Genomic DNA, 216,829 nt, shown 5'->3' on the forward strand with positions numbered 1-216,829 from the left:
CCAGTCGGATAATCCCCCTTCTTTTTTTAGGGAGTGGAAAAAAAGAAGGGGAAAAGAGGCCACGACTGGGTTAAGCCTATCTCTATCTTTTGGGTAGTCGACTTGTCCCCAAAAAGGGCCGTTCGACACTCATAAATATGTTGGGGGAGGTTACGTGTTGACCTGGTGTGCTGGCTATGAGGCACACATTAGTCTGCCCACCACACACCGCCAGTTCACGTAACACAGTTCAGCCATTGTGGCGTTTCGTATAGGGATCCCTAGTGTCACTACATCGACACAAGTTCGAGTGAGTGACAGATAGGGAATGTCATGGTTACTTGTGTAATCTCCGTTCCCTGATGGAGGGAACGAGACGTTGTGTCCCTCCTGCCACAACGCTGAACTACCCGCTGAAATGGCCGGACCTTATATCGGCTCCTCAGCATAAAACCTGAATGAGTTGTTGCATACCAGCTCCTTTTATACCTGTATGTCCGGGGGAGTGGCGTGCAAATACCACTCGCCAATTTTCATTGGCCTTTTATCAAAGACCAGAGGTGTCTCAGGCTCCCAAAAGTGACACCTAGTGTCACTACATCGACACAACGTCTCGTTCCCTCCATCAGGGAATGGAGGTTACACAAGTAACCATGACGTTTTGATGGGTTTAATATTATTCTAACATGTGGAAAACATATCTTCTCATGAAAAATGAGTAGATGTGTCCAAACTTTTGACTTGTAGTGTATTTATTATATAGGACCAAGGCTAGAACTCTGGCCTATAAATATAATAATCTACAGGTTTCAATTAATTGCATCATTATTTTGTGCTTCCTGAAAGAGTGTATTAATTTCAACAGTCATTATTGCCATTACAGTAATAAAAAAGTTAAATGCAACGAATTGTTTTTCAAATTTTTCAGCCAAATATTAGAGTTGAAATTTAGTTGCTGAATAGAACTCAACATAAAGAACATAAATTGGCACGACTTGAGAAGATTTTTTTTTTTTGTTTGTTTTTTTTTGCTGCAAACATTTTGACAGCATAATTATTGCCTGCACATAAAACAACACCTTGAAACATAAATATGACTTACCTGAGAAAAACAACCTAAAAAAATTTTGAAACTCCATTCACAGTATGAAGTAATTAAGACATCTGCTTTAAGAAAGACACATTAGATAGTAAAGATAGTTATAAATTAAAGATGAAATGCCTCTCAAATGCAAACAGGATCTCATTGCAGGTACTCACAGGTCTGTTCAGCATCCTTCGGAGCTTCAGTTTGTGTTCAAAGTTAACAGAAATATAAGTTATACAAAAATATAAAGTCAAAAATTCATATGATAGTTTTGTGTGGGTAACAGAACTACAGACCAAAATTGCACATGTTGTCAGCCACTGACTGACACATGAGACACAAATATGTATTCCTGCAGGGGGCGCTTGACACTCTGAAAACGTCTCAGTTATGGATGTAACCTTTGTAACGTCTGTGTAAGATCAGTGATGGTTAATTACACTTTGTTTAAAAAAAAACCTTTTAGCCTTTTGACATTTGCTTATAAATTACTGACCTGGCCTCCGCGTTTACATTTATATGGGTGCTAAATTGCAGATGGTCTTTATCACTATCAAAAGGATGCTAAAACAGGTCTCCTCTGAAGTGTCTCCATCAAGCTTCAAACACATTACACAGAAAGGGGGGTGAGCCCCCGTGCCAGGCACCAGAGCAGTTGTCTGTCTCCAGTAATTCCAATACACATCACACACACACCTAAAGACATTTTCTCTATTTTAGGCCATAGTAAGCAGTTATAAATGTATCTGCTATATGCATGTGTTGTATGTATATTCCCCTATTATATTAACTTAGTTAAAACCCTTTACTTGTATTAGTTAGACATTAAATGCCTATATTCAAGTGTATGAGTGTATCTCTGCTTTAATATCGTCTGGAGGTTACCTTCTTGGTATCAAAATGATCTTCCCTTTATTTCTCACACAATAATGTACACCATGTGATCGTGAAATGCATCGAACAATTCTTACTATGTTTTGAATTAAAAGCTGCACTAGCGGTCCAGATCAGCAATAAAATGCGAATGGGCCATAAACGGAGACAAAGGATGTTTCTCCCGCTCAAAATGCATGCCTCTGATTGGCCACTCCACCCACAAAATGGGTGCGGCAATGAACTATCAAAACTCCAGAACGCAGACTAATCATCGCTCAAAACTCTTCTTCTTGAGACCAACCCACTCAAAAACTCTTCTCTTGAGTTTAACCTTCTGGCAGTGTTTACCTTCAAGTAACTTTGTGGATTTCCTGTGGACTTCTTCAACTCACTCCTAAAGAAATCGTCGAGAACCTCGTCTACCGCATCAAGACTCTTATTCAGCAACAAACCAATGCAAGTAACCATTTACAACTGATTAGATGCGCGTTTAAGTTTGAACCCCTTTTAAGGTGAATTGTGCCTCTGATGATTCTCATTTAGGTTGTGGTTAACTGACGTGAAATATTGCCATTCTCTGCTCTCTGTCTCTCCTTTTCTTACTATTCCTTCATTCTATATATGTATGTTTTGCTTAGTTTGTTTGTATGTTAGTTATAGTTTCATTTATTAAATCCCTTATATTCACAATTGATTGCCTCTGTGTTCCGCTCACAATTCAAAGTCACTGAATGTTGCTCCTTGCTACATGCTAAACTACTGCTAGCACTGTACAAGTAGGAAGGCTATCGTTCCTTGGCCAGGAAAGTAATCTTCCTAGAATTGATAAATAATTATATTGTCTGCTCGGTGGACGGACAGATCAAGTAATTGTAATGTCGATTCTGCTACAGTTAATTCTAAGATCTAATCTAAATATTTATTATTAATTATGACCAGTTATAATTGATTATAAATAATTCCCTTTTTAAGCTAATTTGCTACATATTTATATTGGACGGACAGATCAAATAATTGTAATATCGATTCTGCTACAGTTAATTCTAAGATCCAATCTAAATATTTATTGTTAATTATAACCAGTTATAATTAATTATAAATAATTCCCTTTTTAAGCTAATTTGCTACATATTCATATTGGACGGACAGATCAAATAATTGTAATATCGATTCTGCTACAGTTAATTCTAAGATCTAATCTAAATATTTATTATTAATTATAACCAGTTATAATTGATTATAAATAATTCCCTTTTTGAGCTAATTTGCTACATATTTATATTGGACGGACAGATCAAGTAATTGTAATATCGATTCTGCTACAGTTAATTCTAAGATCTAATCTAAATATTTATTATTAATTATAACCAGTTATAATTGATTATAAATAATTCCCTTTTTAAGCTAATTTGCTACATATTTATATCGGACGGACAGATCAAATAATTGTAATATCGATTCTGCTACAGTTGATTCTAAGATCCAATCTAAATATTTATTGTTAATTATAACCGGTTATAATTAGTTATAAATAATTCCCTTTTTAAGCTAATTTGCTACACCTTGGTTCCCTGAGATGAAGGGAAAGAGACCTAGCGTCACTAAGCTGACATTATGGGGAGTGTCCTTCTACATGACCTAGTTGAAACCTTTCTACAATAGTGCCAGTATTGGCTATGGTGTTTAAGCCCTGCCCTTTTAGGCACGAAGCTGTCCAGATTAAAAGCGGGCACGCAAACACCATTCCTCAGAATTGTCTGACTCAGGAACAAAGTGCACATCACTTGCACCTCAAAAAACCCTGAGTCTGACATAACTACATGACATAACCTTCCCAGAGAGGAAACGTGATGCCGCAGTCCCGCGGGACGGCCACCAACATGAGTATGCCACAAGTGAATGTACCTCATGGTGAGCCAGGAGGGGAACACTCAGAATATATATACAGTTGTGCTCAAAAGTTTGCATACCCTGGCAGAAATTGTGAAATTTTGGCATTGATTTTGAAAATATGACTGATCATGCAAAAAAAACTGTCTTTTATTTAAGGATAGTGATTATATGAAGCCATTTATTATCACATAATTGTTTGGCTCCTTTTTAAATCATAATGATAACAGAAATCACCCAAATGGCCCTGATCAAAAGTTTACATACCCTTGAATGTTTGGCCTTGTTACAGACACACAAGGTGACACACACAGGTTTAAATGGCAATTAAAGGTTAATTTCCCACACCTGTGGCTTTTAAAATTGCAATTAGTGTCTGTGTATAAATAGTCAATGAGTTTGTTAGCTCTCACATGGATGCACTGAGCAGGCTAGAGGCTGAGCCATGGGGAGCAGAAAAGAACTGTCAAAAGACCTGTGTAACAAGGTAATGGAACTTTATAAAGATGGAAAAGGATATAAAAAGTTATCCAAAGCCTTGAAAATGCCAGTCAGTACTGTTCAATCACTTATTAAGAAGTGGAAAATTCAGGGATCTCTTGATATCAAGCCAAGGTCAGGTAGACCAAGAAAGATTGCCAGAAGAATTGTTCGGGATACAAAGAAAAACCCACAGGTAACCTCAGGAGAAATACAGGCTTCTCTGGAAAAAGACGGTGTGGTTGTTTCAAGGAGCACAATATGACGATACTTGAACAAAAATGAGCTGCATGGTTGAGTTGCCAGAAAGAAGCCAATGCCACAAAAAAGCTCGGTTACAATATGCCCGACAACACCTTGACATGCCTCACAGCTTCTGGCACACTGTAATTTGGAGCGACGAGACCAAAATAGAGCTTTATGGTCACAACCAGAAGCGCTATGTTTGGAGAGGGGTCAACAAGTATTGTGCTCCTTGAAACAACCACACCGTCTTTTTCCAGAGCAGCATGTATTTCTCCTGAGGTTACCTGTGGGTTTTTCTTTGCATCCCGAACAATTCTTCTGGCAGTTGTGGCTGAAATCTTTCTTGGTCTACCTGAACTTGGCTTGGTATCAAGAGATCCCTGAATTTTCCACTTCTTAATAAGTGATTGAACAGTACTGACTGGCATTTTCAAGGCTTTGGATATCTTTTTATATCCTTTTCCATCATTATAAAGTTCCATTACCTTGTTACGCAGGTCTTTTGACAATACTTTTCTGCTCCCCATGGCTCAGTATCTAGCCTGCTCAATGCATCCACGTGAGAGCTAACAAACTCATTGACTATTTATACACAGACACTAGCTGCAATTTAAAAAGCCATTTTACTGCCTTTTAAACCTGTATGTGTCACCTTGTGTGTCTGTAACAAGGCCAAACATTCAAGGGTATGTAAACTTTTGATCAGGGCTATTTGGGTGATTTCTGTTACCATTATGATTTAAAAGGGAGCCAAACAACTATGTGATAATAAATGGTTTCATATGATCACTATCCTTAAATAAAAGACATCAGTCATATTTTTAAAATCAATGCCAAAATTTCACAATTTCTGCCAGGGTATGCTAATTTGTGAGCACAACTGTATATAAATTATTGTCATATAGTATGAATTAACCCCTTTACGAACCCAGTTGGGAAGGAAGTTTATTTGTAATGAAAGTGCTGTGACTTTTGGGAAATACAACGGTCTGAATGCAGGCGGTTGTGTTAAAAGACAGGGAGCCTGTACTTCAAAAGAGGGGCATAAGTATATGTTTGGCCAATGAAATAGCAAGTGCTCTAGACAGAGATGACTTGCTATGAGAGAGACGTTACATCTAGGTTGTAAAACCTTGCGAATGTGTTTTGAGAAGAACATCCTGCTGCAAAACATATGTCTTGTAAGGACACACCGTTCTTTCATGCCCACGAAGAGGCCATGCCTCTAGTTGAGTGTACTTTAACACCAATTGGGCAATTCGCACCCTGCGACTCGTAAGCCAGTAAAAGACGCTGACTAACACCCCTGGAGTCGTGAGTTCGTCTCCTAAACAACCAAATTGGCCCATTTGCTAGGAAGGGTAGAGTCACATGGGGTAACATCCTCATGGTCACTATAATGTGGTTCGCTCTCGGTGGGGCACGTGGTGAGTTGTGCATGGATGCCGCAGAGAATAGCGGTATGTCTCCGTGGTAACGCGCTCAACAAGCCACGTGATAAGATGCGCGGGTTGACGGTCTCAGACACGGAGGCAACTGAGATTCGTCCTCTACCACCCGGATTGAGGTGAGTCACTACGCCACCACAAGGACAATTCCCAATGAGGCGCATTGGGAATTGGGCATTCCGAACTGGGGATGAAAAGGGGAGAGAAAAAAAAAACAATCCAATGAGAAAGTCTTTGCTTGGAGACAGACATTCCTTTCGTGCATCCTCCATAGCACACAAAGGGCTGGTCAGACAGTCTGAATTGGTGGGTGTGCTTAACGTATGTGTGTAGCACTCGCAAAGGGCATAACAAATGCAAGGACTGTTCCTCATCCGAATTAAATGGAGGAGGGAAAAAGGCTTGAAGGTGAACCACCTGCACTCTGAAGGGTGTGGTTAGAACCTTAGGCACATAGCCTTTCCTGGGTTTGACAGTGGTTTTTGAAAGACCCGGACCAAACTCCAGACATGAATTGTCAACTGACAGTGCTTGCAAATCACTGACTTGTTTTCCTGAGGCCAAAGCCAGCAGTAATGCGGTCTTAAGAGAAAGCACACGCAATTCAACATAGTCCAGAGGCTCAAAGGGAGGCCCCGTGAGCACTTTTTTGGACCAAAGTTAGGTCCCAAGTCGGGACTGTAGCTGGGTGAGGGGGGTTTTGAATTAGCCACCCCACCCCCTTAAGGAATTTTAAGATAAAATCATGTTTGCCTATAGAGGTGCCAGCTTCAGGTGCGTGATACACAGATATAGTCACCACATAAACTTTGAGCATTGATGGAGTGAGCCCTGCATCCAATTGCTCTTAAAAAAATGTACAAATTTCAGGTATGGGGCAGTTCACTGGGTCTTTGCCATGTGAAAAGCACCAATTAGTGAACACATTCCATTTCAGTGTGTAAAGGCGTCTCGTGGACGGTGCTGTAGCCTGTAAAATGGTGTTCATAACCGACTGTGCACCGTTCAAAGGCCACACGTGTAGGCTTCACAGCTCTGGCTTGGGATGCCAAATCATGCCTTGTGTTTGAGAGAGAAGGTCTCTCCTCTGCGGGATTTCCCATGGAGGCCTGTCCAGTATTTCTACCATCTCCAGAAACCAGGACTGATTGGGCCATTTCGGCACAATTAACAGAACTGTTTCCATGTCGGACTTTGCTGATGACAGAATGAAGGAGGAGCACCAGGGGAAACACATCCTTGCGTTTTGCTGGCCATACAAGGCGACTTATATAAGCCACTACTGTTGTGTTGTCCGAACGAATCGGAATGTGGTGATTCACGATATTGGAATGAAAAGCTCTCAAAACTGGAAAGACAGCCAGTAGCTCTAGGCGGTTGACATGCCACACCCGTTTCGCACCTGTCAGGTTGTCGAAAGTCGGGCGTCCATCACACACCGCGTCTCAACCTGTGTTGGATGCATCTGTAGTCAGCACTTTCCTTCTGAAAATTTGACCCAGCATCACACCCTGTTGGTAGAAGGCCAGCGCTGTCCATGGTACTAGAGCAGCCAGACAGTGGCGAGTCACTGCAATGCGCATGTGCCTGAGGCTGCAGGCACAATGTGGAACATCGCTTGAGCCAGTACTGGAGAGGTCTCAAGTGTAACAGACCTAACAGTATGACGGCGGATGCTGTCACCATAAAACCCAGCATTCTCTGAAATGACTTCAGTGTTTTTCCAGTTGAACTGAGACAGACACCGAAGAATAGTTGGTAAGTGCTCATTCATGAGGTGGGCACACATGCTCATGGAGTCAAGATCAACTCCTAAAAAGGAGATTTACTGGCTGGAGAAAAGTGTGCTTTTCACCCAGTGGACATTAGACCAGATTTTCCACATGGCAAAGCAGCAAGTCTTAGCTCAGTAGTGCCTCTGATTGGCTAGTAATAACCAATCGCCGATGTAATTCAAAAGATGCACACCGTTCATTTTTAACGCGAGCACCGCATCAATACATTTCGTGAATGTGAGGGAAGCCAGAGACAGTGATGTTTTATGATTGAATGTGAGATACAGAAACAACATATTGAACAACATTTTGAACAACAATATTCCTTTCCCGACAAACAGTAGTGGGGAAGAGGGGAACAGCATTTTCCACATCACATATTTCCGTGAGGGTCAGCCAGATGTAACGATCCAAAACCACCAAGTTGCTCATTGATTTGCCAATTGCCTGTGCAGTGACTTTCGTGGCTCGCAGCGTTAAGTCCATAGTGGTGCGGTGCTCTTTGAACATTTCTGGACCGTAGTGGTGCGGTGCTCTTTGAACATTTCTGGATCATAGCCTTGCTCGTCCATTTGCTTGAGGAGCTTAGCTTGGAAAACTTGGAGCACCGCCATCGCGTGGAGTGCTTACCCAGCTTGGCCAGCCACTGAGTATGCTTTTCCAGCCAGTGGAGACATCAGTCGACATGGCTTGGAAGGATGAGTGGGGCGTGAAGCGGCAGTAACATCCTCCATTGACCACTCGCCAGATGCAGCGAGAGACATAACATCATCCCCAGTGTCAGAACTGCCGAATGTGACGAGCAACTTGGTATATATATATATATATATATATATATATATATATATATATATATATATATATATATACAGTATATATATATATATATATATATATATATATATATATATATATATATATATATATATATATATGGAGCATTATACAGTATATATATATATATATATAAAACGCTCTAAAACGCTTGAGACGGGCAATTTAAGACTAATAACAATTTGATGAGTTAAAATAACAAGGCAATGTGAAACAGGAGATGTTAAACAGGTGAGGCAATCATGTCATAGTATATAAGGAGCCTCCAAAAACAGCCTAGTTCTTCAAGAGCAAGGATAATTCGAGACTTGTCAATTTGCCAACAGATGCTTCAGCAAATAATACAGCACTTTGAGAACAATGATCCCCAAATACAAATTGGAAGGATTTGTGGCATTTCACCCTCTACAGTGCACAATATAGTTAAAAGATTCAAGGAATATGGTAAAATGTCTGTGCATAAAGGGCAAGACGAAAACCACTTCAGAAAGAGCGTGATCGCTGATCCCCCAGACATCACTGTCTTAAAAAACATCATTCATCTGTAATGGATATCATGAACATGTGCTTGGGATTACTTTAGTAAATCTTTGTTAGTCAACACCAGTCAATTCAAATTTTGGAGCAGCATATACTGCCATCCAGCACTGTCTTTTCCAGGGATGTCCTGGAATTTTCAGCAGGACAACTTCAAACCACACAATGGCCGAATAAGCAGAGTGTGCAGTTGCTAGATTGGCCTGCCTGCAGTCCTGACCATCTCCAATTGAGAATGTGTGGTGCATTATGAAGCACACAATACGGCAACAAAGACCCCGTACAATTGTGCAGCTGAAGACCTGCATAATGGATGAATGGGAGAAAAAACAATCTTTTGTCTTCAGTGCCTAAATACAGAATAAGTGTAGAAGAAATGGTGATGTTACACAGTGGTAAACACTCGACTGTCCAACTTTTTGGAGTGTGTTACAATCATCTGATTTGAAATGATTGTACATTTTCATAAAAAACAATGAAATTCACAAGGTAAAACATAATGTTTAGTTGTAGTACTTTCAATTTATCAAAGGGTGAATATAATTTACAAATCACTCCTTTTTGTTTTTATTAGCATTTTTCATACTGTCCCAAGTTTTTGGTAATTGGGGTTGTATAAACTGTATATATACACAATATCAACAATAGCTTATAAGGATACAAGACTCTTGCCAAAGCGCTGTGAATGTAAATCCGCCTCAGCATTATCTTTAACCTCCTGAGACCTGAGCGTGACTGCTGTGTGCATTTTCCATTTCACATTTTGATTTGTAAATAGTAGCCCCTAATAAACATGTAAAAAAATTTTTTTTTAGAGCAAATAGTTTTCTGTATTTTCTGTGATATTCTGTAAAGCTGCTTTGGAACAATGTGTATTTGTGAAAGTACAAATAAAAAACTATATAAATAACAATTATTTGACTTGATTTGTCTTTTATGTTACAGTTTGTTACAGTTTTTTTTACACTGTTCTCTCTTTGCACTGTCAAACAAACAAGTTATAGCCAGAGCTGAAGAATTTTACCCATCAGAAATGTTAGCATAACTAATTCTGATACAAGTAATGGCCAGCATCGTCCAATCACTGCCAACCATGTTAAAATAAAATCATACATTTTAAAATGACAGGTTTTCAGAACACTGCCTGTCTTCCATTAGTCAAACACAAGTGGCCCCTCTCCAAACCCATTCTACTGGTTGGGCCAAAAGACTGCTCACACTGCAAATTAAATTTTTAAAATTTTATTAATTACATTTTATAAAAATGTTTGATTGTATGGGCGCTTGTGTGCTCCAGTTTCCAGGTGAAATGTCCACAGAGTGGCAACAAAAGCAAGTTGTTTTTTTAGTTGAAAATGATGTACTGTAGTACAGTCAACAGGAATGCATATTTTATTAACCATACACCTTAACCCAAACCCCAACCCTAAACCTAACTGTGAGTGGAGTAAAACATGTAATTTTAGAGCAGAAATGCAATCTCGGAATCACGCTTTCTATTTTTCATATGAACATGAATAATTCCTAGTTCCAATGGGACCAGAATCCATGTCTCGAAGATTGCTCATGCAACACGCTATCAGTAGCACTAGAGGGAAATGTGATTACGGTAGAAATTATAGAAAAATGTCTGATGACGGATGGCACTTGTCAGTAATTTGGCTGAAAAATAAAAGTTTACAATCCTATACTGGAAATTTTGCACAAAAGAGATATGAAATACTAAAAATCTATTGACAATACATACAGTAAGCAATTTTTCACATCCATACAGCTGAGCCTTACAAAACGTCTTATCTGAATCAAGACCTGCCATGACTCTTGTCGTGTTGTTATCATTTTGGGCCATCATAGGGTTTACGGTGGAAACACGTGTGACAGCCAACCTGTGAGTGTGTGTTAAATGTGTATGGACAGATACAGTACACGACTCAGGGTGCTGCGACTAGGTTACAGAAGTTTACAGAATCTGTAACGGATGAATGTTGTTCTAATGTTGTGCTACACAATGCTGAACATTAATCATTGCTCATGTTTTTCACTTAGTGTCACACAATGACAGACGAGATGAGCCATGAACTAACCATGCTAGAGTTCATGGAAAATAATTGTTTAAATTTTTATTGTTAATATTTCAAAAAAGCTAATAAATAAAATAAATAAATAATGGGATTTTTTTTTTTTTTTTTTTTTTTTTTTTTGAGTTACAGTTATGAGTCAGGAGGAGAAGAGGTAATAAAATAAAATTTTAAAGAGCCTCAGTAGTTTGCCAAATCACTCAAGCTCACATTGAAAGCTTTTATTGAATATCATTGCTTCACATTAACAAAGTTTTATGGCAAAGACAGATACAAATATATTCAAACAACACTGTAAAAAGTCAAACTGTATAATCTCAAGGTCCCACAATGAAACCTGAATGAGCTATTTTAACCTGATCTAATCCAAAAAAAAAAAAAAAAAATGCCTTTCGTTCAATGATGTTAAGTTAATGATGTTAAATAGAAATTTGTTTTTATTTTTTTTTTACTACAATAAAACCACCTAATTTTGATATTAGGGTACAATGGGGCTAAAGGCTCCGTGGGGTGAAAGGCTCCTATGATCACTAAATAGCAACAAAAACTACGATAGCACTTTCCTAAACACCTGTTTGTCACTATACACTGGAAAGTGTTCCTATTCCATGAGATCTTTGCGTGTAATGTCTAAAGGTTGATTTTGAGGCAATTTGATCTATTTTTTTTTTTTTTTTTTTTTACGTTGCAAATTTATACAGCTAATGAAAAAGGATGAAATTAACACATTTCTTTTGAGACAAAATACATATTTATCATTTTCAGTTTTGTTTAAGGTCATTAAATCAAAACATTTTCAATAACTGTCCAATAAGTGTAAGAATAGTATGTGGGGTAAAAAGACCCCCTGTTGCATGGGCTAAAGGCCCCAATTAAACACATTGTTTTTCTTAAATGGGGGGAATAGATTTGTTATGAAAAATGTTCAAAGTGGGCTCACATTGACTGATCCAATCACAATAGAGATTAGTTTGTTTACAGAATACTTGAGATGTAATAAAATGCCAAATGTGTTTAAAATTAACAGGAAATGGTTGACTTTTTCTGAAGTAGTTATTGTGAGTAAGCATCATGTTAATTTGATACTCAAAAAAGCATCTTGCTGTCTCAAAATTATTTGCATTTGTTGACAAATTGTGCCCTGTAACTATTGCTCCTATATCTACACAATATCACTTTAAATCCCCTAGGGGCCTTTCACCCCAAGTATGAGGAAGAGTTCCTTAAGTGGTGCCTTTAGCCCCATTGTACCCTAATGCATGAAGCACATTTTCATAGTGATTCTTTAGGGTATAACATTTTTAGATGATAAACCTTTGTTCCCTTTCACTAATTAATTGCACCTCAGGTTATGGTCAACCAAAATAACTGTAATGAATAACCGTTACTGCTGTACATTACTGCTTGTTCAACGTTTTTACAGTACAACATGGTACAGTTGTTCATTTGTAAAACAGATTAAATGGACACGAAATTGAACTTAAAATACTGTATATCAGTTGGTAAATCAAGAACGAGGTGCAATACACATTGAAAATAGGAATTCCAAACTGGCAATCAATTGTAGTCTGAGAGAACGGAACAAGACAGATTTAGAGAAAACCAAAAGCAAAGCTGTAATACGAGAGGTGGTGCTGGGGATGTTAAGTGCAGCTTTCATCCATGCAATGAAAAGGCAGCTGAGAGAATGAATGAAGGGAGGACTTATAAAGGACTGCTTTGATTGGAGTCTGAATTGTATTGGTAGATGTCATGAAGTGACAGCCAAACATCCACCAACCAACAGATGATGCTGTTGCTGGTTTAACTGAATCCAAAGTGATGTCATGCCAAATACATAACTACAAAAGCTGACTGCTAAAGTGTTGAGATTTCAAGTAATGCAATTTGAATTAGTACTACTATGCTGAAGATAACCAACTGGGGGAAGCATACACCCCATGCTGCCATAAGCAGAAGTATAAACTAGCTTAAGGCAATGAACATGTTGCCATGCCCGGATATGAATGAAAGACGGGCAGCATGTTCCTTTTAAAACACTGGAGAACCTACTGGGGGAAGCACACACCCCATGCGATGGCAACCAGAGCTTAAAGCAGCACGTGTGTTGCCATTACCTGGAAAGGAATCAAAATGGGTGGCATGTTCCTGTTATGAATGTTGAGGAATCTACACGGGGAAGCACACACCCCATGCTGCAGTAGAGACATACACTAGCTTTAAGCAACAGCATGTTTCCATTACCTGGAGGTTAATAAAAATAAACAGCATATTCCTATTACAACTTTTAATTAATTGATGTTAATTTAAACAAGCAGCATATGCTTATAACAAATGCTGAGGATCTACTAGGGGAAGAATACACCCCATGCAGCAGCAACAGAGACATTAGCTAGCTTAAGCAAGGAGCACATTCCCAGAACCTGGATGTTAATTAAAAATGAGCAGCATATTCCTATAAAGATGCTGATGAATTTACTGGGGGAAGCATACACCCCATGCAGCAGCAGAGACATACACTAGCTTAGCAATGGCAAGTTGCTGTTACCTGATAAATAAAAGCAAGAATAATGTCTAATTCCCCAGTACGGCTCCACTATTAAGACCAATGATAAATCTGATTATTCACTTGTTATGTAATGGCAGCTGATTCTGATTTCTGATGAATGAAAATACATAGAAATACTTATTATGTGGGCCTAAGCATGTCTTCAATAGCTATTCATCCAAATGCTGGCCCTTTAGCAGCATGAGCAATACTTACAGTATATTCATTATATGCAGAAGCAAGCAACAGACATCTGTTATTGCAACTGCTAAGCATGTAACCAAAATTGTGACATAACGAGAGTAGACTGACTGAATCGGAATACTGTACTGATGCTTAAGAAAGTCAAACCGTGGCAGCTGTAACTCGATTGATTAGTGGTGCAGCCCTAGATGAGTAGCAATTAGCATGTTGCTATTAAACCAAATGATTAAATTCCAATTTGTATAATGCTCAATGCATGTAGTCTAAGGTTGCATAACAAGACTATTGACCAACAAACTCCTCTTGAGCAAGCAGAGTGACCTTGAATATATGAGGAACTAGAGTGACCCTTGAGTAATTTGAGGCCTACTTGGGAAATTACAACCCAGACAATAATAAGTAACGGCAGCTGTGTTGTAGGCAACAGCATGTTACTAAAGAGCACTGATAATATGAATTTGATCAGGAAGCACACATCCTTGTATCAAGGAGCCAGTAGCTAAATTGAGTTGAATATGAGCAATATCCACATGTAGAGCACATAGAACAGAGCTATCCGATCTTCTCCTGGGGGGCCACCACTCTGCATAGTCCAGAAATTTTTAAGTTTAGAGTTCAGTTTCTCAGATTCCAGTTAAAGTCATCCTGAAGAACTTGATTAGCTTATTTAGATGTTGATAGAGCCAAAGTCAGTGTACACAGAGTTCCAGACAGAATTGAAACAGAGCCATTAAATCATACCCTGTGGGAGGATAGCCAAGCCTCAGCCAGATCCCTCTGCATGAGTGACTACATATCCTTAATTCTATCAGGAAGACTTAAGTAAACAGACTTATGTAAAACTGAAATGACATTTATTTGATGAAATAATAGTGAACACAGAATTGTAATGTCTCTTTTGGCGCAAGCCCCATCTGGCAGTCTGATGAGATTGCTACTCAAACTGTCAGATCCTGTTGGAGACCAGAGGCAGGGGACGAGGAGTCTACCCCCGTGCAGGACGGGACTCAACTGATGGTGGTGGGGAGGAGGAGGTTGCTGTGTTGGCACACTGAAACAGCAAAGAGGTAGATTGAAAGAGGGCTTTTAAAGCAATGGCTGATGTATAATTGGCTAGGAGATAGCTAGATAATGGCATGACGATGTACAGCTGTGAGTCTCCTGCTAGAACTATGCTTACATTTCCAGGATGAACATAACTTGTAAGTCCTCAGATATGCAACAGAAGTCTATTGACTGAGAGCTTGAAGGCATTAAAATAGCATTTGCTGCTGTTGCATATGACAATGAGGATCTAAAGACTGAGGGGCAGATTCACTAAACAGTTGCGCAACTTTGCACATTATCAGTGCAAATACCTGCGTTTTTTTCACTAACAACCCTCTATCACATTTAGGTGGAGCAATCAGTGCTGAAATTGCGCTGTGTCTTTTTTAAATAGTCTACATAAATTAAGTCATTGTCATTCCTTTCCATGCAAACACACCTCTTTTCTAAGTAAATTAGGGTCATCAAAATTAATGAATTTAATCCATATATTTTAGCTTTAAGGCCATCTATAGGCTAGTGTACTTCTAAACGTTGATACAATCCGTTTTCAGAAGATATAAGCATTTGAAATCTGCAGTCTCTCTCTTCCAGCAAGAAAGACCCAGAAAAATTATGACACAATGTACTGCATTAATTTTGACCAATCAAATGCTTTATAGAACGAGAACATCCCCACCCCCTCATTTTGATCATCGTGTCTGGCTGTGTTCTAACTTGTGCTGATCATGACTGTGCAGGGCACTTCGAGGGTGCACAATCCATTCTGTAGTGTCGTTCCAAACAGATTTTCCAATAAGAATCGCGTAAACAATTTTGTTTTAAATGACTGTTATCAAGTCGGTGGAGAAGTGGTCAGACTACGGCAGATCGCTTACCGGACTGAACACCAGCTCTGGCATGAGAAGCAGCAGGTGTGTGTGTGTGTTGCTTTGCCAGGGGCAGTGATGTAAACTAAAGCTTATTGGCTGTTTTTCAAAAAGGCAGGGGCTGTTCGTCAAGTCCCGCCCCAACTTCATGTTTCAGTAGAAAATACGTTAACAGGCTAAAGAAAACTGCGTTTTTCAAGGCGGGACGATTACGCTTTATTCACAATACTCCGTGCAATTTGCCCTGCACAATTTATATCACGATATTACCGCCTAATAAAAGCAGGCGGTAAATGAATGTCTATATAAAAGAGACTTTCTAGTGATCATGGCAGCAGTAATTGCAGCCAGGCGAAGACATCGGGAACACCCGCGTTTGAGAGAAAGGATATTTAGAACAAGAAATATTATTGTTTCAGTTAAACGAGACCAAAATTATTCACCGTTAAAGGCGGCGAATTCAAACTATTGTTGACATACCTGAAGATATAAAGGAAGAGATTGGGCCGTGCACAGGAAGATCACATGCAGTACCTCCATTGGTAAAACTGTTAGCAACACTCCAGGTACTCGCTTCTGGTTATTTCCAGGTAATGGTTGCCTGTGCCTCTGGAATTTCACAGCCATTTCTCAGCATGGCCATGTCTGATGTTTTGCAAGCCATTGTTCGCCAAGTTGGGGTGCACATCAAATTCCCCAAAAGCAGACAGGACATTCAAACAACAAAGACTAACTTTTTTAATATTGCCACCTTCCCGAATGTTCTGGGTGCTATTGATTGTACCCATGTCGCATTAGTACCATCAGTACACAATGAAAACTTTTCAGGAATTGTAAACACCCTTACTACGGAGTCGTTTGCAATGCTAGGAACATAATTACTAATGTGTTTGCCAAGTTCCCTGGATCAGTACACAACAGTTACATTTTCAGGAACAGCAGTGTGTACAGGATGATGAGAGACATGGAGACTGGTTGTTGGGTATGCATCTAAGTTAGTGAGAACTCTTTAGAACTGTACAACCATGTTGTATACATATGAACACAACTCATTTGTATATGTCAGGTGATGGTGGTTTCTCCCTTCAACCATGGATAATGACTCCAGTGCGCAATCTATCAAATTATGGGGAAGAGCGTTATAACCGGGCACATACCCAGACACGCGGTGTAGTAGAGAGCACTTTCAGAATTTTAAAGGGCCGGTTCAGGTGTCTGGATCGCAGTGGCGAAGCGATGCTGTACAGTTTTGTTTTGTTTTTTTGCATACAAAAATTAAACAGAAGCAGATTTAAAGAAAATATAAAACTAAAACAATATTAGTGCTGGGAAAGTGAAAAAAGCCCAAAAGGGCTTATACAAAGTACACTGGCGGCTAAAAGTTTGGAATAATGTACAGATTTTGCTCTTGTGGAAAGAAATTGGTACTTTTATTCACCAAAGTGGCATTCAGCTGATCACAATGTATAGTCAGGACATTAATAATGTGAAAAATTAATATTACAATTTGAAAAAATTTGAATTCTAGCTGTCAGTTTGTCCAGATACTCAGGGGAAATTTCACCCCACGCTTCCTGTAGCACTTGCCATAGATGTGGCTGTCTTGTCGGGCATTTCTCATGCACCTTACAGTCTAGCTGATCCCACAAAAGCTTTTACTGTTGTAAATGAAACTGGTGTTGAGCAGGTAGAATTCAATGAAGCTGTCAGCTGAGGACATGTGGGGCATCTATTTCTCAAACTAGTGACTCTGATGTACTTAACCTCTTGTTTAGTTGTACATCTGGCCTTCCACATCTCTTTATGTCCTTGTTACAGCCAGTTGTCCTTTGTCTTTGAAGACTCTAGTGTACACCTTTGTATGAAATCTACGTTTTTTGGCAATTTCAAGCATTGTATAGCCTTCATTCCTCAAAACAATGATTGACTGATGAGTTTCTAGAGAAAGTTTATTTTTTGCCATTTTTGACCTAATATTGACCTTAAGACATGCCAGTCTATTGCATACTGTGGCAACTCCAAAACAAACACAAAGACAATGTTAAGCTTCGTTTAATGAACCAAATAGCTTTTTTGTGTTTCATATAATGGCAAGTGATTTTCTAGTACCAAATTATCAATTTAGCATGATTACTCAAGCATAAGGTGTTGGAGTGATGGCTGCTGGAAATGGGACCTGTCTAGATTTGATCAAAAATGACTTTTTTCAAATAGTGATGGTGCTGTTTTTTACATCAGTAATGTCCTGACTATACTTTGTGATCAGCTGAATGACACTTTGGTGAATTAAAGTACCAATTTCCTTCCGAAACAGAAAAATCTGTACATTATTCCAAACTTTTGGCCGCCAATGTACTTTCCCACATATCAAAGTTTGAATGAAATCAGTTAAGTTCTTATTTTATAAAGAAATTAAGGAACAATAAAAGACAAAAATATAAAAGAAAAGAAAAAAGATAATGGGAATAAGGAAAGAAATCAAAATTAATCATACCAATCAAACTAAGAAATTAGCTTTGATATTGATGAAGAGATATTGTGAAACAAGAAACATTTTGAGCATTTTTTTAAAACAAATTGTGAATTGCAATTCTTTAAGTACAGAGGCAAAGAGACTGCCATCTATATAAAATTGCAAACTGACCAAGAGATGTCCTGAAAAAAAAACAGAATGAAGGTTTTCAGAAGATAGTCCCACTAAAGCATGCCAGATCATGACAGTCTGCTGCATCCTCCACAATCTTGCACTCAGAACCAGCCTGCATGCTGAGGACCTTGTTGACCTTGAGGACTGCGAGGCAGACCAGGAAGACCACCAGAACCCCATCTGAATAATTTGCAAGCAGAAGAGGGAAGAGACATTCAAGACACAATTGTTTAGTGTTATATTAGTTAAATTGTGACAGAAAATGTCATTCATGTTGCTGTAAAATGTTGTAAAATAAATTATACTACATTGTAGCCATCATTTAAAAAAATTAATTATTTTTTATTTATCAGAATATACAGCCTTATACACCTTTCCCTGACCGGCAAGTGCTCTAGCCTACATGAAGCTGTCCATGATGCTGAATCAGGAAAAATGTATACAATTATTTCAGAAAAAGGAATTGAATGTTTGAATGTTATTCTGATCTTTGTAATTATATATATATATATTTTACTTTTTAATTATATATTGTAGACTAATAGAAATATTGCAAAAACACCTTGCTAGTTTTAGTCAAACATCACATCAAAAACGGAGCAAGAAGTGATGACAAAGATGAAGTTGTTGTTCCTTTGGACCTTTCAGGTCCTGCTGCACTTCTCAAGTTTGCCTCCAATGCAATAGCTATTCTAGCCATCACTGCAAGTTGAGATCTTAAAGCTGCTGTGGTGCGCCTCGCAACACCCACAGCGTTTACACAATCCGCAATTAGGGTCCAAATCTGATTTTTGTTATTGCTATAGTGAGGACCTCCAGTTCCCTTTCCAAAAACTTCACTGCTTGCTATCTTTCAGCCATTCTCCAGGGACATTTCTATGTTTTGCATCCATTTATATGTGCGTTCACGATGATGCAATTTGCCCGGTGCAAATTGGCATCAGTGCTAATTTTCTGAGTGTGTTTATGCCATTGCCTGATTTTCTTAATTCCTTTAGTGAATTGGCCATTAAACCAGTGAAGAGAGCACTTATAAAACAATGACGCTTTTAGCAAGTGCAATTAATTCTTAGTGAACCAGCCCCTGAATGCCTGAACTTAACTTATAAAGGAAGCTGCATTAAACGAGATGGTTGATGAGGCCTAATACATGCACAAAAGACCTACTTTAGCAATTGCAAATACAAGCAAAACAGCAAAGAGTGTAGCCAAGTAAATCAAAGCACTTAATACTAATTAGCTAGGGATCCTGAATTTGATAGAGACAAGCAGAGCAAAAGGTAAATTTCCCTAATGATGCTTCACGCTGACTGTTAATGAAGATACTATATAATATACAGTATTTTATATAAAACTATATATAAAACAAAATATATATTACCTTAGACTTCTCGGCAGAAGCACTGAAGGATGGATAGAATATGATAAAACTTATAATGTGATTATGATATGTTTAAAATTATTGATTTGATATACTGTATAATGCGATAGCCTTTGCCAGTATGGGCACCACCATTTTGTTTACATGCAATGCAGCATGGGATTTGGAGTTCATCAAGAATTGATGGAAAACCTAGCACTTCATTCTTGCTTGAGGTCAAAAACATAACCGCATCACTACATCAAATCAGACAGCTTGGAGAGTAATGGCTTTATAGAGCGGTATAGAGCACACCGGAATTCTTGACAAAACTGACATTACCTTTGAGGCTCTAAGGAGAAAGGCAGCTGAGAGAGTGGCTATCAATTCCAACTGAGAATGTTGCTTGAGGCCTGAAGCAGCAGAGGCCGTGGAAGGACCGTGGGTCTTGGCAAAGTGAAGTTCGGGCAACGTTGGTGGGTCTTTCAGTGATTCGCGCCTTTAGATTTGGAGCGAAGGTGGAACTGCAATCTGAAATTGTGGCCTTTTAATCTGCGTGATGGAGGAGTCAGTGTATACGGAGGAAGTTCTGGATGCTGGACGAGCAAGTTAACAAGTCCAAAAAGTTGCAAAACCTGGATGTTAAGGCTATAATCTCAAGTCTTTGCAGCCAGTATATGCACAGAGAGTTTTTTAAATTATTATTTAGATGCAAACTTCCTCCGGAGGTGGCTGATAAAGTCGGCATTACCTGGGAGTAAATGTTCTTCTCCAGCATATCCATGGTGAGTGACGAAAGGATACAGTTTTGCAAAAGCAGTATTCTTATGTCAATTAACATAAACATTGTGTCAGGATTGCGTATGATGAGTAGGATTCAAATGCAGAGGGGTAAGTGAACAGTCTTTTATTGCTGACAAACATATAATAAACAGATGAGAGAGTCAATGATGGAATGTAACCGGAATGTCAGAGGGAAGGCTGATGATGACTGATGGACACCCGGGCGGAGGAGAGGATGAGATTGGCAGATGGTGAGAGAAAATTAGTAATCCATGTGGAGGAATGAATCAAACAACAGATAAGGTGATAATCCAAACGACAGGTAAATCCAACAGGTAAATGTCTACACTAAAGGTAAATCCAACTGGTAATAACCCACATGACACCAATCTGGGAGGCTGAGGGACAGAGGTGTCAGGATGAAGGGGGAACGAAGAATGGGTTCGATCTTGGAAACGTGAAACACCGGATTAATCCTTTTAAACTGGGGGGGGGATTTGAGTTGAACCACCACCGGACTAAGCACCTTGGAGATGATAAACGGTCCAATGAATTTGGGTCCCAGTTTATGTGAGGGAAGTCTAAGTGGAACATCCCGAGAGGATAACCAGACTTTCTGGCACACATGTAAACTGGGGGTTTAGAGTGGTGATGGTCCGCCAACGCTTTGTTACGATCGCCAGTCTGGAGCAGGGTTTCCCTGGCGACCCTCCAGGTGAGACAGCATCTCTGGAGAAAAGCGTGCACGGACGGAACAACAGCGTTGGGTTCTTGGGAGGGGAAAAGTTGGGGCAGGTAGCCTAAACAGCACTTGAAGGGCAACAGACCCGTAGATGAGATAGGAAGGGAATTATGCGCATACTCGACCCAGATTAATTTGGAAATCCATGTCGACAGCTCCCTTGACACCACGTCTTGGTTAGCCCTTTCAGCCTGCCCATTTGTCTGGGGATGAAACCCAGACGATAAGCTCACAGTAGCCCCCAGCTGTTGACAGAATTCTGTCCAAAACCTTGACACAAATTGGGGACCCCTTTCGGAGACCAGGTCTTCCCATCAATGCGGAAGACGTGATCTACGACAACTGCCGCTGTCTCCCTCGCTGAAGGTAATTTGGGGAGAGGATCCTATTTGATGGATGACGGTATCTGGAGAGGTCGTGTTGCTCTCGGTTTCAAAGGAGCAAGATAAGGCATCGGGCTTAAGGTTCTTAGATCTGGGGCGATACAAGATGGTAAAATTAAATTGTGAAAAGTGCCTGTCTGGAATTTAGACGTTTAGCAGTGTGGATGTACTCAAGGTCCTTGTGGTCAGTCCAAACAACAAAATGTATCCCCGACCTCTCCAACCAGTGGCGCCTCTCCCCCAGTGCCTGCCTGACAGCCAGTAATTCCCTGTTTCCAATGTCGTAGTTACCCGTTATACCCGTTCAGGGGATAAACGATCAGAAAAATGAGCAGGGGTGCATTCTCTCGTCTGATGGAGATCTCTGGGAAAAAATTGCCCCTACCCCTACCTCTGATGCATCAACCTCCACCATGAACTGGCGAGACGGGTAAGAATTAATGAGGATAGGAGTTGAGACAAAGCAGCTCTTCAGTTTTTGAAATGCAGACTGAGCCTGTGGAGACCAACTCAAACGAGTCTTGGTGAAGGTTAGATCCGTTAAAGGAGTGGCGATCTGATTAAAATTCTGGATGAACCTTCTGTAAAAATTGGAAAACCCCAGAAACCATTGGACTGCTTTATGAAAATCTGGGGTTGGCCAATCAGCCACTGCTTTTACCTTGGTGGGATCCATCTGGATGCTGTCAGACGAAAGAATGAACCCCAGGAACAGAACCAACCGTGCGTGAAACTCACACCTTGATGAACAGGTGATTCTCTAGCAGTCGCTGAAGCATTCTCCTGACATGCTGGACAAAGTCCTGTCTATTCTGGGAGGATATCAGAATGTCATCAAGATGTTAACCATTTCTCTGATTACATCATTAACGAGTGCCTGGAAGACCACCGGGGCATTGGAAAGGCCGAAGGGCATGACCAAGTATTCAAAGTTCCCAGTAGCCATGTTAAAGTCGGTCTTCCACTCATCCCCCTCCCTGAACTGGACAAGGTGGTTAGCATTGCGGAGGTCCAACTTCGTAAAGACAGTTGCTCCCTGCAAGAGTTCGAAGGCCGAAGTCATCAATGGCAAGGGATAACGATTCTTGACCGTGATGTCATTCAGACCTTGATAGTCTATGCAGGGATGCAAAGAACCATCTTTCTTCCCCACGAAAAAGAACCCCGCCCCAGCTGGAGAGGAAGAGTGATGAATTAAACCAGCTGCCAAAGAATCACCGATATACTTCTCTATGGCCTCCCTCTCAAGTGCAGAGAGCAAATACAGGGAGACCCTGAGGTTGAGAAGTGCAGGGAAGCAGATCAATCACACAGTCTACGGTCACCCGCAGTAGAGACAGAGACCATTGACCGAACGATGATGTCGCTCCTCTGGCGATAGCTGAGCTCTCCCAATCTGCATGGGCTCCTCCCCCAATGTGGGTTCCGGTGATACAGTTGGAGTGGAAGTTAGCACAATTGCAGGAGATCGCTTGTGAAGAGGGACAAATCTAAGGCAACATCGTCGCATAGTAAGACAATTGTCCACTCGAATAGCTAGATCAACCAGAGCATCAAAACTGGTGGGAAGGTCGAGGGCGTAGATCTCATCTTGAACCCGGTCAGAGAGCCCATGTAGAAACCGGTCCCACTGAGCTTTCTCGTTCCAACCACAGGAGGCAGTGAGAGTAATCAAAGAGGGATCTCTCACCTGTGCAAAGATCGGAGAAAATTCTCACCGCCTCAGTCCCGGAAGTAGAGCGGTCGAAGACCTTACAGAGTTCAGTGGAGAATGATTGGAACGAGGCACAGCAGCGATGTTTGTTGTCCCACACAGCGGTTCCCCACTCATGAGCTCTACCGGCGAGGAGGGTACTGACGTAGGCAAACTTAGACTCATCAGATGGGAATGATAATGGCTAAAGAGCAAAAACCAAGGAGCATTGAGACAGGAACAATTGACACATATCAGGCTTACCACCGTAAGGTGCAGGTGGATTTAACCAGCGCTAGGAGCATCTGGATATAGTTGATTCCACTGAGGGTGGAGCTACTGTGACTTTGGCAGTGGCGGGATCGGTGTTGGGAGAGAGCGGAGTTGTTGCACTATCATGGTTAATTCGCTATCTGCCCAGTCATGTCTCTGATAGCTCAGTTCGAGGCAGCTAGCTCTTCCTGCTGGCGACCGAGGAGGGCACCTTGTTGGATGATGGCTAACTGGCCCCCTCCGCTGAGTCCATGTTTGGCCAGATTGTTCTGTCAGGATTGCGTATGAAGAGTAGGACTAGGGGTAATGAGTGAGGTAATGAGCGAGCGCTCCCATGAGAACACCAATCACGCCGGCCACGAGGCAGAGGAAAACACAGGTGGGAAACAAAAACACACAAACAGGAAAAAGCCAGACGGACTCACCGAGACAGTGACAGTCATGTAATTGGCAGCTTATGTTACCAGCTTAAGTTGACAGCTTCAGTGTAGCTGTTAAGTGCTGCTTGCATCCATGCAATGAAAAGGCATCTGAGAGAATTAATGAAAGGAGGACTTTTTAAAGGCTTTGTTTGGAGTCTGAATTGTATTGGTAGACATCATTATCAGCTGAGTGTCAGCTGATTGCAAGCCAAATAACATGACCTGCCTGAACTGATGCTACACTTGATTTTACCAAACAGAATTTATCATAATTAATTCTGATTCAAAGTAATGATCAGCATTGTCCAATCACTGCCAACCATGTTAAAATAAAATGTATCTTCATAAATTCTGCAAGTACTGTGTATGCAAGTACTACTGTTTACCATTTTCCCATGACTGCCAACCATGTTTATTGGTACAAATATCATCTGCAGCCTGGAACTGAACTTTTGACCATAAGTCAGGAGTGAATGCAGTTAGCTGCATAGGAAAATTATTGGATGCTCCCTTGCACCCTAACTAGTGAGTAACTTAACCTCCAGTGTGTTGTCTGACTGCACTGGACTCAGAACAGTTTGAAAGGCACCTTATTTTCATCCTAATTCCGTATACAGCCTCTGAAAGCAACATTTCCCAGCTTTTGGAGGCACCCATTGATTCTCAATGGACATGGAGTATGTCACACTGGACATAGAATTTCTATGGTTAATCTGACTAAATGTCCTTGTACGAGGTCATTGTGTTTAACAGTGTACTTGTTCATGATAAATCACTGAAATCTTCAAAATGGCATATCAGATGAAATTAGAGATGTTACTTGTTTGACACAAATAGGTTTTAATGTAAAAATGTAATGAGGTTTCTTACCAGATGTAGTTTTGTTGTCATTTCTCCCGAAGACAAACTTTACTGAAATCGGAGCCATGTTGTTTTGTCACATGACTCAGTGCATCAACAGTTTAACCCTTTAATGACAGCCTTGAGGGTCCTGAACTGAGATGAGTCAGTTTAAATGAATTTAAATTATGCGTAGCATATAGAAAAGCCAAAATGTACTTGCATGAGGATGCAGGGTTGCACAAGGTTAAAGTGAGACACTTTGTACTGCCATTTTATAGAAAATACAGCCCACAATATTCATTAAAAATTTTTATTTTGTGTTCAGCATAAGAAAAAAAGTAATTTGGGTTTGGAATGACATTAGTGTGAGTAAATTATAACAGAATTTACTTTTTTGGAGTGAACAATCCCTTAAATCCAGTCACCTACTGAATGATCCTCAGTGTATTATGTAGCCCCAGTAACAACTGCCAAAAAAGTGTCTGACCCTTCTGCAACCCTGATTGCAACCTACACCATGCCGTTGGGTTGGGAACTCTTGATGAACTTATAAAACAAATTCAGGATGGATGCAAAAGTGTAGAAAAGTCACACATGCTGTATTTTTCACATATCTCTTCTCACATAATCTTAATCAGCCAGTGTACTGTCAGAGCACTCAGGGATTTTGACACAATTGTGTCAAACACAGGACAAAACTGTGAGATCATCCAGCCACATTCTCCTATATCACCTTCACTTTATAACTGTTTATAACTCCTACAACTTTACTGGGTTACTAGGGAATTTGAGCAACTAGATTCAGATTGGAATCAAAGTGTCTAATAAATAAATACAATCTGTAAAGATCTTTCATATGTGAAGACCAAACCGTCATTTTATCTATTTTTTTTCTCTCTAAGTCTAATTTCATCAATGCTTTAGAATTTTAAAGGAATGGTTCACCCAAAGATGGCTGTTTTTCTTCTGTGGAACACAAAAGATGTTGGCAGAATGTAAGGAACTGCCAGCCCATGTTTTTTTTGGGGGGGGGGGGGGGGGTTTGGGTTTTTTTTGTATATGGGCCAGCAGTATGTTAGTGGCCCGTATTTGTTGAGCCCTGTTTCCATCACAAAAATAATGATTTATAAGTCAGTAATCCTTTATTTAAAAAGTCAAATATTGAGTAAAACTACACATTTACCTCATATGACCTCACTTTTTCCTCTCTAGGGGCACGTGAGCTTGGATAAACCAAGTGATTGATCCTTTTACATAAGTGTGTGTAAGTTCACACTAGCGCAAGCAATGAGAGGCTTAGTCATCTTTAAAGAGCTCAGGACCATTGACAACTGAAAGCCCATGTTCTACAGAGCAAGGTAACCATGGTCTAATGATGCCTCTGGGGAAAACCTCACAGGTCTGTCTTTTTGTCAGCATCCATGGAGCTGAGATGTGATCCAACATTCATGATCATAAGTTAATGTGAACACAATAGGCTTGATATGACAGTGGATGTGAAATAGGGGAAGCAGGAGAGACAAAAAATAGAGTTACTGTGTGAGAAAACTGCTTAGATCTCATCTGCACAACAGGCGTCCATTAGTGGTGTTCAACAAATATGGCTATTGCATATATTGATAGAGCCAATACAATACGGTACAACAATATTTACTGACAGCCAACGAGATATATTGAAATTATATTACACAATATGTACTCAAATTTCATCAATAAAATTTTTTTTTAATCCATCAACAAGGGTGTATTTATTTTTTTATTTTTTTTACAACTGACAAGGAATTAACTCTTCTGTTCTGTGAAAAAGTAAACAAGGTTATCGACCGATGCCAATAATTTCAAAATGGCAAAATAGAAACTGGTAAGTAATCAGCCTGGCCAACATATTGGTCTATCCATGGTTAAGGTTTATCTGGTTAGCTTTGGCAGTGAGCCTCTGCTGGTAGATGCTGTATCTATACCATTCTGCAGACAAAAAGCATCTTTCTCCAAATGTATTAAATAAAACATTTGCAAAAAAAAATGTATTATATTATTTTAGATTTAAGAGTTATCAGTCACATGACATTTACAGCTCAGGTAATTGGCTCCAAAAAAATAAATAAATGCAAATGAAGCAATGAAGGCAGCATCCAGATTGCATACTTCCAAGACTGCATGTGTCAGCCTTACTGTCATTTAGATGAAAAGGCATGCTAGCGGATGGTTTTCACCAGGTATATTAGAACACCTTTGCTCTATCACTGTAATGATAATGAGCAGGCAGGACAGGCTGAAGACAGGAACGGACGAGGACAATGATGAAGTGAGAACCCAAGTGCAGTTTATTTACAAAAACGTGAATCCAAAACGAACATAAATGACTTGACTACATTATACCAACACAATACTTGACAAAAGACAATGGCATACATGAGGGCTTAAATACATGGACAAGGATAACATGACAACCAATGGAAAAACTGAACTAATAACAAGATAACTAGATTACTAAAACATGAACCAATGACATGACAAGACTGATAACAAGTTAACAAGACAATAAACTACTGAAAACAAGACACATGAACATGACATGAAACAGGAACTAAACTTTCAAATAAAAGACATAAACACAAAACATGAACAAAAACACATTTAAACGTGACATATCACCCCCCCCCCACACACACACACAAGGGGTGGCTGACACCCAAACATAAACAAAACTACCTACAGTATAGAGTTCAACAGGGAGCTGAGGGGGTGGGGTCCTTGAGGCATGGCCTGGCGAGACAGGGCATGGAGCATGGCCTTGCGAGAACTCAAGAACTGGCTCTGGGATGGACGAGGCTTCAAGAACTGGTTTGTTGACCGTGGCAGGCATGGGCGTTGGCTCATGGACTGTGGCAGGTGTGGACGCTGGCTCGTGGACCGTGGCAGGCGTGGACGCTGGCTCGTGGACCGTGGCAGGCGTGGACACTGGCTCGTTGACCGTGGCAGGCGTGGACGCTGGCTCGTGGAACGTGGCCGGCGTGGATGCTGACTCGTTGACTGTGACCGGCGTGGACACTGGCTCATGGACTGTGGTAGGCATCTCAGATGTGGCAGCCTTTGTGTGAGTGCTGAGTCCCTCATCAGCCTCTCCCACAGTGAAAGATGAACTGCTCAGCACCAGGGCATAGTCCAAGGACTGAGCCAGAGTCCATTGAATTTTGCCTCCAGGCATCATGGAGCATAGATGCTCATTTAAGCCAACATGAATACAGTCTTTGAGTGAAATATCATTAAATGCACCACATGACACAGTCCACAAAACTCAGCCACGTAATCCTCGAGGGGACGATTCCCCTGGCGTAAACACAGTAGCTAAACTGCTGGGTTTATTGTAGGTCAAGTATTCTGTAACGATAATGAGCAGGCAGGACAGGCTGAAGACAGGAACGGATGAGGACACAGTGCATGCACAGTACTGTCTTCAAATCAGGTAGGTATGATTGTTTTAACAAGATGAACACACATGAAAAGCACCACAATATCGTAATTATCCAGACCATTTTCACAGTGAATTTGGTAACAGTCGAATAACTTTTCTTGAGCTAAACTCGCTCTGTGTTTTCGAAAATCAAAGCACTGCCCCCAATGGATGGAGCTGGAAGTGTTGTTTAACATATGGGCATGTGACAGCTCCAGTTTCCAGGTGAAATGCCCACATGGGGGTGCCAAAAGCATGCTGTAAAATGTGGGACAAGAACCCAGTTCTCCCACATCACTGACAAATGTGCTATCAGTCACACCAAAGGAAAGGGTAAACATGCTTCAACCAATGCAAAAATGTTTGATGGGAGATGGTCTCTAACTTGACTTAATGGGGCTGATGTCAGGGTACTGGAGGATTTGGAAGCAACATGCCGACTTTGGAAACTCTGAGTTGGGGATGTCAATTAAATAATTTTTGTGGAAGCAAATTGGTAATGGTCATAATTACGTTTTTTATTGTGAATGTTGACTTGTCAGTTTGGCTGCTTAGCATGGTCCAGTTAGCCCCTTAGCCATGTATAGTGACGAAATATGTTTTTTTGAAAGCAACGTATAAATCGCAAATATTTCATTGGGGAATGCTGCTGGATATCCTTGGTAATTTTCCAGAAAAACTTGCAGCATTAGTTGCAATTCTTTTACAGATGGAACCACAGCTACTGTATGTGCTGGACCCACCAGTGTCTAGTGCACAGATTGTACTGTAAATGGAGAAAGTAAGAAACAAAAAAAAACAAAAAAGTTTTTGGGATCATGCCCCAAATACTAATTCAGATACACAGAATGTATTCAATCAATTCAACAAATTGAATCAATGGACAGTTACACAGAATTTACAAGTAAAGATATGCAGGACTAAGTAATATGTGTATGAGAGGTTGAAGCATTAAATATTGAAGTCTTTAGAAATAGATCACTAGCTTCTTTTTTGATGCTCAGCACCCACTGGAACACAAGAAAAAGGTCATCAGAACACAGTGTCACTGGATTGAGCATCTGCTGACCAGCATCCAGAATCCAGACAGCAGGAAGGCAAACACCTTTGAACAGCATCAAATGCCTGTGGCTACCCAGACTGAGCCTTTGTCAATCGACAAATAAGGCTCCAGCATGAACACTAGTCTGACAGATGAAGCAACATTGTCATCCCATTTGTGGCTTGTGTCAAAAACTCTTAACTTCTATTGAATTTTTCTATAAAAAAAAAAAAAATGAATTCAGTTTGCACACAGCAATACAGGCTAAAATTCACACACCTGACAAATCACTCTCCAAAACATAAGAAAAACAGTAAAATATTTTCAGTTCAATATATTAAAGAATGCCCAGACATATATACAGTACTAATGAGACACAACAACCACTTACTAAACTGCATATTCATTACGGTATATTGTATATTAACTTGTATAATATTACTTACAATACTCATATTTTACAGTATGTCCCAACATAGGAGGGATAACTATACTCTGTGATACTCTATAAAAGTAGAAAAACACAGGCATCAGACCACTGATGAGACCACTCAGATGATATAAAACTTTAAGTTATTTTACTGTAAGATCTGCTAAACAAGCACTGTTGAATGGAGGGATCATTTACTGAAAAGACAGGCTAAGTCAGACCTATAAATTAAAAAATAAAATTAAAAAAAACTTCAAAACCAAAACGAAAACCTATAATGTATTTTAAATTCAAAAGCAATGTGTGATGACAGTTTCAGGACATTTAAGACTACAACCCCTCGAAAGCCACTTTTTCAAAACTTTTTCAAAGCAGACAGATTTGAACAGTGCTATGACAAAAGATAAGGGGCCCTATTTTAAAAGCGCTAGCACTAAGCTCAGCGCTATGCCATAAGTCATAAGAGGTCAATGGGCATGACCATGAAGTTTTGTTTTTTCGTGCATGTGTGCGCTAAGTCTAGGTTCAAGTGTGTTTGGCAAAATTGAGTGTGCAACTTGCTAATGGACTGGGTCAAGTGCAATTTAATTTGGAGGTTCTTCCCTGGTTATTGCAGTGTCTGCGTCCTATTACATAGTCCAATCCCTCAAGCACCAGCGGTATGAACAAAAACAGCACTTTTATAAGAAGTTGGTAGTGTAAATCTACTGTATGCAAAGAATTAGAATAATAGAAATATTGGACACGCTCCTTTTATATGCTTAGAAAATATTATTCTCTTCAGGATTTGGATGTAAGCTCCGTTAAATTATAAGGAATGCAAGTATTTTTAATAATTTTCATCTTCTGACACACAAATCATGGCTAGTATTAATAGTGATTGTATCAGCATGCACTTCACTTCTACTGGTCAATTTTGATTTTGAACAATGAAATTCATTTACTGAAACACGAAAAAATTTAACCAAAAATATTTCTAAATAAAATTACAAGTTAAAAAAACAAAACTACTGTATAATCAAAATAACGAAAATATACCACGAAAATATATCAAATCCAAACACTGGCACCTTTTGCAATGACTTATTCAGATATACACAGGTAGATGTCTAACCCTGCTAGGCATTACTGCCTGCCTCACCTCCGCCAGTGCCTTCCATCATCAAGCTAAGGGGTCATCAGCCGGGAGCCACCTATCACGGATGTTTCGCCCCATTAATCCCGGAACATCTCCTGGTGCTGGGGCAGTGGTGGGGGACGTCTGCCCACCCCTTTTCCTCTTTCACATACTACCTCACCACATATCACAATTGTTCCCTATTCCTAATATCTCACTTAAGCACACCCCACTTTTCATCTTTCCTTCTTAACCAAAGATGATAATTTGCGCCTTTTGTCCACAACAGTTCCCCCGTATCCGGTGAAACCCAGACGCCTCTTTAATTCTTAAGCACTGTTCGGTGACGAACTCGGCAGAGGAGTTACGGCACCAGGCCCAGTACTCGTGGTATGCCCCTTTTCAGGTGAGCCCGTGTGCTCAGGCTTAGTGCTCCATACGTGGTGATTCCCCTTGGTAATCACATATATGAGTTTCCACTGTTCGGTTTCCCCGTAGGTGAACCCTGTGTTTCCCCTCGCCAGAGCTTTCTCTGCCTCGGCCACTGTTGCTGCGTACCCTCTCTGTAGATAGGGTCCTCCGGTGGCATCATTCCATATGTGAACTTCCCTGTTGGTACGTCCATGTGAGGTATGTTAACCTCCCTCTGGTAGGATGTGGTCTCCGTAGTGCCCTCCCTCCTGGAGAGGGAAGAGCACTTCCCAGCACTATTCTAGAAAGTGCTCGGCGGAAAATTGCTTAACAGCAAATCAGAAAAGGCCCCACCGGTAGCATCCTTGGATAAGTGCCTCCTCCCCCCTTAACAGGACTAGGGAGACGCCTTACCTAACTCGCTGGAAGGTCACGACGTGGTTGAGTGCTTGCTGCGAGACACGCAGCAACTTGCCCATGTCCACTCTTCCGTACCTCGTTACACGGTGCGGCATTTCCTATAGGAACCCCTAGTGTTACTACATTGACACAATGTCGAGTGAGTGACAGACAGGGAACGTCTTGGTTACTGATGTAACTTCTGTTCCCTGATAGAGGGAACAAGACCTTGTGTCCCTCCTGCTGCCCCGCTGAACCGGCCGCTGACATGGCTGGGACTCTCTATCGGCTCCTGAGCATAAATCTGAATGAGAGGTGCATGTCATCTCCTTTTATACCTGTATGTCCGGGGCAGAGAGTGACATGCAAATTCCACTCACCAGTTCTCATTGGCCTTTTCTATTTTAAGCAAAGGTGATTGAGGCTCTCAAGATCAAACCCCTAGTGTCACTACATTGACACAACGCCTTGTTCCCTCCATCAGGGAACAGAGGTTACATCAGTAACCGAGACGTTATTTGGATGTGCTGTTTCACGACTTAATAATGCGTATTTCCACCTATTTTTCACACAGGATTTCACTCAAAGCTTCAGCTCCATACTGGAAAAAATGAATATTCACAAGGACTCCAGTTAAAGCACTGAGAATGCATTTAGACACTTCCTGTTTCCCATTTTTCGCCATTAATTGAATGCCTCGCCATGGCAACACCATTTGATATACCAAAAATCTGTTCACAATTTAGCATCTTCAATGTCTTGGCATAATGTTATCTAAATGTGGTCACGGTCTCATGAATCCCATGGGAGTATTTAAAAGTTCAGTGACTGTAATATTAAAAAAAATCAAAAATGGCTGACATCCTGTTGGGCAAAGCTAATAACTATAATTATGAATGTTGTCTGGCTTGAAGAAAACTATATATGTACCAATTTTTGTGACTCTAGGTTAAAAAATGGGGGGTGTTACAGAGACCCGTTACAGGCTTATTTTAAAGGGGGTGCTACAGAGACCCCCCCCCCCACCAACACGCCCATGTGTGAACTTTTGCCCAGCCCTAATGGCCGACGACTCTGATGTATGTGCAAAATTTCATGAAATTTTAAGCATGACAAGTGCCTCAAAAACATCCAAATATAGGACGAAAGGAATAATAACAATTAATGTGTTGCCATGGCAACAGAATTTAAGATATCAAATATTCCTTTACAATTTTACATCAGGAGTGTCTTGACATTATTCTAAAGAATTTTGAAGCAATTCATGTAAAAACAAGAGGGCTATTTCAAAGTCTGTTAAAAATGGCATACTTCCTGCTGCCAGTTGGTGGCGCTATGACCGTGACCCATAATAGCCGCATCCATGTGATCAGCTCCCATTACCAAACAAACAGTTGAATTTTCATCAAAATCACACAATGCACACAGAAGATATAAGGCACTTCCTGTTTCCCATTTTTTGCCATAAATTAATTGCTTCGACATGGCGATATCGTTCAAAATATCAAAAATCTGTTCACAATTTAGCATCTACAATGTCTTGGCATGATGTTGCACAAATTTGGTGCCAGTCACATGAATCCCATAGGAGGAGTATTTAGAAGTTCAGAGCCTGCGATTTCAGAAAATCCAATATGGCAGACTTCCTGTGGGGCGGAGCTAATGACTGTGAGTATGAAAGTTGTTCGGCTTAATGAAAACTATATACAGTATGTACCAATTTTGGTGGCTGTAGGTGAAAATGGGGGTGCTACAGAGCCCCCCCCCCCACATGCTCATTTTCAAGGGGGCGCTATAGAGCTCCCCTGCGCTCATTTGTTTTGTAGTATGATTACCAACTGAGAGGTTTTGTATATGCAAATACTTGCTAAATAGGTTTTATTTTAATATTCTGTCAGGTCTTTGATTCGTGTATGCATTTTATTGGCTTAAAAGTAAATATCATTATATTTATCATAATGGGTGGCACTGTGTCCATGTGACATCATACACTGCATCTCAGCTAAAGTCACATTTCAAAGATGAGTTTTATTGCACAATTGTGTGAATGGAACACAGCATGAATGTTGCAAACTGTTGCACGTTTGTCCCATTTCAACCCCTTACCAGCAAACAATAGTAAAAAATCACAGTTAGGCTTGCTGTATTCTGAGGAGAATTATTATTTAATTCCTTCTTAATAGAATCACACAATAGCTTGCATCACAACAGTTAAGGCATTTTTGGAAGGAAATATAGTTCACCTGGTTATCTTTAATGTCTGTATTATACCATCTCCAGTGTTTATAAAAGTAAAGATACTTCATGGAAATTGACTCAAGTAAAATATAAAATAGCTCATGAGAAAATGACTTAAGTAAAAGTATTAAAGTAACTGATATTATCCCTTTTATCAAAAGTACAAATAAACTGCATAAATTAAGGAACAGTTCATTAAACCCATGGCAACTTATTTGATTGGAGGTGCTCATCATTTACACACCCTCATTCCATCCCAGATGTGAATGACTTTCTTTCATCTGCAGAACACATACAAAGATTTTTAGAAGAATATTTCAGCTCTATAGGTCAATTCAATGCAAGTGAATGGTGGCTAGACATTTCAAGCTACAAAAAGCACATTAAGGGAGCATAAAGTATCCATACTACTACAGTGGTTAAATCCATGTCCTCTGATGCGATTCAGTTGGTTTTGGGTGAGAACAAACCAAATTGTAACTCATTTTCACTGTATATCTTGCCATTGCAATCTCTAGGCACGATCATGATTCTAGTGCTTGACGCATGCGTAGAGCCCTAGATGGCGCTATAGGAAGTGTAATCAAGCTTGAAATCCTGATCGCCAAGGAGACTGCTAATGTCAAGATTTATAGTCAAAAAATTAGTTATATTTTGGTCTATTCTCACCCAAAACTAATTGGATCCATTCAGAAGACATTGGTGAAACCACTGGAGTCTTATGGATTACTCTTATGCTGCATTTATGTGCTTTTTGGAGCTTCAAAGTTCTACGCATCATTCACTTACATTGAATTGACCTACATAACAGCAATATTCTTCTGAAAATATGATTTTTTTGTTTTTGTTCTGCAGGAAAAAAATGAAAGTCATACACATCTTGGATCGAATGAGGGTGAGAAAATTATGAATTTTAATTTTTAAATGAACTATCCCTTTAATGGGACATTCAAGTCACATCAGAATTATTATATTTATGGGATGTTCCATAAAAATTGGAACACTGAAGGAGGGAGTTGAGTCATATTAGTGACCAGAACAGAGACTTGTGCGGGTGGGCTCTTTTCATTTGGGCCAATAAGCAACCACCCAGCAACCACCCAGAACACCCTGGCAACTGCATAGCAATGTGCTAAAAACACAGAAAACAACTTAGCAACAGCATAGCAACAACCTGACAACAGGGGCAGACTGGGAAGAAAATTTGGCCAGGATTTTACATAGAAACTGGCTTAAAAGTTGTTGAACGGGGTGGGGGGGGGCTGTCCTTAAGTTGTTGGGGGAGAGGGGGTGGTTGCTGTCCTTTTCTGCATATCACTGGTCCTTCTGCAAATCGCACCGCTGTTTTGTGGCGTGTTCTGCATAACGCGGCGGCCCATTCGGCCCCATTTCGAGGCCGGCCCACCGGGAAAAGTCCCGGTTCTCCCAATTGCCAGTCCATGCCTGCCTGACAACCACCTAGAACACGCTGTCAACTGCAGAGCAATGTGCAAAAAAACACAGAAAACAACTTAGCAACAGCATAGCAACAACCTGACAACCACCCAAAACACCCTGTCAACTGCAGAGCAGTGTGCAAAAAACACAGAATACAACTTAGCAACAGCATAGCAACAACCTGGCAACCACCCAGAACACCCTGGCAACTGCATAGCAATGTGCTGAAACACAGTTAAAACAACTTAACAACAGCATAGCAACAATCTGGCAACCACATTCTATGGGATCAAAATCCCGTCAAAAGTATTGCGGTCACGGATCCAAAAATACGTTGCATTGGAGTGACATCACCTTCCCCCTTCGAATGATTGGCTAGAGGAAGAGCTGTCAATCAAGAACTAGTGGACCAATAGGGACGCAAAACAGCCCCTGATTTACATTAAACTCTACTCACAAGTTTTGGAAAACCAAGATCAGAACATGGAAACAAAAGCAAAGAAAAATACAGTGTAAGCGTACAAATTTGTTAAATATGAGCAAAATTATCAGAGACCACAAAAAACAGTGATATAACCAAGGAAAACATGATTTTGTTTGCAATTCTGATGACTTTGCTTTAATTTTTCTGTTGTTGTTGTTTTTTGCAGCATATTTTAAATGTGTTTATATATTTTTGATTCATGCTTGTTATTTTTTGATCTGCGCTAATTATTTTGATCTGCGCTTTTTATTTATTTTTGTGATTATTATTTTTTATCTGCATTTATTATTTTTGGATTCACGCTTATTATTTTGATTCATGTTTATTATTTTTGGATCCGTGACTGCAATACTTTTGACGGGATTTTGATCCCATAACATACCATAGCACTGCACCAAAACACACAGCAGAGATCACCTTGACAACTGCATAGCATGTCCTAGCAACCATCCAGAAAACCCTAGTTACCACATACTGTAGCATAAATGTGCTACAAAGCAAATATAACACTTTAGTAACCACCAGAAAACTAGTTTTGCTTAGGCAAAGACCATTAACATCTTCATAAAATATAAAAATAAATACTGGTTGACATTTTCATGAGCGCTGGTAATTATTCATACACATCATACCTTGTTTAAATGTAAAATGTGAACGCATGTGATTGACTTTTATAGGGAGAGGCGGGAGACTGATCGCACAAAACCTTATTATTTAAAAGCTTTCAGAATGTTTAAGCCTAAACTTATCAATTTAATTAGTCAATATGTAATCGGGCACGCACTTCACTTGTGATTTTGATTCAGATTCGTGATTCGCAAAAAGAATAATTCATACTGCTTTTTGGAACTTTTTGTTCAGTTCAAAGAAATCAAATTTAAAAGATTATTCTCAACTGATTCTTCCAATGAATCACACATCACTATCGCTGATCTGCGTGCATTTTTGCGTATACAGCTGTTATTTTTTGCGGTGTTCAGTCGCAAATGTAATGAAAGGGTCTGGAGAAATTTATCGGAGTAAAAGTATACATTTTCTTTAAAATGTAGTGAAGTGAAAGCAAAAGTCCAAAGAAATATTTATACTCAAGTAAAGTAGGCTACAAATTAAAAAAAAGAAAAACTGTACTTAAGTACAGTAACAAAGTATCTGTACTTCGTTACTGTACACCTCTGACCATTACACATTATTAATACATGAAAAGCAATCTCTAACAGGCAAGACATAATCAGCTTGCATCTCCTTGAGGCTTTACAAGATATTTGCATTCAAGATATTATAGTCAAAATAAAGGCATCATTATTACTCTCATTAGTTTGTTGTACATTTGACAGTTTGCTGATATCGAGAAAAAAAAAAAAAAAAAGACAATGTAAGTCATTATGGGATTTTAATCAATTCTGGTGCAGTAATAATCTCTAAATGAGGACAGTCCAACTGGGGAAACAACCTGAGGTTAGTGAGATTGGAAGGAGGGGGAGAACACCATATATTCAAGTTTATGTTTTTACGGCTCACAGCACAGAGGCACAGATTTAAGATCTGAAAACATGGTTCACATATGGTTGTGCTTTCTGTGTTTATAAGAAGCCTACTTTACAAGTTACTATGCAGCACAACAGCACAAGAACACCACCAAATGCTCAAGGCAGGGCTCCAGACTAAAAAAAATTACTTAGGAGCCATTGGCTCCTAAACTGAAATATTAAGGAGCCAAATAGCTGTTTTTAGTCGCCAGATTACAGAATTGCTCGAAATAAAAAAGGAAGACAGCTGATAACCCATTAATTGAAGGATTAATAAACAGTATATAGTGTTGAGAAGATAAGTTTGCATTCCCTTTTGTCTCATAAATCTTCACACACTTTTCACAATTTATACAAATATAAAAGAGATTAAAAAAAATAAATAATAATTAGTACTGCTCTTCAGAATCTACATTACAGATATTTACATAAAGTATAGTATGCATATTGTAGTGTGTTGTCTTCTTGAGCATCAATGAATGTTTGCACCTTGTGTAATAGTTGTGTGCAAGTCCCTCAATTGTCCTATGTGTCAAAAGCTTGATTTTATATATAGGAGAACAGGAGATCAGCAAATACTCAAAACCAGCCCGTATGGCACCAACAATCATGCCACGGTCCAAATCACTGAGATCACATTTTTTCCCCATTCTGATGGTTGATGTGAACATTAACTGAAGCTCCTGACCCATATCTGCATGTTTTTATGCACTGCACTGCTGCCACACGATTGGCTGATTAGATAATCACATGGATGATTGTTGGTGCTAGATGGGCTGGTATTGAGTATTTCTGTAACTGCTGATCTCCTGGGATTTTCACACACAACAGTCTCTAGAATTTAGTCCAAATGGTGCCAAAAACAGAAAACATCCAGTGAGGGCCAGTTCTGTGGACGGAAATGCCTTGTTGATGAGAGAGGTCAACAGAGAATGACCAGAATGGTTTGAACTGACAAAGTCTATGGTAGCTCAGATAACCGCCCTGTACAATTGCGGTGAGAAGAATATCATCTCTGAATGCTATTCTGAGATGCGGGTTGGCGCTATTTTGGCAGCACGAGGGGGACCTGCACAATATTAGGCAGGTGGTTTTAATGTTGTGGCTGATCAGTGTGTGAGTGTATGTGTATTTATATTTATAAATTGTTTTAAAATGTTGCCTTAGTCTTTCTTTACTGTTACCGGATGGTCACAACAAGAGTGAATTGCTGTTGTGTTTTCTGTGTTGCCGTTGTTTTTTCTGAATTGCTGTTGTGTTTTCTGATTTGCTGTTCTGTTTTTTAACTTGTTGTTTTGTTTCTGGATTCGTTGTTGTGTTTTCCGATTTGCTATTTTGTTATCGGATTTGCCATTGTGTTTTATTATTTGTTGTTGTGTTTCTGAATTGTTATTTTGTCTTTGGGTTTGCCGTTGTGTTTTTAGATTTGTTGTTTTGCTTTGCACGTCATGGTCACCCTACAAAACAGCTGGCTAAGTCTTATTCGCAGCTTTTAGTATATTTAAAACTAAATTTAAAAATAATAATTAAAAAATTATCTTGCTTTGCAGGGCCCCCTGTTGGCTCTGGGGCCCTAAGCAGCCACTTACTGTATACCGCTTATCAGTGGCGGGCCATGCATTTTAAGTCTAGGCCTTCAGTGTGATTCATGCCATTAAGAAAACACAGTTTCACAATGAATAAGACACCCTATGCCTTTGGGCATCATACATTATTTCGCAGCTAACTAGTAATAGCAATTGACATTTTAAAAACACGTCCACGCACGAAAGCCAGAACTTGAAACGACACTTAATGCTCAAGCAAGCCTAATTTTAACTGCACCATGACTATTTTGTGAAATGAACGTCTCCCAAACATACATTCAAAATTCAGTATTTCATATGAATCTGCCAAGGAGGTCTATAATACCTGGAAAATCTATCTAATAATATTTGCGATTTAAATGTTGCTTGCAATAAATTTCGTTTCATCAGTGTACACGGTTATGCTGCATTCCATTCAAGTTGGATGTGGGATATTCCTACTTGTGTCATGTGTATTTTGTTGGTTCATGTTTTTCATGTCTTTTATTTTGAAATTTCTAGTACCTGTTTCATGTCATGTGGTTCCCTTGTCATGAGATTTCATGTTTCCCTCCATGTTCATGTGTCTTGTTTTCATTGGTTGATTGTCTTGTTATCTTGTTTAGAGTTCTTTGTGGTCATTGGTTATCTTTGTCATGTGTTCTCCCATGTCATGTATTTAATCATCATGTTTTCCATGGTCCATTGTCAGGTATTGTTTGTGTGTTGTAACATTGTTTGCAAGTCAAGTCAAGTCAAGTCAAGTCAAGTCAAGTCAAGTCAAGTCAAGTCAAGTCAAGTCAAGTCAAGTCCATGTTTTCTTCACCTTTGGATTTACTGTTTTTGGATTTCACATTTGTATTAAACTGCACTTGGGTTTTACACATCATCATCATTGTCTGCCTGTCATTGCCAGCATCGTTACAACTTGATATCTCTGACCATATATGCATTCCATTCCCTGATATTCGGAACTGCAACGCTCCCGTTTAATTTAGCAGGGGTTTTACTCTCATTACAGATGTCTCCTAGCAACCCAGCTGATAAACAATGCTGCAGCACTAGCATTTGTGCTTCAGGTGTACGATTATCAAAAGACATTATAATGTTTTAAACACCTGTTTCTGCAGGTGTTTGTTAAATAAGCTTTAATACCATGTAATGTGGAAACAAACTCATTTATTGATATTACTTAATAAAGTGAATGTTTATCACTTACTTTGTAAATCTCCCTGAGTGTCGACATGTTTGTGTGACATCATGCACCTGCATCTCGGCGAAATCGGAGTTGAGAATTTCTGCTGAGCCTACAAGTTGTAATTCTGACTTCAAGATGCATTCCATTGCACTTTTACTAGTAGGAAGTAGGAAAATCCGACTTTCCAAGTTGAATGGAACACAGCACTACTCAAAACTTGATCCAACACTGAATGCTCAAGCAGCCTAATTTACACTTAGAAAACTCCTGATGTTGCTATAACAATGCAAAAAGCACTTACCAATTTGCCTCAAGTGAAAATCAGTCCTCCTTTCCTGTTTAATAAAGAAATCACATGGTCATACAGAACATCTTAGGTTTATAAATCCATAAAGATCTCTTTCTCAATGGCGATAGCGGCAGTGATGACAGCCAACTCGTCAGCAAGATCTCATGCTCTTCGCTTTCAAATTACGTACATCACTTAAAGTATGATTGCGTCACTCAAGGCCAGCTAGAAGGCCTCGACTGGGACATATCCTAAAGATCACACCCACCAAGAACAGATAAATCAATCTGATTGGCTGATGAATTGGACAATCTGACTTTAGTTGCCCATTCATTTGCACTGTTGGGGGATTCTGAAGAAATTCTGAAGGCCTGAGGGGGTGGAGCTCAGACTCATGCGCTGCTTCGGCTTCGGGCATGCGATTTGTGAAACAGATGTCACACTTTGCTTGTAAGCATTAAGGAATAAATTCTGACTGGATGAACTTTTCATTTTTCTCTATTTGTTTGTAGATTAATTAAGAGTGGAAAGCGATTAAAAATACATAGGTAAAAAGGTGATTGAGAATCAAAGGTTGAAAAATATTTATTTATTTGGCATGCTAGGCCAGCAGAGAAGGCTTTGCTGGCCCTGAGAATTCGCCACTGCTGCTTATAGCTAGAAACTGCCCTGCTTTAAGGCTTCGTTTTAGGCGAATGGCTGCACTTTTTCCCTTGCCCTACAATTAAGCAAAATAAACCTATTAAAATGTAATCATTATTTCTCAAAATGTGTTTGAATTTGGCTATTTCTAAAAGTTAGGGGGGCATGTATCCCTCAGTTATAATGGTTCCTAAGCCCCATGATGGAAAGCACATTGGAGCAAATGTGTTTTTGTTAAAGAGACCATGTGATCAAAATTTTGTGGCTTTCAGTCCATGCCTTGTACCTTTCAGGCCATTTATAGTGTACTCATTTATTAGCTTAACTTTCAGCAGATATATGCTTTCAAAAGTCTCTCTTTTCAGGGAAAAAAGACCAAAAATTAATAACTCATCTTGCATGCAGAAGCATATACACATTTTATGCAATTTTTATTTTGTAATTAGCATATTAGCAAATTCCCTCAAACACAAATATATATATATATATATATTAGAAGTAGTTCAACAAAAGCTGTAAAATTAAAATGGTTTTGCTACACAAAAAGGAGTTTGTTTATTAATGATGAAGAGCTCGCTAGATATAAATATCATGTTATTTGCACTGTTGATCAAAAGTTTTTTTTTTCCTCTTTTGATCTCGGCAAGGTTGATTAAAATCACAGAGACACATTGCTTTGAAACTGACAGAACTTAGATGGTTAGGAGCCCTCTGACTGTGTAGCATGTACATATATTGCCACATTTGTTTTGTTTGAGTGGTGTGTGGTTGTAAGGCATGCCATTTTGATCTACAGCCACTGTCTTTGCTCAAATACTGTAACCCAAAATACTTTTTTAATCACTGAATAGAGACATGTTGTCGTAAATAGAGGGGTCAAATAAAAGGGGAAAAGACTTGTACAGCCACCGTAATCAACATTCGAAATATCATTGTGATTTATGGTGAAAGACTGAGGACTTACACTAAGAATGCCACGTGCATTATAGCCTAATGCTTAATCACATAGTGTCGAAGATGAGTCATCTACAGTCATCAGACAAAATGTATAATGGTGGGAAAAATGTCAGTTTCCCATGAAATGCATCAGACTGTCTAAAGAAATAAGTACATTGTTGGCAAATACTAATTAAAAACATACATTTTTCAATTTTTATAAAGTTTTTCATACAACTACCTTAAACAGATGAAGAGATCAGGCACTGTGCATTTGTATGTGTAAGTACTGTAGGTTAATTTGTAGCAATATTTTATACTGGTTTGTGGACAAATTTGTTGATGTTAGCTAAATATGACAAACTGATTTTTTTCCCCATTAAAATGTGATTTTATTTTTTATTTTTTTATTGGGTTTGGGTTAGTCTGGAATACATAGATTTATATAAAACTTTATTTAAGGACTTAACAGTGTCCTTATTCAGCTATGCAAATGTATGTGTGCTGTGTATCTGTCTTATCATGCACAAGGAAAAAAAAAGAAGAGCATCTGTCACACTCAGTAGAATCAGTATACAGTGTCACACTGCCCCCTGGCCAAGTAAATTAGAAACAACTTTGTAAAAAGCCTCTTATCATCAAATGTAACATTATTTAGATTTCTTTGTTCTGGAAACATTGTTCCTAATGTAATGAAATGTGTTTATGAGTGCCTCTTTTTGTTTCATTTGACACCTTAACCTTATATGCATTTTTGTTAATTCGCCTCCAAAAGAAATACTGTATAAGGTCAAAAGTACATACTGTTTATACATTATACTGTACAACTTAAAATAAAGATAAAAATGTGTGTGTGTGTGTGTGTATATATATATATATATATATATATATATATATATATATATATATATATATATCTCTACTATTCAAGTATGCAAATTCAGGGCGCAGTACTCAGGGGGGGCCAATAGAGTTACCTTGAGATATCTGTGCCATTAAACTAGATGTGTTATTATTCTGGTAGCTAGCTATAAACATGTCAACAGTTAAACTAACTACCTTGCTCAGCATGATTCTCTTCAAACTGTTGTTGCTCCATGACATTAGTTAGTTGAAGCCGGCAGTTTACTCTAATGCCCACTATAGTGGCCCTTCTGTTCTGACACACTTCACTTCACAATGTGAAATCAAGCTTGCAGTTTAATCGTTTTGATAATAAATTGCAAACGTATTTTTGATATATCGAATGGTGTTGCCATGGCAACGCAATAAAGTAACGTCAAAAAATGGGAAAAAGGAAGTGTCTCATATCTTCTGCATGCATCGTGTGATTTACATCAAAATTGAGCCAAATGTTTGGCCTTACAGGCTGATCACATTGATGTGGCTATTGTGGGTCACGGTCGTAAAGCCACTAGATGGCGGAAGGAAGTGTGGCATGTTTAACAGACTTTGAAATATCCCTCATATTTTTACCTGAATTGCTTCAAAATATTTTAGAATAATGTCAAGACAGTGCAGATTTAAAATTCCGAAGGGATTCTTGATATCTTACACAGTGTTGCCATGGCAACACATTAAATGTCATTATTCCTTTTTATGTATATTCACAAGTTTTTGAGGTACTTGGCATGCTTGAATTTTCATGATAATTTGCACACACATCAGAGTTGTCGGCCATTAGGCCTAGGCACCATATTTGTGCAACATTATGCCAAGACATTGTAGATGCTAAATTGCAAGTGATTTTTGATATTTTTAATGGTGTTGCCATGGCGAAACAATAAATTTATAGCAAAAAACGGGAAACAGGAAGTGCCTTATATCTTCTGGGTGCATTGTGTGATTTTTATGAAAATGCAGCTGTATGTTTGGTAATGGGGGCTGATCACATGGATGCAGCTATTATGGATCATGGTCATAGTGCCACCAACTGGCAGCAGGAAGTATGGCACATTTAACAGACTTTGAAATAGCCCTCTTATGTTTACATTAATTGCTTCAAATGTTTTTCGAATAACATCAAGAAGAAAAATTCTGAAGGGATTCTAAATATCTTACAAAGTGTTGCCATGGCAATGCACTAAATGCCGTTATTCCTTTTTATGTATATTCACATGTTTTTGAGGTACTTTGCATGCTTGAATTTTCATGATATTTTGCACACATCAGCGTTGTCGGCCATTAGGCCTGGGCAAAAGTTAACACATGGGTGTAGCTGGGGAGCTCTGTAGCGCCACCTTTTGACAAAAGTGGTGGGGTCAGTTTCGTCTATGGTCACCAAACCTGCTACATATGTTGTTCTCATCAAGCCGGACAACTTTCAAAATTATAGTCATTAGCCCTGGTGGCTATTGTGGGTCACAGTCATAGCGCCACCAACTGGCAGCAGGAAGGCAATTTTAACAGACTTTGAAATAGCCCTCTTGTGTTTACGTGAATTGCTTCAAAATTCTTTAGAATAAATGTCAAGACACTGCTGATGTAAAATTGTAAAGGGATATTTGATATCTTAAATACTGTTGCCATGGCAGTTTATCGTGCAAGTGAAAGCAGTTTATAAAGTGGAATAAAAAAGTTATAGAAGTTAAAGTTTATTGTAATGAAAATGTACTGCAAAAACATTTTATTTTTTATATAAATAAAATATAATAAATATATCAACTGAAATTTAAAAATACTAGAATATCAAAGGCAGTTTTGTTTCAAATTTTAGGTGGAGTGCCAAAGTGCTGAGATGCAGTACCAGAAATGTCCAATAGAGGTAAGCCAAGCTCCATTGGTGAATGATTCCCAAGAAAACATCTGCCCAATTATTTGAGCAAACGAGGCAGGAATTGGTATAAAAACACAATTTGAATTTGAGAACAATAATGCAAAAATATCAGATATATAACAGCTTTTTCTAAGGACAGGACAAGTATTTTTTTTTTTTTTTCATAACATTCCATAAAGTTTGGACAGTAAAGTTTGGGATCCAATCGAAACTAATGTTAGAAATACCTCTCACATAAAAACATGATTTTATAGATAAAAAATCTAACATTTTAGAAGATAACGAAACATCACGGTTGTTTAAGACAATGAGCATTAAGCTGTGTTGTCAGCAAGTCATTTCCCATCGTGCTTGCAGTTCGCACAGGTCAGAAAAAGCAACTGTGGCCATCTCGCTTTCGTGACATCACAGCAAGTCGTACAGATTTCTTAACGGCATGCACCTGTCGGTGATCGCCAGTGATCGGTTCTGCACAGAACTTGCTCATCTCAAACGAGCCTACTGCCACTGTGTATCTGATCTGTATTGAATGAGAGCTCTGGCTGTGAATCACAGATCAAGGTGTGGGTGAGCTCAAAATACGCAGAAAAATTCCACAGAATAGGGGAGACATCCATTTTGATAGCATAAAAAATTAATTAGTATCAATATTTTAGACATTTTTGATTACTTGATAACATAAAAATAGAGGATCAGCCGGGTGTTTTCCCCATTTACCCCCTATTTTCGATGTTTTGGACAAAATGGTTGAGTCCATTTTCATCAGTGGACCCACATGTTAGGCTCGTTTGAGATGTCAAACGCCTCGTCTTAAAAGTAGTAGTGATGGAAAGATCGAAACATTTTACTGACTTGGATCTTTGAATCTAGTTAAGCAAAATGAATGAAACTTTATTCAAATAATTTCGTTCATTAGTCACGTGACAGCCGCATAGACACTACAGGAAACAGATCTGATGAGTATTTCGTTCATTTGTCACGTGACCGCTACTACTTTTATTGGATTACATTGTTGAAAAATGATTCCGAGGGCTCTCGTTGACTGCTGTGACTTCAAGCCATCAACAGAGCTGACTGGAATGAGGAGATAATTTCAACTCACAACTTTGCAGCAAAAATTTATAGCAAACATGATTACATGTTTGTTATTAACTCATATCATTATAGTAATTGTATCACTAAGAATATGTTTGTATTTATGATGGTTTTGTGTCATACTTTTGTTTAATCATCTAATCTGCCAAATCTAACACAACAGTCTTTCTGCTTTTTGACACCACTTACTGCGCATGCGCTGACATATTTGTAAACAAGAGGATTAGTCTATAGACCTTATTCACAGTAGCGCCATGTTTGATTTTTAATGGGAAGGGAAATGAGGCTGTGAGGGATAGACTTACCATCTCTCCAATAGCATGCATGGTATAAAATTGTAAAAAGCTCCTAGATCCCATCTGATTTTCCACAACTAATGTTGTCTGGAGTTTTTTGTCTACTGAGTGTCCTTGAAAATATATTTTTTCAATGTTTTGTACGTGGAATGATCCAAAAACACTTTAAACTGCAGTGCGGTCCATTGAAGAAGGTCTAGCATGTGCTGAATAACATTTATAACATATATTTTTTTTTTTCTTGGCATATACATTTAACAAATATTTTAACACAAGGGTCTTCAACAGGGGGTCTGCGGTGGTACTGCAGGGGGTTGCAAATTATTGTTTGATCCACCATTGGCAATTGTAATAATCACTCACTCGCCCGCGAGCAACAGCGAGAGAGAGGAGTATGAATTCTTCAAAGCTGCATGCCAAATCTTAAAGTGTGACTATACAGTGCTAGTCAGCAGAAGCGCGCAGCCCGGACAAACTCTTCACACGCCCATGCTCATCATGAGCCGCTCAATGCGTGACACACATCAGGTTTAGCAGCACTGCAGTGGAGGGTTGCGTGAGTAAACACGTCTGCTTTGCTTTGGTCGTGCTGTGCGGTTGAGCAGATGACAGCCTACAGTTTCTTTTATTATTAGTTGTGTTTTGCTTTCAGAACAATAGTTTACTTGCATGGTGTAAATAAATAGTTACTGCTGAGATTATCAAGATGGCATACGCGGTCCTTAACGTTCGACACACACAAGACGGTGACTCTCAAATCAACATAATTAAAGGTGAACTCATTGTTTTCTTCATTACAAATATTTGAGATAGCTAAGACCAGCCTGACCAGCCAAGACCAGCCTGACCAGCTAAGACCACCCTGACCAGCCTCAGCCTGACCAGCTAAGACCAGCTAAGGCCAGCCTGACCAGCTAAAAAATAGTGTTCAAAACCCCTTTAAAACCAGCCTGACCAGATATGACCAGGCTGGGCAACCAGCTAAAACCAGCTTATTCTGGTATCAGCTGGTCTTTTCAGCAAGGCAGCATTTAATGATTATTTCAATGGCCTTGCAATGTAAACATCATGTAGTATGTACATACAATATTATGGTAGCCTACCATACACTTTTTTATAGGCATAAAACGAAAAACTCCAGGCTCCGTCTCTCTACCCACCAAGGGGTCCTTGGCCTGTAAATGGTTGAAGACCCCTGCTTTAACAGGTAGTTAAAGGGCAGTTCATTTAAAAATTAAATTCTGTCATCACTGCTCACCCTTGAGTCTGTATGAATTTTTCTCTGCCGTGGAACAAAAAAAGGAGATGTTAAGCAAAACCTTTAGTCTCATTCTCCATTCACTGTCACTGAATCTTTTTGCATTCAGTGAAAATTAATGGTGACACAAACTCCGTAACATATTCTTTTGATATCCACTGAAATAATAAAGTCATACAGGTTTGCAACAGCATGAAGGTAAGTGATGACAATTTTCATTTTTGTGTGAAATATCTCAAGTCAAAACTCATCAGTTACCTTAAAAATGGCTGTTTAAAGTTGACAAGATGTATTGAAAATTTTAACAGATTAAATTATGAAAGAGAACTGTGCTGCATAATTAGTTACGATGTATTTTGAAAACAGTTTATATACAAATATTAAATATAGATAATATATATTATGTATATTATAATATTTATATAATTATATTATTATTGCTTTGTATGTTACAAAACAATTTAAATTGACTGATTCAGATGGCAGAGAAAATACTTGTATATGTCAGATGAAGCTCAAGAGAAATAGAGATGAGAGATGTAACAGGTGTAACTCTCCAGCTGAGCAGTTCTGTTAGCTTTACAATTCTTGACAAAGCTGATGTAAAATAAGGAAGTGCCACGATTTGAAAGGCATCAAAAGACTGCTCCAACCTCGAGCGCTTGCAAACTGCAACGTTGATGTCATGTGTTTGTGTTTTTATTCACGTCTTTTATTTTGAAAACTAAGTTCCTTGTTCCTGCCATGTTTTCATGTGTTTTGTTCTCATTGGTTCCTCGTTGTGTTACTGTCATGTGACCCTCTTGTTCCACTATGTTTATTAGTCTTGTCTCTTAATTGGTCTATGTTTTATAGTCTTGTTACCAGTTCTGTTTTATCATTGGTTCTTGTTTCATTGCCTTGTTTTCATGTTCATTAGTTTAGCCTTGTCATTGGTTGTCTCTGTTTTGCAGTTACCCATGTTCATGTATTTAAGCCCTCATGTTTGCCATTGTCATTTTTCAAGTATTGTGTTATTGTAACGCTGTGTCAAGTCAAGTCAAGTCAGTCGTTTATGTTGTTTTGTTTTGGATACACATTTTTGGATATTACTCATGTAAATAAACTGCACTTTGGTTCTCATACTTCATCGTTTTCATCTGCTCCTGTGTTTTCAGCCTGCCTACAGAATACTTGACCCCGCAAAATGAATTCAGCATATCAGCTACTATGTCTACGCCAAGGAAAACGTTCTATTGAAGAATATGTGGATGTGGACTTCTGCGCTCTGGCCTACAAGGTTGGTTTTAATGAGATTGCCCTCAAATACTTTTTCCATGCAGGCATGAATGAGCCTGTCTTCTCCTTGATGCCTGGCGGTCTGAGTACCATCAGTCTGGCTCAGTACATCGACTTTGCCCTGCAGATGAGTGGTTCATCTTTCACTGTAGGAGAGGCTGATGAGAACTATGCACTCCTACAGTGGCCGCCAAGCCAGAGTCCCCCGTCAGGGCCGCCAAGCCAGATTCCCCCGTCAGGGCCGCCAAGCCAGAGTCCCCCGTCAGGGCCGCCAAGCCAGAGTCCCCCGTCAGGGCCGCCAAGCCAGAGTCCCCCGTCAGGGCCGCAAAGCCCATAACGAGCCAGGGCCCACGCCTGCCTCGTCCGTCCCGGAGCCAGCGCCCACGCCTGCCTCGTCCGTCCCGGAGCCAGCGTTGCAAGCCTCGTCCGTCCCGGAACCAGCGTTGCAAGCCTCGTCCGTCCCGGAGCCAGCATTGCAAGCCTCAGCGGCCACGTCATGCAATGCTGCCACGTCTGCCACATCATGCCATGTTACCACGCCTGCAATGTATAGTCAAGAGGCCCTGCCTTGCCCAGTTGCCACGTCAACTACGTCATGCCATGTAGCCACATCTGCCTCGTCATGCCATGCTGTCCCACCTGCTATGTCAAGCCAAGCCACTATGCCTGCAATGCCTAGTCAAGCAGCCCCACCTTGCCATGTTCCCACGTCTACCCCTGAGCCTAACACTGCCGTCCGGAAGCGGAAGAAGAGAAGAAGGACTCCTACTCCCCTGTCATGGCCCATGCTCATGACCACAAAGGCCATTCCCCAGTCTCTATCAATGCTCATGACCACAGAGGTTGTTCCCCAGTCTCTGCCAGTGCTCACGACCAGAGGTCGTTCCCCTGTCACTGCCCATGCTCACGACCACGAAGGCTGTTCCCCAGTCTCTGCCCACGTTCACACCTATGGAGGTCGTTCCCCAGTCTCTGCCAGCGCTCATGACCACAAAGGCCGTTCTCCTGTCACTGCCCATGCTCACGAACATGGAGACTGTTACTCTGCCTGTGCTCACAGTCACCAAGACTGTTCCCTATTGTGGCCAATCCCTGAAACTTCCACAGCTCTGCCCCCTGAGCCTCCACCTCCTGACCCTGACCATGTCCTGTGGCCGCCTCCCAGGCCTCCTGACCATGTCCTGTGGCCGCCTCCCAGGCCTCTTGACACTGCTCCCTTCCTGGAGCCGCCAGCCAAACCGCCAGACCCGCTCTCTTCCTGGAAGCCACTTCGCTGGCCACTGGCTCTGCTCTGGTCTCCTGCTCCATGCCCTGCCTCTCCAGGCCACGCTCCACGCCCTGTCTCGCCAGGCCATGCCTCAAGGACACGTCACGGTTGACCGCTTTGTCGATTATAAGCAGGAGTGATAGTGTTAGCGCATCGCTCACTTACAGAGATGCAGAAGAATGCCATTTGCATTTCATATTAACAGGTTTGTGAAGGTTTATACATGTGTAACATCGTAAATTCAGTAAAAATGCGCTTCCCTGCACGCACTCACACTAATCTCAAGCGTCAGCTGCTAAATGATGGATGCACGAGAGAGAGAGAGAGAGATTATTCTGACTGATGCAGATCCTGCTGTTTTAAGCATCTCCTCATTTCACACCCCAAAATTTAAGACCTCAACAAATGAAATTTAAGACTTCTTGTAATATATTTAAGATAGGCCTATTTAAGACTTTTCATGGCCTTAAATTTTAAGAAGTCCATTTATCGATGGACCTGCGGGTAACCTGTATTATTAACAGTTCAATATTTAGTTATACAGTTAATTGAAAGTCAAAATTTAACTACTTGTAACTACTTCTAACTGCTCTACTGCCATGTAATTATATGCCATGCTGCCAAATATTATTTTTAATTTATTATTTTAAGACTTGTGAAATTGAATTTAGTAATAAAAAAAATAAAATAAAATAAAAAAAAACACCTAACAATCTGTAATTTCTTCCCAGGTTAACAGTTCAGATATGCATTTGATTTAGTTATTGGTTGCTTTAGTTAAAATGTAGAACATTTTACCCAAAAATTTACAAATTAGCTTCAAAGCAGTTGACTGTAACCAGAAAGTTAGTAGTTTGCATCCCTGAATTTTGTTTGATTTTTAAACAATACCTACTAAAAAATAAATGATTATTCATCTGCAGTTTATTTTGTATATTTTGATGTACACTGGCGGCCAAAAGTTTGGAATAATGTACAGATTTTGCTCTTATGGAAAGAAATTGGTACTTTTATTCACCAAAGTGAATCGCTGCTTGCAGCAATAAATGTTTATTATTATTTTTAAAAGTTAACAGTTGTGTTTACATTTTTTTTTTTGTTTTTTTTTGTTAGAGACAAAAAAAATTTCAGCTGTCCACTGTGTGCATACTATCCTTATGAGAGTATTATGTCTTATGCATGCTATTATGTATGAGTAAATATTGTATAGTGAATTTTAATTAAGTTACTTTAAACTGTTACATGAACAAACTTAACATGAATTGTTTGTCTGTCAACAGTTGTGCACTAGTGACTTCAAAGAGGTAATAATCTCACAACGTTATCGAAAGTAAATAAAATATGTACACTTGATATTTTAAAAGAAATCTATATATTTTCAAATTACAGTATGTGTATAATATTATACATGCACCTGTTTTCTATTTTCAAGATTTTGCACTTCAGGCCAGAAAAGGAAAGGAGTAAAGAAGTGCCCAAAATAAAGAGACAAATAACAGTAGACTTTTTATAGTTTTATTAAAGGGATAGTTCACCCAAAAACTAAAATTCTTTCATTAATTACTGCTGAACTCAAATGAAGACTTTTAAAATAATTTTTCAGCTCTTTTGGTCCATACAATGCAAGTGAAAGGGTGCCAAGATTTTGAAGCTCCAAAAACCACACAAGTCAGCATAAAAGAAATCCATACAACTCCAATGGATAAATCAATGTTTTCTAAAGTGATATGATAGGTGTGGGTGACAAACAGTTCAATATTTAAGTCCTTTTTAACAATAAATTCTCCTCCCTGCTTTGTCAATCTCCTCTTCAACTTTCACTTTCACAATCTTCTTCTTGTGTTTTTGGTTATTCACATTCTTCATACATATCACCCCCTACTGGACAGGGAAAATAATTTCTAGCAAAAAAGGACATGCATATTGATCTGTTTCTTACCCACACCTAACATACCACTTCTGAAGATATGGATTGAAACACTGGAATCATATGGATTACTTTTATGTTGCCTTTATGTGATTTTTGGAGCGTAAAAAATTTGGCACCCATTCACTTGCATTGTGTGGACCAAAAGAGCTGAAATATATGTGTTTTGCTGAAGAAAGTCATACAAATCTGGGATGGCATGAGAGTGAGTAAATGATGGGAGCATTTTCATTTTTGGGTGAACTATCCCTTTAAATACTGACCTGTTTCTTGCCCACACCTATCATATCTCTTCAGAAGACATGGATTTTACCACTGGAGTCTTATGGATTACTTTTATGCTGCCTTTATGTGCTTTTTGAGCTTCAAAGTTTTGGTCTCCATTCACTTGCATTGTATAGACCTACAGAGCTGAGATATTAATCTATAAATCTTTATGTTCTGCAGAAGAAAGAAAGTCATACACATCTGGGATAGCATGAGGGTGAGTAAATGATGAGAGAATTTTCATTTTTGGGTGAACTGTCCCTTTAACAAACTGCAACATTCCACAGTTTGCCTCTTGCAATATTCAAGTGAATTAAAGCAAATATTCTTGGTGGAAATTATGGCCTGGATACTGTTTGTAGTCATCTCTACCAACTTTGCACATAGAGGAAGGAATATAAGAAGGAATATATGTTCATTCTTACAGAATTGTTCAAGCTGAGTAAAACTTGAAAGGGTGGTGTTCACATATCTGCAAAAGCCATTTAATTGTGTGTAACTGTGAGAAAATAAATTGAAACAAGCCTAATTTTATGTTCTACACATCCAGATTTTTTCCAGATCTGACTGTAAAGTCCATTCTTGAGCTGTAATTATAATGTAATAGCCATGTTAAAGGCATGGTATCAACCCATTTGTAAATAAAATAATAATAATATAAATACATATAAACATTTGTAAACTTATGGATAGACTCACCAATGCAATGAATTTGAACCTAGCTGTTGCTTGGAAGCATTTAATAGAATAGGTGCACAAAGCTTGATTTGCCATTTCAAACAGAATAAAAAATAAACAAAAATAAAAAAAGCTATTAGAACATAAGAGGACGTTGATGAAACATTTAAAGGTTTTATGAATTTAGAAAAAAAAAAAAAAAAAATCAGAGAACTTTTATAGTCCATTCCATTGTCAGCACTGACCGTCTTTTAAAAGTGTTAATAATGTTTATGCTTTTGATGATTTTATTGATTCCATCTAGCAGTGGAAACAAATCACACTTCATCATCACAATCTTTTTTTATTCAAAGTGTTTTCCTAGGCCAGAAACATACTCTACTACTCAAGAACGCAAATGCAGAGCTCAGTACTCAAGGGGTACTCAGAAATTTAATGATAATATAATAGCAATGTTAACGTCACGGTGTCAACCCATTTGTAAAATAATAATAATAATAAAATACATATAAACATAAGTCAATCGGAAATAACCGCATGACCTCATGGCCTGGATGCACACCAAGGATCAGGCAGTTCGTTCCGGTACAGTAATCCGTTCCGCATATTGCAGGATTCCTGTGCGTGAAGAAAAAAAAAAAAAAAAAAAGAAAGAAAAAAAAAAGTCGCCTCACCTGCCGAGCGCTCCAACATATCACTCCGCGGGGTCAGTTAATAATATTTATATTTTGCACTGGCATTTGTTCAATTACCATATATGGGTTTGAAACACGATAATGTTATTATTAAAACTAATTAAATGTATTTCCAAATGAGAAGGTGTCATTCCTCAGAGTGCCGAGCTTAATATTGTGGCACTATTTATCATAGTATCGCTCACAGGGCGTGATTTGGTAACACTCAAATATGGCTGCCATGGAGTGCGAGCTACAACTTTAATATTTGTGTTATTACAGAAACGTTCTACTTCAGTCTACGTCATACAGCGGCGTCAAAATTCCAAATTTTGCTTGTGTAAATGGTTAACACTCAGGCAAGGAAGTCATCTTGGTGTGTTTTGGGTTAATAAAGTATTGCTTGAAATTTCAGCTTGCTCCGTGAGCTCATCGAGATCGTCGGGATTGAACGCTTGAAAGCGAAATCTGCTTTCGGTTTTTCATCAGTTGGAGATATTTTGGGCCGTATTTTACCCCCGAATGTGGCGAGAGATCGGCTCCTGTCATCGGGAGCTCAGATAGCGGTCGGTTTGGCTTGTTTTCGCTCGAGTGATGGGATGTAACCCGCAAGGATTTGGCGATGTGGGATGAAGCGGAATAAAGAAAAGTGATCCGTTCCAACCGTGGGAAAGCAGCTGCTTTCTGTCTATGGATTTAATATAGTTTGTTTTCTGGATATAAACGTGGATTTTACTGGAATATAGTTCAGTTTCGCAGAAGATATTGCTTTGTCACGCTGGCTTATTTTCCTGAGGAATAGTGGTCTGATCCTCCCCAACCCCCCAGCGCCACAAACACTAAACAAAAGTACTATATGTCACATATATGACGGTTGTTGTCATGAAGGAAATAAATAAAAATTGCTAGGGACGAAGAGGTAAGTACATATCGATCGATAAGTGTTGTTGTGTGTTTCTCGTCATTATTTGTGAGAGGTTTTATCGTTTCTATCGCGTTTCCACACGCCAAACAGTTCGTTTCGACTGGGTCTGCTGCTTCTCTTCATCTTGTATTACCACGAACCATTTCTTTTCTTCTAAAGCCACTTAAACGTTTTTAAAAAGGTTCTGCATCTCTACTGCCCATTGCATTTAATGCGCAGTTATATGATTCCCTTTTGGAAAGGCGACTCCAGGCTTGAGTAATGTTTCCAAGTTGGTCAACTGGGCTGCAAGGCCTCAACACTACCCACTTGCAGCCTTTCTGGTGTTTTTACACTCATCTTTCCACTATAACACCACCACATTGATCACTGGGCATGCAATAATCACCAGCCGAGTGACAAATTTTGCATCTTTGGACAGCGTTGATACTTCGTGTTCAGGTAGGTTCAGCCTTTGGGCTCCCTAAAGTGTGCGAAGTCGAATCTCATAGCCAAAATCAGCGGCTTTTCCATGTTTTTACATTTGATAAAGAAGTATTTAACAGGGGAAACAAGTATTTCATGGCATGATGGTACTAATGGCATCCTGCAAACACAAACACAAAGCTCTGGGGACGAGTTAACAAAGGCAAAAAGGTGGACATGCCCCCTCATGTGAAGAAGCACTTGCTTTGTGTGCTGCTGTTGTTTCACCAAGGCTGTCTTTCTAACTTGTGCTTGATTCCTGCATGTGTTATGACATCACATTATTTGAGATGTGATTTTTTTTTTTTTTCTTTTTTCAGATTGCATTGTAGGGAGTTTTCAAATGCAGTTTTCTGAAGCATTCGTGTATTTGTTTGTTCAGGTAGCCAGACTCCAGATAACCTGAAAGGAAGTCATTTGTACATGGCCATTAGAATGTTCCTTCCTCATTTCAAAGATGAATATGTGGATATTAGTGATATAAGGGGCAAATTATTCTGTATTTTAACATTTTTGGAGGACTTGGCTTCATAATCAGAAGCTAGATATTGTAAAAGTGAAAAGGTACAGTTGTTACTAGCTTGTAGTCAGGTTGATTCAGTCATAAATATATATATATATATATATTTGTAAGCCAGTTAATTTCAATGTTACAAGATAGATGGATCGATCTTTATTTAATCCATGGGGAGATTCAAGAGCAATCCAGCAGCAACATAAAATGTAGCCTGCAACAATTCCCAACTACACGCTAAATGTTCATTATTGCAGTAGCAGATAACAGTTTAAGTAATAATATCAAGTGCATGCAGTGAGGCACTTACAATGGAAATAAATGGGGCATGTTTTTTAGAGGGTTTAAAGGCAGAAATGTGAAGCTTTAATGCAAAGCAATAATTCTGTTAAAACTAGTATATAATTCAAGATGTAACGTTCTTAAAAATGTAGTTTTATGCTTATGGTGTTTCGTCGTCAACGTTGCAAACAACGTTGTATAATTCGATAGAACTTTTCTGTGTAGTTATAATTTTACAACTATGTTGCCATGACTGTGCAATGTTAACAAACCCTAAAATGACTGTTAAAATGACAATTTAAACAACCTTACAGCTCAAATAATACATGAGTTTTAACAGAAGAATTATTGTGTGCTTTTATAAAATTTACAAGCTTCACATTTCTGCCTTTTTTAAACACTCCAAAAATTGGCCCCATTGTCTTCCATTGTACGTGAATCGCTGTAACCCTGATTTTTAATTTTTTTTTATTTAAAGAAAAGGAGGAACGATTAAAAATAAATTTGAGGCAATCAAAGTTATGCCACAAATGCTGTCGATTAAGCTTAACTTGTATTGAACCCAGAATATTACTTTAACACACATATTGTTTATGACTTGTTGCTGGGCAGTTTTTCCGATTAATTCGAAATTGTGTTTTGACCCGATTATTTTTTTTATTTATTTTTTGCAAAACAATATTGCAAACGCTATAGTTAGATATGTTGTAAATCCACCAAAGGCTGAATAAGGAAGAGAAAAATTATTCATATTGCTTGTCTTAATGCCGCTCCTGATCTGATCAGCTGCACGTGCGTGGCGTGCTCCAAATGAACGTGACAGGTTAACAACACGGAGACTGATATAAAAGACACCGGTAATAATCCCAGTATGATTGTACACAGTGTGATTGCAGCTCAACTTCGTCCATCATGCAGGTATACACCGGCTTAAGACCATAACTGGCCTCCACGTGCGCATGTTGATGAACGGTCTCCTTTTTTTCACCCATAAAAAAGTGTTAGTTACGTGAGAGTTACGGGCGCTTCATTTCAAATCATATGGATAAGCTATATATGGGAGAATCTGATGATTCAGATAGATCTCTAATTATTGCTTTGTTCTGTGACGTGTTTCAAGTGTACTGTATCTATAGCCAACATTTGGAAAGTGATCAATTGACTTTGCTAGTTGAATTGTAATGATACATTATTTCATATTGCTGCACTGCTCAGCATGAACCGCTAGATGGCGCGTCTCTATCTGCTGGGGTTAATGAATATACACACAAATTGTTTGTCTTTCTTGATAAACTTGATAATTTAGATATATTGATTTCTAGACAGACTTGGTTTGGATAAAATGAATACCTACGCTGGATAAGAAGTATTTTGCATTTTTCTTATTCTAATATTTCTGAACATCTGTGTTTTATTAGATTTACATTTTTTACATTTACACTGTTGACAACTTACCCCTGTGGTGCATTTGTAAATTGTTCTTGCACAACTTTGTTTCTTATAATGAAAAGAACTTGGATTTCTCTAACCAGGTTGCCTTGCATTCTAATAAAGAACATACAATTTGAATCATGTTGGAGAACATTTAAAAGTTGAAAAAATCGAATCGTGAATCCTTCATAAGTTCGATAAGATTTCTCTTCTGGGAAAATAGACCAAAATATTGATGATGACACCTTGCATGAAGGGGCTCTTTAGAATGAGAGTGTCTCTCCCCCTAGCAATAGCAAGCGGCATATCATCGTTAATGGCTGTGATGTAAACTAAAGCTAATTGTCTATTTAAAAAAAATAATTTAAAAAAGGATGAGCCCTTCAGTATATGCTGACTCAACTTCCAATTTCAAGGAAATACTGTATATCACAACACAGAAATAAAACTGGGTAATACTTTACAATTGGGTTCCATTTGTTAAAATTAACATCATGAACTAACAATGAACAATACTTTTACAGCATTTATTAATCTTAGTTCATGTTAATTTCAACTTGTACTAATTTTTAAAATCAAAAGTTGTATTTGTTAACATTAATGTACTATGAACTAATAATGAACAATTGTATTTTTATTAACTAACATTGACAGAGATTAAACAGTGCTTTACATTTTTTTGTTCATTGTTTGTTCATGTTACCTAATGCATTAAGTATTGTTAACGAATGGAAACTTATTGTAAAGTGTTACTGAAAACTGCTCTTGAAGCCATTTCATGGGGTCTTTAAATGACTGCCTCATTGTGTTCGTGCAGGCAAATGAAGGCTTGACTCAACCATGTGAGGTCTAATTGTTTACTCAAGACAGGATACAATGAGCACAGCCCAGGGTGGTATCCCACGTAGTTCCCGGAAAAGAAAGCATCCCGTTGGCAGTTTGCCTTGTCAGCTGAGTGGACAGGTTGGCAGAAGCACCATGCAGAGCAGGCGCAAGGGTCAGCACTGTGGATCCGACACCAGCAGCTAACAATATGCACATAATTCAGAAAGAATACAACAGCTAGAACATGGTCTGTCAGTGTGTCAGCCCCTTAACTGTGTTTATTATTGGAGCATGACGTTCCATGTAGGGTGCAGTGCTTATGTCACAATGAATGAAACCAAGATTGATCCACAAAAATGGTTTTAGAGAGATGGCTTAGCATTTTTTATATAATCATTCAGAAGGATAAGAAGTTGACAAAACCAAGTTAGTTAAGCTGGGATTTAAGATGAGATCACACGAGACTGCCACTGTTGACCATACCAAGTCCAAAAGAAGTTTAGACACATTTTTGTAGTTTATTAAGCAATAAGTCTTGAGAGGCCATACATTACAGTCATTTTGCCATGGGTAAGGGGCGATTTTAAAGATTGAGTGCCTAAAACCCCCTTAACTGCGGTAAAGTCACTGAAATGCATGACTTCTCGTGGCTTATTGCTTTAATAAACTACAAAAATGTGTCCAAACTTGTCTTCCTATAAAACAGCGCCAACAGCAAAATAATCAATGACAACAGTGTTGAATAAATCAATACATTTATTATTAAAGCTGGTCTACAATTTCTGCATCACCAAATGAAATTGCAATAATAAACACTGTTTTCAAGCAGCTTTCCCGAATACTCTACCATCTGCCGTTGATTGAACAAACTGATAGCCCCGCCCCAAACTTGTGCCATTGGTTTAATCAATCTTGCTGTGTCGGACAGTCAGGCCACTCAAGCAAATTTAGAAATATTTTAATAGTGCCATAGAGAAAATGTTAAAAGTTTTCAAGGAAATCAACCTACGAATGGCTTACTTTTAGTTGTTTCTGCATATCAAGCTGGGAAAAGAGAAATCATTTTAACATAGATGAAACTATTCTTCCGCTAAATAATGTAATTCTTTAGCCTAAACGTGGCTGTTTACGGTGGCCAAGCAATGTTGCAGTTTGGCATATTTATGTAGAACGTGTGGTCACAGTGTCTTTTAATGAATGCATGGGCTGCTTTAATTGGAATTAATACAAGTGTACTAACACTTGACTAATTTTAAAATATTCTCATGGAGTTATGAGTAAGAGATGTGGACTCCCCATAATGTGCAAATTATACAAGTTTATGTAAATATGTTTTTAGAATTAACATAAGGGATTATTTTCTTCTTCGGCATTACAGGTTTTTAACAAAATTATAATTAAAGCCTCACTGCTTTGAGATGTTGGATTTAGAAGGTATAAATATGTTGCAAAGATGATGAAAAACAGTTGAAAAGCTTTCCTAGAAGTCTTAAATTATGTAATACAGGAGTCATATAGGTGAACAACATTTTGGATAACAGACATGTTTTGTTTTTTGGTTACTTCATGCATTATGAGTCTGTAGAGGTATCTTTAGTTGAAGTCATCTCATCTGTTCTAAGATTAGTTGTGCTTAATGAGTTGCATTTTCTTTTTCAGAATGTCATCAGAGGAGAAAATTCTGGACCCCTCTGACAAAGGACCCTCGCCACCCCCTAGCAGCTCTGGGGCCACTCCCACTGGTAGTCCGGCCCCCACAGATAAGCGGCCCCGGGGCCGCCCTCGGAAGGACGCATTATCCGCTGTACCCAGACAGAGAAAAAAGTACGTTCAGCTTAACTTTTGAACTAATGCCTGCAGGACAATTACAAAAGATGATTAAAATTTACCAAGTGAAAACGCTGCATTCATCTGAATGTCATGAGAAAATAATGGTAATTATTGGTCCTAATAGAGAAGGACAACAAAATTCAGCTCAATTGCATTTCAAATGATTTCATTGCAGTGTTGTGTTGACCCAGCACATAACCGGCAAAGTTTAAAATTCTTATTTTAGCACATTGTTTAACTGACAGGTGAGGGTGGTGCTCTGCTGCTGTCTGGATGCATTCAGGACAGATTAGTGTTTATACCTCAAATGTGATGTGGTCACAAATGTTTTTTTTGTGATCCGATTTTGCAGGTTTGACTTAAACAATAGTAAAATGGTAGAATAACTTTGTGTCCCACTTTATATTCAGAACTGGAATCCATTGATATAAAAGTTGACTTGGCACTATTTCATAAGATCAAGGCAATTTCACACAACGTTAGTAGTGCCACAGCTGCGAAACAAAAGAATGCAGCCAGGTGGTTGAATGGGAAGGGGTTGAAAAATAAGATACATTGGTGACATCAGCCAAATAACACACACATAATATTCATGAATCAATTTTATTTCAGACTGACTTAAAAAACAAAGAAAAGTAGTCATGGTTAACAATAGAAGGTGCGATGTTCCACGCTGGGCAGTTCAAGTGTAGACCGCTTTGTTGTTTAGAACGGGAGTGATCTATAAAGGCCACAGCACACTCACAGCAAAGTGTTTTTCATTCTTTGCTCAGAGCCAGAATGTAGTTTGAACATTTAAGCAAAGACTCACTGTTTTTGAACATTCAGACACCGGCCACACCACTGTGGGGGGCATTTGGAGGAGCACTAAATATGAGGATGCTCAAGACTACATGTAAAACATCAACTAATATGATATTAAAATATGTAATCAATGGCTTGCCTCATTCTGTGAGTAGAAGTCACACAAGATCAGTAAAAGAAGCTGTTTTAACTACTTAATTGTGATTTAAAGTTATATACTGTATATGCAGTTTAATAATGTGTAATTTGTCATGTTTACATTCTGCATTCATGGTGCTAACATGGTATATGCGGCCATAATTTGCTCCAATTACACTCTGTTATTGTAATTTAAGATGATACTGATACTATGGCAAAATAGGTGTATTAATGAGTGTTAATGGGCGGAATACAGAAAAAAGAATGATGATAAGAGGCATATTTCACTTTGGGCTGATGTATGCATGGCTTTCGGCTGCAGATGGCACATGAGTGAAGCAGCATATAAAACGAAAGTGAATGGGCACTTAAGAGTATCAGTAGATTTGACTCCTTTTGTAGACTAATTAAACAAAAAAAAATCACCCAACCTGTTCTTGGAAAATGTCTCCGTGAATGATCATACAGATGTAGGTAAGTTTGCACCAGCTTGCTAATAATTGTGCACACCGGTGTGTTCATGTTGACTGATCTTAACTGACTGAATTGGAATTAGCTGTCGGCCTCAAAGTAGGTGGAGCTCCAGGTCACACCTTTCAATTACGTGGACCAATGGCAGTAATAAGGTGTTTAGCTGCTGGTACGAAGTTTTCCTGAAGGTTTGTGCTGGCAGGCTGTTACGAACCACCAAAGCGAACTCCTTAGTTTTGGCTAGATTTTGATCTAAATGATGTCACACCCGTTCCTCCTTCGATTTCCTATGACATGTGCAGGGTCCTTAAGCGGACCAAAAAATTCTCGTCACCCTATCTAAAACTGAATAATGGAGCATTTAATTAACCCCTCTGAGCCCTTGAGCTATTTACCTATAGACTACATTTAGCACATTCATTAGAGTTCCTCAAACAAGATGCACCTGTTGAGAGTTTACCTGACTGGCACTGTGATCTAGGGCAGGGCTGTAGGCTAACAAGAATCCATTTAATGTACAGGTGTGGTTATTGAATGGTCATTCTGCCAGACTTCCTCTAATTCACATCTGCATTTGAGAAGAGGGTATGCATATTACGTGGCTTAGATAACCGTCTAACTGGAGGGGAGGTGTTTGGCATTTTTCCATAGGAGATTATTCATATAGGAGCCTGTGAAGTGAAAAGCACAGGTGCCTCTGCCAGCAAAAGAGCTTACTATGAGCACTGATGGTCTGATGTCAGAGTCTGCGATTTGGAATGGTGGAGTATGAGATGTGCTTCTTTAATAGATCTTGCAAAATCAACACTTTTGTTTGAAAGCACATTCCAAATCTGCTAGCTTCAGTATAAACCAAAGCCAGGTTCACTTTGTACAATTTTAAAGGCCCTTTACGTTTGTTGCTTGTCAGATTGTTCGATAAAAGCTATGGCACACTGCAACATTATGTCAGACTCTGCTGTTCACATAGTAGCGTAGACATTGGTCCAAAACTCCCCGAATGACAGTGTTAACTGGGTGTTTTACATTATTTGGCAGTCATAGGAGCAGTCTCACTGTACAACTGCGACACAAAATTTCACAAGTATTTCGGAGGCTAAAGGCTGCGTGCAGGCGACGCGCACAGACATGGACTACCTGCACGTCTGGAAAAACGGAGCTGCACGGAGACATTCTGCACTTACTGTGCTGATGAAGAAATTTGAGTCATAAGCTCTGCGTGTGAAATGTAGCTACTAACGGAAAACCCAAGTATAATTTAGACTTAAGATTCATGCCACAGGCAATTAATCGACCGTCAGTGAACATATCACACTAAGCGATCAAAGACTCCTGATTTTGCCCTAAGACAAAATAAATGGTTTATGATCTGTTTCTCACCCACACCTATCATATCACTTCTGAAGATATAGATTTAACCACTGGAGTCTTATGGATTACTTTTATCTGACTTATGTGCATTTTGGAGCTTCAAAATTTTGGCACCCATTCACTTGCATTGTATGAACCAAAAGCCGCATGTTTAACAGTGTGGTGTAAGTTATAAAAACATAACACTTCTACATTGTAAAAAGCATCTGTGAAAAGATGGTTATATTTCCTACATGCATTGTTCAGTCCAGTTTCTTAGCTTTAATATGACACTCATTTTTTGTGGGTCAAGGGAGTAGTTTCTAATTAATTTGGGTGCAGAGCTAGCCTAAATGGACCATACAGTTCTGTATTCCCCTTTTTTCTTTTTTCAGAAGCATGACACAGACCATTGGTGTACCCGTCTGTGTTCACAAACATGCTTAATCTTAAATCTGTAAATGTTGCAGGGCGCATATTTATTAAACCTGTGACATTTAATGCATTGCAGAGCCAACACAGGATTTAAAAACAATGTCAGCATTACTTAGTGATATATGACTGGCAATTGCAGGTGGTTACTTGATGATTTCACAGCTGTCATTCTGTGGCTCTGAGTCCAGGGTCTAGTATTTAAAGTTATACCTACATTTGCAGCTTAAAAGCTGATGTTCGCTATTTGACATGACAGGAGTCTTCTGTCAAAGGAAACACTTCAGCTTGAACAGCATGAGAGCACTTATTATTGAAGTCAACATGAAATCAAATTTGAGTCTATACTTTGCACAAATTATCAGTGCATGTTATTCCAAAATATATATATTTTTTTTTAACTTAATTTATACAATGGAAGAAGCCAAACTTTATTCCCTGAACCAACTTAAAGGGATAGTTCACCCAAAAATGAAAATTCTCTCATTATTTACTCACCCTCATGATATCCCAGATGTGGAACTACTTCCTTGATTAGTTTTTACCAATCATCAATGCTTTTTGAGTAGCCGAGTTACTGCGCGAATAGGAGAAATTTCACCAAATGAACAACTTAGCAGAACAGAAACATCAGTGTATTTCATAGTAATTGTTAGTCAAACTAAAAGAAGCCAGTTCACCCAGTAAGTATAAAGTAGCCTTAGGTAGCCCTCCACAATAGACTGCAAACTCTAGTTTGAAATGCCTACTTTTTACATTCCAATCAATACTCTAAGTAATTTCTTTCCCTCTTGTTCAATATCCTGTTTCACACAGAAATAAGTCACATTACAGAAGTACAGTTTGTTGTGAATTTCGTTGCATGTCAACTTATAAGCTAGTTGAAATAAAATTCTGTCATCATTCACTTACTGTCTTTTCTATACAATTAAAGTTGATTGGAACTGGGCCTGTCAAGCTGCAAAAAAAAAAAAAGAAAAAAAAAAGGTACTTTAAGTTACAACTCGTATGCTATATTCATATTCTTCTAAAGTCATACAATAGTATTTTCAATTCTATGGGTGAACTGTTTTACTTGGCTTTCCTTTTGTGTAGGCAACATTTACATCTATACAGGTTCATAAGAAGCACATTCCCTCAGTTCCCTCTCCCAGACAGAGCTGATTCATTTTTAATCCTCTGTCTACAACACAAGTCAATTTGGGGTTGGGCATAAACTCATTTCTGCAGTGCCTCCATCTAGCCAGTTTGAATAGCTGATGAGGATTTACTCCAAAGGTGCATTGATGACTAGACCAGTCGATCATTATGGCTCATAGATGAATGACCTGTCAAAATAGAATTAGTTTCATTGTATAGCACTGCAGTGTGCTAAATTAGCATTTGAAATCACAAAGGGATATGTTACTAGCTACCTTGGTGCTCAGGTTACAAACATCTTTGTCTCCTGTGTAAGTGACATTTTATCTAACTAGCCACACTGAGATTTATCTCCAGCTGTAATGTGCATACTATGTTGAGTTACCAATCTATGTCCATAAGAAAATTTGGAGTTGTGAACTGTCCATGGTAGGGGATTTAAGAAAATGTATCTTAAATATATCTTACTGGCCATGAAACTACTCTTTATTTTAACACATATGTCCAAAGGACAGTAGTATTTTAGCCGTTTTTTCCTTGCATATTTGAGACAAACAACGTAGGTCATTGTGCCACATGCAGCTGTGCCACTCTCTGTATCTTGGGAAACTGTACATGAAACTGTACCTGTCACAAAAACGTGAAAAAGAAACATTGAGATTTTAATATTTTCATTTTGGTTGCTTAATGCAAGGAATATTCCACATATACCTATTAGGGATGCACTGATACCACTTTTTCTCTTCCAATTCCGATACCGGAAATCTCAGTATCGGCCGATACCGATCACAAGCCGATACCAGTGTTGTTTTTTGGCATGATCAGTTTAGAATATCTTTACATTATTGTGTGGAACTAATTGGGAGTACTCTTTAATATGTAAAGAAACACAAACATCTAACTACACATTATTTCAATATAAATGTATCGCTTATTAAGAAACACTTTATTATTAACTAGTATACTGGACAATATAGCAGCAAAATTAACAGTAATCCCAGTCTTCAAGTCTTCAGTAGAAAAGAAACAACTTGTATCTGGACTTTAAAGGATTCAGATCTCTTTTTTGTTTAATTTAGTTGTGAGATATCAGTCCACTTTTCATTCACACAGTTATTTTTTGGAACCCATTCAACTTAAATATTGTTCTAAATTGTAAACAAATACTAATGATGACAATAATAATAATAATAATTAATATTAAATTGTTATTAATATTATTATTATTGACATAATTTTAAATACTACAGTACTATATTTAAATCGTGCACTTTTTAAACCCTCGCGCTTTTATTTTGACATTCTGAACTCTCCAGGAAGTCCTGTATATGTCTGTTTGTTAGCAAGTTCACAGTAGTTTAATTCACTTCTTATTCAAATTCTGGTCAAATGCTCCTCCGGTGCCGTTCTAAATGCATATTATAAGTGAACCGAACTATTGAGCATCTACATCTGAGATGTTCGTGAGAAGCGCTCAAATATTGCGCACCGCGAAGGCTAAAAATAGCCACGAGTGTGTGTAAACAGAGCAGCACCATTCACTAACACGCTGGTGCTGCGTGTGCATTTTATATTTTTACTTATTAAACACAGCCTTTTGTGATTCACAGAGCTACAGCGCGTCTTCAGGTGGCTTTGAATAAAATGCACGAGTCATATGAACTACTTCAGTGGTGTTTTAATGGCTGTTTTATGTCATTTTTGGAGCTTGACAGTAACAAACATGACTAACACACAGTATTGGATTTGGATCAGGCTCGTCGAACCGATACCCGATCCGTCTAGAAGCTTCAGTATCGGCGCCGATACCGATCCAGGTATCGGATCGGTGCATCTCTAATACCTATCACCACATGAAGTTTGAATGTCTTTAAACTTTGCTGATCTCAGTGATGTAACTCAAATCAGAGTTTTGTTCTTACAATTCCAGCCTGTTCTCATGACAATTATGAGACTGCAGCATTTTTGCAAAATGAAAAAAGTGGTTCATTGCTTGCGTATCGCAGTGTAACTATATTACCAGTGGCCATGCACGTACTGCACCTAAATACGGTTGTCAGTTTACCTTTGGGTGCTTAATCCTGTTTTATACACACACAGTTCAGTAATTTACAGGAGTGACAACCACATTCTAAAATCAAATGAACTCCCACAAAATTCAGGTAGTGACAACCGCATTTTCAGAAATTCCACTTAGTGTGTATGGAGCTGAACTGAACAACTTGGTTTTTAAAGGAATAGTTCACCCAAAAATTAAAATTCTCTTATCATTACTCACCCTCATACCATCCCAGATGTGTATGACTTACATTGTTCTGCAGAACACAAATGAAGATTTTTCACATTACATTTTGCCATTGCAGTCTCAAGGCATGATCATGAAGTGTAATCGAGCTTGAAATCAGGATCGCCAAGGAGACTGTTGATGTCAAGATTTAAAGTAAAAAAAAGTTACATTTTGGTCTGTTCTCACCTAAAACTGATTGGATCGCTACAGAAGACATGAATTTAACAGTGGTTTAACTGGAGTCGTATGGATTACTTTTATGTTGCCTTTATGTGCTTTTTGGAGCTTCAAAGTTTTGGTCACCATTCACTTGCATTGTCCTGACCTGCGGAGCTGAGATATTCTTCTAAAAATCTTTGTGTTCTGCAAAAGAAAGAAAGTCACACGCGAAAGTTATGCTCTTTAATGACGTGATTAATAGCGCGTGTGAGATATAAATATGCTCAAACAGAAGTATGTGTCTTCACTCATTTATACATTCCAGTCTCTTTTCCACTGTAGTTTCTCTCAGGTTTCGGGGTGCCACATACATTACAGTCCAGAGAGTCCGCATTTAAATGTAGTGTTTGTATTGTTTTCATGGCCAGTATATCGACCACCCTGCTCTTGAAATCAGGGGGCACAGGACGATGTGTTATGGGTGGGCCCTCCACCCTGGGTCTGATGAGTTGGCTACACCAAAGTTGACCTTAGTAGTAACAGGGCCTGAGGCAGTGTTCCTGGTCGTCCGCTCCTGACGATGGCCCTGGATATCAGTATCGGCATCAGCCATTAAAAAACTCAGAATTGGTCAACTGATTATCTCAACTGTTACATCTTCTTAAACCCAGATTTGTGGCCTGTGGTTTTGTAGTCTTTGCTTTATGTGCCACTGTAACCTTGAGGGTTATATTCCCCAGTTTGTCAGCGTTCAGCCTTGTTAACTGTCTGCTGTAGGAAGTCATTTGAAGGGAGGAGTCATTTTTGGCAGGGGACAGACTGTGATTTGTCTCTCCAGTGGCACTGGTAATTACTCTTCCATCCCTCACACTCCTTCCTCATGTCAGTCCTAGAGAGAGGCTGGCATCCCTTTCAACTCTGCATGCTGTACATTATCCATCTTCAAACTGTGAGACTTTAATTTGAATACCTGACAATTATCACCCTGATGAAGTGATACATAGATCAGACAAGGAGGTGATTACAAAAGGTGTTTAGGAGCCGGTACAAAGTTTTTCTGAAAGTTTGCGCTGACGAGCTGTTACGAACCACCAAAACAAACTCTAAAACACTTTCTTTTGGCCAGATTTCGATATAAATGACGTTGTACTCGTTCGTTCTTCGATTTTGTAGGAAGTGTGCAGGGGCTTTTTCCTCATAAGTTGTCATTGTAGCAGCCTGGTACCTTGTAAACACAACTTTGTTTTCATGCAGACTGATTTAAAAAAAACAGTGTGCCCTTACTCCTGGAAGTTGCTTAGCATCAGCATCAGATTGGAACTGTTTTTTTTCAGCAAGTGCTTGATATGCATCAGACGATCAGTGAATGGACTGTGATTGGTGGGTGGGCCGTGTATGTTATATTTTTCGGAATTGTATATTTTTTCAGTATTTTTTTCCCAAAGTCATTTTTAGTTGCAGCAGCAAAATGAGTGTAATTCCAACAAAGTAGTAGGTTGTAAAATGATATTCTGTGTATATATAGTTAACAGACTTTACAAAGAAAGTGCTTGTGATTGTCTATTTCTACCATGAACACATTGAAGGTCTGGTAAATCAGATTTGCTCTTTCTGTAAACACACAGAGAGGAACTAACTGAATGTGGCTCTGTGTGCTTGTAGTTTCAAAATGTTACGTGAAACTGCGTCTAGACACGTGTATATAGCCACGTTCACTTTTCAGTTATTGTTCTATTGTCCTAAAGAACTAAAGTAGTCGAAGACAGCAGCTGTCTTTGAGGTATTGGACCACCCTCAAATTTTAGTCATTGTTAATGACATGAAACTGCTGTTTACATTAGGCCTCTTTCTTTACATTACATTGTATGTATGTGTGCTCTTAGTGGGTCTCACTACCTTTTATATAGACCCAGACTACACGTGATCGGCTGAATTTGAATTCAGATCCTATGCCAGATCGAGCTATAACACGCATCATTTGTAACTCTGAACCTGAAATTGGTAAGACTTGTTGTAGGGTCTAACAAGTCTTAGTTATTCAGTTTATATATATATTGTACATACAGTTGTGCTCAAAAGTTTGCATACCCTGGCATTTTGGCATTGATTTTGAAAATATGACTGATCATGCAAAATTGTTTTGTAAGGATAGTGATCTTATGAAGCCATTTATTATCACATAGTTGTTTGGCTCCTTTTTAAATCATAATGGTAACAGAAATCACCCAAATTGCCCTGATCAAAAGTTTACATACCCTTGAATGTTTGGCCTTGTTACAGACACACACAGGTTAAAATGGCAATTAAAGGTTAATTTCCCACACCTGTGGCTTTTTAAATTGCAATTAGTGTCTGTGTATAAATAGTCAATGAGTTTGTTAGCGCTCACGTGGATGCACTGAGCAGGTTAGATACTGAGCCATGGGGAGCAGAAAAGAACTGTCAAAAGAGCTGCGTAACAAGCTAATGGAACTTTATAAAGATGGAAAAGGATATAAAACGATATCCAAAGCCTTGAAATTGCCAGTCAGTACTGTTCAATCACTTATTAAGAAGTGGAAAATTCGAGGATCTCTTGATACCAAGCCAAGGTCAGGTAGACCAAGAAAGATTTCAGCCAAAACTGCCAGAAGAAGTGCTCGGGATACAAAGAAAAACCCACAGGTAACCTCAGGAGAAATACAGTCTGCTCTGGAAAAAGATAGTGTGGTTGTTTCAAGGAGCACAATATGACGATACTTGAACAAAAATGAGCTGCATGGTCGAGTTGCCAGAAAGAAGCCTTTACTGCGCCAATGCCACAAAAAGCCCAGTTACAATATGCCCGACAACACTTTGACACGCCTCACAGATTCTGGCACACTGTAATTTGGTGTGACGAGACCAAAATAGAGCTTTATGGTCACAACCATAAGCGCTATGTTTGGAGAGGGGTCAACAAGGCCTATAGTCAAAAGAATGCCATCCCCACTGTGAAGCATGGTGGTGGCTTACTGATGTTTTGGGGGTGTGTGAGCTCTAAAGGCATGGGGAATCTTGTGAAAATTGATGGCAAGATGAATGCAGCATGTTATCAGAAAGTACTGGCAGACAATTTGCATTCTTCTGCACGAAAGCTGCGCATGGGACGCTCTTGGACTTTCCAGCACGACAGTGACCCTAAGCACAAGGCCAAGTTGACCCTCCAGTGGTTACAGCAGAAAAAGGTGAAGGTTCTGGAGTGGCCATCACAGTCTCCTGACCTTAATATCATCAAGCCACTCTGGGGAGATCTCAAACGTGCGGTTCATGCAAGACGACCAAAGACTTTGCATGACCTGGAGGTGTATTGCCAAGATGAATGGGCAGCTATACCACCTGCAAGAATTTGGGGCCTCATAGACAACTATTACAAAAGACTGCACGCTGTCATTGATGCTAAAGGAGGCAATACACAGTATTAAGAACTAAGGGTATGCAGACTTTTGAACAGGGGTCATTTCATTTTTTTCTTTGTTGCCATGTTTTGTTTTATGATTGTGCCATTCTGTTATAACTTACAGTTGAATATGAATCCCATAAGAAATAAAAGAAATGTGTTTTGCCTGCTCACTCATGTTTTCTTTAAAAATGGTACATATATTACCAATTCATGAATAAATTCATGTCTTCTGTAGCGATCCAATCAGTTTTAGGTGAGAACAGACCAAAATGTAACTTTTTTTTTTTAACTTTAAATCTTGACATCAACAGTCTCCTTGGCGATCATGATTTCAAAGGGTATGCAAGCTTTTGTGCAGCTGTATATATACAGGTGCATCTCAATAAATTAGAATGTCATGGAAAAGTTCATTTATTTCAGTAATTCAACTCAAATTGTGAAACTTGTGTATTAAATAAATTCAATGCACACAGACTGAAGTAGTTTAAGTCTTTGGTTCTTTTAATTGTGATGATTTTGGCTCACATTGAACAAAAACCCACCAATTCACTATCTCAAAAAATTAGAATACATCATAAGACCAATAAAAAAAACCTTTATAGTGAATTGTTGGCCTTCTGGAAAGTATGTTCATTTACTGTATATGTACTCAATACTTGGTAGGGGCTCCTTTTGCTTTAATTACTGCCTCAATTTGGCGTGTCATGGAGGTGATCAGTTTGTGGCACTGCTGAGGTGGTATGGAAGCCCAGGTTTCTTTGACAGTGGCCTTCAGCTCATGTACATTTTTTGGTCTCTTGTTTCTCATTTTCCTCTTGACAATACCCCTTAGATTCTCTATGGGGTTCAGGTCTGGTGAGTTTTCTGGCCAGTCAAGCACACCAACACCATGGTCATTTAACCAACTTTTGGTGCTTTTGGCAGTGTGGGCAGGTGCCAAATCCTGCTGGAAAATGAAATCAGCATCTTTAAAAAAGCTGGTCAGCAGAAGGAAGCATGAAGTGCTCCAAAATTTCTTGGTAAATGGGTGCAGTGACTTTGGTTTTCAAAAAACACAATGGACCAACACCCGCAGATGACATTGCACCCCAAATCATCACAGACTGTGGAAACTTAACACTGGACTTCAAGCAACTTGGGCTATGAGCTTCTCCACCCTTCCTCCAGACTCTAGGACCTTGGTTTCCAAATGAAATACAAAACTTGCTCTCATCTGAAAAGAGGACTTTGGACCACTGGGCAACAGTCCAGTTCTTCTTCTCCTTAGCCCAGGTAAGACGCCTCTGACATTGTCTGTGGTTCAGGAGTGGCTTAACAAGAGGAATACGACAACTGTAGCCAAATTCCTTGACATGTCTGTGTGTGGTGGCTCTTGATGCCTTGACCCCAGCCTCAGTCCATTCCTTGTGAAGTTCACCCAAATTCTTGAATCGATTTTGCTTGACAATCCTCATAAGGCTGCGGTTCTCTCGGTTCGTTGTGCATCTTTTTCTTCCACACTTTTTCCTTCCACTCAACTTTCTGTTAACATGCTTGGATACAGCACTCTGTGAACAGCCAGCTTCTTTGGCAATGAATGTTTGTGGCTTACCCTCCTTGTGAAGGGTGTCAATTATTGACCTGTCAGATCAGCAGTCTTCCCCATGATTGTGTAGCCTAGTGAACCAAACTGAGAGACCATTTTGAAGGCTCAGGAAACCTTTGCAGGTGTTTTGAGTTGATTAGCTGATTGGCATGTCACCATATTCTAATTTTTTGAGATAGTGAATTGGTGGGTTTTTGTTAAATGTGAGCCAAAATCATCATAATTAAAAGAACCAAAGACTTAAACTACTTCAGTCTGTGTGCATTGAATTTATTTAATACACGAGTTTCACAATTTGAGTTGAATTACTGAAATAAATGAACTTTTCCATGACATTCTAATTTATTGAGATGCACCTGTACATCTATCCTAAGGTTTGCACACAGGTTTATTGAGTCCCAATGTTCTGTATATACAGTATTTCTGTTAGTGAGTATGTATAGAATGGGCATACTCTGGGTTAGATAGTCTGAGTACTGCTTTTTCTGAAAATTACAGCAATACCATGGCAACAGTTTTCAGAATGCTGTCTTTCTGAAAGCAAACTTATGTGTCTGGCAGTCTGTCAGTGCACCTCTGTAACAGCGGCTCAATTGAAAGTGTGAGACAGAAAAAAAAATATGTTATTGAGATTTGTATTTTTATCTTCTCTTTCTGAAAACAAAGGTGGATTTTACATCCAACCACACAGCATTAGTCAGTGACAGCATACAATAGGCAACAGTGTTGTCTTCAAAAGATAGGCCTACAACCTGGAAGACAGGCAATAATAATGTTATGCCAGGTAGTAGTGCATGTTAGTAGTGCAACTGTAAGACCCCATGAAATCAAAATGAAAGTTTTGTTACATTTAGGCCATCTATTAGCTTTGAGATCATCTACTGTATATGCTAGTGTCCTTCTAACCGTTGACAAAATTGGCTTTCGGCAAATATACACATTTAAAATTTGCAGTCTCTCTATTCCAGCTAAAAAGGCCCTGGAAAATTCTTGATATAACAAAGCGGCTGAGAAGTATTGTTCAAACAAATTTCTAGAACCAGAACATACCCTCCCCCTATATCTGCTCAGTGAAATGTCTGTTCTCAACAGCATACATGATGCCTAAAAGGGCATTTTGAAGGGAAACAATCCTTTCTGTAGGGCTGTTCCAAACTTAGTTCCAAATTTCTAATAAGCACAACTTAAAAAGTGAGTTCCGAATGACACAGCTCTCACAGTGGAGGGTAGGCTAATTGTCTTAGAAGGGAAAAGGGCATAGGGATGATCACTTTTAAATAGAAGGTAGGAGTTGGTCATAAAGAAAGTGGCTTGAGTTTATTCATATTTTTGAATGCAGACATTTTTCCAAGGTTTCTTAGGATGTACAGCATGAGTGTTCTTTTTACTCTGACAATTATGGTTCTTGGGCCTGCAAACCTTGATATATTATCATCTTTGGATGTATATGATGGAAGTCATCTAGAAAAAGAAAAGCTAGAAAAGCTACATTTTCAAGGTTACACATTTTAATTACTTTAACACCATTAACAAAAATACTATACTATATATAGTTTAACATATCTCTTCCAGTTGACACACATTTATGGCCACAGAGTATATACTGCCTAACATAGTAGTATAGGGCTGGGTATTGGTACAGATTTCCCAATTAGATTCACAAGCACTTGATTCGATTTCGATTCGGTATCGATTCATATGGGTATATTTCAGTTATAATGTCCCTTTTCATAACATATGAAAGAAATTATTTTCCAGCTAATGCTGTTAATTATACAGGGGACCCTCTAACTAGGTACATTATGAAAATATAAATTTAACTAATTATATTTTATTCATTTTTCATCATTTTGGTCACATTTTGGCTTACTAAAAATGAACAATTCCATGTATTCAATCAATAAATAACATTATATTAAATATTTTTTTGTTTCATGTTTATTTATTTACATTGATTTGTTGAACACGTGCTAAAATGGGTACTGTCTCTTTAACAAAACCAGAATTTCTGTAAAGAGTGTCTGTAAATGAGCGCATGTTAACGAGAGAGACTGGAATGGCTTTACCTCATCTGCGCTATATATGATTAGAATTAAATGTTTCTTTTTTTTTACAACTGAGTAAAGAACAGAAAGGGTAATAAAAGAGACAGTATTCAATGACAAATGGGTCATGTGGATCTCGTCCTTGAACACACATTACACGGAACAACTTTTGCTGTGAAAGGATCTCACTGCTGAACACTTCACGACAAAACTGCACAATTACTGATGAGTAAAATGTAAACATTTACCAGCCAGTTGTGAAATATATACATTTTAGTCACATAGCACAAACTTTGGTTGCAAATGTGAGTGATTTCCTTGCATTATAGTGGAGGGTTGCGCATAGAGGACAAGATTGATCTTGGGATTTAAGAATCAATATTGAGATGCAACTTCTTAACTAGCTTTACTAGCAATAGTTTCTTGGTTAACTAGCTTCTTCAAAAAGGCCACACTGGTCAACCAGCCTGGTCAACCAGTCAAACAGCATGGCTGTGCTGGTCAACCAGGAAGACTACCATACTGGACCAGTGTGTAAATTCATGCTGGTCTAGTCTTTTCAGCTAGGAAGCCTCTATCTCTTGTCCTTCACTAAAACTCAGTTCAAGATGTTAGCACTGTACTGGATGTACATGGTCAAATAAACAACTCAGTCATGTTTATAAACAGACGAGTAAAATTAAAAGAACCATAGGAAATTGTGGGAAGATTCTCCAATCATCCAGGAAAGTGAAGTTGTTGGAATGTTGCCAATCCAGAAGAGAGATAGAGAGAGCCAGAGAAAGAGACAGGAGGAGACAGTCAAGTGAAGAACACCCGAGGGCGGCGTGGCAGGAGGCAGGAATGTGAGAGATATTGGACAGTTGACCACTTAAGCCAAAGATCACAAATGAAAACAAACCCACACATACACATCTCTGAATGTGTGTCAAATTGAGTGTTACAGCAGTCTGGCGGTTTTTACTAGTTTCTGTTCATTACATGCAGGGTTCACACTGTCATGGAAACCTGGAAATATCAAGGACGTTTTTGAAAGCGTTTTCCAGGCTGGAAGTGACAAGGAAATTAATAAAATCCTAAAAATCTTGGAAAAGTCATTGAAATTCCCATACTGCTCTATAAAATTGAATTGGCTGGATATTGCTCTAGTGTAGAGCTTGTGTAAGGTAAAACCTGCTTGCAAGCCATAGTGATTTGTGGGTGAATCATTCTTTTGAGTCAGTTCTTTTCAATGAATTGGTTAAACCGGTTCATCTATCTGAATGCTTCATTAGCGAATTGGTCAAAAATCCTTATCCAGTATTCACAAATCACTTGAAAGGTCAAAAAAGGTCAGGAGAAGTTATGAAAATAAATGGGTCTGAAAGTGTGGGATCCCTATTTAAAGATCATTGGTTCTAGACCTTTCCTCAACTGCACTGCGTAAAAGGTCAAGAGAAAGCCTCGCAGACCACAAACAGTATAATATCGGCTTACATATAACATCAGGCTAGTACAAACTATTTGTATATTTTTATGAAACATAGGTGTGATGAAGTAATTTGACTGCACATTTGATCGCATTGAATTTGAGGTGTAGATGCTCATGAGTTCATACAACAAAGAAAGACCACCTACTCGCTTTGCAATCAAACATTGCACTAAACCACGAGTTGTAAATTTTGCTGGATATGTGTGGCTTTAAAAGGAAATAACTACCCGATGGAAAAGTTTGTAAAAGACTGTGAATGCCTTATGCATACTCAAGACTTCACAGAATGTTTTCAGTGCCCACATACCAGCGTGCAGTGACAGAATATATGAAGCACATCTGAATTTCAGTTAACAGTTAAAATGTCTCTCTTGTTTGTAAACTTTAGTTTTAGTCAATTTTACATTTACAGTGTTGTTTTTGAACTCATATATTTATATTATGTATTTTTTATAAAAAAATAAAAAAAAAATAAAAAAAATACAATATTTGGGAGAAAATTGTGCCAAGATTTTGGTGGGGTTTTATTTTATTTTTTTACACAGTGATGTAGTAGTGATGTACAGTATGTTGTCATGAAATCCAAGACTCTCCAATCAACAAAATCCGATCACAAGTGGTCACAGGGACACATTTGAGACGCACATTAATACCAAGAGTAAACACCAATCTGTCTCAATTTACCATGATGGCATCACCCATGATTGATGTTATGTTATTTCAGACGAAGTCGGTGTTGGGAATACCCAAGTTATCACTTCCAACCTCAATGCGTTCCAGCAAAATCCTTTTCAAGGATTATCATCCCACTCTGCGGCCATCTTTGCTACTAGGGCTGTCACGATTATGAAATTTAGCTGATGATTACTTTTCAAACAAATAATTGTGATTAATCGTGATTAATTATCATATAAATTGTCATATTTCTTAAAGTGTACTTTTTTCTGCATGTGTGCTTCATACACCTTAAGAAGCCATTTTTACATATTTAACTTCAAATGTATAAATCAAATAATAAAATGGGGATATATGATTTCCTTTTAGGCTTGAAAAACTTGTGAATGACATGAAAAATAATGTTTTAAATATCAAAATATTTCTAAATACTTAAAATATGTCTCCCTTTTTGATCAACTTTAGTTTTGGTCAATTTTACATTTACAGTGTTATTTTTTTAACTTATATTTTATATTATATATTGTTTATAAAACAAATAACATATTTTATATACACCGATCAGCCACAACATGTTTAAATTTTGTGTAGTCCCCCTCCTGCCACCAAAACAGCGCCAACCTGCATCTCTGAATAGCATTCTGAAATGATATCCTTCTCACCACAATTGTACAGAGCTGTTATCTGAGTTACCGTAGACTTTGTCGGTTCGAAACCAGTCTGGCCATTCTCTGTTGACCTCTCTCATCAACAAGGCATTTCAGTCCACAGAACTGCTGCTCACTGGATGTTTTTTTTTTTTTTTTTTTGGCACCATTCGGAGTAAATTCTCGAGAATGTTGTGTGTGAAAATCCCAGGAGATCAACAGTTACAGAAATACTCAAACCAGCCCGTCTGGCACCAACAATCATGCCACGCTCCAAATCACTGAGATCAAATTTTTCCCCATTCTGATGGTTGATGTGAACATTAACTGAATCTCCTGACCTGTATCTGTTTTTATGCACTGCACTGCTGCCACACGATTGGCTGATTAGATAATCGCATGGATGATTGTTGGAGCCAGACGGGCTGGTTTGAGTGTTTCTGTAACTGCTGAACAGGCTCCGTACTCAGGGATTTTGAGTAAATGAGGAAATGACATATTCATGATGTTCCTGTATTGAGTGGCAGCTTAAATTGGAGGTCTCTCACCCGTTACTTCCCCCTCAGTGGATGTAAACACATGTGCCCACACTCAAACCCACATTTTCACATTTCTGCCCCACCCTTGCCCAGGGCTGTGGATACTCGTTAGGAACCAGTGACAGCTGTGTCTATATTTAACTAATTCATGATCAACCAGTCTTCCCTGAAGCAAGCATTATAATCAGTTTTTTTGTTGTGTTTCTCAGGAATCGTGGGCGAGGAAAAGCTCTGGTGGAGGATGAAGACAGCACAGATGGAATGGAAACTGCAGAAACAGGAAGCACACAGGAGACAGGTAACTTCCAGCTCTTCCTTTTTCCTTCCTTTCTTCCTCAGACCTCACTAAAGAGAGAATTTACTGAACGGTTACGGCAATTTTGGGCTCTGTATTTTAGCGTAAAACCTGTGTTTAATTCACTAGTTTAAATCCAGTTTAAGTAGGTGCTTTCTGCACTTGAATAGTGCTGCAGCATGTGTATTTATATCAAGGCTTTGGGTCTCATTCACTGATAAAGCTGTAAAAGTTGTGAGCTTACAGCAGATGCAAATAAAAAATGCTATCAGCAGGCGCAATTCCCCCTCATTTTCTTACTTTCAACCTTCCTCTGGCTTCCTCTCCCACTCTTTCCTTTCATCTCTCCTCCCCCACGTACCCTCTCTAAACGTCTTTTCCACCGCTCTGGGTTTCCTGTGTCAGTCTGTTCAGTCATCACATCCCCCTCCCTGAAGAGTCAGAGCGAGCGAGGTGGCTTCTCCTCCGAAGCAGCCAAGGCTGTTCCAATGATAAACAAAATCACAATGTGGAGCCCCGAATTGATTTTTTTTCCCAGCTGTGCAGTCAATCTAACTCAAACCTCGGCTGGCTGAGGAGGAGCTATCAAGAGGCTCGGCCGTCCACACTCCTTGAGCAGGATTGATGAGATTTTCGGCGTCTCTGCATGGCTCCGCTCTCCAGCTCTAATTGAAAGGATTTGACTCCAGCCACAGCATTTCTGCTCTGGAGTATTTATTTGCATAATAGACCACTTTCTACTGTCAAATTGGTTTTGTGATTCATTCAGTGTAGCCAAATTGGATGGCCTGGTTCTTTAATAGCCATCTGAATTATCTTGCTACTCCAGGAGAGCTCACACTGCCTTTGAATGTTACTTTCTCCTTGGAGTTTAGAACAGTCGATAATATGAGCCTGCATCATTAAATGTGCTGTCTGTAACTACTAAGCCACCTGAACCTCACAAATAATCGTTGTGTCGAAGTAACCACAGAAGTTAATGGCACCATCATTTTTAAAGAACCTTCAGTACACAGATCTACCCAAGACGCAAAAAATTGGGCAGCTTCTTAGAGGGAGCTGTCAGCTTTTCCTGGTTTGATGCATAAGTCTACTTCTGACTAGATTTTTTACATTTTAATTTGTCATTTTTGGGGGGTTGCTTACTGGCCCAAATCAAAAAGTCTTGTTGATATTCTGGTCTATAAATATTCATATATCATAAATGTGATTTATTCACAAAGTAATAGCACACCTCTCCTCAACAAGCCACACAATTTGAAGTATTTTTAATGTCTGTAGCTAGCACAAATGGGCTACGGGATGAGTTATGCATCGAAGTTTAATACTTGGGATTAGGGGTTCATTCAAAGCATTCAAATGTAGAGCAATAGTTTTCTTTGCAAAATGACTTACATTTTTAGAGGCCGTTGTAGTTTTATGGAAGTTGGTGAACTACATATGTAAGATTAGACTGCAGTGGATATGACAAATACAGGGGGTGGATGAGTGCAGCTGTGGTTTCAAAGTGGTCTATTTTAAACCACAACTTGCTCTGTGCTCTTAGTCACACTTGACTCACACCTCTAATTGTCAACACTGTGTACGTTCAGAGGCAACAGTTTTCCCAATTTCTCTCTTATTAACACATAGCACGTGCTCTCCATATTTCCTCATAAATCAAATCAAATACGTGTTTGCATTCAAACAGAGATCTTCTGGTCATTGGTTTTTGTGTTTTTGTTTAACAGGCTGCTGTTGACATTGTAAAAGTCCGGCAGTTGTTCACACATCATTTGGGTTTTCACAATGAAAGATATTCATATGGAACTAAATGGCTGTTTCACTAGAAACAATTAGTGCTGTTCAGAATATATAATCATTTTGTGGTTGAACTTTAATTTGAGTTAAATGTACACAGGAAAAGGTCATTCAGGCTTGTGAATGTGGTCAGTCTCATTAGTAGAAGCTGCGACATTTCTTTTGAGAGATGTCAGAATGAGAGAAAAACATGGTATAAATAAATGAATATCTATAGTTATTAATTGATATATATATATATATATATATATATATATATATAGACACACACACACACATATTCATTTAACAGATACTTTTGACAAAAGCAATGTATAGATGAGGAATAATTCAAACATATGCAATTAATTGTAAGGAGCTAACAGTATTAGCAATCTGGCAATACCCAATTTCAAAACTCGACCAGAAGAGTACACAACTAGAGTAGAGGTGTTCTACAGTTAGAACTCATTGGTTCTACAGTGAGCCCGTTTACATCCACACCAATACACCGACAAAAGTCTAATTTATTTAAAATGTGAAAAATCAGACAAAGCAAGAAATCTGCATATAAATGACATTTGAAATAATTGCGTTATTCTCCACTTTTGACGTCAAACAGCGAAGAGGCATACTCACAACAAGTGCACACATTGGATAAGCCGGTAAGAACGGCGGTTTAGGTGTTTACATGCAACACAAAATCAGCGTAATGGACAAAAATTTACCTGATTTATTCTTACGCCTATTATGACCTTACACCAATAAAGGAACAGTGTTTAATGCGTTTACATGACCAAACGTTGTCAGCTTATTAAGCATAATCGGTGTAAGAATGTGCATGTAAATGTGCTCAGTATTACAGTGGCCTCTAGAGGTGAAATAAAAACAGCTGAACACTTTAAGAAGCTGATTAAAAAAAACATATAGAGAAAATACCGATATAGCGGACAGTTATAACAAGTGATGAATTATGGCTCCTATAGTATTTATTAGCTTTTATGAAAAAGTTTACTTTATAGTGTTTATAGTGTAATACATTGTACATAGGGATGTTAATAAATGATCAATTATTTGCCGTTAGTAATTTGATCAGTTAAGTTTGTCAATCGTTTATTTATCAATTTTTAGCACAAATGTGTTCAGTATTTATGCCAGCAAGTAGAGAAAACACAGTCTATACAGTCATCCCCCGCAAGAGAACACACTGGCGCTTGTGCGCTGCATGTCAAGTCCTGTCAGCAACACAGAATAAAAAACACATATGTGCATCCTTCACTCCCTTGCAAAGATAAAGTGAGCTTAATGGAGCGTTTCTCTATCGATGAACATTACATTGTTTACTGCATAAACCTTGATAGTGTGTTAAAGTACAACATGACAAGAAGTATTGTTAATCCGCTGATCTCCCTGTTTCATCCACACCAATAACCATGTCAGTTCTTGACGGCTGCATGCACATACAGTTCTTGCACAGTATACCGGTTCTACGGTAGTATCGCAATACTAAAGCTTCAAAATACTGGCGGTGCCACAGTATTTTTTAAATGGTAGTACTGTTACAATGGTAGTACCATAAGTTATATTGTATGTGCGGTAGTAAATGTTATTTTAGCTAAAACCTTCATTTGAATCAGACCTATAATGCAGTCTTTTCGAGAGGTGTCCCCTTCACGCAGTGCCCTTTAAGAGCACAAAATGCATTTTTTGAATTTGCCCTTTATATGCTATTGTTTATTTTTCAATGTGTGGTTTTCCAATGCTTCAAACACACACCTCTGAATCCCAGTGTGTAATTTGGCGGTCGTGTCTCCTAATGGATAATATGGATTTAAGTAAAACTTTGGAGAGTGAGAAGCTTTTCACACAACACAAATCACGTAACGAGATTTGGAATTATTTTGGGTTTTGCCTAATGAGACTGGGAAAACCCATCTGCTGTGAATGTCTACAAAAATTTCAAGCCAAAGGGGGAAACACCAGCAACCTTATTAAACACCTTTGGACACATACCATTGCTTCTGCAGAATACACACGGGTCAGTGCCACTTCATTTAAACGTGCAGTATGTAAGATTCAGAAACCCTTGTTATTAATGACACCTGTGGCCGTTAAGTGAACTGCAGCCAGCTACCTGTTGCTGTCATGCTTGCGCTCGTGCACACACTCCATAGGGACGCGAGTGAGCGAGCATCGACCAAAACAATGACGTGACGTACAGAGACAAGAGACTGAACGTGATTCACAGACAATTACACAGTTATGATTGTTTTACTACAAACTTTGAGACTGTATATTATATTTGACTCTCCAGTGCTGGAACAGGGCTAAAACAAAGTGTGGATATAGGTCTGGCTATGCAAGACTGTAGTTTGAAGTAATCACTTTTCTTTGCATGATACATTGACTGCATTTATACGATAGCCTATGTCGGCATTAGCTAGCTAACCAGCTTTATCAATAGCTGTTAGCTAAATCTGGTGGATGATGACAGTAGCTGTTTATAAAATAGACTGTACATTATAAACATGTTGACACAATTCAGTATTGATGTGATTCCATCACAACTGTCATTTTGATATATCGATGTGCTATTGTTTTATAATAATAGAATGTATATATTTTCTGTATAACCAAGTTACGTTACACTAATGAATGGGTCTTTTTGCATTATCTTGAACATTGTCTACCATTCATTTCATGTGTTATTGTAGTTTACCTTGCTGAATAGTTACAGATTAACATTGTTTATGTCAGTTACTGTGAATCAGCATACCTGACTTTTAGTATAAAGGGAAGATCGTTGAAATTATTTGAAAGTTACGAAGCAAGGTAGCTTGCAATTCATCAGCGTTAGCAGGCAAGATCAAGTTAGCTAAAATTACACAGATCAATCCTTATGGCACTATATTTCACATGCTTTGCAGTAATGTAAGCTTACCTGTCCAGTAAGAAGAATGCCAATTAAGGGTCGGTTTTGATCCCCAAAACCGAATGAAGGTCCCTCCAGGAATCAAATGCCCTGCCAATGTTCACTCTAGTTTTCGCTCGACCACGATCACGATCACGTTCCCACTTAGCCAGACGGGATTCAGTAGATAAATGTTTGTTTGTTTTTTTTGTTTGTTTTTTGACTTACTCAGAGTTTGTGTAGGAGTCGGTGTTGTGCTGGGAGTCAGCCGTTTGCTGGATTCCATCTCTAAGATAACATTATCTAGTGTTGCAGTTTGTTGTCGCTGTTGAATAGTGGAAGAGAAGCACTGAAGCAAGGCTCTTGGGAGCATCACATCCTTTGGATTTTCCCAGCAAAAGCGACCCGTTCCCTTCACATGAAAATCAAGTTAGCTCATTACAGGCTTTAATAGGCAACCTAGGAAGTCCGGGAGGGCTCATCTTTTAAGTTGCATTACAAGCCGTTCACACATTGGTAAAAAAAAAATAGTTGAATATTACTTAATTTTTTTTTTACATATTGCACCTTTAAGCTAAACTCTTTATCTTAACATTTACAGAATTACTACTACTCTGAAAAATCGAACGTTGCACTCATATATTTTTTTCCAATTACAAATGCATGGAGGGCTGCATTTCCCAAAAGCATCGTAAGACTAAGTAAATTGTAGAAACCATCTGCGCCAATGGTCTCTATGATCAACTTAAGCTTGAGATGCTTTTGGGAAATGCAGCCCAGATCGGTTCGATCCGGTCCCTATGCCGTGCGATCAAACCGATCTCCATTCGTGCTGCTGTTTACCAGGAGAGAGGGGCTGAAGCGGTTGTAATAATGAAACAGCTGCTCAAAACAGTTTTTCCAACATTACAATATCTTTATATGTTACCAACATTCAAATAATCACAGAAATAATGAAATAAAAGATTAAAGCCGTTGCCGTTTGAACTGGCTGTTTTGATGTTGCGAAGGTTTTTTTTTTTTTTTTTTTTTTTACATCAAACTAAGAATGTATTTGGTAACAAGTTGAACAAGTCCGTTTGAGCCTTCTCCCAATTCATCCATCAATTATTTTCACCACTTCCAGAGCAACAAGTGGCATGGCTAGTTTCTAAGAACCACCTTTGCTATGACAAACTGTGTTAATGATACTACTTTGTATCATGATACTTTAGGTGGTATAGTATTGTAAGAAATGATTATGGTAACGTGACAAACCTACATACTTACTTTGGTGGCTGTTTCATGTTTTCACGTGTTCCTTCTACAGTAAGCAATTTTTTTCTCCATTGCAAAATGTTGACGTTTTCAAGTTTGCATTAGAATGGTTGGTCAATCAAAAATCAAACTTTGTATAAGTAAAGATTTGACTGAAGAAAAACATGCAACTTATATTTTTTGGGTTTTAAGCTGTTCACCACTTACAGATTATTATTGTTAATGATTAATTGGTTTTCATTTATTAACGTTAACGATTGTTTCATAATCAATTCATAATCAATTTCATTACTGTGACATACACTTTACATACACTTAGGTTGAAGTCATTAAAACTCATTTTTTAACCACTTCACAGATTTAATATTAGCTAACTATAGTTTTGGCAAGTCGTTTAGGACATCTGCTTTGTGCATGGCACGAGTAATTTTTCCAACAATTGTTGACAGACAGATTGCTTTTAATTGACTATATCACAATTCCAGTGGGTCAGAAGTTTACATACACTAAGTTAACTGTGCCTTTAAGCAGCTTGGAAAATTCCAGAAAATGATGTCAAGCCTTTAGACAATTTTCCAATTAGCTTCTGAAAGGAGTTGTACTGGATTGGAGGTGTACCTGTGGATGTATTTTAAGGCCTACCTTCAAACACAGTGACTCTTTGCTTGACATCATGGGAAAATCAAAAGAAATCAGCCTCAGAAAAAAAATTGTGGACCTCCACAAGTCTGGTTCATACTTGGGAGCAATTTCCAAACGCCTGAAGGTACCACGTTCATCTGCACAAATAATAGTATGCAAGTATAAACACCATGGGATCATGCAGCCATCATACCGCTCAGGAAGGAGATGCATTCTGTCTCCTAGAGATGAACGTAGTTCGATGCAAAAAGTGCAAATCAATCCCAGAACAACAGCAAAGGACCTTGTGAAGATGCTGGAGGAAACAAGTAGACAAGTATCTATATCCACAGTAAAATGAGTCCTATATCGACATAACCTGAAAGGCTGCTCAGCAAGGAAGAAGCCACTGTTCCAAAACTGCAATAAAAAGCCAGATTACGTTTGCAAGTGCACATGGGGACAAAGATCGTACTTTTTGGAGAAATGTCCTCTGGCCTAATGAAACAAAAATTGAACTGTTTGGCCATAATTACCATTGTTATGTTTGGAGGAAAAAGGGTGAGGCTTGCAAGCCGAAGAGCACCACCCCAACAGTGAAGCATGGGGGTGGCAGCATCATGTTGTGGGGGTGCTTTGCTGCAGGAGGGACTGGTGCACTTCACAAAATAGATGGCATCATGAGGATGGAAAATATTTGGATATATTGAAGCAACATCTCAAGACATCAGCCAGTTAAAGCTTGGTCGCAGATGGGTCTTCCAAATGGACAATGACCCCAAGCATACCTCCAAAGTTGTGGTAAAATGGCTTAAGGACAACAAAGTCAAGGTATTGGAGTGGCCATCACAAAGCCCTGACCTCAGTCTGATAGAAAATTTGTGGGCAGAGCTGAAAAAGCATGTGCGAGTAAGGAGCCCTACAAACCTGACTCAGTTATACCAGTTCTGTCTGGAGGAATGGGCCAAAATTCCAGAAACTTATTGTGAGAAGCTTGTGGAAGGCTAGCCAAAACATTTGACCCAAGTTAAACAATTTAAAGGCAATGCTACCAAATAACAACAAGGTGTATGTAAACTTCTGACCCACTAGGAATGTGATGAAAGAAATAAAAGCTGAAATAATTTATTCTCTCTACTATTATTCTGACATTTCACATTCTTGAAATAATGATCCTAACTGACTTAAGACAGGAAATGTTTTCTACGATTAAATGTCAGGAATTGTGAAAAACTGAGTCTGAATGTATTTGGCTAAGGTGTATGTAAACATCTGACTTCAACTGTATGTGTTTGTGTGAGTTGGGGGCACAGACATTTCAAAATAAGTGTCCTGTGTGTATTTCGGGCTTGTTCATATTTAAAAGTCCCGCGTTATGCACCAAATCTACTATTGGGATTTTGGTTGCGTAATAAACTGCATCTAGTATAGTTTTTTTGTTGTTGTTTTTTTTTTCATTTTGGACTCTTTTTGTTTCATTGTCTGCGCCTGTAACAGTTAGGATAGTCTTAATAAAGTTCTTCTGAACCCAAACGATTGATTATTTTTTAGAAACAAAACAATACTTATATACTTTTTAACTACAAATGTTCGCTTCCATACATCTCTGTGACGCGCGCTAATGAGAGGGATGACGTAAGCTCGTCGGTAAGGTCACGCGTCACGTGGAGGAGGAGTCAGGAAGTGCATCATTGTTTACATTGTTTTTTTTAATTATTTTTTGGAAATTATATTATTGTTTTTTTAATTGTTTTGGACTGTTTTGGTTTGTGAACGGCACAAGTTGCTCTTGTAAACAATGACGTGCTTCCTGACGAGCTTACGTCATCCCTCTCATGAGCGCACGTCACAGAGATGTACAGAAGCGAACATTTGTAGTTAAAAAGTATATAAGTATTGTTTCTAAAAAATAATCAATCGTTTGCATTCAGAAGAACTTTATTTGTCGACTGGAGTCGTGTGGATTATTTTGATGCACCATAAATATGCATTTTGGACCGTCAAAAAATGGAGGACATTCACTTGCATTGTTTAGAGGAGGAGGCCTGAAATGAAATCCTAAAAATCTTAAATTCTGTTTTGATGAAGAAAGAAACAAGATACATCTTGGATGGCCTGAGGGTGAGTAAATTATCAGCAAATTTTCATTTTTGGGTGAACTATTCCTTTAACACGTTATTTCTATAGGGCCCGTTATAATATTTATGAGTAAACCACTTTACTGATTTGGGACTGTGCTTTTATAGTAAGTATGTTTGTTTCTATAACAGATATTGTTTTTCTTTTATCAGACTCTTAATGATTTAGGAATCATTATGATTCTTGGAATATCTGAAGCCAAACCAGGCCAGTTTGTTTCCTTACATCAAACATCATTAGAACAAGAAATACATTACAATATTACACATTCATTGACTTTCTTCATAATTTATAAAGGTCCAGACTTTTATTCTACATTGTAGACTTGCCCTTGTGTTTACCATTAATACCATTGTGTTTACCATTGTTTATTTAAATTTCTTTTTTTTTTAATAATATTAACTTTTTTAATACAAATGTCACAGTTGTAATGAAAAAAAATCTATTACAAATTTACTGTGATGAACGTTGGTAAAGGTGTTGAAGTGTAAGTAGAAACCCTCGTAAGTGCTGTTCAGAATGTCAGTGCTGTAGCCGTTTGAAATGGTTGAAGTGCTCCATAGCGCTTTAAAATTGAAAATCCTCATGTAGAATTCAAATGGTCACATGAGGTTTATTATGTGGCACGATATCGGCCAGTTTAATCGTGCATGTGATCCGCTCTGCGCTATCATGTTACCAGTGATGTGTGGTGGACTTTTGAAATGAGGAGGCAGAGTGCCATCAGCTTTTGTGTGTGTGTGTGTGTGTGTGTGTGTGTGTGTGTGTTTTTTTTAAACAGGTCCAATGTAAATTCCTATTTTTATTTCATTTGACATTTATATAGCTTTCAGGTTAAACCCATACAAATCATCTGATTTAACCCAACATATGATATAAAAACATAGGCCTACATAAAAATATATGATATAAAAAAGTCACATACTTGCACATAAATGCAGAAACATATATTTCAAAATACTCAAAATATCTGTTCTCCTATATGTAACACATATTTTCCTTAAATCATAGTTTATTATCATCTCATTTGAATACAAATATGGCCAAAAAATAAATGAACTATAGTTTTATAGTTATAGAATTTATATATGATAATTGACATACTGTATATCAGATATCTGTACGGGAAGGCATATGCAATATCTTTTAACTTTCACTGTAAATAAGCATGAAATACTTTTTTTTTTTTTGTATGTTCATATTAACACTATTTATTAAATCAAATCGAATCAAAGACTCAAATTTATGCATTGTATTATAAGTATTATTTTTACATTGCTTCAAAAACAATACCTACAAGAATACAGCAACAAGCATATTTCATGTATATTTTATCTGTTCGCCTATTATTTCTATAGTCATCTTATTTTTGATCATTTGTCATCTACTCCTTGGTAAACACCGCAGGTTTCGTGAAGGCATGAGCTGCCACATTGAAGGGCAAGTGCTCAAGTACCTCACTAGCACACTATTCCATGTTCCACTATTTCAGTGCTGATTAAACTAGATTCTGGGTGGTGGTTAGTGAATTAGACGCAGGTTTTTGCTTTGAAATAAAATGCTCAAAAGTGCTGCAACTGTTTAGTTAATTTACCCCATGTTATTTTTTTGGTGTGTTTTGTCATCAGCCAGGTGAAAATCGTATGGCCACTTTGATAAGTAACAGTACACCTCTTCTCAACAAGCTGCATGATATTAAAGTATTCAATCTTTTCTTAGAAGTCAGTTCTTTGTCTAATAAATATATTATCTGTGTTGGCCAAAATGTCTAAATCAGTGTATCTCTAATTAATGCTGATTTATCCGTCTTTATGTTTTTCTTGTCAGCCACTAAAGAGCAGCAGGAGGAGACGGAGGGCGTCTCTTCTTTGGCCGTCTCAACAGAGGGGGAGGCAGAGGAGCAGTTGTCATCAGCAGAGATGGGGGCAGCACAAATATCATCAGCCTCTGGAGAAGCTAAAAGCAGGTCAGAGCAGCATCCTCTCGCCAGGCTGAGTCACCGCCGGCGTGGGAAGTGTGCGCTTGCAGACGTGTGTGTGCACTTGTGTGAAAGTTTGTGAATGGCTTCGTGTTTTACATCTTTCCACCAAAATGTCAAAGGGAAGGACAAATGCTAACTGTCTGTATGGATCTGCTGGTGTACATATGTGCAGAAATTTGTGAGTGAGTGAGTGAGTGAGTGAGTGAGTGAGTGTGTGTGTGTGTTGCTGTTGGCTACCACTCTCTCTCTTTTTATGGGGGATGGGTTCATGTTCAAGCTAGAAGAGAAGAGCATTCTTGGTAAAGAGGACTGCAGTGCAGACGCCCAGAAAGTGCTGCCATGGCACAGCCCTCAAGCTCTGAGTTCACTGTGTTTCATAGATCAGTGAGGTGCTGCTCCCAAATGTAGATAGATATACAGCATAAGGCTGGATCCTAATTAAATTGGCCATAATCAGAACAGCATATGTCCATAGGACTACACAGCATGTGCATTTTTTTTGTAGGAGTTCTAATATACCTGGAGAGAGCTATGCTTTAGCATTCCCTTTCATCTCGAAGACAGTTGCCATTGGCAGGTACATTTTACAGTCTTATTTTAGTCTATTTGAATATGAATTGTGTTTTTGCTGCATCACGCTCAGTAGCCCCCTACCACAGTAAAATCTCATAGGTTCTAAAATCCCGCTCCACTACACTGTATATTAAAAATCAAATATGTTCCGATTAGCTGTGATTGTGTTGGGTCACAATTCGCACAATTCGCAGCCTTTCGATGTGGACATGCAAATTATTGCCGCTGGAAACTTGTCACATTGTCCTTTTTTAGAAAATAGTGCAAAAGACCAGGAATATTTTACATATATATTTTATATATATTTATATATTTTTAAGTTAGTTTGCACATTTATATTTAATTTCTTCAGTTCTATGTTCCCTTCCTCAAACTAACCTCATTAAGTTGCACATGGGTACATTCAAAAGTCACCTCCCGCCTCGTTTCCATTCATTCATTAATCTTGTTCATTTCATCTCCTACACAGTGAACAGTTCTGTGCCTTCTGTTACTGTGGTGGTCGAAGCCTGTTGGGCCAGGGAGATCTGAAGCCATTCATGGTCACGCCCGGACACAACCCACTCCAGCAACAATCCTCCACAGAAGAGGGCAAAAGCCATGACGACAAGAGCGGGGCTGACAGCCAATCAGGGAGGTGCAGGGGCTCAGAGAGGTAAGCTGATTGGCATTTTCCATTTATATTTTTGATTTGTAACTAGTAGTACCTTATAAACATGCAAAAATTTCCTAGAGCAAATGGTTTTCCTAAAAATGTATGTCCAAATATGTGGACAGTGGGTCTAAGTTCTGAATTTTTAAATAATACCAAGCTATAGAAAGTCTTTTTTTATTTTTTTTAATCAAATTGTTCATTATGTTTCCAGGAGTGTTGCTTATTCATATTTTTGAGATGCTACAGACATTACAGCTGATTTTCTGTAAAGCTGCTTTGGCACAATTTGTATTTGAAAATGCACAAATAAAAAAACTCTACAAATAAAAATGATTAGACTTGATTTGACTTTCATGTTACAGTTGTTAAATTATTAAATAATTCTGATGCAAAAGAATGGCCAGCATCGTCCAATTGCTGCCAACAATGTTAAAATTATGTTTTAGAAATTCTGTATTAATCAATCAATCAATGTACTGATTACCATTGTCCCATGTCTGCCAAACATGTTGAGGGGTCCAAACATCATCTGAAGCTTGAAACTCAACTTTTGGTCAGATGTTAGGAGTGAGTACAGTTGGCTGCATAGGAAAGCTATAGAATGCTCCCTTGCTCCCTAAATGACTTTACCTCTATTGTGCTGTCTGTCTGCTTTGGTCTCAGAACAGTTTGAAATGCACCTTATTTTCATCCTAACTCCATATAAAGCCTCTGAAAGCAACATTTTTCAGCTTTTGGATGAACCCATTGATTCTCAATGTGATAATGCACAGTAAATATAGGATTTCTAAGGAAAAATAGCGCTTAAGTACACATTAGTGTACATTGTGTTTAGCAGTTCGGTATTTCGTGATAAATCTCTCTAATTTTAAAAATAGCATATCGGATGAAACTAGAGACTCAAACAGGTTTCAATATAAAAATGTAATGAGGTTTCTTACCAGATGCAGTTTTGTTGGTGTTTCTACCAAAGACAAAATCCTCTGTGATCGGCACCATGTTGTTTTGTCACATGACTCCTTAAGTCAAAAGTTTAACCCTTTACTGACTGCCCAGAGTCTTCTGAACTGAGATCAGTCAGTTTAATTTAAATTATGCGTTGCATATAGCAAAGCCAGGTAGTCTCATCTGTGTCTATTTGATTTCTCTTAAGTAATTTTATAGGGAAATATCTGCGACAAAATTGATACTTATATGAAACATAATTACATTTACATTTAGTCATTTAGCAGATGCTTTTATCCAAAGTGACTTACAAATGAGTAACATAACAAGCAATTAGTCATACAAAAGTTAACAATATCTATAGTATTGCACTGCCAAGTTCTCACAGTGGCTGGAGTAGTAGAGATGAAAGAGAAAGAGACAGACAAGGATTTTTTTTATTGTTAAATAGTTACTGCATTTTGTGTGGAATGGTTAAGTGCTTGTGGAACAAATGTGTTTTCAGATGGTTCTTGAATGCTGAGATGGTATCAGCAGATCCTGTGGAGGTTTGAAGTTCTTTCGACCACAGAGGAACAGAGAAAGTGAATGATCATGAAATATACTTTATGCCTCTTTGCAACGGGATCACCAGGCGCCGCAAGTTCATTGACCGTAGAAAGCGAGTCAGGACATAGACCTGGAGGAGTGTATTGAAGACGGTGCTGTTCCATTGGCTGTCATAAAGGCCAGAGTCAAAGTTTGAGTTTGATGCAGGCAGCTACTGGCAGCCAGTGGAGTGAAATCAAGAGTTGGGTGGCATAAGCCCTCCTTGACTGATTGAAGACCAGACATGCTGCAGTGTTCTGGACCATCTGCAGTGGATTACTCCTGCTAGCTGGGATGTTGGCCAACATGGCATTATAGTAGTCCAGTCTTGAAATGACCAGAACTTGGACCAGGAGCTGTTTCGCATATTCAGACAGGAAAGGTCTGATTTTCCTGATGTTATAAAGCACGAACCTGCAAGACTGGGTAGTTGATGAGATGTTGGCAGTGAAGTTAAGGTGGTCATCCACCTAAATTCCTAGGTTCTAGGCCATCCTGGTTGGCGTTAGCGTAGTTGAACCAAGATGAAAAGAGAGGTTTTAGTCAACAAACAGGTTTACTGGGATCACAAGGAGTTCTGTCTTGGCAAGGTTGAGCTGAAGATGACGTTCCTTCATCCAGGCCGAGATCTCCGAGAGGCAGGCAGAGATACGTGCTGAGACGGTGGGGTCGTCAGGCTGGAACAACATGTAAAGCTGCATATCATCTGTGTAGCAGTGGTATGAAAAACAATTTGCCTTTTATGATAGGTCCAAGCTATGTAGTGTAGATTAAGAAGAGGAGAGGTCCAAGCACTGATCCCTGAGGAACACCAGTGGTCAGCTGGTGTGTCTTGGACACCTGTTCTCTCCAGATGACCTTGAAGGGTCTACCTGTGAGGTATTATTTAGAACTCAATTATGTCTCCTAAAGCTATGAAAGAGCAACCACTGTGCAATAAATGGAGTACCCATGCAAAGTTCTTTCAGGCAATTCTTGTCGCTTTGGGAAGACAGGATCTTGTACGATGCCAGCCCCTGTGAAATAGATCAGATGGCCATTGTTAGAGAGAGGAAAGTGTTATACAAGCCAATGGTTTTACAGTTGTGTGTGATGGTGATTGTAAGTGTCGTTCTGAACTGTAGAGCTGCTAGAGGCTGATATCTAAATGCTGACATCTGACGTCACTGGTTGAATCACCCCTCATCTGTATGAAATTGCAGGCAGAAACTGTTTGAATATAGCTTGTTCCAGTTGAAAGCTACACTCATTGCTCTAGAATGTGTGTGTTTTTGCTAAATATCCTGGAGACAGTCTCATGCTATGTAAACAGAGCATTTGTCCTAAAGCGCCCTTTCAGCAAATGGTAAAGCTTATTTGTCCTATGTTCTTTTCTAGAGCAAAAATATTAATCACAATATTTTTTAGCCTTTTGATAATGCAAAATGTATCTTTAATTTTATTTTTTATTTTTTTATTTTTAAGACAAAGGAACCATCATTCAATCAAACAATTAGATTCAAAATATTGAAATCTAGTTAAAAATAATCAAGGCTTTGTGTTTATTTAAAATCACCTGTTGGCCTCAAAGCACATGTCTGCCGTGTTTGAATTAGACATAATGGTAAAGTGATATCATTTATGATGAATCACCTTTATACATCCCTAAATAACCCCTGTAATATGGCATAAGCAGGATAAATTTGAATCCTTTGACCTGTGCTTCATTCACAAAGGTATAAAGCTGCACATAGCTGTTGGCTACTTGCTTTTCATATGTGGCTCTATGCGAGCTGATCATTACCCTGCAGCTATTGGGAGTCACACAGAGCAAGATGTGAGATGCCGGCCCCAGCGTGTGCTCAGCCCAACAAAGGCCCCTCTCCCTGCTCTCGTGCACAGCTGCCTAATTTGTCTTGGCTCTGTGGAGCCAATCAGCCGTCTCCCAGGGGCACGTGTGACGTAATATGCTGCCAGTCTGCTGTTGGCGGTTTGCCAGCCTTGCTGAGCTTTGTCATCTGTGGTTTGCACTATTTAACAGCAGGTCTGAAATTGGAAAAAAACAGATGAAACAGCGGAAAAAGGACGATTTTAAGAGATTGTTTGGAGATTTGGTCAATTTAGAGCAGCATAACTTTTCAGAGTTAGATTTATGACAAATTAATAAAATGTCTGTTATTAATGCTAAAACAGCTTCACATTATGTAACACTTGAGTTTATGGATGTTCACAGTACCAGTACTTTGGTACCAAGTCAATAAAAAATTTAATAATAACAGTTCATCTGCAGTAACAAGTCTATTCGGTACCCATGTTCTGTCTGCCCACTCACTCCTCAGGGGTAATCTTGGCTACATCTGTGAATGGTCAGATTTTTTTCTTGGTCAAAATGCCATTCTTGGTGAGATATTAATGTAATATAAGTTGATGTCACAATACATTTGCCTTAAGTGAATGTTTTTTCGCATTAGTCCATGTTTCTTTGTTTCCTTCTGTTGTCCTGGGATTGCACGGAATGTCAGTCAGTAGCACACGCAGCGTTTGAAATCACAGTTGACCCCTTGTATATGTCACCCATCCCAGTGGATGGATGAAGGAGGGTTATAATGAGATACGGGGGGCTGATGGATGCATTTTTATCCCATGGTGTGTTTACGATGAGTCATTTCTGTGTAAGTGCTTAATCAATCAGCACCATCCCACATGACCCTCCATCGCTAAATTAAAATGGCTGTGAGTCAAACCCTTCCAGTCACTGAATGGCAAGAATAAATTAACACTGTCCTGGTGCTGGTGGCTCATTGTAGAGGGCCAGCAGTCAGAAAGTGTTTACAGTCAGTTACTGGAGGGATATATATATATATATATATATATATATATATATATATATATATATATATATATATACACTGTATATACTGTAAATTCTATATATATTATATACATTTAAATGTGAAGTGTGGAATTTCTGCATCACCAGCTTCCCCAAATGGAATTGCAAAAATAATGACTTTTCAAACAGGTTTCCAAAGCACACTTTTGGGGAAATCAACTTATGGATGCAGTAATGCCTTATCTGCATATTAAGCTTGATTAGAAGAAAGTTTTTTAAGTATTTTTAAAATATTACACGCTTCACATTTAAACATCAAATATGTTCTGGTTGGCCGCAGTTATCTTGTGTTCTCCAATGTGTCATGCATTTTCGCTTTTAGTGTGGACAGATCAATTACTGGTCACTGGAAACTTGTCCCATCGTGCCTGTTTAGGACATGGTTTAAGACTAAAACCTATGCACCTGTTATCATTCTGCCTTAAATTAAGAAATTTAATCAGACGGACCCATTTGATGTCTCTGTTCTGCAGTGCCGGGACTGAGGACGCAAGTGGCAGATTATGGGATGAGCTCCGTCACGTTGGTCTGCCAGACGATATTGATGCCCGATCTCTCTTCGATGAGTCGGGTAAGTACTCTGAAAAAGTAAAATGAAAGAAATAGTTTAACCAAAAATTATTTATTCTCCATGTTGTTTCAAACTGGTATGTCTTTCTTTTTTAGCAGAATATCTGAGCTGCTTCTTTCCATATCATTAAAGTGAATGGTAAATGAGGCTGTCGAACTCCAAAAATGATTTTAAAAATTGAATTCCTGTTTGCATACATTTAAATATAGTGTGTCATGGTGTGTCATGCCAGATTGATATTGACATCAAAGCTGACTAGATGCTATGTCAAATTTGAATATATGCATATGCAAATTAACAAGTACTTAAAATTAGTGATGTTGATATAACACGTTCATTTATTGTAAATAATTTTATGTATTAATAACACAATTAATCATGCCATCAATCAATACATAAATTCCATAATAAGGAATGTTACTACTATCGGACCAATTTAAGCTTGAGGTACCACCTTGTAGCAAAACCCATGTTTTTATAAATTTGTTGCAGTTGGGGGCAGTCAGCGCAACTCCAGCTGTACAGGCACACCTCGTCAAACAACTGACCTCGTCAAACCAATGAGCAGGCAGCATATTCTACCACAGATGCGCCTTTGCATTTAAAGACAGCTGCACCAAGCACAACAGATTGCAGGGATCTCAAGATGGGTTTTTCAAAGAATCAAACTACATTTAACATGACACATCATCCTAAAAACACAGCGCTTATGACAAGAGAAGCTGAAAACCAGTTAGACATGACACAAGTCTGACGCATGAATATATAGACCAACAATTAAAAATAGTGCAGAGGGAAGAAGGCCAATAAAAGGGTAACGTTCAATGAAATGTAAATAAAACAAATAATATTTGGACTTTTAAGCCACTTTTGTATTGTAGAAATGTTTGTCTGCTGCCACAATACATTTTTTTATATAATGTAATGAATTTAAAATATCTGAATTATAATATTTATTATATATATTATATTTTAATTATTATATAGTAAATTATCTGTATTTGGGAGATTTTCTTAGTAAATATTGATATGCGATTAATTTGCGGTTAAATTTATTAATGAATCGGCAAATGATGTAATTAATTAGATTAAATTTTTAATCAATTGACAGCCCCTCTTAAAATTGTGTCTGTTTTTCACAAAGCAACTTGGTATATAGTGCACAAGTCATATGGCCTACTTTTATAATACTTTAATGGTGCTTTTTTTTACTTTTGGAGCTCAACAACATCAGTCCCCATTCACTTTCATTGTATGGAAAAAGGGCATTCTGCTAAACACCTTTTGTGTACCACAGAAGAAATAAAATTATTGGTTTCAAAAAACATGAGGGGGAGTAAATAATCTCCCTCATAAGAATAGTTTTTTGGGAAAGTATTGCTTCAAAAGCCTTACAAAGACACATGCAGAGAGATGGAATTGGGTTTTCATATCCAAAGATATTATAGAAGAAAAGGTGATTTCTTTGAAGAAAGCAAGGCTTTCTCAAATAATATCAAGCTGTTGAAAGCCCTTTTAATGATTGTTCAGATTAACTTTTTAGTGATTGCACAGGGAGTGAATTAGAAAACGCAGCCTACAGGCTTTTATCAGGAAGGAACATGAACTTCTGTGCTCAGGAGGAGGTTGTTCATTGTAGACAGTGTAGTCAGATACATCATAAGTGTTTGAGGTGTGGAACAGAAATTATTAACCTTGTTTTTCAGAAAGCTTAGAAAAAGTTAATATTATTTAGTAATCACTAAATAATATAATTCGTTTTCTTCCACGAAACAGAACATATGTTGGGAAATAAATTGAATATGGATAGTGATTTGTACTACTAAGCTCCTTAAAGGCACTACAGAAGTATTCCACATAACTGTTCCTTTAAAAGTCTTCCTTTCACCTTCCTTGTGCCCACAGGTCAGTGCTGGACCCATCAAAATTGTGCGTTGTGGTCGAATTGTGTAAGTCAAGCGGAGGATCAATCACTGCTAAACGTGGACAAAGCCATCCACTCAGGGAGCACAGAGGTACGCTGCCATCTCTTTGGTTTTGCTGACTTTTATTGTGACTCAAGCATGTGAGGCCTCATGAATAAAATAATGACTGTAAACCTTATGCAAATATTACATTACCTCTCCAGAGGACTTGAAAGGTTATGTATATGAGGGTTAAAATGCTCAGCTCAGTCTTAATGGATGCACCAAAGTGCCGTCTTTCCTTTGTTGACCATAATGTTTTGCTGTATTTTAATTTAATATTTGGCAGCCGTCTTTCAGAATCTGTTTTTATGACTGCCTATTGATTATACTGAAAAGACCATCATTTCTGGTCACTAGCACATATTGTGGAGGTTTCACTAAGGATGAAATGCACACACTGATGGCGTTGTTTATTTTGACATGCTGTCTGCATTGCTTTAGCATCACAAAATCAGCTCAACGCAATGTTTTACACAGTGCAATGCGACCAACTCAATTCCCCATTAGACTAGTATGGAATTCATGCTGGACTTTTACTGGTACTTCATGCTGGTATTTTCGGCAGGGAGAATGCTCACACGTCATATTTCATTGTCATTTTTAGTGGGATCTAATTGTCACAGTAATGGTATACAGTATATCGTGATACCAATATTTGTGGCTGGTTGAGCCCAATATGGTTTATATATTATAAGAATAATAATGTAATAATTACTGTTTTCGGATAATCCAGTCAATTTAATACTTTATAAATGGAAGGTACTTCCTCTCATTTGATCATTTTCTTTCTTTGTTTTTCTCTTGATGAACACAAACCATAAGATTGGTGAATAATAATTAAATGATAAGTCTGGCATCAGTGCAAAAACAGCTGCTTCACATTACCGTATAAAGACTATTAACACACTAATTAAAACAGTAATACATTACAATTCTGATTGATTGAGCCATTTTCGAAGATGCTCTAAAATATGATGGTGTCACCACACATTAGTTGAATGATACAGTATCAACATACTGCCAAGCCCTATTTTTTAGTTTATATCTTGCCTGTGAGGTGCTTAATGTTTTTAACTGGTTAGGATTGTGGGTTTTTGCATGCTTTGCATTACCTGCTGGCTCTTGTGCTAGTGTGTTGCTGTCTGTGAGCGAGTAGAGCTGCAGGATGGATCTAACTGGCTGCTAAAGGTCGCCGCTGATCAGCTGTGAAATAGAAAAGGTCACGGCACTCAAAGGGGCTGCGGCGTCATCAGCTTCATCATTTAGCACCCCCATCCACCTCAGTAACCCTCTAAAATCACATTCCTTAATAGTACTCTGCCATTTGATCTACTAAATTAGTAGCAGTGTTGCATTTAGTGTTAAATGCCAGTGCGGAGTTGGATAATTACTAGGGCTGTCAATTTAACATGTTAATTCAGTACAGTTATTTTCTTTATAAAAAAAGAAATTATGTGATTCAAATTTTTATGCATTTTATCATGCCCCCTGTCCTGTTATATATTCTAAGATATTTTAAAGAGCAGGCAATGAAACTGAATGCAGAGTTCTCACAGAGACTTTTCAATTATTTTTAATATCACATGATGTCTTAAAAGTGCAACGTTCATGACGCAAGATGCTGTAAAAAAGCAAGCCACGACACAACGCCCCAAAGCAAAACATGGTGTGAGGTATGTGTTCATACACCAACAATTAAGAAGTAGCTCAGATGAAAAGCAAGAACATGTTTCATATGAACTGCCTCTAAGTCCACCTTGGAAAGACTGAAGGACTCGATTCCAAAATGAATTGCTGTGGACTGTAGGCCAGTAACAGGCTTAGGCCTATGTTCAATGATATGGAAATAAAGCAAACAATATACAGTGTTTGCTGTGCCCCAAATAACGCACTATACACTTACAAAATAGGCTACACTATGCACTCAACCACTCAAAAGTGTTGTATCATCCCCAATGGAACACTTCATGATTTTTTAACACGGAAACATTCACCGGTTAACAGCTGACGGAAGTGACATTTCAAACACGTGGTGTGTTGCTACTAGCTTTAGCGCGTTAGCCAACCTCAGTTCAACACTTGTATCTCAAACAGGGAACATATTCACACAGCTCGGGGTGATGGTAAAGCCTTCAGCTCACAATTGTAAGGTGGTGTCTTCACTGAAGTTTCGCTAGCTGCTACATTCTCCATTATTTACAATTGTTTTGTCAGACCAGCAATTTAGCCAGGTAACTCCGACCCTTCCGCTACGTGCAGCAAGACGCAAGCGCTGAGTGCTTGAAGTGTCTAACATTCCACGCTCCGTTTGGACAGTTGAAAAAGTGCATCAACTGGGTACTTGTAGTACACTTCTTTTTGTTGCATTTTCAGTGTAAACATACTACTTGCACTACGTACACTTCAAAATGACGTAGAATAGTGCAGAAGTGTGCGGTTTAAAACGCACTTCTTGACCTCCAAAGCCACTTTTTATTTACCATGTCTATTCAACAACTCATCTGCCATAATAACAATGAAATGCGTTTGAAATATCTTCATTTAGGGCCTTTCTCAGCAATTAATTATGCAATTAGTTATGCTGAGATATTAAATATGGGATTAATTGAAATGCATTTGATGAATAAATCATTGTAACAAGTAATTACTTCAATTTTTTTAATAAACTGCGCTAATACAGTCCTAATAAATACATGTTGAACGTGCTTACAGGTAGTGCATCTGATTGGCCTGATTTTTTGAGTGGGGTCCCACATTGATGTGCATAAATCACGTGGTGTTCCTTTTGGCCGCACACCTTATTGAGATTAAATTGCTGTGGGCGTGTAACGACTCAAGGTGCGAAACAAATTGCACAGTTAACAAGATATGGCAAGCAGCTGTAAACATAAGGGCAGTGTTGGTTGACTTTTAGTGGACAGCTGGTTTCTGAGCAGCTCATTAGGCAGTATGATGGACAGAGTTGCAGAACAGATCGATACAGATAGAAAAGAGGAACATTGGCCTACTGCTGTTATTATGAGGGTATATGTACGTGTTTTCAGGAAGCTGTTACAGTTTACAGCAACTAATACTGAATGGAACCTAAAATTAACATTAAATAACCTTCATTTTGTCATTATTAGGCCTACTTAATTCTTCTGGAATTTTGTGAGTTAACCACAAAATGATACACCTGGTCAGATTTTTATTTGCCTTTACCTTGTTAACATTTTCACTGGCCACACCACCAGAAATTATACACATGGATTCTATATGTGTCCAAAAATCGGTATATTTTTCATTTAATGTTGTCTTTCCGAGAAAAAAAAATACGAAAAATAAAATCCTAGGTTTTTAATGTTCAATAAAATTCATTTATGCCAGTTATAAATTCATAAACACTTTTGCTGGAAAACAATGTCATACAAAAAAACAAATGCACAACATTGCTGATTGGGTTTTTTATTATTATTATTTTCAACTCACTCTAGCTGTTGATTCCAAGTCTATCACAAGTCATTTTTGCAGTTTCGACAGAACTTCATCAATTTTAGCCAGCCTAATAATGTTACCTTGGCACATTACCTTGACATATTTACTTCAGCAGAATTTGCCATGTTTAATACATGACCAGAAACCAAATGTTTAAGTTTACAAGGCATAAAAATGCATATTGTAAGATCTTACCCTCTTCTGCTGTCCCTGAATGTTTTTTAAGTCATCGCCTAATCGCTGTGATACATGTTGGCGAGAAAGATTCAGTATTTCGTTCCACTTCCGTAATGACAGTTGTTTTTGCAAACAGCAATTATTAATTCATAATTTGTGCAGGTGTCTGAAGTTGCTCTTGCTGCTGGTTTTTTTATTTATTTATTTTTTTTGCCAGTGGTTGTGAAGGGACCATCAAATTAATTAATTACTCACTTGAATGCATAAAAGCTGGACTTTAGAATTCATATAGGCAATCTAACAAACTCTTAATGGGTGCTTTTTAAACTGCTGACAAATTAGAAGTGTTCCGTTTTCATAACTTATAAAATATGATTATTTACTGTACACCACTGTCAAACATATGGTCAAAACCTTGTACAGATTGGAAAGTTTTGAATTAATATACAACGAAAATTGTTTCTCTCACATACCAAATATATATTGAGTAAAAGCCCAGAGGAAAAAAAGCACAGAGTTCATAAGTTACAGATGTGTCTTTTTGTTGCGTAACTCCATTAAACATAAACCAAATATTAAATCAGCAGATGCTCCCGATTAAACAGTTCTCCAAATACAATGTGACACAATCACTGGTCAATGGATACGATGCATGGATTTTAAAGTAATCGTTTTTTTTTTTTTAATCCCCTTTTCTCCCAATTTGGAATACCTTATTCCCACTACTTAGTAGGTCCTCGTGGTGGCGCGGTTACTCACCTCAATCAGGGTGGTGGAGGACAAGTCTCAGTTGCCTCCACTTCTGAGACAGTCAATCCACGCGTCTTATCACATGGCTCATTGTGCATGACACCGCGGAGACTCCCAGCATGTGGAGGCTCATGCTACTCTCCGCGATCCACGCACAACTTACCACGCGCCCCATTGAGAGCGAGAACCATTAATCACGACCATAAGGAGGTTACCCCATGTGACTCAACCCTCCCTAGCAACCGGGCCAATTTGGTTGCTTAGGAGACCTGGCTGGAGTCACTCAGCACGCCCTGGATTCGAACTCGCGACTCCAGGGGTGGTAGCCAGCATCAATACTCACTGAGCTACCTAGGCCCATTTTAAAGTAATGAGGAAATGTGACGCTTCCTCAGATATCTTTTTTTGTCTCTGGTAAAAAAGCGGACCAATCACAGCTATTGTGGTCTGCGTCGACACAACACGCAGTTACATTTTTGGTGCATGTCAGGCTACACCGTGTGCTACCCTGTAAACACCGTAGCTACTTGTTACCTACGGCATAAGTTCAACACAGAAGTATAAATCGGCCTTAACAGGGTTTCCACATGTCCTGGAAGTCCTGGAAAACCTGGAATTTTGCAATGCAGTTTTCCAGTCATGGAAAAGTCATGGAAAATGAGAAAAATACCTAAATGTCCTGGAAAATAATTATTTGTCCTGGAAAATATTTTGGTAAAATAAAACTGTTTGATTGTGTTGCTGACAAGGTTTTTATAACATCTACAATATTGACATAGTGCAAAATGTTTTTGTTCCAACACCGCTGTAGTGTTAACAACAAAAACATTTGAGTTGTAAACTTTAGACAACAACGACAGTTGGACCGCAGATTTAAAAAACATTTTTTAGAATGAATTTACACCCGAGGTGGTAGCGTGGTGATGATGCGACCTTTACAGCTCGGTTAGTAGATTCATTTTCAATCATTTAACGATCAGAGTCCACTTATACCACCGTCACATGTAGGATTTCCGTGATGTGGAAAACATGGATGGAATTACTGAATTCAGTCATAAAAGTTGCATTAGCTCTAAAATGTGAAATCTCAATGAATTTGACATATTTGTGACAAAAGTGAATTTTTGAATGCACAATTAAATTAATTTACAAAAATTAAATCTCGAGATGTCTAAGTGTGATTATTAAACCACAAAAGGCTATGAATCAATGAAATAAATACACTATATGGCCAAAAGTTTGTGGACACCCCCTTCTAATTAACAAATTTGGTTACTCCATTAAATCCAGTAAAGAAAAATCTTAATGTTTCTTTATGTAATGGCTTGGGCTTTGTGTGCTTCCAAATTTGTGGCAACTGTTTGGGGATAGCCCTTTTCTGTTCCAGCATGACAATGCCCCTGTGAACAAAGTGTGGTCCATAAAGAAATGGTTTACTGTGTCTGGTGTGGAAGAAATTGACTGGCCTGCACAAAGCCCAGACCTGTACCCCACTGATCACTTTTGGGGTGAACTGGAACAGCAACTGTTAGTCAGGCCCCATCGACCAACATCAGTTGCTGACCTCACTGATAGCCTTGTGTCTGAATGAGAGCAAATCCCTGCAGCCATGTTACTACATACAGTATAGTGGAAAGCCTTCCCAAAAGAGTGGAAGCTGTTATGACAGCAAAGGGGGAAATTGATGCCTAAGGTTTTGAAATCAAATGTTCATCAAGCACATATGGTGTCCACAAACTTTTGGCCATATAGTGTATATAATCTGCAGCACTTTATTTTACAAAAATATCTCCAGGTTTGTTTAGGATTATGCTGTGAGGAGTTTGTAGAAAAGCAATTAATTTGATGAAAATAATGCAATGTTATGTTAAAAAATGTTATTAAATAAAATAATTATATTTTCAGTTAATTCAAGTTTTAAATTGATTTGATTAGACACCATTTTGATGACGAAATTTAATTAAACTGTCGAATATAGAATTTTGAAAAAATAGCCCTCTAATAACCACAATTTTAATGACCTCTTGTGTGTTTATGTTTAAATATTACAACTGCGTGGCACATAAAATGTCCTGGAAATGTCCTGGAAAATTGTGCCTTGAAAAGAGTAGGAACCCTGCTTAAGTCCACTTACGATTTCAGGTACAATGTGAATGCAATAAGAACTGGGTTCTTGTTCACTTAATTCACTTTTGAGTCAACTGAAAGAGTTCTCCCTTATGTTCTTTTGAAGAGAACAAGTGTGAACATCCTTAAAGGGTCCTTGATCTTTTAACATGTAAGAGGTCATTGCACTATAAAAACATAGTGTAAGTTTCAGAACTTAAAACTTCCTTCTTACTGCAGAAAGAGCATTTGTTGAAACCAAGCTGCCAAAATGACTTGTTGTCTACTTCCTCCACATTGTCATGTCACACTGTGGCAGACATTTGCATCTGACCGCCTCCACAACAACACATCAATGCCTACTTTACCTTTAATCACTTCTGTAGCCCCGCCCAGCAGCGGTGAGCAGTGTGATGGCAAGGAGAGAGCTGGGGCCGAATTCACGAAACGTTCTTAAGAAGAAATTTCTTCTTAACTACCATTTTCTTCTTAATTTCTAACTTAAGAAAACAGTTAAGAATATTTTGTATTCCCGAAAAAACTTCTTAAGGGAGTTCTTATCTTTTTTCTTAAGATTGTTCTTAATAAAAACGTAAGAATCATTCAAATTCTCAAAAAAAAAAAAAAGTTCATAAAAATCATCGTAAATAACATCTTAAAGTTAGGATAGCCTCACAGTAGTCTTAAATCCTAAAAGGTAAGATGTTTAATGAATTTACTGGGTTGTTTCAAATACACGTTCTATCGCAATGGGCTTTTTACGTAGAAATTTGATTTTAGACCGAAAAATGTTTTTGACTGTTTTGTGTTTATTTATATTTTTATTTTCAGCTTGTAAACCATGTAAATGTTATCACCAAATTCAAAAAATAAATGTTGTTTTGAAGCTTCTTAACGTGGTGACCAATCATGCTAATGGATGCGCTGCATATAGCGCTCTCTCTCCGCGATCTTTAGAGTTCATAGAAACAGAAAAATTATAATATTAGAAAGCTGAGACTTTCTTTTTCACCCCCCATCCACATCCCTATCGGAGTTGGGCACAGCAGAGACCGCCTCTGCCACCCTTTCCCATTTACCCGCCTCATAATTTCTGACGTGATATAATTATCATGCTTCCCAAGGAGAACTTTTTCCTTGCAGTAATTTTCTCAACAATAACATCCAGCTCTTGTAGTTTTTGTTTCTTTTCTTTTCCTCCATGTCAAATTAAAAGTTATCAAATGGTGACTCCAGCCAGGTCTCCTAAGCAACCAAATTGGCCCGGTTGCTAGGGAGGGTAGAGTCACATGGGGTAACCTCCTCATGGTCACTATAATGTGGTTCTCGCTCTCGGTGGGGCATGTGGTGAGTTGTGCGTGGATGCCGCGGAGAATAGAGTGGGCCTCCACACGCACTACGTCTCCATGGTAAAGCGCTCAACAAGCAACGTGATAAGATGCACAGATTGACGGTCTCAGACGTGGAGGCAACTGAGATTCGTCCTCCGCCACCCAGACTGAGGCGAGTCACTACACCACCACGAGGACATAGAGCGCATTGGGAATTGGGCATTCCAAATTGGGGAGAAAAAAATAGTTATCAAATGGTTAGCAGCAAGTAAATCTCCTTTGACGGTTAATGTCATTAAACTAACATATCTCACACACTTTACATTCAAAAAAGTATCATGGTGCTTGCTACTTAAAATAAAAATGTTTAATAGATAAATTTATCGTTATGGTCTACCGTTGTTGAGTACTGAATTTGCTGTAGGCTATTAGACAAGGCAACTCTGTTAGCAGGCTGATCAGACAATGTCAAAGCCTGTCTTTTTATTCTCAAGAAAAAAATTAAGATGTTCTTTAGAAAACATTTGAGAACTTCTTAAGAATTTTTCAAGAATTGCACTTAGGAACATTCTTACGAACTTCTTATAATTTATCCTAAGAACTTTCTTAATTTTTTTCTTAAGAACATTTTCGTGAATCTGGCCCCAGGTCAGTCAAGAGCAGAGAGCCAATCACAACAGTGGGTGTTTACTTTAGATTTGATTGCATGTCTTATTGTTTTTTTGCCTTAATTTGTGAGAGTATGGTATGAGTATTATGGGAGAATGGTAAGAGTATTATGAAAGTATGGTCAGTATTATAAGAGTATGATGAGAGTATTATGAGAGTATGGAAAGAGTGTTAAGAAAGTTTGGTGAGAACATTATTATAGTATTATGAGAGTATTTTGAGAGCATTCTGAGAGTTTGGTGTGAGCATTGTGAGTATTTTGAGAGTATGGCGAGAGTATTATGAGTCTATGTTTAGTATTATAAGAGCATTCTGAGAGTGTGTTGAGAGTATTAGGAGAGTCATTTTTTATTTATTTATTTTATAGCGCTTTTCACAAAACACATAGTTTCAAAGCAGCTTCATGCTGCCAGACAAAATCATGCTTTAACAGAAAATGAAGCTGTAATATCTATAAAGTGTTAGAGTCATGATTTTGCAGTTTGATAAAAAAAATATCATTGTAAATTGTGTCTTAAAATGCATAAGTATATAATAATTGTATTTAGAACCCCAGTGAGCAAGCTGAAGGCGACTGTGGCAAGGAACACAAAACTCCATAAGATGTTGGTTAATGGGGAAAAATAACCTTGAGAGAAACCAGGCTCACTGTGGGAGCCAGTTCCCCTCTGGCTAAACTGCATGAATATAATGCCAATATTTGTTTTTGTTATGTGTAGTGCAAGTCATGGTTTAAATTAGTAAACTAAGTAAGTGTTAAGGGTCAATGTTTAAACAACAAGATTTTGTACAAACTGAAAGATTAATGACTAATGTCTTTGAAGTCCATCCTGGATTAACTGCAGAAGTTCACATAGATGAATTGTCCTTTGTTATTTGGATGATGTGGGGTTTTGTTGGAAATTAATTGATAGTCTATGTATTCCATTTTAAGAGTGTAGTCCATTATTAGACCAAGGTGATGCAGGCAGAGATCAGTGAGGTGTATCAGAGTTCAACTGGCAGGTCATTTCGGTGAGGTTCGGTGAGGTCCATCCTAAGTCCAAGGTTCAGGCAGTGGCTCATGAAGTATCCCATGTCTTACGGTTGGAGCTGGCACCAGTTCATCCTCTGTGAAGTCCATCGTAGTAGACTGAAGTGATAACTGGCTGGCACAGGCTGCAGTTAGTTGTTATCACTCTGTGACATGTAACAGTGGGAGTTGAGCACCAAGCAGGAACGGAGCTGGATCTATATTGAGATCTATATCACTATAGAGTATACAGTGCATCCGGAAAGTATTCACAGCGCTTCACTTTTTCCCCATTTTGTTATGTTACAGCCTTATTCCAAAATGGATTAAATTCATTATTTTCCTCAAAATTCTACAAAAAATACCCCATAATGACAACGTGAAAGAAGTTTGTTTGAAATCTTTGCAAATTTATTAAAAATAAAAAACGAAAAAAAATCGCATGTACATAAGTATTCACAGCCGTTGCCATGACACTCAAAATTGAGCTTTGAACTTTCCGGATGCACTGTATATAGAGTACAGGTGCTGGTCATATAATTAGAATATCATCAAAAAGTTGATTTATTTCACTAATTCCATTCAAAAAGTGAAACTTGTATATTATATTCATTCATTACACACAGACTGATATATTTCAAATGTTTATTTCTTTTAATTTTGATGATTATAACTGACAACTAAGGAAAATCCCAAATTCAGTATCTCAGAAAATTAGAATATTGTGAAAAGGTTCAATATTGAAGACACCTGGTGCCACACTCTAATCAGCTAATTAACTCAAAACACCTGCAAAGGCCTTTAAATGGTCTCTCAGTCTAGTTCTGTACGCTACACAATCATGGGGAAGACTGCTGACTTGACAGTTGTCCAAAAGACGACCATTGACACGTTGCACAAGGAGGGCAAGACACAAAAGGTCATTGCAAAAGAGGCTGGCTGTTCACAGAGCTCTGTGTCCAAGCACATTAATAGAGAGGCGAAGGGAAGGAAAAGATGTGGTAGAAAAAAGTGTACAAGCAATAGGGATAACCGCACCCTGGAGAGGATTGTGAAACAAAACCCATTCAAAAATGTGGGGGAGAACCACTACGCACAGACGTATGCAAGACGTGGGTTTCAGCTGTCGCATTCCTTGTGTCAAGCCACTCTTGAACAACAGACAGCGTCTGAAGCGTCTCGCCTGGGCTAAAGACAAAAAGGACTGGACTGCTGCTGAGTGGTCCAAAGTTATGGTCTCTGATGAAAGTAAATTTTGCATTTCCTTTGGAAATCAGGGTCCCAGAGTCTGGAGGAAGAGAGGAGAGGCACACAGTCCACGTTGCTTGAGGTCCAGTGTAAAGTTTCCACAGTCAGTGATGGTTTGGGGTGCCATGTCATCTGCTGGTGTTGGTCCACTGTGTTTTCTGAGGTCCAAGGTCAACGCAGCCGTATACCAGGAAGTTTTAGAGCACTTCATGCTTCCTGCTGCTGACCAACTTTATGGAGATGCAGATTTCATTTTCCAACAGGACTTGGCACCTGCACACAGTGCCAAAGCAACCAGTATCTGGTTTAAGTACCATGGTATCCCTGTTCTTAATTGGCCAGCAAACTCGCCTGACCTTAACCCCATAGAAAATCTATGGGGTATTGTGAAGAGGAAGATGCGATATGCCAGACCCAACAATGCAGAAGAGCTGAAGGCCACTATCAGAGCAACCTGGGCTCTCATAGCACCTGAGCAGTGCCACAGACTGATCGACTCCATGCCACGCTGCATTGCTGCAGTAATTCAGGCAAAAGGAGCCCCAACTAAGTATTGAGTGCTGTACATGCTCATACCTTTCATGTTCATACTTTTCAGTTGGCCAAGATTTCTAAAAATCCTTTCTTTGTATTGGTCTTAAGTAATATTCTAATTTTCTGAGATACTGAATTTGGGATTTTCCTTAGTTGTCAGTTATAATCATCAAAATTAAAAGAAATAAACATTTGAAATATATCAGTCTGTGTGTAATGAATGAATATAATATACAAGTTTCACTTTTTGAATGGAATTAGTGAAATAAATCAACTTTTTGATGATATTCTAATTATATGACCAGCACCTGTATATTGAGAGCATATAAGAGCATTGAGTGTGTAATGGGAGCATTATGAGACTATGGTGTGAGCATTGTGAGAGTATTTTGAGAGTATGGTGAGATTATAATGAGAGTACAGTCAATATTTTAATAATATGGAGTATTTTAATTATATGGTGAGAGGATCATGAGAGCATTTTGAGAGTATGGTGAGATTATAATGAGAGCATGGTCTGAATTTTAAGAATATGGTGAGAGGATCATGAGAGCATTTTGAGAGTATGGGAAGTATATTGAGAGAATGGTGGGAGAATTATGAGATTGTACCACAAGAATGGTGAGATTATTCTGAGAGTGTGTTGAGACTTATGAGAGTATGGTGAAAGTTGTAAACGGTTTTAGCCTCTCTCTTTCAGTCTTCTCATCTGTGGTCCTGTGGGAGATCACTAGCGTGGTAGAATAATTACAGATCAGTCAGTCTGTCATCATTGTGGTTTATCTCACAGCGCTCACTAGCTATTAGTCTGACCACAGGCATTACGCTATCAGCTTGCATCTTATTGTATAGACTTTTCTGGTTCAGTGTTAGTTGCCAAACAATTACACGTTGATTTTTTTCATGAGCAGTTAATGCATGCAATTATGTCTTTCAGGACTACAGACAGTGTTAAAATAATTGATGGTCTCTCTTTTTTTTAACATCCTTCATCAAAACTGGAGTCTACATTGCTGGTTACTTAAACTGGGCATCTCTTTTCTTTTGTAGCATTGTGCATATTGTAAGCGCCTTGGAGCATCCATCAAGTGCTGTGAGGAGGGATGTGACCGCTCGTACCATTACCCCTGTGCAGGGGCCGCTGGCACCTTTCAGGATTTCAGGAGACACTCAGTCCTGTGTACACAGCACATTGAGCTGGCTGTCAGCAAATGTAAGATGGAACTCTTCTTTATTGTCTTGTGTGTGTTTTGCACAAACACACACTTATAAGAATAATTAATTTTAAACAGTTAAAAAGGTTGAATGAGTTTCATAAAATCTGTTAAATGGAATAGTTCTTTTGTCATCCTTTGCTTAACCTCATGTCATTCCAACCCCATATTATATTATTTTTCCCATGGAATACAAAAATACTGTGCTTCTGGAACAGCAACAAATTTAAGCCAATACTAACTGATAATATTCTCTCTCTCTCTCAGTTGAAGAGGAGGCGAACTGTGTTTTGTGTGACAGCCCTGGCGATCTCCTGGACCAGTTCTTTTGCACCAGCTGTGGGCTGCATTACCACGGCATGTGTCTGGACATCAGCGTCACTCCTCTAAAGAGGGCAGGCTGGCAGTGCCCCGAGTGTAAAGTCTGCCAGACATGCAAGTGAGTTGCTGCCAAGCTTTGCCTTTTATTGTCCACACTCTGTATTTGTCTTTTTTACTGATTAATCCTTTATAGTAATCCCTATTAGCTAATTTTTTATTAGCTTATACATTCATTTGAGTTGTATAAAACATATACAGTCACCTGCAGATGTTTCATGTAGATGTAATGTGTAGTCACAATTGAAACACGTCTATTCATTTATATGCTTTAGAAAGCTCTATGTTGGGAGTGCAGGAATGTAGGCCTATTCAATTTTAGAATGCCAATGAAATTAGTTGAATAAAGGATTGATTGATTTGTGGTCTTGTGTCTTGCAGAGAGCCTGGAGAGGACACTAAGATGCTAGTGTGTGATATGTGTGATAAAGGCTATCACACCTTCTGCCTACAGCCGGCTATGGACTCTATACCCACCAATGGCTGGAGGTGTAAGGTATGGGCAACTGTGAAATTTTTATTTTTGTCATAATTAAGCAATATCACACAAAAGAGTGTTCTGAATATTAGCACGGCTGTGATACGAAATCTCCAGTGCTGTTAAGCTAAATATAAGCACTCTTGGAATGCAGCTTGGTAAATCAGATTCGAACACTGGAGCATACTGATGTATAATGAAAAATTTGTCATAGCTTATTTAAAGTTATTCAGTGTAGCTAATCACAGTCTTCTGTTTTTAGAACTGCCGAATGTGTGTTCAGTGTGGCGTGCGGAGCAGCGAGCAGTGGCACCACAACATCCTGTTATGTCAAAACTGTGTCGATCAACAGGACACCTCCCTCACCTGCTCTTGTCCTGGTGATGTAGATCCTGATGTCCACAAAGACCTGCTTTCTTGCCATCAATGCAAAAGGTACATACCAAATCTGTACTTTGGAATGGAATTTAAGCAATTCCGTTAACTGGATCCACATCTACTGTATATCTGGATCCAAGTTCTGAATCCAAAATCAAAATATTAGGCTGAAAATTTGGAGTATAATGAAAGGGTGCATCATTGACTTTCCTTTCTTTCCAGGTGGTTCCACCCAGAGTGTGAGCGTTCAGTTGAAGGTCATGCACACGTTCAGCCCAAAGTCGATCAGTTATGTTCCATCTGTATAGACGCCGGCATTGAATCAAACTCTGTGCGCACGGATGTAGAAGTAGTTCAGGAGGAGATTCAGCCACATGTGGAGGTTGAAGAAGATGCACAGCCAGTTCTGTCAAACGATCCAAAACCAGCCAAAGTTCATGATGCAGAACCGCTCCAGCCTGTCAGTGAGATGCCAAGCGAAGAGGTGGAAGAAAAACAAGTAATGGGTAAGACCAATGTTTTAGTCTGAATATATTCATTATGCATTGATAAGGGTAGCAAGGTTAGCATTGTATTATCTGCTGGAGAATTAACCCTTGATTTGGTATGAAAGAGTTGTAATTGGTCGTTTTGTGGGGCTTGTGTGTTTTGTGTTTTTTTTTTACTCCCAATTTGTTTTGTTGGTATTTTATGAAGGTACAGATTGGCTGCTTTCTTGGCCAACTAGAGATTGGGCACAGTTACCAACCATTGCAGTAATCTCAAAATGGGCAAATATCAGCCAGTTTATTTGTCTGGCAGATATATTGGTCTATCACTACTCTCTTTACAAGGGCACAAGATATACAAAAAAGCCCTGATCATCAGCGTTAGGTGCATAATATTTGCTAAAATTAACCCTTGCCCCTGAATTTCTACTAAAACTATAATGACTCTTCTTAATTTATCTTTAAACTGTTTGAGACTTTTGAATTGTAGATGCTTATAAATGTAATATCTCCCCTGCTCTTACTTGAGCCAGCACTAAAAAAAACATGCCCACCACATATCTTCCCAAATTTTTCAGCTTCCTGCGGGAAAAGGTGTGTTTCTTGAAGAAACACTATATCATATTTCTTACGTTTAAGAAAATAAATAACCTTCCTCCTCCTTATAGGGTGCCCCAACCCATTCACATTCCACATGGAGAGAGACAATCCACTCATATTAACATTTGACAATTTGATATATTAGAAAAAATAGATTGTGTGTCAAAAACAATATTATAAAGACCACATTCCCCATTAGTGCAACAATCAAACCCTGAACTTCCACAAAACAACCTCCTGCCAATAGGAGGCATAAACACATGGAACATTCAGATTCATCCACAACTGTCCCGAAGGAGTGTTATTTCACAAAACAAACTCCAGCCGCTAGGCGGTACCAGCACAAAAAGAAACAAATCAGGCGTCCTGGTTCCTCGGACAGTCAAGTGTATATTTAACGAGTCAAGTTCACTTTGAGGCCACATAAGAAACACACCATGACTTCCTCAGTCCATCAACTTTATAAAAGACATCACTTGTTGTGGGCATGTAAATATTTTGCGGCAATCCGTAGTATCCATTCTCAATCTGGCCAGGAACTTCAGTGTAAAATCGATCTTCTGTCAATGTGTAACGATGCTGGCAATGACAGGCAGACGATGATGATGAAGTGTAGAACCCAAGTGCAGTTTAATACAAATGTGAAATCCAAAAACAGTAAATCCAAACATGAACAAAACATAAACATGAACTTGACTAGACTTGACTTGACATGACATGACTTGGTTAACAAGGTAACAAGACAATACACCAATGAAAGCAAGACACATGAACATGGAGGGAAACATGAAATCACATGACCAGGGGACCACATGTCATGAAACAGGGAATCACATGACATGGCAGGGAAACAGGAAATAACATGACATGGAACACATGACTATAAAACAGGGACTAAACTTCCAAAATAAAAGACATTAACACAAAACATGAACAAAAACACATAAAACCATGGATCTGCAGGCCAGGACTCTGTGAGCTCGCTCGATTTCCAGCTTATGGCCTGTTATGTCGAGCAGACTCGGGAAGAGCTCGTCTAGGAATTTCACCATATCTCAGCCTTCCTCATGCTCAGGAATTCCAACAGTTCGGACGTTGTTTCGCTGGCTACGATTCTCAAGGTCTTCCAGTTTTTCCGAAATGCGTTCCAAATCTATTTTGGTCGCTAGCGGATTAGCAGGTAATTCCCTCTCTGAAGACTCCAGACAATCGATCCATCTCTCGACGTCCCCGATTCCATTTCCATTGCCGTAATCGATCGACATATTAGAGCAACATCCTCTAAGTCAGCAACAACTTTCATCAGCATCACAGACATGTTGGACAGTTGACGTTGGATTTCTTCCGCCGCACCGACCAAACGGTGTCCCTGATCTGCAGCCTTGTCTGAGGTATCAGCTTGATCACGTAAGTGTCTTTTGATATCTTCAGAGCCTGAGGATTTTGAATTCTTTGCCATGTTGACTTCAAAGAACAGATATGTAGCAGGGTGTATCGTATCTCACCGGATTATAACATAAAAATAATTAAAAACTAACAAAGTGTGCAGAGCTCGCCGTTTACACGTCCGCTCCTCGCATGGCATCGCGTGACTCTCCGGATTTGGTGTCTTTAAGGTTCATTTGATTTCACAGTTCTTTGATACATGAGAATGTTGTAGAGTTATTCTGGCACAACTTCACAAAACCAACAAGGTGCTTGGAAAAAGGAAGCAAATCCAGCAGCATTTGTGGAGTGGAGAATAATTCAGACTTTATTTTGCCAACATGTTTCGGCATCTAGGCCTTCATCAGGGCTAAAACAACACATGTCTTGGCCTTCCCCGGGCAAACTGGACCAAGGCAAGTCAAATACCCCTTTCCTCCATGCCAATCTAGACCAATCCAGCCACATTTGAGACATGTGGGCCTATTGGATGCCTTGGCCTACTTCAACAACATTTGGCTAGGGAGAGTGGAGTGCCTCACAGAGACACCTCTGTGCTTGGTTTTAAAAGAATTTTTATGAATTTTTCAATTATTTAAAATTCCTAATTTTATCAACTTTTTGTTTAGAATTCTTTTATGCATATTACAATTCATTTATTTTTCAAAATGTTCGGTTATGTTTTAATGTATTTTTATTATATGAGAAACGTTTTTACAATTCACAAGAGACAAGAAGCTACCATTGGTTGAAAGTTAATCACATGTTTTCTTCTCACTGTGATATAATTGGAAGGTACTATACCATGTGATTTCATTCTAGCCAAGTTGTTTGTTAATTTGTACTCTGCCTTTGTTTATATTTGAAAAATCCTTTTATCCACATGTAATGTTTTAGACCTGATGAAGGCCTAGATGCCGAAATGCATTGGCAAAATAAAGTTTGAAATATTCTCCACTCCACAAGTGCTGCTGGATTTGCTTTTCCAGTTTGATACATGAGCACAGAGGTGTCTCTGTGAGGCACTCCAGTCTCTCTGTTCAAATGTTGTTGAAGTAGGCCAAGGCATCCAATAGGCCCACATGTCTCAGATGTGGCTGGATTGGTCTGGATTGGCATGGAGGAAAGGGGTATTTGACTTGCCTTGGCCCAATTTGCCCGGGGAAGGCCAAGACTCTCTGAAAGTGATGCATGCTGTCATTCATTTATTTCAAATATCCATTGTGCTATGTTTTACGTTAATGAGTAGGGATAGGGATGGGTCAGTTTTGAAGTGTTGATACTTTCAAACCTGATACTGTATTGAGAGGATTCATCCTCTCTTTAAACTTGTAATTTTAATGTTTATTTAGCATGGGTATAAGTGTCAAAGTGAGAAATTATAAGAGGCATTATTGATGTCAAACTTAGTGTGACACGTCTAGTATGCCACATTTGAATGGAATGCAAGTCTATTCCTTACACAAAGTTATTGAATGGCTTCAGAAGACTTGAATATAGGGCAATATTGTCATATTGACTACTTCGACTGAACTGTTGCTTTAGGTTTGCCAACTTTTTGTAGTAATAGATGAAGAGGTGCTAGTTGCAATCACCACAGACAACTTTATTATTGTCACTAGTCAAATGGTGTCCCATAATCAGACACGCAGAAATTTTTCCTTGTTTTTTCACTGTAATGGAAGTCCAAATGCCCACAGGCCTTTAACAGCATCATTTATCTGGGAGAAAATCTCTAGGTGGAAAGGTGAGAGATCTGGCCACACTGGGTTCATGGTTATTTAGGGTACCACAGGGCAGCCTGAATATGTGTGCCTGTATTACACTGTATACAATAGCTGTAGGGTGAAAAGGTTCAACAGCTGAACTTGAAAATTCAGTTGGGATATGATATCTTTTATTTACACTTGGTTCAATTGCTTAATTCAAACCCGAGTCCGATTGCACCCTCCTCCTCCTGACCCAGGAGTTCTCTTTTCACACTGTACTGTTTAGTTCCTAACTGTGGTCTATTTTGCGTCTTCAATGTGAATATGACTGTGAGTATTGTGGCATCTAATTACCACTGTAGCTAGGTAATGATGCCTGTTTTACTGACCCCGATTACATTAATTGCTTATTCCAGTTTGTTTTTGTTTTTTTTGCAGAAAGCAGCTTTCTGAAACGTTATGCAAATGTGAACACAGTTTTTTTTTTTGTTTTTTTTTTTTTTTTACACCGTTAAAAGGATTAAGAGAAAACTGTTTAACATTCTTAGGTTTCTGCTGGAGAACGCGGCTCATGTGGCAATGTAAACCTATAACCACTGTTCTCATTGGTTTTTGAAGAGTGCACATGTCCATATGCACTCAAGTAGTGTTGTCACCAGTGGCGGGCCGTGCATTTTAAGTCTAAGCCTTCAGTGTGATTCATGCCATTAAGAAAACACAGTTTCACAATGAATAAGACACCCTATGTCTTTGGGCATCATACATTTTGTCGCAGCTAACTAATAATACCAAGTGACATTTTAAAAACATGTCCACGCACAAAAGCCAAAACTTGAAACGACACTTAATGCTCAAGCAAGCCTAATTTTAACTGCAGCATGACTGTTTTGTGAAATGAACGTCTCGCGAACAGACATTCAAAAATCATAATTTTTCATATGAATCTGTCAAGGAGGTCTATAATACCTGGAAAATCTATCTAAAAATATTTGTGATTTAAATGTTGCTTGCAATAAATGTCATTTCATAAGGGTACACGGTTATGCTGCATTCCATTCAAGTTGGATTTGGGATATTCCTACTTGATATCTCCGACCATAAATGCATTCCATTCCCCGATATTCGGAACTGCAACGCTCCCGTTTAATTTAGCAGGGGCTTGACTCTCATTAAAGATGTCTCCTAGCAACCCAACTGATAAACAATTTTGCAGCGCTAGCATTTGTACTTCAGGTGTACGATTATCAAAAGACATTATAATGTTTTAAACACCTGTTTCTGCAGGCGTTTGTTAAACAAGCTTTAATATCATGTAATGTGGAAACAAACTCATTTATTGATATTACTTAATAAAGTGAATGTTTATCACTTACTTTGTATATCTCCCTGAGTGTCGATATGTTTGTGTGACATCATGCACCTGCATCTCGGCGAAATCGGAGTTGAGAATTTCTGCACGAGCCTACAAGTTGTAATTCTGACTTCAAGATGCATTCCATTGCACTTTTACTAGTAGGAAGTAGGAAAATCCGACTTTCCAAGTTGAATGGAACGCCGCACTACTTTTTAAAAATTGATCCGACACTGAATGCTCCAGCAGCCTAATTTACACGTAGAAAACTCCTGATGTTGCTATAACAATGCAAAAAGCACTTACCAATTTACTTGAAGTGAAAATCAGTCTTCCTTTCCTGTTTAATAAATAAGCAATCACACGGTCATGCAGAACATCTCGTGTTTTTAAATCCATAAGGATCTCTTTCTTAACGGCAATACCAGCAGTGATGACAGCCGAGTCATCAGACAGCTTGATCTCACGCTCTTCGCTTTCAAATTACGTACATCACTTAAAGTATGATTGCGTCACTCAAGGCCAGCTAGAAGGTCTCGACCTGGATATATCCTAAAGACCACACCCACTAAGAACAGATAAATCAATCTGATTGGCTGAGGAATCTGATAATCTGACTTTAGTTGCCCATTCATTTGCACTGTTGAGGAATTCTGTGGAAATTCTGAAGGCCTGACGGTATGGAGCTCAAACTCACGCACTGCTTCAGGCATGCGATTTGTGAAACAGTTGTCACACTTTGCTTGTAAGCATTAAGGAATAAATTCTGATTGGTTAAACATTTCATTTTTCTCTATTTGTTTGTAGATTAATTAAGAGTGGAAAGCGATTAAAAATACATAGGCAAAAAGGTGTTTGAGAATGAAAGGATGAAAAATATTTATTTATTTGGCATGTTAGGCCAGCAGAGAAGGCTTTACTGGCCCTGAGAAATCGCCACTGGTTGTCACGATACCAAAATTTCAGTAGTCGGTACGGGTACCAGTGAAATTTATCTGTTCTCGATAACAAATTCCGATACTGCAGCAAAAAGCCCATTTAAAGTTACATTTCAGTGTAAATAATAAATTAAAAGAAATGCATGCTTCCTTCAAATGTTTTCAGTGAAGTATGCATTGCTTAAGTGTTTTTAAGTAGAACCCTACTGAACTCTTTTTTTTTTTTCAAAATCCTTTTTTCCTTTTTTTTTCTCCAGAATTCCATGTTTTAAAGTTTAATTTAATTTCATCATCAAAATGGTGTCATATTAGAGTAAATCTTAAAACTTTTAACTTGTGAAAATAGAACAATTACTTTTCAACATACAATGTTTTTAACAAACTTTTATTCAGTACAGCAGCACTCTTGCTTGTGATATATTGATTAATTTATTATTATTATTATTTATAAATCATTATTTGTTATTATTATCAATATTACTACAGGGATTATACAATTTTACTATGCAGTTGTAATATATTTCTGTTGCAATTTCTTCAGTTTCAGGCATCTAGCTTTTATTTTGACATGAGCTTTTATTTTGACATGTGGTTTGACAGAAGCTTCACTTCTCTGGATAAACAGTTCGCTACATGGCCCAGTGTGATCATTAAAGTGCAAATGCTGTGATTTAGATATATAAATATATAGTTTACATGTGCTGTGCGCTTCACAGTGGTTTGGTGCTCTGCTTTGTCATCTCATATAATGCAAATGATTCTCAATGGCTGTAAAGTTTCCAGTGTATAAGCGGTCGGCTTCACACATTCATTTAAATCACACAGCTCATGCAGACTAAGATTGCAGCCTTTTGCGCTTTAATGATCACACTAGGACATATCATGATTTGAATTTCATTAATTGTGCATTTCAGTGTAAAAAGAATAACAGAGCACATGCTCAGATAAGCGTGTGAGCATTTGAATGCAGTTGTATGTCAGTCAGTGCACGGTAATACCAGTACTGCAAAACAGTGATATCGTGACATCTTTTATATATTTTAGTGTTGACTTAGTACCAACGTACCAGTATTTTTGACAACACTACACTCAAGTGCACTGGGGAAACCTGGAGTATGACGTAAGAGGGAAACTCCACTATTGCACAGCAGTGCCGCGGCAGGTCACGATGGAAAATAGTGAAGTCATCCTCAGACGCCAGGTTCATTATTTACATTGCTGTTTACGATGCTGTCGACAAAAGCTGCTTATTGACCAAACCGCATGTATACTGGGGTAACGTGCATGAATGGCATTTTTATTGCTTTCTCGCAATAAAAAGCTTTCTGGTGTCCATGTAAACGAGATTACTGTGTTATTGAAGCATTTGTGCCTTTGGATTTACCACCAAAACTTCACATGCTCAGAACAGCATTTGAATTTGTCTGCCTCGGATGCATTACAAGTGATGCGTAGAATATGAACTGTTCTCCAAAGGTGACAAGCATTGATGATGTATAAATTGCAAAGATGCAATCACTTCTGCCAGTTAGGCCAGATTGCTTTCAAAGCAATTGTGAAAATGCATTCTGGAGTCGACATGAACCATACCCCAGACAACCTTTTCAAGTGTACTCAGGAGTGGAAAACCACTTTTATACCAACCAAACAAACCGAAACTTGACGTCAGATGGACTCACACTAAAAGATCTAGTGTGAAAGCACCTTTAATCTCATGCCTTGGTACTTTTGCTTGAGTCCAACTCCAAAGCTGAATTTGATCGTTCCCCCTCCCCCAATCTTTCTGGTCTTCTTTTACAATGAGTGTGTTTGCATGAACACCAATATATTGGGAAGTACCAAAAATAAACGTATTCAAAAAAAGCAAGAAAGACGTGTTTGCACAAGACTTAAAATCATCAGGTTATTCTCTGCTTTTCACATCAAAAAAGTAATACAAATGAATCCTTTTCTGCAACTAGCTTTCCGAAGGAACTTCAAGGCTTCTGCTCATTGGTCTTTGACCTTCACATTGATTTGACATAAGCTTGTTTATGACACCTCTCACCAGAGAGTTGAGATTGTTCACCTTTGTAGATGAGTGTCCACTGGCTCTAGATGCAGTCTAGCATTTTACCTATTCTCTCTCTTTGCATTCTGCATTTTACATTGCATTATGGTACATGTAGCTAGAAGTATTGTGCTCGTATCTCTTGACATGCAGTGCATGCAGTACATACAGTATAGCGTCAACCCCTATGTAAATGCAAATTAAAGTGGATGATGGATTGATTATGAATGAGAGACATGTAAGGCAGAATTTGCACTTGTCAGACTATATGTTTAAGTCTTTTGATGGGACCTTGAACTTGAGGTTACCATGGTGACTTCAGGTCTTAAAGGGCTGACTGAATGGAGACCAAAGACTGCGAGTAGCAAAACTGAGCCAAAACTGAAACATTAAGGAGCCAAATGACTGTTTTTAATCGCCAAATCACAGAATTGCTTGATTTAGATTTCTGTTCAGAAACAAGATAGAAAGCTGAAGAAAAGGAAGACAGCTGATAACCCATTAATCAGAGGTTTAATAAACTGTGTGTGTGTGTGTGTGTGTGTGTGTGTCCGTCCGTCCGTCCGTCCGTCCGTCCGTCCGTCCGTCCGTCCAGCACCCTGCAGCTCTCGCCTGATTGACACTAAACCTAAGTAGGGTTGAGCCTGGCCAGTACCTGGATGGGAGACCTCCTGGGGAAAACTATGGTTGTTGCTGGAAGTGGTATTAGGGAGGCCAGCAGGGGGTGCTCACCCTGTGGTCTGTGTGGGTCCTAATACCCCAGTATAGTGACGGGGACACTATACTGTAAAAAAGCACCGCCTTTTGGATGAGACGTTAATCCGAGGTCCTGACTCACTGTGGTCATTAAAAATCCCAGGGCACTTCTCAAAAAGAGTAGGGGTATAACCCTGGTGTCCTGGCCAAATTCCCCCTATTAGCCCTTATCTATCATGGACCCCTAATAATCTCCATACCTGAATTGGCTACATCACTCACCTCTCCACCAATAGCTAGAGTGTGGTGGGTGTTCTGGCACACTATGGCTGCTGTCGCATCATCCAGGTGGATGCTGCACACTTGTGGTGGTTGAGTAGATTCCCCCTATACTATGTAAAGCGCTTTGAGTGCCTAGAAAAGCGCTATATAAATGTAAGGAATAATAATAATTATTATTATTATTATTATTATTATTATTAGAGTTAGGTTTTGGAATAAAGGTTGGGTTAGGGGCTAAAGTTAACAGTGTAACTACAAATGTAATTAAATGCAAGTACTTTAAATGTAATTACAATGCAACATGTATGTACATAATAAGTACATTGTATCAAATGATTAAGTACATATTAGTTGAGGCCACCTAATATAAAGTGGGTCCGATTTTTTATTTTATTTTGTACTGCTCTTCAGAATCTACATTGCAGATATTTACATAGTATGCATATAGTAGTTTGTTGTCTTCTTGAGCATCAATGAATGTTTGCACCTTGTGTAATAGTTGTGTACAAGTCCCTCAATTGTCCCTCAAGTGTCAAAAACTTTATTTTATATAAAATCAAGCTTTTGACACTTGAGGGAGAATTGGTTATGACTCTCTTGCACTGTGTTTGTTGTTGTGTGCAGCGAACTCATCACAACAGAACGGGTGAAAAGCGGTGTGAGACGCACTGGTGGTGCACGCTCTAAAGATGTATTCAGTAACTCACAAGATGATATCTGACGAAACCGTATATGAATGTACATACCCCGACTGTCGCCAATGGCGACTAGATTTTAAATTATTGTCGCAATCAATTATTTTTGGTCGCATTTCCGACCATTTTAGTCACAGTCTGGAACCCTGTGACAGCCCTAGTGCAATTCTGCATATTTTTAAGAATCCCATTCCCAACGTTAGAAATGAGTGGCTACAGTTTGATCAGCACATTTCAGCATGGACTGTCGATTCAGAATTTGTCACAATATAATGCAGGCTTTGCAAAGGGCCTGTAAGGATAGGCCCATTTCAGCAAAGCACTACTTCTCATACATGCAAAGAGGGTGTTTACATAGAAGCCTTAAAGGGACAGTTCACCCAAAAATGAAAATTGTCTCATGATTTATTCGCACATCTGGGATGCCAGAAGAGTATGCCTTTCTTTCATCAGCAGAACACAAATGAAGATTTTTAGAAGAATATCTCAACCCTGTAGGTCCATACAATGCAAGTGAATGGGTGCCAACATTTGAAGCTCAAAAATCCACATAAAGAGAAAATAAAATCCCTATCAAAAACCTAAACTAACATTGTAAGTTCAGTGAAAAAAAAAATGACATGACCCCTTTAAATAGGTTCGCTTAGACCTTGACACTGACTAAAATCCATAGTGTTTATTTAAAGTTCTCAGAATGTCTGTTAATGAATAGGGGATATAACGGGTCATTTTCCTTTTAATGTCTTCTATTACCCAGAAGTGATTTCATCTAATATCACAGCCCATAAGTAGCAAGCATTGCTTTCTTCCTGTAATTAAAAAGATGTGTTGAATAACTACTAGAGACTGTCTTTATTGTAGGCCTGTATCTTGCCCCTATTATAGCAGTCACAGGTCTAGATCTGGATCTAACAGAATTATGATCTGTCTGTGCTCTTCTGATTAGAAAGAACCCTTCCCTCTAATTACTGCACTGATATCCATTTAGTCCTTTGTGATTAAGTGTTTTTATGATGGCTGGTTATCTGGAGGAGATACGAGAAGATTTATTTGATAAGGCCCTCTTCATCAATGGATCAAGTTGTCAGAGGCTTAATTCTGTGGAAATGTGTTGTTGTAGACATACCTACTGTATATAGTGAGCAGGAGGGAGCAATACTATAGACAGAAAGGGTATTATAAAGCATGTTATTGTCTAGTTGGAGACAAATCAAATGTGCAGCCTGTATACAGTGGGGTCCAAAAGTCTGAAACCACATTGAATATTTAGGATTTAAAATCGAATCCATACCTGGAAGTAAACAAAGTTTTAAGATTTAAAAAAAAACTTACAAGAAATGTTATGATGCAAAATTAATATGAAATGTTTCAAATTCTTTTCAAGTTCTCAAATTTCTAGGTCACTAATTAAGCAAATTTGTGACATTTACATGTTAACTATTTAGTAGAAATGGTCAGATTTGCTTGCTTTCATTGAAGCACACAACATGCTCTTTATAACGTTCTCAAATTATGCTGGGATAACATGATCATTAGGTTTTGCACAAACTTAGAGTACTGAGGCAGCTCGTAGTATTAAATTATAAATACATATTATTAAATTAGAAAATTGCAAAATAGATGCATTTTCATTAGTGGTTTCAGACTTTTGGACCCCACTGTAAATGATTACAGTAGATAAACAGTCCAGATAAGAGGTGTAGATTACAGTCTGAACTAGTGCACGGCTCAAAGCAATTGTATTCTCTCTAACTTCATGTTTTTCTGAACAGCATACATGCCGTATGTGCATGTGTTCACACTTTCCTATGCACTCTTCTACCCTGTCGAGTTGTTTTTTCAATCCTGTAATTATTTCCACTAACGCTTGGAGCAGTTTGTATTACATAAGTCATGACTCTGTATTGACTCAAGTCTTTTCTCTACTCTAGAGATTGGGCCAGACACCAGTAGCAATTTAGTCGAGCCGGAGTCAAGCGAGACCACACACCGCAGCACAGAAAATGAAAAAACTGCAGGTAAAGACAAAGTCCCATAACATTCAATTCAAAAGGAAACGCTGTTCACAGCCCATTTTACTTGTGTAGTCTGACATATATTTCTAAATGAGGGATATTCAATGAGAAAAAAATCTAGGGCAGGAGTTCAATTTATCCATTGAGAATTGGTTGGATTGTGAAAATTTGCCACTACATATTGGAATGAAGCCAGATGGTTGCAGGGGTGGGGTTAAAGAGAGATTTGTGACATCATCTGAGATGTTGTTTCAGCTATTGCATTTAGAAAAAAAATAAAAAAATCCAAAGACTGATGAATCGTGCACAATACGACCAGAAACGTGTATTAAGAAAGTAAATAGGGCCTATTTTGATTTTATGTTGACTTCAACCATAACCCAACATCCCCAGATTATGCCATTGTTAAATGAGGGATATTTTTAAAATGAGTGTCTAATTTGTTGATTTGCTGAATATTCAGCATGACATGGTCATTTGGTAGCTTTCCTGTAGCAGTTTGAAGTGCATTTGTCTAAAAATTAGTGCTGTTAGCGTTAACGCATTAACACGTGCGATTAATTTAAAATGTTTAACACATACATTTTTCTTAATCGCAATTAAGGCATGTACCGATTTGATTTTTACATTTTATTCAGCTCAGTGTGAGTTGTAAACACTGTTAGAGGGCGGGGCCTTTGCGATGTGTTTTGTTGAGACATTACACTCATATACAAACTAAAAACAAACAAACAACAGCAAGTCCATGACAATGATCAAGAACCTCTTATAAACTAATGCTGAAGTCCTTCACGTGTCAGCATTTTACCACATAAGCATGTCAATTCTTTACAAGCCCGCTCTGCAGCTAGTTTTTCTCCCTGTTGATGCTCCGTTCAAATCTCATATGATTTCAGCTTTGTACCCGTTGCACTTTTCATATGGATTTCAGTGCAGCGCTGGATGTCCTGACACGAATCATGTGCATTCCAAGTCTAAAGTGAAAAGACAGCCTGCCGACTGATTAATATTAAATGAGGGTTTAATGTGCATCGCAATGAATATTAGTTCTTTCAATCAGTCAACATCCCAAATGTTTAATGTTACTCGAATTGGAGCTATTTTAGTCAATTTTTGTCTTTATACTGTTGAGTTTGGAAAATGTTAATAAAGTATTTTTTTTACATACTGTATCATTTTGTTCTATTGTGTTGTTCTTTCCAAAGAACAAATAAATACATTATGACAGGAAATACAGCAAGTATATGTAGAGTCAAATATTCCTCCTTTTAAAATCGGAGATTAATCGCGATTAACTATGAAAAATTATGAGATTAATCGCGATTAAAAATTGTAATCTACTGACAGCGCTACTAAAAACACAGCTGAAAATAACTCTCTTTTGCGATCACCTAACTAATACATAATAAAAATAAAATTATCAAAAAAAAAACATATTTCTATCTTTCTGCTTCTGAAGTTCTCAAGCTGCGTACTAATCTGGTCCATTATTGAAATGAAGCTTTGCTTTACTGCTAATATTATTAATGGCTTACTTACGATAAATTGCTTGTTTTTGCTCATTTGCAAGTCGCTTTGGATAAACGCCTTTGCTAAATGAGTATATGTTATTCAGACTAAATTAAGGTCACATGAAAGAGTAATTGCATGTATTAAAATATATGTTTAGAGCTTTCTCAAAAGAAAAAAAAAGAAAAGAAAAATGTTTTTTTACCAGTCAAGCAATCGTAAAGTAAGGCAGCCAATCAGGACAAATTTGTTTAGTATAGCTATGTGGAGCATTACCAATGAGATTTCACCGTGGGGGGGATATCCAGTGCAACGGCACGGAAATAAAAACAAAGTGAAAAACTAAATGCCCTGTCACTCTTTTAGCTTTTATCGCTTGTCCGTGTATTGCATCGTGCATGGTTTGGCCACATTAGGGAATGATTGGGACTAATGAGCATATCTGCTTTCTATAAACAAAATCATAACAACGTATGTGCTTACTGTGCTGTGCATACTGTATATTAAAAATTTAAATGCATGGTCAGTTTACTGTATGACCTCGGGTTAAAAACATTTTTGTATCTTTGTAAATCATTGGAAACTTCTGTTATTTTTACTCATTTAACCTCTCGCACTTGCAGTCACATCTCCTCAGGAGACTAAACGTCCTGAGGATCCAGTGCCACATGAGCAGAAACTGGATTCAGCTACAGACATGTCCACAGTCCAGCAGCTCATAACACCTCCTGAAACAGAACCGTCTCCAGAGACGTCAGCTAAACTTTCTGAAACCATCCCCCAGCATGAAGACAACAGCAAGCCCTGCCTGGAGGAGCAGAACACCAATCCATTACCCACCAAAGAGGCAACTTCAGACTCTGCTTCCCTTGTGGAGGAACCCATGGAGGTTTCCTGCACAGAGGAAGCTTCTGCAAAGACACATGGAGTTGTTGTAGAGTCTGAGATTAGTGCTGCTAAGACTGTGTCAGTAAAGGAGGAGAACATGGATGTCTTGGTGCAACAGAACAACATGTTTTCCTGTGGCCACATAGAGGAAATGGACGTTACTATCGATGGTGATGAGCGAAGTTTGGCCAAGCTGAGCTCGCTGGTGGAGGAGAGTACGTCGTTAAAGCTATCCCCACGCAGGCAGCCTGAGGGTTTGCCCTCAACCGGTTATGGGATGTCCCAGCGACAGGCCCAGGTCCATGCTGTTCCAGGAGAAGCCATCAGCAATGTGCCTTCATCCACCTTCATACCACTTACTCCAAAAATTGGCATGGGCAAGCCGGCCATCTCCAAGAGGAAGTTTTCGCCGGGAAGGCCCAGAGTGAAGCAGGTCAGCTTTGATATATTATAATAAACTCTGTGGTGGTACTTGAATTGGAATTTTTATAGGAAGAAATAGTTCACTGCAAATTTTTTAATTTTGTCATCATGTACTCACCCTCATTTTGATCCAAACCTGTATGACTTTCTTGGAACACAAAGCGAGATGTTTTGAAAAATGTTCACGGTGCTCATTTTTCATAGAATGAAAGTGGATGGTGACTACTGCAGTTAAGCTCTAAAAAGGACAAAAAAATAATAAAAGGCATATTTTTAACCACACCATAGAAATACTATTAAAGCAGTCCATGTGCGCTATATTCCAAGTTCTGAAACTATGCGAGAACTTTGCGTGAATAACAGAGGAAAATTAAGTTGTCTTCTACTCTGTAATAAGAGTAGCATCAGAATTCTTCAAAATGTGTCCTTTTGTGCTTTACAGATGAAATGAGGGTGTGAATGATGACAAAATGTTTTTTTTTTTGTGATTATGGACATTTGGCGACAGTCTCGCCAAATGTCTCGGATTTGTTCACCACCGAAGATATTTTGTGATTGCAATGCAAAAGTTCTGTTTTAGTTTTACTGGAAAGCACAATACATGAATTCATTGGATTCTTCATAGGTTGGAAGCTCTATTTTAGAGGTCTTATTTTTTAAGTATTGCGTTTTATGCGATAGCACAAGCGTCAAAAATCAATTCAAAGGGGATTATCTTCGTTTTAGAGCGACAGATTTCTCATGCATACATGTCATACTCAGCCATCACACCATCATTCACACATCACATATTGTTTCTGATTGTGTTTTCCTGTTAACTGAACACATTCTTATTTCAAGGCTGTGTCCAAAACCAAAAGCAGCTGTCTTGTCAATCAATGACTTAATAGACCGTATTTTAGTTTGACGGCGCCTTTTAAGGAAGCTGGTTTTAGCCAAAGCACAATAACGTCACGTCTAATTATCTCAAACAAATTCAAGTGAGCTTTGCCCAGCAAATATTAGTTGACCACGATGCTTATTTTTCACTAGAAATTGAATCATAAGTTGCAAAAAAAAATTACATTTATGAGCAAATTTTATTCTTTCAACTAACCACAAACCGCAGAGTTCGAGTTAGTACATCTATATAATCCTAAAAGGTTGTCGGAGAAAAATACACTCAATTTGCTTAAATTCTTAGAGTAACTACGTTATTCTAAACAAGCTTATTCATGATTTACATATTTGGTTAAAATCAGTGGAGTAAGTTTCATTTCAGGCAGCTTTATGTTAAAATTGACAAGTCTTCATTTGCATAAATGTGGTTCTTGTTTCCAAGGAACCTCTAATTATTAATCAACTTTATAGCCAAAAACGGATTAATTAGTGGGATTAGTCGGTTTTAAGCACCCTGCTCTTTTGCACTCTTTGTGTGCTTGAGTCATGTGCTGTCGTGCTGACATAATCACATGATGACAAAGACAGTAAGTGGTTTTGTCGTCATGGCAACAAATGTATCCCAGGCATTCTGATGCATGGATTCTGGACTGCAGTAAAGTCCACCAAGAATAAAACAAAACAGCGAAACGAAACACAGACGACAGGTCTATTCACACCAAGAGCATACCATTTTCTATAGCACAGCAAAAACTTTTATGCTTTTGAACACACAACTTTATTTAAAAAGTAAAATATTACTGTAACAGTATAAGGATGGGCAAGGAGGAGGTGGGAACCAGCTGAACAGTAAACATAAATTTTAATGATTTAAATGAACTTAAAACGAACATAAACAGACACATGCAATGCAGCCGCATTCGTCTCTCTCTCTCGAACCGGAGTCTCCGGGCGCCCCTTTATCTCGCTGTGCCGCTGATCAGCTGATTCAGTGCCGGCCGTGCTCCATCACGGCCCGGCCACGCCCTCCTCCTCGTCACACTTACAAATTAAACACAATAGCATGTAGCCATCAATTTACTGCTATATAAGTGTTTACCAGTTGTTCATCATTTATGTTTTTATACATTTTAAATGCTTTTTATGTATATTGTTTTATTCTTGTCCCAGACTTTCAATATTAAACTATAAAAATCCAATGTAAAAATACTAATTATTAGGCAACATACTTAAAACTATAAACATATAACACTGATAAGAGATAAGGGACAAAACATGTTTTAAATCTCAGTTTTTATTTTTTAATACTAAATTAATATGAAATGGACAAATTTGTAGACAAAGGTGTCAGCTAATGAACCATGTCAGGGAACAGGTTTTTATAAAAGCACTTTTTACGTCAGACACAGTAAAAAGCATACTATTTTTATTTGATCTATCTAACTAGAGTGTAAAGTCTTTAAATGTCTGTCTAATAATGGTGTTCAGTAAAGGGGTTAAGTAATAAAATACATTCTACATTTTTTTGTTTGACAAAATTGAATATCTTTCCATCTTAACCATGTGTTGAACACTGGAGCCATTTTGTTTTTTTCCTCAGTTAAAGCTGCCTGTATAACCTAAACTAAAATGCCAAACTTTATCACACAATTTTAACAAAAAATACCACAGTGGGAAGACTGATTTGACACTTTGAATCTGTGACTGCAGAGACTTAAACATTGTTTGTTTAAAATATAAAAAAAATTCAAACTTACCAGACCACGTGTCCTACTGTTGCATCCACCATGAGCAGGAAGTGGGAAAGAGGTCCTCAGAGTTATAGTTGACCATGACATTAGCTGTGTCTCGTTTCGAAGGCTGTGTCCTCCGGAGGTTGCATTTGTTGGCTGCATGTGTCATCAACGCTGTCTCATTTCAGAAAAGTGAGTAGGACACTCCGAATGCAGCCTTCGAATGCTTGTTAAAGAGTGCTAGCATGCAGCCTTCGAAACGAGACACAGCAACAGTATGATTTATTCAGGATTATAAAAAAATCTGACGGAGATGAAGCAAAGTGAGGACACAACTTGTATAGGCAGTTTTTTTTTAATAAAAAATAGAATTATGGCCATATAATTTCAAGTTTACTTGCATTGTTTCATTTGATATTTATATTTATGAATTTGTTGCATCTTTAAACACTTTGTTTGGCAGTTTAACATTGTGACCTCTTGCTGAGGACAGGTTAAGTTACATGTGTTTCCAAGTATAGAGCATGCATTTTTATACACATTTCCTTTAGATTTTACTTTTTCATTATTGTTGTTATTATGAATTTCTTGATTTTTAACATAAAGATAACTTTTGTATGTAGGACATGTTTTGTCCCTTCTCTCAAGAATCAGTGATAACAAAGAGTGAAATTAACAAATCATTTCAATAATTTTTGTGTGAAAATAATTTTTATAAATTTTTCAAAAATTACTTTTTCCACTGCATACATTTTTCCCCTAATAAAGTTTTTTCAAAAGTTAGTGGTCTTGGGGCCTGGGTAGCTCAGCGAGTAAAGACGCTGACTACCACCCCTGGAGTCGCGAATCCAGGGCATGCTGAGTGACTCCAGCCAGGTCTGCTAAGCAACCAAATTGGCCCGGTTGCTAGGGAGGGTAGAGTCACATGGGGTAACCTCATCATGGTCGCTATAATGTGGTTCGCTCTCGGTGGGGTGCGTGGTGAGATGGCGTGAAGCCTCCACACGCGCTATGTCTCCGCGGTTACGCGCTCAACAAGCCACATGATAAGATGCGCAGGTTGACGATCTCAGACGCGGGGGCAGCTGAGACTCGTCCTCTGCCACCCGGATTGAGGCGAGTCACTACACCACCACGAAGACTTAGAGTGCATTGGGAACTGGGGAGAAAAAGGGGAGAAAAAAGTTAGTGGTCTTGTTAACCAAGCTGACAAAAGTGTCAGTGAAGAGCATGATTGAGATGAAATATGAGACAAGTGATGTTTGAAGAAGACTTTACTTCTAGAAGTCCACAGGGCTAAAAGTGGCCAAAGTTGAAGAAACACCCATATGTAAACATTGCTTCAAGTTTTTTTTAAGTAACTACAGTGGTGGCCAAAAATATTGGCGCCCTTGGTAAATATGAGCAAGGAAGGCTGTGAAAAAAAAATCAGTATTGTTTATCCTTTTGATCTTTCATTCAAAAAATTCACAAAAATCTAACCTTTAATTGAAGTAAAACAATTGAAAGAGGGGAAATATCTCATTATTAAATATTTTTCTCCAAAAAACGTTGGCCACAATTATTGGCACCCCTAGAAATTCTAATGAGTAAAATATGTCTGAAGTATATTGCCATTCATATTTTACATTTTATAGTGCACCTGGGCGACTAGGAACATGAAATTGTTCAGCCATGACTTCCTGTTTCACAAGGGTATAAATATGAGGAAACACACAGGCCAAATTCCCTTAATCATCAATCACAGTGGGTTAGACTAAAGAATATAGTTCTGATGTGTGGCATAAGGTTGTTGAGCTTCACAAAATGGGAAGTGGCTATAAGAAAATAGCCAAAGAATTGAAAATGCCCATTTCCACCATCAGGGCAATAATTAACAAGTTCCAATCAAATATAGATCTTAAGAATTGGCCTGAAAAAGGACGTGTGTCTGTATTGTCTCCATGCATAGTGAGGAGGATGGTTCAAGTGGCCAAAGAATCTCCACGGATCACAGCTGGAGAATTGCAGAAATTAGTTGGGTCTTGGGATCAGAAAGTCTAAAAAAAATAAATATCAGACATCACCTACATCACCACAAGTTTTTTGGGAGGGTTTCAAGAATAAAAGCCTCTGCTATCATCCAACAACAAACTCAAGCATCTTCAGTTTGCCAGACACTACTGGAACTTCAAATGCGACTGGGTTCTATGGTCAGATGAAAGAAAAAAAAGAGCTTTTTTGCAGCAGACACCAGAGAAAGGTTTGGCACACATAGAGATGAAGAAGTATCCAATACCCACGGTTAAATGTGGTGCTGGATCTTTAATGTTGTGGGGCTGTTTTTCTGCCAGAGGTCCTGGACAACCAACAGATAAAAAATCTAAACCTGGCTGCCTCTGCCAGAAAGCTTACAATGGGCCCTGGTTGGATCTTCCAGCAGGACAATAATCCAAAACAAACACAAAAATGGATCACTTACCACAAAATCAAGGTTCTGCCATGACCATCCCAGTCCCCTGACCTGAACCCCATAGAAAATTTGTGGGGTGAACTGAAGAGGAGAGTCCACCAGCGTGGACCTCCTGAATTTGAAGGATCTGTAGAGATTCTGTATGGAGGAATGGTCTCAGATCCCTTGCCAGGTGTTCTCCAACCTCATTAGGCATTATAAGAGAAGACTCACAGCTGTTATCTTGGCAAAGGGAGGTTGCAAAATGTACTGAATAAAAGGGTGCCAATAACTATGGCCAATGCATTTTGGAGCAAAATCTGTATTTAATAATGAGATATTTCTTCTGTTTTAATTGTTTTACTTCAATTAAAGGTTAGATTTTTGTGATTTAAATTTCTTTCTTTTTTTTTTTTTTTAATGAAAGATCAAAAAGATAAACAATGCAGATTTTTCTCACAGCTTTCTTTGCTCATATTTACCAAAGGTGCCAATATTTTTGGCCACAACTGTATTCCAGTAAACAGTCAGTAATAAAATAATGAACAAAGAAACAAATTACAAGCAATAGAAAAAAAATAAAAACAATACAAATTATGCAAACAATAGTAATTATGCGAAAAGGACATAAAAAGGCTAACTTGGTGAGTTTATTTGGCCGAATAAAAGAAAGAAACGACAAATAGGACAAACAAAACCATGATGTGAATAGGTCTATCGGAATGCATTGACATTTTTTAATCACGCCTCGGCTTCCTAGGGCATATGATGCTGTTTTTCCGATTCTTTCCATTGTTTGTGCTTGCAATATTTGTCTTAATACAAACTGATAAAACCAAAACCATACCACCACTCAAGGATATTTTTCTTTGCATGTTTGCGAGTATTATTGTGATTTATTTTGCCAGGAAATGCTTCAACAACATGTTAGATTGTCATTGTTCCTCAGTTGAGTTCATTCCCGTGGCTCTAATGTTTCACATTCTCTGTTAACCATATCTGTTTGTTGTACATGCATGTATCTGTATGTTTTTTTGCTGGCTGGACTATTTAAGTTGATGCATGTTGTTGTCCACATTTCCTCCACCCTCTCTCTCCTTCTTTCTCTCTAACCCACCCCATCTTCAGGGAGCATGGAGTGCCTGCAGACCGAGCCCCCCCTCATGGTCCGTTGACCCAACTGAGGGCTGGGACGGGCCAAAGAGCAGGCAGCCCCACAGCATGGCCGCCTGGATAATCCGTGTGGTAAATACAGTATAATACTACTCAGTCCTGCAATGGGTGTTCAGCTAGAGCAACATGTCTACACCGAATGCCAGGATGCGACAAAGCTATATTGCCTAATTATTGTCAACAAAACTGTCTATACTGGAAGCACCGATGTGATGTGATGTGCCTTTAGATGATGGATGCCACATTTCTAAATTTGACGTACTGCAGAGCTACTCCAACCACTTTAGTTTCTTTCGTAGTTCCTTTCTTCCGTGACACAAAAGGTGAATTTTTGAAGAACATCCTGGCTGCTCTTTTCTGTTTAATGAAAGTGAATGGTGATTGGGTCTGTCAAGCTCTAAAATGTACTAAAAAGCATCATAAAAGTAGTTAATAGGACTTGTGCGCTATACTCCAATTATTCACAATCATTCAAACGATAGCTTTGTGTAAGGAAATGTCTTTATTAACTTAAAAGCTTTCCCTCTGTTGAAGTTCTGAAATCAAATATAACGCAATTGATGTAAATGGCGGAGCATTACATCAACACACATTTTTCTTTTTCTTTTTTTTTCTTTTTTTTACATATGACTTTCGTAGTTCATTTCAGAGAGTCATTGACTCCTCAGCAGAGGGAAAGCTTGTACGTTTCTGTTTTTAATCATATGTATACAGAGTGTAGCAATACTGACACCATTATAATAATTATTATATAATAAGTCACTTTTACACCAAAGGAAATAAAGTAGTATACTTAATAAAGTAAGTGAACATTTGAGGTGACATGCAGCTTCGAGGCTTCCAGTGTAGACATACTTAAGTCGACTCTGTGTGAAGCATCCCTAGTCACATCCAGTGGAGACATGGAGTGAGAATGTTTAGCGAGCTAGAACACTCCATAAGTAGGACAACTCTTTGAAAAAACCCTTCCCCAGATACCCTCACTCTTTGAGGAGCAGGTGCTAGGAGTTCACATAATTGCACACAATGTCAACTGGGCAATTCAAATAAAAATTGTGAAAATTGTGTTGTCTAGCTCGTGAATTGAGGATTTGCCTGCTTATTTGCAAGCAATATATTGTTCCCTAGTAGAAGGGAAGGGAGAGCCAGAAAATACCAGATGTATCAAATGTAAATAACGCATGTAATCAAACCAGACCTTTGAGTTTTTGTGCAGAGAATACCACAGTAGCCACAGGGCCAAAACTTGTCATAACATTGCTCATGTTGGACAGCTTTGATTTGGATTTTGATTGGATAAATTCTACACTAACATTTTTAATGTCGGAAACAACCACAGCACGTTATGATTATTACTAACACAGCCTGTGGTTTCGTAAAATACTTGAACCATTTTTCTTTCAGCATGTGAAGTGCTTGTCTTTCAATGACCCGGTTTGACTCAAGCTAATGAATGAAAATGAGTTATGAATGTCTTCACGTTGTGAGCCGTTGCCCTCGGGTAGAGCAGATGTGCTGCGTGTTGAGGGGTCAGGGGGGCATGAAACGGCCATGTTGGCTCTGGTAGGGGTCTCTGTGGGCTACAAGTCCATCTGTTCCCGGGCCGCTGGAGTAACCTGGATAATCCATCTGGGCACGAGGCCAGACCAGGTCCAACTGCATTACCATGTCTTGACTCAACATGCATGCTAGATAACATTCACCACATGTTAAGAGTCAAGCAGTGAAAAACAGACTGGATGTTGAGATAATGATGGAGAGGAAGCAGGGTAGGAGGAAGAGCAAGTACAGGAGTATTTATAGGATGGGAAAGAAATAAAGCACAATGCTAGTACTATGGTATTCTTTGAAGAACATTGGACTACTATGTATAAACCATGGTATATGAAGTCATTTAATTCCTCGATAGGACTGAAAGATATATCAAGCATTAACCATGTATTTGAGAGAATTTTTCTGGCAATATGAAATCACTAGGGCTGAAAATGTAATCCGTTAATTCAGTGCGATTACTTATATGAAAAATAATGTGTTTAAAAAATTACACAATTAATCATGCCCCTGGACCATAATCTGGAATTTTCCTACCATTGATGCAATTCAAGCTTGAAGTACCACCCTCATGTTTTTACAAGTCTCATTCAGCTGTGGGCAGTAAGCGCAGCTCCAGCTGTACAGGCAGCAAACCACACTGACAGCAGAGAGTACAAGATAAGGCTACATTCTTCCATTCAAACACAGCAGAATGGATCGCAACTCCAAATGCAGCGTCTCGAGATGTGTTTTTCTACATTTCAAACTATGTTTAACTTGACACAATGGCCTAAAAACACTGTTTATGATGTGATGCAACAAAAGTGAGACACTTCAAAAGTGCCTGTCTGACTCGTGTACATTAACATATCCTTAGAAAAGGCCTTATAATAAGTCTACCTCGTACAGATTGATGAATTCAATTGCAAAATGCATTGCTGTGTACTGTAGACCAATGATAGGCTTATGTTCAATGGTATGGAAATAAACAATATGTTGCTTTCCACTTTTTGTATTGCCTAATCAATGCGTTACTCTCTGCCACAGTAATGTAATGTATTTTAATTATGTGAATTATTATATTATATATTTATAATTATTTAAACATAATTATTGATAATTATTCCATCATTATATATCGAATTATTATTATTTCTTTGCAAATGCTGATAATGAGATTAATTGAATTGCGATACATTTGAATAATCAATCAGCATATCATGTAATTAATTTGATAAAACATTGTAATCGATTTACAGCCCTAGAAATTACTTAACATTTTGAACATTGCAGAGATTTGTGAGAAGTGGCGCAATAAGACAGATGTTTAAATCATTTAACACATCTCTAAATACATTTCTGTGGATCACTTCAAACTGTCCATTTTAATGAGTCAATTCTTGCTTCAAAACACTAAATCAACAATTCGTTTGTGTCATCACAAGTTCCTGTGTTGAATTTTTCAAGTTGAATTTTTTTTTTTAGTAAAACTATGTTAGTCATTTTTTGCTTTTTGTTAGGCTTATCGTTTTATAATTTTTACTGTATTTTACCTCTTGCATTAAACATTTGAAATATGATTAGTTACAATAGCAGTTTGCTTAATTTTGTTTCTTCTGATTGAAAAAGTAATCACCCTTTTAAGCAATTTCAGAGCAGTGGCTTTATATTGATATTCACTACGTATTAAAAATCGTAAAAAATGTATGGACAGTGTATATATATATATATATATATATATTTATGTATAAGTGTATATGTATGTTTGTATATATGCATATATGTATGATATGTGTAGGTATATATTGAATTACGTATATTATAGCTAAATTGAATATAGAAGAGATCAAATATGTAGGCTTATACAAAAGTATTTAAAATAAGGAAAATGTAAAGTAGATGTAAAAAAAAAAAAGTATGGACAACCTTGGGTAAAATGATTAGATATGTATATGTGTATTGAGGTGTATAGACACGTGTAAGTGTATATCTATAGTTCTTGGTATGAATTTATACAGATACTAGAACGGTACCATTTCTTATTATTTCTTCTTATTATTCTTATTTTATTTAGTTATGTATTATCGTTTTTTTTTGTTTTTTTTTTAGGGTTATGAGTGTGTATTATGAGTCTGTTTCAGTTATTGTTAATTTGTATTGAAAAATGTAAAAAAAAAATCCAATATGAATTTTTTTTTGAAAAAGCTGAAAAATGTAGAGATATGGAGATATATTTTGGTTATATCGCCCAGCCCTATACTGTATATAACATATTTCAGTTAAACTGTAACAAATATCATCTTGCATATCATCAGAATGCCCAGTATATATGCCATGGTATAGCTTTTCAAAGTACCATGGCATTGCCATCTGATACCACCGCCATACCACAGTACTTTTTGTAATGAAGATAGTGTAAAACAGAGAGGATGAAAGGACCCGTCTAAGAAAATCAAGTGTGAGTGGCACAGGCAAAAGTTGAAAGAGCAAATGAAATTGTTACAGCGAGTCGAATAGTGGATGGTGGAGGCAGAGGGGGGTTAGTGGGGTGTAATTCTTGGAAAGGCTTTTCATTGTGACAGGCAGAATGGCAGCCCCTGAGGGAAGGAAATTTGCTGACAGCGTAATAGAAGTGAAATCACTAGAATAACACGGCTGAGGCCTCTCAACAGCCTGATAGTCATGTTGGCAGCTCCCTCAGATGCCATCTCGCACAGCGTGTCACAGTGTCTCCAAAATTGGTGTCATTATGGGGAATGTTGCTGCACTGTGACAGCTAGTTAAATTGAGGCAGAGTCGTGTTTGGTTTGGATTGGTTATTCGATCATAGCGCACAGAATTTGAGCTGCTAGGACATTCATTAAATGTAAACACAAAGAGAAAAGGAAACTTTGCTCCTGCCTGTAGAGTTGAAATTGCTTCAGCTCTGTCAATGCAAATGACTAAGTTGTCAGGGGTGTTTCAAAAAGGGTTATTGAAGTGGTATACGGAAGTAAGATGAGGTTAGCCATCTCATTTGTTTATATTACCAACTTTGACATGACAGGAAAATAAGCTGAAGACTGCACCGTTCGGACCATCAGTTATCATTGTTCTTTTTTTTGATCACTCCATTTAATCACTTTCAGACATGTTTGTACATCTATAACAAAGCGTTGTCAATAAAACCTCCTGACTTTTTTGACTAGCTTTACTGTTATGTCGTAAAACTTCTGAAATTTCTAACCTGGTCTCATAGTAAAAACTTTACTATTACTATAATTAAGCAAACTCACTTTTACAAGCCTTGCATTACTGCATGTATCGCTGCAGTTTTCAGTTGAATGCTGTTTATTGGTTCAATACAGGTAAACGTCATATTATGTGACTACGCATTACTTTACGGAGAGCTTATGACCTACTAGTTAAGTCTTGCCTTAAGAACAGGTGGTGCAACCAAATTGAGCACTGACTTAGTTACAAACTAACTAATAGTTACTAAGCCCTTAGTGTGAACTTTACATCCCAACTTACGTGAGACCTTACACACAGCTGGTGCAACCCTACCCAGGTGAATGAATACTGAGGCACTACAACAGCAATGGGTTTTATTAACTTTCACACAAATCACAAGTAAAACAGCAGATTAACAGTTCATAAACAGTTTTATGTTGTTTTTTTTTTGTTTTTTTGCTCTGTTAGTCACACAATAATATCTTATTACATTAAGGTGTCAAAAACGATACATTTATACAATAGTGACCAACTTGCGTGATGGCGCAACTGATAGAGCATTGGATTTTAAACCCGGAAGACTGGGGTTCAAAACCAGCAGACTCGCAAGTTGACCTGGGAGCCCAAAGTGTCATAGAAGTGCCACGAAATGGTGTGACTGCTTGAGCCATTGCGTTTTTCATCTTACATTTGCTTTTATGACACTACAGGTTAGGTTTAGGTGTCGGGTTTAGGTTAGGGGTGAATGTTTTGTTCACTTCACATTTGCGTTTATAACACTATCGGTTAGGTTTAGATGTAGTAGTTAGGGCAGGGATGTCAGTTTTGTTCATTTAAAACTCCATAGAGCATTAATCTATATCTCTTTGGGAAAACATTAGACTCGCTTTTAGCGCCCCTCAGTGGACATTTCAGCTTGGAGCTGTGGCAATATGTGTAATGAACCACGTAATAGTGTTTTACAAAAATGTAACGTAATTTTAATGAGATCAGGCTGGAAATTTCTTGTTCACTTGCAGAAATCCTGTTTACAGTGTTCCCGCAGTAAGCGGAAAAGCGGGATATATTAAAGGAGATTTTAACATGTTAAAATTCTCAGCTCTAAAATATTTCATCAACTAGAAATCTCAGTAAAATTTTTGTTTTATTAAATTTTTTATCCTTATCTAGTAATAACAAAAAGTGGAAAAGTCAAAGAAGTTTGTTGGTCATAGGTTGAAGGAATTCTGTGTTTAAACACGGTGATCTCTTGCAAGTAATAAGTAAAGAATTCAAAGTCAGTAAATAACGTTGTTATTAGATAATAACATCCTGTCAAAAATGTGTCATTTATAACATACTTCAAGCTACAGGATGCTCCTGTTGGGCATTTTATAAAAAAAAAATAACGATCTACTAAAAAACGTGCCTCGATCTTTTCAGTGAGAATTACTATCTGCGAGTTGGGATTGACCTGTGTTATCTGTCATGTGAATAGGGTCGAGGATCTGGCTTTCCTGGCAGGAGACGACCCAGAGGTTCGGGCGTCACAGGCAGGGGAGGGCGTGGCCGTGCCAGAATGAAGAATGGAATCCCTCCAATCCCAGCTCCTGGAGTATGTCACATTATATGTTAACATTAATGCATTATTGTATATGTTAACATTAGGTAACTCGATAGTTAAAATTATTATGCATAGTTAGTTCACGGTACAATGTGCATTAACTGTTGTTAACCTTTACAACAATATTGTATAGTGTTACCAAAATTGGTTATATTTGTAATTGTATGTGTAATTTATGATCTGTAGGTAAACATCATGGAACCGATGTGCATATTCAGGGATGAGGAAGAAAATGCCATGCACAATACAGTGGTGATTTTCTCCAGCACAGACACGTTCACACTGAAACAGGTAAATGTGAATGTTTTTGAGTGGTTAGTGCATTTTAAAGCCATATATGTAGTGTGTGCTGCTCTCTTAATGGGATATATGTATCTGTTGTGTTTTCTTTAGGATATGTGTGTGGTTTGTGGGAGTTTTGGGCAGGGTGTGGAGGGTCGACTTCTGGCCTGTGCTCAGTGTGGACAGTGTTACCACCCCTTCTGTGTTAACATAAAGGTGAGCACAGCTTAACCCCACAGCAGGAAGGGGCCAGTGTATCCCTTCTGTTTTTAATGCTAACACTGTTAGAGGTGATGATGATAGACATTATAGAGTGAGACTATTGAGTCATTGTTAGAGTTGTTTTGACTCATATATGTCAAGTCGATTAGAGACGCCTTATGTTTCAGTCTGGTTAACAAAACATTGTCAATTTCCCCTAATATTGTCACCAAATTCTGCGAATGAAAACATTTAAATCAGCATCATCTATTGAGCAGTGCTGGAGATTTTTTTTATTTTTTTTTATAAACACCCAGTTAAAATACTCGAAAATAACTAATAAAACTACAACATGCTCTAATTCATATAACTGATTCAGGATAAACAGCAGTATTAAATATAAATATTTATACACATAAGACACATAAATAAGCATGCAGGGATTCCAGGGAACACTATTGATGACTCAAAAGAATATTTTGTTTTTTTTCGATCTAAGTTCAGTTTTACATCTGTCGTATATTAATTGGACTTCCCATCACTACTTAGGAGAAAGAGGACGTTCTAGATGAGTACGTGTTATTACTGACCCAGCTTGCTCAGTTTTAGCAGTGACAAAAAAAAACAAATGTTTCATCTTAAAATAATATTCTGGGTTCAATACAAGTCAAGCTCAATCGACAGCATTTGTGATGTAATATTGATTACCACAAAAAATTCATTTTGATTGAAAAGTGTAGTTTATAGGGTCACTTTGTTTCATCAGTTACTTTGCAACATGGCTAGCTTCTCTTTTAGCAGATGTTTTATGGGTATCTGCCTACATATGCAAAATGTTGAATGACACGTGTTTGTTTGTCAGATCAATAAGGTGGTGTTGAGTAAAGGCTGGCGATGTTTGGAGTGTACCGTGTGTGAGGCGTGTGGTCAGGCCAGCGACCCCGGACGCCTGCTGCTCTGCGATGATTGTGACATCAGCTACCACACCTACTGCTTAGACCCGCCCCTGCAGAATGTGCCCAATGGGAGCTGGAAATGCAAATGGTATGCTGCATCACATCAAAATAACTATTCTTTTTCTTAATGTGGAAATTGCTCTTTCATTTCTTTATATTTAAAATTATAAGTAAAAAAATAAATAAAAATAAAATAAAAACTATGATCTTTTTATTGCCAATTACAGTATCTGTCTGGACTGTTAGGACACAAAGCTATTGTTGCTAAATGCTTTTTTTATTTTTGTTTTTATTTTTTTTTCTCGTTGATTTAAAGGTAAAGTATATAAATTCTGTGCCATTAGAATCACGGAGCTGTAAAAAATAATCTCTGTTTTCAAGCAGGTTTCCCAAACACTAGTCTTTGTAGATTAAGCTGGGAGTGAAAAAAATTCACAGTTCACCTTTAAAATTGTTTACCAATAATTTTTTTACATCTTTGTCTTTTATTTCACTCTTTCATTTGCAAACATTCTCTTATATATATACATATACTTTTTTTTTAGCGAATTCTGGTATTTACATGTACAGTTTCAACGGCGCAAAACTATTGCATATGGGGTTTTTTTCACTCGCAGTTAATTTTAGAGCTCATGCTTGTTACAGAGTTACACCTATTAAATAAAAGCTTTTTTAACCAAATTTATTTTCCCCTAAAGGCTTTTATTTATGAGAATTGTTGTACTTGTCATTTATATGAGTAGTTATTAGGGTGGTTAAATCGGTGGAGTTCGTGTGGTATGTGATTAATGTCATTGTGGCACTCTGGCCTCCCGCAGGTGTGTGTCCTGCACGCAGTGCGGTGCCACGTCTGCAGGTCTGAGGTGTGAGTGGCAGAATAATTACACTCAGTGTGCCCCTTGTGCCAGCCTGGCATCATGCCCACTGTGCCAGCAGAACTACAGCGAGGAGGAGATCATCCTACAGTGCCGGCAGTGTGACAGGTGAGCCGCAGCCAGCTCTCTGCTTCTGGACTGTGTGTGTATCTGCAGGTGTGCGTGCTTGGGGGCTGCTTGGTGGTTGCTTACTGGCCTAAAGTAAATTGGTCTCGCAGCTTACTCAGTGATTGAATCTGTTGGATTGGTTCTTAACATGTAGCTAAAACTAAACATTAGGACTAGAGTGTTGTCAAAATTGGAACCAGAATCGATAAATTCCATAACAAACAAGCAATTTATTTATTTTTTGCTAGAAATGTTATAGCTGTCCACTGGTTTATTCACAGTGTTTTTATGTCTGCAGGTGGATGCATGCGTCGTGTCAGGGGATCCACTCAGAGGAGGAAGTGGAAAAGATCGCAGACACCTGCTTTGACTGCAGTCTATGTCAAGGCCACTCTCCCCTCTCTCCTGGTAAACCTATTTAGCATTCTCTGATACACCGGTGTAACATAAATTGTTTTATATTACTAAATAATTTTTGTTTGACATTGTGTATTTGTGTGTTCATTACACAGCACCGCAAATGCCAGCCAGGTCTAATGTGGATTTAATGGAACCTGTTTTCATGCCACACAGAGTCCCAAAAGCAAGAGATGCTGGTAAAGTTGCTATCATTTAACTACAGCATTTGGATTTTCTTAATCTTGACCTGATGTATATAAAAATGTCAGTAACAGATTATAATAACATGAACTTGGTTCCCACGGTCATCTAAAACCTGGAAATATTTGGGAATTTTGAAATTGTAATTTCCAGGCCTGGAGAAGTCATGGAAATTAATAAAATCATTTTTAAGGAATTTCTATAGTAAATAAACATTGTTCTAATTGTGATCTGCTCTTTATTTTATTGTCTGATTTGTACACAAATCGGTCATAATGATTCATTAGTGACTGTGTCTGAATTTGATTTGAATTTGATTTTAAAAAATCCTTATCCAATCACAAATGAAAAGTCATGGAAATGCATTAATCAAAAAGTCTGGAAACTCTGCTTTCCAGAATAATTTTAAAGGGATAGTTCACTCAAAAATCAAAATTATCTCATGATTTTCTAACCCTCGTGCCATCCCAGATGTGTATGAAGTTCTTACCTCTATTGAACACAAACTGAGATTTTTAGAAGAATATCTTAGCTCTGTTGGTCCATAAAAGATGAGTGAATGGTGGCAAGCTCACAAAGGCAGCATAAAAGCAATCCATACGACTCCAGTAGTTAAATCCACATTTTCTGAAGCGATTTTATAGGTGTGGGTGAGAAACAGATCAATATTTAAGTCCTTTTTTTTACTGTAAATTCTCTTCCCCGACCAGTAGGTGACGAAAACACCAGAGGAAATAATGTGAAAGAGGAGATTTTTAGTAAAAAAGGACTTGAATATTGATATGTTTCTCACCCACACTTATCAAATCGCTTCAGAAGACATGGATTAATCCACTGGAGTCTGCCTTTAGGTTCTTTTGGAGCCTCAACATTTTGGTACCCTTTACTTGCATTGTGAGGACCTACAGAGCTGAGATATTCTTCTAAAAATCTTTGTTTGCATTTTGCAAAAGAAAGAAAGTCATACACATCTGGGATGGCCTGAGGGGGAGTAAATGATTAGGGAATTTTCATTTTTTGGTGAACTATCCCTTTAACAAGCATCAATACATTTTACTCTGTACAATAATATTTTATTATTTTTAAGTGGTAACAGATCATTAGTGTACTTTCAAATAGTCAACAAGGTTATGAAACATATAAATGTGATTCATATGCATTCATATTTAAATGTACGTGAACTATGTAATGTGTAACAGATCTAGATTTCTCAGATTGAGAGAAATTTATATTAAATTGCTATCAAATTTTCATCTTTATGTTTGTAATGAGATTCCTCTGTTTTTCTGCTCCACAGACCTGATAAGGACGTACACTCAGGATGGTGTTTGTCTCACAGAGTCAGGTCTGTCCCAGCTACAGAGTCTCGCCAATGCAGCCACCCGGCGGAGACGCTCCAAACCCAAACTCAAACTGAAGATCATCAACCAGAACAGTGTGGCTGTACTACAGACTCCTCCAGACCCACAGACTGAACTCTCCAGAAATAGAGATATCAACACCAAAGGTACAAACAGTTTCATATGCCTTTTTTTTTTTTCTTGTAGAAGTTGAAGGGTAAAGGGTAAAGTGGAAAGAGATGCAGCATATTGAAGGTTCCCCCTTCTAAGGCCGGGCATACATGGTGCGAGTTCTGACACTCGGGAGGTCGTGAGCCCCTGCACACATTACGAGTCAGTTTATCTGAAAATCGTACAGGTGCAATCATACACGACACAACTTTACAACCTGGTGAATTCCAGAGCAATCGCACTAATTTTTGCGCTATTTTTCATTATAAGACATAAAGCCAGAGGAGGGCATTGCTTTAATTCCTCATAACTTGCGATTTAGAAATAAAAAAGAAGACTGGCATGGTCAGGGGCTGCATTAGCTGAAAACTCATCTGCCAGATTTAAAAAACATAAATAAATAAAATTATTGGATAATTATTACAAGTGCTGTCCAACATTTGTCAGATTTAGATTTCGAAGCGAGGCTGTGATTTCATGACTGCATACATCAATCATAACGTCAGTGTGTTGCTGTCAGTTACTGCATGATAATAAAGTACAAGATTATAGTACTTGCACAAAATGTACAAGATTAAAAAGAAAGTGTGGAAAAATCGCGTACCGTTTCTGTCGGTTATACTTGGATTTAATTTAAGCGCAAGTATGACGTTTAGTTATTTTATTGGAGTAGACTACCTGAACTATTCAGCTTTAGATGTAGGCTACGTCCTTCTCATCTGTGTCACTGCTTGCATGTTGATAGCAGACATTCTGAAGAAGATCCGTAAGGTCTTGTCCATGTGAATGCGCTTTAAAGCCGCACACAGCAAAGTCAAAAATCTTGTTTTAGCACAGCGGTTGATTGACAGGTAGAACTTTCAACCTAGAAGTCCTTGGTTTCACTAGACGCGTGCTTGGAGAGTTACATTTCCGCTATCGTGTGCATATACAATTATAACAGATGCTATACCCCCCGCTAAATGTAGCCCTATAACTGAAACGAATGCAAGTATGCCGAATAAAAATAGACCACGATGGAAATTTTACAATAATATTTTATTTGAAGGGCAGAGAACAGCATGGCATTTCTGTAGAATCATTCCCAGTGATGTGGTCGTGAATAATATGAGAAAAACACAGTTTTAACACGACCATTTTCTCCAAATGTGTAAAAGCTTCATGAACACTCAGTTTTCATTGATTGTGTGAGTTGTAACACCTTCTCCTGATTGGTCAACTTTAGGTAGATCGGCAAATCGGTTCATTCAGCCGCACACACCTCACAAATTCAAGCCGACAGCAACCAAATTTTTTTGACATTTAAAAAAATGATCGGGAGGTCGTGAGCTGCTTGTAAGCCACTCGGCTCCGCTCGTAATTCCTCTCACACGATACGAGCCGCGACCACACGAGCACCAACGATTTCCACACGATCTTGCCCGACTGGAAAAAATGGGTCAAAATGTAACTTGCTTCACCTCTGAAATAACCTCCTCCACGTCCCTGTCAAAAGGCCTCTTCAAACTGTGTAGATTTGTTTGTGTTTTGTAGCAGAAGGAGATATGGTGGATGGTGAGGTGAAGTCAGACTCCAGCCCTGAAAGAGAAGCCACAGCAGAAGACGACTCTAAAGATACAGATGCCAGCAAGAAGAGGAAAAGGAAGCCCTACCGCCCAGGTAAGTAATGAGATGCTCGAGTGGAGGATAAAACAAAACAGTTGCTCTTAAAACAGTTTCTTCTTCTCTTTTTTTTTTTGGTGGAAATTTAGTAACTTTTGTGTCAATGAAAAACAAATGTATTTGTTGTCTCTACTATATCGTATTAATATAATGTTCCAAATTATCTTGTTTTGATATGAAAATACCAGCCATTTTTATTTTATATCTGTAGCAGCTGATACAGATGTGCTGTAATTCAGATTCAGCACATTTAGTTTAGGGTTTAACAAATTTTCAGCTAATAGATAAACTAAAAAAAAAAATAAAAAAAAAACTTGATTCAATCATGGACAATGGATCCACATGTTTGAAGTTAGTTTTCTTAAATTAAGATTGCCATGTAAATTCAATTTAATTACTAGAGGTAGAGAAAACCTAAATGAATCAAGTAAACCCAACAAAATTCAGCATGTCAAAACAACTCAAATGAAACTATTGTAGTGATATGCTAGCTAGTGACAGTAAATGTTAGCATGCTAAAAGCTGGCGTGAAGTACTACTGAGTGCAACTTGGTCACTATGCTATGGTTTGCACAGCAATTGCTTACTGAATAAAGCAATATGTAAAATACTCAGTGTATTGGTCCTCAACCAAAGCTCAAACTCCACTCTTCACCATGATGGTAACCCCCAATGCTACAACAGAATAACAGAAAATCTCAACATATCAAAACACTTAATACCTTTATATTAATCTTGCACAAAGACACACAAAATAACTTATTGTTTTTATTTATTTATTTATTTATTTTCCTCCCCTTTGCACTCTAAGTCCTCGTGGTGGGGTAGTGACTCACCTTAATCCGGGGTGGCGGAGGACGAATCTCAGTTGCCTCCGCGTCTGAGACCATCAATCCGCGCATTTTATCACGTGGCTTGTTGAGCGCGTTACCGCGGAGACATAGCGTGCATGGAGGCTTCACGCTATTCTCCGCGACATCCACACCCAACTCACCACACGCCCCACCGAGAGTGAGAACCACATTATAGTGACCACGAGGAGGTTACCCCATGTGACTCTACCCTCCCTAGCAACCGGGCCAATTTGGTTGCTTAGGAGACCTGGCTGGAGTCACTCAGCATGCCCTGGATTCGAACTCGCGACTCCAGGTGTGGTAGTCAGCGTCTTTTCTTGCTGAGCTACCCAGGGCCCCAATACCACTTAATTTGAACTTTTACTCTCCCTGTCGAGTCCAAAGCAAAACATGCTGGGAACTAGAAATTCTCTGCCTAGTTTCAGTTAACTAAACAAAAAATATGAACTCACTATTACAGTTTTTCTCAATAGCTTTGGCTCATTTTCTGAAACAGTCTTAACATTCTCTAAACTGTAAGTGCAATTGTCACAACTGTTTTATGGGACATCACAACTCTACTGCATGTCTGCAAAATGGAGTAACTCAACCAAAACATTCAATTCAAGCATCAAAACCTAGTTATTGTGTCAGTAAATTGGCCAGTGCCACCAAAATGAAAGTTTTTTTGTCATCGTGTGAGCCGTACTGGTCAAAATGTTTAGATGTTTTTTCATCATGGCACTCAACCCTAGAAATGTTTGTTTTATACAAATTTCATTTTTGTTCATTTTTTGTTGACACTGACTGCTTACTGTACTATACAAGAGTGTCAGTTTTGTCTAGCTGAATGCTATTGTGTATCACACTGAGCTTTAAAAATACTGATTTCAACAGTAGGTAAAAGTTTACTAGGATAAGTCAATATTGTACACAACTCTAGTACACAGAAAAAGGACATACACATTTGTATGTATACAGTAAATGTATTTTTGAAGCAACGTGTTACATGTAAACAGAAAATTCCCATTTTCATGTCCACATTTCTTACATGTAAAGTCTTATATAGTGAACAGAAAATTGCCACAAATTGACATCCATGTAAAACCTGTGGTAGTTCTATAAATCCAATAAATTGTACCTCCTCACAATACGTAACACTACAAGTTCACATCTTCTAGGTGGACATACTGTCGCTCTTGTTGGTCTGACCTGAGATTTAGCAGACATCACAAACATTTCATGTCAAAGATATTTATGGTATATACATGTATGTCTGACAGATTTTAATAACTGAATGGATCATTTTGCATGTGATGGCTCACATGATGAAAGAATGTTTAGAAGTTGTGAAGAGTTTGACAATTTCACTGAGAATCAACTCATCAGTTTTGATCAGCAAGCCATGTGCATTTAATTGTGCACATTGTAGACAACTGTACATACTCTTTTGCACACATGTGCCAAAACACATGCAATTTGCTTAAAAGAATAAGAAATCTGGTGTGAACAAGAAACTAATTGTTCAGAGATTTGAACTTAATGTTTTGAAAAAAAATAATTCTCAATCGAGAATTGAGCCAAAGCCATTGAGAAAAACTGTAATACAAATGGATTAAGCTGACAAGACACTTTTTAGTTGAATCAACTAAGTTAATGTGAGTTCTCATGATTACATAATTTTTTTGGAGTAATATGAACATGGGAAGATTGAGTAAAACTGATAATAGTGAATGTTTATTTCTTGAGTGTATGTTAAAGATGCTACTTTTGATGTATGTACATAAATTCATAATTAGAAATGTAAAAGAATTCTGATGATTGTCTGCTTTTTCTCAGGTATTGGAGGTTTCATGGTCAGACAGAGGAACCGGACGGGCCCTGGAAGAACCAAACCAGCTCTGGGCAGGAAGGACTCCACTGGCTCTGAGACCCTGCAGGGCAGAGACGAGAGTGAGCATCATTCAACACTTTCAGCTGAGCTAATTATTTCCCTAGATGACTTTTGCTGGGAGCTTATGTTAGTTCATAAATATGGCTTAATTCAATATCTTTGAGGTTCATTCTTTTTTGAATACCCTTTTTGAACATTCACTATGTGGCCAGAAGTATGTGGACACCCCCTTCTAATTAACGAGTTTGATTACTCCGTTAATTCCAGTGAAGACAAATCATAATGCTACTCCATACATTGGCATTCTAGGGCATTGCCAACTTTGTGGCAACAGTTTGGGAGAGTCCTTTTCTATTCCACCATGACAATGTCCCTGTACACACAGCAGGGTCCTTAAAGAATTAGTTTACTGCATCTGGTGTGGAGGAACTTAACTGGCCAGCACAAAGCCTAGACCTGAACCTCACTGAACATTTTTGGGGTGAATTGAAATGCCAGCGGTGAGCCAGGCCCAGCATCAGCGGCTGACCTCACTAATGCTCTTGTGAATTAAAAAGAGCAAATCCCAGCAGCCATATTACTGCATACAGTATAGTGGAAAGCCTTCCCAGAAGAGTGGAAACTGTTATTGCAGCAAAAGGGGAATTGTTGCCTGTGGTTTTCAAGCATATATGGTGTCCACATAGTGTAGCTGTTAGATATCCTCAACCACTGTTTAAGTGCCAATATTAAATACATGGACTGATTTATTTATTATAAAGAAAGAAAGAAAAGAAAAACAATTTTGAAGTCAAACCAGTTCTTACGTTGTGGCAACAAAAATATATTGCATTGATCAGTATTAGTTTTTCTCTGGGGTTTTTTGTGGATGTACTGTACATCTCACTTTCTTAATTTATTGAAAGAACAATATTTTTTTGTAAAGAACATAGAGTATATACCTATTCCTTTTTCTGTCCTGATAGGTTGGGGAGACCAAGCACCTGATACACCAGTTGATGAAAAACATCCTTTGTCTGATTTTCCCGACAATTCTGAGGTTAAAATACGGAAGCGTTATAGGAAAAAGAAGACCAAACTGGAGGAGGCGTTTCCCACTTATCTACAGGTTTGCACTTTGTCAGCCATTAAGACCAAGAGGACACATTTTCTTGCACTTTTCACCTTTTGTATTTGCAGCTTTTTAAATAAACTTAATTTACTAGATGTGTGCAGTTTCTGAAGAATTTGTGAGTGGTGCTTGCCTGAGCAAAATGTGTCACCACAGTGTTAGGGTGTTCTGGGTGGTTGATTGCTGGCCCAATTCAATAGACCCCAAGTCACTATTATATTCTGGTCCCTGGATATGGCTCTCCTTTTATGTCTAGAGACTATGGGATCCACAAATCCACATGTCCAGTCACTTACAAAAGGAACAGCAAACCTTTCCAAAACACACCGCACAGTTTTAGGGATCATAGCACAAATGGTGCAGAATGAGTTGCATGCAAGTTAAGTGTTTGTTAAAATTCCTAATAGGGATGTGCATGGATAGTTGACATTTGTTTAACCATTCAAAAAAGAAGACCAAGCTGGAGGAGTATTCGAATACCAAAATCACTATTCGGTTATTCTTTAACCTGATCCGAGCCTGACGGTACCGACAAACCGTTGGGTATTGGTTCGGGGTAGTTTTCAAGTATAGGGTGAGTTAGGGGCTTTTCACACCTGTTTTTGCATGCCTCTGTGCTGTTTTTCCAATAGTTTTTTCTATTTAAACACACTGAACGGGTGTCTTTGATTAAGAATACTATGTTGCAGGCAATTATTTTTGTTTGACTTTAATGTGAGTGATATTATCATTTGAAAATCCATTATTGTGCTATATTAATATTGTGCAATGTTAATAGTGATGCCTGACTTAGTAAGCTTAAAACCTGAAACAAAGATTTCCAGACTTGTTCACGAAACAAAGCCTTTAAGGTTATTGAAGATAAAAATGTGTTGTCCTTGGTTTCATTACAAAGCAATCAAAATTGCCAGAAAGGAATGGTTGAGTATCTTTTCAAGGTTTGAGAAGCAAATGCCCTTTGTATGCACCATTTCTAAGTAGCACATTTCTAGAATTACCAGCAAACTTTCACAGATGATCACTTTACCTTAACAGTTACAAAATCCAAGGGTGTCACCAGGCAACTTCTACAGATGAACACCAGATGCCACAGCTCTTTGTGCTGTACACTCGACTCTAGTAGATGAACTGGGATCTTGTCTAACCGAGTCTGACACGTGGACTTTTTGGGAGCATTAGATGATGTAATTTTCTGTAAACAGCTCGACCTCTTGGAGTTTGTCTCAAGAGAAACCTTATGGGTTTGTTGTAGACTCCCTTGTGCACCCACTTGCTGACTTAGACATTTATGACAGAAAGCATAAGGGGTGGGTGGTATGACCAAATTCTTATATCAAGGTATGAGTAATTCTATGTCACGGTAGCGGTATATACAGTATATTACTATTTTTTTTACTGGAAATTGAATTTTTACTGCCCATTTCAGTCATGACAACTCTCTGAAAGATTTTGCATTTTGATATGGGTTTGACATATTAATAGGATTTTGGTCTTGGCAGACTAGATATGCTATGCTGCTGCTGCTAAGCTGCTGTTGCAGAGAAAATATGGAGACTTGTTACTTTTAAAACATACACAGACATTCTGTGTTAAGCATGTGGACATGCTGTTGCTGCTGCAAATTAGACAAAGCATGTAGCATGTAGGACATGCTGCTGCACAATTATTCATACATACAATCCCCATGTAGCAGATCTAGACCAGTGGTGCTGGGGAGGAGGAGGCTTTCAGAGAAACACTCTTGCAGCATGCTGCAGTGAATCCAGCTTATCTCCATAACTGAGTAAGTTAAATGTTAGACAAAGAGAGAGACATAAGTTGATTTGCTGATTGGCTTAGCATGTCACATGTAAACGAGCCAATTGGCTTACCGATAACAAGTTCAAAAAACGTATCAGCTTGCGCCATGTAGAGTTTCATGACTGAACTTCAAGTAATTTTTATTTTATTTTACAATCTAGTGAATTACAGTAAATCCTTACAAATGAAATGTACTTCATCTCATTTGGTTATTTTTCTTTTCATTTGGAACAAAGGAAAAGATATGATTATTCATAACAAATGAATGTTAAGTCTGGCATCAATACAAAAACAGCTTCACATTAAATAGCAGTCCTACCCACTGCTAACTGTGCAAATATATCTTTATGTGAATAAACGGTATTGCCAAATCTCTTTAGATGGACACATTTTTACTGCCACAGTATATACCGTCATAATTTCCAGCCCATGAAAGCATGTTCAGGAACATCAAGAGGGAAATTATGTAATTGTATGGTAAAAACTTTAAGCTAATGCTAGCTGTACATGCTAGCTTCTGCATCACCATCAAGCTAGAGACTCAAACCTAAAGGTGCTTCTCAGAAGAGCCACTTTAAATCAGTTATTGAAAATGGAGGCTTTTAATAACACAGCCAGGCCAGTTCTCAAGAGCTGAAAGCTGTCAGGTGAGCTGAGCCGAAATGACGGAACAGGCGAGGCCGTGGGAAGTCGCATAACCACTGATACAGCAGGCATTTTGTTTTTCGTGCTTGTCCATGTTAATGCTGTGCACACGTGCAGGAGCGTGTGTCTTGACAGATTGTGTGTCTTGTGGGACTGTGCTGGAGTGCTTTGAGACAGAATGAAACATGAGCTCATTTAAGGAGGTACCACAACGTGACAGTCAGTGAACTCTAACTCTATATGAGAGCCAGAGCCACACTGTCAGTCATCTCCAGCAAACCTGCTTTCATCAGTAATTTATAGTACTTAAAGGAGTAGTTAACCCTAAAATGAAAATTCTATCATTATTTTGAATGGAGTGACTATTTGCACTAGGTGTAAATAGCACCTGTCACACTGTGCGGCTATTTACACTCAAATATTCTGGTAGAAAGAAATTGAAGACAAACTGTGGCCTCAAGTGTCACTGCAATGATGTAGTGTGAAGATGGTGTGAATGTGCTTTTTTTGTGCGGAAGGACCTGGGTTTGATTCCCACTTTTCTGCATCCTATTTCCTGTCTCCACTCTTAATATTTCCTTTATTACTACTTATAATAATAAATGAAAATTAATATGAAGTTTGATTTCCTCACAGTGAAATGTCACAGTGACGGTCAGGGAGTTAAGAGAAAGATTTAATCCATGGAAAATTAACCATGGTTTTACTAATATAATATTGTAGTAGCCATGTTTTTTGGTTGAAGCCATAGTTTTAATGCAATTAACCGTGAAGTTACTACAGTAGTATGGTGTTAATATAGTAATATAGTAAGTTTAATTTTGTGGTTACTATGATTTTACTACAAAATACCATTTGTGATACTTTGATTACTGTAGTAAAACCATGGTCCATATTTGTAAGGGAAGGTTAGGGTTAGGTTTAGGGGTGGGTGTAGGGTGTCTGTGGGACCATGTACACACTACAAAATTTTGGGAGTAACAACTGCATTTAAATGCGGGAGTGAATCCCTTAAATTATCGTTCCATGTGTGTACGGAATACAGGACGGACTCCCGCAATTGCAGTGATTGACAAGTGAAACATGAATGCCACCAGTTTAACACGTTTTTTGTTAGCTGTTTTTGAGCAAAGAGATTATCCGTCACAGATGTATTTCCAAATGACAGTGTTTAGTTAACTGCCATCGACAGAATTGCTGTGTTTTGTTTATGCGCAATCGGCTGTTGTTTAACAGCACACGCGCTCTGGACTGTAATATACGGGTTTCCCCGAGACCACATGGCTGATAAGAGAAACTACAGATGAGAGAGACAGACTGAAATGTATGAATGAATGAAGACACATACCTCTGAAAGTGTGATTTACACCAGAACAAGACAGACATATCTCACACGCGCCATTAATCACGTCATTAAAAACTAGTGGTTCAGTTCGGTTCCGTACACCCTGTGTGGAATTTTTTTAAATAGGGTTATCACTACCTGAATTTTTTGGGAGTTAATTCAGTTGTAGAATGCGGTTGTCACTCTCATTTTTTACCAAACTGTGTGTGTACAGAACAGGATTAAGCACTAAAAGGTGAACTGACAACCAAATTTACTTGCATTGTGTACGTCCACAATGAACAATAAACACACTGCTATTTAATTAGTAGTGTAAATAGTATCTGGCACTATTAGTACAAGTGTGCAACTAGCATTTAACACTTTTTTCACTTAGTTCAAAGAAGATGCTTTTTGTTGCTATTTACACTTGCAAGTAGCCTCTGCCTTATTTAAACCCATATGGAGGAGATATTTAAAAAAAATGACTCAATCGCTGATTTTCATTCAATAGCTGTTGATAGTGGCTAATTTTAAAGCTTTAAAAAGCATCCAAGAATGTAATAAAATTAGTCCAAACTGTGCATCATATTCCAAGTCTTCTGAAGGCATTTAATCACTTCGTATGATGCACAGACTGAAATTAATGTAGTTATTCACTCTGAAATCAAATCATTGATCCACTCTTGTGAACAGAGCACAATAATAAGGTTACGTATGTAACCCCGTTTCACTGATAATAGGAGTGAGGTATCTCACTATGGGAGAATGCGTTGTGCGTGAAATCACTGAAGCAATTTATTGCACAACATCTGTCCAATGACAGACAAGTCAAAGCAGTAAACAGGAAGCTCCGCCTTCCTGATATAAACTGCTTTTACTTGCTTTTACGTTAATCTTAGCATATCTCTTCTCTGTGCTGCTGCAAGGAGGGAAGTTCGATGAGATAACTCACTCCTGTTATCAGAGGACCAGGGTTACATACGTAGCCTTACATTGTCTTTCAAACATTTGTTCGATGTCTCACTATGGGATGTGGACCATTCCCGAATTGCAGATTTGCTGTCCAAAGCAGCTGGACTCAGAATATTAAATGAAAACACCTCCAAACTATAGCTATATAAATAGTAATGCTGGCGTGATATAGGTTTTCCCTTATGAGAGTCAGCCCATGATATAAAGTGCTGATTACTTTTTCTCAGCAGACGTGTCCTTTCTGTGTACTCATGCAGGGCGCAAACTGGGCTTTCCTCTGATGAGGGAAACACTGGATGGTGAAAAGTTAAAAAGTCCACTGATTGGCCATTAAATGGTGAATAGCTCACCTTTGGCACAAATGAGAAATTTGTCTTGAGGGTCACTCTGGAAAACCCCGGAGTAAAGCGCATACAAGATTGATAAACTGACAAAACATGGAATTCACTCACATGCTTCGCAGTAGAGAGAGCTAACAATAAAGCTGTCTTTAGAGAAAGATGCTTCATGCTAATACTCTCTATTGGTTAGAATGGGGGCTGAGAGAGTGGTTCAGAACCACGGACAGATCCCATGGGGGAATCAGTGGTTTTGAGACCGGTTGTAACCTCTGCACACCCTTCATGAACTTACCAGTGGGTGTTAACCCATTGTTCCTGAGTCAAACCCAACATGGCATGCCAATGTTGTTGCAAGATCTTAATCTTAACAGTAGATTATGTTCTACCCTTATCCAAAAGGTCTTGCAGAAAGCTCAGCACATCTGCTATAGAACATAAAAAGGGAATGATATGTCTCTGTGCTCACCACTGTTCAAATACACCCCACTTCAATCATGTAGCAATCGCGTCTGGGCCACTCTCAAAATCCGAATCATTTTAATCACCCTCAGAGGCAACCCAGTGGCATTGAAATTCATCCTCTCATGGCCAGGCCCAAAGAGCTACTCAGCCTGGGTGAGAGTGAAAAATCTCTCTGTGCACATGAGATAGGAGCTAATCTATCCAGCCAGAATGGGGCAATCGGTATTACTGAGTGACCATGCTCCCTTACACTTTTTAGAGTTGGGCCGATCAACCTCAGAGGGTGGAACACGTATTAATAGCTTGTTTGACAATAGGTGTGCCAGCACATCCACACCCATAGGTTCATTTTTGCTCCCTAGAGAGAACAGAGGGCAATGAGTGTTTTTGTGGGATGAGAAGAGATCTACAGTAGCCTGCCCGAATCTCTCCCACAGCTGACTCAACACCTGTGGGGGAAGCCTCCACTCTCTACACAGGTGATTCCCTCTTGACAATAAATCTGCCCCGTGGGTTGAGAGGGGAGGTTTAACACAGAGGGCACTCCTTGAACCTGTGCCACCACACCATTTAAACTGTGAATTGGACAAACCAAACTTGCCACTGAACAGTTTTTCCCCAAATAGAGCGACTGCTCCATCCCCATGTCTTCTTCCCTCCCTGTGGATTGGCAGGGTGATGTTTAGCGGCTGCTGCAGTGAAGGACAGCTTCTTTGCCTGTGCCGGTTTTGGCTGTGTGTTTATGGTTGGCACCTGCTGTGCGGTGGACGGCCTGGGGTGAAAACCCACCTGTCCCCATTTTTGATGGCTGCGAAGCTTGCGTAACCCGGCTGAAACGGGCATGCGATGACCTTGCGAGGGAAACATTCTCAAATGCTTCTCCTTTTTTGCAGAGATCGATGTGCTGCCTTATGGCCATGACTAATGCCCTAAATAAAGCCTTAGGTTCCAACTTGGTATCAAGAAAGTCAATTTTATCAGAGGTTTGACTATCACAACCATAATGCCCTCGCTCCCACCACTGAGAGGCTCATGCTGCAGCCGCATCTCTGAAATGCCCCTCAAGAAGTGTGTAAGTTCAAGTCCGCTATAACACAGATTTCCTCCAATACTGCTTGGGGTCCCAGCATCAATCTGTTTCCCAATTTCATCTAGCAGTTTGGCTTGGTAAGCATTCAGAGCCCTCACTGAAAGAGCTATAAATTAAAACAAAAAAAAAACAAAAAACGACGATTCCACTGGGGCAGGCCCTGACATGCCCATTTCCTGCATTTTATGTATGTCAAAGCCTGAAAAACCCTTGACGGGCACCCTATGTGAAAAAGGTTTATCTCAAAACCTTTTCATCTCTGCCACGCACGCCGAAATGTCATGAATGAGCTATTTAATGGGAGCGAGACATGACGGCAGCCTCTTCCCATCACACATATTCCTTTCTGTGCCCTGTTCCATCTGTTGAGATGGCCAGTCAATAGAAAGCTTGGCCGGTGCCCTACGGCACATCTCGATTAGATCGAGATCCATGGGTGAGCCCCTGCTTTGCCCACTCAGCGGCCTGGACGGTTGAGCTGGAAGGATCCCATTCTCCTCATCCTCCTCCTCATCCTCGAGAAGGCGATCGATCTTTTAGTCATCCTCCTCCTCTTCTTCTCATGTCTCCTCAATGGAGACATTGAAAAGAGGAGGGAGATTCGGGGAGGCCTCCTCCGTAATGTTCATTCTCCACTGGGAGCAGGGAAAGATACTGGTCTCCCTTTCCCGCAGCCGACTCTCCTTTCCTGCAGCTGAGCACTTGCCTTTCATAAACCCTTAACAGGTAATTAGTGCAGTGCGGGCAGCATTCTGGGTTAGCCAAGGATATCTGTGCATATATTACCTCCAGGAAAGCGATGCACAGGGGGTGCGAGTCCTTATCCAAAATCATGGCCCCCCAAACACACATGCGAGAAGGTTCCTTCTCTTTTGCTTTGCTTGGTTTGCAGTCAGTGCCATGGTCCAGTGATTATCCTCCCAACTCGCGACATGTTAGCTCAAGGTCAAAACTAACTCTCTCATATTTATCATAACTAAATACGACAAATAACCCCTCAACGGTGCAGTAATAATACCAACTGTGTCCGTTGGTAATGTGGAAAGAGAAGATAGTGAGATTACACACTGTAACATGCTGGTAAATTCTTTGAACAATTACAGTTTCTGAAAATATCACCACATTTAGCGACATACCTAGATGGCTCGACCTTTTGAAAAACGTCAATAATCCAAAAACTCTGCTGAAGGATAGCATCCAACTCGATCTTCATGAGGAAGAGAATAAGAATGATGCAAAGGCAGGTGACAGAGGTTTATATTCCTGGTCACTGCTGTGACTTGTCTGTCATTGGACAGACGTGGTGCTTTAAATTACTTCCATAATTTCACGCACAAAGCGTTCTCCCATAGTGAGATAACGAACGAATGTTTGAAAGAGAACCAATATGGCAACACGTCAAAAACATCAAACCTCATTGGTTCTTGCGACTTTTATAAACAATAACAAGATTAAGAAATTCTGTAAAATAAAATTGTTTATTGTAAGCTGATGATACCTAATGCATTATGTTAATGTAAAGTATATAACCTTATTGTAAAGTGATACCTTCAAAAATGTTTACTTAAACTTTAATGAGTTAAAGTAACTGTAATTAAGTTTTAGTCATTTCGTTACAGATAAAAGTAATTTGTTGCTGGTTCTTGCCATGGTGCAAACAAATTGTTTTTAGATATTTTAATATAGATGTGCTCTGACTTCAGTATCTTTGCTTACAGGAGGCTTTTTTTGGAAAAGACCTGCTGGACAAGAGCAAACAGAGTCGACAGGAAACGACACGGCTGCTAGAGGATGAGCGGGACAGGAGACAGCTTATGACCAATCAGATGAAGCCATCATCGAACCTTTCACTCAGTGCATTAGCAGCACCACTGTCCAGTAAAGCAGTAGCAGCACGTATGCTTCTCACCAAAAACTATATTATGTCTCTCTTTCCATCAGTATTACATAACTACCATTTCACATTCATGACCAGTAGTCATGAGTACAGCTATACTAACCCTCCTCTTTGATTACAACCATTAGACCCTGATAGTAATGTTCCTCTTTTCCATATCCTCAGAGAACTGTGAGGAGCGATTGGTGGAGCTGTCTAAAGAGCTCAAATCAGACACAGAGCTGCTGGGAATGTTCTCTAATAATATTGGCAAGCAGACAGGGGAGTCCGGTAGGCCATTAATACTGTCTAAACGTATGAGACATAACTTTATAAGTTTATAGTCTGCTATTGTCAGTGTTGGGGAAGCTAATATGAAACTAACTTCCTTAGCTACAAGTTACTGTACTCATAATTTATAATTAATTAAACTACACTCAAACCACCCCTTTCAAAAAATGTGCTGTCTATATCACAAGTTGCTAAGGTTTTGTTTAGTAATTTGTTGTCTAAACAGCAAAAAAAAAAAAAAAAAAGTACATTTTTTACAAACCTGATCCAAACCACATCCATATGTTTGTATAGTTTAAAATTTTTGGAAAAGTGTTGCCTAAACAGGCAGATCAGATTTCAAGAAGCTATTTTTGTCATTCGGGATGCATTGTGACTGCAAATTCATACACAAAGTGCAGTAATGTCTATAGCTGTGTTTGAATTCACTCATATATGGTCACAGGAGCATTGCTGCTTTTTGTTACTGTAGTTACTCCCCAACAGTGACTTTTTTTTTTTCTTTTTTATGGCATATTCATTGCATTGTTAGCTCATTTCATTGAACAGTGTGTATGAATCATCTGTACAGAGGCTTTCTTTCTTTCTTTTCATCCATTCATTTATCCATAGTGCTGATCCCTCATTGTGTTTGGTTTGGGTCTTTGTAGGTCTTGATTTTTGCCCTTTCCAAGTTGACTACTCTCCTTCACCATTTGGTAAGAGCTTCATGGTCCAAATCATATATTTTTTATATATTTATTTAAGTTTTTCTTTTTCCTCACACCTTTTGTTTGGGATTTATGTTACATTTGTGTTATTTCACTTACTGAAAGTGTATTTGGTTTGACATACAGTACATACAGCATGGTCAAGGATGCTTCCCTTAAACCGACACAGAAAGAAGTAGTTCTGGAGCCTGGCATTTCAGAAAACTGTAGGCACTGATGAATGGCCTTTTTTCTCAATCTATAGGGCCTCTGTGTTGTATGGATGAGTGAAGAATAGGTGCACTGTTCCACTGAAATCCACACAAGTCCTTGGTTTGATAAAAGGAACTGATCTAGCAATTTTTGGATGACATTGAGCATTAATCCCCACTGTAAAAACAGCCTTGGACGACCTACCTCAGGGCCTCAGTAATGTGTCTAGATGAATTATTTGCAGCACAAGAATTATTATTGTTATTTAGGTTTGTCCAGGTCATGAATTACTTCAGCTAGCAAGAACTATAACCGTAAATGCTTATTAGTACTTTCCTCTGGACTATTTTATTGCTCATTTCAATGCTCAGGTGTCACGGAACATGGTGTTGAGAGAAGGACCCAAACGCAGATTGGCAATAATGAGCTTTTATTTAAATAAACAGAAAACAAACATAACCAAAAACTCTCACAATGGAGAAAGAACAAAAACAAAACCGAAGTAGAATAACACAAGAATTTCTTGAAATTGACAGGGAAGGTAGCCAGAAAACACGAGCACACGACGACAGGAGCAAATGAAATAATAAAGCACTGGACAGCATATAAGAGGAGCTAATATAGGGAGAGAAATCAAATGAGTTAACAAGGAAGGCAGGTGAAACAAATGAACCAATAATAAGCAGACAAGGAGACAGGGTATGACGCAAGACTGAGAGACACTTGGCAGTACGGATCCAAAACAAAGCCACGTGCTCTCACAGACACAAACACACAAATGACACGAGCACGTATCGCCAGAAACTACAAGGCGACATGTGCTCATGCCAAACGACAAACTAGACAAGAGAATGCATGGCAACGCCAACAAAGCGATGCCATGCACTCTCATACTAGACAAAACCTTGAGCGTACACTGCGAAGCAAATACCATGCAATGCACGCAACAGGCGACAAAGCGAGACGGGACATCTGAGCACGAATTCGGCCACAAATAAACAGGCACCGAAGACAGAAGCGGCTGAACCACAGCACAACATTAAGATGGATCACTACCCAGATGTGCAGTGCGAAGCGAGCGTGACGCAAAGTGCACCCGAGGTCATGAAAGACAGACACAAAAATTGACACAAGTGCATGCCGCAAGGATGGCAAGAGCAATGCACACATGCCAATAAGACGAGAATGCATGACAATGCAAAAAGGCAAGCCATGCATTCTCAGACAAGACACAGGCTATACAAGCCACTAAACATGAGTGTCAGAGCTCAGCCACAAAGACAATAAAAACACAACCAACAGAAGTGGCTGAGCCCTGACATCAGGAGACTTAATGGAGTTCTCAGTTATTTGCCATTTAAGTTTTAACTTTCTCTCAAATGATTCTCCTTAAATTTCTTTGGAGAAATTAAGCATAAAGGTATAAAGCATAGAGGTATACAAATTTATTTGGATAGCATAGCTCAGATAATTTTGGTTTTTGAGGCATTTATGAGACATGTTTGAGATTATATTGAAATCAACTGGTTTTTGATTGCAGATTTTGAAATCTTGGCAAATCTGAACATAGTTTGTGACATTGTTGGAAGAACCCAATTTCAGGATTTAATTTTGGGACATTGACTGCACAGGCAGCACATTATTTGTCCATGTATAAAAATGCTATTGTGTATATATGTGTGTATAGGTCTGGATGATGCACCTTTAACAGAAGAGGCATCAGTCTCATCACAAACTCATCTAGGCCGAGCCCCCCCACGTCAGGCACCTGATGAGCCACTGGATGGCATCCTCAGCCCTGAACTGGACAAGATGGTCACCGATGGTTAGTACACCAACTATAAGCATTACATTGGATAGTAACTTCAAAAGTGCTTTCTTTAAAAGTAGCTTAATAACATTAATCTCTCTGCCTTACAGAATCGATACTCGGCAGACTCTACAAAATACCAGGTATAATACAAACTCAAAGCGTCAGTTTTCATTGGATAAGTTCATTATGATATGTTGTGAATGAAGCTGGGTGCTCACTGTCCGATTTTTGCTACAAATTTGCTGTCTGAGACAAAATTGGCCATCGTTGTTGGCTTAGTTTGACATGATCACCAACAGCCAATTAATTGCCCTTGAGATTAATTTTAGCCTCCAACAAAGTTTTCACTGTAGCCTCCTACAAAGTGTCAGTAATTTTGAGTCACAGTCCTGCAGTGTGTGCCTGCTCTTACGATGCAGTAGGAGCACAGCAATTGATGACATAAGACATCAAATTATAGCATCAAAATGATTCAGAGTTCGCTCTGATTAATGATGTAAATGCCCAGTCAATTCTATCAGTTGTGACCAAGGTCCAAAGGTACTGTACATTGTACAGTGTGCCTTAAAAGTTCAGTGATGTTGCACAGTCTGCTATGGCTTTTACCCAAGATGTTACTTGGATCTTATCCTAAAATATCCTAAAAATGTATCCTAAAAATAAAGGACAGAAGAAAATGCACAGTGTAGACTGCCCTACAAAGCCAGAATGGCAGCATAGAATTGAGAAAAATGGCTTCAATGTTTATGGATTGTCCAGCCAAATGTGGATTATCGAATTTCCACACTCTGTTTTCTCTGAATCTGAGCATTGTCCATCACAGCACAGATCATTGCAAAGAGATAAGATAAGACTCAGGTTTGACAAAATGTGTAGTTAGTTTTGCTTTTGTATGTCAGTACAGCTGGATTAACATAGCTGTTTCCTTACAGAGCTTGGTGGGAAAGATGTGGAGGATCTCTTCACAGCTGTCCTGAGCCCCAGCACCAGCCAACCTCCTCAGATGCCTCAACAGATCCAAGGATCTCAACACCTGCATGGTCCTCTAGGCCCTGGTTTACACCCTTCTCAACCCAACTCAGGTGTGTTAGATGCATGTATGAATGTTTCAATGATATGGTTAATGTTCAGTGGTGCAACAGCCCATTTACGAGCATGCATGAAATATAAATGTATGAACGCATGCAGTCTTAACCCTTGAAAGTTTTGCTTTGCACCCCCCTTGGGGATGATTTGGCAACCAACATTACATTGCTGGCAAACTGCATTGCATTATGTTGTGTGCCATCTTGAAGGCCAAGCATTGTTGAACTTGAAAGCCAGGGATTGTTGAACGTGTATGCACTTTTATAGATTAATTGTATCAATACATTTTTGTTCAGGAATGTCTTCACGGATGCCAGTGATGAACGGTCTGATGGAATCCAAACAGCAGTTTCCAGAGTCCCACATAGGTCCTGGAGCAGGGCCTGATATGAATCGAAATATCCCCCCAATGGAGCGCATGCCTTTTTCAGACAATCTTAGGTCAGCCATGAGTAGATCTGAAAAAAATTTGCAGCCTGGCAAGCCAGCGTTCATGTTGGACTTTTCTCATTCTTTTGAGACAATTGAGACGTTGTTAAAATGAGTATTTCTGGATGACATTTATTATATCTAATGTGCAGGGACAGGAAGTTCAATCTCATGGCACAGGAGACTGCTGGTCCATGGTCTGCTACAGGTTCAGCCTCTGCCTCTGCTCCAGTTGCTGCCTCTGAGGCAGAGGGAGACTCCATATCCACCGCACAAAAGAGCACTCTGAAGTGGGAGAAAGAGGAGACGCTTGGAGAACTCGCCACTGTCGCACCTGTGCTGTACACTAATGTCAACTTCCCAAACCTCAAAGAGGAATATCCAGGTCTGCAAAAAGTCTTCAACATTATCTGTCATATATGGCTATGAAAATCAATAAATTCCATATGTTAAAGCAGTGGTTCTCAACTGGTCTGTGGTGACCCAAAATTGAGTCTCAGGTGTGTTCTGATATGATTGGCGATAGCAGGGAAAAACTATGCTAAATGCTAATAATAACGTGCACTTATATGATGCATAGTTATAGCAAAAAAATGTAGAGACAGAAACTAATAATCAAAGTGATGTTATTATTATCAATCAGAGAGCATTAGAAGAGAACGTATTTTACAAAGAAGGAAAACTAGCTTTGTCCACAATTCATGAAAGTCCAGGCTTTTAAGCCCTTGATTCTGTTTTGCATTTGCCCTTATAAAAATTAACCTTTTTATATTTTTAACAATGGTATTTATAACAAGACCATGATAACCTCAGGTAAAACCAAGCATGGATCTTCACTAGAATGGCTAGATGTAACATGATTTCTTTAAAACAGTACACTAAACACATTTAAAAACTATAAATACAAAATAAAAAGATTTAGAAACTGCCATAGCTGTAATAAAAATTAATGACATTCCCTCACTTCGCTAATGTAGCCTTTTATAAATTTAATAGAGCTGTAGTTGTAATATGATAATATTTATTATGAATACATTTCTACTTAAAGTACTATAGTTAATATAGTTAGTGTTACTATAGTAAATTTAAGGGTGGTAATGTGTGAAAAGTTTTCTAATTTATGTCTGTGCATGGCACAGTGTTTTTTCATGTTCTTCTTGTCAGTGCTGTTTAGAATGTCAGGCCATTTAATTTGGTTTTAAACCAGTTTACTCACTGAGAGTTTTTTCTGGTTTGCACCAGAGAATTCTAAGCCAAATTCAGATGGATTCTCTGACTTAACACATGCAACCATTTAGTCGCAGTCTGAAGCCTTGTGATGTAAAATCTGGGTCCTAAAGCAAAACCAGTTAAGAACCACTTTGTTAAAGTGCATCGCCTTCTCTCAATATCTTTCATTGTTATTCTTCTACATGATGACAGACTGGTCAACACGTGTGAAACAAATTGCAAAACTGTGGAGAAAAGCAAGTTCACAGGACCGGGCTCCATATGTGGTAAGATTACACATTTACTGCTAAAATACACTGTTTACATCAGCTCTTGTAATAAGTGACAGCTTCATTTTACTGTTGATATGTTATGACAAAACGTGTTCAACACAGCAGCACAGTTTAGCAGCTCTCTAGCACTCTGATTATGTTAAGCTCACTGATTGCAACAGCCTTTAATGGTGTTACCTACACAATGTAAATATTTATTACCTTTACAGAATACTGGATCACTTAAGCAACTGCTTTAGCAACTCTTTTAGTGTTGCTCAAAGTTCACAGGATAAACTGAGCCAAAGGAGCTCATTATAGTCAGAGAGAAACACTAAATACATAAATATACATATACAGTATATATACAGTTGAAGTCAGAAGTTTACATACACTTAGGTTGAAGTCATTAAAACAAATCTTTTTAACCACTCCACAGATTTAATATTAGCAAACTATAGTTTTGGCAAGTCGTTTAGGACATCTACTTTGTGCATGACACAAGTAATTCTTCCAACAGTTGTTTACAGACAGATTGTTTCACTTTTAATTAACTATATCACAATTCCAGTGGGTCAGAAGTTTACATACACTAAGTTAACTGTGCCTTTAAGCAGCTTGGAAAATTCCAAAAAATTATATCAAGCCTTTAGACAATTAACCAATTAGCTTCTGATAGGAGTTGTACTGGATTTAGGAGCAATTTTCAAACGCCTGAAGGTACCACATTCATCTGTACAAACAATAGTATGCAAGTATAAACACCATGAGTCCATGCAGCCATCATACCGCTCAGGAAGGAGACGCATTCTGTCTCCTAGAGATGAACGTAGTTTGGTGCGAAAAGTGCAAATCAATCCCAGGACAACAGCAAAGGACCTTGTGAAGATACTGGAGGAAACAGGTAGACAAGTATCTATATCCACAGTAAAACGAGTCTTATATCGACATAACCTGAAAGGCTGCTCAGCAAGGGAGAAGCCACTGCTCCAAAACTGCCATAAAAAAGCCAGTCAACAGTTTGCAAGTGCACATGGGGACAAAGATCTTACATTTTGGAGAAATGTCCTTTGGTCTGATGAAACAAAAATCGAACTGTTTGACCATAATGACTATCGTTATGTTTGGAGGAAAAAGGGTGAGGCTTGCAAGCCGAAGATCATCATCCTAACCGTGAAGCATGGGGGTTGCAGCATCATGTTGTATGGTGCTTTGCTGCAGGAGGGACTGGTGCACTTCACAAAATAGATGGCATCATGAGAAAGGAAAAGTATGAGGATATATTGAAGCAACATCTCAAGACATCAGACAGGAAGTTAAAGCTCGGTTGCAAATGGGTCTTCCAAATGGACAATGACCCCAAGCATACCTCCAAAGCTGTGGCAAAATGGCTTAAGGACAACAAAGTCAAGGTATTGGAATGGACTTCACAAAGCCCTGACCTCACTCCGATAGAAAATTTGTGGGCAGAACTAAAAAAGCATGTGCAAGCAAGGAGGCCTACAAACCTTACTCAGTTACACCAGTTCTGTCTCGAGGAATGGGCCAAAATTCCAGCAACTTATTGTGAGAAGCTTGTGGAAGGCTACCCAAAACATTTGACCCAAGTTAAACAATATAAAGGCAATGCTACCAAATACTAACAAAGTGTATGTAAACTTCTGAACCACTGGGAATGTGATGAAGTAAATAAAAGCTGAAATAAATCATTCTCTCTACTTTTATTCTGGCATTTCACATTCTTGAAATAAAGTAGTGATCCTAACTGACCTAAGACAGGGAATGTTTTCTACTATTAAATGTCAGGAATTGTGAAAAACTGAGTATAAATGTAGTTGGCTAAGGTCTATATAAACTTCTGACTTCAACTGTATATGATTAAAGGGAATAGTACCTTGATCTGAAGAAGTGCCACTTAAAGTAAAAAAAAAAAAAGGTTTAAAAAGCCTTCAGAAAACTTTTTTAAAAAACGTGTCATCTCAGCAACCTCATCAACCTTTGAATTTCAATGGTCTGTCATTTATATAAACACTACACGACACTCTACCATTCACAGCAAAAGGCCAGAGATAACAGGGCAGCCCTACGCATTAACAAAGTCCAAATGTCCAACGAGACCATTAAGCGGCAGCAGCCCCAACCTCAGCCGCCTTTAGAAGTGTTTGATCCTGCTATTCCACCACTGGACCCAGAATTACTGTTCAAAGACCCTCTGAAGCACAAGGAATCAGAACATGAACAAGAATGGAAGTTTAGACAGGTAAGTCTACTCTGGACGTCTATGTGGAAAAGGGCTCCAAAAGTCTCCAAAAGACTATAATGGATTGTCAGGCGAATACGGGGAACTTTCAGATGTATTTTGTTTTTTTCAACAGAGTAAAAAATATAGTTGGTTTCTCTATGTCTGTGATTGTCTGATTAGTAAAACAAAGACACAAGTTGCACTTTTCATTGAGAATTATTGTCATTTATCTTTGGTCTGGTGGTGTACATCAGTGAAGGCCATAGAACAATAAAAGAGTGCTTCACTTTGTAATTATAGAATATAACAAAAGCAAGACAGAATGTATCACAGCTTTGCAGTCTGTGCTGAAGTGTTTATTGTTTATTAAGTGTTTGCAGCCTTAATAATAGACTCTAATAAAGCATCTATGTTTACTTCAGTAGACACAAGGGAATATAACTGATGGAAAATAAGTTTTAACCATGACATTTACTTCATACATAAGCTCTTTTTATGAAATGTTAAGACCATTCGCAGAACCTTAAATGAATTATATCTGCGGGTCCTGATTGCCAAGAAGTAATTAAATTTGTCATAACGAAATTACATAACAAATGAGCTGTAAATAAATTTTTTTAAATTACTGCTGCAATCATTTTTAACTTGATCATTTACAGTTATATTTTTCACTAATTGTTGCAGCAAATGAGACAGAAAAGTAAGCAGCAAGCTAAGATTGAAGCTACACAAAAGCTTGAGCAAGTGAAAAATGAACAGCTTCAACAGCAGCAACACCCATCAGTCAGTCAATCTGATCATGACTCCTCTGTCAGTACGAAGAGCCCTGTCTCTTTGCAGTCTAATGATGGAAGCATGTCTCCCAAGTTACCCAGTTTAAAGAATGGGGTTTTAAAGTCACAGATGCCTGGCACACCCACTTCATGTTCCCAGGATGATGTCTTTTTACGTCCTCATCCTCTACCTCCTTCTTCTGGATCTCAGCCACAGTCCCCTCAGATGTTCTCCCCAAGCTCGTCTGGCTCTAGACCATCCTCACCCTGGGATCCATACTCAAAAATGGTGGGCACACCCAGACCACCAACTACTGGGCAGGGAACTCCACGCGGTAACTCTGAATCAGGGAAATCTCCCAGGGGTCATTCAGAACCCGTTGGTTCACCAACAGCCAATATAGGCAATGACCCTTATGCCAAGCCACCGGACACCCCAAGACCAGCAGGGACTACAGACCCTTTTCTCAAGCCTATATGCCCTCCCAGAGCAAATCAGACTTTGGAAGGGAGGCATCTTATTGGCTCCCCAGTCCATGATCCATTCTCTAGGGTGTCTGTTAGAAAGGAAGCCTACCAGAGAATGCCTCAGGGTAGGATGATACTCTCAGATCCTTATGCACATCCATTACTCACTCCTATCCCAGGCAGTAATGAATCAGGTTCTGTCCAGGTCTTTAAAACTCCTATGCCACCCCCTCAGGCTCAGGAACAATATGCAGGAATGCATCCACGGAGAGTAACTGGGGATCCCTTTGAAAGACCAATGATGCCCTCTCGTTCTTCTGAGGGATTCTCCCAGAATCAACAGAATGATCCATATGCGCAGCCTCCACTCACTCCACGACCTGCAGCAAGTGATGGCTTTGCAAATCCAAGGGTTCCACGGCAGCCCCAAAATCTACCATTTTCTCAGACTGGGCTAGTGGCACGCCAGCCATGTAGCCCATATACTCGTGCTCCTTCCACCCCTCGGCCTGACTATTCTCAGTGTGACCCATATGGACAACAACCTGCTACACCACGACCTTCAACTGACCCTTTTGTGCAGTCTCCATTTTCTAACCCTTATGCTAGAATGCCTGGCACACCAAGACCACATGACCCTGAACCCTTCTTGCAGCAGCCAGCCTCTCGCCATTCGGTCATGATAAACCAACCCTCCCTGCAGCAGAATCAAAACCGCATAATGTCTCCTATGTCAATGGACCCTTATGCACAACTCCCTGGAACCCCACGCTCAGGAATGGCAGACAGGTTCCCCAAATCTCCAAATCACCAAAGGACCCCTGAATCTTTCAGTCAACCTCCAGGACTGCCACGCATAGTAGGACCTGATCCTCATGCACAATCGATAGGAAGATCCCAGTCATTACCTAATGATTCATGTGTACATCCCTCAAGAACATTGCACGCTGGAGGTGCTGGAATGGCCATGGGACATGGGCCTATGTCTAGTCCAGATCCATTCTCTCCTCCTCAAATCTTGATGCAAGACACTTTTGCCAGTCCTACAAAACATGGACCACAGTCCCTCAAACATCTTGGAATGGCAAATGATACTGGCTCTCAGACACTTTCCAGTCGGCCCAATCAAACACCTATCCATGATCCCTTTGAGCAGGTCCCCATGATTTCACATCCTCATTTTGAAGAAAATAAAGAGCAACAAGGTTTGGTACAGAGTATCAATTCCCACACTATGGGTCAACCCAGCACTGAAGCTCAAACTATACCTCTTGCTGAAGCTGAGGAAAGACTCAGACAGGTGTGGTTTATTTTGTTATTACTCAATTTAAGATGATGTTGATTGTTGTGGTGCATTGTGTAACCTACAGTATGTAGTATACCAGTTAACATGTAAATTTGTTTGCAGCGTCAGCGTATTCGAGAACTGATTCTCAGACAGCAACAGCAAAAAAGTGCTATACGTCAAGAGAAGGGTGTGCAGGATCATCCTTTGGCCATGCCTCCAGGAACCCCTCAACACTGGAGTCAAGAGACTACAGGCCAGCAGAGTGATGCTTTTAATCGACCACCACCACCACCATATCCTGGTCCAGGACCTGTAAGAGTCCCTCAGAGATTCCATGGACCTTTCCCAGGAGACCAGCAGGGGCATTTCCCAGAAGGCCAGTTTCCTAGACCACAGTTTTCTGGGAATACTGACTCAAATTTAAGGCAGCTCGGGCCAAGGTGGGTAAATTTACATATACTTTTTTTGTTTTTATTAAATGTAGTTACAAAAGTTGTTCTGAACAGTTTCAACAATGCAAATAATGATAATGGTTCTCTTGTTTATTATAGGATGCCCATCACTCCTAGCATCCAAGGTCTTCTGGGAGCTCCAAGACCCCATCAAATGCAGGACTCAATAATGGAAGCTCATCCACAGATGAGACGGTCCATGTCTATGGACTTAGGAAAATCAATAGGAAGCTGTCCTATTGGAACCCCACATTTGCCTCCTCGTGGCATGCCCATGCAACAGCATAACATCATGGGACAGCCTTTCATTGAACTGAGACACAGAGCACCAGATAATATATTGCGTCTTCCCTTCGGACCTCCAATCATGCAGGGAAATCGAATGGAATCACCTTCACAGCAACGACCCCCAGGTTTCATGGGTGGGCAAGAAATAAGATTCCCCTTCTATCAGGTACCAAAGCTTATGGACACAACAATGAATCAGTCTCAGGTAGCTGTTACACAGATGCAGGGCTCTTTGAGCATGGGGAATATACATCAGGCCAATGTTCCACTAAGAGCTGGACATCCACAAATCCCTCTCACAAGGTCTATAAACCAACCTGCTTCCAATGAGACCCTCAGTGCTCCATTACTCACAAATGTTGCTGCTACACCTGCTGGACCAAATGATGAGGTCCCTTTATCCACAAATGAAGTACCTGAGGAGAAGATTGATACTGATGAATCTGATGTGAAGGACCTGGAAGATGTGGAAGTAAAGGACCTTGTAGATGCTGATTTAGAGAACTTAAACCTTGACCCAGATGATGGCAAGGACTTAGATCTTGAAACGAATGACCTGCATTTAGATGATTTTTTAACATCTGGAAAATTTGATATTATAGCTTATACTGATGCTGATTTAGATCTTAGTGAGGACTTGGATCTCAGTGATACTATGGAAGACCACACTGAAATGTCTGATATTCTAAAGCCAAAGGCTGAGAAAAAGACTGAAAGTTTTGATGGTGCATCCTCATCCTCTTGTTCTGCATCAACTGTGAAGGATATGGTTGACCAGACTGCTCAGTCTCAAAGCAACACCAATCAAGAAACTCCTCATGATCAGGGATTAGTTTCCTTGAAAGTAGAAGAAGATAGCAAAAATGGGATCAAAGATTGTCTGTCCCAAGAAACCTCTTGCAAGGATCAGCTAAATGATGGTGCTGCCATTAATCAAGTTGACTTGGAAAGTCATATTGATGCCACTTTACAGGTTGCAAAGACTGGAATTCATCCTAATGTGACTCCAGTGATTTCAAGTTTGCTGGTCAATGTACCATCAGATGGTGAATCACTAAAACAAGAGCACTGTGGGCAGTCAGTGGTACAAAGTAACCCTTCAAATCAGGAAACTTCAATGCAGCTCAGTTCCACTATGCTGAGACAAGGAAACTTTTCTGCGCAAGTGATGGACTCTGGCCTCAGTATAGACCAATCGTTGGTGTCTTCTAGTGAAGCTAAATTAGAAGTCCAAGTCTCTATTCAGGAACAAGCACAAAGCCATATTTTTGGTATGGATCAAAAGGATGCTCTACTCTCAGGGGAACAACACAGCATTCTTACTCAACAGGCAATGCTTGCACAGCAAGGCCAGAACAGACCACTGCTTCTGGAGGAGCAGCCTCTCCTTCTTCAAGACCTCCTGGATCAGGAGAGGCAGGAGCAGCAACAGCAAAAGCAAATGCAAGCTATGATAAGACAGCATTCCAGTGACACTTTCTTCCCAAACATAGGTAAGGGTCGTATTTGTTCTTTCTTGGTTCCTCAAGATTAGGTAATTTTCCTGGTTCTGTTTTATTTGTTGTAAGCCAGAACTTTCTATTTTGAACATCAAAATGATAAAAAGTAGAATAACTTTATAGAACTCTTTTAAAATGAGGTTGCACAAATTGAAAAACAGGGGCATTGTCCTGCAGTTTTCCTGGCAACCCTGATTGTGAATAATTTTGTTATGAATGAATAGGTCATCAAAAGTAAAATTGCACAAAAGACTTTGTAGCATTGTTTAATGTCATAACATTCCAATACCAACACCAATTTACTTGACCTAATTATCATTTTGAAATGGTTTTATCATAATATTTTACACGCTAAATTTTGTATGAATTTATGCTAATATTGTAGTTTATTACTTGTAGTGTATTTTACATTATATGACATTATATGATATGTTTGTGTTAACTTCCATTGCTTTTATTCAGATTTTGATGCTATCACTGACCCCATTATGAAGGCAAAGATGGTTGCATTGAAAGGTATCAATAAAATGATGGTACAGAACAACTTGGGAATGTCTCCAATGGTCATGAACAGGTGAGCTAATAGTTTGGCATGTTTTAAGATATTGCCAGATTTATTTTAAAGGAGCATCATTTGCACCTATATCACTTTCATTATCCCTCTCTCTTTCACAAACTTCCAATCAGTGTCCAGACAGGGCAGGTACCACCAAGCGCTGATGGAGGTTTAATGCCAGTGCAGTTGGCTGGACAGGCAAGACTCTGTTCAGATTTTCTTCTTACCAGTTCCATAATAATTAAACTGTTTTCTCATAGTACTGTTGATCTCCCAATTAGGATGGCAAACTTGCTCCCCACATGACAAGACCCAATCCTCCAAATTTTGGAACAGGATTTGTCCGTAAGTTTTTATTAATCGTAGATGTCATTACACAGTCCATGTACTGTAGTTTCTCTACCAGTTATGAAGCAAACATTCTGAAGTTGAAGTTAATTGTTCAATTATGAGTCTTCAAGGATGATTTTAAAGAAAAAAATGTCTGGTTATTATTGGGATTTTGGTTGCACAATAAACTGCTTTTGGGATTTTATAAATTTTGGACTCATGTAGCGTCAATAACTACGTTTCCATCCAAGGATTTTTTGCAAAAAAAGTTTTAGCGCATCAAAATAAGCTGATGGAAACGCAAATTATTGCAAAAATTTCACAAGTGTCGACATAATATTTTTCCGTTTAACTTGCATAAACTCTATGTCGATACTTCAAATGTTGTGAAAAACTGGTTTGAAAACACTTTTTGTCGAGAAATTGGCATTAACGCAAAAATATAGTGTCACATGACAGAATTTACCCCAATCGTTAGCCTGTGTTAATCATGATGACGGGATACACCCTTGAAAGCCAATTTATTGTACGTGATTATGGATTGGTCTTAACAGCATACCTGCACAGATCCGATGCTGCAAACATGACACTTCCAGGAGTGCCAACACAAATATCTCGTATCATGCACATCGACAAGTGCACGGAGAACAAATGAATGGCCACTGTTTGCGATTAATTTAATTGCGGTAGCCATCCGTTTATTTATTAAAGTTGCTTTTTCACACCATTCAAAATAATAGACGGCAGTCATGGAATTAGCCCATAATACAAAAAATCATATTATTTCTATGCACAAAGATGTTTTAAATTAAAAATAAATACACAATACATGGAGAAAAGCATAAGTGTGCTTTTTTGGAACACTAACATAGCTCAATTCTATAAATGATTGTTTAGCTTACTTTTGAAAAAATGCCGGCTAAATTCCCTGTAGTAAATTAAATAAATTACCAAACGAATAAAGCATTAAATAAAATAATTAATTACCAAACTAAAAAAAATAATATTGTTAGGCCTGTATACTTGCCTTCTCTTTACACAAACTTAAATTAGCCTTACCCTGTTTTGTAGATGAAAAAAGTCATTTTCCAAATGTTCTACACTTTTTATACTATAAACTATCAGAACTATTTGTCCAATGCAGAGTTCACTTTCAGAAAACGAGCTTTTGAACATTTAAAATATTTTAAATCTAACCCTCTTTACCTCGGATCGCATTTGCTGAGCTTCTTCAGAAAATGTCAATTGCATTATGACGCTAAAATTAATTTTAGATGACAATCAAGTTCAGTTGATCGTTAAAATTTGTGGGACAAATATGAGGGACATAATGCAGTTGTGATGGCAATGCTTTAGATTAGATGATTGTTCAAAATAGCCTATTCAATATCAGGAATGTATCATATGTAAACCCTGATATTACACTGCATCTGTTTTTCTTTAATAGTTGTGCACTCGGCATATACACATCGATGGATGGTCCTTATACTAAAACAAATTAGGGACATCTGGGAAGCTAAAGGTACACAATTAGCGATAAACACACGTTTCTGTATGGTAACGGCTTAAGGGCAGATTTCTTGCGCGATAAACCAAAACTTATGCGACAGTGTTTTTTTAGGCATGACGTCATCACGCACACCATTTTTATCGATAAAAGGTCATTTGAATGGAAACAGGCAGAAGATGGCAAATTTCGCAAAACAAATTCTACGCATTTTCACTTTGTCGATAACAAAATAGTGTGAAAAGTGGATGGAAACTAGGCTACTGTCTGTTCCCTTCAAGGTAAGTATAGACTAAGAATTATTTTATTCTATAAATCGATTTTAAAAACTATCAGCCTTTTCCAACAGCTGAGTTATTGTATCGGTCGAGCTCTATTTGTCATTATATATTCAATCCCAAAATACACTATCTGTGCCAGTATTTAATCATTCCAACCCTTTTCCATTCAAGATGATGCCCAGAAGGTTCAGTATGAGGACTGGCTCAGGGAAACCCAGCAGCTGCTTCAGATGCAGCAGAAGTTTCTAGAGGAGCAGATCGGAGCCCACAGAAAGTCAAAGAAGGCCCTGTCGGCTAAGCAGAGAACTGCCAAGAAAGCAGGAAGGGACTTCCCTGAAGAGGATGCAGAGCAGCTGAAACATGTGACAGAGCAGCACGGGGTGGTGCAGAAACAGCTGGAGCAGGTAAAGCAGACACACACTATCACTTATTCATGGTTTTATCCACATAGCTGCCTGCCATATACATCAAGCCTCAGAAAAATTATCATTCAATTAATCATCATAATAGCATGTATCCAGGTAAATTAAAAATATAACATCAATGTCCATTAACTGATAGTAATGTGTCTTGTCATTTGCTTTAGTCAGCTTCTCATTTGGCAGTTTTCAGAATTTTTAAGTAGTGGATACAAATTGATTTTGAGTATTTCCCTGTATTCAGGATTCATATTAAAATCAATAAAAGAGAGTAAGTTTCCTTTATGTTAACAGCTATTTTGCTGTAGTCACAGTAAAGATCACTATATCGCCACAAATTATGAAAATGAAAATCTTCATATTGTAAATGTACGAATGGTGCTGCCAACTTTGTCTATTGGAAACTGAAGTGCCTTGGGAATGTACTTGTAGCCATGGCCTTTCTAGTGTAATTATACAATCTCCTCTATCAGCTATTGTGAGAGCTCATTTATCCTTGCATTATTTGCATAGAAATACATATTTGCTTTATGACACTAAACTTACATTTTAAAACTTAAATAAGTGCCATTATCAAGTGAGGGCTTAATTGTGTTTTTTTTTTTAAATAATTTGTTGCCTTACATATTTAAGAAACCGCTACATAAAATAGGGGTTGAATAAATATGTAGATAAATGTAATGTTCTGTGTAACTATGGAGTGTAATGTGCTGTGTAACTGGCCGCTTTTGAAAGCGGTGCAGGAAAAACTGGTGTAGATGTCATGTGATTGTCTACCAGCTATTGTCTCTATCATATGTGCCATGTCATCAAGGCTAGTGAGAGTGAAGCAACCAAAGTACAATATACTAAAATATAAACCTTCCTTACATTTTGTCAAACTTTGTGAGATTTTTTATCAGGTCAAAAATAAAAAAGAAAAACGTAAAAAGGACGTTTTTTTACTTTTTTTTTTTAGAAATTTCAGTCATACTTAAGAATTTATGGTAACATTTTACAATAATGTTCCATTCGTTAACATTAGTTAATGCATTAGGTATCATGAACAAACAATGAACAACATATTTTTTACAGCATTTATTAATCTTTGTTAGTGTTAGTTAATAAAAATATAATTGTTCATTGGTAGTTCATATTAGTTCATAGTGCATTCACTAATGTTAACTAATACACTTTTGATTTAAAAAATATATTTGTATATGTTGAAATTAACATTAACCAAGATTAATAAATGCTGTAAAAGTATTGTTCATTGTTATGTTAACTAATGTTGTTAACTAATGTTAACAAATGGAACCTTATTGTGAAGTTTTACCAAATGTATATGCTTTTCCTAGATCCGCAAACAGCAGAAGGAGCATGCAGAGCTTATAGAGGAATACAGGGTCAAACAGCAGCAACAGGATGGCATACAGCCCCCAATGATACCTGGAATGCCAACAATGCAGCCACATGTTGGCATGATGCCAGCTGGACCACCTATGAACCAACCTATGATGGGTTCCGTGATGCCAATTCGGCCTCACCCTGGCCAGCCAGATGCAGCTAATATACCCAACACAACAGGCTGGTACCCTGGAGCTACTGTTCCCAGCGGAGGACTTCAAATGCCAGGAATAATGCCACCTCAAGTAGTGCAGGCACAGCCTTTACAGCCACCAGTTGCTGTGCCCAGTCAAGGGCAGACAGGTGGCGAGTCTCCTCATGTGAATTTTGATGATACCAACCCATTTAGTGAAGGCTTCCAGGAGCGGGAGCGTAAGGAGAGACTACGTGAACAACAGGAAAAGCAAAGATTCCAGCTTATGAAGGAGGTGGAAAGGCAGCGTGTGAAACATTGCATGGGGATGGAGCAACAACAAGTCCCTAACTGCCAAGATGGTAACATTAGAGCCCTTTCCCAGATGCCTTTTTACAACCAGGAGCTACCGCAAGACTTTATGCAGCCACCCAGGATGCAGCAGCAGATGCAAGGGCCAGCACAAAAACAGGGCATGCAGCCAGGGTTTGGAGGTGGGCCACCCAAACCAATGATGGGTAACGGGCCATTCCCTCAGGAAATGAGACCAGGATTTGTTTCGGAGAACCTAGCGGCACATGGGCCGAACTTTATCCAAACACAACCTATACCACAGAGATATCCTGGGCCAAATATGATGCTTCAAAATCCAGCTCAAGGGAATAAATTTTCAATGGAAGGGCCTACGCCCTTGCCTCCAAACTTTCCAGGTCCTGGGCCATCACTTATCCAACTGTACTCCAACATCATCCCGGAGGAGAAGGGCAAGAAGAAAAGGAACCGTAAGAAGAAGAAAGAAGATGATTGTGAGTCACTGAGAGCCCCCTCGACACCTCACTCAGACCTAACAGCCCCTTTAACACCCTGTGTCTCAGATACATCATCCACACCTACAAGGAACCCAATGATCTTTGGAGAGCATGAGCTCTGTGAGACGTCTCAGCCCGGTTCATCTACTCCAGGCTCCATGTGCAGCCAGCCCCACTCTGAACTGGAGCGCCAGCTCTCTGAAGGCAGCAATGGTGGAGGGGCCGAGATGGGCATAAGCCATCAGGAAATGCATGACAGGATCCTCTCCAACATCAAATTGGAGAAGGTGGAGGCAAGTGAGTGCCATGGAGATAAGGGAATGGAGATGGAATTAGGATCAGGCATGGTCAAGGTGGAAGGAGACAGGGAAGGAATGTTGCCTGATCCTGCAAGCCAAAGCCCAGCAAATAGCTCGAAAGTAGAAGCTGGGAATGAGCTTCTCAAACACCTACTGAAGAATAAAAGAACCCCACCTCCTGTACTGCTCCACCAAAGATCTGAAGACAGCCTGAGGTCAGAGGAAGATGGATCTGTAGACAGCAAAGCTTTTTTGCGGCAGACCTCAATGGACAGCACTGGGGTGAGTCATTGATTGGGATGTAACATAATGTTTTTGGTTCAGATTCTGATTCCACATAATGATTTCGGCTCCTTAACGATTCCATTAATGATTCTTTTAGTTTGAAGTACCTGATGATCCATAAACATAACCGAACATCATGGAAAACCTTTGGTTCCAGTATTTGTTTTTTTTTATTAACCAGTTCTAAATAACAACTGGTTCTCGGTTCCCAACTCTTGTCACAATCAGAGAGTAATAGCAAAACAAATTCTTGAACTTGAACATTGACAATTTTATTGTTCCTTCCAACAGACATTCTCTGATTCAAACCACCCTGATTTCCCTGGGTCATTACTTCCAGAGGACAAGAAGAAGCAGAGGAACAAGAGGGCACCCAAGAGTGGGGAGAGACCAGTCCCCCGCTGTAAAAAGAGGAAGAAAGAGGAAGATGACAGTCAAGCAGTGTTTTCCTCTACTGAGCAAGTAATGACCCAGTTAAAACAGGTAACAGATAAAACATATCTTCATCTACAAAGGTGTGCTTTGGCATTGTGAGATGCCGCCATTGAACTGTGTTGCAAAAAACTGACTCTCAGAGTATTGTAATAGTGTTCCATCCACATTTGCAGTATGAAAAAATGAGATGTTCAAGAACTGTTACAAGAACCAAACTGCATGAAAATCCTTTAGTTCTAGTATAAAAAAAACCAAACAAAAAAACCCCAGAACTGGTTCTGAATAAGAATAAAAAGCATAATTAAAAAAAGTTGTAATTTCCCAATCCTAGTTATGTGTATTGGAGAGATTTGTGCACAGGTCTTTGACACTGTGAAAATACAAATTTACTGAGCCTTAATTATTTGCTTTGAATATTTTTAAAAATTCAAGTCTTTCTCAGTGCTAGGTATTAGATCACAGTGCAGTTGCAATGCTCTTCAAATGAGAAGTTGTCAGGTTTCAGACTAATTAATTACACTCATGTTGGACCTCAAGAGTCCAGGACTCTTGGCTTTTAATGCTTTTCTAAGCATGACCTTTATCTCACAATTCCCATGTGTAACTTTTTGGTCTCATTCTTTTATTGCAGCAGCAGCTCTCTCTTTTGCCTCTAATGGAGCCTCTGGTGGGGGTGAACTTTGCACACTTTGTGCCCTATGGAGGCGGAGAGCTGGACGGAGGGAGCCGTCTCTCAGGCACATTTGGGAGTGCCTCATTGGACGGTGTTTCAGACTATTACTCCCAACTGATTTATAAGGTAATAAAGAGCAGACGTCGCTGTAGTAGTATCAAGAACAGCTATAATTTTATTACATAAAGTCTCGTGACATCAGTAGTAAAGTTCAGATTTGTCTTATTAGACAAGCAGATGGTGACTCATATTTTTATCTTTCTACTGCAGAATAATCTGAGTAACCCCCCCACCCCTCCTGCCTCCCTGCCCCCGACCCCTCCTCCGGTTGCACGGCAGAAGTTGCTCAATGGCTTTGCCACAACAGAAGAGCTTGCCAGCAAAGGTGCCATCATTGCTGGGCATGATGGTGAGTGGCAACTGTGAAGTCCATATTCATAGTGATTCATTTACCACTTGTAGCCCAGCCAATGGACCACTCCCTTTTGACTAGAGAGAGAGACCGATAATTGGTTTGACCGATATTTTTAGGGACATTTTTTTGCTGCCATTCCCTCTTTTCTACTTAATTTGTTATGGGTTATTCAGTATTGGTTACAGTTTAGACAACAGTTAGACATGCCCCAAATCAAAAATGAAAATATATTTGCGACCATTTAGATTGAAAAACAACTTTGAGTAAATATAATGACATAAATAATAAGAACAGCAATAATAAGAAGAATTTATTATTTTTATTGTTACTATTATCATATCAGAATATCAATATTGATTCTACGTATCAGTTAAACAACACTTAAATATAGAACATAGGTTTATTACTATCAGTTACTTAGCTTATTTAAGTGGCAGTATTACACCACTGACACTGGGTCCTCTTTTTTAACAGTTACCAAAGGGCTGCTTTCGAGACCACTGCAATTTAAAGCTGAGGAGGAGCTGTTGACTCGAGGTCTGGCTCAGGGTCCCAAAACTGTGAACGTGCCAGCCTCTCTTCCCACCCCACCCCATAACAACCATGAGGAGCTCAGGTCAGTCACACAGCTGAGATTACACTGCCCACTCAAGTTTTAACTTTACTTTTATTTCACCCAAGAGACCTTGAAACATATTTCAGATATTTTCAGTCATGAATCTCTTAGTCATTGTTTTAATTTTGCCAAGCTCTATTGGAGTTTGCAGAAATGAAAATGACCAGAGACTCAAGAAGTCTAGTCCTCAAAATGGGCTTGAAATTAATATGTACTTAAAGACCCCATGAAATCAAAATGTTTAAAAATGAAATCAAAAGAGCTTTTTGGCTTTTAGTCTTTTTGCTTTTGGCCATCTATATGCTAGTGTACAAAATTAGCTTTTAGCAGATATATACATAAAATGTACAGTCTCTTCCTAGAAAATGGACCAAAAATATTGTTGGCTCATCTTTGACTCAAAACAGCTTTTTGTCCAATAAAATGCTTTGTGGAATGAAAATTTCCACCAAAATGATAATTGCCACCTGCTTCTAGTGTTGTCAAAAGTACCGGTACTTCTATACCAAGTTGTTAATAAAATAAAAAAGGTGTCACAATACCAGTGTTTCTGCAGTAACGGTAGTACCGAGCACTGACTCAATATGATGCCGTGTGCTGTCTGTTTGACACACGACTGCTTTCAAATGCTCTTTCACTTATTTGAGCGTGCGCTCTGTTACTCCTTTTACACTGAAATGCACAATTAATAAAATAAAAAATGTGATATTTACTAGTGTGATTATTAAACCATAAAAGGCTGCAGTCTTTGTCTGTATTCGAGTTGCGTGCTTTAAATGAATGCATGAAGCAGGCTGCTCATAACTCCAAACTTCACAGATATTGAGAATAATTCACGTTGTATGAGATGACAAAGCAGAGCATTAATCCACTGTAAAGCATGCAGCACATGTAGACCATATATTTATAAAATTAATTCACAGTATTTGTGCTTTGACGATTACACTGGGCCATGTAGCAAATTGTTTATCAGTCAGAAGAAGTGAAGATTCTGTCGAAACCACACATCAAAATAAAAGCTCACGTCAAAATATAAGCGCATTTCGAAATAAAAGCTAGACACCTGAAATTGAAGAAATTGCAACAGAAATATAGTACTACTGTATAGTAAAATGTAATATTCACTTTAGTAATAGTAATAATAAGTAATGATTAATAAATTATAAAATGAATAACAAACTAAAAGAGTGCTGTTGTACTAAATACATGTTTGTTAAAAACAAAATGCAGTGAAATGTTGAAAAGTAATTATTCTATTTTTACTTGTTCAAAGTTTTTAAAAGTTTTACAGTTTTGATGATGAAATTAAACTTTGATACATGGAATTCAGGAAAAAAAAAAAAACATTTTAAAAGGAAAAAGGGATTTCAAAATAAAACAGATTTCAGTAGGGCCCTACTTAAAAACACTTAAGCAATGCATACTTCATTAAGAAAAACTTGAAGTAAACATGCATTTCTTTTAATTTATTATTTGGAGCTATTGAAATTGAACTTGAAATAGGCTTAAGATGTGTGTTCAATAGCATATTACCATATTAGCATATCTGAGCTGTGGTATCGAAATTGGTATCGAGAACCGCAAAATTTCACTGAGATCAGTACCGACTACTGACATTTTGGTATTGTGACAAAACTACCTGCTACCGATTAGCAATAACAAGTAAACCACAATTCTGCGATGTAAACTAAAGGCTGTTGGCTAAATAAAGTGACAAGCCTTTCAATATGTACCGCTATAACTTCCTGTTTTACTAGGAGATACTTCACCAATAGAAAAAAATCAAGTGTGGGTTTTTCATGGGGTCTTTAATGGAAATAAAATATCTGACAGTACTTTGAAACGTGCATATGGTTAAGACAAATAATGACATTAATGAAATTCATGAATATTAGATTCTCTAGCTTTTTTCAGCTTCTCAGTTGTAACTCAATGAATGTCAGAATCAGAATCAGAATGAGCTTTATTGCCAAGTATGTTTACACATACAAGGAATTTGTCTTGGTGACAGAAGCTTCCAGTGCACAAACAATACAGCAACAAGACATAGAGACAGAGAGAAAGAATGTCTTTCTCTCATCGTTCTAAACATAAATAACTAATATTGGCATTATATTCTTTCATTTTCTGTCTAGCATAATTTCATGTACAGCTGCTTTGAAACAACACCTGTTGTGAAAAGCGCTATAAAAATACATTTGACTTGACTTGACTCATACACACAGGGGACAGGAACACTGTGAAGACCGAGACACCCCAGACAGCTTTGTCCCGTCTTCATCCCCAGAGAGTGTTGTTGGCATGGAGATCAGTCGCTATCCAGATCTCTCATTGGTCAAGGAGGAACCTCCCTCTCCAGCCTTGTCTCCTGTAATCCCCATGTTTCCTGTCTTTAGGGGCAAAGGTAAGGAGTCTTTCTTTTTCAGTGCCTGGACTTACAGTACACTATAGATGTTCTTTGAGCTGTTGGTCACCACAATGGATCAGATTTTGAATTTTTTTCCCTTATTCCAGTCTCAGAGTTCAAGCTACGAGAGGTCAAGACAGAGGCTTCATCTATGTTCTTCAGCTCTTCGTTTGGATCAGCGCAGAATGGTTCCAACACAGGACTTGTTTCAATTGCCATCACCCTGAAGCCAGCTGCTGCTAAGGTGAGTGCTCACTGTGAAGAGGGGTGGATGAGAGAGAAAACAGTCAGTATGTTTACAAGCACTTTAAAATTTTTATTTCAGTCAGACTGAAATGGCACCAGTCCAATTTTTGCAAAGACAGATGTGATGAGGAGGAGGGCGGGGCCGGGCCGTGAGTCTGCACCACTGGCCCCCAATCGGGTTAATCAGCCGAGGAGAGGGATAAGGCCGAGCCGGATGCGGCAGTTCGAGAGAGAGAGAGAGAGAGAGAGTCATACGCAGCTGCCATGTGTGTGTTTTGTGTCTTTTTGTTTCATTAAATATTACTTTGATTGTTCAGCCGATTCCCGCCTCCTCCTTGCCCATTTTAACCCTGTTACATTGGTACCGAAACCGGGAAGGAGGAGGGATGCGCTGTTGTGGAGTCCTTGCCACTGCTGTCCGCCCAAAGGAGCAGCCGCGGCCATCCACCAAGGGCGGAGGGGCTCGCTACCAGTCACCAGAACGTGGAGGTGTGTTCCATCCACCAGGGGTCGGAGAACTCACGCCACGGCTGCTCCTTTGGGCGGACGGCAGTGGCGAGGACTCTATGACAGTGCATCCCTCCTCATTCCCGGGCTTCGACACCAATGTAACAAGGTTAAGATGAGCAAGGAGGAGGCGGGAACCGGACGAAGTATCAAAGTAATATTTAATGAAACAAAAAGACACAAAACACACACATGGCAGCTGCGTATGACTCACTCTCTCCAGAATGCCGCATCCAGCTCGGCCTTATCCCTCTCCTCGGCTGATTAGCCCGATTATGGTTCATTGAACAAGCATGGAAAACATTGTTTAAACCCTTTACAATAAAGATCTGTAAAGTTATTTGGATTTTTACAAAATTATCTTTAAAATACAGTGTCCTAAAAAAGCCCTCCTGCCCTCCTCCTCGTCACAACAGATTAACAGACCTAGAACATGTGTTTTTAGATAGACTTCATCCAACATGTCCAGACACTTTGATCGGACCACAACTGGCCTCGGCGTTGTGCCTTGCTTGGTCCGAAAGACAGGTGATGTGTGACTAGGGTTGCCAATTGTACTTTTAAAGGGAACAGAATTGCATTCTGAAATAAATCCATATGGGACGCAGTTTGTCCCATATTTTAGTGCTACATCCAAACAGCTGAGAACATTTCAGTATTAGGTTGCATTTTAATCATCTTCACATTCAATTGTCAATGCTGAAAATTACAGATTAGGATGTAAAACACAGAGAGAAATGGACCTGTGACATCGCAATTAAACATAACATTTCATTACATATGTCAGTGCTCATTCTGGAAGAGAGAAGTACTCCAGTGATAGGGGAAAAAACTATGGCACTTCTAATACAGTACAGCTTATTAGAAACGTTTAACATGAGAAATGCTTAATGTGGCATAATGCACTACAACAACCATGGAGACAAACCAGGGAGGATGAAAATTTTCTTATAAACATTCCCCTTGTGATAAACTCTATTTAAACATTGACACTATAATCCACATAGAAATACACTAATATACACTGTATGTAAGTCCCATAAAAACCCATTATAAGGTGTGTTGGCCCTGAAAGACCAAAATATATAAACTCAGCAAAAAAAGGAACTGTATTTTAAAGATAATTTTGTAAAAATCCAAATAACTTTACAGAACCATAAACAATTAATGAACATGTACCTGTGGAACGGTCGTTAAGACACTAACAGCTTACAGATGGTAGGCAATTAAGGTCACAGTTATAAAAACTTAGGACACTAAAGAGATCTTTCTACTGACTCTGAAAAATACCAAAAGAAAGATGCCCAGAGTCCCTGCTCATCTGCGTGAACATGCCTTAGGCATGCTGCATGGAGGCATGAGGACTGCAGATGTGGCCAGGGCAATAAATTGCAATGTCCGTACTGTGAGACGCCAAAGACAGCACTACAGGGAGACAGGAAGGACAGCTGATCGTCCTCTCAGTGGCAGACCACGTGTAACAACACCTGCACAGGATCGGTACATCCGAATATCACACCTGCCGGACAGGTACAGGATGGCAACAACAACTGCCCGAGTTACACCAGGAACGCACAATCCCTCCATCAGTGCTCAGACTGTCCGCAATAGGCTGAGAGAGGCAGGACTGAGGGCTTGTAGGCCTGTTGTAAGGCAGGTCCTTACCAGACATCTCCGGCAACAATGTCGCCTATGGGCACAAACCCACCTTCTCTGGACCAGACAGGACTGGCAAAAAGTGCTCTTCACTGACAAGTTGCGGTTTTGTCTCACCAGGGGTGATGTTCGGACTCGCGTTTATCATCGAAGGAATGAGCATTACACCGAGGCCTGTACTCTGGAGCGGGATCAATTTGGAGGTGGAGGGTCCATCATGGTCTGGGGCGGTGTGTCACAGCATCATCGGACTAAGCTTGTTGTCATTGCAGGCAATCTCAATGCTGTGCGTTACAGGGAAGACATCCTCCTCCCTCATGTGGTACCCTTCCTGCAGGCTCATCATGACATGACCCTCCAGAATGACAATGCCACCAGCCATACTGCTCGTTCTGTGCGTGATTTCCTGCAAGACAGGAATGTCAGTGTTCTGCCATGGCCAGCGAAGAGCCCGGATCTCAATCCCATTGAGCACGTCTGGGACCTGTTGGATCGGAGGGTGAGGGCTAGGGCCATTCCCCCCAGAAATGTCCGGGAACTTGCAAGTGCCATGGTGGAAGAGTGGGGTAACATCTCGCAGCAAGAACTGGCAAATCTGGTGCAGTCCATGAGGAGGAGATGCACTGCAGTACTTAATGCCCCCTAAGAAGTACATTTACAAAGTTAGTCACATGTCTGTGAAATTTGTTCAGTTTATGTCTTAGTTGTTGAATCTTTTTATGTTCATACCAAGTTTATATACATTTTTTTGTCTTTTTATTAGCACATGGCTTAACTTTCTAAGGGAACAAAACACTTAACAGAAAATATTCTCCATGGATTGTGGATTCGTTCTTTTGGCATAAGATAGTGGGGTTTTTTTTATTAAAGATTGAGAGAAATTGTCTCTAAATTTGGATCTGGTCACTTCTTCAATGTGAGTCTATAGATTTATTTGTTTTATCATGCCCCAGGCAAAAGTTCTTTTAGTTAGAAAAGTAATAGCACACCTTCTCAATAATACACACAAGTGGTTCCCAACTCTGTTCCTGGAGGCCCTCCAACACTACACAATTTGGATATCTTCCAAATCAAACACACCTGATTCAGCTTATCAGCTCGTTAGTGGAGAATCCAATACCTGAATTGGGTGTGTCAGAAAAGGGAAATATACAAAATGTGCAGTGTTGGGGGGCTTCCAGGAAGAGAGTTGGGAACCACTGATCCACACAATTTGAGGTTCCATTCATGTTCACAGCATAAACAATACTGGGTGAGTATTTCAAATCCCTCACCCTTAGTATGAGCAATAGGAAAAGTGATGCTTGCCTTTGCAAGCTCCACAAATAATATATCTAAATAAAATATTCTGTGATATAATAGATCTAAAATCTTTCTCATTCCATGTTCTTTTGTTATTTAATATGCTTCGCTTTGCTCTTTCAGAACATCACTGATGTTGTAGCAGCCATTGCTAACCTGATCCGTGTAAAGATCCCCAGCAGTTATGAGGTCAGCAGTGGACCAGGGACTATGGGGGCCATCAAGACCTCCATGGAGCCACAGCGTCCAGCCTCTGCTCTTCAAGAGCCGAATGGACCAGGGACCCCACAACAAGGGCCACGACAACTGAAGCTTCATCAGAACCATAACAAAAGTGAGGAAAACCTACTTATAAATTTATATTTTTAAAAAAGCATTTAGAAGTATTAAGCAAGGTGAACATCATAGCTGTCAACTAAGCAAATGTATCAGTAAACAACCAAAGTGTAAATTAAGATTAAATGCAAAATGATTATTAATATTGAATATATAAAATTGATATATACTTCGTACTTTTTAGCTTTTTTGACTCTCCCTTAACACTTCAAGAAGTTGTATATACAATATGGAATACATAAACTTTCTTATTAAAATGTCGCCAAAATACATTGAAATTAATAGAATAATAAATGGAATCACATTTATGCTGCATTCTACATATACATATCTGGCAATGACAATTCGGACATGATATTAAGGCTTATCTCAAATAAAGGATGCTATCAAAATATGTCACAAGCAATTAGGCTATTTAGCTGTAGATTTACAGTAACCTGATCATGACAGCTTAGTTCAATTGAGTGTACATATACTCAATCCAATCATGGCATAGCAATCGGGATCTAATTGTTGGTCCATCAGTTGTTAACTGTGCAGTATTATGTCTGTGTCTGGCTCAGGTGCTGAGGGAAAATCACTATTGATTTTGTGAACAATTGGAGAAGCTACTTAAACAGACCAGTAATCTTGGCCTGGACTCTGTCTTATTGAAGACTGCTCATGTGTGTCAGATACTCACTTAATGAATGCACTCAATCATATTAAAAGCCTCAGAATATAAGATTACACCCCATTTATCACAGGGAAATGACACAGCTCTCAATTATAATTGCGTAACTGCTGTTTTTACTCAATCTTTACACAACTGGAGGAGCCAGTTCTCTTTATTGAAAGCTGCTGGTCTCTTTCAGGTCTGGTTGATGGTAGAGAGCAGTATGAAAAGTGGCGGGCCAGCCTGGGGCCGAAGCAACAATGTTGTCGACACTGTAAAGTGGTTGTCTTGGGTAACGGTGTGAGGAAAACTACCAAAGATGAGCAAGGCAAAGCACTGGTATGAATATGTTTTGATTTGTTCATACTGTATTTTGAAGTTGAAATGACATTCGCCACCCATTTTACATCCATTCCAAATGAAACATTTCCAAATTAAATATGGTATCCTTGAAAGAAATGGGCAGGACTTGATTTTATCCATTGGGAAATGATTGGATCATGAAAAGTGGGCGTTCCAAACCAGAATGTATTGATTAAAGATTCCGAAGACAAACTTTTTTCTGTAGAATAGCGTACACTGATGAATGATTGGCAATAAGACCAGGAACGTGTATTATGGAGGTACTGTAAATAGTGTCCATTTTGATTTCATGTTGACTTTAAATGAAATTGGCCTATATTAATTATTCTTACTATAGACACCACTTAAATCCTCCTTAACAATTTCCCAACTTCTCTTCCTATGGTTTATCCCAGGAGTCCAAGTTTAGCTCAGATGGGGGTCTGGTGTTCTGTAGTCATAGCTGTTTCATTTTGCACTCGTCAGCCTCGCAGTCCAATGGAAACATGGACAACAAGGTTTGTTTTTCTCTGTCATAATAATCCATACACGTAATAACTTTGTAAAAACTTAGTGTGTGGTTGATTATACAGACTTGTATGAATTACTCTTGATTATACATGATGTATGTTTTGTGTGTCATGTGTCTGTGTTGTAATTCTAGGCATCTGTTGCTCTCCTCCCGGTAAGTCCTTCCAAAGTCCAGCATCAGTACAGCAACAACATGTCCTCGCTGGATGTCCACTGCCTGGCGCAGCTCCAGCCAAAGCCGTCCCCTCCCTCTCTGACCCCTCACACAGTCTTTACCCCAACCGAGCCAGGTAAAGCAATCAAGACAGAGCCGAAACCTGAATCCATAGCAGAGAGCCATCTTAAAGTGACAGTTAAGCTAAAACCGTGTTCCCAAAACCAAGACAAACCTTGGCATCATGGCAAACGCTGGAAAGGCCTGCGCTGGCGAAAGTGGACAGGACAGATTGTGATACCGAAAGTTGCCGCCCAAACATCAGAGTCAGTCGAGGAGCTCCTGCAGCAACTGAACTCATCTCTACGGCCCTGCTCCATCACCCGTGACCGACGGCAGTGCTGTTTCTGCCAACAGGAAGGTGATGGGTTGACGGACGGTCCTGCCAGGTTGCTCAGCCTAGATTTGGACACCTGGGTGCACCTGAACTGCGCCCTCTGGTCCTCTGAGGTCTACGAGACACAATCTGGTGCCCTGATCAATGTGGAACTGGCACGCCAGCGTGGGCAGACTGTGGTTTGTGCGTTTTGCCATCATCTAGGTGCCACCTGTGGCTGTCATCGCCTGCGTTGCCTCAACATCTACCACTTCACTTGTGCCCTTCAAGCTGGCTGTACGTTTTTTAAGGACAAAACGATGCTGTGCCACCAGCACCGGCCACGGGGAGCTGGAGCCGCCATTGGCTTGCATTTAGAACAGCAACTGCGTTGCTTCTCAGTGTTCCGTCGCGTATTTGTGCAACGCGATGAACTGCGACAACTAGCGGCGGCCGTGCAGCAGCCTGAGCGTGGCTACACCTTCCGTGTTGGCAGTTTGTTGTTCCATGCAATGGGTCAACTGCCACCTGCCCTGCTGCCCACGTTCCACTCATCAACAGCCATATTTCCACCTGGCTACGAAGCAAGCCGGCTCTACTGGAGCATGCGGCATGGCCTGAAGCGCTGCCGATACGTCTGCTCAGTGGAAGAGCACGAAGGCCGTCCGGAGTTCAGCATCCGTGTCGTAGAGCAAGGCTACGAGGACCTGGTTCTCACCGACACCACTGCGAAAGGTACAACACGAAAAAGCGACAAGTTATAAAAGCTGTCTCCAAGTAAATCTTGAGTTTTACTTCTAAGGTGCCACGGCAGGTGATGGGGCATTTTGTGGATTGTTTGGTTTCTGTGATGACACACTGGGTAGCCACGGACCCTTTGAAATCTTATTTGTCCAAAATTCTGCTCCACACAACTGTACATAGTTCTAATTGGTTGTGATTGTCATGTTGCACATTCATTGTGGGTAGACAAATTGCTTGTCGCATGAAACTTGTTGCATTGTGCCTGGTCATTCTCCATACTAATAATTATATCAGATTCACATTGGGTCTTAATCAGGCGTGATGCAACAAGTCATTTTTCTGTCCACATGGAAAGCCACACTGTTTAATCCACATAAAGGGCTGTGAAGCTGAACTTTAGGCCAATAAGATTTTCTTGTGGACTAAGCTACCTAGAGAAATGGAGTCTTGTCACTTGTTACAGTTATAGCTGCTTAAAGGCCTGTTCACACCAAATCTGTGATGATTTTGCAAGATGAACTTCCAACGGAATGTCTATTCACACCAAGTCCGTAAAATATGAAATAAAAAATTATTTCACCCCTATATGTGATGCTGTTGCTGAATTACAAACATTTATACCAGTCTCCTGCCCTCAGGGTATTTTAGTGCTCCTTGGCCCGCACCCTTCAGCAGTCAGTGCTAGAGATTAATTTATTTAATGCTGTTAAAGCATTTATTTACCTGATTTGGCATAACTGTTTCATTATGTTCTTTCCATGGTGTTGATGCATTTTGAGGAGTATATAATCAGTTTTTTTTTATGCGAGTGAGATGAGTAAAAGGCGCTGTTGGATATTTATTTGCACATGTATTTTGCTATGAGTATATTCCAAATGGACTCCCAAAACCAAATTTTCTTTTTATAATGCCTATATATAATTTAGTATATTAAATAATGTAGGCTACATTAAGACAAAACGCCATAAGCAGACTTTCGATAACAGAACGGGTTTATGTTTGCAGTTTGCAGTACAATTCATTTGCAGTACAGGTTCATTTTAAGTATATAATTTGGGGGGGCGGCGTTGTCCAATGCTGGTGTTTGCCAGTTGATAAGCACCATCCAACGCACAGGATTGAGCAGCGACTCTGGAAAAATGACAAAAAGCTTGTATCACATTGGTCAGTCAGTCAGTCAGTCTGAAGAAGAAAAAAAAGGAACACTCTCTGTAAAAAAAAAACAAAACATATTGTCAGCGGAAGATTTGTCTGACCCGATGTGAATAGCGCCATAGGAATGCATTGTTCTCGTTCCATAGCTCATTCAGAACGAACAATTGCACTGAAAAAATTTACTTGGTGTGAACAGGCCTTTAGACAAAAAAAAACTTAACACGGAATTAGTGGATTAAAAGGGAAGAGATGGGATTTATACTAAGCCAAAATGCAGTTACTATGCCAGCACTGAACCTAAGAAAAATGGCTGTTGCGTTTTTTGATTGTCCAGTCAAATGTGGATATACTCTGTTTCCTTAAATCTGTGCATAGTTGAGTCAACCCCGTTTGTCAAATGACAGATTTAGGGACAAAAAAGTGTAGTTACTGCATTTGGCCTTTGCAGGGCAGTACAGGTTGATGCTTAATCGTGTTGTCATCATGGTGATACGCTATTATGGATATTTTGGTATTACTCTGAAAAGTCTTTGTGTTGTCATTTTAAAAATACTGCTACAAGGCAGTAACAGCAGTTTATTTTCAGTTTATCTTCTGTTCTGACGTCTCGTTCATTCTCACCGTGTCTGTTGTAGGAGTCTGGGACAAGGTTCTTGGGCCTGTGGCAGAGCGGAGAGCCGAGACGGGCATGCTGAGACTCTTTCCTGTCTATCTGAAGGGAGAGTATCTGTTTGGCCTTACCATCTCTGCAGTTACCCGCATTGCTGAATCGGTAATTACAGTGAACCTTAGGCCAGAAACATACTGTATTTAAGTGCACAAGCACAGACAAGAATGCTTGGCTAACACATTGCAAGCATGTGATCCATTTGTGCATAGCATGTCTTGTGTCACTATGGTGTCAACAATTCTCAGTACTGTAAGGTGGCGATAGAGTTACCTTCAAATGTCTGTGGCATTAAACTGGATGTTAGTTTTGTTAGAATCATGTTTTTAAGATCTAACTTACCAGATTCAAACTGTTGCTCTGTGGTAGCTGACCTGAAAGAGAAAACTAACCATACAGTAGAAGAAGACTATGGTTTACACTAATGCCCTTTATAGCACCCCTTGTGGTAACTCTGAGAATGCAACACATAATTGCGTTGTGTCATGAATTGTGCTCATTTCGAAAAGTCACAAATCGTGAAATCAAGCTTGTGTAGCTAGAAGGGTTTGCGTTCATGTGCAGTTTTCAGTTGAAAAACTAACTTTGTGTTTTATGACTAGCTGCCAGGTGTGCAGGCATGTTCAAGGTATCGATTTCGTTATGGCCATAACCCCATGTTGGAGCTTCCACTGTCAATCAATCCATCTGGCAGCGCTCGTTCTGAGTTGCAGACCTTCCCCCACCATGAGAGGTCAGTATCTTTTTTGGCAAAAGTTTGTATCGGAATCATGATAAAATTGAAATAGATGTGTTTTGGTGCAGATAGCAACGCTAATTAAATGTATTTCTTTATTTCTGCTATTTTCTCTGCTCACACATACACACAGGTTGAAGATCCTCTCTGTATGGTCCAGAACATCTCACTGCATCCAGAACTCAGCTGTGGCAAAGAGTGGATCATCTCACAGCAAACACTTTGTGCACTCCAAGTCATCTCAGTACCGCCGGCTAATCAGCGAGTGGAAGACAAATGTTTATTTGGCACACTCCCGCATCCAGGTGAGTCCATGAACATGAACCACTTCGTGAAAAAGAAGAACATTGTATTTTATTTAATTCTGATATTATTGATGGTTCTAAAACACAAGAAAATTCAAATTATGATAAAGAACAATAAAGAATTCAAATAATAAACTCTATAAAGAGGTTCTGAATCTTATTTTTGTATTTACTGTTAAAAATGTATGCAGTCTATATTACAGCAACAGTCTTTGTTTATGTAAATATATGACCATATCTGGCCTTGCCTTATTTAACATTTTATTGTTACATTTTATTTGATTAATTTTGTCTTTAGAAATCATTGATATTACATTTTAATGGGACACCTACACCAAAATTAACATTTTTCAAGAAAATTCAGATAAATCCCTTCAGACTGAACCTCAGAAGCAACTACAGTTTCTGTCATTCTCTTAATATGGGCATCCCACTAGCCAATTTTAGTTGTATGTTAATTTACATAGTCTTTTGGAGAATCTGAAAAAGTTAGTATGCTTGGGCATGGCTGTGACTCTCAGGGAATGGGTGTTAACAGTCGCAGCAACTCAACTCCCTGCTTTACTTAATGGCCCTACCAAACCTGAAGTCAACTTCTGACTCATTGTTCAGTTGCTTAGACAGGCTCATGTGGCCTTGGGAGGGACCAGTGAGCACCTCACACAGAACTGACAAGACATTGGCTGGCTTTGATCTGATCCAAACTTTTTCTCAGCAAATGCAAAGCCACATATTGCAAACACTGATACTCCCCTACCTATTCTGTACTGAGCGGTTTTCCTGGTGGTCTTTTTTTCTCTCTGAATCAGCGCAGAAACATACTTTCTATGAAAAGCCTCGGAGGAACAAATACACATTCACAGGATAAAGTCAGAAATTGCATCCTAATTCCATTTTTTTTATTTTTTTTTTTTATTATTAATTAATACCACATTGCACATACAACACATCACAAACAAATAAAAATACAGCAAGAAAATTCAGTGAATTGTTTGTGCAGTGCTCCTTTTCTTATTTCAGCAGTCCCTGACAGGGAATCAGGAAATGTCAGAGGCAGTTGTTTAATCGGTCACCCCTTTTCCATTTTTAATCTGTGAATGTGACAGGTCTCTGACAGAAAAGGGCCAGATTTCGGCAAAAAACAGTCAGTAGAGGTGACACACCCCTGGCCAAATTGAGTTGTTAAGAGTCAGCTTGTGGGAAGTTGCCTCAAGAGCATCTTAATGAAAAAGGGCTCCTTGAAGCCAGTGTTATTGACATCCTTTCCATTTGGCAGGGTAACACGGACATCTAAAAGAGCCACAGCTGATCCAGTGTCACTTCCAGTTCCATGCTGAGCTCTTTTAAACCATGCAGGCAAAAAAACAAAAACAAAAAAAACAACAACAACAGTTTAATCACTAATAGATATCTGATATCTCATTTAGTCAGTGGCCCAAGCCTGATAGTAAACTAATAGCACACAGTCCTTACAGCCTTGCTGTGCAGTTTAGAGTAGTATATAAGCTTTTGAGGTTCTAATGATTAATATCTTGTGTTTGCATTTTTAAAAGTTGCTTTGGAAAAAAAAAAATTATAATAAAAAAAGATGTCTAAATATATGTAAAATACCTGTAAAAGTGTAAAAATACTTCTTAGGGGAGGTCCATGAAGTTGCTTTGGATGACAAAGTCTAAATAAGTGTAAAATAAATGTAAAAGTGTAAATGTACTTCTTAGGGGGCATCCATAAAGTTCATTTGGATAACGAAGTCTAAAAATTTATATTTTAAATGTAAAAGTCCCAGGTATACTTAATATAGTTAAGGCCCAGGTATACTTAATTTTTGCGCGTTCAGGATCGGCTCAAGCCTGGTTGACCACGTTGCCTTTGTGAGTATACTCTTCTGACCATGAGCGAATACGTTTGATGCATGCCCACTACAACTTCTTTGTGATACTCTTTTAGTACATTCAATAGCAGGCGCATGCAACGCGCACAGCCGAGGACCGAGTGTGTGGGTCAAGAAAGTCTAGGCGGCGCGTGGTCAAAACACACAGCTGTGCTGATGAAGCAATTTGCATCACACATACAGTGCACGGAGTGTACTTTGGCCTTAAGTGTACTACTTAGGGTGTGCATAGGGTTGTTTTGGATAAAAAAAAATTTAATACATACAACAAAAAGAGTAAATGTTCTTCTTAGGGGGCATTCACACAGGATGTGTTCTTGTGTTCCAACAGCTTGACAGAGCACAATGGAATGCAAAAGAATAAAAAATTTTGCAGTGTTGACCTGACTTTAACTCTACCCGCTGTCTTGAAAAAGCAAAATTCATGGCGCGAGATGCAACACAAAAGCTAAAGATGTTCATCTGACGCATGTGTACATAGCCCAACATAGGGGCGATATGTTCGCATGTCATAAAATATCGATATATTGATTATTGATCGGCACGTTATTTTATTGTTATTTTTAACGATTTTGAGTCATCGTTATATTAAAAATAGCCGACATTTAAATTAGAAGCCTGATTTCTGTGCTTACATTTTACATTTACATTTATTCATTTGGCAGACGCTTTTATCCAAAGCGACTTACAAAAGAGGAAAACATAAGCAAATCATCTTAAGGAGACAGTGGTATGAAAAGTGCCGTATTACAAAGTTTCACTAGCATCAGAATAGTATTCAAAACAGAATAAACAGGATTTATTTTATTTATTTTTTTATGAATGGTTAAGTGCTCATGGAAAAGTTGTGTTTTTAGTTGTTTTTTGAAGACAGGGAGTGAGTCAGCTTCACGGATGGAGTTGGGAATGTTGTTCCACCAACGTGGTATGATGAAGCTGAAAGTCCGGGAAAGTGTTTTGGTGCCTTTTTGTGTTGGTACAACAAGGCAGCGTTCCTTAGCCGACCGCAGGCTTCTAGTGGGTGCGTAGCTCTGCATAAATGATTTTAGGTATGCTGGAGCAGACCCAGTGACTGTTCTGAATGCCAGCATCAGAGCATTGAATTTGATATGTGCATCAACCGGCAGCCAGTGGAGAGAGACAAGGAGTGGTGTAACATGCGCTCTCTTTGGTTCATTAAAGACCAGACGTGCTGCTGCATTCTGGATCATTTGCAGGGGTCTAATTGCACATGCAGGGAGGCCTGCAATGAGAGCGTTACAGTAGTCCAGTCTAGTTATGACAAGTGACTGGACAAGCAGTTGTGTGGCATGTTCAGAGAGGAAGGGTCTTATCTTCCTGATATTGTAGAGTGTAAATCTACATGATCTTGCGGTCTTTGAGATGTGGTCTGTGAAATATAGTCTGTTGTCGATGGATACCCCTAGATTTCTGACCGATTTGGAAGGCGTTACTGTAGTTGCACCCAGCTGCACGGTGATGTTGTGTTCAACAGCAGGTTGGCTGGGAAGACAAGGAGTTCAGTCTTGGCTGGGTTGAGTTGCAGGTGGTGCTCCTTCATCCAGGCCGAGATGTCTGCCAGACAGGCAGAAATTCGAGCAGTCACTGTGGTGTCGTTGGGCTGGAAAGACAAGTAGAGTAGCATGTCATCAGCGTAGCAGTGGTAAGAGAAACCATGTGCTTGAATGATGGGCCCCAGTGATGTTGTATATATAGAGAAGAGAAGTGGCCCAAGCACTGATCCCTGAGGTACCCCAGTAAGTAGCTGATGAGGCTTGGATACCTCACATCTCCAGGCTACCTTGAAGGACCTACCTGAGAGATAGGAATTAAACCAGTCAAGCACAGTTCCTGCGATGCCCAGCGAGGAGAGGGTAGAGAGTAAGATCTGATGGTTGACTGTGTCAAAGGCTGCAGAAAGGTCCAGCAGAATCAGGACGGATGATCTGGATTCAGCTTTCGCCCGTCTCAGCGACTCAGTGACAGACAGCAGGGCAGTCTCAGTGGAGTGTCCACTTTTGAAACCTGAATGATTGTCATCCAGCAGCTTGTTCTGTGAGAGATAGGCAGAGATTTGATTGAAAACTGCCCTTTCAAGTGTTTTTGCCATGAATGGGATGAGAGAGACTGGTCTGTAGTGTTCTATTTGTGTGGGGTTAAGTGCGGGTTTCTTCAGCAGCGGGGTTACTCGAGCCTGCTTGAATGTAGTGGGAAAAGTGCCTGTAAGTAGAGATGTGTTAATTATGTGTGTGAGTGCTGGTAGGATGGACAGAGAAATGGCCTGGAGAAGGTGAGAAGGAATGGGGTCAAGGGAACAGGTGGTGGGGTGGTTGGAGAGGAGGAGTTTAGAGACCTCAGTGTCAGTCAGAGGAGAGAAGAGTTGCATACAGGAGATGGGTGTTTGACAGGGTGTGGTGCTGAGAATGTATTGCTGATGGTTGTAACCTTATTATTAAAAAATGTGGCAAAGACATCTGCTGTCAGTGATGTGTCAGGTGGTGGAGGGGGAGGACAGAGAAGTGTGTTGAATGTTCTAAACAAACTGCGAGTGTCTGTGGTGCTGTTGATCTTGTTCTGGTAATAGGAGGTTTTTGCAGATTTAACGTTATCAGAAAAAGTTGCAAGCAGAGACTGATATTTACCTAGATCTGCTGGATCTTTAGATTTCCGCCAACTCCTCTCAGCTGCCCTGAGGTCAGTCCGATGTTCACAAAGGACGTCAGACAGCCAGGGGCTGGGTGGTGTAGCACGTGCTGGCCTAGAGGAGATAGGACAGATGTTGTCTAGACAGGTTGTTAAAGTATAGCTTAGTGTGTCTGTGGCAGTGTTTACATTAAGCGTGGTAAATACATTTAGTGTGGGAAGAGAGGTAGAGACAGCAGTGGAGAGGCGTGAGGGTGAAAGAGAACGGAGGTTACGGCGAAAGGAAACCAAAGGTGGAGACTGTTTTACTGTAGATGGGAGAGTCATGTTGAATTGAACAAAGTAGTGATCAGAGACATGTAAAGGAGTAACAAGAATATTTGAGTTGGTACAGTTACGTGTAAAAATGAGGTCCAGCTGGGTTCCCGATCTGTGGGTTGCTGTGGTGTGTAGACTTTCCAAGTCAAATGAGGCCAGGAGAGTATTCAGTTCAGTGGCCTGGGGCTTGTCTTGGTGTATGTTGAAATCACCAAGAACCACAAGTGGCCTACCGTCCTCCGGCAAGGAGGACAGCAGGACAACTCCTCAAGAAAGTTTGTCAGCTGACCTGGAGGGCGATAGATGACAACAACATGTATTTTTGTGGGTTGCATTGTAGTAATAGTATAGAATTCAAAACTAGTATTGTTACATAGTGAAGAGTGTGGTGAAAAAGTCCAGATGGTATGAATGAGCAAACCTGTTCCCCCACCCCTACCGGTGTGTCGAGGGATGTGAGAGAAGGAGAAGTTGTTGGAGAGAGCAGCAGGTGTTGCTGTATCCTCTGGACGTATCCATGTTTCTGTCAGTGCCAGGATGCTGAGGGCGGACTGTGTGGCAAAGGCTAGAATGAAGTCAGCTTTGTTCACAGCTGACTGGCAGTTCCAGAGTCCCACTGAGAAAGTGAGCGGAGCAGGTGCTGAAGTGCAAAGTGGCCATAGGTTGTGTGGGTTGCGTTTGGTCTTGCATCAATATCGTGTAAACTGTCTGTAACAGATAACAGGGATGTGCTTGAAGGCATGTGTTATGCGTGAAGTAGACATGTTAGTATATAGAAGGAAAATAAGAAAAGAGATACAATAACAAGATACTTAAGTGCTATGGTGAGTGGCGCCTTTTCGGTGTCCTTGCTCAGTGGACTTGCTGGTCTTTACCCAAGTAGGTCTTCACACGAAGAGGGCTTTACACGAGGGCTGCCGCTTCCATGTCAGCAGTCAAGTCAAATATATACACGATGATAACGAGCCAATCAATGAAAAAAGCAGGACACGCCTTAATGCTACTTAGCACAACAAAGCTAGTCACGTGGTCAACCGAAACTAAGGGTCGCGTGAGGTGACAAGCGCGGGAACAAACGCGACTTCCGTACACCACAAATAAATTATGCTGCACTTTAGCAATAAATAATACTCTAAAACAAGTGAAGCACTGTATATAGACACTAAAAACAATGATAGTTTTACACACACTGGACAACCAACGCTAAATCTAGCAGTGAATACCCTGGGACAAGTCAAAACAATATAGCACACACACACTAACTCACGTTTAAGCGACGCGAGTTCAAGACAGTAAACAAACAGCACAAGTTCAAGACAGTAAACAAACAGCACAAGTCTAGCAATGAATACAACTCTACAACAAAGTAAACCAATGAAATAAACACACTTACACGCAACTGCAGACTCCTGTAGATAGATCGCTTCTGCTTACCAACACACTGTCAGTTGGCTTGGGTTTAATGTAAGACAAGGCAAAGACCAAACTATGTTGTGGATCTAGTAACCATGCACACAAAAGTTACAAAGGTTTTTGTACTTCTTCAAGAATGAGCAAAGTAACGTTGATGAGTTTGCAGGTTAGCGTATGAAACTTGTGTATCTGCACAAACTGAACGATTAGACATGGCAATGTTTGTTATGCAATTTCTCTGTAAGTAGCCTTGAATAGGTTTAATTTAAGCTGTCAAACCACATAAATACATAGTTGTAACTGAAAATACATTGTGTAGGCTATTTGAAAGTGATGGCTAGAGTAAATAATCTCTATATTGTGATATGAACTGTTTCTGTGATTTAAAATTTCTTATATCTTTATATAAGATTTTGGTCATGCCATCCACCTCAAGAACATCATTTAAAATATTGAAACTCTTTGTTTTCACAAATTTTTACTGTTGCTAGTATATGTGAGAGACATATAGCCTTGAATGTCACTGCATGTCTAATGCATTGTGTGTCTACAGGGTCTTGGGCTGTTTGCAGCACGCGACATTGAGAAGCAGACTATGGTGATTGAATACATGGGGGATATTCTGCGCACTGAGGTGGCCATGAGGAGAGAGCTGCTGTACAAGGCAAAGGTAAAGCTTGCTCCACCACTGAGCCTTTAGAACGGGAGGGAATAGTACTGCCTGTAATGTTACCTTGGCTCGCTGTCTAAATCCATTTGTTTAAATCTGTGTGGATTTCTCCCACAGAACCGGCCAGCATACATGTTCTGCATTAACGGTGAGCATGTTATCGATGCAACCTGCTCTGGAAGCCCTGCACGGTAAGAAATAAACCAGGGTGTCACATCAGCTTTCAAATGTGTACTAGTCTTGACAATTCATTATGGGTACTGTAGAATCTGGAATGTTCTCATTTCTGCATTTTGCACAATACAGAACACCTACAGTCTAGTGTGAACCAGGGCCGGTAGTAGGATGTGATCTTTGGTGGGGTTTTTTGTATGTTTGGGGGGGGGGCAACGTTCATCAGTCCAGGGGCATAGTGCCCCTTGACCGTTTTGCTTTCAGTCAGGTCGGAGGCATCAAAAGTGTTTTGGGTGGGCTCGAGGCAAATCTTGGGGGGCAAGCCCAGGTATGGTGTGAACTCTGGTTCAGTAATGCTTTTCTAGGTTTATTGTTGGAGATACACTGTTTTTATTAGTAGTTTGGAATATGTTTCTGTTTTGATGTACTGGTTATAATAAGTGGTGTTTTCTAATGCAAGTTTCTCTATTACAGTTGCTCATAGTTAGGGATTTGGTCAGATTTTTTGAGGAACTTAAGGCAAATACAGTATATGAACCAGAATATCAGAGATTAGGGGGTGGGCTCTTTTCACTTTTTCACTTGGGCCTATAAGCAACCACCTACAATGCCCAGACAACATCCACAACACCCTTGCAATATGGTGGTGAATTTTGGTGCAACAATGACATTTTCATAAAAAATAAAACAAAATCTAGTTCCAATGATAATTACTTACAGCCCGCAGGAATATTTTAAGTATTAAAGGCATAAAGGTGGTTAAAAATGTCTGAAAACTTAAAATGGTGACCAGCACCTAAAATATTCACATTTAATTAAACATTCATGTAAATTTTAACCGATGATATTGAAGTTATGTAATGCATAAATTACCTATAACCAGTTTTCATACATGTTAAATTCTTGTTGTTGTTTTTTTTAAATACTGCTGGATACTTCAAAATGTGCAGTAGGTTAGGATAAGATATACAGTAGGTGTAAATTAAGCTTTAATTTAGTTTAATTTTATTTATCTTAAAGGTACATCAATCATTCATGCTCACCAAATTGTGTGGCTGAGGTTGTGACGTTTGAGCGGGGCTACAAGATGATCATCAGTGCCGCTCGCAGGATTGAACGAGGAGAGGAGGTATGATGATACAAGCAGTGTGTTGGGTGTAATCTAATTACAAAGTAATTAATTACGGTAATCTGATTACTTTTAGTACAAAAGGTAGTACAGTACATTACATTTGACATAGTTGTAATCAGAATTCAGTTACTGACTTTAATTACTTTTAATTACTTGGGATTCATATTTCTAAAAGAAAAATTAAATGTTACTAAAAACACTTTTAAAACATGAGTTACATCTGAGTACAAGTTTAGAGTAGTAATTAGTCATTTGAAGTGAATTATTTTTTTGAGGAACTTACTCAACACTGGATACGAGTACCATCACGTTTACAGCTGTCCCCAGTGCTTATGATTCCAGATTTTAAAACCATCTTTGAATGATTTTGTGTTTTAGCTCTGCTACGATTACAAGCTCACCTTGGTGGAAGATCAGAACAAGATCCCGTGTCACTGTGGAGCCGCCAACTGCCGCAAGTGGATCAACTGAATGGCAGTTTAATCGCTCAGAAATCAAAACAACAATTCCATCCCAAAACTTTGGTGCCAATTTTCCAGAGGATGACACAGGCTCTGTAAACCTTAAAGAAGTTAGTCGAGGAAAGCTATTAACAGCCAATCCTGGAAGTTGTTTTAAGGGATGGTTATTTTTTTATGTGCAAAACTAAGAGGAAAAACACAACGCGAGAATACAGCGTGTGTGAGAGCCATTCGTATCGTCTTCTTGACTTGAAAGGAAAAGGTTCTGTTATGTACATGTGCCATGAGTTTGTGTTTGTGTGTGTGTTTGTGCGTGTAGGTCTGCTTGAGTGCGTGTGTTTCACGTGGGGTAGATTTCACCAGCGTATGAGACAAGCGTATGCGAGGAAGCACTGTGCCGGGTATGCCTTATATGTTGAAAGAGGGGGCAGGCCCATTTGTATGACGTGATCAGTAGAGACTTTACCATAGTAATCAATGTAGAACATCACTGAATGGAGAATGTACGGAATTGACTTCCGCAAAAGGGAAAAATAATGTTGCACTAAAAAAAAGAAAAAAGAAATAGAAAAAAAAAAAACTCACAAAAAAACTCAAAAATACTTGATTCCATGAGTCAGTTTTATCCTAGCTATCTCTCATTGTTTAGTGTAAAAAAATAAAGGTGTTTTGTATTTATTACTGTGTGAGTGAATGAGTGGGCCTATTTTTAAAAGCTGTTTTATGCCGATCAAAAAGGATGCCCAACTGCAATTCTTGCACGCAGTTTGAGATTCTGTTACATCTGTAAATAGTGTGTAAATATAGAGAAATATCGGAATGATTGACCAAATACTACCTTATTCACATTGATGTTCAGATATTTTAGATGTGCTCGTTCTGTTACATTTTTGCTTTTTTCTTGTTTCTTTTTCTCTTCAAATTTATTTAACAAAGACACACCATGATACCAGAGGAAACGTGTAATTATGATATTCTACAGAATTAAAAAGATAATTTCAATAATTCACAAGAAAAGTCTTTTTTCTGTGCTGAGAATGTGGTATTGTAGTGACTTTGTACTTTATACATGATTGCTGATCATTTTGTTGCATTTCATTTCATTTTATTCCACTTTACGTTACAGATAATGGTGACACATTCACCAGAGAATTCAAACTAAGTGACATTCTAGTAAATCAGGCTGGATTATAGATATTGGGGTAACTGTGAAATGAACTTTAAACCTCACAAACCGAATTTAAAATCACAAATGAACAGGCACAAGTAGATCACACTCATTTTTTCTGAAGAGTGAAGTATGGATTTTATAAACGTGCAACATCATTGCGCAAGAACTTTCAAAACTTCTCAGAAAGAGATGTTATCTGTAGGATATTTTGCTTGTTGAAGACATTATGAGTTGGAATCATTAGGAGGAAGAGGTGTAACTGAAAAATATGTATATATGAAGCGTACGCTTGTATTAGTTTTATGAATTGAAGTGAAGCATCTGTTAAGAGAGTGCTATTCATTTTGTAGCCAAAAACTGTTTTTCACATGTCACATGCCTTGTTATTTCAATTTGGGAGTTTTTCTGTGTGCACAATTTCACGTTGAAAAATGGACAGTTTAGACTTTTTATTGTACTGGGCATGATTTATTTTATTTTATTTTCCAAAAGAGTCTGTTGTATATATTTTTTCTCAATGAACAGCTGTAACAAAATTGTTTCATGGATATTTTCCTTGTCTTGTAAAATACATCGATTTCCTAGTGTTTTTTTTTTTTGTTGTTGTTTTGTTTTTGCTCTGTATAGAAGTCTAAATTGTTTTGAAAACTAAAGCTTTTTTGAAGTACACAGAGCGATATAGGGTTTGGTATTTGAGGAACTGAATTTACATTTACAAAAAAAAAATAAAAAAATAATAAAATATTTTACATCATTAATGGATACACAACTTATTTTTATGCTCTTAGTTTTTTTGCTAATATTTATGAAGGTATAGTTCAACCAAAAGCCCAAGATTTAATAACAATAAAATATTTGAGAAGAAATTACCCATTGTTGTTTCAGAACAATAATTATGAAAAATGCTGGAGATACTACTTTTTGGTGAAGTGTCCATGATGTAGGTCAATGACAGTATGGTCTTTTTTATTTTTTTTTTTGTCTGGATCAAATAATTTATTCAAAAATACATAAAAAATGCAATTCACACAAAACGACTACTTAAATACACCTGTACTATGATGAACATGATTTCAGTTACCAAGTTCAAACACATTTTGATATTAGTTTCTGGGGCTTAAAACTAAAAACTCAATATGGTGTAAAAAAAGGTAGTTTGGAATAATCTTTTATTATAATTTCTTTAAAACAATTCAACTTAATTTTCTTAATTTAAACAAATTTATATATATATATATATATATATATATATATATATATATATATATATATATATATTTTTTAATAATTGAAAAACTTTTGCCCAACAAATCAAAGTCAGGTGGTGTAACCAACAACCAACATGCAGGGAGGATTTCTGTTGTCATTTGATTTAAAAACAAAAACAAAAACAAAAAAACAGAGAAGGAACTTCAAGACAGAGAAAGAACTTAAAGACAGTTTTAGTTATATATTTTGGTCAAATGGAGTAACCCTAAAAAATGTCTTTATATTCATCACTCAAAAATCCATTAAAAAAAGTGTGTTTATATATACACTGGCAGCCAAACATTTGTAATAATGTTCAGATTTTGCTCTTATGGAAAGAAATTGGTACTTTTATTCACCAAAGTGGCATTCAGCTGATCACAATGTATAGTCAGGACATTAATAACATGAAAAATGACTATTACAATTTGAGAACTTCTTAAACTACTTCAAAGAGTTCTTATCAAAAAATCCTCCACATGCAGCAATGACAGCTTTGCAGATCATTGGCATTCTAGCTGTCAGTTTGTCCAGATACTCAGGTGACATTTCACCCCACACTTCCTGTAGTACTTGCCATAGATGTGGCTGTCTTGTCGGGCACTTCTCACGCACCTTACAGTCTAGCTGATCCCACAAAATCTCAATGGAGTTAAGATCCATAACACTCTTTTCCAATTATCTGTTGTCCAATGTCTGTTTCTTTGCCCACTCTAACCTTTTCTTTTTGTTTTTCTGTTTCAAAAGTGGCTTTTTCTTTGCAATTCTTCCATAAGGCCTGCACCCCTGAGTCTTCTCTTTACTGCTGTACATGAAACTGGTGTTGAGCGGGTAGAATTCAATGAAGCTGTCAGCTGAGGACATGTGAGGCATCTATTTCTCAAACTAGAGACTCTGATGTACTTATCCTCTTGTTTAGTTTTTGAATCAGAATCAGAATGAGCTTTATTGCCAAGTATGCTTACACATACAAGGAATTTGTCTTGGTGACAGAAGCTTCCAGTGCACAACAATACAAAACAGCAACAAGACATAGATAATAATAAAAAATAATTAAAAATGGAATAAAAAATAAAAATTGAATAGAAAATAAAGTATATATAGGATACACAGTAAGACTATATATATATACACTACCGGTCAAAAGTTTTGAAACACTCATTCTTTATTATAATTTTTTTTTCACATTTAGAATAATAGTAAAGTCATCAAAACTATGGAATAACATAAATGGAACTATGGGAATTATGTTGTGACTAAACAAAATCCAAAATAAATCAAAACTGTGTTATATTTTAGCATCTTCAAAGTAGTCACCCTTTGCCTAGAATTTGCAGACATGTACTCTTGACATTTTCTCAACCAACTTCTTGAGGTATCACCCTGGGATGCTTTTTAAACAGTATTGAAGGAGATCCCATCTATGTTGGGCACTTATTGGCTGCTTTTCTTTATTATTTAGTCCAAGTCATCAATTTCAAAAACTTTTTTTTTATTTATTTTTTTTATTTTTATTAAAGTTTAGTTTTATAATGAAATAAATTAATATGGTGGCACAATTATATTTTTGTCTACAAAACTAATTTCAAACATTTAAGCATACACCTTCAGATCAAAAGATTTTTATGATCATGAGAAACATTTCAGTCAAGTGTTTCAAAACTTTTGACCGGTAGTATATATATATATACACACACACAAACATATATATGTATATATACACATACATACATACACAGACACATACGTAGTCGAAATACAAATCTGTTATATACAGTGCAAGGGAATGTTATGGCAGAAGAGGTTGTATGTGTTGGATAAATATAAAAAGACTAGACTGTGAATTGCACATAATTATTGCTCAATGGGGCAGTTTTAACTGTTCATGAGATGGATAGCCTGAGATTCTGGTGCTCAGAGCTCTGAAGCATCAGCCAGAAGGCAACAGTTCAAAAAGGTAGTGGGCAGGGTGAGTGGGGTCCAGAGTGATTTTTCCAGCCTTTTTCCTCACTCTGGAAGTGTACAGTTCTTGAAGGGAGGGCAGGGGGCAACCAATAATCCTCTCAGCAGTCCAAACTGTCCTTTGTAGTCTTCTAATGTTCAATTTCATAGCTGAAACAAACCAGACAGTTATTGAAGTGCATAGGACAGACTCAATGACTGCTGAGTAGAACTGTATCAGCAGCGCCTGTGGCAGGTTGAACTTCCTCAACTGGAAAGGAAGTACAACCTCTGCTGGGCCTTTTTCACAGTGGAGTCAATGTGGGTCTCCCACTTCAGGTCCTGTGAGATGGTAGTGCCCAGGAACCTGAATGGCTCCACTGCTGCCACAGTGCTGTTTAGAATGGTGAGGGGGTTAGTGTTGGGGTGTTCAGCACAAGGTTGTTTTTACTGCACGAGACAGCCAGCTGTTTAACCTCCCTTCTGTACGCAGACTCATCATCTCGGATGAGGCCGATGACAGTGGTGTCATCTGCAAACTTCAGGAGCATGACAGAGGGGTCCTTGGCGATGCAGTCATTGGTGTAGAGGGAGAAGAGTAGTGGGGAGAGCACACATCCCTGGGGGGCACCAGTGCTGATTGTACAGGTGCTAGAAGTGAGTTTCTCCTGTCTCACAAGCTGCTGCCTATCCATCAGAAAGCTGGTAATCCACTGACAGATAGACATGGGAACAGAGAGTTGGTGTAATTTAGTCAATAGCTGGTATTATGGTGTTGAAAGCTGAACTGAAGTCCACAAAAAGGATCCTTGCATATGTCCCTGGTCTGTCCAGATGTTGCAGGATATGATGCAATTCCATGTTGACTGCATCCTCCACCTGTTTGCTCGATAAGCAAATTGAAGGGGATCTAGAAAGGGTCCAGTGATGTCCTTCAGGTGAGCCAACACCAGTCTCTCAAATGATTTCATGACCACAGACATCAGGGCGACAGGTCTGTAGTCATTAAGTCCTGTGATTTTTGGTTTCTTTGGGACAGGAATGATGATTGAGCATTTGAAGCAGCATGGGACTTCACACTGTTCCAGTGATCTATTGAAAGTCAGTGTGAAGATGGGGGCCAGCTGGTTAGCACAGGATCTAAGACACACGGGTGAAACGCCATCTCCTTTTAGCCACTCTGATTTCCTTATTCTGTGTGTTCCTGGCCTGATTGTTCAAGACTTTATCCCCACCGCTGTAAGCATCCTCTTTGGCTTGACGAAGCTGCCTGAGTTCTGCTGTAAACCATGGTTTGTCATTATTAAACATTAAATAAGTACTAGTAGGAATGCACGTATCCTCACAGAAACTGATATATGATGTAACAGTATCTGTGAGCTCGTCCAGATTGGTGTCTGCAGCCTCAAAAACACTCAAATCAGTGCAGTCAAAGCAGGCTTGTAGTTCCAGCTCTGCTTCATTGGCCCATCTCTTTACAGTCCTTACTACTGGCTTAGCAGATTTTAGTTTCTGTCTGTAGGATGGAAGAAGATGAACCAGACAGTGATCAGAGAGTCCCAAAGCTGCTCTAGAGATAGAGCGATTTGCATCCTTTGTTGTGTAGCAATGATCCAGTATATTTCTGTCTCTGTTGGGGCATGTAATGTGCTGTTTGTATTTGGGCAGTTCACGTGTGAGGTTTGCTTTGTTAAAATCCCCAAGAATAAAAATAACTAAGTCCGGGTATTGTTGTTCCGTTTCTGTGATCTGATCAGCCAGCTGTTGCAGCGCTGCGTTCACGCATGCTTTGGCACGAGGAAAACTCCCACAGCGAGTAGAAAGGCTTACAGTTAATAAAGAGCGCTTCCAAATTAGGACAGCACATCTTCTTTAACGTTGTTACATCTGTACACCAACTTTCACTGATGTAAAAGCATGTTCCACCGCCTCTCGTTTTCCCCGTTAAATTCGCGATGCGATCCACTCTGAACATCTGGAAGCCTGACAGATGTAACGCGCTGTCCGGAATGGCTTCACTCAGCCAGGTTTCTGTGAAGCACAAGGCAGCAAAGGTTGAAAAGTCCTTGTTTGTGCAGGTGAGGAGTTGTAGTTCGTCCGTTTTGTTAGGAAGAGACCGGAGATTCACTAGATGAATACTCGGCAGCACTGTTCGAAAGCCGCGCCGACGGAGCTTGACCAGCGTGCCTGTTCATCTCCCTCGCCTGCGTCTCTTGAACAGCAAAGCTGTGGCTCCGACTAAAATGTCCAACAAAGTGTCCGAATATTCAAAAACCAGGAAAAGATTGTCTGGTATATGCTGCCAGTTCAGCAGTTCGTCCCTGGTAAAACTGATTGGAAATAGATTACTAAACACAGGACAAACAAACAAAAACAACAACAGAATAGGAGCGCTCCACACCGAGGCGGCCATCCGCGGCGTCATCATGATGTATTATGATAGTTGTATGTCTGGCCTTCCACATTTCTTTCTGTCCTTGTTAGAGTCAGTTGTCCTTTGTCTTTGAAGACTGTAGTATACACCTTTGTATGAAATCTTCAGTTTTTTTGGGGGCAATTTCAAGCATTGTATAGATTTCATTTCTCAAAACAAAGATTGACTGACAAGTTTCTAGAGAAAACTGTTTCTTTTTTGCCGTTTTTGTCCTAATATTAACCGTAAGACATGCCAGTCAATTGCATACTGTGGCAACTCAAAAACAAACACAAAGACAATGTTAAGCTTCATTTAATGAACCAAATAGCTTGATATAATGGCAAGTGATTTTCTAGTACCAAATTATCAATTTAGCATGATTACTCAAGGATAAGGTGTTGGAGTGATGGCTGCTGGAAATGGGACCTGTCTAGATTTGATCAAAAATATATTTTTTTAAATAGTGATGGTGCTGTTTTTTTATATCAGTAATGTCCTGACTATACTTTGTGATCAGTTGAATGCCACTTTGGCGAATTAAAGTACCAATTTCCTTCCGTAACAGCAAAATATGTACATTATTCCAAACTTTTGGCCACCAGTGTGTGTGTGTGTGTGTATATATATATATATATATACTGTTGTGCTCAAAAGTTTGCATACCCTTGGAGAATTGGTAATATGTGTACCATTTTTAAAGAAAACATGAGTGAGCAGGCAAAACACATTTCTTTTATTTCTTATGGGATTCATATTCAACTGTAGGTTATAACAGAATGGCACAACCATAAAACAAAACATGGCAACAAAGGAAAAAAAAATTAAATGACCCCTGTTCAAAGGTATATATATATATATATATATATATATATATATATATAGATAGATAGATAGATAGATAGATAGATAGATAGATAGGCAGTTATACCAGCATCTTAAAATCCTGCACCTCTGACACAACCGTTCAAATTTTAAGGTGTCTTCCTCAAGAGGGCACTTAACGGCCAAAGAAGCAGAATCCTCCATTGGGCTGCATGCAAAACTAAGGAAATTTTTTACATTTTGAAAGGAAACATTTGTACACGAAAAGTATGCTTGTTTAAATACAGTATATTAATTTCATTGGACGTAAGATATCAATGTAAATCCGCCCGTGTAATCTCCAGAAATTTTTTTTTTTTTAATCTTACAAACAACTGTGATTGGTGCATCCTGAACAGCATTGAGAAAAGTAATAGGTGCCACGTGACAACACTGTTTATGCGCTTCTTCAGAAGAGGTAGGGCAATAATTTACACATTAATAATTATTAGTGCTATCAGTCGATTAAAATGTGTAATAGCGATTAATCGCATAATTTTTTGTAGTTAATCGCGATTAACAGCAGATTTTGAAAGTGCTAAAATTTGGCTATATATATATATATATATATATATATATATATATATATATATATATATTCTTATCAAAATGCATTTATTTCCTTTTTAGGAAAGAAAACAAATAAATACGTAACAATATAATGCTTAATTAACATTTTCAAATCAAAGCCTTCCACAGCATAAAGATAGAAATGCAATAAAATATCTAATATAGTCCAATTGAAAGAGCTAGTCCCCACACAGGTTGCATATTAATTGCAATGGGCATTAAATCTCTTAAACCCTCATCCTCCACAATATTAATCAGTTGCCAGACTGTGGCTTTCCACATTGCTACAGCAATTGTGAAGTCGCATTCATGATTCGTGTCAGGGCTTCAATGTCAGCATCAAGCGGCGCTTTGAACTCCATGAAAGGCGCTGCAGACAACGTTTTTTTGTGATAGTTAAGACTTGATGTTCTGTGGTAATAAATTGCGCCTTACAGAGGCTGCAAAGTACTTGATTTCCGTCACAAGTCCCATCTGGGCTTGTTTTGTAGAACAAATAGTGTCAGTAGGTTGTGGTGTGTATCAATCGTGTGTGTTAACGCCTTAATTTTTACAGCTCTAATATACTATGGGCCTTTGTTGGTCGGGACATTTCTGGTTTTCTGAATAATAATAATAATAATAATAATAATATATATATATATAGATGTTTTTTTTTTTTTTTTTATAAAATCTTAAATATCATGCAAAACCTATGAAACTGATCTCATCTCAAATCTCTCTCTCGCACTGACACGCTCAGATTCAAATATAAAAAAGATATAAAATTATAAAAAAAGTTCTTCAAATTGTTCTGCTCCTTTATGTGTTCTGCAGTCTGTTTAGCAGCAGTATTGGAGAAGAATGTTTTGCTGCTCTGGCTTCAGCTCTGAGATCAAACCCCTCACACCTGAAAGAACTCAGTCTGAACTTTAATAAACCAAGTGATTCAGGAGTGAAGCTGCTCTCTGATCTACTCAAGGATCCACAATGTAAACTAGAAAAATTACAGTAAGTTACTGATTTACTCATAATTAAATTTTGACCATAATGTCATTTAGACCAGATGTTTGTTCATAGTGACTGATGAGTGTATACTAATATATGATGTTTCTCTTCAATACTTTACATACATGATCCACAGTGTGGCAGACTGAAAATGTGCCATGCCACTTTAAAGATCCGCCCCCAAGCCATAATGAGTGTGAGTGAGAATATAAAATGGCCACATATTATGGTGTACAGGGTGTGACAGGTGTGGGTTATTCAAGCCAATTTAGTGCCAAAACTAAACAAAAAAAATAGAAGGTTTTCACCTTCTAGTCTGCTTCACAAAGAAAATCTCGACCCTCAAACAAATAAAAAGAGATTTGCAAATATAAAGGGTCATTTGAGAGAAAATAAATGGTATTTGTCATTTACCACTGGCTTAACAAATGCGCTGTGTTTTACAAATATAATAATGTGTTTCATATGAGCACACATCATATCAAATACAATCTATTCTAAAAATTCTACACCATTACTTAACAAATACACACCACTTGTGTGTCACGTTACTTTTGGCACAATTTTCTCAACCATTGTCTTGATTTTTTCACAAATGCATCAATGCAGATTTTCTCACACATGGGCTGAGCGATCCTCTTTCAAAACAGTAGATGGCTCAGTGCTTCCACAAACCTTTTTTTTTTTTCCCACTGTCGTTATTACTTGATATTTTGTGGGGAAAAAGTTACACAAAGATATTCAATATTGTATAATAATAATAATAATAATTATAATTATTATTATTACACTATTTTACCTGTTTCTATCAGTTATCTCATATGGCATCATCTCCTATGGACCTATTGTTTGTTATGTGTATTTGTTTTGTATGAGATACTTGTAGGCTATATTTGATATGGCCATTAGAAATTGACTGTATGCACAGTAAAGTTTACATACTTCTGCTAAAACCTCTGGCAATTTCTGAACTTCCTATGTTGCATTTAGTTTAAGCAAAGTGTTAGTAGTAGCAAACATCTGATGGGTCTGTGATATGTGATAGTATTAATATTACTTACAGATCCTCACATTATGGAAAATATAGAAAAATTGTTCATTCAGACTCACATTTTCATATTTTTCTCTCAAGGGCTACTCTATCCAATATCTTTCCCCAACCACAAGGCCTCCTAGGTCTCATACATTATCTAAATTAAAAAATATATGTCACAATAATGTCTTTAAATGCACTCAAACTCAAATACTGGACTGCTCTTTCAGCTTCAAAACCAACAGTTGATCTTCTTTTAATTTTCATATAAAAATGCATCCAATTAATAAACTCCAAAGAAATATTTAATTCTTTCAGTAAAAGATTTCTCAGGCCCCACTGCTTTGCCTGTGTCTCTGGGCTGCACAAAGCATCAGTTCTGGAGAGACCATTTTGACAATTTAGGATTTATGGTTTCTTTCTTTTATTGCTGTCAACTTTTTAATTTAGAATTTACAAAAGAAAGAAAATCCAGAAAATGCTTATTGCTTGTAACCTTTCATAGCTGTGCAAGTCATATTGGCTACTGAAATCATGCAAGTGATGATTGTAAGGACCTTTGCTAGGAAGGAAATGTAGAGTCCTGACCTCTTGGAACTTTAATTAAATACCTCTGGTACAGTATATCAAGCTACTGAATGAGTCATTTACCACTATATTTACAGTTCTTCAATATGCTTTAAAGAATACCATGGTATTAACATGTTACCAATTTCAAAGGGGAAAAAAAGGTCTAATACCATGGTTATTTTTTGTTAGTGCCAACTGTACGGTCCACCCTTAGGATCCTATGGCGCACCATAATCTTAGAGCTAGAGCCGGGCCTGTCATAGCCCACCCCTAGCGCCACCCCCTGGTTTGAAGCATCAGATGCAGCTGGTCCTGTACAGTGGACTCATATTGCTTGGATGTAATGCGACCCTGCAGAGCAATTATCGGACCTAATGACTCTCACAAGATGCTACCCATGTCTTTATGGATTCCCTGCCATGTTTAACAGCTGGCAGCAGACATTGTGTTGAAAACATCCTTTGGCTTTTTAAAAACGTTCTAATGTAGATCATTCAATGAAAGATAAATCATCAGGTCACTTTTTCTCACAGGTTTAGGTTTGCTGCTCCTCACATCAAGATATGCAATGTCGTGGCATGTCTTTCAGACTTTCAGTGTGTCTTATGAATTCAAACAAACATTTACAAAGAAACCTTACTAAAGTGCTAAAATAACTTGACATGAAGGATATTCATTTAATCTCATCTCTTATAATTGTGTGATAATACAAGTGACTGAAATTACACTGGATTGATCAGACAATTGCATCATCATTATGGATCCAAATATAGTTTTGTCTGGATATATGACACCAAGATTGTGTCTCTTTATAAATTCTACATAGTGATTCCTTCTAATCCATTGTTATGTAATACTGTTCTTCAGAGCAATGTGGCATGATCTAGTAGTTCATTGGCTTCTCAGCAGCTCAGTGAAGTAAAATGCAGAGGTCCACTTCTCTGCCTCTCTGTTTCCTCGAAAGACACTGTTCATGTTTAAGGAACCATAACAAATAGTAGCCTGCTAAGTACTAAGCCCTACTATTTGTCCTGACCATAACCCAAATTTGAATGATTTTAGTCCAAAGCTTCAATTTGTTGCAACATTCAAACTAATGTCTTGTTTAAGTAGCTATTTAAGTCTGTTTTTATAAGGACACTTAGAGTCAGCTGTTGTACTTTTTAATTATTATTATTAAGCTTTATTGTACTGTATCACTGTATTATAACTTGCCATATGATTAACCAGTGTTTTTTCCCCCCATAGCCCTTCAATTTCCTGCATTTTCTCATTTATTTATTTCTACCAGCAGATAGCGCCCTTTTGTTAATGATTCCATATTGCAACCCAGTGCAAGTCAAGTAGGTATAGCTGCAGGCTGGAGATCTCCAAATAGGGACGGAATCTACGAAATAGGGCGTGATTCCTCAAAAAGGGGTGGGGTTATGCCAAAAGGGGGTTGGGCCAACTCCAAAAAGGGGCAACACCTCCACAGAGGGTTAGGTAAGGGGCTCCATATACCTTTGCTGGTGGTTCAGAGCTGAAAGATGTTGTATTATTATACCATATTACAATAATTAAAGGGGTCATGACATACTCTTTTTTTATAATTGTATTATCTTCCCTGAGGTCCACTTAAATGTTTTTTTTTTTTTTTTTTTTTGCCTCAAAACAGTCATAATTTATAATATATGATCATTTTCCACCCTGTCTCTGGCCCTCTGTCTGAAACGCTTGGTTTAAAGCTATCTGGCCCTTTATGGCTTCAGTGTAAACAGCCACTGTTCTGATTTGTTTACTTTGTGCAGCCCCTCAAATACAGCCATATTTTAAACTCAATAGGAAGTAGTGATGGGAAATCCAATTCTTTTCCGCAAACTGGTTCTTTTGGACGGTTCATTTCAATGAACTGGTTAAAAAAAAAAACATTCACCAGTTCTTTTATGTCACCATGTACTGACGTCACTGTACATAATGCTAATACCACAGCGTCATAGAATACACGCTCAAACACATTCAATAAAGCCATATGTAAGCGCATTGCTGATTATTACATTTTGTTTAATGAAGTTATAATAATGAGGGTGTTTATTGTCAGTGTTTCATTCAGTGAACTTACAATACATCCTCATACAATACACATCCCAATACATACAACTTAAAGTTTTGCACCTGATCCAAACATGGATGTTCTATGTGTCTAAAGCAAATAAAGTGATTAAACTAGTCTTAATTAACTCACCCTTTTTTGCAGAAACCATGATCCAGCTCATAATATCTTCAAATATAATCTGCATGCACAATACTCAGTAGTAAAATTCATTTACATCTCTCAATTGAAACGTTCTGCCCCCTCGTTCAAGTCCTCAGTTCACGCATGTTCATCAGCAGCTCACTGATCAGTAGTTCTCAGTATTATGTCCAAAAGAGGCAATTATCAGTTCTGTGTACTGGTGACTCGCAAACTGCTGTGATCAACTCAGTGTACTGTTGACTAGAGATCAAATCAAATCAAATCAAATCACTTTATTGTCACACAGCCATATACACAAGTGCAATGGTGTGTGAAATTCTTGGGTGCAGTTCCGATCAACATAGCAGTCGTGACAGTGATGAGACATATACTAATTTACAATAACATCAAATTAACACAACACAATTTAAACATCTGTTATACACATAATTACACTCAACAATATACAAATAATAACTTACACTGTACAGTATACAATACGCTGTAGCCGGATCAGTGTACTATTGACTTGAGAACTGCTATGAATGACTCGATGTACTGTTAACTCGAGAGCTGCTGTCCCTGAATCAGTGTGCTGTTGACTCAAGAACTGCTGTGAACGACTCTGTGTACTGTTGATGCGAGAGCTGCTGTCCCCGGATCAGTGTACTGCTGACTCGAGAACTGCTGTGAATGACTCGATGTACTGTTGAAGCAAGAGCTTTTATCCCCAGATCAGTGTACTGTTGACTCGAGAACTGCTGCGAACGACCCAATGTACTGTTGACTCGAGAGCTGCTGTCCCTGGATCAGTGTACTGTTGACTCGAGAACTGCTGCGAACGACCCAATGTACTGTTGACTCGAGAGCTGCTGTCCCTGGATCAGTGTACTGTTGACTCGAGAACTGCTGCGAACGACCCAATGTACTGTTGACTTGAGAGCTGCTGTCCCTGGATCAGTGTACTGTTGACTCAAGAACTGCTGCGAACGACTCGATGTACTGTTAACTCGAGAGCTGCTATCCCTGGATCAGTGTACTGTTGACTCGAGAACTGCTTCAAGCAACTCAATGTACTGTTGACGTGAGAGCTGCTGTCCCCAGATCAGTGTACTGTTGACTCAAGAACTGCTGTGAGCGAATCGATGTACTGTTATCTCGAGAGCTGCTATCCCTGGATCAGTTTGCTGTTGACGCGAGAGCTGCTGGCTCCAGATCAGTGTACTGTTGACTCGAGAACTGCTGCGAATGACTTGATGTACTGTTAACTTGAGAGCTGCTGTCCCCAGATTAGTGTACTGTTGATTCGAGACCTGCTGCGAGCAACTCAGTGTACTGTTGACGTGAGAGCTGCTGTCCCCAGATCAGTGTACTGTTGACTCGAGAACTGCTGTGAGCAACTCGATGTACTGTTGATGCGAGAGCTGCTGTCCCCAGATCAGGGTACTGATGACTCGAGAACTGCTGCGAGCAACTCAATGTACTATTGATGCGAGAGCTGCTGTCCCCAGATCAGTGTACTGTTGACTCGAGAACTGCTGTGAGCGAATCGATGCACTGTTAACTCGAGAGCTGCTGTCCCTGGATTAGTGTACTGTTGACTCAAGAACTGCTGCGAACGACTCGATGTACTGTTGACTTAAGAGCTGCTGTCCCAGGATCAGTGTACTGTTGACTCGAGAACTGTAGACTAGATCATCTTCATACGTTGATAAAACGGTAATACAATCAAGTCATAAAAATATTTCCAGTATGTTTTGTGTTACACTTTCTGTTGTTCAGCAAAATACACCAGAAACATACATTCTCCCCTTAATCACATGCATGCTCAATGTCAGCAGCTCATTGGTTCTCAGTATGCCGAGCACCTCCAAAAGATGCGATTCTAAGTTCAGTACTGTTGACTCGAGAACTGCTGCGACTGGAGCGTTCAGTCCAATTTGTGAACTAGATGGAGTGGTTCATTGCAAAGAAGAGTTGGCAAAAGCAGATATCACCAGTTCTAGGATCATACTACTCCCGGTTATCGGCTCATTTCAAGTTGGAGTGTCAGGCACATCTGAGAGACAGGTTAAGATAGAGTAACGTGTGGATCAGTGTTGTCTCTAGACGTGAACTGTTTAACGATTCAGTCTGATTTGGTGAACTAGTTCAACTCGTTCACTAAATAGAACCGGTTCAAAAGAACGATTTGTTCATGAACTGGACATCACTAATTGGAAGAAAACAAACAAGCTTCACATAATAATTTATAAAACTACATTTAGGGTTAACAGATAACATACACCCAACACATTTCATCTGAATGTATCAAGCACAGCAACTATCAAACAGTCATGACATTTGAAACATTCGTGAATGAAACTGTTTACTCACGGGTCCAGTAGTGTTTAACTGCCGCATCTTTCAAAAACAGTTCCTTTGCAAAGCTTGAATCATATTGTTACTGGTTCACAAGCAATCTGCACTGATCTGAGCCGAAAACATACAATCCATGCTGAAATGCACTGAATACGCAAACATAATACAGTCCATGGTGACGCTGGATGCTTCAACCGGCTTCAACAGACCAAAGCAGAGACGCTGGTCTTCACATCTCACATCTTCCGTGTTTGTTTACACAGTCATTGGAAGCAGCAGAATGAGACGTGTTTTTATTTATTTATTTTTTTTTTTATTTGTGCCGGAAACTAGTGGTGTACAAAGTTTTTCTTGCAAGTCAGTCCACTATCCGCCATTTTGGAACACTCTCAGGAGGCTATTTCATGCTAGAGCAGCACCTAACTACTTCAATGGGGGAAACACCGAAATCTCAAAAACGGTTGGTCAAGATTACGATCAAAGAACATATTTCAGGTCACGTGACGCCATGCGAAGTTCGGACGTGTGAACGCCGAGCTCTGCGCACTTTGCTGGTTTTACTTCTTTTTATGTCATAAACCGGTGAGATTCGATACACCCTGATCCTTAACTGTTCTAGGAAGACAATATGTCAAAGAATTAAAAATACTCGGGCTCTGGAGACATTAAATGATACTTACACGCCCCCGAACAGGCCGTAAGCCCGGGAGCTGATTTGGCCGGAGAAGAGAGGGAAATTCGGCAAGAATTGTTGAACGAAGGTCGTTGCTGATTTGGAGGATCTTGCTGTAATACGTTGATCGATCACTGCCATGGAGACGAAATTCACTGAGCTGGTTACAAGAGTGGGGGATGTTGAGAAACGGATCGATTATCTGGAGTCATCGGAGAGGGAATTAGCTGCTAATCCGCTAGCAATCAAGGTGGATTTGGAGCACGTCTGGGAAAAGTTTGGAGGATATGGAAAATCATAGTCAGCGGAATAACGTCCGGATTTTTGGAGTTCCTGAGGCCGAAGAAGGTCGGGATATGGTGAAATTCCTGGAAGACTCCTTCCGAGTTTGCTTGACATAACAGGCCATAAGCTGGAAATTGAGCGAGCTCACAGGGTTTCGGCTCAGCGATCCGCTGAGGGAGACGGGCCCCCATCAATTCTGGCCAAATTTCTGAGATCATCCGATAAAGATATCGTGTTACGCAAGGCAAGGAGTAAAGGAAGGCTTTCTTGGAAGAACCACAGCATTTTCTTGTTCCGAGTCTTTGCGAATTCGACAAGAGAGAAACGTGATCGTTTCAAGGAATGCAAGAAACTCTTACATCAACGGAAGGTCGCTTTTGCACTGATGTTCCCGGCCAAAATTAAGAATAGATGCTAAGGATGGCCATAAAATATTTACATGTCCCCAACAAGCGATGTCCTTCATAAAGTCAATGGACTGAGTCAGTTATTTTGTGGTACTCACGTTGTAGCTAAGTGGACCGACTCACTGAACATTCACTTGACGTCCAAGGAAACTGAGTGCCTTTTTTGTTTCTTTTTGTGTTGGTTCAGCCTAGCAGCTGGAGTTTGTTTTGTGTAATAACACTCCTTCGGGACAGTGTTGTGGATGAATCTGCATATTCTTTGTGCTTATGCCTCCTATTGGTTGGAGTTTGTTTTGTGGAGTATTTATTGCAAGACATTGGAGTGATTAGGTCATTTGTTGCACACATGTAACAGCCGAATGGGCCGGCTCACTGAACATTCATTTGACTGTCAGAGGAAACTGAACAGCCTTTTTATTTTTTGTGCTGGTTCCACTAGCGGCTTGAATTTGTTTTTGGAGGAACACACCTTCGGGACAGTTATGTGGATGAATCTACACGTTCTTTATGTTTATTCTGCCTACTGGCTGGAGTTTGCTTTATAGATTATCTTCTGTTGTGTAATTCTGTCTCACAACATTTTTATAGAAACACCGGACTTGAGCAATCCGATGGCAAAGTTGTCGCGGAGGCTCTCGTATGCGTACATGGACTGTTTGAGTTTAGAGTGATGGACACCAGTTGGCGCTGTCGTGCGTGGGGTTAATGCGCACATTTTCTTTTTTCTGTTTGTTTGGTCTGGGGGGAAGTTTGGGGTTTGATTGTTGCACAAATGTTGGAATTGGGTCTTTTATAATTTTATTTTTGACACACAATCTATTTTTTCTAATATGTAAAAATGTCAAATGTTAATATGAGTGGATTGTCTCTCTCCACGTGGAATGTGAATGGGCTTGGGCACCCCATAAAAAGAAGGAAGGTTAATGTGCACGTTTTTCTTTTTTCTGTTTGTTTGGTTCAGGGGGAAATTTGGGGTTTAATTGTTGTACTAATGTTGGAATGTGGTCTTTATAATTTTATTTTTGACACAATCTATTTTTTTCTAATATGTCAAAATGTCAAATGTTAATATGAGTGGATTGTCTCTCTCCACATGGAATGTGAATGGGTTGGGGCACCCCATAAAAAAAGGAAGGTGATTTCTCTTCTTAAACATAAGAAATATGATATAGTGTTTCTTCAAGAAACACATCTTTCCTCGCAGGAAGCTGAAAAATTTGGGAAGATATGGGGTGGACATGTTTTCTTTAGTGCTGCTCAAGTAAGAGCAGGGGAGTCATTACACTGACAAGTAAACATCTACAATTCAAATATCTTAAACTGATTAAAGATAAATTAGGAAGAGTCATTATTGTTTTAGCAGAATTTCATGTGCAAAGTCTTATTTTGGCTAATATTTACGCACCTAACGTTGATGATCAGGGCTTTTTTATAGATCTTGAAGGGATGTTGCAAGTCGCGGGCACCCCTCATGATATAATATTGGGAGGAGACTTTAATCTTTTGATGGAGTCAGTCCTTGATCACAGTGAAGAAAAAGTGTGTAAGCCCCCTAGAGCAACACTGATGCTTCACAGGATGTGTAAAAATCTTGGTCTTACAGATATTTGGAGACTTTTGAACCCACCTGGTAGGGACTATTAATTTTTTTCATCAGTCCATAAGATGTTTTCTAGAATAGGTTTTTTATTTTATTTTATTTTTTTATATCTAAGTCCCTTAATTCATCTGTTATTGATTGCTCAATTGGAAACATTTTAGTCTCAGATCACATCCTGGTGAGTTTAGAGGTGTTGCCACATTAGAGAAAAGGAAATCATATAGTTGCTGCGTTAATGTAACCCTTTTGCAAAATCCTGAATTCCAA

The 216,829-nt window shown here is 38.8% G+C and overlaps 1 protein-coding gene across 5 annotated transcripts; it reads left to right on the forward strand.

The window, feature by feature from the left end:
- Window positions 1-53,968: 53,968 nt before the first annotated feature.
- On the forward strand, window positions 53,969-200,264 carry LOC127441623 (histone-lysine N-methyltransferase 2C-like). 5 transcript variants are annotated; one of them, XM_051699226.1, is made up of 61 exons: window positions 53,969-54,647; window positions 59,830-59,994; window positions 77,374-77,462; window positions 87,994-88,132; window positions 89,190-89,375; window positions 94,254-94,351; window positions 96,257-96,366; window positions 108,670-108,832; window positions 109,101-109,272; window positions 109,593-109,707; window positions 109,952-110,124; window positions 110,290-110,573; window positions 122,233-122,319; window positions 124,449-125,146; window positions 131,308-131,424; window positions 137,576-137,692; window positions 137,888-137,992; window positions 138,095-138,199; window positions 139,047-139,228; window positions 139,959-140,123; window positions 140,422-140,531; window positions 140,636-140,719; window positions 142,021-142,230; window positions 143,768-143,893; window positions 146,569-146,682; window positions 147,589-147,731; window positions 156,090-156,267; window positions 156,434-156,538; window positions 157,189-157,236; window positions 159,128-159,265; window positions 159,361-159,393; window positions 160,186-160,335; window positions 160,636-160,780; window positions 160,921-161,153; window positions 162,191-162,264; window positions 164,306-164,509; window positions 165,176-167,032; window positions 167,141-167,460; window positions 167,572-169,253; window positions 169,722-169,833; window positions 169,947-170,013; window positions 170,097-170,160; window positions 172,105-172,337; window positions 173,690-175,261; window positions 175,556-175,747; window positions 176,331-176,498; window positions 176,643-176,781; window positions 177,262-177,403; window positions 179,629-179,807; window positions 179,918-180,054; window positions 183,645-183,855; window positions 184,712-184,851; window positions 185,271-185,372; window positions 185,519-186,650; window positions 188,450-188,586; window positions 189,084-189,214; window positions 189,351-189,522; window positions 196,341-196,457; window positions 196,575-196,648; window positions 197,652-197,760; window positions 198,142-200,264. In XM_051699226.1, the coding sequence occupies exons 2-61, from the start codon at window positions 59,831-59,833 to the stop codon at window positions 198,232-198,234; spliced, it is 14,646 nt and encodes a 4,881-aa protein (XP_051555186.1). In that variant the 5' UTR covers window positions 53,969-54,647; window position 59,830; the 3' UTR covers window positions 198,235-200,264. The 5 variants fall into 5 exon arrangements, with proteins under 5 accessions (XP_051555186.1, XP_051555187.1, XP_051555188.1 ...); XM_051699227.1 differs by having other exon boundaries at window positions 176,334-176,498; XM_051699228.1 differs by having other exon boundaries at window positions 143,771-143,893.
- The last annotated feature ends 16,565 nt before the right edge of the window (window positions 200,265-216,829 follow it).

The sequence above is a fragment of the Myxocyprinus asiaticus genome, chromosome 5 (assembly GCF_019703515.2).
Source record: "Myxocyprinus asiaticus isolate MX2 ecotype Aquarium Trade chromosome 5, UBuf_Myxa_2, whole genome shotgun sequence".
NCBI classification, from domain to species: Eukaryota; Metazoa; Chordata; class Actinopteri; order Cypriniformes; family Catostomidae; genus Myxocyprinus; species Myxocyprinus asiaticus.

What these genes read in the sequence shown, in the direction of transcription:
- LOC127441623 (XM_051699226.1), top strand. Translation starts at nt 59,831, where the DNA reads ATGTCATCAGAGGAGAAAATTCTGGACCCCTCTGACAAAGGACCCTCG. An exon ending in CTACTCTCCTTCACCATTTG is followed by an intron (nt 157,237 to 159,127) that starts GTAAGAGCTTCA and finishes ATGTGTGTATAG; the next exon opens with GTCTGGATGATGCACCTTTA. An exon ending in CACTTTCTTCCCAAACATAG is followed by an intron (nt 169,254 to 169,721) that starts GTAAGGGTCGTA and finishes GCTTTTATTCAG; the next exon opens with ATTTTGATGCTATCACTGAC.